This window comes from Crinia signifera, chromosome 2 (genome assembly GCF_055691185.1).
Source record: "Crinia signifera chromosome 2, ASM5569118v1, whole genome shotgun sequence".
Lineage (NCBI taxonomy): Eukaryota > Metazoa > Chordata > Amphibia > Anura > Myobatrachidae > Crinia > Crinia signifera.
The window spans coordinates 437,864-726,221 of record NC_139218.1 but is presented as its reverse complement, the minus strand read 5'-3'; the positions used below and the strand labels follow the sequence as shown (position 1 = coordinate 726,221).

The 288,358-nt window shown below is 47.6% G+C and overlaps 3 protein-coding genes across 6 annotated transcripts in view; all 3 read right to left on the bottom strand.

The window, feature by feature from the left end:
- Nucleotides 1–72,316: 72,316 nt before the first annotated feature.
- SLC37A1 (solute carrier family 37 member 1) lies at nucleotides 72,317–186,512 on the bottom strand. 4 transcript variants are annotated; one of them, XR_014470215.1, is made up of 21 exons: nucleotides 186,292–186,512; nucleotides 167,258–167,365; nucleotides 161,100–161,181; nucleotides 155,370–155,499; nucleotides 155,217–155,295; nucleotides 151,826–151,961; nucleotides 146,754–146,830; nucleotides 146,125–146,291; nucleotides 132,026–132,060; nucleotides 123,366–123,443; nucleotides 117,497–117,631; nucleotides 116,945–117,035; nucleotides 111,062–111,124; nucleotides 96,049–96,134; nucleotides 95,056–95,104; nucleotides 91,879–91,952; nucleotides 91,579–91,657; nucleotides 89,186–89,283; nucleotides 76,660–76,724; nucleotides 74,323–76,500; nucleotides 72,317–74,214 (listed from the first exon to the last, which is right to left on the bottom strand). XR_014470215.1 is itself a non-coding variant. In XM_083171425.1 (20 exons), the coding sequence occupies exons 2-20, from the start codon at nucleotides 167,311–167,313 to the stop codon at nucleotides 76,485–76,487; spliced, it is 1,596 nt and encodes a 531-aa protein (XP_083027551.1). In that variant the 5' UTR covers nucleotides 167,314–167,365; nucleotides 186,292–186,512; the 3' UTR covers nucleotides 72,317–76,484. The 4 variants fall into 4 exon arrangements, 2 of the variants coding, with proteins under 2 accessions (XP_083027551.1, XP_083027552.1); XR_014470214.1 differs by having other exon boundaries at nucleotides 72,317–74,379; nucleotides 74,704–76,500; XM_083171425.1 differs by having other exon boundaries at nucleotides 72,317–76,500.
- A 20,068-nt stretch (nucleotides 186,513–206,580) lies between these two features.
- Nucleotides 206,581–210,845, bottom strand: LOC146059307 (protein NYNRIN-like). Its single transcript, XM_083171424.1, has 2 exons — nucleotides 209,044–210,845; nucleotides 206,581–209,001 (listed from the first exon to the last, which is right to left on the bottom strand). Exons 1-2 carry the CDS (start codon nucleotides 210,769–210,771, stop codon nucleotides 208,864–208,866), a joined length of 1,866 nt encoding a protein of 621 aa, XP_083027550.1. The 5' UTR covers nucleotides 210,772–210,845; the 3' UTR covers nucleotides 206,581–208,863.
- Nucleotides 210,846–221,720: 10,875 nt separating this feature from the next.
- Nucleotides 221,721–288,358, bottom strand: part of VPS28 (VPS28 subunit of ESCRT-I) — a 104,973-nt gene continuing 38,335 nt past the window's right edge. Inside the window, exons 6-10 of the mRNA XM_083171423.1 lie at nucleotides 268,534–268,639; nucleotides 266,834–266,935; nucleotides 266,116–266,169; nucleotides 237,626–237,717; nucleotides 221,721–222,042 (exon numbers count right to left, since the gene is read on the bottom strand). Coding sequence (XP_083027549.1) covers nucleotides 221,925–222,042; nucleotides 237,626–237,717; nucleotides 266,116–266,169; nucleotides 266,834–266,935; nucleotides 268,534–268,639 — 472 coding nt within the window. The 3' untranslated portion in view covers nucleotides 221,721–221,924. The remainder of the gene's footprint in view (nucleotides 222,043–237,625; nucleotides 237,718–266,115; nucleotides 266,170–266,833; nucleotides 266,936–268,533; nucleotides 268,640–288,358) is intronic.

The window sequence follows — 288,358 nt, the reverse complement described above, 5'->3', positions numbered from 1 at the left end:
TTACCTGTCTTCATCTACCCCCATATACAGGCACGGGACCCTCATTATCCTCCCCATCATTACCTGTCTTCATCTACCCCCATATACGGGCACGGGACCCCCATTATCCTCCCCATCATTACCTGTCTTCATCTACCCCCATTTACGGGCACGGGACCCTCATTATCCTCCCCATCATTACCTGTCTTCATCTACCCCCATATACGGGCACGGGACCCCCATTATCCTCCCCATCATTACCTGTCTTCATCTACCCCCATATACAGGCACGGGACCCCCATTATCCTCCCCATCATTACCTGTCTTCATCTACCCCCATATACGGGCACGGGACCCTCATTATCCTCTCCATCATTACCTGTATACTTCATCTACCCACATATACAGGCACGGGACCCCCATTATACTCCCCACCATTACCTGTATACTTCATCTACCCCCATATACAGGCATGGGACCCCCATTATACTCCCCATCATTACCTGTCTTCATCTACCCCCATATACAGGCACGGGACCCCCATTATCCTCCCCATCATTACCTGTCTTTATCTACCCCCATATACAGGCACGGGACCCCCATTATACTCCCCATCATTACCTGTCTTCATCTACCCCCATATACAGGCACGGGACCCCCATTATCCTCCCCATCATTCCCTGTCTTCATCTACCCCAATATACGGGCACGGGACCCTCATTATCCTCTCCATCATTACCTGTATACTTCATCTACCCCCATATACAGGCACGGGACCCCCATTATACTCCCCATCATTACCTGTATACTTCATCTACCCCCATATACAGGCATGGGACCCCCATTATACTCCCCATCATTACCTGTCTTCATCTACCCCCATATACAGGCACGGGACCCCCATTATCCTCCCCATCATTACCTGTCTTCATCTACCCCCATATACAGGCACGGGACCCCCATTATCCTCCCCATCATTACCTGTCTTCATCTACCCCCATATACGGGCACGGGACCCCCATTATCCTCCCCATCATTCCCTGTCTTCATCTACCCCCATATACGGGCACGGGACCCCCATTATCCTCCCCATCATTACCTGTCTTCATCTACCCCCATATACGGGCACGGGACCGCCATTATCCTCCCCATCATTACCTGTCTTCATCTACCCCCATATACGGGCACGGGACCCCCATTATACTCCCCATCATTACCTGTCTTCCTCTACCCCCATATACAGGCACCGGACCCCCATTATACTCCCCATCATTCCCTGTCTTCATCTACCCCCATATAAAGGCACGGGACCCTCATTATCCTCCCCATCATCCCCTGTCTTCATCTACCCCCATATACAGGCACGGGACCCTCATTATCCTCCCCATCATTATCTGTCTTCATCTACCTCCATATACGGGCACGGGACCCCCATTCTCCCCATTGTTACCTGTCTTCATCTACCTCCATATACGGGTACGGGACCCCCATTATCCACCCCATCATTCCCTGTCTTCATCTACCCCCATATACAGGCACGGGACCCCCATTATCCTCCCCATCATTACCTGTCTTCATCTACCCCCATATACAGGCACGGGACCCTCATTATCCTCCCCATCATTACCTGTCTTCATCTACCTCCATATACGGGCACGGGACCCCCATTCTCCCCATTGTTACCTGTCTTCATCTACCTCCATATACGGGTACGGGACCCCCATTATCCACCCCATCATTCCCTGTCTTCATCTACCCCCATATACAGGCACGGGACCCCCATTATCCTCCCCATCATTCCCTGTCTTCATCTACCCCCATATACGGGCACGGGACCCTCATTATCCTCTCCATCATTACCTGTATACTTCATCTACCCCCATATACAGGCACGGGACCCCCATTATACTCCCCATCATTACCTGTATACTTCATCTACCCCCATATACAGGCATGGGACCCCCATTATACTCCCCATCATTACCTGTCTTCATCTACCCCCATATACAGGCACGGGACCCCCATTATCCTCCCCATCATTACCTGTCTTCATCTACCCCCATATACAGGCACGGGACCCCCATTATCCTCCCCATCATCACCTGTCTTCATCTACCCCCATATACGGGCACGGGACCCCCATTATCCTCCCCATCATTCCCTGTCTTCATCTACCCCCATATACGGGCACGGGACCCCCATTATCCTCCCCATCATTACCTGTCTTCATCTACCCCCATATACGGGCACGGGACCGCCATTATCCTCCCCATCATTACCTGTCTTCATCTACCCCCATATACGGGCACGGGACCCCCATTATACTCCCCATCATTACCTGTCTTCCTCTACCCCCATATACAGGCACCGGACCCCCATTATACTCCCCATCATTCCCTGTCTTCATCTACCCCCATATAAAGGCACAGGACCCTCATTATCCTCCCCATCATCCCCTGTCTTCATCTACCCCCATATACAGGCACGGGACCCTCATTATCCTCCCCATCATTACCTGTCTTCATCTACCTCCATATACGGGCACGGGACCCCCATTCTCCCCATTGTTACCTGTCTTCATCTACCTCCATATACGGGTACGGGACCCCCATTATCCACCCCATCATTCCCTGTCTTCATCTACCCCCATATACAGGCACGGGACCCCCATTATCCTCCCCATCATTACCTGTCTTCATCTACCCCCATATACAGGCACGGGACCCTCATTATCCTCCCCATCATTACCGGTCTTCATCTACCCCCATATACGGGCACGGGACCCCCATTATCCTCCCCATCATTACCTGTCTTCATCTACCCCCATATACGGGCAAGGATCCCCATTATCCTCCCCATTGTTACCTGTCTTCATCTACCCCCATATACAGGCACGGGACCCCCATTATCCTCCCCATCATTCCCTGTCTTCATCTACCCCCATATATGGGCACGGGACCCTCATTATCCTCCCCATCATTCCCTTTTTTTCATCTACACCCATATACGGGCACGGACCCCCATTATCCTCCCCATCATTCCCTGTCTTCATCTACACCCATATACGGGCACGGGACCCTCATTATCCTCCCCATCATTACCTTTTTTCATCTACCCCATATACGGGCACGGGACCCCCATTATCCTCCCCATCATTACCTGTCTTCATCTACCCCCATATACGGGCACGGGACCCTCATTATCCTCCCCATCATTACCAGTCTACTTCATCTACCCCATATACAGGCATGGGACCCTCATTATCCTCCCCATCATTCCCTGTCTACTTCATCTACCCCATATACAGGCACGGGACCCTCATTATCCTCCCCATCATTACCTGTCTTCATCTACCCCCATATACAGGCACGGGACCCCCATTATACTCCACATCATTACCTGTCTTCATCTACCCCCATATACGGGCACGGGACCCCCATTATCCTCCCCATCATTACCTGTATACTTCATCTACCCCATATACAGGCACGGGACCCTCATTATCCTCCCCATCATTACCTGTCTTCATCTACCCCCATATACGGGCACGGGACCCCCATTATCCTCCCCATCATTACCTGTCTTCATCTACCCCCATTTACGGGCACGGGACCCTCATTATCCTCCCCATCATTACCTGTCTTCATCTACCCCCATATACGGGCACGGGACCCCCATTATCCTCCCCATCATTACCTGTCTTCATCTACCCCCATATACGGGCAAGGATCCCCCATTATCCTCCCCATTGTTACCTGTCTTCATCTACCCCCATATACAGGCACGGGACCCCCATTATCCTCCCCATCATTACCTGTCTTCATCTACCCCCATATACAGGCAAGGGACCCCCATAATCCTCCCCATCATTACCTGTCTTCATCTACCCCCATATACAGGCACGGGACCCTCATTATCCTCCCCATCATTCCTTGTCTTCATCTACCCCCATATACAGGCACGGGACACCCATTATCCTCCCCATCATTCCCTGTCTTCATCTACCCCCATGTATGGGCACGGGACCCTCATTATCCTCCCCATCATTCCCTTTTTTTCATCTACACCCATATACGGGCACGGACCCCCATTATCCTCCCCATCATTCCCTGTCTTCATCTACACCCATATACGGGCACGGGACCCTCATTATCCTCCCCATCATTACCTTTTTTCATCTACCCCCATAAACGGGCACGGGACCCCCATTATCCTCCCCATCATTACCTGTCCTCATCTACCCCAATATACAGGCACGGGACCCCCATTATCCTCCCCATCATTACCTGTCTTCATCTACCCCAATAGACAGGCACGGGACCCCCATTATCCTCCCCATCATTCCCTGTCTACTTCATCTACCCCATATACGGGCACGGGACCCCCATTATCCTCCCCATCATTACCTGTCTTCATCTACCCCCATATACGGGCACGGGACCCTCATTATCCTCCCCATCATTACCAGTCTACTTCATCTACCCCATATACAGGCACGGGACCCTCATTATCCTCCCCATCATTCCCTGTCTACTTCATCTACCCCATATACAGGCACGGGACCCTCATTATCCTCCCCATCATTACCTGTCTTCATCTACCCCCATATACAGGCACGGGACACCCATTATACTCCCCATCATTACCTGTCTTCATCTACCCCCATATACAGGCACGGGACCCTCATTATCCTCCCCATCATTCCCTGTTTTCATCTACCCCCATATACAGGCACGGGACCCCCATTATCCTCCCCATCATTACCTGTCTTCATCTACCCCCATATACGGGCACGGGACCCCCATTATACTCCCCATCATTACCTGTCTTCATCTACCCCCATATACGGGCACGGGACCCCCATTATCCTCCTCATCATTACCTGTCTTCATCAATCCCATATACGGGCACGGGACCCCCATTATACTCCCCATCATTCCCTGTCTTCATCTACCCCCATATACGGGCACGGGACCCCCATTATCCTCCCCATCATTACCTGTCTTCATCTACCCCCATATACAGGCACGGGACCCCCATTATCCTCCTCATCATTACCTGTCCTCATCTACCCCCATATACGGGCACGGGACCCCCATTATACTCCCCATCATTCCCTGTCTTCATCAATCCGGTATACGGGCACGGGACCCCCATTATACTCCCCATCATTCCCTGTCTTCATCTACCCCCATATACAGCCACGGGACCCCCATTATCCTCTCCATCATTACCTGTATACTTCATCTACCCCCATATACGGGCACGGGACCCCCATTATCCTCCCCATTGTTACCTGTCTTCATCTACCCCCATATACAGGCACGGGACCCCCATTATACTCCCCATCATTACCTGTATACTTCATCTACCCCCATATACGGGCACGGGACCGCCATTATCCTCCCCATCATTCCCTGTCTTCATCTACCCCCATATACAGGCACGGGACCCTCATTATCCTCCCCATCATTCCCTGTCTTCATCTACCCCCATATACAGCCACGGGACCCCCATTATACACCCCATCATTCCCTGTCTTCATCTACCCCCATATACAGGCACGGGACCCCCATTATCCTCCCCATCATTCCCTGTCTTCATCTACCCCCATATACAGGCACGGGACCCCCATTATCCTCCCCATCATTACCTGTCTTCATCTACCCCCCATATACGGGCACGGGACCCCCATTATCCTCCCCATCATTCCCGGTCTTCATCTACCCCCATATACAGGCACGGGACCCCCATTATCCTCCCCATCATTACCTGTCCTTATCTACCCCCATATACGGGCACGGGACCCCCATTATCCTCCCCATCATTCCCTGTCTTCATCTACCCCCATATACGGGCACGGGACCCCATTATCCTCCCCATCGTTACCTGTCTTCATCTACCCCCATATATGGGCACGGGACCCCCATTATCCTCCCCATCATTACCTGTCTTCATCTACCCCCATATATGGGCACGGGACCCCCATTATCCTCCCCATCATTACCTGTCTTCATCTACCCCCATATACAGGCATGGGACCCCCATTATCCTCCCCATCATTACCTGTCTTCATCTACCCCCATATACAGGCACGGGACCCCCATTATCCTCCCCATCATTCCCTGTCTTCATCTACCCCCATATACAGGCACGGGACCCCCATTATCCTCCCCATCATTACCTGTCTTCATCTACCCCCATATACAGGCACGGGACCCCCATTATCCTCCCCATCATTACCTGTCTTCATCTACCCCCATATATGGGCACGGGACCCCCATTATCCTCCCCATCATTACCCGTCTTCATCTACCCCCATATACAGGTACGGGACCCCCATTATCCTCCCCATCATTACCTGTCTTCATCTACCCCCATATATGGGCACGGGACCCCCATTATCCTCCCCATCATTACCCGTCTTCATCTACCCCCATATACAGGTACGGGACCCCCATTATCCTCCCCATCATTACCAGTCTACATCTACCCCATATACAGGCAAGGGACCCCCATAATCCTCCCCATCATTACCTGTCTTCATCTACCCCCATATACAGGCACGGGACCCCCATTATCCTCCCCATCATTACCAGTCTACATCTACCCCATATACAGGCAAGGGACCCCCATAATCCTCCCCATCATTACCTGTCTTCATCTACCCCCATATACGGGCACGGGACCCTCATTATCCTCCCCATCATTACCTTTTTTCATCTACCCCATATACGGGCACGGGACCCCCATTATCCTCCCCATCATTACCTGTCTTCATCTACCCCCATATACGGGCACGGGACCCTCATTATCCTCCCCATCATTACCAGTCTACTTCATCTACCCCATATACAGGCATGGGACCCTCATTATCCTCCCCATCATTCCCTGTCTACTTCATCTACCCCATATACAGGCACGGGACCCTCATTATCCTCCCCATCATTACCTGTCTTCATCTACCCCCATATACAGGCACGGGACCCCCATTATACTCCACATCATTACCTGTCTTCATCTACCCCCATATACGGGCACGGGACCCCCATTATCCTCCCCATCATTACCTGTATACTTCATCTACCCCATATACAGGCACGGGACCCTCATTATCCTCCCCATCATTACCTGTCTTCATCTACCCCCATATACGGGCACGGGACCCCCATTATCCTCCCCATCATTACCTGTCTTCATCTACCCCCATTTACGGGCACGGGACCCTCATTATCCTCCCCATCATTACCTGTCTTCATCTACCCCCATATACGGGCACGGGACCCCCATTATCCTCCCCATCATTACCTGTCTTCATCTACCCCCATATACGGGCAAGGATCCCCCATTATCCTCCCCATTGTTACCTGTCTTCATCTACCCCCATATACAGGCACGGGACCCCCATTATCCTCCCCATCATTACCTGTCTTCATCTACCCCCATATACAGGCAAGGGACCCCCATAATCCTCCCCATCATTACCTGTCTTCATCTACCCCCATATACAGGCACGGGACCCTCATTATCCTCCCCATCATTCCTTGTCTTCATCTACCCCCATATACAGGCACGGGACACCCATTATCCTCCCCATCATTCCCTGTCTTCATCTACCCCCATGTATGGGCACGGGACCCTCATTATCCTCCCCATCATTCCCTTTTTTTCATCTACACCCATATACGGGCACGGACCCCCATTATCCTCCCCATCATTCCCTGTCTTCATCTACACCCATATACGGGCACGGGACCCTCATTATCCTCCCCATCATTACCTTTTTTCATCTACCCCCATAAACGGGCACGGGACCCCCATTATCCTCCCCATCATTACCTGTCCTCATCTACCCCAATATACAGGCACGGGACCCCCATTATCCTCCCCATCATTACCTGTCTTCATCTACCCCAATAGACAGGCACGGGACCCCCATTATCCTCCCCATCATTCCCTGTCTACTTCATCTACCCCATATACGGGCACGGGACCCCCATTATCCTCCCCATCATTACCTGTCTTCATCTACCCCCATATACGGGCACGGGACCCTCATTATCCTCCCCATCATTACCAGTCTACTTCATCTACCCCATATACAGGCACGGGACCCTCATTATCCTCCCCATCATTCCCTGTCTACTTCATCTACCCCATATACAGGCACGGGACCCTCATTATCCTCCCCATCATTACCTGTCTTCATCTACCCCCATATACAGGCACGGGACACCCATTATACTCCCCATCATTACCTGTCTTCATCTACCCCCATATACAGGCACGGGACCCTCATTATCCTCCCCATCATTCCCTGTTTTCATCTACCCCCATATACAGGCACGGGACCCCCATTATCCTCCCCATCATTACCTGTCTTCATCTACCCCCATATACGGGCACGGGACCCCCATTATACTCCCCATCATTACCTGTCTTCATCTACCCCCATATACGGGCACGGGACCCCCATTATCCTCCTCATCATTACCTGTCTTCATCAATCCCATATACGGGCACGGGACCCCCATTATACTCCCCATCATTCCCTGTCTTCATCTACCCCCATATACGGGCACGGGACCCCCATTATCCTCCCCATCATTACCTGTCTTCATCTACCCCCATATACAGGCACGGGACCCCCATTATCCTCCTCATCATTACCTGTCCTCATCTACCCCCATATACGGGCACGGGACCCCCATTATACTCCCCATCATTCCCTGTCTTCATCAATCCGGTATACGGGCACGGGACCCCCATTATACTCCCCATCATTCCCTGTCTTCATCTACCCCCATATACAGCCACGGGACCCCCATTATCCTCTCCATCATTACCTGTATACTTCATCTACCCCCATATACGGGCACGGGACCCCCATTATCCTCCCCATTGTTACCTGTCTTCATCTACCCCCATATACAGGCACGGGACCCCCATTATACTCCCCATCATTACCTGTATACTTCATCTACCCCCATATACGGGCACGGGACCGCCATTATCCTCCCCATCATTCCCTGTCTTCATCTACCCCCATATACAGGCACGGGACCCTCATTATCCTCCCCATCATTCCCTGTCTTCATCTACCCCCATATACAGCCACGGGACCCCCATTATACACCCCATCATTCCCTGTCTTCATCTACCCCCATATACAGGCACGGGACCCCCATTATCCTCCCCATCATTCCCTGTCTTCATCTACCCCCATATACAGGCACGGGACCCCCATTATCCTCCCCATCATTACCTGTCTTCATCTACCCCCCATATACGGGCACGGGACCCCCATTATCCTCCCCATCATTCCCGGTCTTCATCTACCCCCATATACAGGCACGGGACCCCCATTATCCTCCCCATCATTACCTGTCCTTATCTACCCCCATATACGGGCACGGGACCCCCATTATCCTCCCCATCATTCCCTGTCTTCATCTACCCCCATATACGGGCACGGGACCCCATTATCCTCCCCATCGTTACCTGTCTTCATCTACCCCCATATATGGGCACGGGACCCCCATTATCCTCCCCATCATTACCTGTCTTCATCTACCCCCATATATGGGCACGGGACCCCCATTATCCTCCCCATCATTACCTGTCTTCATCTACCCCCATATACAGGCATGGGACCCCCATTATCCTCCCCATCATTACCTGTCTTCATCTACCCCCATATACAGGCACGGGACCCCCATTATCCTCCCCATCATTCCCTGTCTTCATCTACCCCCATATACAGGCACGGGACCCCCATTATCCTCCCCATCATTACCTGTCTTCATCTACCCCCATATACAGGCACGGGACCCCCATTATCCTCCCCATCATTACCTGTCTTCATCTACCCCCATATATGGGCACGGGACCCCCATTATCCTCCCCATCATTACCCGTCTTCATCTACCCCCATATACAGGTACGGGACCCCCATTATCCTCCCCATCATTACCTGTCTTCATCTACCCCCATATATGGGCACGGGACCCCCATTATCCTCCCCATCATTACCCGTCTTCATCTACCCCCATATACAGGTACGGGACCCCCATTATCCTCCCCATCATTACCAGTCTACATCTACCCCATATACAGGCAAGGGACCCCCATAATCCTCCCCATCATTACCTGTCTTCATCTACCCCCATATACAGGCACGGGACCCCCATTATCCTCCCCATCATTACCAGTCTACATCTACCCCATATACAGGCAAGGGACCCCCATAATCCTCCCCATCATTACCTGTCTTCATCTACCCCCATATACAGGCACGGGACCCTCATTATCCTCCCCATCATTCCTTGTCTTCATCTACCCCCATATACAGGCACGGGACCCCCATTATCCTCCCCATCATTCCCAGTCTTCATCTACCCCCATATACAGGCACGGGACCCTCATTATCCTCCCCATCATTACCTGTCTTCATCTACCCCCATATACAGGCACGGGACCCCCATTATCCTCCCCATCATTACCTGTCTTCATCTACCCCCATATACGGGCACGGGACCCCCATTATCCTCCCCATCATTCCCTGTCTTCATCTACACCCATATACGGGCACGGGACCCCCATTATCCTCCCCATCATTCCCTGTCTTCATCTACCCCCATATACAGGCACGGGACCCCCATTATCCTCCCCATCATTACCTGTCTTCATCTACCCCCATATACGGGCACGGGACCCCCATTATCCTCCCCATCATTACCTGTCTTCATCTACCCCCATATACGGGCACGGGACCCCCATATATGGGCACTGGAAATCATTTCACCGTCTCGCTTTCACGATATATTCTCTCAGTTACTGCTGCCTTCCATTAGTTCTGGATACTCACCTCTTCCATCTGTATGTCCCACACATTGAAAGTTGGTTCCCTCAGAGCATTTCTAATCGCCACTGGAATCTGGGGAAGTAATCATTTGGGACATATCAGAAATGTTTTGTATGTACACTCCATCTATGTACAGTCTCCTGTCTGTCTATTAATCTCTATCTATTGTCTCCTCACTGTCTACTTCCGCTACCTACTGTGTCCTTCCTGTCTACTCCCTGTCTACTAACATCTACGTACTGTCTCCTTCCTGTATACGTCCTCTACCTACTGTTTCCTCCCTATCTACTAATATCTACATTCTCTCTACTCTGTCTACTAACATAGAAACATAGAACGTGACGGCAGATAAGAACCATTTGGCCCATCTAGTCTGCCCCTTTTTTACCTTTCAGGTAATCTCAACCCTCTTTAATCCTTATTTCTTTGTAAGGATATTCATATGCCTATCCCAAGCATGTTTAAATTGTTCTACTGTCTTAGCCTCTACCACCTCTGATGGGAGGCTATTCCACTTATCAACTACCCTTTCTGTGAAGTAATTCTTTCTAACATTTCCCCTGAACCTACCTCCCTCCAGTTTCAGTGCATGTCCTCGTGTTTTATTACTTGTTTTCCTTTGAAGAAAATTTCCCTCCTGTACTATGTTAAAACCCTTGATATATTTGAAGATTTCTATCATGTTCCCCCTTTCCCTTCTCTGCTCCAAACTATACATGTAAGATCTTTTAGTCTTTTAGGTAAGTTTTGTGATGTAGGCCATGCACCATTTTAGTTGCCCTTCTTTGTACAGTCTCTAATGTATTTATATCCTTCTGAAGATATGGTCTCCAGAATTGAACACAATACTCTAGGTGAGGTCGTACCAATGACCTATACAGTGGCATTATTACTTCTTTCTTTCTACTGCTGATACCTCTCCCTATGCAACCAAGCATCTGACTTGCCTTCCTCATTGCTTTGTTACATTGCTTTCCTGCCTTTAAGTCACTTGAAATAGTGACTCCTAGATCTCTTTCCTCCTCAGTAGTTTCCATTATAGTACCCTTGATACTATATTGAGTTTTGGGGTTTTTGAGTCCAAAGTGCAAATTTTGCAAACTGTAGTTGCCATGCTCTTGAACAATTCTCAAGTTTCCCTAGATCATCAGTCATTTGATTTACCCTTCCTGGTTTGTCTACTCTGTTGCATATCTTTGTGTCATCTGCAAAAAGGCACATTTTCCCTTCAATACCATTTGCAATGTCACTAACAAAGATATTAAAGAGCACTGGTCCAAGTACAGATCCCTGGGGTACTCCACTGGTAACATGTCCCTCCATAGAATGCACTCCATTTACTACAACTGTCTGTTTCCTATCCTGCAACCAGGTTCTTATCCATTAAATTGCTTTATATTCCAATCCCACACTTTCAAGTTTATTTAGCAGCCTGCGATGTGGGACAGTGGGACAGTGTGAATTCATTACTAAAGTATAGATATGCCACATCTACAGCCCCCCCTTCATTATTATTATTTTATTTATAAGGCACCACAAGTGTTTCGCAGCGCCGTACAAAGGAACAATACAGGGAGACAAAGCTTGGCATAACATTGAATAAATAACAAAAATACAGTACAAATAAAGAGCGCCACAGTTCAATACACATTACAGATTATATAGTAGTGAGGACTCAATCAACATACAACTAGAGGCTTGAGGCCAATGATGGAGCTGATTTTAATAGTGTTTCCATTAATTTTCCTACTACTGATGTAAGGCTCACTGGTCTGTAGTTACTTGCTTCTTCTTTGCTTCCGCTTTTGTGCAGTGGAACTACATTTGCTTTTCTTCAGTCTTCTGGAACTGCACCTGTATCTAGTGACTGGTTGAATAAATCTGTTAATGGTGCTACCAGCTCATGTTTTAGTTCTTTTAGGCCCCCATTTATCATTGATCTCATTTACAATGCGATCTGGGTGGAATATTACTGCCCAGGATCTCATTGTAAAATGCGATCATTTCGCCTCAATGTATTATTATTTCGCCCCATGTTTTTGTGTGACTGGAGTTGGATCCTGCCTTGATACTAAACCATACTGCTTGATGATCACTGGATCCCAGGTTCTCACCCACATATATGTCTGATATCCTGTCACCATTTGTGAGTATTAAATCTAATATTGAGTCTTTGCGAGTAGGCTCCCTCACCAATTGCTTGAGAGAGGCTCCCTGTAGGGAATTTAGAAATTTGCCACTTGTAGTTGATCTTGCAAAAGACTCCTCCCAATTCACATTAGGTAGATTAAAGTCTCCCATGATTATGACTTCTTCCTTTAAAGCCATTTTAGTGACATCAAGCAATAGGCTCCTGTCCAAATCTCCGATCCCTGCTGCGATCCCCCCCTGCAGCGCCGTCGGCCGCATCCCTCATAGGTTTCTATAGGGGAATGCGAAGCTGCCCGATGTATCAACATTGGGCAGCCCGGCATCGCACCCCTGGGCTATCGCCATTCTGATATGGCGATAGCCCATTGCAGCCTATGGCTACACATCGCACTGCCAGTGCGGTCACAGGGGTCAGCACATAATCGCGCATGCGCAATATCCCCCCCGGCTTCCGGGTCAGGGCTTCGCAGGGACTAGCTCCTTTCGGAGCCCTGTCCCTGCGTTCCCATAATGATAGATCCCGGCGGTATTAAAAGCAACCGCAATGCGATGCCCGGCGATGTCACCACGCCGGCATCGCACATTAATGATAAATGCGCCCCTTTGTCTGTTATTCCCCAGTCACATCTTATTACTGCAATATGTAGCACTTATCCTCATGTATCACACTCCTATTTCCCTATAGTGTAAGCGTGCGAGCAGGGCCCTCCTACCTCTATGTCTGTTATTCCCCAGTCACATCTTATTACTGCAATATGTAGCACTTATCCTCATGTATCACACTCCTATTTCCCTATATAGTGTAAGCCTGCGAGCAGGGCCCTCCTACCTCTATGTCTGTTATTCCCCAGTCACATCTTATTACTGCAATATGTAGCACTTATCCTCATGTATCACACTCCTATTTCCCTATAGTGTAATCCTGCGAGCAGGACCCTCCTACCTCTATGTCTGTTATTCCCCAGTCACATCTTATTACTGCAATATGTAGCACTTATCCTCATGTATCACACTCCTATTTCCCTATAGTGTAAGCCTGCGAGCAGGGCCCTCCTACCTCTATGTCTGTTATTCCCCAGTCACATCTTATTACTGCAATATGTAGCACTTATCCTCATGTATCACACTCCTATTTCCCTATATAGTGTAAGCCTGCGAGCAGGACCCTCCTACCTCTATGTCTGTTATTCCCCAGTCACATCTTATTACTGCGATATGTAGCACTTATCCTCATGTATCACACTCCTATTTCCCTATATAGTGTAAGCCTGCGAGCAGGACCCTCCTACCTCTATGTCTGTTATTCCCCAGTCACATCTTATTACTGCAATATGTAGCACTTATCCTCATGTATCACACTCCTATTTCCCTATATAGTGTAAGCCTGCGAGCAGGACCCTCCTACCTCTATGTCTGTTATTCCCCAGTCACACCTTATTACTGCAATATGTAGCACTTATCCCCATGTATCACACTCCTATTTCCCTATAGTGTAAGCCTGCGAGCAGGACCCTCCTACCTCTATGTCTGTTATTCCCCAGTCACATCTTATTACTGTAATATGTAGCACTTATCCTCATGTATCACACTCCTATTTCCCTATATAGTGTAAGCCTGCGAGCAGGGCCCTCCTACCTCTATGTCTGTTATTCCCCAGCTACATCTTATTACTGCAATATGTAGCACTTATCCTCATGTATCACACTCCTATTTCCCTATATAGTGTAATCCTGCGAGCAGGACCCTCCTACCTCTATGTCTGTTATTCCCCAGTCACATCTTATTACTGCAATATGTAGCACTTATCCTCATGTATCACACTCCTATTTCCCTATACAGTGTAAGCCTGCGAGCAGGACCCTCCTACCTCTATGTCTGTTATTCCCCAGTCACACCTTATTACTGCAATATGTAGCACTTATCCCCATGTATCACACTCCTATTTCCCTATAGTGTAAGCCTGCGAGCAGGACCCTCCTACCTCTATGTCTGTTATTCCCCAGTCACATCTTATTACTGTAATATGTAGCACTTATCCTCATGTATCACACTCCTATTTCCCTATATAGTGTAAGCCTGCGAGCAGGGCCCTCCTACCTCTATGTCTGTTATTCCCCAGTCACATCTTATTACTGTAATATGTAGCACTTATCCTCATGTATCACACTCCTATTTCCCTATATAGTGTAATCCTGCGAGCAGGGCCCTCCTACCTCTATGTCTGTTATTCCCCAGTCACATCTTATTACTGCAATATGTAGCACTTATCCCCATGTATCACACTCCTATTTCCCTATAGTGTAAGCGTGCGAGCAGGGCCCTCCTACCTCTATGTCTGTTATTCCTCAGTCACATCTTATTACTGCAATATGTAGCACTTATCCTCATGTATCACACTCCTATTTCCCTATATAGTGTAAGCCTGCGATCAGGACCCTCCTACCTCTATGTCTGTTATTCCCCAGTCACATCTTATTACTGCAACATGTAGCACTTATCCTCATGTATCACACTCCTATTTCCCTATATAGTGTAAGCCTGCGAGCAGGACCCTCCTACCTCTATGTCTGTTATTCCCCAGTCACATCTTATTACTGCAATATGTAGCACTTATCCTCATGTATCACACTCCTATTTCCCCATATAGTGTAAGCCTGCGAGCAGGACCCTCCTACCTCTATGTCTGTTATTCCCCAGTCACATCTTATTACTGCAATATGTAGCACATATCCTCATGTATCACACTCCTATTTCCCTATATAGTGTAATCCTGCGAGCAGGACCCTCCTACCTCTATGTCTGTTATTCCCCAGTCACATCTTATTACTGCAATATGTAGCACTTACCCTCATGTATCACACTCCTATTTCCCTATATAGTGTAAGCCTGCGAGCAGGGCCCTCCTACCTCTATGTCTGTTATTACCCAGTCACATCTTATTACTGCAATATGTAGCACTTATTCTCATGTATCACACTCCTATTTCCCTGTATATAGTGTAATCCTGCGAGCAGGACCCTCCTACCTCTATGTCTGTTATTCCCCAGTCACATCTTATTACTGCAATATGTAGCACTTATCCTCATGTATCACACTCCTATTTCCCTATAGTGTAAGCCTGCGAGCAGGACCCTCCTACCTCTATGTCTGTTATTCCCCAGTCACATCTTATTACTGCAATATGTAGCACTTATCCTCATGTATCACACTCCTATTTCCCTATAGTGTAAGCATGCGAGCAGGGCCCTCCTACCTCTATGTCTGTTATTCCCCAGTCACATCTTATTACTGCAATATGTAGCACTTATCCTCATGTATCACACTCCTATTTCCCTATATAGTGTAAGCCTGCGAGCAGGGCCCTCCTACCTCTATGTCTGTTATTCCCCAGTCACATCTTATTACTGCAATATGTAGCACTTATCCTCATGTATCACACTCCTATTTCCCTGTATAGTGTAAGCCTGCGAGCAGGGCCCTCCTACCTCTATGTCTGTTATTCCCCAGTCACATCTTATTACTGCAATATGTAGCACTTATCCTCATGTATCACACTCCTATTTCCCTGTATAGTGTAAGCCTGCGAGCAGGGCCCTCCTACCTCTATGTCTGTTATTCCCCAGTCACATCTTATTACTGCAATATGTAGCACTTATCCTCATGTATCACACTCCTATTTCCCTATACAGTGTAAGCCTGCGAGCAGGGCCCTCCTACCTCTACAGTATGTCTGTTATTCCCCAGTCACATCTTATTACTGCAATATGTAGCACTTATCCTCATGTATCACACTCCTATTTCCCTATATAGTGTAAGCATGCGAGCAGGGCCCTCCTACCTCTATGTCTGTTATTCCCCAGTCACATCTTATTACTGCAATATGTAGCACTTATCCCCATGTATCACACTCCTATTTCCCTATATAGTGTAAGCATGCGAGCAGGACCCTCCTACCTCTATGTCTGTTATTCCCCAGTCACATCTTATTACTGCAATATGTAGCACTTATCCTCATGTATCACACTCCTATTTCCCTATATAGTGTAAGCCTGCGAGCAGGGCCCTCCTACCTCTATGTCTGTTATTCCCCAGTCACATCTTATTACTGCAATATGTAGCACTTATCCTGATGTATCACACTCCTATTTCCCTATATAGTGTAAGCCTGCGAGCAGGACCCTCCTACCTCTATGTCTGTTATTCCCCAGTCACATCTTATTACTGCAATATGTAGCACATATCCTCATGTATCACACTCCTATTTCCCTATATAGTGTAAGCCTGCGAGCAGGTCCCTCCTACCTCTATGTCTGTTATTCCCCAGTCACATCTTATTACTGCAATATGTAGCACTTATCCTGATGTATCACACTCCTATTTCCCTATATAGTGTAAGCCTGCGAGCAGGACCCTCCTACCTCTATGTCTGTTATTCCCCAGTCACATCTTATTACTGCAATATGTAGCACTTATCCTCATGTATCACACTCCTATTTCCCTATACAGTGTAATCCTGCGAGCAGGACCCTCCTACCTCTATGTCTGTTATTCCCCAGTCACATCTTATTACTGCAATATGTAGCACTTATCCTCATGTATCACACTCCTATTTCCCTATATAGTGTAAGCCTGCGAGCAGGGCCCTCCTACCTCTATGTCTGTTATTCCCCAGTCACATCTTATTACTGCGATATGTAGCACTTATCCTCATGTATCACACTCCTATTTCCCTATATAGTGTAATCCTGCGAGCAGGGCCCTCCTACCTCTATGTCTGTTATTCCCCAGTCACATCTTATTACTGCAATATGTAGCACTTATCCTCATGTATCACACTCCTATTTCCCTATATAGTGTAATCCTGCGAGCAGGACCCTCCTACCTCTATGTCTGTTATTCCCCAGTCACATCTTATTACTGCAATATGTAGCACTTATCCTCATGTATCACACTCCTATTTCCCTATATAGTGTAAGCCTGCGAGCAGGGCCCTCCTACCTCTATGTCTGTTATTCCCCAGTCACATCTTATTACTGCAATATGTAGCACTTATCCTCATGTATCACACTCCTATTTCCCTATATAGTGTAAGCCTGTGAGCAGGACCCTCCTACCTCTATGTCTGTTATTCCCCAGTCACATCTTATTACTGCAATATGTAGCACTTATCCTCATGTATCACACTCCTATTTCCCTGTATAGTGTAAGCCTGCAAGCAGGACCCTCCTACCTCTATGTCTGTTATTCCCCAGTCACATCTTATTACTGCAATATGTAGCACTTATCCTCATGTATCACACTCCTATTTCCCTATATAGTGTAATCCTGCGAGCAGGACCCTCCTACCTCTATGTCTGTTATTCCCCAGTCACATCTTATTACTGCAATATGTAGCACTTATCCTCATGTATCACACTCCTATTTCCCTATATAGTGTAATCCTGCGAGCAGGACCCTCCTACCTCTATGTCTGTTATTCCCCAGTCACATCTTATTACTGCAATATGTAGCACTTATCCCCATGTATCACACTCCTATTTCCCTATAGTGTAAGCCTGCGAGCAGGACCCTCCTACCTCTATGTCTGTTATTCCCCAGTCACATCTTATTACTGTAATATGTAGCACTTATCCTCATGTATCACACTCCTATTTCCCTATATAGTGTAAGCTTGCGAGCAGGGCCCTCCTACCTCTATGTCTGTTATTCCCCAGTCACATCTTATTACTGTAATATGTAGCACTTATCCTCATGTATCACACTCCTATTTCCCTATATAGTGTAATCCTGCGAGCAGGGCCCTCCTACCTCTATGTCTGTTATTCCCCAGTCACATCTTATTACTGCAATATGTAGCACTTATCCCCATGTATCACACTCCTATTTCCCTAAAGTGTAAGCGTGCGACCAGGGCCCTCCTACCTCTATGTCTGTTATTCCTCAGTCACATCTTATTACTGCAATATGTAGCACTTATCCTCATGTATCACACTCCTATTTCCCTATATAGTGTAAGCCTGCGATCAGGACCCTCCTACCTCTATGTCTGTTATTCCCCAGTCACATCTTATTACTGCAATATGTAGCACTTATCCTCATGTATCACACTCCTATTTCCCTATATAGTGTAAGCCTGCGAGCAGGGCCCTCCTACCTCTATATCTGTTATTCCCCAGTCACATCTTATTACTGCAATATGTAGCACTTATCCTCATGTATCACACTCCTATTTCCCTATATAGTGTAAGCCTGCGAGCAGGGCCCTCCTACCTCTATATCTGTTATTCCCCAGTAACATCTTATTACTGCAATATGTAGCACTTATCCTCATGTATCACACTCCTATTTCCCTATATAGTGTAAGCCTGCGAGCAGGACCCTCCTACCTCTATGTCTGTTATTCCCCAGTCACATCTTATTACTGCGATATGTAGCACTTATCCTCATGTATCACACTCCTATTTCCCCATATAGTGTAAGCCTGCGAGCAGGACCCTCCTACCTCTATGTCTGTTATTCCCCAGTCACATCTTATTACTGCAATATGTAGCACATATCCTCATGTATCACACTCCTATTTCCCTATATAGTGTAAGCCTGAGAGCAGGGCCCTCCTACCTCTATGTCTGTTATTCCCCAGTCACATCTTATTACTGCAATATGTAGCACTTATCCCCATGTATCACACTCCTATTTCCCTATAGTGTAAGCCTGCGAGCAGGACCCTCCTACCTCTATGTCTGTTATTCCCCAGTCACATCTTATTACTGCAATATGTAGCACTTATCCCCATGTATCACACTCCTATTTCCCTATAGTGTAAGCGTGCGAGCAGGGCCCTCCTACCTCTATGTCTGTTATTCCCCAGTCACATCTTATTACTGTAATATGTAGCACTTATCCTCATGTATCACACTCCTATTTCCCTATATAGTGTAAGCCTGCGAGCAGGACCCTCCTACCTCTATGTCTGTTATTCCCCAGTCACATCTTATTACTGCAATATGTAGCACTTATCCTCATGTATCACACTCCTATTTCCCTATATAGTGTAAGCCTGCGATCAGGACCCTCCTACCTCTATGTCTGTTATTCCCCAGTCACATCTTATTACTGCGATATGTAGCACTTATCCTCATGTATCACACTCCTATTTCCCCATATAGTGTAAGCCTGCGAGCAGGACCCTCCTACCTCTATGTCTGTTATTCCCCAGTCACATCTTATTACTGCAATATGTAGCACATATCCTCATGTATCACACTCCTATTTCCCTATATAGTGTAAGCCTGAGAGCAGGGCCCTCCTACCTCTGTCTGTTATTACCCAGTCACATCTTATTACTGCAATATGTAGCACTTATCCTCATGTATCACACTCCTATTTCCCTATATAGTGTAAGCCTGCGAGCAGGGCCCTCCTACCTCTATGTCTGTTATTACCCAGTCACATCTTATTACTGCAATATGTAGCACTTATTCTCATGTATCACACTCCTATTTCCCTGTATAGTGTAATCCTGCGAGCAGGACCCTCCTACCTCTATGTCTGTTATTCCCCAGTCACATCTTATTACTGCAATATGTAGCACTTATCCTCATGTATCACACTCCTATTTCCCTATAGTGTAAGCCTGCGAGCAGGACCCTCCTACCTCTATGTCTGTTATTCCCCAGTCACATCTTATTACTGCAATATGTAGCACTTATCCTCATGTATCACACTCCTATTTCCCTATAGTGTAAGCATGCGAGCAGGGCCCTCCTACCTCTATGTCTGTTATTCCCCAGTCACATCTTATTACTGCAATATGTAGCACTTATCCTCATGTATCACACTCCTATTTCCCTATATAGTGTAAGCCTGCGAGCAGGGCCCTCCTACCTCTATGTCTGTTATTCCCCAGTCACATCTTATTACTGCAATATGTAGCACTTATCCTCATGTATCACACTCCTATTTCCCTGTATAGTGTAAGCCTGCGAGCAGGGCCCTCCTACCTCTATGTCTGTTATTCCCCAGTCACATCTTATTACTGCAATATGTAGCACTTATCCTCATGTATCACACTCCTATTTCCCTGTATAGTGTAAGCCTGCGAGCAGGGCCCTCCTACCTCTATGTCTGTTATTCCCCAGTCACATCTTATTACTGCAATATGTAGCACTTATCCTCATGTATCACACTCCTATTTCCCTATACAGTGTAAGCCTGCGAGCAGGGCCCTCCTACCTCTACAGTATGTCTGTTATTCCCCAGTCACATCTTATTACTGCAATATGTAGCACTTATCCTCATGTATCACACTCCTATTTCCCTATATAGTGTAAGCATGCGAGCAGGGCCCTCCTACCTCTATGTCTGTTATTCCCCAGTCACATCTTATTACTGCAATATGTAGCACTTATCCTCATGTATCACACTCCTATTTCCCTATATAGTGTAAGCATGCGAGCAGGACCCTCCTACCTCTATGTCTGTTATTCCCCAGTCACATCTTATTACTGCAATATGTAGCACTTATCCTCATGTATCACACTCCTATTTCCCTATATAGTGTAATCCTGCGAGCAGGGCCCTCCTACCTCTATGTCTGTTATTCCCCAGTCACATCTTATTACTGCAATATGTAGCACTTATCCTCATGTATCACACTCCTATTTCCCTATAGTGTAAGCCTGCGAGCAGGGCCCTCCTACCTCTATGTCTGTTATTCCCCAGTCACATCTTATTACTGCAATATGTAGCACTTATCCTCATGTATCACACTCCTATTTCCCTATATAGTGTAATCCTGCGAGCAGGACCCTCCTACCTCTGTCTGTTATTCCCCAGTCACATCTTATTACTGCAATATGTAGCACTTACCCTCATGTATCACACTCCTATTTCCCTATATAGTGTAATCCTGCGAGCAGGGCCCTCCTACCTCTATGTCTGTTATTCCCCAGTCACATCTTATTACTGCAATATGTAGCACTTATCCTCATGTATCACACTCCTATTTCCCTATACAGTGTAAGCCTGCGAGCAGGGCCCTCCTACCTCTATGTCTGTTATTCCCCAGTCACATCTTATTACTGCAATATGTAGCACTTATCCTCATGTATCGCACTCCTATTTCCCTATAGTGTAATCCTGCGAGCAGGGCCCTCCTACCTCTGTCTGTTATTCCCCAGTCACATCTTATTACTGCAATATGTAGCACTTATCCTCATGTATCACACTCCTATTTCCCTATATAGTGTAAGCCTGCGAGCAGGGCCCTCCTACCTCTATGTCTGTTATTCCCCAGTCACATTTTATTACTGCAATATGTAGCACTTACCCTCATGTATCACACTCCTATTTCCCTATATAGTGTAAGCATGCGAGCAGGACCCTCCTACCTCTATGTCTGTTATTCCCCAGTCACATCTTATTACTGCAATATGTAGCACTTATCCTCATGTATCACACTCCTATTTCCCTATATAGTGTAATCCTGCGAGCAGGGCCCTCCTACCTCTATGTCTGTTATTCCCCAGTCACATCTTATTACTGCAATATGTAGCACTTATCCTCATGTATCACACTCCTATTTCCCTATAGTGTAAGCCTGCGAGCAGGGCCCTCCTACCTCTATGTCTGTTATTCCCCAGTCACATCTTATTACTGCAATATGTAGCACTTATCCTCATGTATCACACTCCTATTTCCCTATATAGTGTAATCCTGCGAGCAGGACCCTCCTACCTCTGTCTGTTATTCCCCAGTCACATCTTATTACTGCAATATGTAGCACTTACCCTCATGTATCACACTCCTATTTCCCTATATAGTGTAATCCTGCGAGCAGGGCCCTCCTACCTCTATGTCTGTTATTCCCCAGTCACATCTTATTACTGCAATATGTAGCACTTATCCTCATGTATCACACTCCTATTTCCCTATAGTGTAAGCCTGCGAGCAGGGCCCTCCTACCTCTATGTCTGTTATTCCCCAGTCACATCTTATTACTGCAATATGTAGCACTTATCCTCATGTATCACACTCCTATTTCCCTATACAGTGTAATCCTGCGAGCAGGGCCCTCCTACCTCTATGTCTGTTATTCCCCAGTCACATCTTATTACTGCAATATGTAGCACTTATCCTCATGTATCACACTCCTATTTCCCTATATAGTGTAAGCCTGCGAGCAGGGCCCTCCTACCTCTATGTCTGTTATTCCCCAGTCACATCTTATTACTGCAATATGTAGCACTTATCCTCATGTATCACACTCCTATTTCCCTATATAGTGTAATCCTGCGAGCAGGACCCTCCTACCTCTGTCTGTTATTCCCCAGTCACATTTTATTACTGCAATATGTAGCACTTACCCTCATGTATCACACTCCTATTTCCCTATATAGTGTAATCCTGCGAGCAGGGCCCTCCTACCTCTATGTCTGTTATTCCCCAGTCACATTTTATTACTGCAATATGTAGCACTTACCCTCATGTATCACACTCCTATTTCCCTATATAGTGTAATCCTGCGAGCAGGGCCCTCCTACCTCTATGTCTGTTATTCCCCAGTCACATCTTATTACTGCAATATGTAGCACTTATCCTCATGTATCACACTCCTATTTCCCTATAGTGTAAGCCTGCGAGCAGGGCCCTCCTACCTCTATGTCTGTTATTCCCCAGTCACATCTTATTACTGCAACATGTAGCACTTATCCTCATGTATCACACTCCTATTTCCCTATACAGTGTAATCCTGCGAGCAGGGCCCTCCTACCTCTATGTCTGTTATTCCCCAGTCACATCTTATTACTGCAATATGTAGCACTTATCCTCATGTATCACACTCCTATTTCCCTATACAGTGTAATCCTGCGAGCAGGGCCCTCCTACCTCTATGTCTGTTATTCCCCAGTCACATCTTATTACTGCAATATGTAGCACTTATCCTCATGTATCACACTCCTATTTCCCTATAGTGTAAGCCTGCGAGCAGGGCCCTCCTACCTCTATGTCTGTTATTCCCCAGTCACATCTTATTACTGCAATATGTAGCACTTATCCTCATGTATCACACTCCTATTTCCCTATACAGTGTAATCCTGCGAGCAGGGCCCTCCTACCTCTATGTCTGTTATTCCCCAGTCACATCTTATTACTGCAATATGTAGCACTTATCCTCATGTATCACACTCCTATTTTCCTATAGTGTAATCCTGCGAGCAGGGCCCTCCTACCTCTATGTCTGTTATTCCCCAGTCACATCTTATTACTGCAATACGTAGCACTTATCCTCATGTATCACACACACTTATATATATTATATACTGTACTGTATATACTTTGATATATAAGAGACTGTACATAGATTCTACATAACATAAGTCAAGTTCTCTGATACCTGAGGGTTTTCCGGCCCAATCTTGTTTGTGAACAGAATTTCCCTGAAAGAAACCCAGAATTATTCTGTAACCAATAAAACATTAGGAAATGCTTAAATGAATCGAAATAAAAGAGGTTTCCCATAGCAACCAATCAGATCCTACCATTTCTCTATTCCACCCTAGAAATTGAGGCAATCTGCTGTATCTTCATACATTAATGTACCCTGTAATCTCCACGACCGCTATAATGTATGTTATCTCCTATAGGACACATTTACAATGCGATCCCATTGGCGGGATGTATGAAGCCAGAGGCGAAGGGACAGGGCTCAGAAAGGAGCTTGTCGTCCCTGAGATGTCTGGAGCCGGGGGGCGGGGGGGGGGGTGTCTGCGCAGGTGCGGTTAGTGCTGCGACCCCGCTGACCGCATTGCCACCAGGGCAGTGCAATCCCGTAGCCATAGGCTACAATGTGCTGTCACCATCTCAGAATGGCGATAGCCCAGGGGTGTGAAGCCGGGCTGCCCAATGTTTATACATCGGGCAGCTTCGCATCCCCTATAGAAACCTTTGGGGGATGCAGCCGGTGGCGGTGAAGGGGGGATCGGAGATTCCTGCTTCTGTCCCCCAATGAAACATTTGGGAGATATTTAATATTTGCGGCTAACCCCTGAAAACGGGTGTTTTCGGGGATTTAGCCGCAAATATTCTTTGATAAAAGTTCACCTTAGTCCGCTGACAACAGGGAGGTGCCGGGATATGATCAGATTTTCAGCTCATCATGAACCTAATAAATCAAATCTGATCAATTCTTATAAATTTATTGTTCAAAATGGTCTGTTCCATTTCTGTATTGCAGTAAGGGGGTTCTTCAGTCCTGATCGCTGTATCCAGATTTAGCGATCTGGAATATCTGGATTCATGGAATATGTGGTATATGTATGGCTGGATCCATTTTTCCAGTGTGTGCAGTGTGTGTGTAGCCCAGGACTTACTCTGCGGCTGTGATAGAATCAGGGTGATCAGGGGCGGAGCTGATGTCACATGACTTCCCCCTCACACACCTGGCCACGCCTGCGTATTCCCTGACACTCCCAGATAACAGCCACTCACCATGTAATGATTCCCCAGTGTGTGCAGTGTGTGCGTAGCCCCGGACTTACTCTGCGGCTGTGATAGGATCAGGCTGAGCGGGGCGGAGCTGACATCACATGACTTCCCCTCACACACCTGGCCATGCCTGCGTATTACCTGACACTCCCAGATAACAGCCGCTCACCATGTAATGATTCCCCAGTGTGTGCAGTCTGTGTGTAGCCCAGGACTTACTCAGCGGCTGTGATAGAATCAGGCTGCACGGGGGGCGGATCTGACGTCACATGACTTCCCCTCACACACCTGGCCACGCCTGTGTATTACCTGACACTCCCAGATAACAGCCGCTCCCCATGTAATGATTCCCCAGTGTGCGCAGTGTGTGCGTAGCCCAGGACTTACTCTGCGGCTGTGATAGAATCAGGGTGATCAGGGGCGGAGCTGATGTCACATGACTTCCCCCTCACACACCTGGCCACGCCTGCGTATTCCCTGACACTCCCAGATAACAGCCACTCACCATGTAATGATTCCCCAGTGTGTGCAGTGTGTGTGTAGCCCAGGACTTACTCTGCGGCTGTGATAGAATCAGGGTGATCAGGGGCGGAGCTGATGTCACATGACTTCCCCCTCACACACCTGGCCACGCCTGCGTATTCCCTGACACTCCCAGATAACAGCCACTCACCATGTAATGATTCCCCAGTGTGTGCAGTGTGTGCGTAGCCCCGGACTTACTCTGCGGCTGTGATAGGATCAGGCTGAGAGGGGCGGAGCTGACATCACATGACTTCCCCTCACACACCTGGCCATGCCTGCGTATTACCTGACACTCCCAGATAACAGCCGCTCACCATGTAATGATTCCCAGTGTGTGCAGTGTGTGTGTAGCCCAGGACTTACTCAGCGGCTGTGATAGAATCAGGCTGATCGGGGGCAGAGCTGATGTCACATGACTTCCCCTCACACACCTGGCCACGCCTGTGTATTACCTGACACTCCCAGATAACAGCCGCTCACCATGTAATGATTCCCCAGTGTGTGCAGTGTGTGCGTAGCCCAGGACTTACTCAGCGGCTGTGATAGAATCAGGGTGATCAGGGGCGGAGCTGACATCACATGACTTCCCCTCATACACCTGGCCATGCCTGCGTATTACCTGCCACTCCCAGATAACAGCCGCTCACCATGTAATGATTCCCCAGTGTGTGCAGTGTGTGCGTAGCCCAGGACTTACTCAGTGGCTGTGATAGTATCAGGCTGATCGGGGGCAGAGCTGACGTCACATGACTTCCCCTCACACACCTGGCCACGCCTGTGTATTACCTGACACTGCCAGATAACAGCCGCTCACCATGTAATGATACCCCAGTGTGTGCAGTGTGTGCGTAGCCCAGGACTTACTCAGCGGCTGTGATAGAATCAGGCTGATCGGGGGCGGAGCTGACGTCACATGACTTCCCCTCACACACCTGGCCACGCCTGCGTATTACCTGACACTCCCAGATAACAGCCGGTCACCATGTAATGATTCCCCAGTGTGTGCAGTGTGTGCGTAGCCCAGGACTTACTCAGTGGCTGTGATAGTATCAGGCTGATCGGGGGCAGAGCTGACGTCACATGACTTCCCCTCACACACCTGGCCACGCCTGTGTATTACCTGACACTGCCAGATAACAGCCGCTCACCATGTAATGATACCCCAGTGTGTGCAGTGTGTGCGTAGCCCAGGACTTACTCAGCGGCTGTGATAGAATCAGGCTGATCGGGGGCGGAGCTGATGTCACATGACTTCCCCTCACACGCCTGCGTATTCCCTGACACTCCCAGATAACAGCCGCTCACCATGTAATGATTCCCCAGTGTGTGCAGTGTGTGCGTAGCCCAGGACTTACTCAGCGGCTGTGATAGAATCAGGCTGATCGGGGGCGGAGCTGACGTCACATGACTTCCCCTCACACACCTGGCCACGCCTGCGTATCACCTGACACTCCCAGATAACAGCCGCTCACCATGTAATGATTCCCCAGTGTGTGCAGTCTGTGTGTAGCCCAGGACTTACTCAGCGGCTGTGATAGAATCAGGCTGATCGGGGGCCAGAGCTGACGTCAAAGACCCTCCCCCAAATGCCTGGGCTGTGTATTCCCTGACACTCCCAGAAAATGGCCGTCTGACACCCAAAAACACAGTCCGTCTGTTAATAAACGTGCATTCCGCCAGCGATAAAAAATGCTGTTGGATATATCGCAGAATGACCTCACGCATACACGCAGTCAACCATCTGATCAGGTCTGAATAACCCCCTAAGTAGTTATCCTCCATTCCTCTAGGACCAGTACATTATGCAACCCCATCCAGTGGCGCAAGTTCGTCCCAGTTACCCGGAGGCAAGATGGTACCTGCTGCGTCATCCTGGGCCCAGAGTTCCCCAAGTAACAGCAGTGGAGTCCCTCAACTCACCTGGTCTCTGGTACCTGCTGCGTCATCCTGGGCCCAGAGTTCCCCAAGTAACAGCAGTGGAGTCCCCCAACTCACCTTGTCTCTGGTACCTGCTACGTCATCCTGGGCCCTGAGTGCCCCAAGTAACAGCAGTGGAGTCCCCCATCTCACCTGGTCTCTGGTACCTGCTACGTCATCCTGGGCCCTGAGTGCCCCAAGTAACAGCAGTGGAGTCCCCCAACTCACCTTGTCTCTGGTACCTGCTACGTCATCCTGGGCCCTGAGTGCCCCAAGTAACAGCAGTGGAGTCCCCCAACTCACCTGGTCTCTGGTACCTGCTACGTCATACTGGGCCCTGAGTGCCCCAAGTAACAGCAGTGAAGTCCCCCATCTCACCTGGTCTCTGGTACCTGCTGCGTCATCCTGGGCCCTGAGTGCCCCAAGTAACAGCAGTGGAGTCCCCCATCTCACCTGGTCTCTGGTACCTGCTGCGTCATCCTGGGCCCTGAGTTCCCCAAGTAACAGCAGTGGAGTCCGCCAACTCACCTGGTCTCTGGTACCTGCTCCGTCATCCTGGGCCCAGAGTGCCCCAAGTAACAGCAGTGGAGTCCCTCAACTCACCTGGTCTCTGGTACCTGCTGCATCATCCTGGGCCCTGAGTTCCCCAAGTAACAGCAGTGGAGTCCCCAACTCACCTGGTCTCTGGTACCTGCTCCGTCATCCTGGGCCCTGAGTGTTTTATCCAGAGCTCACTCTCTGATTCCTAGAGACTCAGGTTAGTTACCAAGCACAAACCGGCTGCACCTCATTCCTATCACACCCTGCTCTACTAATGCTGTGTTAACAAGTGTCAGAGCTGTGTAAAATGCAGGGTGTCCATATACACAATTACCAGGGCGACAGACGCACTACAAAGCTGCCTCGGGTGTACAGTTACAGGTGTAGGGACAATGCTGAGCAGGTGTAGGGACAATGCTGCAGTCAGGATTACACTAGGAGAATGTTGCACTAATTCAGCTTGGAGCGCTAATTACAGAAATACTGCGTATGTGTACTGTAAGAATCGCACATGCACAAGGGAAATAGCAACAGAAATGCGAATGGATCGTAAACGAGTGTGACTGACAGGCAGTTGGCGTTTGTGGGTGGTCAATAGACTGTGTGTATTGTACAGGATAGACAAAGTGCGCAAATAGCAACCAGAATAGTCCGTAACCTCAGAAAGAAGGCTCTCCTTATAAACCTCCACCAAAATCACCAAACCAACACAAATTGAGTCACAGACTTATCCGGCGCTCAGTAGCGTAATTCCTCTGCTGAAATTCCTTCGGAATCGGGACATCTGTCAGAATGAACTTAGGTCTACAGTCATTAGGTCTACCCCACTAGGTCGACTGGCAGGAAGGTGAAAAACCCCATGTCGACCTTATGACCAGTCGACCTTCCTCATGTCGACCTTTATGCAAATTCGACCTTAAGTCATGTCGACCTTGGGCCATGTCGACCTTAAGTCAGGTCGACCTTCCTGCCAGTCGACCTAGTGGGGTCGACCTAATGACTGTAGACCTAAGTTCATTCTAATAGATGACCGTATCCTATTCCTTCAGCATATACTCCACATGTAGGGAATACAAACAGAATCTCTCATGGTGTAGTACCACATGTAACAAATTTATTACACAAGAGACAGTTTAAAACAATTGAAACAAGTAGACATGAAATGAATCCTCCGCTGTCAGCATATAAAGGGGTAATTACCAGATCCAAGGGAACTGTAGACGTACAGTTCAAATGAGCATATTATTCAAATTCTCTGGAGTCAGGATACCGGTTTTCCTTTTCTCCTCTGTAACACTGTCCTGTTCCCCAAGTATCTGGATGCCTCCTTCTGTATTGCGCACTGCCACCAGGGCTAATATCCGAGCAGTCTACTTGTTTTACACTGTCATGAGAGATTCTGTTTGTATTCCCTACATGTGGAGTATATGCTGAAGGAATTTCAGCAGAAGAATTACGCTACTGAGCGCCGGATAAGTCTGTGACTCCATTTGTGTTGGTTTGGTGTTTGTGGGTGGTCACCTTCTGTTTTCTGCAAGAGCCCAGGTGTCTGTGACGGCAGCGCTGGCCTCGTTCAAGGCGTCTCTGTCGCAGATTAGTGTCAGTCTCAGACCTACTCACATTTGCTCAGCAAAGTTTCTTTGATGTTCCGGGATTTGTAAAAGGATTTCTGATTGGATAACGATTAGTGATCCATCCACATTCCTTAATCTGTGCTGGGCATTTAGGCCCCCATTTATCATTGATCGCATTTATAATACGATCTGGGTGGAATATTACCGGCCAGGATCGCATTGTAAAATGCAATCATTTCGCCCGAATGTATTACCTGCTGTGCGCAGGGACAGGGCTTCGAAAGGAGCCTGTCCCTGCGATGCCAGGAGCTGGAAGTCGGGGGGTCTGCGCATGCGCAGTTACGCGCTGACCCCCCCGCGACCCAGTTCACCGCTCGGGCAGTGCGATATGTAGCCATAGGCTACAATGGGCTATTGCCACATTAGAATGGCGATAGCCCAGGGCTGCGATGCCGGGCTGCCCGATGTTGATACATAGAAACCTATGGGGGATGCGGCCGGCGGCGGTGCAGGGGGGGATCGCAGCAGGGATCGGAGATTCCTTCTGCCAGGGGCGTAACTAGGACTTGGTGGGCCCCATAGCAAAATTTTGAAGGGGCCCCCCTTCTACAGGGAGCGGAGGTACACATGTATAGTGCGGGTATAGGGTGACACATGCACAGGTTGATTGGGGGTACAAGGCATCACAAAACATAGGAATAGGAGGGTACATGGTGTCACACACACACGGGTAGGGGGTGTACAGTGTCACATACAGTGAGGAGGGGGTTATAGGGTGTCACACACACACACACACACACACACACACAGGGGAAGGGGGTGTACAGTGTCACATACAGTGAGGAGGGGGTTATAGGGTGTCACACACACACACACACACACGGGTAGGGGGTGTACAGTGTCACATACAGTGAGGAGGGGGTTATAGGGTGTCACACACACACACACAGGGGAAGGGGGTGTACAGTGTCACATACAGTGAGGAGGAGGTTATAGGGTGTAACACACACATGGATAGGGGGTGAACAGTGTCACACAAGGTGGGGACAGGGGGGAAGCACAGGGTGTCGCACAAAAGGGAAGGGGTTACACAGCTGGGAGGTGGTTTCTGGGTGTCACACACTCACACACACAAATGAGGTAGCAGTTGTACACCTATAGTCATTTGGCAGACCACCAGCACGCTTACAGTAGTAGGGGCAGTCAGCTATTACTTGTGGGGAAAGTACACACACAGGAAGCCTCTCTATCCTAACTCAGATAAAATTAAGGTGCTAAAGTATGTCCAGATTATAAACATTTAAAAATCCTATTAGTGTCAGTGACATGAACACACTGCTTGCTTCACTTGGATTGAGAGATGAATTGAGTGAAGGTGTAGAGAGAAGGAAGAACTAGGAAGGGTTGAGAGAGAAAGTTACCTTATAACAGCAGCCCTGAGCAAGTCAGCCAGAGAGGTCTCTGATGGGGGCGGGGCCTTCCCGGCATTAAGCCCCGCCCCCTAAATGTCCGCGAATTGCGTCTCGGACAGAAGCCCGAAGCGAGGCCTGCCACCTGACAGTGACAGGCTAGTGAAAACTTTGTGGGGGGGTCGGGGTAGGGCGCCGCCGCTGCATCCTCCGCGGCTGCTGCTGCTTACAGTAGCCGGGAGGTGCTGGCTCTGCTCCGGCAGGGAGGACCAAGTCTTAAGCTTTGAGGGCAGACTACAGTGTGTGTGCAGGGGGAGCTGCGGGCCCTGGAAACAGCTCGGGCCCCATAGCAGCTGCAACCCCTGCACCCACGGTAGTTACGCCACTGCCTTCTGCGGTCCCCTGTGATACATTAGGGGGATACTTAATATTTGCGGTTAACCCCCGAAAACGAAATGCGGCCCTATCTCTTCTGTCTGGGGGGTGGCTTTATTCTCGCTGTCACCTGCAACTTCTCACATTAGTGATCACTAAATAAGGGGATCCCTTTTATATAATGCAATATGGAGGCGATCTCTTCCCTAGAAAATAACTACTGACTACATGGTCTGAGGAGGAAACGCCCACCTTCCAAACATGCTCTACGTGTGTGGGCCAACATGGGGAGATAGGGCCACGTGTGTGTGGCAATAGAGGGAGGTGGGCCAATGTAGGAAGTAGACCACATGTGTGGGCCAACATTGGGATATAGGGCCACGTGTGCGTGGCAATATAGGGAGGTGGGCCACATGTGTGGGCCAATGTAGGGAGTAGACCACGTGTGGGCCAACATGGGGAGATAGGGCCACGTGTGTGTGGCCATAGAGGGAGGTGGGCCAATGTAGGGAGTAGACCACATGTGTGGGCCAATGTAGGGAGTAGACCACATGTGTGGGCCAACATGGGGAGAGAGGGCCACGTGTGTGTGGCAATAGAGGGAGGTGGGCCAATGTAGGGAGTAGACCACATGTGTGGGCCAACATTGGGATATAGGGCCACGTGTGCGTGGCAATGTAGGGAGTAGACCACATGTGTGGGCAAACATGGGGAGGTAGGGCCATGTGTAGGGAGTAGACCACATGTGTGGGCCAATGTAGGGAGTAGACCACATGTGTGGGCCAACATGGGGAGGTAGGGCCATGTGTGTGGGGCAATATAGGGAGATGGGCCACATGTGTGGGGAAATATAGGGAGGTAGTTCCACGTGTGTGGGCCAATGTAGGGAGTAGACCCCATGTGTGGGGCAATATTGGGAGATTGGCCTCGTGTGTGGGGAAATACAGAGAGGTAGTTCCACGTGTGTTTGTGGGGCAATATAGGGAGTAGAGTACATGTGGGTGAGACAATATAGAGAGATGGGCCACGTGTGTGGAGGGCAATATAGGGTGGTAGGGCCACATGATGTGTGGGACAATATATGGAGGTAAACCACGTGTATGGGACAATGTAGAGAGATGGGCCACGTGTGTGGGGCAATATAGGGAGATGGGCCACGTGTGTGGGGCAATATAGGGAGATGGGCCACGTGTGTGGGGCAATATAGGGAGATGGGCCACGTGTGTGGAGCAATATTGGGAGATGGGCCACGTGTGTGGGGCAATATAGGGAGATGGGCCACGTGTGTGGGACAATAGAGAGAGATGGGCCACGTGTGTGGGCAATATAGGGAGATGGGCCACGTGTGTGTGGCAATATAGGGAGATGGGCCACGTGTGTGGGACAATAGAGAGAGATGGGCCATGTGTGTGGGGCAATATAGGGAGATGGGCCACGTGTGTGGGACAATATAGAGAGATGGGACGCGTGTGTGGGGCAAGATAGGGAGATGGGCCACGTGTGTGGGACAATATAGAGAGATGGGCCGCGTGTGTGGGGCAAGATAGAGAGATGGGCCGCGTGTGTGGGGCAAGATAGGGAGGTAGCATAACCCTTCTCCTCTGCAGCCTATCAACATCCCCGTTGTCAAGATCCATCCTGACTGTAAGAAAATTCCCGATGTTCAAGATACCAATGAACATTTTAACCCTCACGGCCCCATCCCTTGGTCTAACCCTGGCCGCAGGGCCTGATTAACCAATAGGCTGATTAGGGCACCATGACTGGGGGGGGGGGGGCACCTTGCAGCTGACAGCCGGGGAATAAAATGGTGTGTTACCTATCACCCGCTGAGAATATAACAGCCGTGCCTGAAGCATGTCAACTGTTACACTCAGGGGCGGATCCAGGATAAAATGACAGGGGGGGCACCATGATAAAAGAGGGTTTAGGTGGGGGAGGGGCAGTGTTAGTGGTGCCAGTGTACATGCTAAGAGAGCGGCAGAGAGAGGGTGGGAATGGGACTAAAATAGGCCCTGGCAGTTAAAGTACGCAGGCCCACCATGGCGACAAATGTGAAGGATGTAATTGTGCGTGCGCCGAAGGTGCGCTCCAGAAAAGGGGATGTGGCCACTCAACAAGGGGTGTGGCCACTCAACAGGGGGTGTATCCTTGAGTGTAGTGTACAACACCATATACAACTTCTACACATTATGCAACAAAATACTACACCCCATTATACTTGCCCCTTACACATGATGCCAAATGGAATGAGCCAAAATTCACATAATGCCACACGGATTGAGACAAAATTCACATAATGCCACACGGATTGAGCCATGTGGGATTACATGCTCATTGCCAAGGGGGAATACATACTCGCGGTAAACGGGGACAGCTGCTGCTAGGCAGAAGTGATAGCCACTGACAGTGGCAGAGCCTGGCTGTATTCAGAGCACTGCAGGTCCCGGCTATTTGAAAAAATACCCCTTTCACACCAGAAAATGCATTCCCAGGTTGGCCCCTTTTACACCAGCCTAGTCCCTGCATTTTCTGGTGTGAGGGGGAGAGAAAACCACCCCTTCTTCCTTTAACCAGTTATCTAATTTAACCGGCTATATCTTCGGAACCAACTGACCCATTTACATGAGACAAATATCATATTGAAGAACTTTTGAGTGGGCTTTGAATGATTTTGGTCCAGTGAAACTGGAATGTTTGGTTCCAGAGTAATCTGCCCTCAAAGAACATGAACAGCCATGAAATTACATTTCAAAAATAGAAAAATTGGTTTACATGCAATATCTCTGAAACCGATTGACCGATATGGACCAGCCTGATATCATATTGAAGATTTGGAATGGAATGAGATCAACCACAAGCTTCTGCGATGCCAGGGGGGGAACTGGCAGCCGCCGGAACTGGGTGGGGGGGTCGCAATTGACGGGTCCCATATTATCCTATGGGGAAAAAAACGTTACAGCTTTGCCAGGCGATATCTCCGGTTCCCGGGAGGCTAGAGACACGGGGCTGGGCTCGTTGGAAAGTTCTGGTCCTCAGCTACAAAATTAATGACAGGGGGGCACGTGCCCGGGTGCCCCCCCCCCCTGAATCCGCCACTGGTTACACTAAATGATGGTCCATGTCGACAGGTGTCATTGACACAAAAAATGAGAAAAACACATGTTGACTTTTTGATTGTCAACTATTTGGGTGTCGAACTTTTGACCATGTCGTCCTATTGCTGTCAAGCTACTGACTTTATTTAGACACTGTAGATCCAGTGACAGATGCTGTGCCAATGTAACCTAATGATGTGTACATTGAGCTATAGCTATAGCGCCACCTGGCAGCCTAAAGTCACAGGCATTAGGTCCTATATGCCAGCTGTATAACCTTCCTTACTCGTGTATGGGCGCTCAAGGACTTGCCAGTCATACTGCCCATAGAAACACAGAATGTGACGGCAGATAAGAACCACTTGGCCCATCTAGTCTGCCCCTTTATTAAACATTTACCTCAAACCATATTTGATCCTTATATTTTCCTAAGTATATCAATATGCCTATCCCAAGCATGTTTACATTGTACTATTGTATTTGCCTCTACCACCTCTGATGGGAGGCTATTCCACTTATCTACTACTCTTTCTGTGAAGTAATTCTTCCTCACATTTCCCCTGAATCTTCCTCCCTCTAGTGTCAGTGTGTGTCCTCGTGTTCTGCTGCTCCTCTTCCTGTGACTAATGTCTCCCACCTGTACCTTCCTCCCTCTAGTGTCAGTGCATGTCCTCCTCTTCCTGTGAAGAATGTCTCCCACCTGTACCTTCCTCCCCCTAGTGTCAGTGCATGTCCTCGTGTTCTGTTGCTCCTCTTCCTGTGACTAATGTTTCCCACCTGTATCTTCCTCCCCCTAGTGTCAGTGCATGTCCTCGTGTTCTGTTGCTCCTCTTCCTGTGACTAATGTCTCCCACCTGTATCTTCCTCCCTCTAGTGTCAGTGCATGTCCTCCTCTTCCTGTGAAGAATGTCTCCCACCTGTACCTTCCTCCCCCTAGTGTCAGTGCATGTCCTCGTGTTCTGTTGCTCCTCTTCCTGTGACTAATGTTTCCCACCTGTACCTTCCTCCCTCTAGTGTCAGTGCATGTCCTCGTGTTCTGCTGCTCCTCTTCCTGTGAAGAATGTCTCCGACCTGTACCTTCCTCCCTCTAGTGTCAGTGCATGTCCTCGTGTTCTGCTGCTCCTCTTCCTGTGACTAATGTCTCCCACCTGTACCTTCCTCCCCCTAGTGTCAGTGCATGTCCTCGTGTTCTGTTGCTCCTCTTCCTGTGACTAATGTTTCCCACCTGTATCTTCCACCCCCTAGTGTCAGTGCATGTCCTCGTGTTCTGCTGCTCCTCTTCCTGTGAAGAATGTCTCCCACCTGTACCTTCCTCCCTCTAGTGTCAGTGCGTGTCCTCGTGTTCTGCTGCTCCTCTTCCTGTGACTAATGTCTCCCACCTGTACCTTCCTCCCCCTAGTGTCAGTGCATGTCCTCGTGTTCTGCTGCTCCTTTTCCTGTGAAGAATGTCTCCCACCTGTACCTTCCTCCCTCTAGTGTCAGTGCATGTCCCCGTGTTCTGCTGTTTCTCTTCCTGTGAAGAATGTCTCCCACCTGTACCTTCCTCCCCCAGTGTCAGTGCATGTCCTCGTGTTCTGCTGCTCCTCTTCCTGTGAACAATGTCTCCCACCTGTACCTTCCTCCTCCTAGTGTCAGTGCATGTCCTCGTGTTCTGCTGCTCCTCTTCCTGTGAAGAATGTCTCCCACCTGTACCTTCCTCCCTCTAGTGCCAGTGTGTGTCCTCGTGTTCTGCTGCTCCTCTTCCTGTGACTAATGTCTCCCACCTGTACCTTCCTCCCCCTAGTGTCAGTGCGTGTCCTCGTGTTCTGCTGCTCCTCTTCCGGTGAAGAATGTCTCCCACCTGTACCTTCCTCCCCCTAGTGTCAGTGCATGTCCTCGTGTTCTGTTGCTCCTCTTCCTGTGACTAATGTCTCCCACCTGTACCTTCCTCCCTCTAGTGTCAGTGCATGTCCTCCTCTTCCTGTGAAGAATGTCTCCCACCTGTACCTTCCTCCCCCTAGTGTCAGTGCATGTCCTCGTTTTCTGCTGGTCCTCTTCCTGTGAGGAATGTCTCCCACCTGTACCTTCCTCCCCCAGTGTCAGTGCATGTCCTCGTGTTCTGCTGCTCCTCTTCCTATGAAGAATGTCTCCCACCTGTATCTTCCTCCCCCTAGTGTCAGTGCATGTCCTCGTGTTCTGCTGCTCCTCTTCCTGTGAAGAATGTCTACTACCTGTATCTTCCTCCCCCTAGTGTCAGTGCATGTCCTCGTGTTCTGCTGCTCCTCATCCTGTGAAGAATGTCTCCCACCTGTACCTTCCTCCCTCTAGTGTCAGTGCCTGTCCCCGTGTTCTGCTGCTCCTCTTCCTGTGACTAATGTCTCCCACCTGTACCTTCCTCCCTCTAGTGTCAGTGCCTGTCCCCATGTTCTGTTGCTCCTCTTCCTGTGAAGAATGTCTCCCACCTGTACCTTCCTCCCTCTAGTGTCAGTGCATGTCCTCGTGTTCTGCTCCTCTTCCTGTGAAGAATGTCTCCCACCTGTACCTTCCTCCCCCTAGTGTCAGTGCATGTCCTCGTGTTCTGCTGCTCCTCTTCCTGTGAAGAATGTCTCCCACCTGTACCTTCCTCCCCCTAGTGTCAGTGCATGTCCTCGTGTTCTGCTGCTCCTCTTCCTGTGAAGAATGTCTCCCACCTGTACCTTCCTCCCCCTAGTGTCAGTGCATGTCCTCGTGTTCTGCTGCTCCTCTTCCTGTGACTAATGTCTCCCACCTGTACCTTCCTCCCCCTAGTGTCAGTGCATGTCCTCGTGTTCTGCTGCTCCTCTTCCTGTGAAGAATGTCTCCCACCTGTACCTTCCTCCCTCTAGTGTCAGTGCATGTCCTCGTGTTCTGCTCCTCTTCCTGTGAAGAATGTCTCCCACCTGTACCTTCCACCCCCTAGTGTCAGTGCATGTCCTCGTGTTCTGCTGCTCCTCTTCCTGTGAAGAATGTCTCCCACCTGTACCTTCCTCCCCCTAGTGTCAGTGCATGTCCTCGTGTTCTGCTGCTCCTCTTCCTGTGAAGAATGTCTCCCACCTGTACCTTCCTCCCCCTAGTGTCAGTGCATGTCCTCGTGTTCTGCTGCTCCTCTTCCTGTGACTAATGTCTCCCACCTGTACCTTCCTCCCTCTAGTGTCAGTGCATGTCCTCGTGTTCTGCTGCTCCTCTTCCTGTGAAGAATGTCTCCCACCTGTACCTTCCTCCCCCTAGTGTCAGTGCATGTCCTCGTGTTCTGCTGCTCCTCTTCCTGTGAAGAATGTCTCCCACCTGTACCTTCCTCCCCCTAGTGTCAGTGCATGTCCTCGTGTTCTGCTACTCCTCTTCCTGTGACTAATGTCTCCCACCTGTACCTTCCTCCCTCTAGTGTCAGTGCATGTCCTCGTGTTCTGCTGCTCCTCTTCCTGTGAAGAATGTCTCCCACCTGTACCTTCCTCCCTCTAGTGTCAGTGCATGTCCTCGTGTTCTGCTGCTCCTCTTCCTGTGACTAATGTCTCCCACCTGTACCTTCCTCCCTCTAGGGTCAGTGCGTGTCCTCGTGTTCTGCTGCTCCTCTTCCTGTGAAGAATGTCTCCCACCTGTACCTTCCTCCCTCTAGTGTCAGTGCGTGTCCCCGTGTTCTGTTGCTCCTCTTCCTGTGAAGAATGTCTCCCACCTGTACCTTCCTCCCTCTAGTGTCAGTGCATGTCCTCGTGTTCTGCTGCTCCTCTTCCTGTGAAGAATGTCTCCCACCTGTACCTTCCTCCCCCTAGTGTCAGTGCATGTCCTCGTGTTCTGCTGCTCCTCTTCCTGTGACTAATGTCTCCCACCTGTACCTTCCTCCCCCTAGTGTCAGTGCATGTCCTCGTGTTCTGCTGCTCCTCTTCCTGTGAAGAATGTCTCCCACCTGTACCTTCCTCCCTCTAGTGTCAGTGCATGTCCTCGTGTTCTGCTCCTCTTCCTGTGAAGAATGTCTCCCACCTGTACCTTCCTCCCCCTAGTGTCAGTGCATGTCCTCGTGTTCTGCTGCTCCTCTTCCTGTGACTAATGTCTCCCACCTGTACCTTCCTCCCCCTAGTGTCAGTGCATGTCCTCGTGTTCTGCTGCTCCTCTTCCTGTGACTAATCTCTCCCACCTGTACCTTCCTCCCTCTAGTGTCAGTGCGTGTCCCCGTGTTCTGTTGCTCCTCTTCCTGTGAAGAATGTCCCCCACCTGTACCTTCCTCCCTCTAGTGTCAGTGCATGTCCTCGTGTTCTGCTGCTCCTCATCCTGTGAAGAATGTCTCCCACCTGTACCTTGTTATAACCCTGATATATGTGAAAGTTTCTATCATATCCCCCCTTTCCCTTCTCTGCTCCAAACTATACATATTAAGTAGGGATATGCGCTGGCCACTTTTTTTTTTTGATCACTTCACAGTTCACAAAATTGGGTACTTGTTTCCTAGAACGCCGCCCATCGCATCGTATACCATAAGCCTAAAATCGTATAGCATCGTATATGCAATACAATGGCATACATTGTTAAAAGCACCCCCACTATCAATGCCAACCCGAAGCGTGGCGAGCGGTGACGGTATGCATCCTCCGACCTTTTCATACCCCCCCTATCCACGTCGGCGTGGAGATGATTTTAGATAGTGTGGCAAGTGCAGCAAGCCACACTATCTACAATCATCTCCATGCCGACGTGGATAGTAGGGGTATGAAAAAGTCGGAGGACGCATACCGTCGCCGCTCACGGGCTCTCTGCGCTCGCCACGCTTCGGGTTGGTGTTGATAGTGGGGGTGCATTTAACATTGTTACATTAGGGTTCTTAGACAATTAAAAATCGTAGCGCAGCGCATCTCATGCGGCTATATGGCATGCGATGCGCTACGATGCATAAGATGCCATACGATGTAAATCGTGGGCGCCGTGCTAGGAAAAAAGTACCCAAAATTGTTTTCCTTTAGTTAGGCCAAAAGGTTGTACTGAGGTAGCTGGATGACTGAGCTAAGCGACAGCACTGGGACCTTACACTTCCACAGCGACTTCAGCGACGGGGACTGTCACATGTGGCTGAAACGATTGGGGGGTCTGTGGGTACTTCTGTCCCGGGCGCCACCCCTCAGACAGAGAAGGGAGGGTCCGGGCGCCTCCAGCGCTAAGTGCCGGCATTCTTCTCTTATCTCCGTGAGCTGCCTTCCTGCTAAAACAGCAGATCCCCGGCAGCTGCAGCACTTCACTGTGTCTGATCACTGCGGTGGCTAGCAGTGATCGGACAGCTTCAGCACACGTTATGTATGTACTGCTGCTGGAGGGACCGTGCTGCTGCTGCTGGAGGGACCGTGCTGCTGCTGGAGGGACCATGCTGCTGCTGCTGGAGGGACCGTGCTGCTGCTGCTGGAGGGACCGTGCTGCTGCTGCTGGAGGGACCGTGCTGCTGCTGGAGGGACCGTGCTGCTGCTGCTGGAGGGACCATGCTGCTGCTGCTGGAGGGTCCATGCTGCTGCTGGATTGACCATGCTGCTGCTGCTGGAGGGACCGTGCTGCTGCTGCTGGAGGGACCGTGCTGCTGCTGCTGGAGGGACCGTGCTGCTGCTGCTGGAGGGACCGTGCTGCTGCTGCTGGAGGGACCGTGCTGCTGCTGCTGGAGGGGCCGTGCTGCTGCTGCTGGAGGGACCGTGCTGCTGCTGGAGGGACCATGCTGCTGCTGGAGGGTCCATGCTGCTGCTGGAGGGTCCATGCTGCTGCTGGAGGGACCATGCTGCTGCTGCTGGAGGGACCATGCTGCTGCTGCTGGAGGGACCGTGCTGCTGCTGCTGGAGGGACAGTGCTGCTGCTGGAGGGGCCGTGCTGCTGCTGGAGGGACCATGCTGCTGCTAATGGGACCGTGCTGCTGCTGCTGCTGGAGGGACCATGCTGCTGCTGGAGGGACCATGCTGCTGCTGGAGGGACCGTGCTGCTGCTGCTGGAAGGACCGTGCTGCTGCTGCTGCTGGAGGGACCGTGCTGCTGCTGCTGGAGGGACCGTGCTGCTGCTGCTGGAGGGACCATGCTGCTGCTGGAGGGACCATGCTGCTGCTGCTGGAGGGACCATGGTGCTGCTGGAGGGACCGTGCTGCTGCTGCTGGAGGGACCGTGCTGCTGCTGCTGCTGGAGGGACCATGCTGCTGCTGGAGGGACCATGCTGCTGCTGCTGGAGGGACCATGCTGCTGCTGGAGGGACCATGCTGCTGCTGGAGGGACCGTGCTGCTGGAGGGACCATGCTGCTGCTGCTGCTGCTGCTGGAGGGACCGTGCTGCTGCTGCTGCTGGAGGGACCATGCTGCTGCTGGAGGGACCATGCTGCTGCTGGAGGGACCATGCTGCTGCTGGAGGGACCATGCTGCTGCTGGAGGGACCGTGCTGCTGCCGCTGCTGGAGGGACCGTGCTGCTGCTGCTGGAGGGACCGTGCTGCTGCTGGAGGGACCGTGCTGCTGCTGCTGGAGGGACCATGCTGCTGCTGGAGGGACCGTGCTGCTGCTGCTGGAGGGACCATGCTGCTGCTGGAGGGACCATGCTGCTGCTGGAGGGACCGTGCTGCTGCCGCTGCTGGAGGGACCGTGCTGCTGCTGGAGGGACCATGCTGCTGCTGGAGGGACCGTGCTGCTGCTGGAGGGACCGTGCTGCTGCTGCTGCTGGCTAAACATTGATTAAGGTACAGCCACAGTCGCACACAGAATATAGGCATATGCCGCATATCATTTTAATCATCGGAAGCTCTTTGTGTGCCCTGGTCACATAACAATGCAAATAAGATGAATTTTCAGCAAAAAAGTCACCCAACGTTAACAGAACTGGCCAGGAGCTGCATGGCCTATTGAGGCAAGATGTATGAGGAAACATCTTAAACATCCTAGCATCTGATGTGTGACCTTGTGCATGTATACATTTTCATATTTCAACACTTACTTATATAAACCTGAAATAACGACTCGGAGACTTGGATCTGGCAGAAATTGTTAGCTGAATTTATTTAAAACATTTTAAGCTAATTGTTTGTATTAGAATTTCTTAATTAAATGGTGGCCCAGAAAGAACGGCTAGTGATCTAAGCTCCACCCCACGACTGACGTATGTAATAACGTATTACCTACACAAGCGGTATGGCTCCACCTACTCCATTGACTGCCAACCCGAGCGGGTGGTCTCGCTGTCCCCCGAGCGGGTGATCTAGCGCAGGCCTATAGTCAATGAAGGTGAGCGCACCGAAAACAACCGATGTGATGTATAAACATCGCTTACTGAAGACCTAAATCAATTAATCTGCCGTTCTTTCCCGCCTTTCAGCCAACGCGTTTACAGCCCCCCCCCTTTTAGCCCCCCCCTTACCACATTGAGATAGGGCGGGTAGGGTGGGAAATTCCACAGGGATAAGAGGAAGACTCCTCCTTCCCTGTTCCTATTATCCCAGCTAACTCTGCCCTCCCCTGTTTTCCTATTGGCTCCGAGTCACATGCTCTATTGTGTACACACAGCCTTGGATGTTTAATTCACTCCTTTCCTATGCAGTCATTGCGTTATTCTAAACATCCTAGCATCTGATGTGTGACCTTGTGCATGTATACATTTTCATATTTCAACACTTACTTATATAAACCTGAAATAACGACTCGGAGACTTGGATCTGGCAGAAATTGTTAGCTGAATTTATTTAAAACATTTTAAGCTAATTGTTTGTATTAGAATTTCTTAATTAAATGGTGGCCCAGAAAGAACGGCTAGTGATCTAAGCTCCACCCCACGACTGACGTATGTAATAACGTATTACCTACACAAGCGGTATGGCTCCACCTACTCCATTGACTGCCAACCCGAGCGGGTGGTCTCGCTGTCCCCCGAGCGGGTGATCTAGCGCAGGCCTATAGTCAATGAAGGTGAGCGCACCGAAAACAACCGATGTGATGTATAAACATCGCTTACTGAAGACCTAAATCAATTAATCTGCCGTTCTTTCCCGCCAAAGCGGGGGTCCTGGTCCCAGGCCACCCCCGCCCCGCCACCAGACTAGAGCACCAAAAGGCCGCTCCTAGAAATAGATCCTCCACAAATCTGAGCCTCCCCTTGTTTACATAGGGGATTCTAACAGGGAGAAACCCATGGTGGCAATGAAACTTCATTTGCCCATGTGTGTCGCCTGCACCTTGGGCAGCCATGCCCACCGTGCTGCCTTGACCTACCCCTAACCTTTCTAGGCCAAACTGAGGCATGATGCAAGTCTAAATTATGATGCGGGCAAGTCATGATGCGCTAATGGCCATCAGACTACTAAAGGTCGAGGCCCGCAGTTCCTATGCCGTGCTAATGGCCATTGGACCTCTCCAGGTCAGGGCCCGCATCTCCCTGCTGCGCTAGTGTGCATCAGAGCACTCGAGGTCAGGGGCCGCAGCTTACCTGCTGTGCCCTTGGCCAGCTGACCCCTTCCAGGTCGGGGCCTGCAGCTTCCCTGCTGCGCTAATATGCATTAGACCCCCCAAGGTCATGGGCCCACCGCTTCCATGCTGCGCCCAATGGCCAACTGTCCACTTTCAGGTCAGGGCCCGCAGCTTCTGTGCTGCGCTAATATGCATCAGACCGCTCAAGGTCATGGGCCCACAGCTTCCATGCTGTGCCCAATGGCCAACTGACCACTTACAGGTCAGGGCCCGCAGCTTCCCTGCTGTGCTAATATGAATCAGACCACTCAAGGTCGTGGGCCCCCCAGCTTCCATGCTGTGCCCGTGGCCTACTGACCACATGAAGGTCAGGGCCCGTGGTTACCATCCTGCGCTAGTGGCCAACAGACCACTTGCGGTCAGGGCTTACAGCTAGCCTTTGGACTAAGGTGTGACCTGCCCTCCAACCTCGATACTACTTCCCGACCCCTTATGGGTGGCTACAAGAATTGTGCACTGGTTTGTAAGGCTATGATATGTTAGCTTATTTTAGGAGGATCTGCCAAAGAAAATAAAATTTCTGATGCCCAATTTTGGTTGCATATAATTTGGTAAAGTACCAATAGAACGCCCATTTTTGACACAAAGGGGGAAGGGTTCTGGGGAAAGGGGATTACTCGGCCGGAGGACAAAAACGTCTGGACCTGCTGAGGGACTATTGACTATAGAATTCAGTCTGTCAGTTCAGGTAAAAAAGCGTGAAAACTCCGGACGCTCTGCCCAACAACAGAGCGTAGTTAATCCCCGAGTAGGATGGGCACAAATGACATACAAACATCCACCCAAGCGCTAGCGCGATCTGGCTGGCGCACTGCCTCATGGCAGTAGATGATGCGGGCAGATGTACTTATTGTAACTAGCGGTACGCCATCGTCCTAAGGCCCTAAATTTTGCCCTTGCCGCGGTTGTAGCTGCCGCCGGAGGCCTTTTCTGTGAGAGTGTGTGCAGAATTCCCTTGAGGAGTGACCTAACCCCTCCAGGCGTCAGTGCAACATCCAGCTGAATGGGTACCCCACTTCTGGGTCAGGGTTCGCAACTACCCTGCTGTGCTAATGTGCACCTGAACACTCAAGGTAATGGGCCTACAGCTCCATGCTGTGCCCAATGGCCATCTGACCGCTTACAGGTCAGGGCCCACAGCTTCCCTGCTGCGCTAATATGCATCAGACCAGTTAAGGACGTGGGCCCCCAGCTTCCATGCTGTGCCCATGGCCAACTGACCACCTAACAGGTCAGGGCCCGCAGCTTCCCTGCTGCGCTATTACGCCTTAGCCCTCTGAAGGTCAGCATGTCCCCTTTATGCCCCACTTTCTCCCCTTACTGTAGTTAAGTAAGAGGGATTACAATACTGCGCCCCTGAAGGCTGCTGTAACCGTCGTGAAGGTTGCCCTGGGCTATGAGAGATAGCAGTAATTGGCTGTTGTGCCCGCGGCTCTCTTTCAAGCCTTGCGGATCTGTTGTGTTGCGTATTGGACTGCCCCTTGTTAAGCCGCCCTCCTGCCCTTATTGATGTGTCCTTGCTTGCTCGCTCCCATACTGGCATACCTGGCTGGCTTTGCACTTGGGAGTTCTGGCCATGCTATTTACTCCCGGCCCCTTCTTATCAAGAGTGGCTGGAGTGAGAGCCAGCATGCTCTGAAAAAGAAGAAAACCAAAAAACATTGTCTTACCACTGGAAGGACCGTCACCTGCTTGCTGTGACTCGGCTGTCCACACCTCATCAAACTCTTTGTTCGATTTGTATTCGATTTCCAATTCCTTCCACGTTTTTCGAGCAAGTTGTTACCTGTGGAGACATGGGACTGGTCCCTGTTCTACTGCCCTCACACTTCCCTAATGCTGGAGTTATGTTATATACGAATATATAGTGCGAACAGTGAAGGGTAAGGTAGGGTTCTGGGGGGTGGGATCAAAATGTTAATATGGTATTGCGACATATGGCCATATACGCCAGCCCCTTCCACCATGGCTAGCGAATAATAGGTTGGATGATATCATCCCAATGTATGTATTCTTGCAATTGTGCACTGCCCTGGATCTTAAAATCTATATTTCCTTCCATCTGGACGCATATGTCCACCAACGCTCGTTTCGTTGTTGGCACCCAATGAATGCCCAAGTATGAGTGTGGAATATTATAATTGGGACTATTGGTTATTGCGTAATGCTAGCGGTTGTAACTTTAGTTATTGTGCTGCCTCCGACATAGTCGGGAAGTCATAGTGAATATCTGTGCGGGAACCTAGCTCTGTCCCTGTACATTACTTTTGCTTCTTTTTAGCCAAACCTGCCATAACTTTGCTGTTGCTGTTAATAATTGTAGATCTGTGAAGCAGATGGCGCTCTTCTGTCATAGAATGCCGCTACTCGGACCATTAAAAGCTAGTGGTCTTAATTACTCATTATGCGGTGCTCTGTACCTCTACCGTCATATTATGTCCTCTATTTATCATGCCGTTATAAGGCCCCACTTTTTGGGCCAATGCCTGGAGAACGGTGATCCCTAAGCCAAAACACCTTTTGTTAAGAACTGTATACCTAGGGATTGCGGATGTTATTGAGACATAAATTACTAAGGGCCAAGTGTCAGTTATAGCAAGAGATTGCGGTTAGTGGGCCATATGCCAGCATATCTCTCTGCTGCGCTATATAGGAAACTGTAAATCAATAAATATAAGCGCAAATGTGACAATTGTAGAAGGCAGTTTGCTGTTAGGTGCAGCGTGACCAATGTACGGTAGGGTGGTGCAGTGATTAGCAACACTGTTACCAGTAGGGCCCTTGTATAACTGCAATACCTTGTCCACTCATTTATTGGAGAGCTTGTCTTTTTATAATTGTACCAGTATATAATTATAAGTGCGCCCGTCTTGGCGGTGTGCTATTAACCTTGGAGCCCCCCGGCTGCATCTATGCGCCACAAATTGCCATATAACATCAGTGGCCTCTGGGTTCCCACCAGTGGTGTCCCCCTTGCAATTGTATTGTTATCCTGGGACATCCTAGGCTACTTTTAACAGCTAGCTTAATGAAGATTATAGTTGGTAATATAATGTCGCAAAGTGTTCCCCTGAGGCGGGGTGTCCTGCACTCTCCGAAGGCCGTGTCTAGTTCTAAATAAGGAGAGATTGTGAACGTGGCACCTAATAGTAGCGGGGGTTTGTACTGCTACATCTGAGAGGAATTTTTTAAAGTGCCTTATAACCAAATGTAGATAAGACCCAAAGCAGTTGTTTAGCGACATAATGTACCAGTGTAATGCGGGTTAGTTGAAAATGAGGGAGATTTATGGTGAATAATTTGGCAATGGTAAATATCCATTCGCCTCCTGGAGCTGCTACGCCCCATTTATCTGAACATGGGATGTAAAACTCCGCCCCTGTAATAGCTAATGTACTGCATGGTCTTTTTATTCTGCAATGCGAGCTTTGCCCTTGGAGCATGGCCACCCTTACTAATGCCTTGCGGCCCTACCCTCTCTTGGATGGCTGTTATCAGGGGCATGGCTCTTTAACTTCACTCCCCGCACGGGGGCCCCTGCTGATCTCCTTCCTGTGGCAGGGGTTCTACCTCTATTCTCCCCGTGCCTGTAACCATACATGATCTCTCCATTGGTGGTGCCAACGGAATTTAAGGAAAGTAGCCAGCATGTAGGGGTTATATGCGGGAGCCGGGGAGGTTGCTCCGTAGTCATTACCAGACCTGATCGAGGACCTGGAGTGCTCCCCTGACTCTATACCCTGCGTTTCCCCTCTACTGCTCTTATAGTTCTCATTTCCCTGTGACTATGTGGTGAGTCTGCTCCTTCTGGTCTACCCTGGTACTGCAAGCTATTTGCCTTTGCAGGCATTCTCTCCCCCTTCCTATGTAATGTGCGCTCGGCAACCGTCGACCCTTGACCCCTGGCTTCCGCCACATTGATTCCTGGGGTCGCGGTGACCGAGCCGCCACATTGATTCCTGGGGTCGCGGTGACCGAGCCGACTCAGCTCCCTCATGCACTGGACTCCAGCCCAGTGCACCTCGGTTGCTGTTTGGTGACTCCCTCCCCATGCCGCTGCTCCGTGCGCCAGACGCCCTCCTCCTACCCGCCGCCAAACGCGGACTACCGTGTGCGACGGCGGCGCTGACACTCTCCCCACACTCCAGCGGAGTGCCACAGAGCGACGCGTCCGGAGAAGGGAGGCATGGAGTGACGCTGAGCGGTGCGGCGTAGGCCCCGCTGAAGTGTCGGTCAGCGCGGCACCGCTCGGCGCTGTTGGGGATTGAGACCCCTGCCCGCAGCGCGGCAATGCGGGGGATGCAGCAATGTGTTCGGGCCTCCCGTGTACAGACCGGCGTCCGCAGCGAAGTGTGCGGCGGCCAGCACCAGCATTGCAGACAGGCGGGCGCCATTGATCGGGCACAGCCCCCCCGGTGAGTACAGATCAGGCATGGGGATGCAAAACTCTGCCCCTGCAATTGCCATCGGTGTAACATAACCCATGTGTACAACTCCTGCAACCATGTAATCAGTGTATAAATCCTGTGATTGCCCCACAAGCCCTGCCTTGCTCCAACCCTTGCACCCCTGCCTAGGATACTGATAGGCCCTGCCCAATGTTACGAATACCTTACATAACTCCTAACAGTACTTTTATGCAATAATGCACTATAAAGAGTTATCCCTTGTATGCAGCTGTAATATGTGTAAGATATACAATGTTGAAATTGTTGGAAACTACGACAGGTAATATAAAATTCTAGGCCTCAATTCTAGTACAGGGTCAGGGGTGCCTAACAATGAAAACATGGAGCATCACTCACCAGAACCATTCCAGTGAAATTCCACAGGGATTCCACAGATAAAAATGCTAAGAGATTCCCTGCTATAACAATCCTCACAGTACTAGATAAAGTAATATAAAAGTAACCCTTTTTATATGTATATCCCGTTAAACCAGGTAAGACCCAATCAACTGTATAATGCTAAAGTTGTTAAGCACTGAAAGCAATTCACAACCCAGGCCTCAAATCTACAGCAGGGTCAGTGGTGAGAACAAAGGATTCCCTCACCCCATCCCCCAGGAAATAGGCTATAGCAGGAGCAGTACTCACTCCAACCATCCAGAGGAAATTCCACAGGGATAAGAGGAAGACTCCTCCTTCCCTGTTCCTATTATCCCAGCTAACTCTGCCCTCCCCTGTTTTCCTATTGGCTCCGAGTCACATGCTCTATTGTGTACACACAGCCTTGGATGTTTAATTCACTCCTTTCCTATGCAGTCATTGCGTTATTCGTATCCAAGCAGAGGCAGAGGTCACAGTGTTAGCGGCTGTGCGAGTGCTGTCTTCTGGTGGGTTGGTTGTGCAATAGTGTTCGGCATATGTGGGGCATTATGTGTGTCATGTATAAATGCATTAATAATGTGCGACATACCGGTATGTGTAACAGGCATTATGTGTGTCATGTGTTTAAGGGTATTAATAATGTGCAACATATGTGTAATGGGCATTATGTGTGTCATGTATAAATGCATTAATAATGTGCGACATATGTGTAACAGGCATTATGTGTGTCATGTGTATATGGGCATTAATAATGTGCAACATATGTGTAATGGGCATTATGTGTGTCATGTGTATATGGGCATTAATAATGTGCAACATATGTGTAATGGGCATTATGTGTGTCATGTGTATAAGGGCATTAATAATGTGCGACATACGTGTAACAGGCATTATGTGTGTCATGTGTATAAGGGCATTAATAATGTGCAACATATGTGTAATGGGCATTATGTGTGTCATGTGTATAAGGGCATTAATAATGTGCAACATACGTGTAACAGGTGTTATGTGTATGAGGGCATTAATAATGTGTGACATATGTGTAACAGGCATTATGTGTGTGATGTGTATGAGGGCATTAATACTGTGTGTGTCCTGTGTATAAGGACATTAATAATGTGCAACAATGTGCAACATATGTGTAAGGGGCATTATGTGTGTCATTATGTGTATGAAGGGCATTAATAAAGGTTGGCATAATGTGTAAGGGGCATTATGGTTATAATGACATTAATAATGTGTGTCATGTGTAAGGGGCATTACTGTGTGGTATTATCAGGGGTGCCGAGAGAAAGGGGTAGGGGGTACAAATTACCCAGGCCAAAGTCTGATAGAAGGGCCCAGTGGGAGCCCCGGGCCCCGTCTCCTTAAGTGACAGCAGCAGCTGCAGCTCTTTTCCTCTGCCCAGCACACACTGCTTTGTGTTGGGTTGCAGTGTGGCCATGGAGGTGCTTAAAATACAATATTTTCTCAGGATTTTTTTTCTAAGGGTATAATGTGAATAATGTGAGGAGTAATGTATATAAGGTAAAGTGGTACTACTGTGTGATGTAATGTGAATAAGGGACACCATTGCATGATATAATGTGAATAAAATTGCGCTACTGTGTGGCATAATTTGAATTGGGGGTACTATTGTGTGGCCATGCCCCTTCCCAGCAAGAACACACCCCTGTTTGGGCTGCGCACCGAATGTGTGCACTGTTTTTATTTAAAATATTGCAGGTAGGAGCACCAAAATGATGACTGCTATAATGAGGGTTGATGGTGCTGGGAAAGGGGAGCAGGGTCAGAGGCGGAACTAGTGGCGGTGCTAGGGGGCACCAGCCAAAATCTTGCCTAGGGCATCATTTAGGCTAGGGGCAGCTCTGGATTAACCTCTTCTGTGACTGGGAAAAGGCAGCTGAGGAGAAAGGTTAGTGATGGTGGGTGGGTGGGGGCTCAGCTTAAATATATATTATTTAAGTAGGGGTACAAGTTATAGTGAGAGCAGGGACACAGCTTAAATATAGAAATTACAGGGGTCAAGTAGCACAACTGAAATATGCAAGGGGGCATGTAGCATAGCTTCAGTTACCAGTCTGCTGCCTGCCTCTTGAACAACCAGTGGAGTTGGCAAGCCCCCATGCACCACGTGACGTAATGACGTGGCCATGCCATTGAGCAAACCGCAGAGGAGCGGCCATCCTGGGGGAGGGGGGCTGCCTAATTTGTCAGTCCCGGGCACCAAAATTTCTGATGGCAGCCCTGGGCAGTGCACAAACTGGCTTTACAAGATGTCATCCTCAGCATCCGATTCCTCACCCCCATCCTCTTCTTCACACACAATTAATTAATCTTCGCTGGAATCAACCAAAACAGGACTGTGTGTATTAGGAGGACGTAATTACCGGTGAAGAAGGTGCTGTTGGTGGAATTAGAAATTAATTTTTACGAACATCATCTTCTCCATGTTTTGTGGAAGGAACCTCCTACGCCGATCGCTAACAAGGTTCCCAGCTGCGCTGAAGACACTCTCAGAATATACACTGGAGGGTGGACAACTTAAATAAAGCAAAGCCAGTTTGTGCAAAGGCACAGTGGACAGTCTGACATGGCTAAACTTGTTTATGACCTGTGGTACAGGGTCTCAGAATGATGGTAGCCCTTCTGGTAGTACAATCAAAAAAGGGAAACTTGTTAAGAAGACAAAAGCCAGTTCACAAATGTCACAAATCCCAGAGGAGAGTCAAAGTGTGTCCGTGGATGCCATATGTGAGCCGGACCTTTCAAATACTGTTTGTGAAGAGGAGGTTCATTCCACCATTTGCATGCCCTCTGCAAGTGTGTGCAAGAGCATCCCCAGTCAAGATTTTGACCTGGTTATTGAGGATGCTTCTGAGGAATTGGATGAGGATTCTGTTGGTGAAGCTGGCACACAGAGGGATGCGGATGATGACGATGTTGGGGATGATGTTGTTTGTTTTAAGGCACCGACGGAGACAGTTGTTGTCTGGGGTATAAAAAAGCCCATTGTCATGCCAGGGCAAAAGACCACAAAATCCACCTCGTATGTATGGAATTACTTCTACCTGAATCCGGACAACAACTGTCAAGCCGTGTGTAGCGTTTGCAAAGCTATTGTAAGTAGAGGTAAGGACGTGCAGCACCTTGGGACCTCCTCACTGTTACGTCATTTGCAGCGCATCCATCAGAAGTTTTTGTCATTAGAAACTGCACAAAAATGTACCAGCCCGCCCAACATCACCGTCCTGCTCCCCTGTCTCTGTTAGATCCAAGGGCCTGCAATCTCCTTAAACACCTGCATCATCCACATCCTCCACGATGATCGGATTGGGAAGTTGTCCTGTTGTCCTGTGCCCAATGTCATGAGCCTGACTGAATCCTCTCCTATCCTGGATTCCTCAGAAGCATCCTTAAGCTCTACAGCTGTTGCTTCTGCTGCTGCCAGGAATGGGACTGTGACTGCTCCCTGGGTGGATGTATTGCCTTCAGCAGCAGCAGCAGTAACATCATCTCCCATTGTCAATCAGAGGCATGCTACTCTGTGTATCACAGGTCCAGTAAGAGGCATACCACTACATAAAGTCATCCCGCAATAAATATATTGTGAGGTGTCAGGTGTTCAGAATAGACGGGAAATGAATGTTCTTAAGGTTAATATAGCGTAGGAGCAAAAAAGATAGAAAACACCCAAATTCTGCGATTTTAGCAGTTTTTATGCTTTAAAAAAAAAAAAATCAGAATGCAAAACCCGAAACGTTGAGGGGGTGTTTTGGCAAAACCCAGTAGAACCCAAAACCTGAAGGTAATCAGAAATTAAAACCCAAAACGTGAAAAGTGTCCGGTGCACATCCCTAGTGTAGGGGTGAGAGTCTGTATTGGGGACCAGTAAGGAGACTCCTGTATACCAGTACTATATGTAATGTAATCTGATGGGGTGTAGGGGTGAGAGTCTGTATCGGGGACCAGTAAGGAGACTCCTGTATACCAGTACTATATGTAATGTAATCTGATGGGGTGTAGGGGTGAGAGTCTGTATTGGGGACCAGTAAGGAGACTCCTGTATACCAGTACTATATGTAATGTAATCTGATGGGGTGTAGGGGGTGAGAGTCTGTATTGGGACCAGTAAGGAGACTCCTGTATACCAGTACTATATGTAATGTAATCTGATGGGGTGTAGGGGGAAGAGTCTGTATTGGGGACCAGTAAGGAGACTTCTGTATACCAGTACTATATGTAATGTACTCTGATGGGGTGTAGGGGGAAGAGTCTGTATTGGGGACCAGTAAGGAGACTCCTCTATACCAGTACTATATGTAATGTAATCTGATGGGTGTAGGGGTGAGAGTCTGTATTGGGACCAGTAATGAGACGTCTGTATACCAGTACTATATGTAATGTACTCTGATGGGGTGTAGGGGGAAGAGTCTGTATTGGGGACCAGTAAGGAGACTCCTCTATACCAGTACTATATGTAATGTAATCTGATGGGGTGTAGGGGTGAGAGTCTGTATCGGGGACCAGTAAGGAGACTCCAACATACCAATTCTATATGTAATGTAATCTGATGGGGTGTAGGGGTGAGAGTCTGTATTGGGGACCAGTAAGGAGACTCCTGTATACCAGTACTATATGTAATGTAATCTGATGGGGTGTAGGGGTGAGAGTCTGTATTGGGGACCAGTAAGGAGACTCCTGCATACCTGTACTATATGTAATGTAATCTGATGGGGTGTAGGGGTGAGAGTCTGTATTGGGGACCAGTAAGGAGACTCCTGTATACCAGTACTATATGTAATGTAATCTGATGGGGTGTAGGGGTGAGAGTCTGTATTGGGGACCAGTAAGGAGACTCCTGTATACCAGTACTATATGTAATGTACTCTGATGGGGTGTAGGGGTGAGAGTCTGTATTGGGACCAGTAATGAGACGTCTGTATACCAGTACTATATGTAATGTAATCTGATGGGGTGTAGGGGGTGAGAGTCTGTATTGGGACCAGTAAGGAGACTCCTGTATACCAGTACTATATGTAATGTAATCTGATGGGGTGTAGTGGTGAGAGTCTGTATTGGGACCAGTGAGGAGACTTCTGTATACCAGTACTATATGTAATGTAATCTGATGGGGTGTAGGGGTGAGAGTCTGTATTGGGGACCAGTAAGGAGACTTCTGTATACTAGTACTATATGTAATGTAATCTGATGGGGTGTAGGGGTGAGAGTCTGTATTGGGACCAGTAAGGAGACTTCTGTATACCAGTACTATATGTAATGTAATCTGATGGGGTGTAGGGGTGAGAGTCTGTATTGGGGACCAGTAAGGAGACTCCTGTATACCAGTACTATATGTAATGTAATCTGATGGGGTGTAGGGGTGAGAGTCTGTATCGGGGACCAGTAAGGAGACTCCTTCATACCAGTACTATATGTCATGTAATCTGATGGGGTGTAGGGGGTGAGAGTCTGTATTGGGGACCAGTAAGCAGACTCCTCTATACCAGTACTATATGTAATGTAATCTGATGGGGTGTAGGGGTGAGAGTCTGTATTGGGACCAGTAAGGAGACTCCTGTATACCAGTACTATATGTAATGTACTCTGATGGGGTGTAGGGGGAAGAGTCTGTATTGGGGACCAGTAAGGAGACTTCTGTATACCAGTACTATATGTAATGTACTCTGATGGGGTGTAGGGGGAAGAGTCTGTATTGGGGACCAGTAAGGAGACTCCTGTATACCAGTACTATATGTAATGTACTCTGATGGGGTGTAGGGGTGAGAGTCTGTATTGGGACCAGTAATGAGACGTCTGTATACCAGTACTATATGTAATGTAATCTGATGGGGTGTAGGGGTGAGAGTCTGTATTGGGGACCAGTAAGGAGACTTCTGTATACCAGTACTATATGTAATGTAATCTGAAGGGGTGTAGGGGTGAGAGTCTGTATTGGGACCAGTAAGGAGACTTCTGTATACCAGTACTATATGTAATGTAATCTGATGGGGTGTAGGGGGGTGAGAGTCTGTATTGGGACCAGTAAGGAGACTCCTGTTTACCAGTACTATATGTAATGTAATCTGATGGGGTGTAGGGGTGAGAGTCTGTATTGGGGACCAGTAAGGAGACTCCTGTATACCAGTAATATATGTAATGTTATCTGATGGGGTGTAGGGGTGAGAGTCTGTATTGGGGACCAGTAAGGAGACTCCTCTATACCAGTACTATATGTAATGTAATCTGATGGGGTGTAGGGGTGAGAGTCTGTATTGGGACCAGTAAGGAGACTCCTCTATACCAGTACTATATGTAATGTAATCTGATGGGGTGTAGGGGAAGAGTCTGTATTGGGGACCAGTAAGGAGACTCCTGTATACCAGTACTATATGTAATGTACTCTGATGGGGTGTAGGGGGAAGAGTCTGTATTGGGGACCAGTAAGGAGACTTCTGTATACCAGTACTATATGTAATGTAATCTGATGGGGTGTAGGGGTGAGAGTCTGTATTGGGGACCAGTAAGGAGACTCCTGTATACCAGTACTATATGTAATGTAATCTGATGGGGTGTAGGGGGTGAGAGTCTGTATTGGGGACCAGTAAGGAGACTCCTGTATACCAGTACTATATGTAATGTACTCTGATGGGGTGTAGGGGTGAGAGTCTGTATTGGGACCAGTAAGGAGACTTCTGTATACCAGTACTATATGTAATGTAATCTGATGGGGTGTAGGGGTGAGAGTCTGTATTGGGACCAGTAAGGAGACTCCTGTATACCAGTACTATATGTAATGTAATCTGATGGGGTGTAGTGGTGACAGTCTGTATTGGGGACCAGTAAGGAGACTCCTGTATACCAGTACTATATGTAATGTAATCTGATGGGGTGTAGGGGTGAGAGTCTGTATTGGGGACCAGTAAGGAGACTCCTGTATACCAGTACTATATGTAATGTAATCTGATGGGGTGTAGGGGTGAGAGTCTGTATTGGGACCAGTAAGGAGACTCCTGTATACCAGTACTATATGTAATGTAATCTGATGGGGTGTAGGGGTGAGAGTCTGTATTGGGGACCAGTAAGGAGACTCCTGTATACCAGTACTATATGTAATGTAATCTGATGGGGTGTAGGGGTGAGAGTCTGTATTGGGACCAGTAAGGAGACTCCTCTATACCAGTACTATATGTAATGTAATCTGATGGGGTGTAGGGGTGAGAGTCTGTATTGGGGACCAGTAAGGAGACTCCTGTATACCAGTACTATATGTAATGTAATCTGATGGGGTGTAGGGGTGAGAGTCTGTATTGGGACCAGTAAGGAGACTCCTGTATACCAGTACTATATGTAATGTACTCTGATGGGGTGTAGGGGGAAGAGTCTGTATTGGGGACCAGTAAGGAGACTTCTGTATACCAGTACTATATGTAATGTAATCTGATGGGGTGTAGGGGGAAGAGTCTGTATTGGGGACCAGTAAGGAGACTTCTGTATACCAGTACTATATGTAATGTAATCTGATGGGGTGTAGGGGTGAGTCTCTATTGGGGACCAGTAAGGAGACTCCTGTATACCAGTACTATATCTAATGTAATCTGATGGGGTGTAGGGGTGAGAGTCTGTATTGGGACCAGTAAGGAGACTCCTGTATACCAGTACTATATGTAATGTAATCTGATGGGGTGTAGGGGTGAGAGTCTGTATTGGGGACCAGTAAGGAGACTCCTGTATACCAGTACTATATGTAATGTAATCTGATGGGGTGTAGGGGTGAGAGTCTGTATTGGGGACCAGTAAGGAGACTCCTGTATACCAGTACTATATGTAATGTATTCTGATGGGGTGTAGGGGTGAGAGTCTGTATCGGGGACCAGTAAGGAGACTCCTGTATACCAGTACTGTATGTAATGTAATCTGATGGGGTGTAGGGGGTGAGAGTCTGTATCGGGGACCAGTAAGGAGACTTCTGTATACCAGTACTATATGTAATGTAATCTGATGGGGTGTAGGGGTGAGAGTCTGTATTGGGACCAGTAAGGAGACTCCTGTATACCAGTACTATATGTAATGTAATCTGATGGGGTGTAGGGGTGAGAGTCTGTATTGGGGACCAGTAAGGAGACTCCTGTATACCAGTACTATATGTAATGTAATCTGATGGGGTGTAGGGGTGAGTCTCTATTGGGGACCAGTAAGGAGACTCCTGTATACCAGTACTATATGTAATGTAATCTGATGGGGTGTAGGGGTGAGAGTCTGTATTGGGACCAGTAAGGAGACTCCTGTATACCAGTACTATATGTAATGTATTCTGATGGGGTGTAGGGGGTGAGAGTCTGTATTGGGACCAGTAAGGAGACTCCTGTATACTAGTACTATATGTAATGTAATCTGATGGGGTGTAGGGGTGAGAGTCTGTATTGGGACCAGTAAGGAGACTCCAGTATACCAGTACTATATGTAATGTAATCTGATGGGGTGTAGGGGTGAGAGTCTGTATTGGGACCAGTAAGCAGACTCCTGTATACCAGTACTATATGTAATGTAATCTGATGGGGTGTAGGGGTGAGAGTCTGTATTGGGGACCAGTAAGGAGACTTCTGTATACCAGTACTATATGTAATGTAATCTGATGGGGTGTAGGGGTGAGAGTCTGTATTGAGGACCAGTAAGGAGACTCCTGTATACCAGTACTATATGTAATGTAATCTGATGGGGTGTAGGGGTGAGAGTCTGTATTGGGGCCAGTAAGGAGACTCCTGTATACCAGTACTATATGTAATGTAATCTGATGGGGTGTAGGGGTGAGAGTCTGTATTGGGGCCAGTAAGGAGACTCCTGTATACCAGTACTATATGTAATGTAATCTGATGGGGTGTAGGGGTGAGAGTCTGTATTGGGGACCAGTAAGGAGACTCCAGTATACCAGTACTATATGTAATGTAATCTGATGGGGTGTAGGGGTGAGAGTCTGTATTGGGGACCAGTAAGGAGACTCCTGTATACCAGTACTATATGTAATGTAATCTGATGGGGTGTAGGGGTGAGAGTCTGTATTGGGGACCAGTAAGGAGACTCCTGTATACCAGTACTATATGTAATGTAATCTGATGGGGTGTAGGGGTGAGAGTCTGTATTGGGGACCAGTAAGGAGACTCCAGTATACCAGTACTATATGTAATGTAATCTGATGGGGTGTAGGGGTGAGAGTCTGTATTGGGACCTGTAAGGAGACTCCTGTATACCAGTACTATATGTAATGTAATCTGATGGGGTGTAGGGGTGAGAGTCTGTATTGGGGACCAGTAAGGAGACTTCTGTATACTAGTACTATATGTAATGTAATCTGATGGGGTGTAGGGGTGAGAGTCTGTATTGGGACCTGTAAGGAGACTCCTGTATACCAGTACTATATGTAATGTAATCTGATGGGGTGTAGGGGTGAGAGTCTGTATTGGGGACCAGTAAGGAGACTTCTGTATACTAGTACTATATGTAATGTAATCTGATGGGGTGTAGGGGTGAGAGTCTGTATTGGGACCAGTAAGGAGACTCCTGTATACCAGTACTATATGTAATGTAATCTGATGGGGTGTAGGGGTGAGAGTCTGTATTGGGACCTGTAAGGAGACTCCTGTATACCAGTACTATATGTAATGTAATCTGATGGGGTGTAGGGGTGAGAGTCTGTATTGGGGACCAGTAAGGAGACTCCTGTATACCAGTACTATATGTAATGTAATCTGATGGGGTGTAGGGGTGAGAGTCTGTATTGGGGACCAGTAAGGAGACTTCTGTATACCAGTACTATATGTAATGTAATCTGATGGGGTGTAGGGGGAGAGTCTGTATTGGGGACCAGTAAGGAGACTCCTGTATACCAGTACTATATGTAATGTAATCTGATGGGGTGTAGGGGTGAGAGTCTGTATTGGGACCAGTAAGGAGACTCCTGTATACCAGTACTATATGTAATGTAATCTGATGGGGTGTAGGGGTGAGAGTCTGTATCGGGGACCAGTAAGGAGACTCCTGTATACCAGTACTATATGTAATGTAATCTGATGGGGTGTAGGGGTGAGTCTCTATTGGGGACCAGTAAGGAGACTCCAGTATACCAGTACTATATGTAATGTAATCTGATGGGGTGTAGGGGTGAGAGTCTGTATTGGGGACCAGTAAGGAGACTCCTGTATACCAGTACTAAATGTAATGTAATCTGATGGGGTGTAGGGGTGAGAGTCTGTATTGGGGACCAGTAAGGAGACTCCAGTATACCAGTACTATATGTAATGTAATCTGATAGGGTGTAGGGGTGAGAGTCTGTATTGGGGACCAGTAAGGAGACTCCTGTATACCAGTACTATATGTAATGTAATCTGTTGGGGTGTAGGGGTGAGAGTCTGTATTGGGACCAGTAAGGAGACTCCTGTATACCAGTACTATATGTAATGTAATCTGATGGGGTGTAGGGGGAGAGTCTGTATTGGGGACCAGTAAGGAGACTCCTGTATACCAGTACTATATGTAATGTAATCTGATGGGGTGTAGGGGTGAGAGTCTGTATTGGGACCAGTAAGGAGACTCCTGTATACCAGTAATATATGTAATGTAATCTGATGGGGTGTAGGGGGAGAGTCTGTATTGGGGACCAGTAAGGAGACTCCTGTATACCAGTACTATATGTAATGTAATCTGATGGGGTGTAGGGGTGAGTCTCTATTGGGGACCAGTAAGGAGACTCCTGTATACCAGTACTATATGTAATGTAATCTGATGGGGTGTAGGGGGTGAGAGTCTGTATTGGGACCAGTAAGGAGACTCCTGTATACCAGTACTATATGTAATGTAATCTGATGGGGTGTAGGGGTGAGAGTCTGTATTGGGGACCAGTAAGGAGACTTCTGTATACCAGTACTATATGTAATGTAATCTGATGGGGTGTAGGGGTGAGAGTCTGTATTGGGACCAGTAAGGAGACTTCTGTATACCAGTACTATATGTAATGTAATCTGATGGGGTGTAGGGGGAAGAGTCTGTATTGGGGACCAGTAAGGAGACTCCTCTATACCAGTACTATATGTAATGTAATCTGATGGGGTGTAGGGGTGAGAGTCTGTATTGGGGACCAGTAAGGAGACTTCTGTATACCAGTACTATATGTAATGTAATCTGATGGGGTGTAGGGGTGAGAGTCTGTATTGGGGACCAGTAAGGAGACTTCTGTATACCAGTACTACATGTAATGTAATCTGATGGGGTGTAGGGGTGAGAGTCTGTATTGGGGACCAGTAAGGAGACTTCTGTATACCAGTACTATATGTAATGTAATCTGATGGGGTGTAGGGGGTGAGAGTCTGTATTGGGGACCAGTAAGGAGACTCCTGTATACCAGTACTATATGTAATGTAATCTGATGGGTGTAGGGGTGAGAGTCTGTATTGGGGACCAGTAAGGAGACTTCTGTATACCAGTACTATATGTAATGTAATCTGATGGGGTGTAGGGGGAAGAGTCTGTATTGGGGACCAGTAAGGAGACTCCTCTATACCAGTACTATATGTAATGTAATCTGATGGGTGTAGGGGTGAGAGTCTGTATCGGGGACCAGTAAGGAGACTCCTGTATACCAGTACTATATGTAATGTAATCTGATGGGGTGTAGGGGTGAGAGTCTGTATTGGGGACCAGTCAGGAGACTTCTGTATACTAGTACTATATGTAATGTAATCTGATGGGGTGTAGGGGTGAGAGTCTGTATTGGGACCAGTAAGGAGACTCCTGTATACCAGTACTATATGTAATGTAATCTGATGGGGTGTAGGGGTGAGAGTCTGTATTGGGGACCAGTAAGGAGACTCCTGTATACCAGTACTATATGTAATGTAATCTGATAGGGTGTAGGGGTGAGAGTCTGTATTGGGGACCAGTCAGGAGACTTCTGTATACTAGTACTATATGTAATGTAATCTGATGGGGTGTAGGGGTGAGAGTCTGTATTGGGACCAGTAAGGAGACTCCAGTATACCAGTACTATATGTAATGTAATCTGTTGGGGTGTAGGGGTGAGAGTCTGTATTGGGGACCAGTAAGGAGACTCCTGTATACCAGTACTATATGTAATGTAATCTGATAGGGTGTAGGGGTGAGAGTCTGTATTGGGGACCAGTAAGGAGACTCCTGTATACCAGTACTATATGTAATGTAATCTGATGGGGTGTAGGGGTGAGAGTCTGTATTGGGGACCAGTAAGGAGACTCCTGTATACCAGTACTATATGTAATGTAATCTGATGGGGTGTAGGGGTGAGAGTCTGTATTGGGGACCAGTAAGGAGACTCCTGTATACCAGTACTATATGTAATGTAATCTGATGGGGTGTAGGGGTGAGAGTCTGTATTGGGGACCAGTAAGGAGACTTCTGTATACCAGTACTATATGTAATGTAATCTGATGGGGTGTAGGGGTGAGAGTCTGTATTGGGGACCAGTAAGGAGACTTCTGTATACTAGTACTATATGTAATGTAATCTGATGGGGTGTAGGGGGTGAGAGTCTGTATCGGGGACCAGTAAGGAGACTCCAGTATACCAGTACTATATGTAATGTAATCTGATGGGGTGTAGGGGTGAGAGTCTGTATTGGGGACCAGTAAGGAGACTTCTGTATACTAGTACTATATGTAATGTAATCTGATGGGGTGTAGGGGTGAGAGTCTGTATTGGGACCAGTAAGGAGACTCCTGTATACCAGTACTATATGTAATGTAATCTGATGGGGTGTAGGGGTGAGAGTCTGTATTGGGACCTGTAAGGAGACTCCTGTATACCAGTACTATATGTAATGTAATCTGATGGGGTGTAGGGGTGAGAGTCTGTATTGGGGACCAGTAAGGAGACTCCTGTATACCAGTACTATATGTAATGTAATCTGATGGGGTGTAGGGGTGAGAGTCTGTATTGGGGACCAGTAAGGAGACTTCTGTATACCAGTACTATATGTAATGTAATCTGATGGGGTGTAGGGGGAGAGTCTGTATTGGGGACCAGTAAGGAGACTCCTGTATACCAGTACTATATGTAATGTAATCTGATGGGGTGTAGGGGTGAGAGTCTGTATTGGGACCAGTAAGGAGACTCCTGTATACCAGTACTATATGTAATGTAATCTGATGGGGTGTAGGGGTGAGAGTCTGTATCGGGGACCAGTAAGGAGACTCCTGTATACCAGTACTATATGTAATGTAATCTGATGGGGTGTAGGGGTGAGTCTCTATTGGGGACCAGTAAGGAGACTCCAGTATACCAGTACTATATGTAATGTAATCTGATGGGGTGTAGGGGTGAGAGTCTGTATTGGGGACCAGTAAGGAGACTCCTGTATACCAGTACTAAATGTAATGTAATCTGATGGGGTGTAGGGGTGAGAGTCTGTATTGGGGACCAGTAAGGAGACTCCAGTATACCAGTACTATATGTAATGTAATCTGATAGGGTGTAGGGGTGAGAGTCTGTATTGGGGACCAGTAAGGAGACTCCTGTATACCAGTACTATATGTAATGTAATCTGTTGGGGTGTAGGGGTGAGAGTCTGTATTGGGACCAGTAAGGAGACTCCTGTATACCAGTACTATATGTAATGTAATCTGATGGGGTGTAGGGGGAGAGTCTGTATTGGGGACCAGTAAGGAGACTCCTGTATACCAGTACTATATGTAATGTAATCTGATGGGGTGTAGGGGTGAGAGTCTGTATTGGGACCAGTAAGGAGACTCCTGTATACCAGTAATATATGTAATGTAATCTGATGGGGTGTAGGGGGAGAGTCTGTATTGGGGACCAGTAAGGAGACTCCTGTATACCAGTACTATATGTAATGTAATCTGATGGGGTGTAGGGGTGAGTCTCTATTGGGGACCAGTAAGGAGACTCCTGTATACCAGTACTATATGTAATGTAATCTGATGGGGTGTAGGGGTGAGAGTCTGTATTGGGGACCAGTAAGGAGACTTCTGTATACCAGTACTATATGTAATGTAATCTGATGGGGTGTAGGGGTGAGAGTCTGTATTGGGACCAGTAAGGAGACTTCTGTATACCAGTACTATATGTAATGTAATCTGATGGGGTGTAGGGGGAAGAGTCTGTATTGGGGACCAGTAAGGAGACTCCTCTATACCAGTACTATATGTAATGTAATCTGATGGGGTGTAGGGGTGAGAGTCTGTATTGGGGACCAGTAAGGAGACTTCTGTATACCAGTACTATATGTAATGTAATCTGATGGGGTGTAGGGGTGAGAGTCTGTATTGGGGACCAGTAAGGAGACTTCTGTATACCAGTACTACATGTAATGTAATCTGATGGGGTGTAGGGGTGAGAGTCTGTATTGGGGACCAGTAAGGAGACTTCTGTATACCAGTACTATATGTAATGTAATCTGATGGGGTGTAGGGGGTGAGAGTCTGTATTGGGGACCAGTAAGGAGACTCCTGTATACCAGTACTATATGTAATGTAATCTGATGGGTGTAGGGGTGAGAGTCTGTATTGGGGACCAGTAAGGAGACTTCTGTATACCAGTACTATATGTAATGTAATCTGATGGGGTGTAGGGGGAAGAGTCTGTATTGGGGACCAGTAAGGAGACTCCTCTATACCAGTACTATATGTAATGTAATCTGATGGGTGTAGGGGTGAGAGTCTGTATCGGGGACCAGTAAGGAGACTCCTGTATACCAGTACTATATGTAATGTAATCTGATGGGGTGTAGGGGTGAGAGTCTGTATTGGGGACCAGTCAGGAGACTTCTGTATACTAGTACTATATGTAATGTAATCTGATGGGGTGTAGGGGTGAGAGTCTGTATTGGGACCAGTAAGGAGACTCCTGTATACCAGTACTATATGTAATGTAATCTGATGGGGTGTAGGGGTGAGAGTCTGTATTGGGGACCAGTAAGGAGACTCCTGTATACCAGTACTATATGTAATGTAATCTGATAGGGTGTAGGGGTGAGAGTCTGTATTGGGGACCAGTCAGGAGACTTCTGTATACTAGTACTATATGTAATGTAATCTGATGGGGTGTAGGGGTGAGAGTCTGTATTGGGACCAGTAAGGAGACTCCAGTATACCAGTACTATATGTAATGTAATCTGTTGGGGTGTAGGGGTGAGAGTCTGTATTGGGGACCAGTAAGGAGACTCCTGTATACCAGTACTATATGTAATGTAATCTGATAGGGTGTAGGGGTGAGAGTCTGTATTGGGGACCAGTAAGGAGACTCCTGTATACCAGTACTATATGTAATGTAATCTGATGGGGTGTAGGGGTGAGAGTCTGTATTGGGGACCAGTAAGGAGACTCCTGTATACCAGTACTATATGTAATGTAATCTGATGGGGTGTAGGGGTGAGAGTCTGTATTGGGGACCAGTAAGGAGACTCCTGTATACCAGTACTATATGTAATGTAATCTGATGGGGTGTAGGGGTGAGAGTCTGTATTGGGGACCAGTAAGGAGACTTCTGTATACCAGTACTATATGTAATGTAATCTGATGGGGTGTAGGGGTGAGAGTCTGTATTGGGGACCAGTAAGGAGACTTCTGTATACTAGTACTATATGTAATGTAATCTGATGGGGTGTAGGGGGTGAGAGTCTGTATCGGGGACCAGTAAGGAGACTCCAGTATACCAGTACTATATGTAATGTAATCTGATGGGGTGTAGGGGTGAGAGTCTGTATTGGGGACCAGTAAGGAGACTTCTGTATACTAGTACTATATGTAATGTAATCTGATGGGGTGTAGGGGTGAGAGTCTGTATTGGGGACCAGTAAGGAGACTTCTGTATACCAGTACTATATGTAATGTAATCTGATGGGGTGTAGGGGTGAGAGTCTGTATTGGGGACCAGTAAGGAGACTCCTGTATACCAGTACTATATGTAATGTAATCTGATGGGGTGTAGGGGTGAGAGTCTGTATTGGGACCAGTAAGGAGACTCCTGTATACCAGTACTATATGTAATGTAATCTGATGGGGTGTAGGGGGGAGAGTCTGTATTGGGACCTGTAAGGAGACTCCTGTATACCAGTACTATATGTAATGTAATCTGATGGGGTGTAGGGGTGAGAGTCTGTATTGGGGACCAGTAAGGAGACTCCTCTATACCAGTACTATATGTAATGTAATCTGATGGGGTGTAGGGGTGAGAGTCTGTATTGGGGACCAGTAAGGAGACTCCTGTATACCAGTACTATATGTAATGTAATCTGATGGGGTGTAGGGGTGAGAGTCTGTATTGGGGCCAGTAAGGAGACTCCTGTATACCAGTACCATATGTAATGTAATCTGATGGGGTGTAGGGGGTGAGAGTCTGTATTGGGGACCAGTAAGGAGACTCCTGTATACCAGTACTATATATAATGTACTCTGATGGGGTGTAGGGGTGAGAGTCTGTATCGGGGACCAGTAAGGAGACTTCTGTATACCAGTACTATATGTAATGTAATCTGATGGGGTGTAGGGGTGAGATTCTGTATCGGGGACCAGTAAGGAGACTCCTGTATACCAGTACTATATGTAATGTAATCTGATGGGTGTAGGGGGTGAGAGTCTGTATCGGGGACCAGTAAGGAGACTCCTGTATACCAGTACTATATGTAATGTAATCTGATGGGGTGTAGGGGTGAGAGTCTGTATCAGGGACCAGTAAGGAGACTCCTGTATACCAGTACTATATGTAATGTAATCTGATGGGGTGTAGGGGGTGAGAGTCTGTATCGGGGACCAGTAAGGAGACTCCTGTATACCAGTACTATATGTAATGTAATCTGATGGGGTGTAGGGGGTGAGAGTCTGTATCGGGGACCAGTAAGGAGACTCCTGTATACCAGTACTATATGTAATGTAATCTGATGGGGTGTAGGGGGTGAGAGTCTGTATTGGGACCAGTAAGGAGACTCCTGTATACCAGTACTATATGTAATGTAATCTGATGGAGTGTAGGGGTGATAGTCTGTATCGGGGACCAGTAAGGAGACTCCTGTATACCAGTACTATATGTAATGTAATCTGATGGGGTGTAGGGGTGAGTCTGTATTGGGGACCAGTAAGGAGACTTCTGTATACCAGTACTATATGTAATGTAATCTGATGGGGTGTAGGGGTGAGAGTCTGTATTGGGGACCAGTAAGGAGACTCCTCTATACCAGTACTATATGTAATGTAATCTGATGGGGTGTAGGGGTGAGAGTCTGTATTGGGGACCAGTAAGGAGACTCCTGTATACCAGTACTATATGTAATGTAATCTGATGGGGTGTAGGGGTGAGAGTCTGTATTGGGGCCAGTAAGGAGACTCCTGTATACCAGTACTATATGTAATGTAATCTGATGGGGTGTAGGGGTGAGAGTCTGTATTGGGGACCAGTAAGGAGACTCCTCTATACCAGTACTATATGTATTGTAATCTGATGGGGTATGGGGGGGGGAGTCTGTATTGGGGACCAGTAAGGAGACTCCTGTATACCAGTACTATATGTAATGTAATCTGATGGGGTGTAGGGGTGAGAGTCTGTATTGGGGACCAGTAAGGAGACTCCAGTATACCAGTACTATATGTAATGTAATCTGATGGGGTGTAGGGGTGAGAGTCTGTATTGGGGACCAGTAAGGAGACTTCTGTATACCAGTACTATATGTAATGTAATCTGATGGGGTGTAGGGGTGAGAGTCTGTATTGGGAACCAGTGAGGAGACTCCTGTATACCAGTACTATATGTAATGTAATCTGATGGGGTGTAGGGGTGAGAGTATGTATCGGGGACCAGTGAGGAGACTCCTGTATACCAGTACTATATGTAATGTAATCTGATCGGGTGTAGGGGTGAGAGTCTGTATTGGGACCAGTAAGGAGACTCCTGTATACCAGTACTATATGTAATGTAATCTGATGGGGTGTAGGGGTGAGAGTCTGTATTGGGACCAGTAAGGAGACTCCTGTATACCAGTACTATATGTAATGTAATCTGATGGGGTGTAGGGGGGGAGAGTCTGTATTGGGGACCAGTAAGGAGACTCCTGTATACCAGTACTATATGTAATGTAATCTGATGGGGTGTAGGGGTGAGAGTCTGTATTGGGGACCAGTAAGGAGACTCCTGTATACCAGTACTATATGTAATGTAATCTGATGAGGTGTAGGGGTGAGAGTCTGTATTGGGACCAGTAAGGAGACTCCCGTATACCAGTACTATATGTAATGTAATCTGATGGGGTGTAGGGGTGAGAGTCTGTATTGGGGACCAGTAAGGAGACTCCTGTATACCAGTACCATATGTAATGTAATCTGATGGGCTGTGGGGGTGATAGTCTGTATCGGGGACCAGTGAGGAGACTCCTGTATACCAGTACTATATGTAATGTTATCTGATGGGGTGTAGGGGGGAGAGTCTGTATTGGGACCAGTGAGGAGACTCCTCTATACCAGTACTATATGTAATGTAATCTGATGGGGTGTAGGGGTGAGAGTCTGTATTGGGGCCAGTAAGGAGACTCCAGTATACCAGTACTATATGTAATGTAATCTGATGGGGTGTAGGGGTGAGAGTCTGTATTGGGACCTGTAAGGAGACTTCTGTATACCAGTACTATATGTAATGTAATCTGATGGGGTGTAGGGGTGAGAGTCTGTATCGGGGACCAGTAAGGAGACTCCTGTATACCAGTACTATATGTAATGTAATCTGATGGGGTGTAGGGGTGAGAGTCTGTATCGGGGAACAGTAAGGAGACTCCTGTATACCAGTACTATATGTAATGTAATCTGATGGGTGTAGGGGGTGAGAGTCTGTATTGGGGACCAGTGAGGAGACTCCTCTATACCAGTACTATATGTAATGTAATCTGATGGGGTGTAGGGGTGAGAGTCTGTATTGGGACCAGTAAGGAGACTCCTGTATACCAGTACTATATGTAATGTAATCTGATGGGGTGTAGGGGTGAGAGTCTGTATTGGGACCAGTAAGGAGACTCCTGTATACCAGTACTATATGTAATGTAATCTGATGGGGTGTAGGGGTGAGAGTCTGTATTGGGACCTGTAAGGAGACTCCTGTATACCAGTACTATATGTAATGTAATCTGATGGGGTGTAGGGGTGAGAGTCTGTATCGGGGACCAGTAAGGAGACTCCTGTATATAAGTACTATATGTAATGTAATCTGATGGGGTGTAGGGGGGAGAGTCTGTATTGGGGACCAGTAAGGAGACTTCTGTATACCAGTACTATATGTAATGTTATCTGATGGGATGTAGGGGGGAGAGTCTGTATTGGGGACCAGTAAGGAGACTTCTGTATACCAGTACTATATGTAATGTAATCTGATGGGGTGTAGGGGTGAGAGTCTGTATTGGGGACCAGTAAGGAGACTCCTGTATACCAGTACTATATGTAATGTAATCTGATGGGGTGTAGGGGGTGAGAGTCTGTATTGGGGACCAGTAAGGAGACTCCTGTATACCAGTACTATATGTAATGTAATCTGATGGGGTGTAGGGGTGAGAGTCTGTATTGGGGACCAGTAAGGAGACTTCTGTATACCAGTACTATATGTAATGTAATCTGATGGGGTGTAGGGGTGAGAGTCTGTATTGGGGACCAGTAAGGGGACTGCTTTATACCAGTACTATATGTAATGTAATCTGATGGGGTGTAGGGGTGAGTCTCTATTGGGGACCAGTAAGGAGACTCCAGTATACCAGTACTATATGTAATGTAATCTGATGGGGTGTAGGGGTGAGAGTCTGTATTGGGGACCAGTAAGGAGACTCCTGTATACCAGTACTAAATGTAATGTAATCTGATGGGGTGTAGGGGTGAGAGTCTGTATTGGGGACCAGTAAGGAGACTCCAGTATACCAGTACTATATGTAATGTACTCTGATGGGGTGTAGGGGTGAGAGTCTGTATTGGGGACCAGTAAGGAGACTCCAGTATACCAGTACTATATGTAATGTAATCTGATGGGGTGTAGGGGTGAGAGTCTGTATTGGGGACCAGTAAGGAGACTCCAGTATACCAGTACTATATGTAATGTAATCTGATGGGGTGTAGGGGTGAGAGTCTGTATTGGGGACCAGTAAGGAGACTTCTGTATACTAGTACTATATGTAATGTAATCTGATGGGGTGTAGGGGTGAGAGTCTGTATTGGGGACCAGTAAGGAGACTCCTGTATACCAGTACTATATGTAATGTAATCTGACGAGGTGTAGGGGTGAGAGTCTGTATTGGGACCAGTAAGGAGACTCCTGTATACCAGTACTATATGTAATGTAATCTGATGGGGTGTAGGGGGTGAGAGTCTGTATTGGGGACCAGTAAGGAGACTTCTGTATACCAGTATTATATGTAATGTAATCTGATGGGGTGTAGGGGTGAGAGTCTGTATTGGGGACTAGTAAGGAGACTCCTGTATACCAGTACTATATGTAATGTAATCTGATGGGGTGTACTGGGTGAGAGTCTGTATTGGGACCAGTAAGGAGACTCCTGTATACCAGTACTATATGTAATGTAATCTGATGGGGTGTAGGGGTGAGAGTCTGTATTGGGGACCAGTAAGGAGACTTCTGTATACCAGTACTATATGTAATGTAATCTGATGGGGTGTAGGGGTGAGAGTCTGTATTGGGGCCAGTAAGGAGACTCCTGTATACCAGTACTATATGTAATGTAATCTGTTGGGGTGTAGGGGTGAGAGTCTGTATTGGGGACCAGTAAGGAGACTTCTGTATACCAGTATTATATGTAATGTAATCTGATGGGGTGTAGGGGTGAGAGTCTGTATTGGGGACTAGTAAGGAGACTCCTGTATACCAGTACTATATGTAATGTAATCTGATGGGGTGTACTGGGTGAGAGTCTGTATTGGGACCAGTAAGGAGACTCCTGTATACCAGTACTATATGTAATGTAATCTGATGGGGTGTAGGGGTGAGAGTCTGTATTGGGGACCAGTAAGGAGACTTCTGTATACTAGTACTATATGTAATGTAATCTGATGGGGTGTAGGGGGTGAGAGTCTGTATTGGGGCCAGTAAGGAGACTCCTGTATACCAGTACTATATGTATTGTAATCTGTTGGGGTGTAGGGGTGAGAGTCTGTATTGGGACCAGTAAGGAGACTCCTGTATACCAGTACTATATGTAATGTAATCTGATGGGGTGTAGGGGTGAGAGTCTGTATTGGGACCAGTAAGGAGACTCCTGTATACCAGTAATATATGTAATGTAATCTGATGGGGTGTAGGGGGAGAGTCTGTATTGGGGACCAGTAAGGAGACTCCTGTATACCAGTACTATATGTAATGTAATCTGATGGGGTGTAGGGGTGAGTCTCTATTGGGGACCAGTAAGGAGACTCCTGTATACCAGTACTATATGTAATGTAATCTGATGGGGTGTAGGGGGTGAGAGTCTGTATTGGGACCAGTAAGGAGACTCCTGTATACCAGTACTATATGTAATGTAATCTGATAGGGTGTAGGGGTGAGAGTCTGTATTGGGGACCAGTAAGGAGACTTCTGTATACCAGTACTATATGTAATGTAATCTGATGGGGTGTAGGGGGAAGAGTCTGTATTGGGGACCAGTAAGGAGACTTCTGTATACCAGTACTATATGTAATGTAATCTGATGGGGTGTAGGGGGAAGAGTCTGTATTGGGGACCAGTAAGGAGACTCCTCTATACCAGTACTATATGTAATGTAATCTGATGGGTGTATGGGTGAGAGTCTGTATTGGGGACCAGTAAGGAGACTTCTGTATACCAGTACTATATGTAATGTAATCTGATGGGGTGTAGGGGGAAGAGTCTGTATTGGGGACCAGTAAGGAGACTCCTCTATACCAGTACTATATGTAATGTAATCTGATGGGTGTAGGGGTGAGAGTCTGTATCGGGGACCAGTAAGGAGACTCCTGTATACCAGTACTATATGTAATGTAATCTGATGGGGTGTAGGGGTGAGAGTCTGTATTGGGGACCAGTCAGGAGACTTCTGTATACTAGTACTATATGTAATGTAATCTGATGGGGTGTAGGGGTGAGAGTCTGTATTGGGGACCAGTAAGGAGACTCCTCTATACCAGTACTATATGTAATGTAATCTGATGGGGTGTAGGGGTGAGAGTCTGTATTGGGGACCAGTAAGGAGACTCCTGTATACCAGTACTATATGTAATGTAATCTGATGGGGTGTAGGGGGTGAGAGTCTGTATTGGGACCAGTAAGGAGACTCCTGTATACCAGTACTATATGTAATGTAATCTGATGGGGTGTAGGGGTGAGAGTCTGTATTGGGGACCAGTAAGGAGACTTCTGTATACCAGTACTATATGTAATGTAATCTGATGGGGTGTAGGGGGAAGAGTCTGTATTGGGGACCAGTAAGGAGACTTCTGTATACCAGTACTATATGTAATGTAATCTGATGGGGTGTAGGGGGAAGAGTCTGTATTGGGGACCAGTAAGGAGACTCCTGTATACCAGTACTATATGTAATGTAATCTGATGGGGTGTAGGGGTGAGAGTCTGTATTGGGGACCAGTCAGGAGACTTCTGTATACTAGTACTATATGTAATGTAATCTGATGGGGTGTAGGGGTGAGAGTCTGTATTGGGGACCAGTAAGGAGACTCCTGTATACCAGTACTATATGTAATGTAATCTGACGAGGTGTAGGGGTGAGAGTCTGTATTGGGGACCAGTAAGGAGACTCCTGTATACCAGTACTATATGTAATGTAATCTGATGGGGTGTAGGGGTGAGAGTCTGTATTGGGGACCAGTAAGGAGACTTCTGTATACCAGTACTATATGTAATGTAATCTGATGGGGTGTAGGGGTGAGAGTCTGTATTGGGGACCAGTAAGGAGACTTCTGTATACTAGTACTATATGTAATGTAATCTGATGGGGTGTAGGGGTGAGAGTCTGTATTGGGGACCAGTAAGGAGACTCCTGTATACCAGTACTATATGTAATGTAATCTGATGGGGTGTAGGGGTGAGAGTCTGTATTGGGGACCAGTAAGGAGACTTCTGTATACCAGTACTATATGTAATGTAATCTGATGGGGTGTAGGGGGTGAGTCTGTATTGGGGACCAGTAAGGAGACTCCTCTATACCAGAACTATATGTAATGTAATCTGATGGGGTGTAGGGGGTGAGAGTCTGTATCGGGGACCAGTAAGGAGACTCCAGTATACCAGTACTATATGTAATGTAATCTGATGGGGTGTAGGGGTGAGAGTCTGTATTGGGGACCAGTAAGGAGACTTCTGTATACTAGTACTATATGTAATGTAATCTGATGGGGTGTAGGGGTGAGAGTCTGTATTGGGGACCAGTAAGGAGACTTCTGTATACCAGTACTATATGTAATGTAATCTGATGGGGTGTAGGGGGTGAGTCTGTATTGGGGACCAGTAAGGAGACTCCTGTATACCAGTACTATATGTAATGTAATCTGATGGGGTGTAGGGGTGAGAGTCTGTATTGGGGACCAGTAAGGAGACTCCTGTATACCAGTACTATATGTAATGTAATCTGATGGGGTGTAGGGGTGAGAGTCTGTATTGGGACCAGTAAGGAGACTCCTGTATACCAGTACTATATGTAATGTAATCTGATGGGGTGTAGGGGTGAGAGTCTGTATTGGGACCAGTAAGGAGACTTCTGTATACCAGTACTATATGTAATGTAATCTGATGGGGTGTAGGGGGAAGAGTCTGTATTGGGGACCAGTAAGGAGACTCCTGTATACCAGTACTATATGTAATGTAATCTGATGGGGTGTAGGGGGTGAGAGTCTGTATTGGGACCAGTAAGGAGACTCCAGTATACCAGTACTATATGTAATGTAGATTTGTAGGGAGGGTGAGTTAGAGATCTGCACACAAAAGAGGGAGTAAACAAATTGTACCCTATTTGATCAGGGTATTTAACCGCTATATATATTTTATTAGCGGGGGGTGCTATCCTGTCGACTAAGTGTAACAGTTACGGTAAAGAAGAGACAGAAAAGTAGTCGTGGCGGATGCACACCATATTCATGTGAGGTATTTTATTGTCTCGATGGACTATTCATGTAGTTTTATATCTTAAGTGGGGAATCCTTTTAATCTTTAATATTGTTGGGATTCAGGATACACCCACTATGGTTGGCGAAATACAAGAGGTTAAAATTGACGTACAACATGTATACACATATAGTGAAAAAAAAGATGAGGAATAAGTGCCCAATAGGTTATTAAAATATAGGTAGACCGGGCTGCAAAGTATGGTGCCTGTGGTAAGCTGGGGCTTTATATCACCTGAATATACACAGTATTGGATATATCCAATGTGTGACCTATATATTGCCTATTATTGGCTTTTGAGTGTCACAATATATTTGTATACTGTGTATATCTCTGCTGGATCCCTATTGCCCCTTGTTATCAGGTGTCACTCAGAATCTGTGGGATGCATAAATAGTATAATTATTAGGGACGGGTGATGACCTCTATCCCAATTTCAAACCTTGGCCTGTCTTTGTGGTTATTATTGGTTTAGTTTACCATATTTCCACATTGTGTGAGCTGTGTTTAGACAGTAAGATGTAAGGTATTATAGCACGACAGCAGTTGAGTGGACTGCTTATATAGTTATAGCATCCACTGATACTTTCTGGCCGTGATGTAATACGGTACTGATACCTACTGCTGTAATAGCAGACTGTCTCCCTTATAAACACTCTATACTAGGTGCATTTTAATACAGGTTTTAATTTACTGTAGGCATTGTTAATACACATTCCTATATTGTATGCACTGCAGTATATTAATTTTGACAGAATGTTGCTCTTTTGCTCATAGAGAATGAGCAATACAATGTTGCAAGGCCAGGTAGGCTGTTAGTATCGTTTTTAGCATCCACTGTTTATTTACTGACTGTGATGTGCAGTCCAGTACTGACACCTACTGGTGTAATTTTTGATTGTTCTTTTATACACATAAATGTTAACCAGCAAGGTGGGGTCAAGGCGCAGAAGCTTCAAAATTTTAACAGTATAACAAGGATATATTTCCTACTCCATACATATGCAGCCCTATGTCTAGCTCTATAAATACAGGTTAGAACACGTGTTTCGCACAATCAACTTCTTCAAGCTAACCTTTTTACATGTTTACGAGAGTAGGGGTGTAGGCAGGCATATTTGGAAAAGGATGAGCGCGTGCGCTATGGGGATCACCGTAACATCGGGGTCTTAATATCGCATAATGGAGCTGCTTTAATACTATTTTGGCTACAGGATGGCGAATTAAAAGGCCGTCATTCCATAGGAGGCAGCCGTCATTCCATGTCATTCTGCATGTAAAATATATGTAATGGTCTTAGCAAGAAGTATACCAAAAATATAGTTGATATGTGCAATAAATTCAGAAATATTAATATAAAAGTAATTTTCTCCCATTATAGTCAATTGGCATTCCTTATCTGCAGACAACACTGTCATTCCACTGTCATTCCTTTTAGTACATCCCCCTGCTGCCCAGACCAGTGACCTCCTCCTCCCTGCACAGCTTCCATGTGCAGGGAGGAGGAAAAGGAGCCCTCTCACAGCCAGGTAAGGGTTCAGGGAGGGAGGGGGGACCCGCAGCACATCGCCGGCCATCGCTTTTGCGTTACTAATAGCATATGTTACTGCATATGCGATTATTAACACTGCCGGCGATGTGCTGCGGGGGTTATTAGAGAATTCCGCCCGAACGCTGGTGGTTATTCCCAATGTACCTGCACACAGACCGCAGGCGGGTAACATACTAACGCTGGTTGTTATTCCCAATGTACCTGCACACAGACCGCAGGCGGGCAACATACTAACGCTGGTGGTTATTCCCAATGTACCTGCACACAGACCGCAGGCGAGTAACATACTAACGCTGGTGGTTATTCCCAATGTACCTGCACACAGACCGCGGGCGGGTAACCTACTAACGCTGGTTGTTATTCCCAATGTACCTGCACACAGACCGCAGGCGGGTAACATACTGGTGGTTATTCCCAATGTACCTGCACACAGACCGCAGGCGGGTAACATACTAACGCTGGTGGTTATTCCCAATGTACCTGCACACAGACCGCGGGCGGGTAACCTACTAACGCTGGTTGTTATTCCCAATGTACCTGCACACAGACCGCAGGCGGGTAACATACTGGTGGTTATTCCCAATGTACCTGCACACAGACCGCAGGCGGGTAACCTACTAACGCTGGTTGTTATTCCCAATGTACCTGCACACAGACCGCAGGCGGGTAACATACTGGTGGTTATTCCCAATGTGCCTGCACACAGACCGCAGGCGGGTAACCTACTAACGCTGGTTGTTATTCCCAATGTACCTGCACACAGACCGCAGGCGGGTAACATACTGGTGGTTATTCCCAATGTACCTCCGGCAACTCAGCAAAAACTGCTCGATCACATACAGTGCACCGCCCAGGTTCATGGCCCCACGCGGTCCCCAGCTCCATATACAACCTTGTACTCGGACACAGAAAACTGAGATGCTAACAATAAATGCTACAAAATATAATTAAAATACATAAATAATAGTTATTCAACCTTTTGGCTTATAGCCACACCCACTCTGTCATAGGCCACTGTCTGTATTTAGTTCAAGAAGTGGCAAAGCCCCGCCCACAGCAGAATGGAAAGAAAGATTTAAATACATTTTCAGAAATAGCCTGAATACATCATACACAAATATATATATATACAGTATATATATATCACTCACAAACTAGTATTTTATATATACATCTACATACAATATATACATATTAGCTGCCTGTAATTTACATATCTGGGTCATCTCTTTCTCTCCGACACATGCACAAACACAGAGGCAATCACAAAGTCGCAGATTAGCTTTCAAAGCATTTGCTTCAAACGTGTTTACTAGTGTGTAAATACAGGGTTAAATTGGGGGGAACTGCGTTCCACTACCTCTAATGGTATGTTCCCCCTCCAACACAGTCCTGCATAGTAATGTCTCTGCGGCTTCCTCTGTCACGGCTGGGCATACAGTATGTGATATCATGCCGTCACTGACACTGAAGTGAACACAAGTGACATACGTGTATAACGAGTACTACTGTGTAGCATAACTTGAATAAGGGACACTGCTGTGTCTCATAATGTGATTACTATGTGGTGTAATAAGACTCAGGGACACTACATGTGCTCAATATGATTTTGCTGTGTAGCATCATTTGAATTAGGGTACTATTATGAGACCATTGTCCCTTTATAAAGTATGGCAGGTAAAGAACAAATTTGCAGTATGTATTTGTAGGGGGCTCTGAAAACCCTAACACTGACCCCATCTCAGCCTAAGCATCACGGCGGCTCCCTGCCCGGCACTTGTAGAAGGTATGCGGCTTTACCATTCCCCCAGCCCCTCTGGCATGCGCACAGCGTCTATTTAGTGCTGGCCAGCAACTGACAGGAGGGACTTCCACCTGCCCCCCCCCCCTCCCCATGAGACACTGCGGGCCGCGGTAATTGGGAGGGGTGCTGTGGGGACTGGAGCCCCACACCTGGACAGGGAGTGGGGCCAACCCCTGGCTCCTACCACCCATATCTGGACAGTTTCACCAGGCTGTGTGCCAAAAACATTATCAGAGGGCTTCTCTGTGCATCAACTTTCGTGAATTGTTCCTGCAGGTTACGCAGGGGTGGAGCCAGGATGCGCAGGGGTGGGGCATTGTGGCAGAAGCTTTGCAGGATAGCTGTTTATTTGGTCAGTTTCGGGCCCCACAATTCCGGATGGCAGCCCTGTATGTAACGGCAGTAACTGGACAAAATGCGTGTTGATGATTACACACATGTAAAAGTTCACAGTGAATTTACAATAATATAGAAGCTCAGTCACTATTTGTTCCCTGCTGCCCCATGGAGCAAACAAGTGTAGACTTTAGTGTCTCATACTGGGACTATGGCCAGGAAGTCTGCTATGTGTAGAGAAATCTCTTCCCCCGCTGCAGGTTCTGATATTCCCCTATTCCTGTACAATGTGTCCTGACAGGTGATGTGACAATAGCAGGGAAACAATTAGGTGGTCATTGCTGGATTCATCATCATCAGATGTGTGGTTGTGCACACATTATCCAGTAACTTGTACTCCGTGTCCAGAGTACAGGGGAGTCCTGGCAGGAGTCTGATGCTCTCCTTAGTGTTCTTTCCACCTGTAACACACAAGAACCCCAGTAAGGACTGCTAATCATTTACAGGTAAGAGAGCGGCACAATGGCCCAGGAGACAGTATTGCCAAGGCAGCACAGCCGAGGAATATGCTAATGACATATTACAAACATACAGTATATAGGACATGTATATGAACGTACTCAGTCTGTTCAACTTCAGCTTGTCGGACGCACTTTATTTCCTTCTTAATGAGACGTAGCAGACACTGAGGAAACAAAGAGACTAAGTGAAACCCACAGGTAACATCATACACACACACACACACACAGGTGACCACACAGACAAGTGACATCACACACACACACACAGACACACGTGACCACACAGACAAATGACATCACACACAGACAAGTGACATCACACACACACACACACACACACAGGTGACCACACAGACAAGTGACATCATACACACACAGGTGACCACACAGACAAGTGACATCACACACACACAGGTGACCACACAGACAAGTGACATCACACACACACACACACGTGACCACACAGACAAATGACATCACACACAGACACACACACACAGGTGACCACACAGACAAGTGACATCATACACACACAGGTGACCACACAGACAAGTGACATCACTCACACAGAGGTGACCACACAGACAAGTGACATCACACACACACAGGTGACCACACAGACAAGTGACATCACACACACAGACGACCACACAGACAAGTGACATCACACACAAACACACACACACAGGTGACCACACAGACAAGTGACATCCCACACACAGGTGACCACACAGACAAGTGACATCCCACACAGGTGACCTCACAGCCAGACAGGGGACGTCCCACACAGGTGACCGTGCCAAAAATGGTAAATTGCACATTCAAAGTGTCATCCAGATGTTTTCTCATAGATAACCTCAAAATCTCATGACAGGGTATTTGTCAACTCGCTGTGACCCTTATATACCAGCCCCCTTTCCCACAATAATAGTCCACACCTTCATATTGGATTAAATTGGCCACAGCAGCCAGTTTTATTAAAACATTAACAACATATATAAAACCAAAACAGTTATTCATGATCCCCACATAACCCGCAAAGGTGATCCTCGAGGCCCAAAACCCCTAACAATCTGGCATACATCTCCGAGCACCTCCCTGACCCTTTTTACCCCCAGCCGTTGAGCAGGCTCGAGGGCACCGATCTGCATAGACCCCGTGCTCCTTGACAATGTACCCACATAGCCTCACCCTGAGGAGTCCAGCCCCCGCCATGGGGCCCTCCCCTCCACAAAAACCAAGCCTCCATGATCACCAACCTCGAGGATCCCCTCCGCCCTAGCCACCGTGACAAATAATAAACCTACCCTAAACTAATACAATCATTCCCACTAACCTTAACTATAGGGAGGGTGGGTGGGAGCTTCTTGATCCTTGACAAAATGTCTGACCTGGGGCTACGTGAACCCCTCAATATATACTATCCTGCCGCCCTGTTAGGCCCCTCCCCCTCCCCTATGTCACTACTCAGTCACCCCCCTTACAAACCCCCTTATCCTTGAACCCACTATGCTCCTTCCAACCCCTGTCAAGTGGGCCTCCCCCTAGGCTCTGCCCCAGTCCAGCCCAATACATGACAGGGTATTTGTCAACTCGCTGTGACCCTTATATACCAGCCCCCTTTCCCACAATAATAGTCCACACCTTCATATTGGATTAAATTGGCCACAGCAGCCAGTTTTATTAAAACATTAACAACATATATAAAACCAAAACAGTTATTCATGATCCCCACATAACCCGCAAAGGTGATCCTCGAGGCCCAAAACCCCTAACAATCTGGCATACATCTCCGAGCACCTCCCTGACCCTTTTTACCCCCAGCCGTTGAGCAGGCTCGAGGGCACCGATCTGCATAGACCCCGTGCTCCTTGACAATGTACCCACATAGCCTCACCCTGAGGAGTCCAGCCCCCGCCATGGGGCCCTCCCCTCCACAAAAACCAAGCCTCCATGATCACCAACCTCGAGGATCCCCTCCGCCACAACGCATGGGGTTAACCCCTTTACCCCCTGCGTATCCGCCACAAAGCCACAGCCACCTCTACCCCGTCCTGTATAGCCAAAGCCCACATATCCATACCCACTGCGTTCAAGTGGACCCCGTCCTCCCTCCAGAATGCGCCCAACCCAGATTCCAGCTCAAGGTGGCGCACCATCACTCCCCCATTCATGGCCACAAATTTACTAATGGCCCTGTTGACCTTGATCCTAGCCTTGTTGATCCTCTCCACTGAACGCGCCTCCCTCCACACTTTTCTGGGCACTATCTCGGACCATACTGTAATGACTTTAGGAAATAACGCCCACAGGCGCAACAAATCAAACTTTATATCTCTAATTAGCTCCCGGAACGGCCTAACCCCCAAATCATTACCACCCACATGTAGCACCAAGATCTCGGGGGGCCTGTCCAGCCTCACGAAACGATGGAACTCTGGTAGTACGCCACTCCACACCATGCCGCGCTTTCCCAGCCAGCGGACCTCGAATTCACGGCCATTCAACCCCAATCGTCTTCCGTTTGTTCTCATCCCGGCCCGAACGGCGCCCCAAAAGACGTAAGAGTGTCCCATGATCCATATGAGACATGCAGGTTGCCCTAAACCTAAAGAAAAATAAACAAAACAACTTCCAATGAGCCGCTCCCTGCATCTTATAGCATTCCTACCCTCACATAGGATTTGAATCGCGCCGAATCCCATCTTCCAATCTTCTTGATTAAATCTTCCCCAAGACCTAAGCGGGCTGCCTCCGTAGCTGCTCCTATCCTGAACGAGTGCCCTGCATATTCCTGCTCCCTAAGGCCTAACAACCGCAGCCCCTTCCTGAAAACCCCAATAAATTGAAAACGGGAGAGAAATGACCCGTCAGCATGTAACAACAATGGATCACTCAATTGCCCCTCTGCAAACCTACAGCCCTTGAACACTCTGAAGCATTCTACCGGGCACATCAACGAACCCTGTACCTCAAACAACACCACCCGCTTACCCCTGCCCAATTGGTCAGTTTTCGACCGTCTAATGAGAAATTCCACCCTGTCCGAAAACAACGAAACCTCCTCGTCCCTGAGGCCCCCGGGTGTCCTCACGCTTGGGCTGACCAATTCCCCCAACCTAAGTGCTCCAAAAAACGCCAGTGAAAATGCCAATCTAAACAGGTTGGTCTCGTAAACAGAACTACAAACTGACCCCAGCTGTCTGCCCAAATCCTGCAATAGCTTAAAAGAAACCGGCCTTCTCTTATCCTGCACCGCCTGCCCCCTCCTCCAACCCTTAAGTGCCCGTGCTATCAAAAAACCCTTGGTGGCGTCCGGCCTCGCGCTAGCCTTAAAACCAAATGCCAAGGCTGCCATGCACCTGCCTATCTTTGCCGTCGACCACCCCATCTCCTTACAATGGCCTATGTACAACAACACCCTGATCTCGTCCTCTCCCTCCGGCAATCCCACTGATTTGCACCACTCATTCCATTGCTGCCACTCCTGGCAATAAGCAGACCACGTGCCAGGTGCGAGTGAATCCTTGATGAGCTGCTCCGCTATTCTTCCAGCAGCTCCCAAAGGTGCCTCGGGCAATCGACCCCGTCCTGATCCGCTCCCGGTGCCAGCTCCCTGAAACGGTCCCACTGCCAACGAGACAAGGAGTCCGCTATACCATTAGCCACTCCCGGAACATGCCTAGCCACCACCCAAGCATTCAAGGCTAAGCACTCTAGCACCAATCGTTGTAAAACCTTAACCACTGGGGGCGATGAAGCCGACAAGCGATTGACTGCCTCCACTACACTCATGTTATCACAATGAAAGCAGACTTTCTTGTCCCTGAATAAAGACCCCCAAATCACCACTGCAACCAGTATGGGGAAGAGTTCCAACAACGCTAGATTCCGAACCCAACCCCGAGTAATCCATGCCTCCGGCCATTTTCCTACACTCCAATGACCCTGGCAATAGGCCCCGTAACCTACACTCCCGGCAGCGTCGGTAAACAGGTCCATATCAAATGCAACCACCGTGTCTGACATCCACATCGCTCTGCCATTGAACGACTCCAAAAATTCCGTCCACACTTTCAAATCATCACGCAACTCCCTCCCTAACCTAATAAAATGATGAGGGGACGTAACTCCAGCCGTCGCCCCTGCCAGGCGTCTGCTAAAAATCCTGCCCATTGGAATAATGCGACATGCAAAATTTAATTTTCCCAACAACGACTGCAGCTCCCTCAACTTGATTTTCTTCATTCTCGCTGCCCTCCCCACTTCTGCTTTAAGCGACGCTAGCTTGTCTGTGGGTAATCGACACTCCATCTGCACTGTGTCAATGGTAATCCCCAAAAAACTAATCTCTGGCCCCTCAGTTTTTTCAGGGGCCAATGGCACCCCGAAATCTGCTGCCACTCGTTCCACAGTGCACAGCAATAGTTCACATACCTTGCCGTCCCCTGGGCCAATGCACAAAAAATCATCCAAATAATGGATAATTGACCCGCACCCTGACACGTCCCTAAATACCCATTCTAGAAATGAGCTGAAGGCCTCAAAATAGGCACATGACAGGGAGCACCCCATTGGAAGACAACGATCCACAAAGTACCCTCCCTCCCAAAAACACCCTAACAACCTAACGCTTGCTGGGTGAACAGGCAACAATCGAAAGGCAGCCTCTATGTCTGTCTTTGCCAACAGGGCACCCTTCCCAAAACTCTTCACCCATTGAACAGCCTCATCAAATGACGTGTAAACTACAGAACAGATCTCCGGATCAATACCATCATTCACTGACGCCCCCTTAGGGAACGAAAGATGATGGATGAGGCGAAATTTATTCGGCTCTTTTTTGGGCACCACCCCCAATGGTGACACTATCAAATCCGCCATAGGCGGAGATGCAAAAGGACCGGACATTCTTCCCAGCTGCACCTCCTTTTTTAATTTTTCCCCCACTATCTCTGGGTGCTCCCTTGCTGATTTCAAGTTACCCTTAAAAACCCCCATCCCCGCAACCTCTGAAGGAATTCTAAAACCATCCCTGAACCCCTCTTCTAACAACACCGCCGCTTGCCTGTTTGGGTATCTATGCAGATAACCCAGCATCCTTCCCAATCGTATTGGAGTCTCCCCCTTTAGAGGTAGCCTCCCTCGGTTTTCCCCTGAAACACTTGTTTGCTCCATGGGTACCTCCGCATGAGGAGCACTCGTGTTTAAACTTGCACTTTGCTCCAAAACGACATGCTCCCTCATTAAATGCAAAGCATAGGCCCTTCTGCAAGGCCGTATTGGAGACCCCTTCTCTTGGGCCCCCCCTGTCCCCTCGAAAGGGCTGACCTAACCTATTTGGTGCCGTCACCTTCAACCAAAGCCCAATATCTTTATGATCCCACCTAATATTCGGCCGCACCGCCTTACGCTGCCTAAACTGTTCATCATATCTCAGCCACGCCTGACCCCCGTACACCCTTTCTGCTTCTGCGATTGCATCCAGATAACAAAACAAAGCCGAACAGTTCTCAGGCGCTTTTTCCCCTATCACACTAGCTAAAATCGCAAAAGCCTGAAGCCAATTAGAAAATGTCCTCGGTATCAGCCTATACCTCCGACGTTCCTCCTCCTCCTTCTTTTCTTCCTTACGTGGCCTGTCCAAATTAAAACGCTCCAATGGGAGCAGCGAGAATATGTCTACATACTCCCCTTTCCACACCTTATCCCTTAACTCCTGTTTCAAGTGAGCCCCCAGCGGTCCCTCAAAACAGACATAAACCTCACCCTTAGCAGAATCACTGACTTGCACCGTTTCCACCACACTTTCCCCACTATTCTGCGTAGCCCCCACACTGCCAACGCCCCCTGCACTGCCTGGCGTAACCCACGCGCTTGCTGGCGACTGACTTGTCCCCTGCCTCACCTTTGTAAACCATTCTGCAAACCCCGTCACCAACTCTAACATACCCTTAGTAGCCTCACTTTGCTGACCTACACCCGCCACCCCCTGACTCCCTGCCAGGGGCCCAGAAGACAAAGCTGATGACTCACCAGGCTGCCTGGGGGCTGTGAACCCAGCAGCCGCAGCTCCTGTGTCCTGACGCGCACTTCCCACTCCAGATGTTCCAGGCACCTCCTCTGGTCTACTTGGTCTGGTGGCCGGGCGCGCACCCCTCTCGGATCCTGCGGGTGCCGCACTGCGTGCAGGCTCTTCATCGCCGGCGAAGCCAGCCGGCTGCCGCTCGTTCCCTGGAGCTCTCTCCCCGCTTGTGATGACGCCTTCTCCCCGACCCTCCGTCTGGGCCTCCTCTTCGGCCGCGCTCGTGCCCGCCGTCATCTCCGCTGCCTCTTCTCGCACGGGAAGGCAACCCTTCCCGCGCTGTGAACCCCGCCGCCCTGTAGGATTCCTCCCAGACCGCACCTGCCGGGAGGAAGGTGTCCGTCCCGCGGAACTGCCTGGAGGGTCCCGGATGGGGCTCCTGGATCGGCGCCGGGTTCTGGGGGTGAAAGAAGGGCTAAGGCGCTCCGGAGGCCTGGACCTCCGAGGCCGTGCGCCAGAGGGGTCAGCGTCCGTCCCCAACCCCCGCATGAGGCCCGCTACTTGCTCCTGTAGCCAGGCTGCTCCCTGCGTACCGGCCGCCTTCCTCAAGGAGGCCAGCGCAGTTTCGATATCTGTCATGCTTGGGTGACACAAGATCAGTCAGCAAGCCAGCTTCTTGATCCTTGACAAAATGTCTGACCTGGGGCTACGTGAACCCCTCAATATATACTATCCTGCCGCCCTGTTAGGCCCCTCCCCTATGTCACTACTCAGTCACCCCCCTTACAAACCCCCTTATCCTTGAACCCACTATGCTCCTTCCAACCCCTGTCAAGTGGGCCTCCCCCTAGGCTCTGCCCCAGTCCAGCCCAATACAAATGTAATAGTGTGTTCTCCCTGGCTACATCCATTCAGGTGGGGAATTCCCCTGAAGGTCAGCCCTGATTGGTGAACGAAGTCCCAATGACGGACGGCACCAGTATTCCATGAGCAGTGGGGGGAGGGGGAGCCGCTTCTCCAGTTCGGGGTTCTGGTTTTTGTCTTTTCTTATAACCCCCTAGACTCCCAGCAGGCCCTTTAATGCCCCACATGCTGGGACTTGTTGTTGGACAACACAATCCAAGGTTAAATGTTCTATCTATTTTTTACAACAACATTTTTAGCCGGTGCACATCTTCCAGGGGTACCGGGGACTGCAACGGGCTTCAATCCTGGAAGGGTTAATGCATGGGAAGGAGGGACCCAAGGAATGTTTAAAAGTTTACCACAAAACACACACTCCCGTTACCAGAAATCCCAAGTGGTACGCACCCTATAGCATCCTAGTCTAGAAAGAGCCTGAAGCCAAAAGGGATCACTGGGGCAGACGTACTAAGCCATAACACAGCAGACAGTCTGCTCCTAACTGCCAAGTTATAGCCTGCGTTTGAGATGACAGTTAGGAGCAGATTGGTTGCTGTATTATCACTTCTCCAGGCTTAGTACATTTACCCCAGATGAATAATAGAATGAACCAGGGTGGTACAGTCTACTTACAGATCCACAGCGGTCTGTGAAACTAAACTTTCAGACCAAGTGGGAGCGTGATCTGGCAATCCCTTTGTCCGATGAGGATTGGAAGGCCATTGTTCATAGCTGCTTCCACTCTTCAATATTCTCACACTCAACAATTTTCCAAATTGATCCACAGACAATACCCAACGCCTGCCCTTCTCCACTCTATATGGCCATCCACCCCCAACTCATGTTGGCGACAATGCGGAGGAGCAGGAACGCTCTTTCATATATTTTGGTCATGCCCTAAACTAACGGGTATGTGGTACAGGGTATTTAGACTACTCTCAGAAATCTCAGGTTTTAACTTGACTCCTCAACCGAGGGTGGCCCTATTTCATTTGTTCCCGGTCCATACCCCCAAAGATACCCATTATGTCTTAGGCCACATCCTAAATTATTCCTAGCTAGCCACTGGCAGACTACCTTGGTCCCTACGATTTTACCTATAGAAGAAATGGTCCACGACCACTATCGGTGTGAAACAGAGGACGGGATCTCATCTATCCCAGATAGCAAAATGGTCCCCATGGATAGCCTATAGCAGGACAGGCCAACCTGTGGCTCTCCAGATGTTGTGCAACTACAAATCCCAGCATGCCTTGCCACAGTTTAAACACTCCCTTATAGCAAAACTGTGGCAAGGCATGATGGGATTTTTAGTTTGACAACATCTGGAGAGCCACAGGTTGGCCTGGCCTATAGACTAACTACCCCCTGAAAATGGATTAGCCACAAACCCCTCTCAATGTGAACACTTACCTACCCATATGAGATTCTGGCTTTAAAGCCGGAAGATACTGACGATAACTATAGATTTCTACCTCTCTCTCTCGGCTTTCTCATTGTACAAGATGCATTGTATTGTTCATGGTAATGTGTTGTATCCCCCCCCCCCCTCTTCTTCATTCTGTACCCCTTTCCTTGGTGTCTTCTTGACACACTGTTAAAAACTCAATAAAAATGTAATCTTAAAAAAAAAAAAAAAAAAAAGAAGAAGAATGAACCAGCGCTGGCTGTTTCTCAAATTATTTCAAAATAAAATGTGTATGACGGTGTCTTTTAAATAAAAAGTATAGTTACTTAATAGGACATATAATACAATCAATGAAGTGTAAATAACAAGAAAAACAATGTTTGCCTATGACACAATAAAATGGTACTAGATCAAGGGAATGCTGGAGTGGACAGCTCTAATGATATGCAGCAGGAATTGTTCTACCAGGTGGCCGTGTGGAGAGCTCAGGGGTTGTCCGGTAAACTTGGGTGATGGAAAGGTCCTCTCTAAATGCTGAAGAAGGAAGTTGACCATAAGAGAGATGGTGTCAGCGGTGTAGCTAGGTGCAATGGTGCCCGGAGCAAGGGCATGTTTCCCGCCCCCCCCCCCCCCCCCCGGGGGGGATCAGCACTGACCATAGATGCGCACACGCACACCCAGCATATGGCTGAGCACATCGCAGGGATGGCTTCCTTTCAGTGCCTGTCCCTGCATGTGCAGGAAGATACATCCCCCGAGATAGGATTGCATATTACAATGCGATCCTGGGCGAGCATTGGGGGTATATAAAATGGGTCCTCAATGCTCTGCCTCTCCACTTGCTTTCACTGCTACAGGACCAGACAGACCCTGGCCAGAGAGGAAGGGTAAGTATATTTGCAGTAGGGAGGGGGGTGGTACAGAGTGGGGGGCAGAATGGGACTGATGTTGGAGCAGGACATAGCATAAAACTTAAAAGGGGGTAGGCCAGCACAGAGCAGGGAGGAAGACATGGCAGGTAATAAAACATAAAAGATTTTATATTCTGCAAAATCAATAGTAAATACATTCATCAATGAAACTATAAACCAGGTCTGTTGACCAGGGGTTAAAGGTAGCCCAGCTGTTGTATTTGGAGGGAGAGATGGTGAGAGGCAGCAGGGATGAGGCTGAGGTGAGAGTCACAGGCAGCAATAAGGCTGGAGAAACATGAAGGGAGTGAGGCATGAGAGAGAGGGGGGGGGGGGGGGAGTGATAAAACTGTAGACCCCCCTGTCGCTGGGCCGACCAGTCAGTGACCGGACAATGCGCAGGTTCACACTGCCGGCACTGTTAAACACCCCCAGTGCACGCCCGACATTGTAAAATTACCCCCTCTAGCTGCCACTTCCTGCGGAGCTGCATCGTCTTGCGGTGTGTTCTGACGGCACCTGCTCCGTCTTGAAGTACCCCAAGCCTGGTTACTTACTGGGAGGGGAGAGGACCTGTGGGCTCCGGCTAGCTTGCAGCCAGCCAGCACTGCATTTGAAAATACCTGGCGCCAGCCCAGCCATGGACATACACAGTGCAGGCAGGCGGGGGGTTGGGTCCAGGACTCAGGAGAGGGAGCCGAGCGCGGGTCTACTCCACAGTCAGCAGACACTGCTGTGCAGGGACGGCAACAGAACTCTTGGTGCCCCATACACTGATATCTCTAGGGGCCCCCACCCCCTCTATGCTGAAACAAACTGGATGCCCTGCAGTCTACGATCCATCCCACTGATGTGCTCCCTCACCCTGCTACCTGTGCCCTGATGCACCCCTCACCCTGCGTTCCATCAGTCTGACGCACTCTCTCACCCCGTGGCCTGCACTCTATTACACTGACACTCTCCTTTACCCTGTGGCCTAGGCTCTATCACCCTCACCCTGCAGTCTATAACACTGATCACACCCTTCCATACCCCACGGCTTGCGCTACAGTACCATGACAGGCTCCCTAATCCTGTGGCCTAGGCTCTATCACACTGACTCCTTCATCCTGTAGCCTGTGCTCTATCACACTAATGTTTTCCCTCATCCTACAGCCCACAGTAATGCCCCTTACCCACAATGACTCTCACCACAATAGTTAACCACCTCCCAATTGTATACACTTACCCACCCTCCCCTGAGACGCAATTGCCCCCCTCTCCATAGTAGGCAGTTAAAACCCCTTCCACATATTTCACAGATTCCAGAGGAGACTCACAGTTCTGACTCTGCTATACACTGCAGTGCTCAGAAGACTCCAGGGGAAGCTCGGGTCTCAGGGGGCAGTATACAGAGCATCCTCCAGGACCTGCTGCTTCCACCAGTGCCGCAGCTCCCCCTGCCTCCGCCAGCCACATAGTTGTTACAGCGCTGGCTCTATGTAAGCGGCAGCTGGGAACTGCTGCCCGGTGGCTGGGAGGAGACTTTCCCCAGCCGCTGCGAACCAAGACAACAACACTCGGCTCCCGCAGCGGACCTCCCCTCCTCCCGGCCACTGTACCAGAGAGCATCCAGCTCCCACGGCCGCCGCGGACCTCCCTCCCAGCTCCAGCTGCAGACCTCGCCTCCTCCTGGCCACAGTACCAAGAGAGCACCCAGCTCCCGTGGCTGCCGTAGACCTCCCCTCCTCCCAGCCACACTGTGACTGTACCCGGTCCCAGAGAGCACCCAGCTCCTGCCGCGGACCTCCCCTCCTCCTGGCCGCAACCTCCGAGGCCGATAATCCCAGGCCAGCGCAACAAGTAGGTGTTATGGGAGCAGACATTGGGGGACTATATTTTGCCCACTCTAAATCTGTCTTATCCCAGGGCCCCTTACCCTCGAGGTCCGTCACGGTTCCCCCCGCTCCAGGTGACATCACCGCGCACCGGAGCAAGTGCTCCGCCGGCTCCACCGTAGCTACGCCTCTGGATGGTGTGTCCTTTATTCAGTGGGAATAATAGTGCAAAGCAATTCTCAGCAGATGACGGAAAAAACAGCTCAACGCGTTTCTCTGGGATGTGTCTCCCAGCTTTATCAGTGTAACGATCAGATCAGGTGGTAGGCCGAATTAAGCATGCCCCCTGTTATTATTATATGTGAGATCAATGTATTTCTGGTATTGTTTGTAAAAACATGCCTCCTGTTATGATGATGTGGGAGATCAGGGCATGTCTTGTATTATGTGGGAGGTTGGGGGTCTGTATTCCCTCAGAGTGACCATCTGTAGAATCAGGTAAGATCTGAGACCCCTCATAAACCATGGTCCAGAAGAGAGGTCAGAGATTGCCCCCCTCCTCCAGTGCAGAGCTCTCATCAGTGAAGCCTGTCTACTATGCATCTCACTAGGTAAGGACTGAGTATCAATCACTGTGGAAACAGCAGAGGAATTCTGCATGTACTGTAGAAGGTACATTCCCTAATGATCAGCATGGAAAGGGTCAAAATCCCAAGGGTGGGAGGGACGAGGGAGCCTGCAAGTATAACTAAACACGTCTCCCTATACCGGTTTTTACTTCTTGGGGGAAGTAAACCCCCTCCCATCCCCTCCCAGCCCCCCCCCATCCCCCTCCCCCCCCCCCCCCCCCCCCCCGTACTTGGGTGTAAGATACCGTCCTGTCATTTTTCCCTTTTATTTTGAGTTGTATCTTGTGTGTGCTTTTAAAATCATTGTAATATTTTGTAACCATTTTTATCACTTAAATCTCTGTAGTATTTCTAGCAATAAATAATACATATTCCCAGTTCTGATTTTGTAAATCTTAGGAAGAAGAGTGGTCACAATGTTACCTTTGTTCTATACTGTATTGTATGGTCAGGGGCAGCAAGGCGCCCTTTACGCAATTTGACAGCGCTAAATCAAGCCTGCTGGTGGCGGCATACCTCATAGAGGGGACTCGTGTGTCCAAAGTGAACCCCAGTCAAGGCCGGAGCTGCTCAGATTGACGTATCTGAGCAGGCGACCGGTGGGTCCGTGACAATCAGGACATATCAGTCATATACATTTTATTTTCAAATCATTTGAGAACAGCCAGGGCTGGTACGTTCTATTATTCAGCTTTGCCAGTACGAAGAGAACTGACAATCCTCTGAACCCGCTGCAGTTACCTTATTATAGTTTTGGTTCATCCACCCAGTGTCAGGTAAATGGCGTTGGTGATCCCCAACTTATAACAGTTACATAATGTAGGTAAGGCAGATTGCTAGACTATTCGGGTGGACAGGGTCAGGGGGGTGGCGGCACAGCCGTGTAGGTGGCGGCAGGAGTGGGGGGCGATGGCAGGATCAACCATACTCACCAACAAGGCGCATGCATCACTTAACATGAGCATGAAGAAGACATTGTGCCAGCCATATGGAGACAGCAGCCCAGCGAGCAGAGGACCCAGAGCGGCACCTGAAGACATAGGAGGAGATCAAACAGCGTCACCTACATACCTCTGACCCTCTCCTGTCAATGGGACAGGACAGCAGGGAGTGCAGGCAGGGACAGGAGACATGGGGGGGGGGTGAGTGTGCAGGGACAGGAGACTAGGGGGGAGCACGCGCAGGTACAGGAGACTAGGGGGGAGCACGCGCAGGGACAGGAGATATGGGGGGTGAGTGCGCAGGGACAGGAGACTAGGGGGGAGTGCGCAGGGACAGGAGACTAAGGGGGAGCGCGCGCAGGGACAGGAGACTAGGGGGAGCGCACAGGGACAGGAGACTAGGGGGGAGCTAGCACAGGGACAGGAGACTAAGGGGGGAGCGCGTGCAGGGACAGGAGACTAAGGGGGGAGCGCGTGCAGGGACAGGAGACTAAGGGGGGGAGCGCGCGCAGGGACAGGAGACTAAGGGGGAGAGCGCGCAGGGACAGGAGACTAGGGGGAGTGCGCGCAGGGACAGGAGACTAGGGGGTGAGCGCGCAGGGACAGGAGACATGGGGGGTGAGTGCGCAGGGACAGGAGACTAAGGGAGGGAGCGCGTGCAGGGACAGGAGACTAAGGGGGGGAGCGCGTGCAGGGACAGGAGACTAAGGGGGGGAGCGCGTGCAGGGACAGGAGACTAGGGGGTGAGCGCACAGGGACAGGAGATATGGGGGGTGAGTGCGCAGGGACAGGAGACTAGGGGAAGCGCGCGTAAGGACAGGAGACATGGGGGGGTGAGTGCGCAGGGACAGGAGACTAGGGGGAGCGCGCGTAGGGACAGGAGATATGGGGGGTGAGTGCGCAGGGACAGGAGTGAGTGCGCAGGGACAGGAGACTAAGGGAGGGAGCGTGTGCAGGGACAGGAGACTAAGGGGGGGAGCGCGTGCAGGGACAGGAGACTAAGGGGGGAGCGCGTGCAGGGACAGGAGACTAAGGGGGTGAGCGCACAGGGACAGGAGATATGGGGGGTGAGTGCGCAGGGACAGGAGACTAGGGGAAGCGCGCGCAGGGACAGGAGACATGGGGGGGTGAGTGCGCAGGGACAGGAGACTAGGGGGAGCGCGCGTAGGGACAGGAGATATGGGGGGTGAGTGCGCAGGGACAGGAGACTAAGGGAGGGAGCGCGTGCAGGGACAGGAGACTAAGGGGGGAGCGCGTGCAGGGACAGGAGACTAAGGGGGGAGCGCGTGCAGGGACAGGAGACTAAGGGGGAGCACGTGCAGGGACAGGAGACTAAGGGGGGAGCACGTGCAGGGACAGAAGATATGGGGGGTGAGTGCGCAGGGACAGGAGACTAAGGGAGGGAGCGCGTGCAGGGACAGGAGACTAAGGGGGGAGTGCGCAGGGACAGGAGACTAAGGGAGGGAGCGCGTGCAGGGACAGGAGACTAAGGGGGGAGCGCGCAGGGACAGGAGACTAAGGGGGGAGCACGTGCAGGAACAGGAGACTAAGGGGGGAGCACGTGCAGGGACAGGAGACTAAGGGGGGAGCACGTGCAGGGACAGGAGACTAAGGGGGGAGCACGTGCAGGGACAGGAGACTAAGGGGGGAGCACGTGCAGGGACAGGAGACTAAGGGGGGAGCGCGTGCAGGGACAGGAGACTAAGGGGGGAGCGCGTGCAGGGACAGGAGACTAAGGGGGGAGCGTGTGCAGGGACAGGAGACTAAGGGGGGAGCACGTGCAGGGACAGGAGACTAAGGGGTGAGCGTGCAGGGACAGGAGACTAGGGGGTGAGCGCGCAGGGACAGGAGACTAAGGGAGGGAGCGCGTGCAGGGACAGGAGACTAAGGGGGGAGCGCGCAGGGACAGGAGACTAAGGGGGGAGCGCGTGCAGGGACAGGAGACTAAGGGGGGAGCGCGTGCAGGGACAGGAGACTAAGGGGGGAGCGCGTGCAGGGACAGGAGACTAAGGGGGGAGCGCGTGCAGGGACAGGAGACTAAGGGGGGAGCGCGTGCAGGGACAGGAGACTAAGGGGTGAGCGTGCAGGGACAGGAGACTAGGGGGTGAGCGCGCAGGGACAGGAGACTAATGGAGGGAGCGCGTGCAGGGACAGGAGACTAATGGAGGGAGCGCGTGCAGGGACAGGAGACTGGAGGGAGCGCGTGCAGGGACAGGAGACTAAGGGGGGGAGCGCGTGCAGGGACAGGAGACTAAGGGGGGAGCACGAGCAGGGACAGGAGACTAGAGAAAGGTAGCAGAGGAGGAGAACATGCAGAATTTAGTGATCGGAGAGAGGATGAGGACAGCACAAGACAAGGGGAATGTATTGGATGAAGGACTCACCCACGGACCCGGTGCCATCTATAATGGCAGTAACTGTGGACAGAGCGTGCGCATCTCCTTTCAATGACTTGTGAGTTCCCTGCAAATAAAGATGCATTTCATGTTTCCAAGATCTCAGAGTTACCATCCACCATGTAGTGCTCACATCTTGTTGCAGATCTTGGGGATATAGTACCTGCGCTGGGGGGAGTGGGGGGGGGGGTGTATTACAGGGGCGGAATTATCATTGGATCCACCTCTGCCCCCAGCCATACACCTGGGTCCACAGCTCACAAACAGCAAGCAGTGTGTATTACTCACCAGGTCAGCAGACACTGCTGTAGTGATCAGGGAATACGGACCATTCACCAGCGCTCCACACACCAGCAGCATCACTAGGGGGAGAGACACAGTCAGTGACGTCATGCAGGAGAGAAAGTGACATGAGAGAGAGAGACAGTCAGTGACGTCATGCCGGAGAGAGAGAGAGGCAGACAGTGACGTCATGCCGGAGAGAGAGAGAGGCAGACAGTGACGTCATGCCGGAGAGAGAGAGAGGCAGACAGTGACGTCATGCCGGAGAGAGAGAGGCAGACAGTGACGTCATGCCGGAGAGAGAGAGAGGCAGACAGTGACATCATGCCGGAGAGAGAGAGAGGCAGACAGTGACGTCATGCCGGAGAGAGAGAGGCAGACAGTGACGTCATGCCGGAGAGAGAGAGAGGCAGACAGTGACGTCATGCCGGAGAGAGAGAGAGGCAGACGGTGACGTCATGCCGGAGAGAGAGAGAGGCAGACGGTGACGTCATGCCGGAGAGAGAGAGAGGCAGACGGTGACGTCATGCCGGAGAGAGAGAGAGGCAGACGGTGACGTCATGCCGGAGAGAGAGAGAGGCAGACGGTGACGTCATGCCGGAGAGAGAGAGAGGCAGACGGTGACGTCATGCCGGAGAGAGAGAGAGGCAGACGGTGACGTCATGCCGGAGAGAGAGAGGCAGACGGTGACGTCATGCCGGAGAGAGAGAGGCAGACGGTGACGTCATGCCGGAGAGAGAGAGGCAGACGGTGACGTCATGCCGGAGAGAGAGAGACAGTCGGTGACGTCATGCCGGAGAGAGAGAGGCAGACGGTGACGTCATGCCGGAGAGAGAGAGGCAGACGGTGACGTCATGCCGGAGAGAGAGGCAGACAGTGACATCATGCCGGAGAGAGAGGCAGACAGTGACATCATGCAGGAGAGAGAGGCAGTCAGTGACGTCATGCCGGAGAGAGAGAGGCAGACAGTGACGTCATGCCGGAGAGAGAGGCAGACAGTGACATCATGCCGGAGAGAGAGAGGCAGACAGTGACGTCATGCCGGAGAGAGAGAGGCAGACAGTGACGTCATGCCGGAGAGAGAGAGGCAGACAGTGACGTCATGCCGGAGAGAGAGGCAGACAGTGACGTCATGCCGGAGAGAGAGGCAGACAGTGACGTCATGCCGGAGAGAGAGGCAGACAGTGACGTCATGCCGGAGAGAGAGGCAGACAGTGACGTCATGCCGGAGAGAGAGGCAGACAGTGACGTCATGCCGGAGAGAGAGGCAGACAGTGACGTCATGCCGGAGAGAGAGGCAGACAGTGACGTCATGCCGGAGAGAGAGGCAGACAGTGACGTCATGCCAGAGAGAGAGGCAGACAGTGACGTCATGCCGGAGAGAGAGGCAGACAGTGACGTCATGCCGGAGAGAGGCGCAGTCAGTGACGTCATGCCGGAGAGAGAGGCAGTCAGTGACGTCATGCCGGAGAGAGAGGCAGTCAGTGACGTCATGCCGGAGAGAGAGGCAGTCAGTGAGGTCATGCCGGAGAGAGAGGCAGACAGTGAGGTCATGCCGGAGAGAGAGGCAGACAGTGACGTCATGCCGGAGAGAGAGGCAGTCAGTGACGTCATGCCGGAGAGAGAGGCAGACAGTGACGTCATGCAGGAGAGAGACTGCCTGTCTCTCTCTCATGACACTGACTGTCAGTGCCATCATTCAGGAGAGAGAGGCAGTGACATCATGCAGGAGAGAGAGGCAGTGACATCATGCAGGAGAGAGAGGCAGTCAGTCAGTGACATGAGAGACATGGTCAGTGAAATCATGCAGGAGAGTCAGTGTCATGAGAGAGACAGTCAGTATCACGAGAGAAAGAGAGAGGTAATCAGAGGCATCATGCAGGAGAGAGAGTGTGAGAGACTTAAGAGCTATGGTCTGTGACATCAAGCAGGAGAGAGACAGTGTAATGAGAGCGAGAGAGAGGCAGTCAGTGACATCATGCAGAAGAGAGAGCGACAGTGACATGAGAGAGAATGTCATGAGAGCGAGAGAGATACAGTGTCCTATGAGAGAGAGAGTCAATAACATCATGCAGGAGAGAGTCATGAGAGTGAGAGGCAGTCAGAGTCACTGACTCACTCTCATGTCACTGACTGCCTCTCACTCATTACTCTCTCCTGCATGATGTTATTGACTCTCTCTCTCATACGACACTGTGTCTCTCTCGCTCTCATGACATTCTCTCTCCTGTCACTGTCACTCGCTCTCCTACATGATGTCACTGACTGACTCTCTCTCGCTCTCATTACACTGTCTCTCTCCTGCATGATGTCACACTCTCTTCTGCATGATGTCACTGACTGTCTCTCACTCTCATGACACTGTCTCTCCTGCTTGATGTCACTGACCGTAGCTCTTAAGTTTCGCACACTCTCTCTCCTGCATGATTTCACTGACCATGTCTCTCTCATGTCACTGACTGACTGCCTCTCTCTCCTGCAGGATGTCACTGCCTCTCTCTCCTGAATGATATCACTGACAGTCAGTGTCATGAGAGAGAGACAGGCAGTCTCTCTCCTGCATGATGTCACTGACTGCCTCTCTCTCCGACATGATGTCACTGACTGCCTCTCTCTCTCTGGCATGATGTCACTGACTGCCCTCTCTGCAGGAGAGAGAGGCAGTCAGTGACATCATGCAGGACAGAGTCCGTGTCATGAGAGAGAGGCAGTCAGTGACATCATGCTCGGGAGAGACGGTGAGTCATATGAGAGAGAGAGAGAGGGAGACACAGCCCATGACATCATGCAGGAGAGAAAGGGAGTCAGTGCCATGAGAGAGAGAGAGGACAGTCAGTGATATCATGCTGGGGAGAGACGGTGAGTCATGAGAGAGAGAGAGAGGCAGCCCATGACATCATGCAGGAGAGAAATGGAGTCAGTGCCATGAGAGAGAGAGGACAGTCAGTGATATCATGCTGGGGAGAGACGGTGAGTCATGAGAGAGAGAGAGAGGCAGCCCATGACATCATGCAGGAGAGAAAGGGAGTCAGTGCCATGAGAGAGAGACAGTCAGTCAGTGACATCATGCAGGAGAGAGACAGTAAAGTGCATGAAACATGCATGACAGAGTGTCAGTAATGTGTGTGACAGGTGGACATGGAGAGACGGGCGAGTGCCCATATAACGGGGTGACAGACTTACACACAGTAGATACCGGTCCTGTGTTACTGACAGCCGTGAAGAAGTAGAGCTGTAACAGAGTATTGTATGAGGACACCAGTGATTACATGCCATCCAGTCACAGAGGGGCAGCTTCCAGTCCACTAATGCCCCAGCCAGGTCGTGTGCTGGTTCTGCCCCAGGCCTAGCTGGCGCTGTAACCTTTCCCTACCCCTTCCATCTGTTACCCCTTATCCCATGGCCTGTATACAGCAAGCACCCCGTGCCCACGAGCTGTATACAGCCAGCACACTATTCCCAAGAGCTATATATAGCCAGAACCCCGTGCCCACGAGCTGTATACAGCCAAAACCCCGTGTCCACGAGCTATATATAGCCATCACCCCGTGCCCACGAGCTATATATAGCCATCACCCCGTGCCCACGAGCTATATATAGTCAGCACCCCATTCCCAAGAGCTATATATAGCTAGAACCCCATGCCCACGAGCTGTATACAGCCAGCACCCCGTGTCCACGAGCTGTATATAGTCAGCACCCCATTCCCAAGAGCTATATATAGCTAGAACCCCATGCCCACAAGCTGTATACAGCCAGCACCCCGTGTCCACGAGCTGTATATAGTCAGCACCCCATTCCCAAGAGCTATATATAGCCAGCACCCCGTGCCCACAAGCTGTATATAGTCAGCACCCCATTCCCAAGAGCTATATATAGTCAGCACCCCATTCCCAAGAGCTATATATAGTCAGCACCCCATTCCCAAGAGCTATATATTGCCAGCACCCCATTCCCAAGAGCTATATATAGCCAGCACCCCGTGCCCACGAGCTGTATATAGTCAGCACCCCATTCCCAAGAGCTATATATAGCCAGCACCCCATTCCCAAGAGCTATATATAGCCAGCACCCCATTCCCAAGAGCTATATATAGCCAGCACCCCGTGTCCACGAGCTATATACAGTCAGCACCCCGCGCACATTGGTCTTACTGTCAGGCTGTCTGATACTCACAGTGGGCGCTGCACAGAACAACATTATTCCGCAGGTTGTTGCTCGTTTGTGAGATTTATCAGAGGTGACGCCGGCGAGAATTCCACCTGCACCAGGAATAAGATTTATAGGTCACGGTTATAGCTTTAAATGGAATTACATGATCTGCATAATCTGATCTCACCCCAGGCCATTCCCCGCGCGCACCCTCGCCCCCAGGGCCATTCCCCGCGCGCACCCTCCCCCCCAGGGCCATTCCCCGCGCGCACCCTCCCCCCAGGGCCATTCCCCGCGCGCACCCTCCCCCCCAGGGCCATTCCCCGCGCGCACCCTCCCCCCCAGGGCCATACCCCAGACCCTTATTGCATTCAAAATAGAGATAGATATATATATATATATATATATATATATAGAGATATATATATATATATATATATATAGAGATATATATATATATATATATATATATATATATATATATATATATATATATATATATATATATATATATATATATATATATATATATATATATATATATATATATATATATATATATATATATAATATTCATTCACGTCCAGCATCTACTCCGACGCAGTGTGGGTTGGTAATATTCATTCACATCCAGCATCTACTCCAACCAGGGGCGGGCTGGGCTGGGGGGCAGGGTGCCATGTGCCCCCGGGCCGCTGAATCGTTTTGCGTGCAGGCCGCCATTGTTCTGAGGTTGCTGCTGCAGCCAGACTGACTAGTTTCCGAGTGGTCTCCATAAACATGGCCGCCAGCCTAATGCACTGAGGACATGTCTAGTGCAGGAGGCCACTACAGAGACTCTGTATGTTCCACCTCTTCCTGCCTGTGCGTTACACTTTCTTCCCTGTGCTGCAGCCTGCCTCACTGTCTGGCATCAAGGTAAGAGGGAGTGGGACTGTACAGGCTGAGCAGCCTGTAAGGTTCAGTTATTATACAGGGGGGAGCAGCCTGTGGGGGTCCCGTTATTATTTTAAGGGGGAGCAGCCTGTGGGGGTCCCGTTATTATTATACATGGGGAGCAGCCTGTGGGGGTCCCGTTATTATTATACAGGGGGAGCAGCCTGTGGGGGTCCCATTATTATTATACAGGGGGAGCAGCCTTTGGGGGTCCCATTATTATACAGGAGGAGCAGCCTGTGGGGGTCCTGTTATTATTATACAGGGGGAGCAGCCTGTGGGGGTCCTGTTATTATTATACAGGGGGAGCAGCCTGTGGGGGTCCCATTATTATACAGGGGGAGCAGCCTGTGGGGGCCCTGTTATTATTATACTGGGGGAGCAGCCTGTGGGGTCCTGTTATTATACAGGGGGAGAAGCCTGTGGGGTCCTGCTATTATTATAAGACAGGGGGATCAGCCTGTTGTGTCCTATTATACAGGGGGAGCAGCCTGTGGTATAATTTTATTATACAGGAGTAGCAGCATGTGGTGTACTTTCTTATACAGGAGTAGCAGCTTGTGGGGGTACTATTATTATACAGGAGGAGCAGCCTGTGGGGGTACTATTATTATACAGGAGTAGCAGCCTGTGGGGGTACTATTATTATACAGGAGGAGCAGCCTGTGGGGGTACTATTATTATACAGGAGTAGCAGCCTGTGGGGGTACTATTATTATACAGGAGTAGCAGCCTGTGGGGGTACTATTATTATACAGGAGGAGCAGCCTGTGGGGGTACTATTATTATACAGGAGTAGCAGCCTGTGGGGGTACTATTATTATACAGGAGGAGCAGCCTGTGGGGGTACTATTATTATACAGGAGGAGCAGCCTGTGGGGTCCTGTTATTATACAGGGGAGCAGCCTCTGTTGTCCTGTTATTATTATAAGACGGGGAGTAGCCTGTGGTGTCCTGATATTATACAGGGGAGCAGCCTGTGGTGTCATATTATTGTTTTTTTTTTTTTTTTATTAATACATATTTTTAAACCGCAAAACCTAAATTTAACGATGCGCTGTTACTTATGGGCTAGTGCTCTGGACTTGCCCCCCAGGCTAAAAGTTGCCAGCCAGCCCCTGACTCCAACACAGTGTGGATTGGTAATATTCATTCACATCCAGCATCTACTCCGACGGGATACGGTCATCTATTAGAATGAACTTAGGTCTACAGTCATTAGGTCGACCCCACTAGGTCGACTGGCAGGAAGGTCAACCTGACTTAAGGTCGACATGGGCCAAGGTCGACATGACTTAAGGTCGAATTTGCATAAAGGTCGACATGAGGAAGGTCGACTGGTCATAAGGTCGACATGGGGTTTTTCACTGTTTTTTGAGCCGACATGTGCCGACAGGCGGTATTTCATGCCCTACCATCCACTAGGCCGTGGAGGAGGTTATTAAAGCTGTGGCGAGCGAAGCGAGGCACCGTGCCCGAAGCATTGCGAGCGAAGCGAGCTATGCGAGGGTCCGATTCTCATTGCCAACTGTGTCCATTTCGACTGTGTCGACATTCGGATAAAAAAACAGTGAAAAACCCATGTCGACCTTATGACCAGTCGACCTTTATGCAAATTCGACCTTAAGTCAGGTTGACCTTGGCCCATGTCGACCTTAAGTCAGGTCGACTTCCTGCCAGTCGACCTAGTGGGGTCGACCTAATGACTGTATTCATTCACGTCCAGCATCTACTCCAACCAGGGGCGGGCTGGGCTGGGGGGCAGGGTGCCATGTGCCCCCGGGCCGCTGAATCGTTTTGCGTGCAGGCCGCCATTGTTCTGAGGTTGCTGCTGCAGCCAGACTGACCAGTTTCCGAGTGGTCTCCATAAACATGGCCGCCAGCCTAATGCACTGAGGACATGTCTAGTGCAGGAGGCCACTACAGAGACTCTGTGTGTTGCACCTACTTCCTGCCTGTGCGTTACACTTTCTTCCCTATGCTGCAGCCTGCCTCACTGTCTGGCATCAAGGTAAGAGGGAGAGGCACTGTACAGGCTGAGCAGCCTGTAAGGTTCAGTTATTATACAGGGGGGGAGCAGCCTGTGGGGGTCCCATTATTATTATTATACAAAGGGAGCAGCCTGTGGGGGTCCTGTTATTATTATTATTAATATATTACAGGGGGAGCAGCCTGTTGTGTCCTGTTATTATAAAGGGGGAGCAGCCTGTGATGTAAGTTTATTATACAGGGGGAGCAGCCTGTGGGGGTCCCGTTATTTTTATACAAGGGGAGCAGCCTGTGGGGGTCCCGTTATTATTATACAAGGGGAGCAGCCTGTGGGGGTCCCGTTATTATTATACAAGGGGAGCAGCCTGTGGGGGTCCCGTTATTATTATACAAGGGGAGCAGCCTGTGGGGGTCCCATTATTATACAGGAGGAGCAGCCTGTGGGGGCCCTGTTATTATTATACTGGGGGAGAAGCCTGTGGGGTCCTGCTATTATTATAAGACCAGCCTGTTGTGTCCTATTATACAGGGGGAGCAGCCTGTGGTATAATTTTATTATACAGGAGTAGCAGCATGTGGTGTACTTTTTTATACAGGAGTAGCAGCCTGTGGGGGTACTATTATTATACAGGGGAGCAGCCTGTGGGGTCCTGTTATTATACAGGGGAGCAGCCTCTGTTGTCCTGTTATTATTATAAGATGGGGAGTAGCCTGTGGTGTCCTGATATTATACAGGGGAGCAGCCTGTGGTGTCCTATTATTGTTTTTTTTTTTTTATTAATACATATTTTTAAACCGCAAAACCTAAATTTAACGATGCGCTGTTACTTATGGGCCAGTGCTCTGGACTTGCCCCCCCAGGCTAAAAGTTGCCAGCCAGCCCCTGACTCCAACACAGTGTGGATTGGTAATATTCATTCACATCCAGCATCTACTCCGACGCAGTGTGGGTTGGTAATATTCATTCACGTCCAGCATCTACTCCGACGCAGTGTGGGTCGGTAATATTCATTCACATCCAGCATCTACTCCGACGCAGTGTGGATCGGTAATATTCATTCACATCCAGCATCTACTCCGACGCAGTGTGGATCGGTAATATTCATTCACATCCAGCATCTACTCCGACGCAGTGTGGGTCGGTAATATTCATTCACATCCAGCATCTACTCCGACGCAGTGTGGGTCGGTAATATTCATTCACATCCAGCATCTACTCCGACGCAGTGTGGGTTGGTAATATTCATTCACATCCAGCATCTACTCCGACGCAGTGTGGGTCGGTAATATTCATTCACATCCAGCATCTACTCCACCGCAGTGTGGGTCGGTAATATTCATTCACATCCAGCATCTACTCCACCGCAGTGTGGGTCGGTAATATTCATTCACATCCAGCATCTACTCCGACGCAGCGTGGATCGGTAATATTCATTCACATCCAGCATCTACTCCGACGCAGCGTGGATCGGTAATATTCATTCACATCCAGCATCTACTCCGACGCAGCGTGGATTGGTAATATTCATTCACATCCAGCATCTACTCCGACGCAGTGTGGGTTGGTAATATTCATTCACGTCCAGCATCGACTCCGACGCAGCGTGGGTTGGTAATATTCATTCACGTCCAGCATCTACTCCAACACAGCGTGGGTTGGTAATATTCATTCACGTCCAGCATCTACTCCGACGCAGCGTGGGTCGGTAATATTCATTCACATCCAGCATCTACTCCGACGCAGCGTGGATCGGTAATATTCATTCACATCCAGCATCTACTCCGACGCAGCGTGGATCGGTAATATTCATTCACATCCAGCATCGACTCCGACGCAGTGTGGGTTGGTAATATTCATTCACGTCCAGCATCTACTCCAACACAGCGTGGGTTGGTAATATTCATTCACATCCAGCATCTACTCCGACGCAGCGTGGGTTGGTAATATTCATTCACATCCAGCATCTATAGGAGATTCCTTACTTACTGAGAGTAGCTAGACTGCCCAATCTCAGTTTAGCAAGGTCCCCGGCGCTGTATAAAGGGTTAAATATATTCACGCTGTGGTGCTTAATTAATCAGCTGTCTGCTGCTGCATACAACACCTGTGGGGATGCCTTATCCCACAATAGAAGGTAACAAAATTGGATCTGGGGGGTAGGTGTGTACTTGCGCTGCTGACAGTTTAATGGAAGAATTTTAACACTCTTTTTTGCGAGACAATTGTGCAGAAGAAATGAATGGAGGACACACTGCTTAAATAGTATAAATTTTATATATAGAAGATAAAAAGGCTTGCAATAACAATATAAAAATAATTACATATATAGAAATAAACAAAAATAAGAAAATAAAAACCTAATTATATGAAAACAACAATAAAGTTAATAACAATATATTGGGCTTGTTGGAATGAAAACCATATGATAGGGTTTTTTGAAAAAAATATATACTAGACGTCTAGTTTGGGTGCTCCGCTTTTTAGATGAATTATATAGCAACAATTGTAGAAGTCCAAACAGTTTATTATACAATAATGAGTATGTTGAATTAATATCCGGAAAGAGTTATTGTTAGAATTATGAAAGATTGATAAACTGGGTGATTTGTTGAATTAAGCATGTAACTTCACACGCATCCAAAGATAGGTAGCCTGACAATGATGGTAATTGCGGTAATTGAAAAAGATATGGTTCAGAGCGGGGCTCTGGTTGTATCTCACCCCTTTATTGACAGGTCGTCAGCTGGTTGCTCCTGATCGGGGGGGCGGCTGGAATGGATCTCATGCAAGACGCTTCAATGCGCCGTCAGCCAGCGCCAGCTCCTCCGGCAGCAGGAGCGTCCAATTCGTGCAGACGCTGTGAATGATGTTGGAGACGTGAGCCCGGCAGGATGCGGGGGTGTTAGTTCGGCAGGGTGGACGGAGTAGATGTGAGCTGGACAGGTACAGCACTCTCGTCTGCGGCAGCTTGTAGCCCAAATGCGTCTGTAATCAAGTGACGTCAACGCGTTTCGTCTCCTGAATCCAATGGAGACTTTCTCAAGACGGATACCTTGCTGGTAATCCAGGTGCTTATTTATAGGTTGGCAGCCTGAGTTAATTCATTAATTGACCTATTAATTCCAATTGCCCAATTGATCATAAATAAACTTATAAAAAGTAATAACAAGATGTATGTACATAGAGTTAAATAGATATATCTACTCAATCTATAATATGCTATAGCAGTGTGTCCAACAATTTATATCTTATTCAGTCTAAAAGTATATTTTCAACGGAATGCTTTGTTAATCACTTAATTAGAGAATTTTCTTTTAACTAGTATCACTATTCAAGGGGATTGTTAGATCTTTTCATTTCATATATAGCCATGAGAGGTTACGAATAGGGTAGTTTTATATGGCAACATAGTCAATAATCATATAGAGAACGGAAATAGGACGAAGAGCATGTATATATATGCACTAAAATAGGGGAATATAGATTTAAAGATATAAATATCAAGAAATATAAGATAATGATTGAAATAAAGATAAAATAAAGATAAAAATAAAATAAAATAAAATGAAAATAAATATAGATAAAGAATATAAAATATATATAAATAAAAATAAATATAAATAAATAAATATAAGAATAATAATAAATAAAAATAAATGTTATAATAAGAGTACAGAGATGTATATAGAAATATATGTGCAAAGTACACATGTAGAGCACCAAACTCCAATATATATTACATCGCACTCCAATTGATCCAGCGCGATACATCATACTTCCAATGCATATAAATTCATTTATATAAAGCTTATAGTAATAGTTATATCTAAACAGATTTTATTCAGCGTTTTTACCATATGTGTAGGACTATATATAAAAATAAACATTGAAAGTAGTGAGGAGCATTATATATGCATCAACACATCAGAGTCAAACAATTTATGTGACCCTATAGGTCATTGATCTAGCTGACAATATATACACAGGTTTAGTTCATATTTCTGTGTTCTTAATAATCTGTAGGATGTTCCAGATAGAAGGATTTATTTATTAATATAACGACCCTTTACCGCAACTATTTTAATGTAAAATCATATGGGATGTATATTTACATAGGCAGAGATTTTTGCAAAGATTTTTTATCAAGGATTTTTCATCAAGGATTTTTCAAGGATTTTTCAAAGAGATCTTCAGAGGATTTTTCAAAATATTTTCCAAGGAATTTTCCAAAGTGGGGGTACCTATGGTGGTGAGAGGGGGATCTGCAAACCCATCCTGTCACATATTGCGCAGAATGGGTAGATCCCTGTCTCCCCACCCCAGGCACCCAAAGAAGTCCCATCCTCATTTGTATAAACAGTTAATTGTTCACTTATGACCACTTATATAACCTCATTAGTCTAAACCAGCAAAGTCTAGGGCTTCATTTAAACCCCTGGGGCTAAGAGTATCCAATTTAAATATCCAGGCTGACTCCGCTAAGCAGAGTCGTCTAAATCTATCCCCCCCTCTTTTCGTATTCAAAATGTGTACAACCCCCATTAGGGTCAGGCTACTTGGGTCACTTGTGTGTTTCTCTAGAAAGTGACGAGGGATGCTATGGTTCACCAACTTCTTTAAAATGTTATTCCGATGTTCTCTGAATCTTGTTTTGATTGATCTTGTTGTGCGTCCTACGTATTGGAGTTTGCACGAGCACTCCAACACGTATACGCAATAAGATGAATCACAATTCATAAATTGTTTAATATCAAATGATTTATTGTTTGAGGAAGATATTATAGTATTTCTTTTGTTAGCCATATGTTTGCAGGTTAAACAAATATTCTTATTGCATCGAAATGTACCATTAGGTTTGGGTTGCAGCCAAGAAGATTGCTGCTTATTTTTCAGAGTTGGTAGCATACTAGGTGCAATTGAGTCTTTTATATTTCTATTGCGTCTAAACGTAATTTTTGGTGTTGTAAGTAGACCTTGTAGAATTTTATCATGTTTTAAAATTTCAAAATTATTAAGTAGGATTTTCTTTATCTGATGTGATTTATTATTAAATTTTGAAATAAATGCCAAACTATTAATTTCAATACTAGGGTCTTTGTTTATTGTTTTTTTGGGAAGCAAAAGGGTATCTCTGTTAATTTTATCAACCTGGCAGCTGGCCTCATGTAGTAGTTTATCGGGATAATCCCGTCTTTTGAAATTTTGAAGCATATGTTGTGCCTGGGTTTTATAGTCTCTCTCCAAGGTGCAATTTCGACGCAGTCTCGTCAGCTGATTTTTTGGAATATTATCGATCCAAGGTTTATAGTGTCCACTTTTATAGTGGAGATAATTGCTGGTTCCTACTGGTTTCACATAATTTGTGGAAATCAGCATGTTGTCATGAATGGAGAATGCAATATCCAGGAAGTTCACCGAAGTATAACTAAAAGTGTGAGTAAAGGTGAGATTAAATGTGTTTGAGTTTAAGTGGTTAACAAAATCTAGTGCCAAATCGTGTCCCCCTTTCCAAATAATAAATAGATCGTCAATGAAACGGCCATAGAGGACCAGATTCTCCTCAAATGGGCCGCCCCAAATAAGTTGTTCCTCTAGGCGGCCCATATAGAGGTTCGCAAAACTTGGTGCGAATCTGGTCCCCATGGCCGTCCCAAGGCGCTGTAGAAAATAGTGCTCATCAAAAATAAAAAAATTGTGAGTGAGAATGAAAAAAATGGAGTCCAAGATAAACGTTTTCCTGTCTGTGTTTAAATAATAATTAATGGCCTCTACACCTTTATCGTGAGGGATGTTAGTATATAGTGCCTGGACATCAAGGGTGAGGAAGCCCCACCCTTGTGTCCAGGTTATGTCCAAAGTTTTATTAAGTATATGTGTCGTGTCTTTGATGTGCGAGGGGAGTGAAGTGACGAATTTCTGTAAATGTGTATCAACAAAATGTGAAACATTAGAAGTAAGAGAGCCCACACCCGAAATTATAGGACGCCCTGGTGGTGTGGTGAGGTTTTTGTGAATTTTAGGTAGAAAATAAAAAGTGGGTGTGACTGGGTGATAGGGAAATAAAAATTGGGATTCCTCCCTAGATATTGCATTCTCCAGAACCGCTTTATCAAGAAGTTGTTTGAATTGTGCCTGGTAAGTGGTGGAGGGGTTGTTGGACATTTGAGTATAATAGATAGGATCATGTAGTTGCCTATATGCCTCGGCTATGTAGGCCTCTCGGTCCATTATTACAACGCCCCCCCCTTTGTCGGCCTGTTTTACCACAAGGGATAAATCCTCTTTCAAATTTTTAAGAGCGAGGCGTTCGTTTTTAGTTAAATTATCAGCTGACGAGATATACGGGCTAGAGAATTTATTCCTAATTGCTTTCTTAGTAATTTTGTCTGTTTGAGAGCACAATTCTTTGAAATCTTGGAGTGTTTTATTATAGAATACAGTGATTGCTGGACTTTTTTGTTCAAGTGGGAAAAAATTGGATTTTTTCTTAAAGAGGGGTTTTGTATTGGAATTTTTTGTTGTATTTACATTAAAAGTTTCTAATTCAGCTGGGTTGTTTTCATCCAGAAGGGATTCTAGTGTTAGTAGACCGTCAAGGTCGGTTTCATCAAGAATTATTGGAACACAGTCACTTGATTGATTGGTTCTTACAAGGTCTTTGGTGGCAAAGTAGCGTTTCCTGCATAGGTCTCTAGTAAATCTATTGAGATCAATAAAAAGGTCGAACACATTAGGATTTTGTTGGGGTGCAAAGTTCAGGCCCTTGCATAATAATGTTTTTTGAGGGTCTGTTAGTTGGTGGGTCGTTAAGTTGAAAATACCAGTGGTGTCTATTTTAGGCGGGGTTTTCTTTGTTCTTTTGCGTCCTCCTCGTCTCCCTCTCCTTCTCTGTATCTTTTTGGTGTATGATGAGGGAGATGGGCATATCGATTGGGATCTTGCCATGTGCGTGGCTGAAAAACCTGTTCATTCTGATATCTGGCGCCCGATGTTTTATTTAGGGTAGGACGTGGAGATGGAGATCTTCTTCTGTCTCTATATTGTGTCCTATATGGTCTGGGTTCTATATTTGAAGAATCTATCCTTTCTCTATAGTTTCTATAGGGTCTATCTCTATATGTTTGATATGAAGGTTTACGTTGTCTAAAGTTGTTACGGGGTCTGCTTATTTGGTAATTTTCCTCAGTATATTCATTTACATTTCTTTTATGGTAGGTCCTGACAATATCTTTTTTGTAGTCGTTATCATCTCGTTCCCATTTCCGTTTTTTATTTGTTAGTAGCTCCCTTTCAAATCTCTCAACTCTATTATTAATCTGCTCGTCCTTTTCTTTAAAGGCAGGATTATCCCTGAATATCATCAGTTCATCCTTGACTTTCTCAATTTTAGTTATGGTTTTTTCTACCATCTCCTCACGATATTTTATCAATAGTTTCATTAGTGTATAGGAGCAGTTGTCCAGTGCCTCCGTCCACCTAGCAAGCAACTCAGGTTGATCATTAATAGATAAATGTTTTGATAATCTTAGCCCTCTCGGGATTACTTTTGCATCGATGTATTTTTGTAGGGAAACACTGTCCCACCAATTTCTCATCTCATCCTTCAATAAATCTTCAAGATTATAGAATAACTTGCTCATGTTGGACGGGGCACTGGGCAACTGCTCCTCCCCCTTTTGGGTGGAGTTAAACGAGGATAAGTAGCATTCTCTGCGATTTTTCCGTTCATTATAGCTTCTAAAATCATTCATTCCTGCACAATGGTCAGCAATCAGAGTGTTTCAATAATCAACAAAAGATTAGGATTAAAAAATAGCTGCTCGGGGTTGGCAAAAGAAAAAAGAAGGATAGGAGATTCCTTACTTACTGAGAGTAGCTAGACTGCCCAATCTCAGTTTAGCAAGGTCCCCGGCGCTGTATAAAGGGTTAAATATATTCACGCTGTGGTGCTTACATAGGCGTGCGCAGCCCATTTCATTAGGGGGTGCACTGTCAATGGGGTGTGTCTAGCACCACCTATTGGTCGTGTCTAGCATGGCCCATTGGGTGTGTCTAACACTGCCAATCATGCATGTTTACCATCATCTATTGGTACTCGCTACAATATAAAATGTCTCTCAGCTAGAACATAATCTCCGGCCTATTTCAGTTTTAATATTCTTATTACTCTGTATAACAGTACATGCATATAAAGTAAAAAAACTATATGGATGCTGCAGGTATGTAGTGATATGACAACGGTCTAGTACAATTAACAATGCAAAACACACAATTGATTGATGGGCACTCATTTTAATGGAATACAGGTCTAAAAAGCAAAAGACTTTGGTAAAAGGTATTGCTGTATTGCTAGCGGCAGGGAGTTGTTCATAAGGGTGGGCACAGCATTTGGGGGTGCCTGTGCACCCCTAACACTCATTGTGCGCACACCTATGGGTGCTTAATTAATCAGCTGTCTGCTGCTGCATACAACACCTGTGGGGATGCCTTATCCCACAATAGAAGGTAACAAAATTGGATCTGGGGGGTAGGTGTGTACTTGCGCTGCTGACAGTTTAATGGAAGAATTTTAACACTCTTTTTTGCGAGACAATTGTGCAGAAGAAATGAATGGAGGACACACTGCTTAAATAGTATAAATTTTATATATAGAAGATAAAAAGGCTTGCAATAACAATATAAAAATAATTACATATATAGAAATAAACAAAAATAAGAAAATAAAAACCTAATTATATGAAAACAACAATAAAGTTAATAACAATATATTGGGCTTGTTGGAATGAAAACCATATGATAGGGTTTTTTGAAAAAAATATATACTAGACGTCTAGTTTGGGTGCTCCGCTTTTTAGATGAATTATATAGCAACAATTGTAGAAGTCCAAACAGTTTATTATACAATAATGAGTATGTTGAATTAATATCCGGAAAGAGTTATTGTTAGAATTATGAAAGATTGATAAACTGGGTGATTTGTTGAATTAAGCATGTAACTTCACACGCATCCAAAGATAGGTAGCCTGACAATGATGGTAATTGCGGTAATTGAAAAAGATATGGTTCAGAGGTATATATTTTATATTCTTTATCTATATTTATTTTCATTTTATTTTATTTTTATCTTTATTTTTATCTTTATTTCAATCATTATCTTATATTTCTTAATATTTATATCTTTAAATCTATATTCCCCTATTTTAGTGCATATATATACATGCTCTTCGTCCTATTTCCGTTCTCTATATGATTATTGACTATGTTGCCATATAAAACTACCCTATTCGTAACCTATCATGGCTATATATGAAATGAAAAGATCTAACAATCCCCTTGAATAGTGATACTAGTTAAAAGAAAATTCTCTAATTAAGTGATTAACAAAGCATTCCGTTGAAAATATACTTTTAGACTGAATAAGATATAAATTGTTGGACACACTGCTATAGCATATTATAGATTGAGTAGATATATCTATTTAACTCTATGTACATACATCTTGTTATTACTTTTTATAAGTTTATTTATGATCAATTGGGCAATTGGAATTAATAGGTCAATTAATGAATTAACTCAGGCTGCCAACCTATAAATAAGCACCTGGATTACCAGCAAGGTATCCGTCTTGAGAAAGTCTCCATTGGATTCAGGAGACGAAACGCGTTGACGTCACTTGATTACAGACGCATTTGGGCTACAAGCTGCCGCAGACGAGAGTGCTGTACCTGTCCAGCTCACATCTACTCCGTCCACCCTGCCGAACTAACACCCCCGCATCCTGCCGGGCTCACGTCTCCAACATCATTCACAGCGTCTGCACGAATTGGACGCTCCTGCTGCCGGAGGAGCTGGCGCTGGCTGACGGCGCATTGAAGCGTCTTGCATGAGATCCATTCCAGCCTCCCCCCCGATCAGGAGCAACCAGCTGACGACCTGTCAATAAAGGGGTGAGATACAACCAGAGCCCCGCTCTGAACCATATCTTTTTCAATTACCGCAATTACCATCATTGTCAGGCTACCTATCTTTGGATGCGTGTGAAGTTACATGCTTAATTCAACAAATCACCCAGTTTATCAATCTTTCATAATTCTAACAATAACTCTTTCCGGATATTAATTCAACATACTCATTATTGTATAATAAACTGTTTGGACTTCTACAATTGTTGCTATATAATTCATCTAAAAAGCGGAGCACCCAAACTAGACGTCTAGTATATATTTTTTTCAAAAAACCCTATCATATGGTTTTCATTCCAACAAGCCCAATATATTGTTATTAACTTTATTGTTGTTTTCATATAATTAGGTTTTTATTTTCTTATTTTTGTTTATTTCTATATATGTAATTATTTTTATATTGTTATTGCAAGCCTTTTTATCTTCTATATATAAAATTTATACTATTTAAGCAGTGTGTCCTCCATTCATTTCTTCTGCGCAATTGTCTCGCAAAAAAGAGTGTTAAAATTCTTCCATTAAACTGTCAGCAGCGCAAGTACACACCTACCCCCCAGATCCAATTTTGTTACATCCAGCATCTACTCCGACGCAGTGTGGGTTGGTAATATTCATTCACGTCCAGCATCTACTCCAACACAGTGTGGGTTGGTAATATTCATTCACATCCAGCGGGAACTTTAATGTGCTTGTTCTTATCTGATGAAGACTTCAGTCAGTTTTTAAAAATTGCAATATTATAGATAATATAATAATAATAATAATAATTTTATGGCATTTTTTAGATTTTTTGTCATGTGTAGTTATTAAAAATTGATATATAATTTTGTAACAGTCTTGCAAATTTATTCAGCCAGCACTGGCACAATACATACTTCTATTCCCTTAGCTTTATATTGGGGAGTGACTACCCCTGTGCCAACACACAAAACCATACATTTTTCCTTCATCAATGCGCATGTGCAACCTAAGGGAGCGCTACTTACTGTAAGTCCATAAAAGTAACTCTAATGCTGGCCATACACGCTGCGATATGTGCGTGCTTACCGTGCTGTACTATTACGGATCACATTGCATTGCATTGCCTGTGCATACAATGCGATGCAAGCACATACTTTTTGTACTGTGCGATGAGGTGAGCGGGAGCGCGCACCTCAAAGCACAGAATGCACAGCCCGCATCGCACTGGTATGGGCTGCATAAGGTGGAGAAACGCGTTCTATCATCCATAAATCACTGTTACAAGCTGGCGACAGCACCAGCAGCTGGGAACACCCCATCCAAGGCGGCTACTATTGCCACACTAAGCAAACACTAGATCTGCACGCTTTACTCTGGAATAACAAAGGCGTAATAATGGCACGTACACGATTACATTCCTCCCAACTGTCCCACTTATCACGGGAATGTCCCGGTGTTTTGGGACATTCCTGTGTCCCTCCCGGGGCCAGCAGTGTCCTCCAGCGGGGAAGGGGGGGGGGGCGCTAGTTGGGAGTACATGCTGCAGCCAGAGGGGCTTGGGACATAGCCAGCAACTCACGGAGCTGCTGGGCATGCCCCCACAGCAGCAAAGGGGGGGGGGGGGAATGGCCCTGCGGCAGCGTCACGCCCCCACAGCAGCAAAGCAGGGGGGGGGGGGGGAATGGCCCTGCGGCAGCATCACGCCCCCAGAGCAGCAAGGGGGGGGGGAATGGCCCTGCGGCAGCGTCACGCCTCCACAGCAGCAAGGAGGGGGGGGGGGAGAATGGCCCTGCGGCAGCGTCACGCCCCCACAGCAGCAAAGGGGGGGGGGAATGGCCCTGCGGCAGCATCGCGCCCCCACAGCAGCAAGGAGGGGGGGGGGGGGGGGTGGCCTTGCGGCAGCTTCACACCCCCTCTTTGGAACAATCAAAAGTATGGAGGTCTGCAATTACTCATGTGCTATTTGATGTACATATAGTCATTGCTGCACTGTCTATTTGGCCAGTTGTGGTTGTTGTAATATTTATTGTCATTTTATGGTGAAATGTGATTTTTTTTCTATATATTAATTTGTACGCTCAGTTCTTGTAGCGCTGCTCTGATAAACTGAATGAATGAATCATGTTTATAGATGTGTAAATGCCAACATGTGAACCTCTGCTTACTGATCCCCAACATGTACACTCACCAATAATCCCCCCAACGTCAAACAGTGTGGATAAGTCCCCAGCATGGCGTGCATCCATATGACCTGCAGGGAGAAGAGACAGTATAAAGGCACATTGGGGCTTATTCTAATTCAATTGGTCCTCTGCGCGTTCACATGGGGGACCGATTCTTCGCAACTGCGCGTAGGTTTTTATGCCAATGTGCAGCTGCTTGTGTGCGAGCGCCCACAGCAAGGGGGGAGGGGGCATGCGGGCAGCGGGGGCTTCAGGCGAACTCGCAAGGCTGCAAAATTCACTTTAGTACTGGTAGGGGGGTAGTTCTGTGTGTGTTTGTGCGGGCGTGTGTGTGTGTGTGATGGGGGTAGTTCTGTGTGCGCGCGCGCGCATGTGATGGGGGTAGTTCTGTGTGTGTGTGTGCGCGCGCGCATGTGTGATGGAGGGTAGTACTGTGTGTGCGCGCGCATGTGTGATGGGGGTAGTTCTCTGTGTGTGTGTGTGCGCGCGCATGTGTGATGGAGGGTAGTACTGTGTGCGCGCGCGCATGTGTGATGGAGGGTAGTACTGTGTGTGCGCGCGCATGTGTGATGGGGGTAGTTCTCTGTGTGTGTGTACGCGCGTGATGGAGGGTAGTACTGTGTGTGTGTGTGATAGGGGGTAGTTCTGTGTGTGTGTGTGTGTGCGCATGTGTGATGGAGGGTACTACTGTGTGTGTGTGTGTGTGTGTGTGCGCGCGCATGTGTGATGGAGGGTAGTACTGTGTGTGTGTGTGTGTGTGTGCGCGCGCGCATGTGTGATGGAGGGTAGTACTGTGTGTGTGTGTGTGTGTGTGTGCGCGCGCGCATGTGTGATGGAGGGTAGTACTGTGTGTGTGTGTGTGATAGGGGGTAGTTCTGTGTGTGTGTGTGTGTGTGCGTGCGCATGTGTGATGGAGGGTACTACTGTGTGTGTGTGTGTGTGATAGGGGGTAGTTCTGTGTGTGTGTGTGTGTGTGCGTGCGCATGTGTGATGGAGGGTACTACTGTGTGTGTGTGTGTGTGCGCGCGCGCATGTGTGATGGAGGGTAGTACTGTGTGTGTGTGCGCGCGCGCATGTGTGATGGAGGGTAGTACTGTGTGTGTGTGTGTGATAGGGGGTAGTTCTCTGTGTGTGTGTGCGCGCGCGCATGTGTGATGGAGGGTACTACTGTGTGTGTGTGATGGGGGGTAGTTATCTGTGTGTGTGTGTGTGTGTGCGCGCACGCGCATGTGTGATGGAGTACTGTGTGTGTGATAGGGGGTAGTTCTGTGTGTGTGTGTGTGTGTGTGTGTGCGCGCATGTGTGATGGAGGGTACTACTGTGTGTGTGTGATGGAGGGTACTACTGTGTGTGTGTGATGGGGTAGTTCTGTGTGTGTGTGTGTGCGCGCGCATGTGTGATGGGGGGTAGTTATCTGTGTGTGTGTGTGTGTGTGCGCGCACGCGCATGTGTGATGGAGTACTGTGTGTGTGATAGGGGGTAGTTCTGTGTGTGTGTGTGCGCGCGCGTGCATGTGTGATGGAGGGTACTACTGTGTGTGTGTGTGATGGAGGGTACTACTGTGTGTGTGTGATGGGGGGTAGTTCTGTGTGTGTGTGTGCGCATGTGTGATGGGGGGTAGTAGTGTGTGTGTGTGTGCGCGCGTGCATGTGTGATGGATGGTAGCAGTGTGTGTGTGTGTGTGTGTGTGTGTGTGAGATGGGGGGTAGTACTGTGTGTGATGGAGGGTAGTACTGTGTGTGTGCGTGCGTTAATGGGGTGGGGTAGTCCTGTGTGATGGGGGGGCGCAGTCCCGTGTGCGCGTGTGATGGGGGGGTAGTCCCGTGTGCGCGTGCCCTGTGTGTGCGTGCACATGTGTGATCAGGGGTAATCCTGTGTGTGTGTGATGGGGGGTAGTACTGGGTGTGTTTGTGAGAGATGGAGGTGCAGTCCTGTGTATGTGTGTGCCTAAGAGAGATGGGGGGCAGTGGTGCATGTGCGTATGATAGGGGTGGGGGGCAGTCGTGCATGTGCGTAGGGGGGGGGGGGGGAGTCATGTGTGTGCGTGTAATGGGCGGGGGCGCAGTCGTGTGTGCGTATATGTGTGTGATACGGGGGGCAGTCGTGTGTGCATATATGTGTGTGATACGGGGGGCAGTCATGTGTGTGCGTGTAATGGGCGGGGGCGCAGTCCTGTGTGCGTATATGTGTGTGATACGGGGGGGCAGTCGTGTGTGCGTATATGTGTGTGATACGGGGGGCAGTCGTGTGTGTGCATATATGTGTGTGATACGGGGGGCAGTCATGTGTGTGCGTATAACACACACATGGTAGCAATGTCAGACGCGCTGTCCCACTCTATATATATATATATATATATATAACAGGTTCCTGATTTCCTCCTTTCCCAATATCTGTTTTTTCTTCTCCAAGACGTTCTCATGAATAGGAAAAGACAGAAGGAAACCATCCGATGATGACTGTGACGTCATTAAGCCCCGCCCCCATTTCGGGAAATACCCGAAATCACTTATCTCAATGGAGGGGGCGGGGCTAAAATGACACAAGTGACGTTTTAGCTCCGCCCCCTCCTCTGAGACCCGCGGATTGCGGCATTTAAATCCCGCAATCGTGGGGGTCCCCCTGATTCCGGGAGGGTTGCCCACCCTTCCGGGGGGCCGGGAGGGGGGCCGGGAGGGGGACCCGATTTTCAGGAGACTCCCGGTAATTCCGGGAAGGTCGGCAACCCTACCTTAGAGGCACGTAAAAGGTTTCTTTTAATACACCATCTCCATAAGTAGAACCATCAATTAAGGATCTCGCCTGCATACGGTGCCCTATTTTCCTTGAAATGGAGTATTCCCAAACGACCAATGCTGGCTGGATAAATTCCAAAGTCCAAACAGCTCCCAATTTGATCCCAAAAAAGTTTTTTAGTCACAATACAGGTAAAAATAATAAAAACATAATTCCAAAGAAACCTTTCAAGGAAATAGGGCACCGTATGCAGGCGAGATCCTTAATTGATGGTTCTACTGGAGATGGTGTATTAAAAGAAACCTTTATGTGCCTATAGGGCAAAGTCGGCAACCCTGCTCTAGGGCCTTGATAAAAGATCAGTAAAGAGGGTGTAGCAGGAGTCCCTGTGAATGTCCTGTTGTGAAAGACATCGGATGGTTTCCTTCTCTGTCTTTTCCAATTCATGAGAACGTCTTGGAGAAGAAAAAACAGATATTGGGAAAGGAGGAAATCAGGAACGTGTTATATATAGAGTGGGACAGCGCGTCTGACATTGCTACCATTTGTGTGTTTAGCGGTTCTTTAGTGGGAGTGGTGATCCCTGGTGGCAAGTGGACGCTGCAGGTTTTGGAGCGCAGAGGTCACTTCTATAAGCTGTGTGCGTATGATGGGGGAGGGGGGCGCAGTCCTGTGTATGTGTGTGTGTGTGTGTGAGAGAGATAAGGGAGGGTCCTGTGTGCGTATGCTGGGGGGGCGCAGTCCTGTGTGCGTATCTGTGTTATACGGGGGGCAGTCATGTGTGTGCGTATGATGGGGGGGCGCAGTCCTGTGTGTGTGTGTGATATACTGGGGGCAGTCATGTGTATGCGTATGATAAGTGGGCACCTGGCTGTACTGGGCCTGTGTGGGGTCTATGTGATACGGGTGGGCATCTGGCTGTACTGGGCCTGTGTGGGGTCTATGTGATACGGGTGGGCACCTGGCTGTAGTGGGCCTGCGTGGGGTCTATGTGATACGGGTGGGCACCTGGCTGTACTGGGCCTGCGTGGGGTCTATGTGATACGGGTGGGCACCTGGCTGTACTGGGCCTGCGTGGGGTCTATGTGATACGGGTGGGCACCTGGCTGTACTGGGCCTGTGTGGGGTCTATGTGATACGGGTGGGCACCTGGCTGTACTGGGCCTGTGTGGGGTCTATGTGATACGGGTGGGCACCTGGCTGTACTGGGCCTGTGTGGGGTCTAGGTGGTACGGGTGGGCACCTGGCTGTACTGGGCCTGTGTGGGGTCTATGTGATACGGGTGGGCACCTGGCTGTACTGGGCCTGTGTGGGGTCTATGTGATACGGGTGGGCACCTGGCTGTACTGGGCCTGTGTGGGGTCTATGTGATACGGGTGGGCACCTGGCTGTACTGGGCCTGTGTGGGGTCTGTGTGATACGGGTGGGCACCTGGCTGTACTGGGCCTGTGTGGGGTCTGTGTGATACGGGTGGGCACCTGGCTGTACTGGGCCTGTGTGGGGTCTATGTGATATGGGTGGGCACCTGGCTGTACTGGGCCTGTGTGGGGTCTATGTGATACGGGTGGGCATCTGGCTGTAGTGGGGTCTATGTGATACGGGTGGGCATCTGGCTGTAGTGGGCCTGTGTGGGGTCTATGTGATACGGGTGGGCACCTGGCTGTACTGGGCCTGTGTGGGGTCTGTGTGGGGTCTGTGTGATACGGGTGGGCACCTGGCTGTACTGGGCCTGTGTGGGGTCTATGTGATACGGGTGGGCACCTGGCTGTACTGGGCCTGTGTGGGGTCTATGTGATACGGGTGGGCACCTGGCTGTACTGGGCCTGTGTGGGGTCTATGTGATACGGGTGGGCACCTGGCTGTACTGGGCCTGTGTGGGGTCTAGGTGGTACGGGTGGGCACCTGGCTGTACTGGGCCTGTGTGGGGTCTATGTGATACGGGTGGGCACCTGGCTGTACTGGGCCTGTGTGGGGTCTATGTGATACGGGTGGGCACCTGGCTGTACTGGGCCTGTGTGGGGTCTATGTGATACGGGTGGGCACCTGGCTGTACTGGGCCTGTGTGGGGTCTAGGTGGTACGGGTGGGCACCTGGCTGTACTGGGCCTGTGTGGGGTCTATGTGATACGGGTGGGCACCTGGCTGTACTGGGCCTGTGTGGGGTCTATGTGATACGGGTGGGCACCTGGCTGTACTGGGCCTGTGTGGGGTCTATGTGATACGGGTGGGCACCTGGCTGTACTGGGCCTGTGTGGGGTCTATGTGATACGGGTGGGCACCTGGCTGTACTGGGCCTGTGTGGGGTCTATGTGATATGGGTGGGCACCTGGCTGTACTGGGCCTGTGTGGGGTCTATGTGATACGGGTGGGCACCTGGCTGTACTGGGCCTGTGTGGGGTCTATGTGATACGGGTGGGCACCTGGCTGTACTGGGCCTGTGTGGGGTCTATGTGATACGGGTGGGCATCTGGCTGTAGTGGGGTCTATGTGATACGGGTGGGCATCTGGCTGTAGTGGGCCTGTGTGGGGTCTATGTGATACGGGTGGGCACCTGGCTGTACTGGGCCTGTGTGGGGTCTGTGTGGGGTCTGTGTGATACGGGTGGGCACTTGGCTGTACTGGGCCTTTGTGTGGTTTATGTGGTACGGGTGGGCATCTGGCTCTTTCCTCAAAAGTACTGCATCCGTCACCCCCACGTGACACTATGTCTCCCCTCTCAAACGTGGGGTGACAGGGGTGCAGTTCTTTTGAGGAAAGAGTGTCAATGGATCAGCCGATTAATAACATTGGCCTCCTATGAATTAAATGTTCAATTGGGGTTGAGCTGTTTTTGAACACAGATTAATGTTGGTTATATGCTATGTATTTATAGTTCTGTACGAGTGATGTCACTAATGTGTAATCAATGCTATGATATCTCTGGCGTCCCTGGATACGGGAACAGCCTGATGACGTCATACATGAGCCGGCGGGCCGGGTGGGCAGTCCCGCGTCCGGCTTTCACTGTGAGTGATGTTCATCTATATAAAGGTATGCAGTTACCATTAACATTGAAACGTTGCTATAACAGATCAGCCTCTGTGTGCGTTATTGTATCATAAGTCCGTAGATGCCGTCAATATGCTTATATATCAATATATATCAATCACTCACCCACACTCGCCATATATAGCGGCAGCCAGAACAGGAACGTATAACTGACCAGTTTGGCAAATAACAAACACATAGAGAATTCCACCACGCCCTGCAAGAGAAAATGAGTCACATATCACTTCATACCGTTGGCATGTCCTCACCTCCCCGCTATGTACCTCCAAACCAGAGACCCCGCACAGTCCCATTACTGCCAGGTGCCCACCTGTACCACATATACCCCACACAGTCCCATTACTGCCAGGTGCCCACCCGTACCACATATACCCCACACAGGCCCAGTACTGCCAGGTTCCCCTCCATACCACACAGCCCCCACATAGGCCCAGTACTGCCAGGTTCCCCTCCATACCACACAGACCCCACACAGGCCCAGTACAGCCAGGTGCCCACCCATACCACACAGACCCCACATAGGCCCAGTACAGCCAGGTGCCCACCCATACCACATAGACCCCACACAGGGCTGGTACAGCCACTTACATGGAATGGTGTTTGGAACGACAGAACTCTTTAGGCAATAACAAATCCATTACCTAAAACTAATCTCACCGGTATTTGGAGAGCCCCCAAAAAGCTGATGGCAGATGTTCCACTCCTTCCATTACTGGGGTCCTTCTGTAGGATAACAACGTGATGTGTGGGGTAGACTGGACTGGGGCCAAGCATATTCTGTACCTCCCAGCTCTGACAAACGAAAACAACAATTCATAGAATATGGACTTTATATACAGCAGGAAATAAGGAAAATGTACATCTTTAGTAGAAAGCCACCATACCATCTGTCATACCATAGAGTAAGAACCCCTTTACGCCAACTCCCACCATACCATCTGTCATACCATAGAGTAAGTGCCCCTATACGCCAACTCCCACCATACCATCTGTCATACCATAGAGTAAGTGCCCCTATACGCCAACTCCCACCATACCATCTGTCATACCATAGAGTAAGTGCCCCTATACGCCAACTCCCACCATACCATCTGTCATACCATAGAGTAAGAACCCCTATACGCCAACTCCCATCATACCATCTGTCATACCATAGAGTAAACACCCCTTTACGCCAACTCCCACCATACCATCTGTCATACCATAGAGTAAGTGCCCCTATACGCCAACTCCCACCATACCATCTGTCATACCATAAAGTGCCCCTATACGCCAACTCCCACCATACCATCTGTCATACCATAGAGTAAGAACCCCTTTACGCCAACTCCCACCATACCATCTGTCATACCATAGAGTAAGTGCCCCTATACGCCAACTCCCACCATACCATCTGTCATACCATAGAGTAAGTGCCCCTATACGCCAACTCCCACCATACCATCTGTCATACCATAAAGTGCCCCTATACGCCAACTCCCACCATACCATCTGTCATACCATAGAGTAAGAACCCCTTTACGCCAACTCCCACCATACCATCTGTCATACCATAGAGTAAGTGCCCCTATACGCCAACTCCCACCATACCATCTGTCATACCATACAGTAAGAACCCCTTTACACCAACTCCCACCATACCATCTGTCATACCATCTGTCATACCATAGAGTAAGTGCCCCTATACGCCAACTCCCACCATACCATCTGTCATATCATAGAGTAAGTGCCCCTATACGCCAACTCCCACCATACCATCTGTCATACCATAGAGTAAGAACCCCTTTACGCCAACTCCCACCATACCATCTGTCATACCATAGAATAAGAACCCCTTTACGCCAACTCCCACCATACCATCTGTCATACCATAGAGTAAGTGCCCCTATACGCCAACTCCCACCATACCATCTGTCATACCATAGAGTAAGAACCCCGATACGCCAACTCCCATCATACCATCTTTCATACCATAGAGTAAGAGCCCCTATAGGCCAACTCCCACCATACCATCTGTCATACTCAGATATATTTCAGACTCCTGCAATCACTGACTGAGATTAGAAAAGTCATCAGCCTGATGAGTCGTGACCCCACGCCAACTCCCGTCATACCAGCTGTCATACCATAGAGTAAAAACCCCTATACGCCAACTCCCATCATACCATAGAGTAAGTGCCCCTATACGTCAACTCCCATCATACCATAGAGTAAGAGCCCCTATGTGCCAACTCCCATCATACCATAGAGTAAGTGCCCCTATACGCCAACTCCCTTCATACCAGCTGTCTTACCATAGAGTAAGAGCCCCTATACGCCAACTCCCATCATACCAGCTGTCTTACCAACAGAGTAAGAGCCCCTATACACCAATTCCCACCATACCAGCTGTCATACCATAGAGTAAGAACCCCTATACGCCAACTCCCATCATACCATAGAGTAAGAGCCCCTATACGCCAACTCCCATCATAACAGCTGTCATACCATAGAGCAGGCATTCCCAACCACGGTCCTCAAGGCACACCAACAGTGCAGGTTTTAGTGATATCCAGGCTTCAGCACAGGTTGTTTAATCAGAATCCCTCAGACATTAATTAAGTCACCTGTGCTCAAGCCTTGATAGCTACAAAACCTGCACTATTGGTATGCCTTGAGGACCGTGGTTGGGAATGCCTGCCATAGAGTAACAGCCCCTATACTACACCAACCCCCATGCACACAGGAGGAGTCTGTCCTACAGACACAGTACTGGGAGCATCGGTAATACACGCAGGAGGCATCTATCTCCTACAGATGCAGCACCGGGACCATCACTAATACACGCAGGAGGCGTCTATCTCCTACAGACGCAGCACCGGGACAATCACTAATACACGCAGGAGGCGTCTATCTCCTACAGACGCAGCACCGGGACCATCACTAATACACGCAGGAGGCATCTATCTCCTACAGACGCAGCCCCGGGACCATCACTAAAACACACAGGAGGCGTCTATCTCCTACAGACGCAGCACCGGGACCATCACTAATACACGCAGGAGTCATCCATCTCCTGCAGACGCAGCACCGGGACCATCACTAATACACGCAGGAGGCATCTATCTCCTACAGACGCAGCACCGGGATCATCACTAATACACGCAGGAGGCATCTATCTCCTACAGACCCAGCACCGGGACCATCACTAATACACGCAGGAGGCATCTATCTCCTACAGACACAGCACCAGGGCCATCACTAATACACGCAGGAGGCGTCTATCTCCTACAGACGCAGCACCGGGACCATCACTACTACACGCAGGAGGCATCTATCTCCTACAGACGCAGAACCAGGACCATCACTAATACACGCAGGAGGCGTCTATTTCTTACAGACGCAGCACCGGGACCATCACTAATCCACGCAGGAGGCATCTATCTCCTACAGACACAGCACCGGGATCATCACTAATACACGCAGGAGGCATCTATCTCCTACAGACACTGCACCGGGACCATCACTAATACACGCAGGAGGCGTCTATCTCCTACAGACGCAGCACCAGGACCATCACTAATACACGCAGGAGACATCTATCTCCTACAGACGCAGCACCAGGACCATCACTAATGCACGCAGGAGGCATCTATCTCCTACAGACGCAGAACCAGGACCATCACTAATACACGCAGGAGGCGTCTATTTCTTACAGACGCAGCACCGGGACCATCACTAATCCACGCAGGAGGCATCTATCTCCTACAGACACAGCACCAGGGCCATCACTAATACACGCAGGAGGCATCTATCTCCTACAGACCCAGCACCGGGACCATCACTAATGCACGCAGGAGGCATCTATCTCCTACAGATGCAACACCAGGACCATCACTAATACACGCAGGAGGCATGTATCTCCTACAGACGAAGCACCAGGACCATCACTAATACAGGCAGGAGGCATATATCTCCTACAGACACAGCACCGGGACCATCACTAATACACGCAGGAGGCATCTATCTCCTACAGACGCAGCACCGGGACCATCACTAATACACGCAGGAGGCATCTATCACCTACAGACACTGCACCTGGACCATCACTAATACACGCAGGAGGCATCTATCTCCTACAGACGCAGCACCGGGACCATCACTAATGCAGGCAGGAGGCATCTATCTCCTACAGACCCAGCACCGGGACCATCACTAATGCACACAGAAGGCATCTATCTCCTACAGACGCAACACCAGGACCATCACTAATACACGCAGGAGGCATCTATCTCCTACAGATGCAGCACCGGGACCATCAGTAATGCAGGCAGGAGGCATCTATCTCCTACAGACCCAGCACCGGGACCATCACTAATGCACGCAGGAGGCATCTATCTCCTACAGACGCAACACCAGGACCATCACTAATACACGCAGGAGGCATCTATCTCCTACAGACACAGCACCAGGACCATCACTAATACACGCAGGAGGCATCTATCTCCTACAGACACAGCACCAGGACCATCACTAATACACGCAGGAGGCGTCTATCTCCTACAGACACAGCACCAGGACCATCACTAATACACGCAGGAGGCGTCTATCTCCTACAGACGAAGCACCAGGACCATCACTAATACAGGCAGGAGGCATCTATCTCCTACAGACCCAGCACCGGGACCATCACTAATGCACGCAGGAGGCATCTATCTCCTACAGACGCAACACCAGGACCATCACTAATACACGCAGGAGGCGTCTATCTCCTACAGACGCAGCACCGGGACCATCACTAATGCACGCAGGAGGCATCTATCTCCTACAGACGCAACACCAGGACCATCACTAATACACGCAGGAGGCGTCTATCTCCTACAGACGAAGCACCAGGACCATCACTAATACAGGCAGGAGGCATCTATCTCCTACAGACGCAGCACCGGGACCATCACTAATACACGCAGGAGGCATCTATCACCTACAGACACTGCACCGGGACCATCACTAATACACGCAGGAGGCATCTATCTCCTACAGACCCAGCACCGGGACCATCACTAATGCACACAGGAGGCATCTATCTCCTACAGACGCAGCACCGGGACCATCACTAATACACGCAGGAGGCATCTATCTCCTACAGACCCAGCACCGGGACCATCACTAATACACGCAGGAGGCATCTATCTCCTACAGACACAGCACCAGGGCCATCACTAATACACGCAGGAGGCGTCTATCTCCTACAGACGCAGCACCGGGACCATCACTAATGCACGCAGGAGGCATCTATCTCCTACAGACCCAGCACCGGGACCATCACTAATACACGCAGGAGGCATCTATCTCCTACAGACGCAGCACCGGGACCATCACTAATACATGCAGGAGGCATCTATCTCCTACAGACGCAGCACCGGGACCATCACTAATACATGCAGGAGGCATCTATCACCTACAGACACTGCACCGGGACCATCACTAATACACGCAGGAGGCGTCTATCTCCTACAGACGCAGCACCAGGACCATCACTAATACACGCAGGAGACATCTATCTCCTACAGACGCAGCACCAGGACCATCACTAATGCACGCAGGAGGCATCTATCTCCTACAGACGCAGAACCAGGACCATCACTAATACACGCAGGAGGCGTCTATTTATTACAGACGCAGCACCGGGACCATCACTAATCCACGCAGGAGGCATCTATCTCCTACAGACACAGCACCAGGGCCATCACTAATACACGCAGGAGGCATCTATCTCCTACAGACGCAGCACCGGGACCATCACTAATACACGCAGGAGGCATCTATCTCCTACAGACGCAACACCAGGACCATCACTAATACACGCAGGAGGCATCTATCTCCTACAGATGCAGCACCGGGACCATCAGTAATGCAGGCAGGAGGCATCTATCTCCTACAGACCCAGCACCGGGACCATCACTAATGCACGCAGGAGGCATCTATCTCCTACAGACGCAACACCAGGACCATCACTAATACACGCAGGAGGCTTCTATCTCCTACAGACACAGCACCAGGGCCATCACTAATACACGCAGGAGGCGTCTATCTCCTACAGACGCAGCACCGGGACCATCACTAATACACGCAGGAGGCATCTATCTCCTACAGACACCTTCTGCTGCATTTACATTTTAATTACACATCAACTTCCCTGAGGCAGGACTTACACCCAACATATAGCACCAAATAATGCAGGGATGGGGAATCTTAGGCCCTCCAGCTGTTGTTGAACTACACATCCCAGCATGCCTTGCTACAGTTTTGCTATTTGGCAATCCTAAACCTGTTGCAGGGCATGTTGAGATGTGTAGTTCAACAACAGCTGGAGGGCCGAAGGTTCCCCCATCCCTGATAGAATGTCATCACCATCCAAGAACACACGTCTCACATATACATCTAGTGCAGGCCGCTCTCCCCCAGCACCAAGTCTGCGATTGCCGACAATTAGGCCGCACTCCCCCAGAGACAGGGTAGGCAACACTTGCCGCAGAGCACTTACCTTGTCAGTTACAGACTCTTCAGCTCTTAGAACTTGATTCTGTATCTTAAAGCCATTACATGATGAAGAGGATGGAATCTGACAAGGAGAAGAGAACACCCAGTAATTATGTTACAGACAGTATAGTGCGATGAAAGATGTAGTATTAGAAGATAAAGTACGAGGAGACTGTGGGGGGGAGGTTGGAGACTGGTCTGGGGTTGGAGAGCAGTATGTGGGGGGGGAGGCTGGAGAGCAGACTGTGGGGGGGGAGGCTGGAGAGCAGACTGTGGGGGGGGAGGCGGGAGAGCAGACTGTGGGGGGGGGAGGCGGGAGAGCAGACTGTGGGGGGGGGGAGGCGGGAGAGCAGACTGTGGGGTGGGGGAGGCTGGAGAAAAGTCTGTGTGTGGGGGGGAGGCTGGAGAGCAGTCTGTGTGTGGGGGGGGGAGGCTGGAGAGCAGTCTGTGTGTGGGGGGGGAGGCTGGAGAGCACTCTGTGTGTGGGGGGGGAGGCTGGAGAGCACTCTGTGTGTGGGGGGGGGTTGGAGAGCGGTAAGGATAAGGTAGAACTGGACAAATTTGGGCTTGAAGGTCAGAAGAACCCATAACAGAGCTGGTTGGGATAAGTGAGAAATTGGAGAAGATTTATAAGAAATAACAGGAAGCATATTACAGAATAACCGACAGAGGAAGCGCATAACGACAGACAGAGGAAGCGTACGATAGTATAACGACAGACAGAGGAAGCGTACAATAGTATAACGACAGACAGAGGAAGCGTACAATAGTATAACGACAGACAGCGGAAGCGTACAATAGTATAACGACAGACAGCGGAAGCGTACAATAGTATAACGACAGACAGAGGAAGCATATAACGACAGACAGAGGAAGCGTACAATAGTATAACGACAGACAGGAAGCGCACAACGACAGACAGAGGAAGCGCACACCGACAGACAGAGGAAGCGCACACCAACAGACAGAGGAAGCGCACACCAACAGACAGAGGAAGCGCACACCGACAGACAGAGGAAGCGCATACCGACAGACAGAGGAAGCGCATACCGACAGACAGAGGAAGCGCATACCGACAGACAGAGGAAGCGCATACCGACAGACAGAGGAAGCGCATACCGACAGACAGAGGAAGCGCATAACGACAGACAGAGGAAGCGTACCATAGTAGAACGACAGACAGAGGAAGCGTACTATAGTAGAACGACAGACAGAGGAAGCGCATAACGACAGACAGAGGAAGCGTCTAATAGTATAATGAAAGAGGAAGCATATAATGACAGACAGAGGAAGCATACAATAGTATAATGACAGATAGAGGAAGTGTATAATAGTAGAACGACAGAGAGGAAGCATATAATAACAGACAGAGGAAGCGTACAATAGTATAATGACAGACAGAGGAAGCGTATAATAGTATAACGACAGACAGAGGAAGCATATAATGACAGACAGAGGAAGCATACAATAGTATAATGACAGATAGAGGAAGTGTATAATAGTAGAACGACAGAGAGGAAGCATATAATGACAGACAGAGGAAGCGTACAATAGTATAATGACAGACAGAGGAAGCGTATAATAGTATAACGACAGACAGAGGAAGCATATAATGACAGACAGAGGAAGCTTACAATAGTATAATGACAGATAGAGGAAGTGTATAATAGTAGAACGACAGAGAGGAAGCATATAACGACAGACAGCGGAAGCGTACAAAAGTAGAACGACAGACAGCGGAAGCGTACAATAGTAGAACGACAGACAGAGGAAGCGTATAATAGTATAACGACAGACAGAGGAAGCATATAATAGAATAACAACATACAGAGGAAGACAGAGGAAGCGTACAATAGTATAATGACAGACAGAGGAAGCGTATAATAGCATAATGACAGACAGAGGAAGCGTACAATAGTATAACGACAGACAGAGGAAGCATAAAATAGTATAACGACAGACAGAGGAAGCGTATAATAGTATAACGACAGACAGAGGAAGCGTACAATAGTATAACGACAGACAGAGTAAGCGTACAATAGTATAACGACAGACAGAGGAAGCATAAAATAGTATAACGACAGACAGAGGAAGCGTATAATAGTATAACGACAGACAGAGGAAGCGTACAATAATATAACGACAGACAGAGGAAGCGTACAATAGTATAACGACAGACAGAGGAAGACAGCGGAAGCGTATAATAGTATAACGACAGACAGAGGAAGACAGCGGAAGCGTACAATAGTATAATGACAGACAGAGGAAGAATAATATAGTATAACGACAAACAGAGGAAGCGTATAATAGTATAACGACAGACAGAGGAAGCGTATAATAGTATAACGACAGACAGAGGAAGCGTACAATAGTATAACGACAGACAGAGGAAGCGTATAATAGTAGAACGACAGACAGAGGAAGCATATAATGACAGACAGAGGAAGCGTATAATAGTATAACGACAGATAGAGGAAGTGTATAATAGTACAACGACAGAGAGGAAGCATATAATGACAGACAGAGGAAGCGTATAATAGTATAACGACAGACAGAGGAAGCGTATAATAGTATAACGACAGACAGAGGAAGCATATAATGACAGTCAGAGGAAGCTTACAATAGTATAATGACAGATAGAGGAAGTGTATTATAGTAGAACGACAGAGAGGAAGCATATAACGACAGACAGAGGAAGCGTACAATAGTAGAACGACAGAGGAAGCGTATAATAGCATAACGACAGACAGCGGAAGCGTACAATAGTATAACGTAAGACAGCGGAAGCGTACAATAGTATAACGACAGACAGCGGAAGCGTACAATAGTATAACGTAAGACAGCGGAAGCGTACAATAGTATAACGACAGACAGCGGAAGCGTACAATAGTATAATGACAGACAGCGGAAGCGTATAATAGTATAACGACAGACAGAGGAAGCATATAATGACAGACAGAGGAAGCGTATAATAGTATAATGACAGACAGAGGAAGCGTACAATAGTATAATGACAGACAGAGGAAGCGTATAATAGTAGAACGACAGACAGAGGAAGCGTATAATAGTAGAACGACAGACAGAGGAAGCATATAATAGTATAACGACAGACAGAGGAAGCATATAATGACAGACAGAGGAAGCATACAATAGTATAATGACAGATAGAGGAAGTGTATAATAGTAGAACGACAGAGAGGAAGCATATAATGACAGACAGAGGAAGCGTACAATAGTATAATGACAGACAGAGGAAGCGTATAATAGTATAACGACAGACAGAGGAAGCATATAATGACAGACAGAGGAAGCATACAATAGTATAATGACAGATAGAGGAAGTGTATAATAGTAGAACGACAGAGAGGAAGCATATAATGACAGACAGAGGAAGCGTACAATAGTATAATGACAGACAGAGGAAGCGTATAATAGTATAACGACAGACAGAGGAAGCATATAATGACAGACAGAGGAAGCTTACAATAGTATAATGACAGATAGAGGAAGTGAATAATAGTAGAACGACAGAGAGGAAGCATATAACGACAGACAGCGGAAGCGTACAATAGTAGAACGACAGACAGCGGAAGCGTACAATAGTAGAACGACAGACAGAGGAAGCGTATAATAGTATAACGACAGACAGAGGAAGCATATAATAGAATAACTACATACAGAGGAAGCGTACAATAGTATAATGACAGACAGAGGAAGCGTATAATAGCATAATGACAGACAGAGGAAGCGTACAATAGTATAACGACAGACAGAGGAAGCATAAAATAGTATAACGACAGACAGAGGAAGCGTATAATAGTATAACGACAGACAGAGGAAGCGTACAATAGTATAACGACAGACAGAGTAAGCGTACAATAGTATAACGACAGACAGAGGAAGCATAAAATAGTATAACGACAGACAGAGGAAGCGTATAATAGTATAACGACAGACAGAGGAAGCGTACAATAGTATAACGACAGACAGAGGAAGCGTACAATAGTATAACGACAGACAGAGGAAGACAGCGGAAGCGTATAATAGTATAACGACAGACAGAGGAAGACAGCGGAAGCGTACAATAGTATAATGACAGACAGAGGAAGAATAATATAGTATAACGACAAACAGAGGAAGCGTATAATAATATAACGACAGACAGAGGAAGCATATAATAGTATAACGACAGACAGAGGAAGCGTATAATAGTATAACGACAGACAGAGGAAGCGTACAATAGTATAACGACAGACAGAGGAAGCATAAAATAGTATAACGACAGACAGAGGAAGCGTATAATAGTATAACGACAGACAGAGGAAGCGTACAATAGTATAACGACAGACAGAGGAAGCGTACAATAGTATAACGACAGACAGAGGAAGACAGCGGAAGCGTATAATAGTATAACGACAGACAGAGGAAGACAGCAGAAGCGTACAATAGTATAATGACAGACAGAGGAAGAATAATATAGTATAACGACAAACAGAGGAAGCGTATAATAGTATAAAGACAGACAGAGGAAGCGTATAATAGTATAACGACAGACAGAGGAAGCGTACAATAGTATAACGACAGACAGAGGAAGACAGCGGAAGCGTATAATAGTATAACGACAGACAGAGGAAGCGTACAATTGTATAATAACAGACAGAGGAAGCGTATAATAGTAGAACGACAGACAGAGGAAGCATATAATGACAGACAGAGGAAGCGTATAATAGTATAACAACAGATAGAGGAAGTGTATAATAGTACAACGACAGAGAGGAAGCATATAAAAACAGACAGAGGAAGCGTATAATAGTATAACGACAGACAGAGGAAGCATATAATAGTATAACGACAGACAGAGGAAGCTTACAATAGTATAATGACAGATAGAGGAAGTGTATTATAGTAGAACGACAGAGAGGAAGCATATAACGACAGACAGAGGAAGCGTACAATAGTAGAACGACAGAGGAAGCGTATAATAGCATAACGACAGACAGCGGAAGCGTACAATAGTATAACGTAAGACAGCGGAAGCGTACAATAGTATAACGACAGACAGCGGAAGCGTACAATAGTATAAACGTAAGACAGCGGAAGCGTACAATAGTATAACGACAGACAGCGGAAGCGTACAATAGTATAATGACAGACAGCGGAAGCGTATAATAGTATAACGACAGACAGAGGAAGCATATAATGACAGACAGAGGAAGCGTATAATAGTATAATGACAGACAGAGGAAGCGTATAATAGTAGAACGACAGACAGAGGAAGCGTATAATAGTAGAACGACAGACAGAGGAAGCATATAATAGTATAACGACATACAGAGGAAGACAGAGGAAGCGTACAATAGTATAATGACAGACAGAGGAAGCATATAATAGTATAACGACAGACAGAGGAAGCGTACAATAGCATAATGACAGACAGAGGAAGCGTACAATAGCATAACGACAGACAGAGGAAGCATATAATGACAGACAGAGGAAGCATACAATAGTATAACGACAGACAGCGGAAGCGTACAATAGTATAAACGTAAGACAGCGGAAGCGTACAATAGTATAACGACAGACAGAGCAAGCGTACAATAGTATAATGACAGACAGCGGAAGCGTATAATAGTATAACGACAGACAGAGGAAGCATATAATGACAGACAGAGGAAGCGTACAATAGTATAATGACAGACAGAGGAAGCGTATAATAGTAGAACGACAGACAGAGGAAGCGTACAATAGTATAACGACAGACAGAGGAAGCGTACAATAGTATAACGGCAGACAGAGGAAGCGTACAATAGTATAACGACAGACAGAGGAAGCGTACAATAGCATAACGACAGACAGAGGAAGCGTACAATAGTATAACGACAGACAGAGGAAGCGTATAATAGTAGAACGACAGACAGAGGAAGCGTACAATAGTATAACGACAGACAGAAGAAGCGTATAATAGTAGAACGACAGACAGAGGAAGCGTACAATAGTAGAAAGACAGACAGAGGAAGCATATAATAGTATAACGACAGATAGAGGAAGTGTATAATAGTACAACGACAGAGAGGAAGCATATAATGACAGACAGAGGAAGCGTACAATAGTATAATGACAGACAGAGGAAGCATATAATGACAGACAGAGGAAGCATACAATAGTATAATGACAGATAGAGGAAGTGTATAATAGTAGAACGACAGAGAGGAAGCATATAATGACAGACAGAGGAAGCGTACAATAGTATAATGACAGACAGAGGAAGCGTATAATAGTATAACGACAGACAGAGGAAGCGTATAATAGTAAAACGACAGACAGAGGAAGCATATAATGACAGACAGAGGAAGCTTACAATAGTATAATGACAGATAGAGGAAGTGTATAATAGTAGAACGACAGAGAGGAAGAGTACAATAGTATAATGACAGACAGAGGAAGCGTACAATAGTATAATGACAGACAGAGGAAGCGTATAATAGTAAAACGACAGACAGAGGAAGCATATAATGACAGACAGAGGAAGCTTACAATAGTATAATGACAGATAGAGGAAGTGTATTATAGTAGAACGACAGAGAGGAAGCATATAACGACAGACAGAGGAAGCGTACAATAGTAGAACGACAGACAGCGGAAGCGTACAATAGTATAACGTAAGACAGCGGAAGCGTACAATAGTATAACGACAGACAGCGGAACCGTACAATAGTATAACGACAGACAGAGGAAGCATATAATAGTATAACGACATACAGAGGAAGACAGAGGAAGCGTACAATAGTATAATGACAGACAGAGGAAGCGTACAATAGTATAACGACAGACAGAGGAAGCGTATAATAGCATGATGACAGAAAGAGGAAGCGTATAATAGTAGAACGACAGACAGAGGAAGCGTATAATAGAACGACAGACAGAGGAAGCGTACAATAGTATAACGACAGAGGAAGCGTATAATAGTAGAACGACAGACAGAGGAAGCGTATAATAGTAGAACGACAGACAGAGGAAGCGCATTATAGTATAACAACAGACAGGAAGCGTACAATAGTATAACGACAGACAGCGGAAGCGTACAATAGTATAACGACAGACAGAGGAAGCATATAATAGTATAACGACATACAGAGGAAGCGTACAATAGTATAATGACAGACAGAGGAAGCGTACAATAGTATAATGACAGACAGAGGAAGCGTATAATAGTAGAACGACAGACAGAGGAAGCGTATAATAGTAGAACGACAGACAGAGGAAGCGTACAATAGTATAACGACAGACAGAGGAAGCGTATAATAGTAGAACGACAGACAGAGGAAGCGCATTATAGTATAACAACAGACAGAGGAAGCGTACAATAGTATAACGACAGACAGCGGAAGCGTACAATAGTATAACGACAGACAGAGGAAGCATATAATAGTATAACGACAGACAGAGGAAGCATATAATGACAGACAGAGGAAGCTTACAATAGTATAATGACAGATAGAGGAAGTGTATTATAGTAGAACGACAGAGAGGAAGCATATAACGACAGACAGAGGAAGCGTACAATAGTAGAACGACAGACAGCGGAAGCGTACAATAGTATAATGACAGACAGCGGAACCGTACAATAGTATAACGACAGACAGAGGAAGCATATAATAGTATAACGACATACAGAGGAAGACAGAGGAAGCGTACAATAGTATAATGACAGACAGAGGAAGCGTACAATAGTATAACGACAGACAGAGGAAGCGTATAATAGCATGATGACAGAAAGAGGAAGCGTACAATAGTATAACGACAGACAGAGGAAGCGTATAATAGTATAATGACAGACAGAGGAAGCGTACAATAGTATAACGACAGACAGAGGAAGCGTATAATAGTAGAACGACAGACAGAGGAAGCGTATAATAGTAGAACGACAGACAGAGGAAGCGTACAATAGTATAACGACAGACAGAGGAAGCGTATAATAGTAGAACGACAGACAGAGGAAGCGTATAATAGTAGAACGACAGACAGAGGAAGCGTATTATAGTATAACAACAGACAGAGGAAGCGTACAATAGTATAACGACAGACAGCGGAAGCGTACAATAGTATAACGACAGACAGAGGAAGCGTACAATAGTATAACGACAGACAGAGGAAGCATATAATAGTATAACGACAGACAGAGGAAGCGTATAATAGTAGAACGACAGACAGAGGAAGCGTATAATAGTAGAACGACAGACAGAATAAGCGTACAATAGTATAATGACAGACAGAGGAAGCGTATAATAGCATAATGGCAGAAAGAGGAAGCGTACAATAGTATAATGACAGACAGCGGAAGCGTATAATAGTATAACAGACAGAGGAAGCATATAATGACAGACAGAGGAAGCGTATAATATTATAACGACAGACAGAATAAGCGTATAATAGTATATTGACAGACAGAGGAAGCGTATAATAGTATATTGACAGACAGAGGAAGCGTATAATAGTATAACGACAGATAGAATAAGCGTATAATAGTATAACAACAGACAGAGGAAGCGTATAATATTAGAACGACAGACAGAGGAAGCGTATAATAGTATAACGACAGACAGAGGAAGACAGGAAGCGTATAATAGTATAATGACAGACAGAGGAAGCATACAGTATATTTACCAGAGACGGCAAGTCACACTTAATATCCCGGGGATCTAAAAACACAACATACACAAATCAGAAATCCGTATAATCAGGATAGTGCAAAAAGCACAACACCAAAACGCATTTGATTGGCGCCGGGAAGGACACGTAAGGGTCATGGCTTTGTCACATTCTAATCATGTGTGTGGGAAAAGCAGAATGTGGGACCGATTGGTGTAGAACAGGGGTGGCCAACCAATTATCAACAAAAAAATATTTTCTGGTAAGACAGAGCAGATACCATAAAAAAATGGGTGTGGCCTAGGTCCCATAATACCACGCCCCATTTTTTAATGGGTTGTGGCTTAGCTGGCACAAGGCCCTGCCATATTTTTGTGTTCACGCCTTTGGAATGACGTTTGTAGGAGCATGACCTTGTGTCAAACAAGCACATGGGAAGATTACAGAATTTGTGTATTTTTACACATATACAGTGTGTGTGTGTTTAGTTATATACAGGGGCGTAGCTAAGGGTTCATGGGCCCTGGTGGGAAAGGTCAGCTTGGGGCCCCCCTACATACAACAAAATTAAAATCTCGGTCTGTTTATATGCAGCTCATGCAGTACACCTGCCCCCCTGCATGCATAGTGCTCCCTTCTCACCCCTTGACTCCTACAGTACACCTAGCCCCCTGCCCCAGTGGAGCTTACAATCTATATTCCCTACCACATGTTCACGCACTCACAGACATTCTAGGGTTAATTTGTTAGGAGCCAATTAGCCTACCAGTATATTTTAGGATTGTGGGAGGAAACCGGAGTACCCGGAGGAAACCCACACAAGTGCGGGGAGAATATACAAACTCCGCACAGTTAGAGCCATGGTGGGAATCAAACCCATGACCTCAGTGCTGTGAGGCAGTAATGCTAACCATTACACCATCCGTACTGCCCCGTATATATAACACATGGTGGGGATAGAACCCATGACCTCAGTGCTGTGAGGCAGTAATGCTAACCATTACACCATCCGTGCTGCCCTGTATATATAACACATGGTGGGGATAGAACCCATGACCTCAGTGCTGTGAGGCAGTAATGCTAACCATTACACCATCCGTACTGCCCCGTGTATATATAACACATGGTGGGAATCAAACCCATGACCTCAGTGCTGTGAGGCAGTAATGCTAACCATTACACCATCCGTACTGCCTCGTATATATAACACATGGTGGGAATAGAACCCATGACCTCAGTGCTGTGAGGCAGTAATGTAACCATTACACCATCCGTACTGCCCTGTATATATAACACATGGTGGGGATAGAACCCATGACCTCAGTGCTGTGAGGCAGTAATGTAACCATTACACCATCCGTACTGCCCCGTATATATAACACATGGTGGGGATAGAACCCATGACCTCAGTGCTGTGAGGCAGTAATGTAACCATTACACCATCCGTACTGCCCCGTGTATATATAACACATGGTGGGAATCAAACCCATGACCTCAGTGCTGTGAGGCAGTAATGCTAACCATTACACCATCCGTACTGCCCTGTATATATAACACATGGTGGGGATAGAGCCCATGACCTCAGCGCTGTGAGGCAGTAATGTAACCATTACACCATCCGTACTGCCCTGTATATATAACACATGGTGGGAATAGAACCCATGACCTCAGTGCTGTGAGGCAGTAATGTAACCATTACACCATCTGTACTGCCCCGTATATATAACACATGGTGGGGATAGAACCCATGACCTCAGTGCTGTGAGGCAGTAATGCTAACCATTACACCATCCGTACTGCCCCGTATATATAACACATGGTGGGGATAGAACCCATGACCTCAGTGCTGTGAGGCAGTAATGCTAACCATTACACCATCCGTACTGCCCTGTATATATAACACATGGTGGGGATAGAGCCCATGACCTCAGCGCTGTGAGGCAGTAATGTAACCATTACACCATCCGTACTGCCCTGTATATATAACACATGGTGGGAATAGAACCCATGACCTCAGTGCTGTGAGGCAGTAATACTAACCATTACACCGTCCGTACTGCCCTGTATATATAACACATGGTGGGAATCAAACCCATGACCTCAGTGCTGTGAGGCAGTAATGCTAACCATTACACCGTCCGTACTGCCCCGTATATATAACACATGGTGGGGATAGAACCCATGACCTCAGTGCTGTGAGGCAGTAATGTAACCATTACACCATCAGTACTGCCCTGTATATATAACACATGGTGGGGATAGAACCCATGACCTCAGTGCTGTGAGGCAGTAATGCTAACCATTACACCATCTGTACTGCCCTGTATATATAACACATGGTGGGGATAGAACCCATGACCTCAGTGCTGTGAGGCAGTAATGTAACCATTACACCATCAGTACTGCCCTGTATATATAACACATGGTGGGGATAGAACCCATGACCTCAGTGCTGTGAGGCAGTAATGCTAACCATTACACCATCTGTACTGCCCTGTATATATAACACATGGTGGGGATAGAACCCATGACCTCAGTGTTGTGAGGCAGTAATGTAACCATTACACCATCCGTACTGCCCCGTATATATAACACATGGTGGGGATAGAACCCATGACCTCAGTGCTGTGAGGCAGTAATGTAACCATTACACCATCAGTACTGCCCTGTATATATAACACATGGTGGGGATAGAACCCATGACCTCAGTGCTGTGAGGCAGTAATGCTAACCATTACACCATCTGTACTGCCCTGTATATATAACACATGGTGGGGATAGAACCCATGACCTCAGTGCTGTGAGGCAGTAATGCTAACCATTACACCATCCGTACTGCCCCGTGTATATATAACACATGGTGGGAATCAAACCCATGACCTCAGTGCTGTGAGGCAGTAATGCTAACCATTACACCATCCGTACTGCCTCGTATATATAACACATGGTGGGAATAGAACCCATGACCTCAGTGCTGTGAGGCAGTAATGTAACCATTACACCATCCGTACTGCCCTGTATATATAACACATGGTGGGGATAGAACCCATGACCTCAGTGCTGTGAGGCAGTAATGTAACCATTACACCATCCGTACTGCCCCGTATATATAACACATGGTGGGGATAGAACCCATGACCTCAGTGCTGTGAGGCAGTAATGTAACCATTACACCATCCGTACTGCCCCGTGTATATATAACACATGGTGGGAATCAAACCCATGACCTCAGTGCTGTGAGGCAGTAATGCTAACCATTACACCATCCGTACTGCCCTGTATATATAACACATGGTGGGGATAGAGCCCATGACCTCAGCGCTGTGAGGCAGTAATGTAACCATTACACCATCCGTACTGCCCTGTATATATAACACATGGTGGGAATAGAACCCATGACCTCAGTGCTGTGAGGCAGTAATGTAACCATTACACCATCTGTACTGCCCCGTATATATAACACATGGTGGGGATAGAACCCATGACCTCAGTGCTGTGAGGCAGTAATGCTAACCATTACACCATCCGTACTGCCCCGTATATATAACACATGGTGGGGATAGAACCCATGACCTCAGTGCTGTGAGGCAGTAATGCTAACCATTACACCATCCGTACTGCCCTGTATATATAACACATGGTGGGGATAGAGCCCATGACCTCAGCGCTGTGAGGCAGTAATGTAACCATTACACCATCCGTACTGCCCTGTATATATAACACATGGTGGGAATAGAACCCATGACCTCAGTGCTGTGAGGCAGTAATACTAACCATTACACCGTCCGTACTGCCCTGTATATATAACACATGGTGGGAATCAAACCCATGACCTCAGTGCTGTGAGGCAGTAATGCTAACCATTACACCATCAGTACTGCCCTGTATATATAACACATGGTGGGGATAGAACCTATGACCTCAGTGCTGTGAGGCAGTAATGCTAACCATTACACCATCTGTACTGCCCTGTATATATAACACATGGTGGGGATAGAACCCATGACCTCAGTGCTGTGAGGCAGTAATGCTAACCATTACACCATCCGTACTGCCCATGGCGAGTTCTGTGGACAGCTGTGAATGCTTCTGCAATAAAAGCCAACAGTGAGGGGTGCCTCTCTGTTATACTGTTCAAAAAAACTGCTTTGCTATTCAGCATAATGGTGGGTATTGTAGGGGGTGACCCCAAAATAATTGCTACATACTCAGGTAAAACCTACTGCACCAAGAATGATAGGGTTGATCCTCAAGAACAATCCTTTTAAAAAGTGGCATATCAGGGCAGAACAACTATATAAACCCCTCTTGCCCAAAGACTACCCCCGCTAAAAAGCTATACATGGAGTAACAAGTGAATAAATTCACAGACAATCAATACAGTGTTTTCCAAATCCGTGTGCCCCCCCACCCCACACACTTTTTTCTTACCAGCCTTCTTTCCTCTTAGGAGGAACACTGGCTGTTAGGTGGCTGGCTACTGCTCGACGTGAGTGGGAGCAGTTCAGTCAGGTCAGGCTGCTGCATGCTGCTGACTGACTCCTCAGAGCTTCCGTCCTCGTTCTGAGTGGCCAGCGGTGGGAGGCTTGGAGTGTGCTTGTGAAATATCACCACATTGCGCTGTGCGCGGTGATGTCTATAGAGGTGGGGGCTGGGCAATGACGTTGCAGCGTTGGTCCGCTGCAATAACCTGAACCCAGCGGCGACGGCTCGGTCTGTCCTTCGCTTCAAGTGTGGGCTGGAGGCAGGCGAGGCAGGCTGGCCAGTAACAGGCGCTGCTGCGGGAATTGGGAGATGGACATTCTGCGTGCAAACGTGAGGGGGGTGCCAATCATTAGGAGGTGCCTGTGCACCCCCGGCACCCCCCGTGCGCACGCCTATGCCGGACAGTGGCGGGGGCTGGGCCCCCTGGCTCAGGGGTGCGACCGCTGCGACCCCTGTAGCTACGCCACTGGTTATATATATATCTATCTATATATCTAATCAGCTCTCGGATTTCAGTATCACTTATATGCAGATGATACTCAAATCTATCAACCCCAGAGTTGTCATCAGTGGTTTTGGGCCGAGTCTCTGAATGTCTCTCTGCCATCTCATCTTGGATGTCCTCTCGCCAACTCAAACTCAATATTTACAAAACAAAAATTACTTATATTCCCGCCAACTAATAACAGTTACCATCCCGATATCTCCATCACTGTTGACAACTCGAAAATCTACCCTACCCAGGGTTGCCGACCCTCCCGGAATTTCCGTGAGTCTCCCGAAAATCGGGTCCCCCCTCCCGGCCTCCCGGAAGGGTGGGCAACCCTTCCAGATTCAAGGGGGACCCCCGCTGTCCCCCGGATCGCGGCATTAAAATGCCGCAATCCTCGGGTCTCAGAGGAGGGGGCAGAGCTAAAATTACACAATCGCTTCATTTTAGCACCGCCCCCTCCACGGAGATCCCTGAATTCGATGGTTTAACAGCATGGGGCGGGGCTTAGTAAGGTCACGCTTAAGCCCCGCCCCCTGAAAGGCTACTGACTCTCCTCTCCGGGCTGCTCCCAGAGAGGAGAATAAGAAAGTCGGCAACCCTGACCCTACCCCACAAGCTCGTTACTTAGGGGTCATCCTCGACTCTGACTTGCCATTTCTTCCCCACATTCAATCTGTCTCCAAATCATGTTACATGCATCTAAAAAACATATCCAGAAAAACATATCCAGAATACGACCGTATCTCACACAAGATCAAATCTCTTATCCATGCACTCATTATATCCCGCATTGATTATTGCAATAGCCTCCTAACTGGTCTTCCCAAGAACAGACTCTCACCACTGCAATCCATTTTAAATGCTGCTGCTAGGCTGATCTTCCTTGCAAGACGCTCATCGTCTGCTGATCCGCTCTGCCAGTCCCTCCATTGGTTGCCTGTATATTACCGTATTCAATATAAAACACTTCTACTCGCATATAAAGCTATTAACCATACTGCACCAGCATATATCTCTCTACTTCTCACAAAATATCTCCCATCTCGACCACTCTGCTCTGCACAAGATCTGCGTCTCTCTTCTGCACGGATCACCAGCTCCCATTCACTATTACAGGGCTTTCATCGGGCTGCTCCCACCCTATGGAATGCCCTTCCACGCACAATAAGACTCTCCACTAGTCTCCATACTTTCAAGCGTTCCCTGAAAACTCAGCTCTTCAGGCAAGCCTATCATATTTATATACCGCACACATAACCCTCTGAGGCACTTATGTATTATATAGCTTCCCTTCTGGGCCACAAGCTATGCTATTACTGGTGCCTGTCCTTGTGTTTCCCTCCCATATACCTAATAGATTGTAAGCTTGCAGCAGGGCCCTCCTACCTCCAAGTCTGTCGGTTGTTACCCAGCTTGTTTTATCACTGTCTACTATTGTAAAAGCGCAACGGAATCTTCTGCGCTATATAAGACGCTGTAACGGAATCTGCTGCGCTATATAAGACGCTGTAACGGAATCTGCTGCGCTATATAAGACGCTGTAACGTAACCTGCTGCGCTATATAAGACGCTGTAACGGAATCTGCTGCGCTATATAAGACGCTGTAACGGAATCTGCTGCGCTATATAAGACGCTGTAACGGAATCTGCTGCGCTATATAAGACGCTGTAACGGAATCTGCTGCGCTATATAAGACGCTGTAAATATATATATATATATATATATAACAAATATAGGTGCGCTGACACTATTAAGTCCGTTCAGTCCAAGGAAACAAGTTCTTTGGATGTATAATCCACACCAGTCCAAATGAATTTTACTAGGTGCAGCTCCCCTCTGAATGTCCCGATTCCCACGGGACTCCAAACGTAAACTCCACCTAAAACAGACAGAGGGGGCGCTTCATGGTGTAATATCGTTTTAATAAAAAGGTGGAAATCACTTTAAAAACTTTTCTCCCACGGAGAAGATAAAGCCCGTACCGAAGTAATCATCCAGTGTGGGCTGAATACCACAAGATATGTAAAACAATCCACTGGTTCAATACTGCATGCCCAGAATTTTAAACGTGTCACTCACGGTACCACTCGGCAAGACGCCGGCGCCTCAGCGTCTCAGCAGCGGGGCTTCCAAACAGCGTGAACACAGCGGACTCACAGATGCGTCACACAGACCACGCCCCTACGCGTTTCGTCGATGGACTTCGTCAGTGGGGACGCTGTTTGGAAGCCCCGCTGCTGAGGCGCCGGCGTCTTGCCGAGTGGTACCGTGAGTGACACGTTTAAAATTCTGGGCATGCAGTATTGAACCAGTGGATTGTTTTACATATCTTGTGGTATTCAGCCCACACCGGATGATTACTTCGGTACGGGCTTTATCTTCTCCGTGGGAGAAAAGTTTTTAAAGTGATTTCCACGTTTTTATTAAAACGATATTACACCATGAAGCGCCCCCTCTGTCTGTTTTAGGTGGAATATATATATATATATATATATATATATATATATATATATATATATATATATATATATATATATATATATATATATATTAGAGAGATAGGTGGACCCTCTGCGCATGAAAGGGTTTCCCACTCCAGAAATCAAAAGGTCAGGTCAGCAATGTCAGAGAAGTTCAAGCCGACCACACTAAATCCACAAATCAGATGCAGCCTCCACCAGGACTCACAGGAGAAATACGAATGATCTGCTCCTTGTCGAGCTCCCCCACCGCGTCTGTTCCCGTGTCGGCGGGAGATCGTGGTTTCCAGCAGCACCCCGGACCAGCGGTAGGAGGTTGCCTGGCTATTTCAATTTTGAAACTTGTGGTACCCAGCCCACAGCAGATCTTTATTTGGTACGGGTACATTGTTTGCCTCACCTGGATGTTTTATACCTCTTTTTATTAAAACTTTGTGTTCTACACTATGGAGCGCCCCTCCTGTGCTTTATTTTAATATATCTCTCTTATATATTTGGCTACATCTGTCACTCAAAGTGTGGGGGTGTGTCTAACGCTGGGTGGAGCCTCTGACTCACATGACTGACTCACATGACAGAGAACCAGCCCAGTGAGCCCACAGTGCCAGACACCTTCTGCCTCCCCATGTTGCCCAGCTACTCCACAGCCACCAGGTGAGCGCCCCCCTCCCGCAATTCGTGCCACAGGCCCCCCTCCCGCGATTCACTGCAAACCCTGCAACCTCCCCCCCCCACGCAATTCGCGGCACCCACCTGCGACCCCCCCTCCCGCTATTCACGGACGCCCCCCACGCGATTCACTGCAACCCCAGGATTAAATGGCACATGCAAAACACTGACATGGCTATGGTCGACAATGAAAAAGGTTGACATGAGTTTTTGAAGATTGCCCCCCCTCCCGCGATTTACGCCCCCCCCCCCTCCCATGATTCACAGCACCCCCCTCTCCCGCAATTCGCAATCCCCCCCTCCCGCAATTCACGCCCCCCTCCCGCGCTTTGCAGACCCCCGCCCCTCCCGCAATTCTGCCCCCTCCCTCCCTTGATTCACGGCACACCCCCCCCCCCCCCCGCACCCCTCCCGCAATTCACGCCCCCCTCCCGCGCTTTGCAGCCCCCCGCCCCTCCCGCAATTCTGCCCCCCTCCCTCCCTTGATTCACGGCACCCCCCCGCCACCCCTCCCGCAATTCACGCCCCCCTCCCGCGCTTTGCAGACCCCTGCCGCTCCCGTGATTCGCGGACACCTGCGCCCCTCCCGCAATTCTGCCCCCCTCCCTCCCTTGATTCACGGCACCCCCCTGCAATTCATGGCACCCCTGTGCCCCCTTTAGTCCCCGTATGCCCACACACTTCTATCCCTACCCAGCTTTCTGCTCTCCTGAACCGTAACTTCCACCCAGTAGGGAGGAGACACTGACTCAGGGTCACCGTCCTGTGCTGCCACGCTGGACCCTCACCCACTGGCAGAAGCTGCACAGTGTCCCCCACCCTCCTCTTTAGTCCCCCTTATGCCCACACTCCCCTATCACTACCCAGCCTCCTGTTTTCCTGTGTCGTGACCTCCGCCAGTGGGGAGCCGCTGACTCAAAAACACACTACTATACTATTGCGCGCACACACACACACACACCTAAACAACATGCACACACAGCCCCCCCCCCACACCCACAAATGTCACTGTACCCTCCACACTATCAATGTACATCTTACTCTGTAACCGCTTTTTAATTAAACAAAACAATACACACCCCTTCCACATCATATGCTCTCTATATAACACATTTCACCTATAACTCAAGTTGCAATACAGGCCATCTTTCATACAATTCTAACCATATTTGTCATATACAAACATTAACAAATTAAGGGGCCCCTTACGACTGTGTGAAGAGCGCCCGTAAGGCGCGATGAATCACCTAAATATATATTACAAATATAAAAAAAAAGAACGATTGGGTTGTGCAATCTGATTTTGGTACTTGTGGAGTATCACGGCTCCCACGACCTGCATCGTATGCAGATCGTATGCTAAAAATCGCATCGCATCGCATGTGGCATACGATGGCATACGATGCGATGCGATGTTTTACCGATTTTTGACTATTTTAGCTCAAAAATCGTATGCCATCGCATAACATCGTATGCCATATGTAGTGGCATACGATGTCATACGATGCGATACGATGTTTTACCGATTTTTGCGCAAAAATGGTCAAAAATCGGTAAAACATCGGATAACATCGTATGCCATATGTAGTGGCATACGATGTCATATGATGCGATACGATGTTTTACCGATTTTTGAGCAAAAATGGTGAAAAATCGGTAAAACATCGCATGGCATCGATGCGATACGATGTTTTAACGATTTTTGAGCCATTTTAGCTCAAGAATCGTATGCGATCGCATCGGATGCCATACGATGGCATCCGATGCGATGCCACCCGATTTTGCACTGAAATGCATCAGAATGCATTGAAATGTGTATTAAAGTAGTGAAATGCCCCCAAATGCCATTTTTCATAGTGCACCACCCCCACTATCAACGTCAACCCGAAGCGTGGCGAGCGCAGCGAGCCCGCGAGGGGCGGCGGTACGCATCCTACGACCTTTTCATACCCCCACTATCCACGTCGGCGTGGAGTTGAGAATAGAATAGTGTGGCGAGCGCAGAGAGCCACCGAGCCCGAAGCGTGGCGAGCGCAGCGAGCCCCGCGAGGGGATGCGGATACCTTCACAGCTATACGCGTCTCCTCGCGGGCTTTACAGGTATCCGCGTCCCCTCGCCACGCATCGGGCTCGGTGGCTCGCTGCGCTCGCCACACTATTCTATTCTCAACTCCACGCCGACGTGTATAGTGGGGGTATGAAAAGGTCGTAGGACGCGTACCGCTGCGCTCGCCACGCTTCGGGTTGACGTTGATAGTGGGGGTGGTGCACTATGAAAAATGGCATTTGGGGGCATTTCACTACTTTAATACACATTTCAATGCATTCTGATGCATTTCAGTGCAAAATCGGGTGCCATCGCATCGCATCGGATGCCATCAAATGGCATCCGATGCGATCGCATACGATTTTTGAGCTAAAATGGCTCAAAAATCGGTAAAACATCGTATTGCATCGATGGCATACAATGCCATGCAATGTTTTACCGATTTTTCACCATTTTTGCTCAAAAATCGGTAAAACATCGTATGCCATCGTATGCCACTACATATGGCATACGATGCCATACGATGGGAGCCGTGATACTCCACAAGTACCCTGATTTTTACTGAGGGTGAACTTCCGGGATAATTTAACAATTTTCAGTCCATTCAAAGGAAAAAAATGGATTTCAGGACACTCTAAGTGGCAGCCTCCCAATCCAGCATTCAAGAATGGAATGGCGGACGGAGGAACAGCGGCACTAGGCCCTGGCTTGAAAGTATTTGGGATGAAGATCGATATGGGCATACGTAGAGGAGACTGGGATCAGGAACTCCTCAGGCAAGAAACCAGGTTAATTTTCCTGATGGGTACCGTCCGCCCAGGAGGCTTGAATAAATAAAACAATTCTATAGTTTTCTTGTGAAGATTACCATATTCTTCAACTCTTTCTCCGTCTTTACCTGGTGAACTAACCTTTACAATCACAGAATCAGGTCTCCTTTTTTCCCATCCTATATTCCTATTCGGCCTATATGCAGCGGCAGCCGTATTATCATACTCTTAAAATTCTAATTGCATTGGACAAGTCTTAAAACAACTTTGCACCACAGAAAATCATATACTGGTATTACTCATATCGAACCTATCCCTACTTCACATGTAGGATTTCACCATACACCCCGTCCATCACGTTGTTCACATGATTGTAGTTTGCAGTGGTCACTGGTGTTCACAGCCCTTATTTTACCAGTTCATAACATATTGTAATCATAAATCATTGTATTATGATCACATCTCACCTTCTTATTAGCGCCCATAGGTGATACCTGATTTAGTAGGTTGAGGATTTAATCAAGATCCTCCATATTCAGGACAAGCCCGGTCATCCTTTTCCCTGGTATCTCACCTACTCCCCCGCACCCCTGGAATTTCACTGTACACACACACACACACACACACACAGAATATTTAGCCACCCATGAGAATACACAGAAATTGTGTCTCCTCTGTTCTCATCACAGCGGGTTCCCTACCAGCTCCCACCATCGCACATTTAAATTTCACTGACACCTTCCCATTGATTCACCATCATTTCCCATACATGAGCATTTATTTTCATACGTCTAACATGAATATTATCAATTTAGAGATTCACGGACACGCTCCTTACTATAACCCTTCCTGTCTCCAGGACACATTCGTCCACATGATTATTATCATTAGGATCTGACAGTTCCTAATACCATCTACAGATCGGGATTCCACACTCCCCTATATTATAGCATGGATGACCTTATTAATCCAATGTTAAAATGCCTACCACTGCCCCAATAAGTATACAAAAAGAATATAAAATTAAAAACCTGAATTCCATGACGCGACCACAACAATACACACACCGATACCCATTTCCTTTGAATTGTCTACACAAACTGTGTAGTAGATTACAATCTCTTATGAATATGCGGTGTTATGAACTACAGGAATTATCTCGAGGGTTACCGATCACGGTCCTAAAAATCCAATAACTGCAACTATTTGTGTGGCATCCACAAAAACATTGTGTACACACTGGTACCAATCTCTTATTCAATTCTCGTAGCCGACATACCCAGCAGGGATATCCAATCCAGCACACACTCACATAAGCAGCTGGAACAGGCTGGATATCACCATTTGTGGACCCGGACACAGGTGTTCACACCCAGAACATTGAGCGACTTTGGGGCTCATGCAAATGGCGCAACAAGCGCCAAAGAGGCACGGCACGCCACCATTTAGCGTCATACCGGCAGGAGTTTATATGGCGGAAGACTCTGTGCAGATAACGCATTTGAGCGTATTCTACGCGCACTTTCGCTGCTTCCCAAGGCAGAGTGACAGTTTTATGAAGTTTTTTTCTTCATGAATTGTAATTATTAGTGTTATTTTCATTGATTTATTGTTATTATTGTAATTCTTTATTTCCTTGATTGTTATTATTGTAATTATTTATTGTGATTAATGTGATTTCATTATTGAATAAGATACTTCATTAATATTTATTAAGTAAATTCAAGTTACCTTTTAACACGTCGTCATCATTACTGTCAGATGTATGAAATGGCAGGGGTGAATCCGCGTCCGCTCGACACGCTTCAGGCTCAGTGGCTCGCCACACTATATAGAATCAACTCCATGCCAACGTGGATAGGGGGGTTATGAAAAGGTCGGGAGGACGCGTAACGCGTCCGCTCCCCACGCTTCGGGGTGACGTGGATATTGGGAGTGTAAAAATTAAATTGCATCACATATACACTGGGGGTTTTGTGGTAAATCGCACAAAAAAAAAATCACATGCAATCGCATTCGATTTTAAGTGTAATGCAATGCGATCTGCGGTCAGGGTGCAGTGAATAAATTAACTAGTGAGATCGCATCGCAACTCACGGCAGGAAAAGTGCATCGCATGGCACTAAAACGTGCGATAAGATTCCATTACGCAGAATAGTGTAGTGGGCGCCATGCTAATACACAAGTACCAATGTCTTTAAACTGTATACAGCTGTGTAGGTAAATATGAGAACACCTCTTTCCTGGGCTGGTACAGGTATGTACGTATGTATTTCGGGAATGAGCTCACCACACCTCTCCTTTTATAATATACAGTCCGACAGGTCACAGCAAAAACTTGAGAGGGAATCCCAGCAACTGATGTGTAGGTAAATATGAGAACACCTCTTTCCTGGGCTGGTACAGGTATGTACGTATGTATTTCGGGAATGAGCTCACCACACCTCTCCTTTTATAATATACAGTCCGACAGGTCACAGCAAAAACTTGAGAGGGAATCCCAGCAACTGATGAACCCCCCCCCCAAGTATAAGCATCCTCGGTGCTCCCGCTACCTGCCGCACTTTCTCCCTGGACTTCTCCTCACAGACTGCACTGCCCAACTGTTGCTCACCCTCCTTCTGACACTGGTTTTGTGACATGCTACTGACATTCTGTGTAGCTGCCGAGGCTGCTGGGAATTACCACTGTAAACAAATTCACTATAGCGTGCTTCATCATGACACACAATACATTGTATAGCAGGTTATTACACATAGCTATTTAGGCATTACAGTATATACACATTACATATGTAGCAGGAGGGCTCAGGATAGCAGGAGGCTGAGGTGGGGAAGGAGCAAGAGAGCTCAAAACGGCATATGGCTACGCACTCTGCAGTGACTAAAATGGCGCCTGGGATGCTGCCTCCTAGTGTGACTGCGCATGTGCCGGGTCACCGCGGCCCATCGCGCTGTGCACGCAGAAGGCACACATGAAAGGGAGAGACTGAGCCTTCTAGCCGGCGCCGCACATGAAAGGGAGGGAGCCGCACATTTGAGCGAGCCGCGGGTTGGCCACCCCTGGTGTAGAACAATCTAGCTGCTTATTCCAATATTTGCTCTAACAGAATTGCACCTTTAGACGCCTTATAGGACGCGCCGCATAGTACGAGGTCACAGTCACTTACGTTCTATGAGGAAGAAGAAGCAGATGGCGCCCATCACACAGATTATCAGGCCGGGAACTATGAAGGACATTCCCCAACATGTAGACACCCAGAATCCAGCGATCAGGGAACCGAGAATGTTCCCAACTGACGTGTGTGAGTTCCATACGCCCATAATGAACCCTCTCCTGTAGGGGGAGAGTAAAAGGAGGGAGTGAGAGGAGAAAGAGGAGGAGAAGCAGAGGACGTGGGGGAGAGGAAAAGAAGAAGAGGACGCGAGGGAGAGGAGAAGAAGGAGAGGATGTGAGGGAGAGGAGAAGAAGAAGGAGAGGACATGAGGAAGGAGGAGAAGAAGCAGAGGACGTGGGGGAGAAGAAGGAAAGGATGGAGGAATAATGGTGGTCTACCGGCTGGAGAGGATTTTGCCTGTGACCGCTGTGGTAATAATACATGACACTGATGGTGCCGGTGATACCTTGACCCTAATTTTGCTTCCGCCAGAAAAAAATAACCTGGTGTTCCCCTGTTCTACTAAGGAATAACCCAGCCACCAGGTAGTAACCGCCTACCAGAACCCCACACCACCAGGGAGGAACAGGATTCTGCCAGAGATCAGCTATTAACACACCCAGAACATTGTCCTCTCTTACCGTCCTTTCCCAAACCAGTTCCCGATGCAGGTGACAACACACGGCCATCCAGTGGTCTGGACCAATCCATTCAGCACCTGGGAAGTAAACGAAATCACTGAGTAATTAGAGGACTTGGGGTTCTATGTAAATATCGTTGTAGAAAGATAAAGTACCAACCAATCAGATCCTATCTGCCATGTCACAGGTTGGGTTTGATTGACTGATACTTTACCTCTCTCCAACGCTTAGTACGTAGACACCTTGGTCTATAATGGATCCCATAAGGGGACAATAATACCGAGCTCCATATTACATATTCCCCTGCCTGTAAATACCCAGGGGCACATGTAATAGGGTATGAGGCATGTGCAGACCCCATTACAGATGCCCCCTGTCTTCTTATATCACTGGATAATCCATTTGTAATGGTGAATTCTATCAATAAGTGTAAATGAATGACCACAGAAGTAATGGAGTTTGTGCCCTAGTAACAAGAGCTCACAATCGAATAGGAACCAGATAGCCTCATACATCTAAACCAGAGATACCAGAATCTGAGATACAATGTAGCTTCTGATCCAGAATGTTTGCCCCTTTGCAGAGCATATGTTGCATGTTCTGCACTGTACACGCTAGCAAAGTACATGTGATGTAGGGTCATGCACATTTCAGGTTCACATTAAACTAAGGAGGCGTAGCTGGGCTGTAACGGGACATACGCCCTACATGACACTAACTAGATGTAGCTGGGCTGTAACGGGACATACTCCCTACATGACACTAACTAGATGTAGCTGGGCTGTAACGGGACATACTCCCTACATGACACTAACGAGGCATAGCTGGGCTGTAACGGGACATACCCCTACATGACACTAACTAGGCGTAGCTGGGCTGTAACGGGACATACACACTGCATGACACTAACTAGGCGTAGCTGGGCTGTAACGGGACATACACACTGCATGACACTAACTAGGCGTAGCTGGGCTGTAACGGGACAAACACAGCGCATGACACTAACTAGTATATTCAGAGGTGCAGCGATGATAGATAAATAGATAGATAGATATCCGCTAAGAATAAGACTCTCCACTAGCCTCCAAACTTTCAAGCGTTCCCTGAAAACTCACCTCTTCAGACAAGCCTATCATATTTAAGTTCTACACCAGAGGCGCCGGAACGGGGGGGGCGAGGGGGCAGCTTGCCCCCCCCAAAATTACTGAGGCGCTAAAGTACCGTGGGCCCGTCTGTGTCTTGATGTATGTGTGAGGTCTTTTCTACACTCACATATCCTGCAGTGCTATGCGCGCTGGCGCCGCTGCGCCGGGTCTCTCCATCCGTCCTCCCTGTCAGACCTGAGTCCCCTCCCTGCCGGCCGCCCTGCCCAGCGGTGTTTGATTGACACTTACAGTGTCCGACGCCGCGGCCGCCCGCCCCCTGCTGCTTCAGCGACGAGCGTCGCATGGGCATGGCATCCAGCATCCAGGTCCCCAGCGCGCTCCAACCCCATCCTGCTGCGGCCAGCGTGTCTGCCCTGCTGTGTATGGGAGGGATCCAGGCAGCAAAACAAAAAAAGTAAGTTGAGGAGATCTCTAAACTTGCTCACAATTTGAGTTAATGTACATTGGGGATGTATTAAGTTATGGGGAGTGTGTGAACAATTGATGTTCTGGGCATATGAGTGGTGTGGGGACATGTTCTGGGCAAATGAGGGTTATAGGGACATGTGCTGAACATATGAGGGATGTGGGGACATGTGCTGGACATATGAGGGATGTAGGGGCATGTGCTGGGCATATGAGGGATGTGGGGGCATGTGCTGGGCATATGAGGGATGTGGGGGCATGTGCTGGACATATGAGGGATGTGGGGGCATGTGCTGAACATATGAGGGATGTGGGGACATGTGCTGGACATATGAGGGTTATAGGGACATATGCTGGACATATGAGGGATGTGGGGGCATGTGCTGGACATATGAGGGTTATAGGGACATGTGCTGGACATATGAGGGATGTGGGGGCATGTGCTGGACATATGAGGGATGTGGGGGCATGTGCTGGACATATGAGTGGTGTGGGGACATGTGCTGGACATATGAGGGTTATAGGGGCATGTGCTTGACATATGAGGGATGTGGGGGCATGTGCTGGACATATGAGTGGTGTGGGGACATGTGCTGGACATATGAGGGATGTGGGGGCATGTGCTGGGCATATGAGGGATGTGGGGGCATGTGCTGGACATATGAGGGATGTGGGGGCATGTGCTGGGCATATGAGGGATGTGGGGGCATGTGCTGGGCATATGAGGGATGTGGGGGCATGTGCTGGACATATGAGGGATGTGGGGGCATGTGCTGGACATATGAGGGATGTGGGGGCATGTGCTGGACATATGAGGGATGTGGGGGCATGTGCTGGACATATGAGGGATGTGGGGACATGTGCTGGACAAATGTTATGTTGTTACTAATAAAACTATAGTGTTTTTCTGTTACTCTATTACTATTGATGAAAACATTTTTCATTAACTATCAGGGGGTAACATATAGCAATTTAGGGGGGGCCAAAATGAGATTATATCTTGCCCCCCCAACCTAAAAACGTTCCAGCGCCACTGTTCTACACGCATAACCCTCTGAGGCACTTATGTATTATATAGCTTCCCTTCTGGACTTGTAACTTGTTGGGACTGCTATGCTGTTACTGCTGCCTGTCCTTGTGTTCCCCCTATATCCCTATAGATTGTAAGCTTGCAGCAGGGCCCTCCTACCTCCAAGTCTGTCTGGTGTTACCCAGTTTGTTTTATCACTGTCCACTATTGTAAAGCGCAACGGAATCTGCTGCGCGATATAAGACACTAACTGAATCTGCTGCGCGATATAAGACGCTGTAACGGAATCTGCTGCGCTATATAAGACGCTGTAACGGAATCTGCCGCGCTATATAAGACGCTGTAACGGAATCTGCCGCGCTATATAAGACACTGTAACGGAATGTGCTGCGCTATATAAGACGCTGTAGCGGAATCTGCGGCGCTATATAAGACGCTGTAACGGAATCTGCGGCGCTATATAAGACGCTGTAACGGAATCTGCTGCGCTATATAAGACACTGTAACTGAATCTGCTGCGCTATATAAGACACTGTAACGGAATCTGCTGCGCTATATAAGACACTGTAACGGAATCTGCTGCGCTATATAAGACACTAACGGAATCTGCTGCGCTATATAAGACACTGTAACGGAATCTGCTGCGCTATATAAGACACTGTAACGGAATCTGCTGCGCTATATAAGACACTGTAACTGAATCTGCTGCGCTATATAAGACACTGTAACGGAATCTGCTGCGCTATATAAGACACTGTAACAGAATCTGCTGCGCTATATAAGACACTAACGGAATCTGCTGCGCTATATAAGACACTGTAACGGAATCTGCTGCGCTATATAAGACACTGTAACGGAATCTGCTGCGCTATATAAGACACTGTAACTGAATCTGCTGCGCTATATAAGACACTGTAACGGAATCTGCTGCGCTATATAAGACACTGTAACAGAATCTGCTGCGCTATATAAGACGATGTAACGGAATCTGCTGCTATATAAGACGATGTAACGGAATCTGCTGCGCTATATAAGACACTGTAACGCAATCTGCTGCGCTATATAAGACACTGTAACGGAATCTGCTGCGCTATATAAGACACTGTAACGGAATCTGCTGCGCTATATAAGACACTAACGGAATCTGCTGCTATATAAGACACTGTAACGGAACCTGCTGCGCTATATAAGACACTGTAACGGAATCTGCTGCGCTATATAAGACACTGTAACTGAATCTGCTGCGCTATATAAGACACTGTAACGGAATCTGCTGCGCTATATAAGACACTGTAACAGAATCTGCTGCGCTATATAAGACACTGTAACGGAATCTGCTGCGCTATATAAGGCGATGTAACGGAATCTGCTGCTATATAAGACACTGTAACGGAATCTGCTGCGCTATATAAGACACTGTAACGGAATCTGCTGTGCTATATAAGACACTGTAACGGAATCTGCTGCGCTATATAAGACACTGTAACGGAATCTGCTGCGCTATATAAGACACTGTAACGGAATCTGCTGCGCTATATAAGACACTGTAAAGGAATCTGCTGCGCTATATAAGACACTGTAACGGAATCTGCTGCGCTATATAAGACACTAACGGAATCTGCTGCTATATAAGACACTGTAACGGAATCTGCTGCGCTATATAAGACACTGTAACGGAACCTGCTGCGCTATATAAGACACTGTAACGGAACCTGCTGCTATATAAGACACTGTAACGGAATCTGCTGCTATATAAGACGCTGTACCGGAATCTGCTGCGCTATATAAGACGCTGTAAGGGAATCTGCTGCGCTATATAAGACGCTGTAACTGAATCTGCTGCGCTATATAAGAAACTGCAAATAAATAAATAATAAATATCCACCCAACACTCGGAAAGGCGCTGAGATTAATAGTCGGCACTCCACGGACGTGTAAATAGGTCAATTTATATTAGTGCATAAACAAATCCATAGGGCGATGTTTCAAGACCGGTGAGGTCTTCATCAAGTTCATAAAATACATATACAGGGCACAGACAATAAGCAGAGACATTTATAGTGCGACAAACCAGCGTTCCGGGTGTTGGGTGGTTTCATCTAGATTATACACTGAAAGGCACCGCGGCATCCAATTCAGAGTCTGGAGTGCTGACGTTTCGGGGTCTAACATGCCCCGTTTTCAAGGTGATGTCATGTTAAACCCCGAAACGTCGGATACGAGATGTGTGTACCAGCCACATTAAAACAATTTGTTTGCTAAAACCTCAGTCTCCGTAGTGCCGCAGCAACCCCCGTAGTGAATAAAAAAAATAAAAATTATATATATATATATATATATATATATATTTTTTTTTTTTCTTTTGTGTTATTTGCTGGCACACTGATGAGGGCTAGCGGCTGGATCTACACAGACAGTGACCAGCCCCAGCATGGACACCTGCCCATCTGCAAGCCCCAGTCTGTACTTACCTGTATGATGATATAGTAGGTCAGATTGTGGATATTGTAGAAGTACCCTAATCCGAAGAGGATGGTGAAGAAGCCACTGGCCACCATGCCCCAGGAGAGGAAATAACGGAGGGGTAAACGTTCCCCAATCATCCCACTAAGATGGGGAGAAACAAGGATATATGGTAAATTCTCTGCAATGCGGAACACATCAGTGATTATAGTAACTCAAGTCGCTGCCTATGCCAGGGGCCCTTTACTGTATGTGAGCCTAGCACGGTACAGAGTGTATGACCCGCACACAGGAATACATTTACTAGCTTCTGCCTTGGTGTCCCTCTCTGCTCCGATGCATCTAGCACACTCTGGTCTGTATCTCAGTACTGAGTAACCAGAGCGGAATGAACACTAGCACAATGACTGGAAGCTGCCAGTGATGTAATGAGAGACACATTATCACCTTTTACAAAATAGTGATTTCAGTCTTGCCCCCAATTTGCCATCAGTTGGAGGCGGATACACAGGTTCCTTCGGCCTATACATGTATGTATTGCTGTACTGTCTCTACCACCTCTGACGGGAGCTATTCCACTCACCCACTACCCTTTCTGTGAGTTCATTTACCCTCACGGTCTAGTACGGTGGTTCCCGAACAGTGTACCGTGCACCATACGGTGCCTTGGAAGACTTGCAGGGGTGCCCTGGGGTTGGTGGTCCAATTAAAATTATTTATGACTAATGTAACAGGTGAATGTGGACAAACAGAAGCGAACCCTGTCCATTCGCTCATCTCGCCAAGGATGCGATAAACACAATTTACTTATTTGAAGATAGTTTCGGATTTTATCAGCTTTTATCAAACTTTTGCCCTAGGGGTGCCATAAAATAATTCTGATACTCGGGGGGCGCAGTGATTCAAGCAAGTATGGGAACCACTGGTCTAGTACTCCTCTTCCTATGTAGAATGGTTTCCTCCTCTAACCCCTGATAATTGTGTTCGTCAGTATCATGTCAGGGTCAGATTTCCCACAAGGCAACGCTTAGGGCCCTGTGGGTACGTCCCGCACATTACTAGGCTCCCTGTGTATTAGTGCACAGCTCGCTGCCAGCGACTTACTTTCTGTATAGAAATGCTGCAATCCCACCGCACACTGTACTTGTTGCTGTGTGTCTGAGCGCAGCGACAGCCGGTATCCCTCCCCTCCTGTGCCTGAGCGCAGTGACAGCCGGTATCCCTCCCCTCCTGTGCCTGAGCACAGTGACAGCCGGTATCCCTCCCCTCCTGTGCCTGAGCGCAGTGACAGCCGGTATCCCTCCCCTCCTGTGCCTGAGCGCAGTGACAGAGAGCTGGTATCCCTCCCCTCCTGTGCCTGAGCGCAGTGACAGAGAGCCGGTATCCCTCCCCTCCTGTGCCTGAGCGCAGTGACAGAGAGCCGGTATCCCTCCCCTCCTGTGCCTGAGCGCAGTGACAGAGAGCCGGTATCCCTCCCCTCCTGTGCCTGAGCGCAGTGACAGAGAGCCGGTATCCCTCCCCTCCTGTGCCTGAGCGCAGCGACAGCCGGTATCCCTCCCCTCCTGTGCCTGAGCGCAGTGACAGAGAGCCGGTATCCCTCCCCTCCTGTGCCTGAGCGCAGTGACAGCCGGTATCCCTCCCCTCCTGTGCCTGAGCGCAGTGACAGAGAGCCGGTATCCCTCCCCTCCTGTGCCTGAGCACAGTGACAGAGAGCCGGTATCCCTCCCCTCCTGTGCCTGAGCACAGTGACAGCCAGTATCCCTCCCCTCCTGTGCCTGAGCGCAGTGACAGCCGGTATCCCTCCCCTCCTGTGCCTGAGCGCAGCGACAGCCAGTATCCCTCCCCTCCTGTGCCTGAGCGCAGTGACAGCCAGTATCCCTCCCCTCCTGTGCCTGAGCGCAGTGACAGCCGGTATCCCTCCCCTCCTGTGCCTGAGCGCAGTGACAGCCGGTATCCCTTCCCTCCTGTGCCTGAGCACAGTGACAGCCGGTATCCCTCCCCTCCTGTGCCTGAGCGCAGTGACAGCCAGTATCCCTCCCCTCCTGTGCCTGAGCACAGTGACAGAGAGCCGGTATCCCTCCCCTCCTGTGCCTGAGCACAGTGACAGCCAGTATCCCTCCCCTCCTGTGCCTGAGCGCAGTGACAGCCGGTATCCCTCCCCTCCTGTGCCTGAGCGCAGCGACAGCCAGTATCCCTCCCCTCCTGTGCCTGAGCGCAGTGACAGCCAGTATCCCTCCCCTCCTGTGCCTGAGCGCAGTGACAGCCGGTATCCCTCCCCTCCTGTGCCTGAGCGCAGTGACAGCCGGTATCCCTTCCCTCCTGTGCCTGAGCACAGTGACAGCCGGTATCCCTCCCCTCCTGTGCCTGAGCGCAGTGACAGCCAGTATCCCTCCCCTCCTGTGCCTGAGCGCAGTGACAGCCGGTATCCCTCCCCTCCTGTGCCTGAGCGCAGTGACAGAGAGAGCCGGTATCCCTCCCCTCCTGTGCCTGAGCGCAGTGACAGAGAGCCGGTATCCCTCCCCTCCTGTGCCTGAGCGCAGTGACAGAGAGCCGGTATCCCTCCCCTCCTGTGCCTGAGCGCAGTGACAGCCAGTATCCCTCCCCTCCTGTGCCTGAGCACAGTGACAGAGAGCCGGTATCCCTCCCCTCCTGTGCCTGAGCGCAGTGACAGCCGGTATCCCTCCCCTCCTGTGCCTGAGCGCAGCGACAGCCAGTATCCCTCCCCTCCTGTGCCTGAGCGCAGTGACAGCCGGTATCCCTCCCCTCCTGTGCCTGAGCGCAGTGACAGCCGGTATCCCTCCCCTCCTGTGCCTGAGCGCAGTGACAGCCGGTATCCCTCCCCTCCTGTGCCAGAGCGCAGTGACAGCCGGTATCCCTCCCCTCCTGTGCCTGAGCGCAGTGACAGAGCCGGTATCCCTCCCCTCCTGTGCCTGAGCGCAGTGACAGAGAGCCGGTATCCCTCCCCTCCTGTGCCTGAGCACAGTGACAGAGAGCGGGTATCCCTCCCCTCCTGTGCCTGAGCACAGTGACAGCCAGTATCCCTCCCCTCCTGTGCCTGAGCACAGTGACAGAGAGCCGGTATCCCTCCCCTCCTGTGCCTGAGCGCAGTGACAGAGAGCCGGTATCCCTCCCCTCCTGTGCCTGAGCGCAGTGACAGAGAGCCGGTATCCCTCCCCTCCTGTGCCTGAGCACAGCGACAGCCGGTATCCCTCCCCTCCTGTGCCTGAGCGCAGCGACAGCCAGTATCCCTCCCCTCCTGTGCCTGAGCGCAGCGACAGCCAGTATCCCTCCCCTCCTGTGCCTGAGCGCAGTGCCCGAGCCGGTATCCCTCTCCACCATAGAAGACCATTACTCCAGAGCTTGACCCATACACTGGTCTAGCAGCTGGCCCTCACTCACCTGAGGAACATCCCCACAGCGTACGCGCACAGGAAGGAGTAGTCCAGGGCACCCAGTAACTGCTTATAGTTCTTCTTATCTAAGGAGAGACAGGACAGGTGAGGACAGAGGACATTGTGCAGAGACTGTACAGGATATGGTAGTAGGTCTCACCGAATGGGGCCCAGCCGCAGCGAGATGCATTGTCCGCAGCCTGACGCAGCGACTGCTTCAGGATAACAAACTCCTTGTAGCTGTGTAGTTCAATCTCGTTGGGTTCAGAACAGTGTTTGTGTAATTCTCCCTGAGAACAGATTCCACAGTCACATAAACCAGTCTTATTCTCTGCTAACCAGCTACTAACTAGTCCTGCTACTATAGGTCACACCCCCCCAGCTACAGTAACTAGTCCTGCTCCTATAGCTCACACCCCCCAGCTACAGTAACTAGTCCTGCTCCTATAGCTCACACCCCCCAGCTACAGTAACTAGTCCTGCTCCTATAGTTCACACCCATCCCCAGCTACAGTAACTAGTCCTGCTCCTATAGTTCACACCCCTCCCCAGCTACAGTAACTAGTCCTGCTCCTATAGGTCACACACACCCCCAGCTACAGTAAGTAGTCTTGCTCCTATAGGTCACACACACCCCCAACTACAGTAACTAGTCCTGCTCCTATAGGTCACACACCCCCAGCTACAGTAACTAGTCCTGCTCCTATAGGTAACACACCCCAGCTACAGTAACTAGTCCTGCTACTATAGGTCACACCCCCCCAGCTACAGTAACTAGTCCTGCTCCTATAGTTCACACCCCTCCCCAGCTACAATAACTAGTCCTGCTCCTAGAGTTCACACCCCCCCCCCAGCTACAGTATCTAGTCCTGCTCCTATAGGTCACACCCATAGCTACAGTAACTAGTCCTGCTACTATAGGTCACACACCCCCAGCTACAGTAACTAGTCCTGCTCCTATAGGTCACACTGCTCCTATAGTTCACACACCCCCAGCTACAGCAACTAGTCCTGCTCCTATAGTTCACACCCCTCCCCAGCTACAGTAACTAGTCCTGCTCCTATAGTTCACACCCCCCCCCCCCAGCTACAGTATCTAGTCTTGCTCCTATAGGTCACACATCCCCAGCTACAGTAACTAGTCCTGCTCCTATAGGTCACACTGCTCCTATAGTTCACACACCCCCAGCTACAGTATCTAGTCCTGCTCCTATAGGTCACACATCCCCAGCTACAGTAACTAGTCCTGCTCCTATAGGTCACACTGCTCCTATAGTTCACACACCCCCAGCTACAGTAACTAGTCCTGCTCCTATAGTTCACACCCCTCCCCAGCTACAGTAACTAGTCCTGCTCCTATCGTTCACACCCCTCCCCAGCTACAGTATCTAGTCCTGCTCCTATGGGTCACACCCCCAGCTACAGTATCTAGTCCTGCTCCTATAGGTCACACATCCCCCCACCCAGCTCCAGTAACTAGTCCTGCTCCTATAGGTCACACACACCCCCCCAGCTCCAGTAACTAGTCCTGCTCCTATAGGTCACACACCCACCCAGCTACAGTAACTAGTCCTGCTCCTATAGGTCACACCCCCCCCCAGCTACAGTAACTAGTCCTGCTCCTATAGGTCACCCCCCCCCCAGCTACAGTAACTAGTCCTGCTCCTATAGGTCACACCCCTCCCCAGCTACAGTAACTAGTCCTGCTCCTATAGGTCACACACCCCCCTCAGCTACAGTAACTAGTCCTGCTCCTATAGGTAACACCCCCAGCTACAGTATCTAGTCCTGCTCCTATAGGTCACACACCCCCTCCCCCCAGCTACAGTAACTAGTCCTGCTCCTATAGGTCACACTGCTCCTATAGTTCACACCCCCCCAGCTACAGTAACTAGTCCTGCTCCTATAGTTCACACCCCTCCCCAGCTACAGTAACTAGTCCTGCTCCTATAGTTCACACCCCTCCCCAGCTACAGTATCTAGTCCTGCTCCTATGGGTCACACCCCCAGCTACAGTATCTAGTCCTGCTCCTATAGGTCACACACCCCCAGCTACAGTATCTAGTCCTGCTCCTATAGGTCACACACCCCCTCCCCCCAGCTCCAGTAACTAGTCCTGCTCCTATAGGTCACACATCCCCCCACCCAGCTCCAGTAACTAGTCCTGCTCCTATAGGTCACACACACCCCCCCAGCTCCAGTAACTAGTCCTGCTCCTATAGGTCACACACCCACCCACCCAGCTACAGTAACTAGTCCTGCTCCTATAGGTCACATACACACACACCCCCCCCAGCTACAGTAACTAGTCCTGCTCCCATAGGTCACCCCCCCCAGCTCCAGTAACTAGTCCTGCTCCTATAGGTCACCCCCCCCCAGCTACAGTAACTAGTCCTGCTCCTATAGGTCACACACACCCCCAGCTACAGTAACTAGTCCTGCTCCTATAGGTCACACACCCCCAGCTACAGTAACTAGTCCTGCTCCTATAGGTCACACCCCCCAGCTACAGTAACTAGTCCTGCTCCTATAGGTCACACCCATAGCTACGGTAACTAGTCCTGCTACTATAGGTCACACACCCCCAGCTACAGTAACTAGTCCTGCTCCTATAGGTCACACTGCTCCTATAATTCACACACCCCCAGCTACAGTAACTAGTCCTGCTCCTATAGTTCACCCCCCCCCCCAGCTACAGTAACTAGTACTGCTCCTATAGGTCACACCCCCCCCCCCCCCCGGCTACAGTAACTAGTCCTGCTCCTATAGGTCACACCCCCCCCCCCCAGCTACAGTAACTAGTCCTGCTCCTATAGGTCACCCCCCCCCAGCTACAGTAACTAGTCCTGCTCCTATAGGTCACCCCCCCCCCCCGCTACAGTAACTAGTCCTGCTCCTATAGGTCACCCCCCCCCAGCTACAGTAACTAGTCCTGCTCCTATAGGTCACCCCCCCCCCCAGCTACAGTAACTAGTCCTGCACCTATAGGTCACACACCCCCAGCTACAGTAACTAGTCCTGCTCCTATAGGTCACACCCATAGCTACAGTTACTAGTCCTGCTACTATAGGTCACACACCCCCAGCTACAGTGACCAGGGGCGGATCCAGGATAAAATGACAGGGGGGGCACCATGATACAAGAGGGTTTCGGTGGGGGAGGGGCGGTGTTAGTGGTGCCAGTGTACATGCTAAGAGAGTGGCAGAGAGAGGGTGGGAATGAGATTAAAAATAGGCCCTGGCATTTAAAGTACGCAGGCCCACCATGGTGACAAAAGTGAAGGATGTAGTTGTGCGCGCGCCGAAGGCGCGCTCTGGAAAATGGGGTGTGGCCACTCAACAGGGGGCGTGTCCTTGAGTGTAGTGTACAACACCATATACAACTTCTACACATTATGCAACAAAATACTAGACCCCATTATACTTGCCCCTTACACATGATGCCAAATGGAATGAGCCAAAATTCACATCAAGCCACACGGATTGAGCCAAAATTCACATAATGCCACATGGATTGAGCCAAAATTCAAATAGTGCCACATGGATTGTGTCAAAATTCACATAATGCCAAATGGATTGAGCCAAAATAAACAAATAAACATAATGCCACACGGATTGAGACAAAATTCACATAATGCCACATAGATTGAGCCAAAATTCACATAATGCCACACGGATTGAGACAAAATTCACATAATGCCACACATATTGAGCCAAAATTCACATAATGCCACACGGATTGTGCCAAAATTCACATAATGCCACATAGATTGAGCCAAAATTCACATAATGCCACACGGATTGTGCCAAAATTCACATAATGCCACACGGATTGAGCCAGAATTCACATAATGCCATATGGATTGTGTCAAAATTCACATAATGCCACATGGATTGAGCCAAAATTCACATAATGCCACACGGATTGAGCCAAAATTCACATAATTCCACACATATTGAGACAAAATTCACATAATGCCACACGGATTGTGACAAAATTCACATAATGCCACATGGATTGAGCCAAAATTCACATAATGACACCCGGATTGAGCCAGAATTCACATAATGCCACACAGATTAAGCCAAAATTCACAATACGTTTCATAAACAGGAACATTGTCCACCAAAGGCGCGCATTAAACATTTACACCATAATGTCCATTACAAGTTAAGTTACACGCCATTATGTCCATTATGTATCATGTCAAACACCATAATGCCTATTAAAAATTATGCTACATAAGTGCTGCTTATCTACATGCTCATTGCCAAGGGTTCCATGCTCATTGCCAGAGGTTCCATGCTCATTGTCATGTGGGATTACATGCTCATTGCCAAGGGGAATACATGCTCGCGGTAAATGGGGGACAGCCGCCAGGCAGAAGTGATAGCCACTGACAGTGGCAGAGCCTGGCTGTATTCAGAGCACTGCAGGTCCTGGCTATTTGAAATAATACCCCTTTCACACCAGAAAATGCATTCCCAAGTTGGCCCCTTTTACACCAGCCTAGTCCCTGCATTTTCTGGTGTGAGTAGGGTTACCACCTAGTCCCTTTAATTCCGGACACATATTAATTACACAGGTTCTGTGGCTGGCTGACTTCAAAACTCCACTTCACCTGATTTTAAACTGCCACAGAACCTGTGTAATTAACATGTGTCCGGAATTAAAGGGACTAGGTGGTAACCCTAGGTGTGAGGGGGAGAGAAAACCACCCCCCCCCCCCCTTCAACCAGTTATCCTATTTAACCGGCTATATCTTCGGAACCAACTGATCCATTTGCAGGAGACAAGTATCATATTGAAGAACTTTTGAGTGGGCTTTGAATGATTTTGGTCCAGTGAAACTAGAACGTTTGGTTCCAGAGTAATCTGCCCTCAAAGAACAAGAACAGCCATGAAATTACGTTTCAAAAATAAAAAAATTAGTTTACACGTAATATCTCTGGAACCGATTGACCGATATGGACCAGCCTGGTATCATATTGAAGAACCAGCGATTTGGAATTGAATGAAATCAACCACAAGCTTCTGTGATGCCAGGGGGGGAACTGGCAGCCGTCGGACCCGGGTGGGGGTAGGAATTGACGGGTCCCATATTATCCTAAGGGGAAAAAACGTTACAGCTTTGCGTGCCCGGGTGCCCCCCCCCCCTGAATCTGCCACTGACAGTGACTAGTCCTGCTCCTATAGGTCACACTGCTCCTATAGGTCACACACCCCCAGCTACAGTAACTAGTCCTGCTCCTATAGGTCACCTCTCCCCCCCCCCAGCTACAGTAACTAGTCCTGCTACTATAGGTCACACCCCCCCAGCTACAGTGACTAGTCCTGCTCCTATAGGTCACACTGCTCCTATAGGTCACCCCCCCCTCAGCTACAGTAACTAGTCCTGCTCCTATAGGTCACCTCTCCCCCCCCCCCAGCTACAGTAACTAGTCCTGCTCCTATAGTTCACCCCCCCCCCCCCAGCTACAGTAACTAGTCCTGCTCCTATAGGTCACACCCCCCCCCCCAGCTACAGTAACTAGTCCTGCTCCTATAGGTCACACCCCAGCTACAGTAACTAGTCCTGCTAATATAGGTCACACACCCAGCTACAGTAAGCAATCCTATAGCTATATTCTGTAGCTCATCTAGCCACTATTACTAAATAGTCTTTGTTACCGGGACCGGCTTACCAGCTTTACTAACTAACCCTAACTTTATAACTTACATAAGCAGCCAGGGCCTGACTGAGAGAACCAGTCACCATAGCCTGTAACACCTGTAGCTCCACTCTGCCCCTAGTGGCACTCCTATAATAACAATACCTATCCCAACCTTTCGGCCTACATAGCGGTCACCACTGGCTGCCCATTATGCATGGCCATCCCACACTTCGTACCTTAACGATGGTGATCGGCTTCCTGGACAGATGGAAACTGCAGTAGAGAAGGTAGGTCAGGACGAGGACCAGAGCACGGAACCTGTGACAGAACAAACATCAGTAAGAGACAGAAGCATTGGAGATGGCACGTGGTACTGAAATTGGACCATGTGGTCTGAATGATCACAGCTACACTACACAGGTGTCAGGGTGGGGCTATGGATCCTACTGAAACAAGTGAATAATGCTTACCGATAATTCCATTTCTTCGTAGAGATCCATGGCAGCCATACTTAGGGATATTCCCCTTATTCCTAGGATTAGACAGGGTGATTTTTTTGAATAGGCTCTGCCCACCTGGGGTATATAGGTCCACACCTCCCCTTCCTCTGTGTCTTTTGAGTGTCTCCTTTAATGGTCTAGAGAAAAAAAAAAATAATCACAATTTTAATAAAGGGAGGGATCTTTCTTGTGGCTGCCATGGATCTCTACGAAGAAATGGAATTATCGGTAAGCATAATTCGCTTGTTTCTTCTACGATCCCATGGCAGCCATACTTAGGGACATACCAAAGCAAGAAAGGGAGGGAGACTTATTTAATGCAACTTATTTATTTAAAGCATTTGAACACATTTTCCCCAAAGTGGGCTGAAGGAATGTCCAGAGCATAATGCCTTGTGAAGGTGTGTATCAAAGACCAGGTAGCAGCCTGACATATTTCGGTCATAGATGCTTTAGCCTTCCTAGCCCATGATACTGCCGTGGCTCTTGTCGAGTGTGCTTTGACGACCTGAGGAGCTGGCTTTCCTTCTTGTTCGTAAATTAATGTAATGAGACTTATCCATCTGGCAAGCATCTGTTTAGATGTAACCATTCCTTTTCTTGGACCTTCTGGTATTATAAATAAGTGTTTCGACTTTCTAATACCTTGTACTCTGAAGATATATAGAAATGGCCCTGACCAAGTCTAACGAGTGTAGTTCTTCTTCAGGAGTAGGTGGATCCGCATAGAATGCAGGTAGAATGATTTCTTGATTAAGGTGGAACCTTGATACGACCTTAGGTAAGAAGTCTGGATGTGTTCTCAACAAAACTCTGTGAAGCAAATCAAGTAAGGCTCTTCTGCCCATAAAGCCTTAATTTCACTAATTCTTCTGGCAGAGGTTATTGAGATTAAGAATAATACTTTCCATGAAATAAATGTCCAATCTGCTGAAGACAAAGGTTCAAAAGGTGCTCTCATCAGGCCATTTAGAACCACATTAAAAAGGTCCCAAGGTGCCACCATGGATTTCCTTGTTGGTCTGATTTTCTTAATAGCCTTACAAAACCTGATTACCAGATCTTCTTTGGCTAATCTTCTGTCAAGTAAAACACTAAGGGCTGCTATTTGACATTTTATAGTAGAAACTGCCAGTCCCATATGAAATCCTTCATAGAGGAATTGAAGTACTTTAGGAGTAGAGACTTCTGTCATTGAGGTCAAGACTCCATTCCAAGACAAGAACTTACACCAAGTTCTATAGTAAGCCATCGATGATGCTTTCTTTCTAGCTTTCAATAGTACTTCTATTACTGGCTCGGATACACCAGTTTGTCTTAAATGTTTCCTCTCAACTTCCAAGCCCTGAGACCAAATACGCCTGGATTGGGATGACATATTGGACTCTGCATTAGTAAGTCTGATCTTATCGGTAGTACCATCGGTTTCTTCACTGCCAACTTCAGAATCATCGGGAACCACGGCCTCCTGGGTCAGAATGGCAAGATTGCTATAACTGTCACCCTGTCCTCCAGTATCTTCTTGAGGACTCGGCCTATCAGTGGAGTTGGAGGAAACAGATAGCTTAGATGGCAATCCCATTTGACTGAAAAGGCATCTGTCACTAGGGCTCCGGGTAGATAAAATCTTGCGTAGAATTTTTCTACCTTTCAGTTCATGTGGGTGGCCATGAAGTCTATTTCTGGTCTTCCGAACTTCTTTGTCACCATCTGAAAAACTGGTGGGTTGAGTGCCCATTCCCCCGGCAGAATTTCTGTCCTGCTCAGGTAATCTGCAATGTCGTTCTCCTTTCCTGGAACATATATTGCTGAAAGGGACTTCAGATTCTTCTCCGCCCAGGGAATAATCTGTTTCATTACTCTCATGATGGACCTGCTTTTGGTACCCCCTAGATCAGGGGTGGCCAAACCGGTCCTCAAGATCTACCAACGGTCCACGTTTTCTAGGTTACCTAGCTGCTGCACAGCTGCAATCAATACTAACGTTCACATTTTCAAACATGCAGCATTCATTCCTGCTATAGATGCACAGGTTGCCTGGAAAACATGCACTGTTGGTAGATCTTGAGGACAGGTTTGGCCACCCCTGCCCTAGATGATTCAGGTGTGCCACAACTGAAATATTGTCTGAGAAGACCTTTAAGTGTTGGTTCTTCAAGTTTTCCTTGAAGTGACAAATTGCTTGCCACACTGCCAATGCTTCTCTGACATTTGAAGTTAGTTCGCTCTCTTCTGACCATTTTCCCTGTATTGTGAGATTTTCCATATGAGCACCTTACCCTGATAGACTCGCGTCGGTAGTAAGGTTGACATATTGGTATAACTGAAGACTTGTCGACTTGACTTCCAGATCAATGACTCCTTCACTTCCCGTCCCAGAAACACTTTTACATGATGGTTTCTTGATTTCCTTATATAAAAAGGTAACATCTTCCATTGGAACACACGCATTCTCCATTGTGCCCATGGTATTATTCCGATTGTTGATGACATCATTCCTATCAATTGTAAGGCATCCCTGACCACTATCTTTTGGTCTTGAATTGTCTTCCACACCAACTCTTGGATCCTTACACTCCTCTCTGGTGATAGAGATATCTGGAACATAGAAGTGTCTATCATGACCCCCAGGAATTGGATCCTTTGAGATGGTACCATCTGACTTCTCGAAATTTATGAACCACCCGTGTTCTGTCAGACACTTGATCACTTCTTTCAGAGTGCATTTTACTTTGGCAACTGAACTTCCTGCCATCAAGATATCGTCCAGGTAAGGCCATACTGGGACTCTTCTTTCTCCTAATTGTGCTATTAGTGTAACCAGGACCTTTGAGAATACTCTGGGAGAGGATGTCAGGCCAAATTGGCAGGCAGGCAAACTGAAAGTGACGGCCGAACAGATGAAATCTTAAGAACTTCCTGTGTTCCTGATAGATCAGGATGTGATAGTATGCATCTTTCAGGTCCAGGGAGACTAGATACTCGTTCTCCTTTATCTCTATCACTATAGCCAATAAAGTTTCCGTTCTGAAGCTTCTCTTTTCTAGGTAAAAGTTCAGATTTCTTAAGTCTAGGATAGACCTGAACCCTCCTGTAGACTTTGTGACCAGGAACAGGTTTGAGTAAAAAACGGTTTTCCACTGACTTTTTGGAACCGGTTCTACTGCTTTGACATACAAAAGATGTTTCAATATCTTCATTAATTCTAGTCTTTCCTTTTGATTTGTTGGTGATCGAGAATTCATGAATTTGTTGTTTGGTAGATTTGATTGGAACTCCAAACGCTAAGACCCATTTGTCTTTCACTGACTCCTCCCACTGGTCTGCAAAGTCTAAGAGTCTTGCTCCTACTTGCAGGTGATCCATATAGTCATTGCTTTCTATATCCTCTTGTTGTACCACGAAAGGAAGCACGGAAAGAACCAGATCTTCTATTGTACTGTCTACCAGGACGATAACTGGCTGCTTCTCTAAATTGCTGTCTAGATGAAACTGGAACAGGAAATTTGTTCTTTTTATCTTGCGGAAGATGTAGGGACTTGCCGCCTGTCATTCTATGGATAATCTTATCCAATTTCGTGCCAAAAAGAAAGTTTCCTTCGAATCGTAGAGAGACTAGCCTGTTCTTTGAGTTCGCGTCCGCGCTCCAATTTCTTAACCAGAGGGCTCTCCTGGCTACTACTCCGGTAGCCATAGCTCTAGATGAAAATGATACCATATCAAGGGATGCTTCACATATGTAACTAATAGCCTTCTGCATAATCTCCAGATTCTTTATAAGGTATTGATGAGATATCTTCTCCCCCATATCTTTATGCATTTCTGTACTCCAAAGCCTTAATGCTCTGGCTGAAGAGGCTACTGCTATTCCAGCTTTTAAGGAAACAGATGATGCCAAATGAGATTTTTAATGAATTTTCCACTCTTATCCAAAGAATCCTTAAAGGATGCACCGTCCTCAAGAGGAATGGTTGTTTTAGATGTGATTTCAGCAACTGCTGCATCCACTTAAATAGATACATCTTCTCCATTCTAGGGCTTCTACCAATTCTTTTGTCTATTGAAGACCATTCCCTTGATATAAGATCTTTCATTACCCTATGTACTGGAAAGTGTCTTCCCAACTTTGCTCTGTCGTCAAACAGTATATCATGATTATCAACAGGTTTCTCTGGTTCCTTGAAATCAATTGCTTTATGAATGTTTTTCAATAGACTTTGCACTAATTCTAAAATCAAAAGAACTAGTTTCTTCTTTAATTTCTTCTGGTTCATCCCCTGAAGATCCATCATCCAATTTGTCTTCAGAAGAAGCCACATTATCATATTCCAGACTGGTTTGAGATCTGGATCTTTTGTTGGATTGTAATTGTACAAACTCGTCTTTCGATACAAACGATTTTTTTCATCCATTCCATTAGTTGGTTTAACACCTCATTCTGAGGCACTGCTGATGCTGCAGGTTTAGCACATCCCTCGCATGATGAGGCTTCATATTTGCCTGGCAGAACTTTGTCACATGAAACACTTTCTTGTAGTATTTTTCTTCTTAGAAAGCTTCTTCTTGCATGGTGATACAGGAAGCACACTACAATAAATATATATATATATATATATATATATATATTATACTAACTAAAAAATAAAAGTTTCTAATCTCTCCCAAAAAGAGAGCTTACCTCAGCAAGGGAGAACTTGGCTTATGGGGGGGAAAGGATCCATACTGCGCACAAGGCCAGGACTGCAGACTGAATAATTCTAGCCCATCTACAGCCGGCCTATATAGTTTAGGCACCGGAAGTGACCTTTTCCTGGTCACCTGACACCTACAGGGTAAAACCCCCTTCATTGCGCCGCCCTCTGGGCGTCTTACCCGGAAGTCTCCACATGCCGGAAGTCCTGAGACACGCTGAATGCGCGTCTGACACAGCGAGACCAGCGGTACAGTAACCAGGTCCCGACGCCAGCAGGGACCGGACTGACAGATCCAGGCTCCACTACTCCCCGCAGAGAGTCTGTAACCGCGCCATACGTGAGTATCTTGCGGCGTCCATTCCTCCGGACACGCTGACAGTGAGTAAGCTAACCGTCGCGCTCCCGTTTCTGCAGTCATGCTGCATATATCAAACCAGGATGGAGCTCTTAGAGGCCAACCTGATTCTGTTTCCCCCGGGCAGCCAACCCTAAAGTAAGCTCTTTAGAAAATAAAATAACACCCTACTCTGTCTAACCTTTTAGGAGACAGGAAAAAAAAGACACAGAGGAAGGGGAGGTGTGGACCTATATACCCCAGGTGGGCGGAGCCTATTAAAAAAAAACCACCCTGTCTAATCCTAGGAATAAGGGGAATATCCCTAAGTATGGCTGCCACGGGATCATAGAAGAAATCACCACAACTCTCCAGGTTGCCATTGGAATGTGCACACAAAAGCCATGTGAATCAGTCCCTGAATCTGATGTCAGTAATATGAGTCACTGTTGCCATTTGTGGGAATGTGTCTGCTCACTTGTCATTCTGCTTGGGCACCAAGTAGCCATTTACGGCCACAGGCCCTATGCTCAGATGCAGGTATTTGTCTGCAGGCCATGCTGTGTGCACTTTACCAATGCCCGCCTTCGTACAAATTCACCCTGTGCAACAGGTTTTCCAATGCCCACACCGCTGCTGCAAATATACATCCAACTATAACAGGCCATCAGATTGCGTCCTTTATACATATACATTTATGGACTTTGGGTCGGCAAGGGTGGGCGTCGCGGAGTCAGGAAAGGGTCGGCAAGGGCCGGGAGTCCCGGAGTCCGGGTCAGGGAGGGTGGGAGTCCCAGGGTCCGGGTCAGGGAGGGTGGGAATCCCGGAGTTAGGGTTAGGAATGGTTGGAATCCCAGGGTACTCACCACTGGTCCTTAGAAAAAGACAGCAGGACACGGATTCCGGGAGGCACACCAGCCATTTACTGCCCAGGGATGATGAAGAGCTCAGTTACCTTCTTCAGACAGGTTCCACTGCACAGAATAGAAGACAGTTATGGGCTAATGCAGCTTCCTACTGATCACTAATATGTACAATTAGGTCTCAGCATAATAGTGAATACTGGACATGACCCAACATAGAAATGGTCAGAAATGGGGGTTTCCATTGCTTTGGTACGTGGGAGGGGACTAACCCCTAAATCCATACCCCTAAATCCATACCCCTCTACTGTCCAGCACATCTCACCTGGGGCCAGCAGTGCTCCGTGGCTGCGGATATGAAATTCTTGAGAAACCACGGACCCTTCTGTAGATTTAGCACATGTAATTCCCAGGGAGTAGGGGGGGGGGGGGGGGGGGAGTTGATGGGTGGCCACTAATTGGTGGAGAAATCTCGTTCTTTTGTATGGTCTCAGGTTCATCCGTCTGCGACTCCGCTGCATGGCTATTTAAAATGACACGCCAGGCCCAGCTCACAGCCCGGCAGCCAATCAGGCAGCGGCAGCTCCAAATGGCTCATGAGTCACGAGCCAGGCACGTCATTTTCAATAGCCGTGACGCGGAGCCACAGGTGGGGATGGACAAGAGAGAAAGCCGGGTTTACACCTCTCTGTCCAGCTGTCTCCTTTATAGCAAAGCTGCAGGAAGGACAGACACAGAGGTGCAAGATGACCAGACTAAGGTGGAACCGTTCCGCCTCCAATATGGAACGCAGTTCCACCCCAATACGGCTCACTATAAACACTGATTACACCCTATGCAGACATAGGACATTACACCCCAACATGTCCCGACTGCTGGCCATAATACATCTATTACACCCTATACCAGGGGTGGCCAACCCGTGGCTCTCGAGCCGCATGCAGCTCTTCTCTTCCCTGTGTGCGGCTCCCTCCCTCCTGCGTCTGGTAGCACAGCGTGACGGGCTGCGGCCGTGATGATGCGGCAAAGGCACGCTAGGCGGCAGCGTCCTTCCGGGTCTGCGTTCCATCTGTGTTACGCCCCCAAGGCCGGACTAGTGGGTTCTGCCACAACTCCTGCACAATCCTGCCTGACCAGGAGGTGACCGGTAAATGACGCATCAGAGTGGGAGCGTCCATTAGAGATCTGAGACGCTCGGCTGTTAATAAGACATCTGCCGGCTGAGTATGGTAAGTGCGCACCTGACTATATTGCTTGACAGGCGGGATTGGGCTGGACAGTGGAGTTGTGGCAGAACCCACTAGTGCGGCTTTGGGGGCATAACATAGATGGAACGCAGACCCAGAAGGAGGTCTGTGCATCCATATTAGATAATAAAAGTTAAAACATCAATGATAGGTGGCTATATGAATATCTTAATGTTTGATACCGGCGCAGTAGTTTGGATATTCGGTTTCCCTCATTTTAGTAGGTGTATTAGAGTAACGAAATTTGATCTAATGAATGGTCATGTGACCCTGTGATTAAGTGATGTCAAATGAACACCAGAAAGGTGTTTAGCTCATTACAGGCCTATATAAGCTGCTCCAGGTGGCCAGGGAGTCATTCGCTACCTGGGTCTCTATTGATGGACTGTGCCTTGAATAAGGGCCCTGTGAGGGTCCGAAACGTTGGAGGAAATATGCAGTCATTTTAAATAATAAAATACAGAAAATCTGGTGAGTGCATACCTCCCAACATGACCCTCTCCAGAAAGGAACAGAATTCTCTGTTTCTGGACTTCTCTCTTAATTTATGACTGCCATCACCTGTTTTAAACAGGTAAATTGATAAGAAAAGCGTTTCACCACAGGTGCTGGCAATCATACATTACCAGGGAAGCCCAGGAACAGAGCATTGTGTCCTCCTGGAGAGGGGCATGCTGGGAGGTATGGATAATGTATGATTGCCAGCACCTGTGGGGAGCTAGGTATGATAAGAAAGGTGTCACCACAGGTGCTGGCAATCATACATTACCAGGGAAGCCCAGGAGCAGAGCATTGTGTCCTCCTGGAGAGGGGCATGCTGGGAGGTATGGATAATGTATGATTGCCAGCACCTGTGAGGAGCTAGGTATTTGATAAGAGAGGTGTCACCACAGGTGCTGGCAATCATACATTACCAGGGAAGCCCAGGAACAGAGCATTGTGTCCTCCTGGAGAGGGGCATGCTGTGAGGTATGGATAATGTATGATTGCCAGCACCTGTGGGGAGCTAGATAACTGATAAGAAAGGTGTCACCACAGGTGCTGGCAATCATACATTACCAGTGAAGCCCAGGAGCAGAGCACTGTGTCCTCCTGGAGAGGGGCATGCTGGGAGGGATGTGAGTGCCTTGTCCTTTAATTCGTATCCCAGCAATGGATTAATGGTTACTGTGAGTGCACTGGAAATGGACACATATATATTATATATACCTCCTGAAAGCAGCATTTTGTGGTAACATCTTTTATTCAAGCCCGCTGAGTGCCGTACTAGACATTAAAATGGGGCATGGCCTTCTGGGAGCTAGGCCACACCCATTTTTGAATGGTCGCGGCTCTTTGTCTTAACAGGACAAATTTTTGGGCTCTTTGTCTCGGATGGGTTGGCCACCCCTGCCCTATACAGACATCGGACACTACACCCCAACATGTCCTGACCACTGGCCATAATACATCTATTACACCACATAGGACACTACACCCCAACATGTCCTGACCGCTGGCCATAATACATCTATTACACCCTATACAGACATAGGACACTACACCCCAACATGTCCTGACCGCCGGCCATAATACATCTATTACACCCTATACAGACATAGGACACTACACGCCAACATGTCCTGACCACTGGCCATAATACATCTATTACACCCTATACAGACATAGGACACTACACCCCAACATGTCCTGACCACTGGCCATAATACATCTATTACACCCTATACAGACATAGGACACTAACCCCCAACATGTCCTGACCACTGGCCATAATACATCTATTACACCCTATACAGACATAGGACACTAACCCCCAACATGTCCTGACCGCCGGCCATAATACATCTATTACACCCTATACAGACATAGGACACTACCCCCCAACATGTCCTGACCGCCGGCCATAATACATCTATTACACCCTATACAGACATAGGACACTACACGCCAACATGACCTGACCGCTGGCCATAATACATCTATTACACCACATAGGACACTACATCCCAACATGTCCTGACCGCCGACCATAATACATCTATTACACCCTATACAAACATAGGACACTACACCTCCAACATGTCCTGACCGCTGACCATAATACATCTATTACACCCTATCCAGACATAGGACACTACACCCCAACATGTCCTGACCGCTGACCATAATACATCTATTACACCCTATACATACATAGGACACTACACCCCAACATGTCCTGACCACCGGCCATAATACATCTATTACACCCTATACAGACATGGGACACTACACCCCAACATGTCCTGACCACCGGCCATAATACATCTATTACACCCTATACAGACATGGGACACTACACCCCAACATGTCCTGACCACAATACATCTATTACACCCTATACAGACACAGGACACTACACCCCAACATGTCCTGACCGCTGACCATAATACATCTATTACACCCTATACAGACACAGGACACTACACCCCAACATGTCCTGACCGCTGACCATAATACATCTATTACACCCTATACAGACATGGAACACTACATCCCAACATGTCCTGACCACTGACCATAATACATCTATTACACCTATACAGACATAGGACACTACACCCCCAACAAGTCCTGACCGCCGGCCATACTACATCTATTACACCCTATACAGACATAGGACACTACACCCCCAACATGTCCTGACCGCTGACCATAATACATCTATTACACCTTATACAGACATAGGACACTACACCCCAACATGTCCTGACCACCGGCCATAATACATCTATTACACCCTATACAGACATAAGACACTACACCCCAACATGTCCTGACCACCGGCCATAATACATCTATTACACCCTATACAGACATAAGACACTACACCCCAACATGTCCTGACCGCTGCCCATAATACATCTATTACACCCTATACAGACATAGGACACTATGCCCCAACATGTCCTGACCGCCGGCCATAATACATCTATTACACCCTATACAGACATAAGACACTACACCCCAACATGTCCTGACCACCGGCCATAATACATCTATTACACCCTATACAGACATAGGACACTACACCCCCAACATGTCCTGACCGCTGACCATAATACATCTATTACACCTTATACAGACATAGGACACTACACCCCAACATGTCCTGACCACCGGCCATAATACATCTATTACACCCTATACAGACATAAGACACTACACCCCAACATGTCCTGACCACCGGCCATAATACATCTATTACACCCTATACAGACATAAGACACTACACCCCAACATGTCCTGACCGCTGCCCATAATACATCTATTACACCCTATACAGACATAGGACACTATGCCCCAACATGTCCTGACCGCTGACCATAATACATCTATTACACCTATACATACATAGGACACTACACCCCAACATGTCCTGACCGCTGTACATAATACATCTATTACACCCTATACAGACATAGGACACTACAGCCCAACATGTCCTGACCACTGACCATAATACATCTATCACACCCTATACAGACATAGGACACTACACCCCAACATGTCCTGACCACTGACCATAATACATCTATTACACCCTATACAGACATAAGACACTACACCCCAACATGTCCTGACCACCGGCCATAATACATCTATTACACCCTATACAGACATAAGACACTAAACCCCAACATGTCCTGACCGCCGGCCATAATACATCTATTACACCACATAGGACACTACACCCCAACATGTCCTGACCACTGGCCATAATACATCTATTACACCCTATACAGACATAGGACACTACACCCCAACATGTCCTGACCACCGGCCATAATACATCTATTACACCCTATACAGACATAAGACACTACACCCCAACATGTCCTGACCACTGGCCATAATACATCTATTACACCCTATACAGACATAGGACACTACACCCCCAACATGTCCTGACCGCCGGCCATAATACATCTATTACACCCTATACAGACATAAGACACTACACCCCAACATGTCCTGACCGCTGCCCATAATACATCTATTACACCCTATACAGACATAGGACACTATGCCCCAACATGTCCTGACCGCCGGCCATAATACATCTATTACACCCTATACAGACATAAGACACTACACCCCAACATGTCCTGACCACCGGCCATAATACATCTATTACACCCTATACAGACATAGGACACTACACCCCCAACATGTCCTGACCGCTGACCATAATACATCTATTACACCTTATACAGACATAGGACACTACACCCCAACATGTCCTGACCACCGGCCATAATACATCTATTACACCCTATACAGACATAAGACACTACACCCCAACATGTCCTGACCACCGGCCATAATACATCTATTACACCCTATACAGACATAAGACACTACACCCCAACATGTCCTGACCGCTGCCCATAATACATCTATTACACCCTATACAGACATAGGACACTATGCCCCAACATGTCCTGACCGCCGGCCATAATACATCTATTACACCCTATACAGACATAAGACACTACACCCCAACATGTCCTGACCACCGGCCATAATACATCTATTACACCCTATACAGACATAAGACACTAAACCCCAACATGTCCTGACCGCTGCCCATAATACATCTATTACACCCTATACAGACATAGGACACTACACCCCCAACATGACCTGACCACTGGCCATAATACATCTATTACACCCTATACAGACACAGGACACTACACCCCAACATGTCCTGACCACAGGCCATAATACATCCATTACACCCCGTACAGACATAGGACACTACACCCCAACATGTCCTGACCGCTGCCCATAATACATCTATTACACCCTATACAGACATAGGACACTACACCCCAACATGTCCTGACCGCTGGCCATAATACATCTATTACACCCTATACAGACATAGGACACTACACCCCAACATGTCCTGACCACCGGCCATAATACATCTATTACACCCTATACAGACATAAGACACTACACCCCAACATGTCCTGACCGCTGGCCATAATACATCTATTACACCCTATGCAGACATAGGACACTACACCCCAACATGTCCTGACCGCCGGCCATAATACATCTATTACACCCTATACAGACATAGGACACTACACACCAACATGTCCTGACCACCGGCCATAATACATCTATTACACCCTATACAGACATAGGACACTACACCCCAACATGTCCTGACCACCGACCATAATACATCTATTACACCCTATACAGACATAGGACACTACACCCCAACATGTCCTGACCGCCGGCCATAATACATCTATTACACCCTATACAGACATAAGACACTACACCGCAACATATCCTGACCGCCGGCCATAATACATCTATTACACCCTATACAGACATAAGACACTACACCCCAACATGTCCTGACCACCGGCCATAATACATCTATTACACCCTATACAGACATAGGACACTACACCCCAACATGTCCTGACCACCGGCCATAATACATCTATTACACCCTATACAGACATAAGACACTACACCCCAACATTTGCGCCCGCCGCCTCTGTGGATCCCCGGCCTGACAGCACACCAAGGACCGGCAACAGGGGTGGCACATAGGCCAGGTCCCCGGGTTGAACCCGGGAACAACCTTGCTCCATAGAAGGGTTGGAATCCCGGCAATTTTTGCACACCAGCAGTAGTCGTGGGTTGTTCCTGGGCCCAACCCAGGAAATTAGGCTGGTGTGAAAGGGGTATTAGGGGAACCTTGTAAAATGACATATCTAAATGTAGATGATCCCCAAAGCAGTTAGGGCGGGATGTACTAAAAAACCCCCCAGTTTTACGGCATTTTCATATGTACTAAAACCCGGCCGCCGCATCACCTCAGGGCAGGGTATCGCCACCGTTGGGTGCCCTATAGAAGCCTATAGGCTTCTATCGCCACCCTCCATCCGCCACAGCCTCCCTACCCTCTCTCCCCATCCTCTGTGCGTCTCCTCCTCCCCCAGCAGCATGTCACAGCCAGCCGGGGATGTCGTTCCGGCTCCAGGGGGGAGGAGGAGATACCGCATAGCCAAGGAGGTGACTGAGACCCTACGCACACCACATCACAGGTATCGCATCGCGATGCTAGCCGCATATGTTAGTACATAGCATCGCGGCGGGGGCATGGCGAGGGGTGGCGATGTATGTCAATACATCCCGCCCTTAGTGAGAGCTACAATACTTGCTAAAGAAAAGTCACCGATACAGGTCAGGGATTGTTCATCTATTGTGCTTTACACGTGGTTTAATATAAATGGCCACAAGACATGCATGTAGCCTGAGGGATCACTGGGGCAGATGTATTAAGCCATAACAAGAGATAAATCCAAGGGTGATTAGGAGAGAGAAACGTCCAGCCAATCACATCCTAAAGGTGCCCACACACTAGAACGATTAATCGTCCGATTTCATTGTTTTTGCTCGTTTGGACGATTAATCGTTCGATTTTTGTGTGCACATCATTCAGTATTTTTTATACTTACCTTCCGATGCGCGTCCCCGTGTGTCTTCTGCGGCGTCGGCTCATCTTCCCTGCTGCAGGGAAGATATGCAAATATTCTGACCAATTTCTGGTCATGTGTTGGGGGCATGGATTACCCGACGCATAAACCCGGAAGCTGTCCTCCTACTTTTCTGACAGCCGGACAACCGGACACGTGCGGCGGGGACCTGGCAGGAGACGCGGCGGGGACCTGGCAGGAGACGCGTCGTGGGAGTCAGCGTGTGCCCCAGGAGGTGGACACCTCCTGCTCCCAGCCACACTCAACCACCCTGCTCTGTCGGAGCCGCATAGCCGCCAGCCAGCTCCAGACACTGGGCGGGATTCTCTAAAATCCGCAGCCCTCTTCGCCGGCCAATTGATACAAGGAGAAAATAAAACAAGCTCCTGTTTGTAAAAGAGAAAGAAAGGGTGTGTATCAACCCTGCACCCAGGGCACAGTACTGGTCCCCCTGCACACTACTGGTCCCGCTGCACCCCATTAACTTCTACATAGCCCAGGGTTGCCGACCCTCCCGGAATTTGCGGGAGTCTCCCGAAAATCGGGTCCTTCCTCCCGGCCCCCGGAAGGGTGGGCAACCCTCCCGGAATCAGGGGGACCCCACTGAGCCCCCTGATCGCGGCATTTATATGCCGCAATCCGCGGATCTCAGGGGAGGGGGCGGAGCTAAAACGGCACAATCGTGACGTTTTAGCCCCGCCCCCTCCATGGATATCAGTTAATTCAGCTATTTGCCGTAATGGGGGCGGGGCTTAATGATATCACCGTTAAGCCCCGCCCCCAAAACTCGTAATGCAAGATTCCTCTCCGGGCTTCTCCCGGAGAGGATTTTCTGAAAGTCGGCAACCCTGACATAGCCCAGCCCATTATTATAATTTTTTCTGAAATCTTAAGATAAATCTTTTGTCAAAATGTACTCTTTTGAACGAAATCTTTTGTGTTGGGCAGATGGGGAGTTCAAGGGAAATCTGAAGATCACAGATCTTTCTAGTGTGTGGGCACCTTAACTGCCATGTTACAGGCTGTGGGCGAGATTCACTAAAATAAAAATGCCATAAAAAGGTTTTTAGGGTTTTTACCGCATTTTCATATCCAGCAAAGCACCACCGCCGGGGCTTCGCTGCAGGGGGTTGCGCCAGTTCTAGATGGTGTAACCCCATGGAAGCCTATGGGCTTCCCTTCACGTCCCCCGCCGATTCGCGCCGCACCCCCTCACCTGTGTCCGGGCAGCCTCCTGCTGTGCTGCCCGGACCAGTGATCTTGTCTTTCCTGCACAGCTTCCAGGTGCAGGGAGGAGGAAACTGAGCCCTCACACAGCCTTGTGAGGGTTCAGGGAGGGAGGGGGGACCCGCAGCACATCGCCGCCCATCGCTTTGGCGTTAATAATAGCATATGTTACTGCATATGCGATTATTAAAACTGCGAATGCCGGCGATGTGCTGCTGGAGGTATTAGAGAATCCCGCCCTGTGTTTAAAAAAAGTCAGTAAGGAGCTGATTGGCTGGACGTTTATCTCTCCTTATCACACTTGAATTTATCTCTTGTTAAGGCTTAATACATCTGCCCCAATGTGTAGATAAAGTGGAAGGAGATAATGCACCATGACAGTTGGGAGACGATTGGCTGGCGCATTATCTCCTTCTACTTTATCTCTTCTCTAGGCTTAATACCACCAATGCTGGGAAATGACGCTGATAATAGAACGTAAATGTATCTCTCTTCATTTTTTCCCCCCAAAAATGTAACAGCTACATAATATGGGCTCAGTGAAATGAGGGAGATTGCTAGACTAATCAGGGAGAGAGGGATATTTCTGCTATTTCTGGGAGCCTCCTGCAGAACGCAGGAGGGGAGGCAGCTATGCCCCAGCTTCTGCTTATGATATAGTAGGATTTGCTGCTGCTGAGAAGGTAGAACACATTTCCCCATCAGGGAGCTCTGGCAACTACAAAACAGAGTTAACAGGATACACAGACACGTAAGCAGGACACAGACGTACCGGCAGGACAGGTGTCCAGGATTTAGGAGGACATGAACAGGACACAGCAGCAGCCACGTGTGACACAATAGCATGGTAGAGTGGTAATAAGCAGAACGCTATGGGATTCTGGGTAATGTAGCATTCAGGAAGCAGAACCTTATCCGTCTGTGGTTTATGTGGCAAAGACGTGAGATGAGTGTGAACACTGCAGCCTCTCCTCAACATTCGTCAGGCCTGAGAGGTCAACTACTGTAGCTTCCTGGTAGCAGGAGCCGGGGCGGACGGTGTTACTATGAGGCAATACGCCATTTATATCGCTCCCTGGTACCAGGAGCCGGGGCGGACGGTGTTACTATGAGGCGATACGCCATTTATATCGCTTCCTGGTACAAGGAGCCGGGGAGGACGGCGTTACTATGCGGCAATACGCCATTTATATCGCTTCCTGGTACCAGGAGCCCGGGCGGACGATGTTACTATGAGGCAATACGCCATTTATATCGCTGCCAGGAGCCGGGGCGGACGGTGTTACTATGAGGTAATACGCCATTTATATCGCTTCCTGGTACAAGGAGCCGGGGAGGACGGCGTTACTATGAGGTAATACGCCATTTATATCGCTTCCTGGTAGCAGCAGCCGGGGAGGACGGTGTTACTATGAGGCAATACGCCATTTATATCGCTTCCTGGTAGCAGGAGCCGGGGCGGACAGTGTTACTATGAGGCAATACGCCATTTATATCGCTCCCTGGTACCAGGAGCCGGGGCGGACAGTGTTACTATGAGGCGATACGCCATTTATATCACTGCCAGGAGCCGGGGCGGACGGTGTTACTATGCGGCAATACGCCATTTATATCGCTGCCAGGAGCCGGGGCGGACGGTGTTACTATGAGGTAATACGCCATTTATATCGCTTCCTGGTACAAGGAGCCGGGGAGGACGGCGTTACTATGAGGTAATACGCCATTTATATCGCTTCCTGGTAGCAGCAGCCGGGGCGGACGGTGTTACTATGAGGCAATACGCCATTTATATCGCTTCCTGGTACCAGGAGCCGGGGCGGACGATGTTACTATGAGGCGATACGCCATTTATATCGCTTCCTGGTAGCAGGAGCCGGGGCGGACGGTGTTACTATGAGGTAATACGCCATTTATATCGCTCCCTGGTACCAGGAGCCGGGGCGGACAGTGTTACTATGAGGCAATACGCCATTTATATCGCTCCCTGGTACCAGGAGCCGGGGCGAACGGTGTTACTATGAGGCAATACGCCATTTATATCGCTCCCTGGTACCAGGAGCCGGGGAGGACGGTGTTACTATGAGGCAATACGCCATTTATATCGCTCCCTGGTACCAGGAGCCGGGGCGGACGATGTTACTATGAGGCAATACGCCATTTATATCGCTTCCTGGTACCAGGAGCCGGGGCGGACGGTGTTACTATGCGGCAATACGCCATTTATATCGCTTCCTGGTACCAGGAGCCGGGGCGGACGATGTTACTATGAGGCAATACGCCATTTATATCGCTTCCTGGTACCAGGAGCCGGGGCGGACGATGTTACTATGAGGCAATACGCCATTTATATCGCTTCCTGGTACCAGGAGCCGGGGCGGACGATGTTACTATGAGGCAATACGCCATTTATATCGCTTCCTGGTACCAGGAGCCGGGGCGGACGGTGTTACTATGCGGCAATACGCCATTTATATCGCTTCCTGGTACCAGGAGCCGGGGCGGACGGTGTTACTATGAGGCAATACGCCATTTATATCGCTTCCTGGTAGCAGGAGCCGGGGCGGACGGTGTTACTATGAGGAAATACGCCATTTATATCGCTTCCTGGTAGCAGGAGCCGTGGCGGACGGTGTTACTATGAGGCAATACGCCATTTATATCGCTTCCTGGTAGCAGGAGCCGGGGCGGACGGTGTTACTATGAGGCAATACACCATTTATATCGCTTCCTGGTAGCAGGAGCCGGGGCGGACGGTGTTACTATGAGGAAATACGCCATTTATATCGCTTCCTGGTAGCAGGAGCCGGGGCGGACGGTGTTACTATGAGGCAATACGCCATTAATATCGCTTCCTGGTAGCAGGAGCCGGGGCGGACGGTGTTACTATGCGGCAATACGCCATTTATATCGCTTCCTGGTAGCAGGAGCCGGGGCGGACGGTGTTACTATGAGGTAATACGCCATTTATATCGCTTCCTGGTACCAGGAGCCGGGGCGGACGGTGTTACTATGAGGCAATACGCCATTTATATCGCTTCCTGGTACCAGGAGCCGGGGAGGACGATGTTACTATGAGGCAATACACCATTTATATCGCTCCCTGGTACCAGGAGCCGGGGCGGACGGTGTTACTATGAGGCAATACGCCATTTATATCGCTCCCTGGTACCAGGAGCCGGGGAGGACGATGTTACTATGAGGCAATACGCCATTTATATCGCTTCCTGGTAGCAGGAGCCGGGGCGGACGGTGTTACTATGAGGAAATACGCCATTTATATCGCTTCCTGGTAGCAGGAGCCGGGGAGGACGGTGTTACTATGAGGCAATACGCCATTTATATCGCTTCCTGGTACCAGGAGCCGGGGCGGACTGTGTTACTATGAGGCGATACGCCATTTATATCGCTTCCTGGTAGCAGGAGCCGGGGCGGACGGTGTTACTATGAGGCAATACGCCATTTATATCGCTCCCTGGTAGCAGGAGCCGGGGCAGACGGTGTTACTATGAGGCAATACGCCATTTATATCGCTTCCTGGTACCAGGAGCCGGGGCGGACGGTGTTACTATGAGGCAATACGCCATTTATATCGCTTCCTGGTAACAAGAGCCGGGGAGGACGGTGTTACTATGAGGCAATACGCCATTTATATCACTGCCAGGAGCCGGGGCGGACGGTGTTACTATGAGGCTATACGCCATTTATATCGCTCCCTGGTACCAGGAGCCGGGGCGAACGGTGTTACTATGCGGCAATACGCCATTTATATCGCTCCCTGGTACCAGGATCCGGGGAGGACAGTGTTACTATGCGGCAATACGCCATTTATATCGCTCCCTGGTACCAGGAGCCTGGGCGGACGGTTACTATGAGGCAAAACGCCATTTATATCACTGCCAGGAGCCGGGGCGGACGGTGTTACTATGAGGCAATACGCCATTTATATCACTGCCAGGAGCCGGGGAGGAAGGTGTTACTATGAGGCAATACGCCATTTATATCGCTCCCTGGTACCAGGAGCCGGGGAGGACGGTGTTACTATGAGGCAATACACCATTTATATCACTGCCAGGAGCCGGGGCGGACGGTGTTACTATGAGGCAATACGCCATTTATATCGCTCCCTGGTACCAGGAGCCGGGGCGGACGGTGTTACTATGAGGCAATACGCCATTTATATCACTGCCAGGAGCCGGGGAGGACGGTGTTACTATGAGGCAATACGCCATTTATATCACTGCCAGGAGCCGGGGCGGACGTTGTTGCTATGAGGCAATACGCCATTTATATCGCTTCCGGGTACCAGGAGCCGGGGCCGGCGGCGTTACTATTAGGCAATACGCCATTTATATCACTGCCAGGAGCCGGGGCGGACGGTGTTACTATGAGGCAATACGCCATTTATAATACACAACTGTTAACCACAGTATTACCATTATGTAATAAGCACCATATAATGCACAATAGGAAGCAATCTGTTACAAGGCAGTTAGAAGCGGATTGGCTGGAACTTTATCTCTCCCCAAAGCTTAGTACATACTGTAGTGCTCTATTTTACCGTTTCTATACAGGTCTATCCAAAACTTGAAGTCGCAAACAATCGGGACCCCGTGTGAGCTAATCTGAATAACCCCCATTATGTATTACGCTGTGCTTCAATCTACAAACTTGGACTAAACCTGAAAAGTCTTCCAGCAGGGCCCTCCTACCCCCAAGTGTGTCTGTTGTTACCCAGTTTGTTTTATCACTCTCTACTATTGTGACGCTCAACAGAATCTGCTGCGCTATATAAGACGCTGTAACGGCATCTGCTGCGCTATATAGGACGCTGTAACGGAATCTGCTGCGCTATATAAGACACTGTAACGGAATCTGCTGCGCTATATAAGACGCTGTAACGGAGTCTGCTGCGCTATATAAGACACTGTAACGGAATCTGCTGCGCTATATAAGACGCTGTAACGGAATCTGCCGCGCTATATAAGACGTTGTAACGGAGTCTGCTGCGCTATATAAGACGCTGTAACGGAATCTGCTGCGCTATATAAGACGCTGTAACGGAATCTGCTGCGCTATATAAGCCGCTGTAACGGAATCTGCTGCGCTATATAAGACGCTGTAACGGAATCTGCTGCGCTATATAAGACGCTGTAAGACACTGTAACGGAATCTGCTGCGCTATATAAGACACTAATGGAATCTGCTGCGCTATATAAGACACTGTAACGGAATCTGCTGCGCTATATATAAGATGCTGTAACGGAATCTACTGCGCTATATGAGGCACTGTAACGGAATCTGCCGCGCTATATAAGACGCTGTAACGGAGTCTGCTGCGCTATATAAGACGCTGTAACGGAATCTGCTGCTCTATATAAGACTCTGTAACGGCATCTGCTGCGCCATATAAGACACTGTAACTGAATCTGCTGCGCTATATAAGACGCTGTAACGGAATCTGCTGCGCTATATAAGACTCTGTAACGGAATCTGCTGCTCTATATAAGACTCTGTAACGGCATCTGCTGCGCCATATAAGACACTGTAACGGAATCTGCTGCGCTATATAAGACGCTGTAACGGAATCTGCTGCGCTATATAAGACACTGTAACGGAATCTGCTCGCTATATAAGACGCTGTAACGGAATCTGCTGCGCTATATAAGACGCTGTAACGGAATCTGCTGCGCTATATAAGACACTGTAACGGAATCTGCTGCGCTATATAAGACGCTGTAACGGAATCTGCTGCTCTATATAAGACTCTGTAACGGTATCTGCTGCGCCATATAAGACACTGTAAATAAATAAATAAATAAATAAATAAAAGTCTGTGGGGGGAAAAAAAAGCCCACACGGGAAACATTTACCCAAAATCAGTGGTTTCTGCACCGGGTGCCGAAAGGGGTCCTGAAAGTCATTTACACGACATTGGGATCCCGACTGTTAACACGCCGACAGACGGGTTCCCGACGGCCACCGGCTATTGTCCCTCGCGGGGATCCACGACCCCCATAGAGGGAGAATAGAAGAGGTGGCTCGCGTAGCCATGCTGTCTGAGTCCGGCCAGTCAGGATCCCAACATCGGGCTAGTGACTGTCAGGATTCCAACTGTTGGAACCCTATACCAGATCCTCTGCACCTTTCCCGATTATTTTGCGTGGGACAAAGACTAATTTAATAACCTTTCCTGCACCGCTGGGTTATTGCCGGCAGTCTGCCATAGTGGTAAGTGAATAAGACCCTTTGGGGCAGATGTATGAAGTGTTGTTATGGGGTAGAAGGGGTATCAGCTCACGTCGGGGCACTCAGGACCCTATCTTGGGTAAATGCCACAATATTTCTTGCTCCGGTGCCCTCAATGTGGAGGTGGAAAATTCTCCTGTGTATACACACACACACACACACACGAGTATAGAAAGCGCCACTCAGAGACTTGACGAAAAAAGATGTTTTAATCCATGTACTACTGACTACGTTTCGGGGATCGGTGGGCCCGGCGTCCGGACAAAGTATACTTTGCCTATTATCTGCAGGACACCAGCAAGAACAAGATGAGAGACAGAGATATATAGATATATGGGATGCGGTCACCCACAGAGGGAGAATAAAATAGTGTGCTGAGCGTAGCAAGGCGCTGGGCCCGCTGTGTGGTGAGCGCAGCGAGCCTGTAAGGGGGGGGGGGGGGGGGGTGTGCGATGCATGGCCCCCCTTGTCGGCATTGCGGCGGTCGGAATTCCGGCATATCGTACCGGATAGATATACATATATGAACAGGCATTCCTAATAGCTTGATAATTAGGTCCAACAGAAGCATGACTGCACTTAATGTGCCCACACACTAGAAAGATCTGCGATCTTAAGATGTGCGCATAAATTAGCCTTGAAATCATTTGTCAGTCTTGGACAAAGGATTTCAGGCAAGCGCAAAATTTCAAAGATTTCTCTTAAGATCCACGTGCAGGTTCATTCAGCATGTAGTGCTGGGTACACCCCAGGACGACATGGGTCCGATCCCATCAATCTAGATCCAATTCCGACCGACTGGCTGTAGATTGTGTGGTGATTGGGCCCTTTTCTGTCCTGGTGTGGTCCGATACCGATCCGATGCGCGGTCCCGTCAGTCGTTATTCAGATCCTACCTGCAGCAGGTAGGATCATACTCCCGGGTGCGGGTCGCCATCGGCTCGGACCCGCTCACGGTGCACATCGTGAGCGGGTCATGCCCCCCCGCGTCATCGTCGTCCTGGTGTGTGCCCACACACTAAAATGATTTTTTGGCCGACTTCCGATAACTCGTCCGATGTTTACCGATAATGCCGATGTGCGCTCCCGTGGATCTTTTGCTGAATCTTCTGATCTTGCCGGTTTCCGACAGGTCAACCAAAGGTTGGAAATCGGGCAAAAAAAAAAATTATTCTAGTGTGTGGGCACCTTAACTGGCGCAACAGCCACACACAACAAATACTGTGTACACACACACACACAATGATCCCTTCGGCGTCCTCACACAGATACAATCACATCACACAATGATCCCTGTGGTGTGCTCACACAGACACAACACAGATACAATCACATCACACAAAGCTCACACAGACAACACAAATACAATCACATCACACAGATACAATCACATCACAATGATCCCTGTGGTGTGCTCACACAGACAACACAAATACAATCACATCACACAGATACAATCACATCACACAATGATCCCTGTGGTGTGCTCACACAGACACAACACAGATACAGTCACATCACACAAAGCTCACACAGACAACACAAATACAATCACATCACACAGATACAATCACATCACAATGATCCCTGTGGTGTGCTCACACAGACAACACAAATACAATCACATCACAATGATCCCTGTGGTGTGCTCACACAGATACAATAAACAAATTTAGACAAATGTGCAATAAGTATAAAGACTGTGAGATTAGAAACACAATGAGCTGTTGTCTGTGGTCGGAGACACCATACACTGGAATCCAGCTACTATACGCCGACACAGGGCTCGCTGCGCCGACACAGGGCTCGCTGCGCCGACACAGGGCTCGCTGCTCATATGAAGTCAATCATAGAAACAGATTACATTTTATACTCCCATATGTTCTATTAAGTTTTATATAAAGCCAGTTACTAATACGCACAGATAGGGTCCTAAGTGCCGGATCCTATCTTAGGTAAATGACACAATATTTCTTGCTCCGGTGCCCTCAATGTGGAAGCGGAAAATTCTCCTGTACACACACACAGACACAGACACAGACACACGTATATAAAGCGGCACTCAGAGACTGGATGAAAAATCAGGAATATGGGTTAATGACTACGTTTCGGGGTTCGGTGGCCCCGTCGTCCAAACAAAGTATACTTTGTCCGGACGACAGGGCCACGAAACAGTCTGTAGTACATGGATTAAACCATAATCCTGATTTTTCATCCAGTCTCTGAGTGCCGCTTTATATACGCACACACGCACGCACGCACACACACACACGTAAGAGAAAATGTAGACTTGTAATGATAACTAATGGACTGAGGAATGACCTGCATACATTACATGTATCACACAGGACCAGCTGAGGAATGACCAGCATACATGTAACACACAGGACCAGCATAGGCTGAGGAATGACCTACATACATGTAACACACAGGACCACCTTGGGCTGAGGAATGACCAGCATACATGTATCACACAGGACCAGCATAGGCTGAGGAATGACCTGCATACATGTAACACACAGGACCAGCATAGGCTGAGGAATGACCTGCATACATGTAACACACAGGACCAGCATAGGCTGAGGAATGACCTGCATACATGTAACACACAGGACCAGCATAGGCTGAGGAATGACCTGCATACATGTAACACACAGGACCAGCATAGGCTGAGGAATGACCTGCATACATGTAACACACAGGACCAGCATAGGCAAAGGAATGACCAGCATACATGTAACACACAGGACCAGCATAGGCTGAGGAATGACCTGCATACATGTAACACACAGGACCACCTTGGACTGAGGAATGACCTACATACATGTATCACACAGGACCACCTTGGACTGAGGAATGACCAGCATACATGTATCACACAGGACCAGCATAGGCTGAGGAATGACCTACATACATGTAACACACAGGACCACCTTGGGCTGAGGAATGACCAGCATACATGTAACACACAGGACCACCTTGGGCTGAGGAATGACCAGCATACATGTAACACACAGGACCAGCATAGGCTGAGGAATGACCTGCATACATGTAACACACAGGACCACCTTGGGCTGAGGAATGACCAGCATACATGTAACACACAGGACCAGCATAGGCTGAGGAATGACCTGCATACATTACATGTAACACACAGGACCAGCATAGGCTGAGGAATGACCTGCATACATTACATGTATCACACAGGACCAGCATAGGCTGAGGAATGACCTGCATACATTACATGTATCACACAGGACCAGCACAGGCTGAGGAATGACCTACATACATGTAACACACAGGACCAGCATAGGCTGAGGAATGACCTGCATACATTACATGTATCACACAGGACCAGCATAGGCTGAGGAATGATGAGCATACATGTAACACACAGGACCAGCATAGGCTGAGGAATGATGAGCATACATGTAACACACAGGACCAGCATAGGCTGAGGAATGACCAGCATACATGTAACACACAGGACCACCATAGGCTGAGGAATGACCTGCATACATGTAACACACAGGACCACCATAGGCTGAGGAATGACCTGCATACATGTAACACACAGGACCAGCATAGGCTGAGGAATGACCTGTATACATGTAACACACAGGACCAGCACAGGCTGAGGAATGACCTGTATACATGTAACACACAGGACCAGCACAGGCTGAGGAACGACCTACATACATGTAACACACAGGACCACCTTGGGCTGGGGAATGACCAGCAATGACCTGCATACATTACTCACCTGCAGAAGTGTCTCTGGCTGTTTCCAGGTTGCTTCAGTAACAGAGAATAACTCATCCACTTCCTTATGATCACTGGCAGCACCTGTGTCTCCTCTCCGCCTCTCCTGCCCCCTCCTCCAATTCCTGCAGGTGCCCAGACAGGTTGTTCCAGTAAGGTGAGTGTACAGTTAGGGCTGTGACATATTAATATCTAATGATACACAGAAACACAAAGCTCTGTGCGTCATACACTGGAATGCCGCTGATTATATACAACCTTCATTGTTCCTAATATTCCTCCATATGTACAATGGGAAACCAAGCCAGCCTAATACTACTGATGTAAGGAGATGTTTCCATTAGTAAGACACAACTCCATTATGTGATTCTACACACCTTCTGTCAGTGTCGGACTGGGGCATGAAGGGCCCACCAGGGAAATGCACTCACAGGGGCCCACCAAGGGGCGTGGCTTTTTTTGAAGGGGTGTGGCCACCTGACCAGAGAGGAGTGGCTATACACTATGCGATTTTGGGCCAATTTCATCCGATTTCGGCACTTTGGGCCGATAATCAGGCAAAATCGGGCCAAAATCGCAGGTGTGTAACATCTGATCCATAAATCCCCCACCTTGATAATAAAGCACATAGGTCCCACAGATAATAATACAGCAAATAGCCCCCCCAGATATTACAGCACATAGGTCCTCCACACACAGATGATAGTAGAGCACGTAGGTCCCCCCACATATAATACAGCACATAGGTCCAGGGCCGTTTCTAGACATTTCAGCTCCCAGGGCAAAGAAATAAAAATGCCGCCCCCCCCCCAAATACATAGCATGGTAGTGAAGAAATTGCGCGCGCCGCAGGCGCGCCAAAATAGGGGGTTTGGCGTAATTCCCGCACTTAAGTTGGCGGGCTGAAGGCCACACAGTGACTTAGTACGCCTCACAGATAAAGACCAAACAATGACAGGCTACTTAAATCATTATACACTGTTTATCCCTGATACCAATTACACATTACGCCGCACACTGTGATGACAATTACACATTATGCCACGCACTGTGATGTCAATTACATATTACGCCGCACACTGTGATGACAATTGCACAATATGTCGCACACATGATGCCCATGACATACTATATAACACTCCGCAATGCCCATGACATACTATAAAACACTCCGAAATGCCCATGACATACTAAATAACACACCGCAATGCCCATGACATACTAAATAACACACCGCAATGCCCATGACATTATATATAACACTCCGCAATGCCCATGACATACTATATAACACACTGCAATGCCCATGACATACTATATAACACACTGCAATGCCCATGACATACTATATAACACACTGCAATGTCCATGACATACTATATAACACACCGCAACGCCCATTACACATTTGACACATAAGTGCCACTTACCTACATGCTCAGTGCCAGGGGCTTCATGCTCAATGCCAAGGGGGTCTGAATTTGCTTGTTGCCAAGGTGGACAGAACTGTGCAGCGGCCTGCTCCCGGCCGGTATTTTCAATTCAGCGCACCGCCGGTGGTGTGCAGCAGGGAGGGAGGGTGGGAGCGGTGGTGATGTGCAATAGGGAGGGAGGGTGGGAGCGGTGGTGGTGTGCAACAGAGAGGGAGGGTGGGAGCGGTAGTGTGCAGCATGGAGGGAGCGGTAGTGTGCAGCAGGGAGGGAGGGTGCAGCAGGGAGGGTGGGTTGCAGTCATGTGCAGCAGGGTGGGTTGCAGCAGGGTGGGTGGGTGCAGCTTGGTGCAGGGTGGGTGGGTGCAGCTTGGAGCAGGGTGGGTAGGTGGGTGCAGCTTGGTGCAGGGTGGGTGGGTGCAGCAGGGCGGGTGGGTGCAGGGTGGGTGCAGCAGGACGGGTAGGTAGTTGGGTGGGTGCAGGGTGGGTAGGTGGATGTGTGCAGGGTGGGTAGGTGCAGCAGGGTGGGTAGGTGCAGGGTGGGTAGGTGGATGGGTGCAGGGTGGATAGGTGGGTAGGTGCAGCAGGGTGGGTAGGTGGATGGGTGCAGGGTGGGTAGGTGGGTGGGTGCAGCTTACAGCAGGGTGGGTGGGTGCAGCTTGCAGCAGGGTGGGTGGGTGAGCCAGCCGCCGGATAGCTGCTCACTTCACCTCTTCCCCTGCCTGTGTTGCATGCTGCGTGCTGGGCCCTTAGTCCCCCGCTCCCCGCTGTGTCTGGGAGTCGGAGAGACTCAGTGAGACGTGCTGCTGCTATGTAAAATTCACATCTCCCGCTGGACCGCTAGCCAATAGGCGCTCGCGGTCCAGCAGCCACCAGTTGATTGGCTGCTGGACCGCAAGCGCCCATTGGCTAGCGGTCCAGCGTGAGACGTGAGTTTTACATGGCAGCAGCAAGTCTCACTGCCCGCACCCTCCGCCTCCAGCTGCCCGCCCCGCCGCCTCCAGCTGCATGCCCCCCACCCTCCGCCTCCAGCTGCACGCCCCCCACTCTCCGCCTCCAGCTGCCTGCCCCGCTGCCGGGTAAGTCATCCGCTAGCTATTGACTACCCGGCGGCATATTGTGAAGCGTTAGGCCCCGCCCCACTGTAAAAGTGGGCGGGGTCTTAGATGACAGGGGCCCACCGGGGAATCCCCCGGTTCCCCCCTAGGCCAGTCCGAGCCTGAATTCTGTATAACACAGGGTTAGCTACCTGTCCCTCTCCTTCAGGGACACAATGCTCTGTTCCTGGGCTCTTTCCTGGTAATGTATGATTGCCAGCACCTGTGGTGACACCTTTCTTATCAGTTACCTAGCTCCACACAGGTGCTGGCAATCCTACATTATCCATAGCTCCCAGCATGCCCCTCTCCAGGAGGACACAATGCTCTGCTCCTGGACATCCCTGGTAATGTATGATTGCCAGCACCTGTGGTGACACCTTTCCTATCAATTACTTAGCTCCCCACAGGTGCCGGCAATCCTACATTATCCATACCTCCCAGCATGCCCCTCTCCAGGAGGACACAATGCTCTGTTCCTGGGCTTCCCTCGTAATGTATGATTGCCAGCACCTATGGGGACACCTTTCTTATCAGTTACCTAGCTCCCCACAGATGCTGGCAATCATACATTATCCATACCTCCCAGCATCCCCCTCTCCAGGAGGACACAGTGCTCTGTTCCTGGACTTCCCTGGTAATGTATGATTGCCAGCACCTGTGGTGACACCTTTCTTATCAGTTACCTAGCTCCCCACAGGTGCTGGCAATCATACATTATCCATACCTCCCAGCATGCCCCTCTCCAGGAGGACACAATGCTCTGCTCCTGGGCTTCCCTGGTAATGTAGGATTGCCAGCACCTGTGGTGACACCTTTCTTATCAGTTACCTAGCTCCCCACAGGTGCTGGCAATCATACATTATCCATACCTCCCAGCATGCCCCTCTCCAGGAGGACACAATGCTCTGTTCCTGGCCTTCCATGGTAATGTAGGATTGCCAGCACCTGTGGTGACACCTTTCTTATCAGTTACCTAGCTCCCCACAGGTGCTGGCAATCATACATTATCCATACCTCCCAGCATGCCCCTCTCCAGGAGGACACAATGCTCTGTTCCTGGGTTTCCCTGGTAATGTATGATTGCCAGCACCTGTGGTGACACCTTTCTTATCAGTTACCTAGCTCCCTACAGGTGCTGGCAATCATACATTATCCATACCTCCCAGCATGCCCCTCTCCAGGAGGACACAATGCTCTGTTCCAGTACTTCCCTGGTAATGTATGATTGCCAGCACCTGTGTGACACCTTTCTTATCAGTTACCTAGCTCCCCACAGGTGCTGGCAATCCTACATTATCCATACCTCACAGCATGCCCCTCTCCAGGAGGACACAGTGCTCTGTTCCTGGGCTTCCCTGGTAATGTATGATTGCCAGCACCTGTGGTGACACCTTTCTTATCAGTTACCTAGCTCCCCACAGGTGCTGGTAATCATACATTATCCATACCTTCCAGCATGCCCCTCTACAGGAGGACACAATGCTCTGTTCCTGGGCTTCCCTGGTAATGTATGATTGCCAGCACCTGTGGTGACACCTTTCTTATCAGTTACCTAGCTCCCCACAGGTGTTGGCAATCATACATTAGCCATACCTCCCAGCATGCCCCTCTCCAGGAGGACACAGTGCTCTGTTCCTGGACTTCCCTGGTAATGTATGATTGCCAGCACCTGTGGTGACACCTTTCTTATCAGTTACCTAGCTCCCCACAGGTGCTGGCAATCATACATTATCCATACCTCCCAGCATCCCCCTCTCCAGGAGGACACAATGCTCTGTTCCTGGGCTTCCCTGGTAATGTATGATTGCTAGCACCTGTGGTGACACCTTTCTTATCAGTTACCTAGCTCCCCACAGGTGCTGGCAATCATACATTATCCATAGCTCCCAGCATGCCCCTCTCCAGGAGGACACAATGCTCTGCTCCTGGGCTTCCCTGGTAATGTATGATTGCCAGCACCTGTGGTGACACCTTTCTTATCAGTTTCCCAGCTCCCCACAGGTGCTGGTAATCCTACATTATCCATACCTCCCAGCATGCCCCTCTCCAGGAGGACACCATGCTCTGCTCCTGGGCTTCCCTGGTAATGTATGATTGCCAGCACCTGTGGTGACACCTTTCTTATCAGTTACCTAGCTCCCCACAGGTGCTGGCAATCATACATTAGCCATACCTCCCAGCATGCCCCTCTCCAGGAGGACACAGTGCTCTGTTCCTGGACTTCCCTGGTAATGTATGATTGCCAGCACCTGTGGTGACACCTTTCTTATCAGTTAACTAGCTCCCCACAGGTGCTGGCAATCATAAATTATCCATACCTCCCAGCATCCCCCTCTCCAGGAGGACACAAAGCTCTGTTCCTGGGCTTTCCTGGTAATGTATGATTGCCAGCACCTGTGGTGACACCTTTCTTATCAGTTACCTAGCTCCCCACAGGTGCTGGCAATCATACATTATCCATACCTCCCAGCATGCCCCTCTTCAGGAGGACACAATGCTCTGCTCCTGGGCTTCCCTGGTAATGTATGATTGCCAGCACCTGTGGTGACACCTTTCTTATCAGTTACCTAGCTCCCCACAGGTGCTGGCAATCCTACATTATCCATACCTCCCAGCATGCCCCTCTCCAGGAGGACACAATACTCTGTTCCTGGGCTTCCCTGGTAATGTATGATTGCAGGCACCTGTGGTGACAACTTTCTTATCAGTTACCTAGCTCCCCACAGGTGCTGGCAATCATACATTATGCATACCTCCTAGCATCCCCCTCTCCAGGAGGACACAATGCTCTGTTCCTGGGCTTCCCTGGTAATGTATGATTGCAGGCACCTGTGGTGACAACTTTCTTATCAGTTACCTAGCTCCTCACAGGTGCTGGCAATCATACATTATCCATACCTCCCAGCATGCCCCTCTCCAGGAGGACACAATGCTCTGCTCCTGGGCTTCCCTGGTAATGTATGATTGCCAGCACCTGTGGTGACACCTTTCTTATCAGTTACCTAGCTCCCCACAGGTGCTGGCAATCATACATTATCCATACCTCCCAGCATGCCCCTCTCCAGGAGGACACAATGCTCTGTTCCTGGGCTTCCCTGGTAATGTATGATTGCCATCACCTGTGGTGACACCTTTCTTATCAGTTACCTAGCTCCCCACAGGTGCTGGCAATCATACATTATCCATACCTCCCAGCATGCCCCTCTCCAGGAGGACACAATGCTCTGTTCCTGGGCTTCACTGGTAATGTATGATTGCCGGCACCTGTGGTGACAACTTTCTTATCAGTTACCCAGCTCCCCACAGGTGCTGGTAATCCTACATTATCCATACCTCCCAGCATGCCCCTCTCCAGGAGGACACAATGCTCTGTTCCTGGACTTCCCTGGTAATGTAGGATTGCCAGCACCTGTGGTGACACCTTTCTTATCAGTTACCTAGCTACCCACAGGTGCTGGCAATCATACATTATCCATACCTCCCAGCATCCCCCTCTCCAGGAGGACACAATGCTCTGCTCCTGGGATTCCCTGGTAATGTATGATTGACAGCACCTGTGGTGACACCTTTCTTATCAGTTACCCAGCTCCCCACAGGTGCTAGTGATCCTACATTATCCATACCTCCCAGCATCCCCCTCTCCAGGAGGACACAATGCTCTGTTCCTGGGCTTCCATGGTAATGTATGATTGCCGGCACCTGTGGTGACAACTTTCTTATCAGTTACCTAGCTCCCCACAGGTGCTGGCAATCCTACATTATCTATACCTCCCAGCATGCCCCTCTCCAGGAGGACACAATGCTCTGCTCCTGGGCTTCCCTGGTAATGTAGGATTGCCAGCACCTGTGGTGACACCTTTCTTATCAGTTACCTAGCTCCCCACAGGTGCTGGCAATCATACATTATCCATACCCCCCAGCATGCCCCTCTCCAGGAGGACACAATGCTCTGCTCCTGGGCTTCCCTGGTAATGTATGATTGCCAGCACCTGTGGTGACATCTTTCTTATCAGTTACCTAGCTCCCCACAGGTGCTGGCAATCATACATTAGCCATACCTCCCAGCATGCCCCTCTCCAGGAGGACACAGTGCTCTGTTCCTGGACTTCCCTGGTAATGTATGATTGCCAGCACCTGTGGTGACACCTTTCTTATCAGTTACCTAGCTCCCCACAGGTGCTGGCAATCCTACATTATCCATACCTCCCAGCATGCCCCTCTCCAGGAGGACACAATGCTCTGCTCCTGGGCTTCCCTGGTAATGTAGGATTGCCATCACCTGTGGTGACACCTTTCTTATCAGTTACCTAGCTCCCCACAGGTGCTGGCAATCATACATTATCCATACCTCCCAGCATGCCCCTCTTCAGGAGGACACAATGCTCTGCTCCTGTGCTTCCCTGGTAATGTATGATTGCCAGCACCTGTGGTGACACCTTTCTTATCAGTTACCTAGCTCCCCACAGGTGCTGGCAATCATACATTATCCATACCTCCCAGCATGCCCCTCTCCAGGAGAACACAATGCTCTGTTCCTGGGCTTCCCTGGTAATGTATGATTGCCAGCACCTGTGGTGACACCTTTCTTATCAGTTACCTAGCTCCCCACAGGTGCAGGCAATCATACATTATCCATACCTCCCAGCATGCCCCTCTCCAGGAGGACACAATGCTCTGTTCCTGGGCTTCCCTGGTAATGTATGATTGCCAGCACCTGTGGTGACAACTTTCTTATCAGTTACCTAGCTCCCCACAGGTGTTGGCAATCATACATTATCCATACCTCCCAGCATGCCCCTCTCCAGGAGGACACAATGCTCTGCTCCTGGGCTTCCCTGGTAATGTATGATTACCAGCACCTGTGGTGACACCTTTCTTATCAGTCACCTAGCTCCCCACAGGTGCTGGCAATCCTACATTATCCATACCTCCCAGCATGCCCCTCTCCAGGAGGACACAATGCTTTGTTCATGGGCTTCCCTGGTAATGTATGATTGCCAGCACCTGTGGTGACACCTTTCTGATCAGTTACCTAGCTCCCCACAGGTGCTGGCAATCCTACATTATCCATACCTCCCAGCATGCCCCTCTCCAGGAGGACACAATGCTCTGCTCCTGGGCTTCCCTGGTAATGTATGATTGCCAGCACCTGTGGTGACGCCTTTCTTATCAGTTACCTAGCTACGCACAGGTGCTGGCAATCCTACATTATCCATACCTCCCAGCATGCACCTCTCCAGGAGGGAGGACACAATGCTCTGTTCCTGGGCTTCCCTGGTAATGTATGATTGCCAGCACCTGTGGTGACACCTTTCTTATCAGTTACCTAGCTCCCCACAGGTGCTGGCAATCATACATTACCCATACCTCCCAGCATGCCCCTCTCCAGGAGGACACAATGATCTGTTCCTGGGCTTCCCTGGTAATGTAGGATTGCCAGCACCTGTGGTGACACCTTTCTTATCAGTTACCCAGCTCCCCACAGGTGCTGGCAATCATACATTATCCATACCTCCCAGCATGCCCCTCTCCAGGAGGACACAATGCTCTGCTCCTGGGCTTCCCTGGTAATGTATGATTGCCAGCACCTGTAGTGACACCTTTCTTATCAGTTACCTAGCTCCCCACAGGTGCTGGCAATCATACATTATCCATACCTCCCAGCATGCCCCTCTCCTGGAGGACACAATGCTTTGTTCCTGGGCTTCCCTGGTAATGTAGGATTGCCAGCACCTGTGGTGACACCTTTCTTATCAGTTACCTAGCTCCCCACAGGTGCTGGCAATCATACATTATCCATACCCCCCAGCATGCCCCTCTCCAGGAGGACACAATGCTCTGCTCCTGGGCTTCCCTGGTAATGTATGATTGCCAGCACCTGTGGTGACATCTTTCTTATCAGTTACCTAGCTCCCCACAGGTGCTGGCAATCATACATTAGCCATACCTCCCAGCATGCCCCTCTCCAGGAGGACACAGTGCTCTGTTCCTGGACTTCCCTGGTAATGTATGATTGCCAGCACCTGTGGTGACACCTTTCTTATCAGTTACCTAGCTCCCCACAGGTGCTGGCAATCCTACATTATCCATACCTCCCAGCATGCCCCTCTCCAGGAGGACACAATGCTCTGCTCCTGGGCTTCCCTGGTAATGTAGGATTGCCATCACCTGTGGTGACACCTTTCTTATCAGTTACCTAGCTCCCCACAGGTGCTGGCAATCATACATTATCCATACCTCCCAGCATGCCCCTCTTCAGGAGGACACAATGCTCTGCTCCTGTGCTTCCCTGGTAATGTATGATTGCCAGCACCTGTGGTGACACCTTTCTTATCAGTTACCTAGCTCCCCACAGGTGCTGGCAATCATACATTATCCATACCTCCCAGCATGCCCCTCTCCAGGAGAACACAATGCTCTGTTCCTGGGCTTCCCTGGTAATGTATGATTGCCAGCACCTGTGGTGACACCTTTCTTATCAGTTACCTAGCTCCCCACAGGTGCAGGCAATCATACATTATCCATACCTCCCAGCATGCCCCTCTCCAGGAGGACACAATGCTCTGTTCCTGGGCTTCCCTGGTAATGTATGATTGCCAGCACCTGTGGTGACAACTTTCTTATCAGTTACCTAGCTCCCCACAGGTGTTGGCAATCATACATTATCCATACCTCCCAGCATGCCCCTCTCCAGGAGGACACAATGCTCTGCTCCTGGGCTTCCCTGGTAATGTATGATTACCAGCACCTGTGGTGACACCTTTCTTATCAGTCACCTAGCTCCCCACAGGTGCTGGCAATCCTACATTATCCATACCTCCCAGCATGCCCCTCTCCAGGAGGACACAATGCTTTGTTCATGGGCTTCCCTGGTAATGTATGATTGCCAGCACCTGTGGTGACACCTTTCTGATCAGTTACCTAGCTCCCCACAGGTGCTGGCAATCCTACATTATCCATACCTCCCAGCATGCCCCTCTCCAGGAGGACACAATGCTCTGCTCCTGGGCTTCCCTGGTAATGTATGATTGCCAGCACCTGTGGTGACGCCTTTCTTATCAGTTACCTAGCTACGCACAGGTGCTGGCAATCCTACATTATCCATACCTCCCAGCATGCACCTCTCCAGGAGGGAGGACACAATGCTCTGTTCCTGGGCTTCCCTGGTAATGTATGATTGCCAGCACCTGTGGTGACACCTTTCTTATCAGTTACCTAGCTCCCCACAGGTGCTGGCAATCATACATTACCCATACCTCCCAGCATGCCCCTCTCCAGGAGGACACAATGATCTGTTCCTGGGCTTCCCTGGTAATGTAGGATTGCCAGCACCTGTGGTGACACCTTTCTTATCAGTTACCCAGCTCCCCACAGGTGCTGGCAATCATACATTATCCATACCTCCCAGCATGCCCCTCTCCAGGAGGACACAATGCTCTGCTCCTGGGCTTCCCTGGTAATGTATGATTGCCAGCACCTGTAGTGACACCTTTCTTATCAGTTACCTAGCTCCCCACAGGTGCTGGCAATCATACATTATCCATACCTCCCAGCATGCCCCTCTCCTGGAGGACACAATGCTTTGTTCCTGGGCTTCCCTGGTAATGTAGGATTGCCAGCACCTGTGGTGACACCTTTCTTATCAGTTACCTAGCTCCTCACAGGTGCTGGCAATCATACATTATCCATACCTCCCAGCATTCCCCTTCTCAAGGACGACACAATGCTCTGTTCCTGGGCTTCCCTGGTAATGTATGATTACCAGCACCTGTGGTGACACCTTTCTTATCAGTTACCTAGCTCCCCACAGGTGCTGGCAATCATACATTAGCCATACCTCCCAGCATGCCCCTCTCCTGGAGGACACAATGCTTTGTTCCTGGGCTTCCCTGGTAATGTAGGATTGCCAGCACCTGTGGTGACACCTTTCTTATCAGTTACCTAGCTCCCCACAGGTGCTGGCAATCATACATTATCCATACCTCCTAGCATGCCCCTCTCCAGGAGGACACAAAGCTCTGTTCCTGGGCTCTTCCCTGGTAATGTATGATTGCCAGCACCTGTGGTGACACCTTTCTTATCAGTTACCTAGCTCCCCACAGGTGCTGGTAATCCTACATTATCCATACCTCCCAGCATGCCCCTCTCCAGGAGGACACAATGCTCTGCTCCTGGGCTTCCCTGGTAATGTATAATTGCCAGCACCTGTGGTGACACCTTTCCTATCAATTACTTAGCTCCCCACAGGTGCTGGCAATCATACATTATCCATACCTCCCAGCATGCACCTCTCCAGGAGGACACAATGCTCTGTTCCTGGGCTTCCCTGGTAATGTATGATTGCAGAACCTGTGGTGACACCTTTCTTATCAGTTACCTAGCTCCCCACAGGTGCTGGCAATCATACATTATCCATACCTCCTAGCATGCCCCTCTCCAGGAGGACACAAAGCTCTGTTCCTGGGCTCTTCCCTGGTAATGTATGATTGCCAGCACCTGTGGTGACACCTTTCTTATCAGTTACCTAGCTCCCCACAGGTGCTGGCAATCCTACATTATCCATACCTCCCAGCATGCCCCTCTCCAGGAGGACACAATGCTCTGTTCCTTGGCTTCCCTGGTAATGTATGATTGCAGCACCTGTGGTGACACCTTTCTTATCAGTTACCTAGCTCCCCACAGGTGCTGGCAATCATACATTATCCATACCTCCCAGCATGCACCTCTCCAGGAGGACACAATGCTCTGTTCCTGGGCTTCCCTGGTAATGTATGATTGCAGCACCTGTGGCGACACCTTTCTTATCAGTTACCTAGCTCCCCACAGGTGCTGGCAATCATACATTATCCATACCTCCCAGCATGCTCCTCTCCAGGAGGACACAATGCTCTGTTCCTGGGCTTCCCTGGTAATGTATGATTGCCAGCATCTGTGGTGGCACTTTTCTTATCACTTACCTAGCTCCCCACAGGTGTTGGCAATCATACATTATCCATACCGCCCAGCATGCCCCTCTCCAGGAGGACACAATGGTCTGATCCTGGGCTTCCCTGGTAATGTATGATTGTCAGCACCTGTGGTGACACCTTTCTTATCAGTTACCTAGCTCCCCACAGGTGCCGGCAATCCTACATTATTCATACCTCCTAGCATGCCCCTCTCCTGGCGGACACAATGCTCTGCTCCTTGGCTTCTCTTGTAATGTATGATTGCCAGCGCCTGTGGTGACACCTTTCTTACCAGTTACCTAGCTCCCCACAGGTGCTGGCAATCATACATTATCAATACCTCCCAGCATCCCCCTCTCCAGGAGGACACAATGCTCTGTTCCTGGGCTTCCCTGGTAATGTAGGATTGCCAGCACCTGTGGTGACACATTTCTTATCAGTTACCTAGCTCCCCACAGGTGCTGGCAATCATACATTATCCATACCTTCCAGCATGCCCCTCTCCAGGAGGACACAATGCTCTGCACCTGGACTTCCCTGGTAATGTATGATTGCCAGCACCTGTGGTGACACCTTACTTATCAGTTACCTAGCTTCCCACAGGTGCTGGCAATCATACATTATCCATACCTCCCAGCATGCCCCTCTCCAGGAGGACACAATGCTCTGTTCCTGGGCTTCCCTGGTAATGTATGATTACCAGCACCTGTGGTGACACCTTTCTTATCAGTCACCTAGCTCCCCACAGGTGCTGGCAATCATACATTATCCATACCTCCCAGCATGCCCCTCTCCAGGAGGACACAATGCTCTGCTCCTGGGCTTCCCTGGTAATGTATGATTGCCAGCACCTGTGGTGACACCTTTCTTATCAGTTACCTAGCTCCCCACAGGTGCTGGCAATCATACATTATCCATACCTCCCAGCATGCCCCTCTCCAGGAGGACACAATGCTCTGCTCCTGGGCTTCCCTGGTAATGTACGATGGCCAGCACCTGTGGTGACAACTTTCTTATCAGTTACCTAGCTCCCCACAGGTGCTGGCAATCATACATTATCCATACCTCCCAGCATGCCCCTCTCCAGGAGGACACAATGCTCTGTTCCTGGGCTTCCCTGGTAATGTATGATTACCAGCACCTGTGGTGACACCTTTCTTATCAGTCACCTAGCTCCCCACAGGTGCTGGCAATCATACATTATCCATACCTCCCAGCATGCCCCTCTCCAGGAGGACACAATGCTCTGCTCCTGGGCTTCCCTGGTAATGTATGATTGCCAGCACCTGTGGTGACACCTTTCTTATCAGTTACCTAGCTCCCCACAGGTGCTGGCAATCATACATTATCCATACCTCCCAGCATGCCCCTCTCCAGGAGGACACAATGCTCTGCTCCTGGGCTTCCCTGGTAATGTACGATGGCCAGCACCTGTGGTGACAACTTTCTTATCAGTTACCTAGCTCCCCACAGGTGCTGGCAATCATACATTATCCATACCTCCCAGCATGCCCCTCTCCAGGAGGACACAATGCTCTGCTCCTGGGCTTCCCTGGTATTGTATGATTGCCAGCACCTGTGGTGACACCTTTCTTATCAGTTACCTAGCTCCCCACAGGTGCTGGCAATCATACATTATCCATACCTCCCAGCATGCCCCTCTCCAGGAGGACACAATGCTCTGCTCCTGGGCTTCCCTGGTAATGTAGGATTGCCAGCACCTGTGGTGACACCTTTCTTATCAGTTACCTAGCTCCCCACAGGTGCTGGCAATCATACATTATCCATACCTCCCAGCATGCCCCTCTCCAGGAGGACACAATACTCTGCTCCTGGACTTCCCTGGTAATGTAGGATTGCCAGCACCTGTGGTGACACCTTTCTTATCAGTTACCCAGCTCCCCACAGGTGCTAGTGATCCTACATTATCCATACCTCCCAGCATCCCCCTCTCCAGGAGGACACAATGCTCTGTTCCTGGGCTTCCATGGTAATGTATGATTGCCGGCACCTGTGGTGACAACTTTCTTATCAGTTACCTAGCTCCCCACAGGTGCTGGCAATCATACATTATGCATACCTCCTAGCATCCCCCTCTCCAGGAGGACACAATGCTCTGTTCCTGGGCTTCCCTGGTAATGTATGATTGCCAGCACCTGTGGTGACACCTTTCTTATCAGTTACCTGGCTCCCCACAGGTGCTGGCAATCCTACATTATCTATACCTCCCAGCATGCCCCTCTCCAGGAGGACACAATGCTCTGCTCCTGGGCTTCCCTGGTAATGTATGATTGCCAGCACCTATGGTGACACCTTTCTGATCAGTTACCTAGCTCCCCACAGGTGCTGGCAATCCTACATTATCCATACCTCCCAGCATGCCCCTCTCCAGGAGGGGCACAATGCTCTGCTCCTGGGCTTCCCTGGTAATGTATGATTGTCAGCACCTGTGGTGACGCCTTTCTTATCAGTTACCTAGCTCCCCACAGGTGCTGGCAATCATACATTAGCCATACCTCCCAGCATGCCCCTCTCCAGGAGGACACAATGCTCTGCTCCTGGGCTTCCCTGGTAATGTAGGATTGCCAGCACCTGTGGTGACACCTTTCTTATCAGTTACCTAGCTCCCCACAGGTGCTGGCAATCATACATTATCCATACCCCCCAGCATGCCCCTCTCCAGGAGGACACAATGCTCTGCTCCTGGGCTTCCCTGGTAATGTATGATTGCCAGCACCTGTGGTGACATCTTTCTTATCAGTTACCTAGCTCCCCACAGGTGCTGGCAATCATACATTAGCCATACCTCCCAGCATGCCCCTCTCCAGGAGGACACAGTGCTCTGTTCCTGGACTTCCCTGGTAATGTATGATTGCCAGCACCTGTGGTGACACCTTTCTTATCAGTTACCTAGCTCCCCACAGGTGCTGGCAATCCTACATTATCCATACCTCCCAGCATGCCCCTCTCCAGGAGGACACAATGCTCTGTTCCTGGGCTTCCCTGGTAATGTATGATTGCCAGCACCTGTGGTGACACCTTTCTTATCAGTTACCTAGCTCCCCACAGGTGCTGGCAATCATACATTATCCATACCTCCCAGCATGCCCCTCTCCAGGAGGACACAATGCTCTGCTCCTGGGCTTCCCTGGTAATGTATGATTGCCAGCACCTGTGGTGACACCTTTCTTATAAGTTACCTAGCTCCCCACAGGTGCTGGCAATCATACATTATCCATACCTCTCAGCATGCCCCTCTCCAGGAGGACACAATGCTCTGCTCCTGGGCTTCCCTGGTAATGTATGATTGCCAGCACCTGTGGTGACACCTTTCTTATCAGTTACCTAGCTCCCCACAGGTGCTGGCAATCATACATTATCCATACCTCCCAGCATGCCCCTCTTCAGGAGGACACAATGCTCTGCTCCTGGGCTTCCCTGGTAATGTAGGATTGCCAGCACCTGTGGTGACACCTTTCTTATCAGTTACCTAGCTCCCCACAGGTGCTGGCAATCCTACATTATCCATACCTCCCAGCATGCCCCTCTCCAGGAGGACACAATGCTCTGTTCCTGGGCTTCCCTGGTAATGTATGATTGACAGCACCTGTGGTGACACCTTTCTTATCAGTTACCTAGCTACGCACAGGTGCTGGCAATCATACATTATCCATACCTCCCAGCATGCCCCTCTCCAGGAGGACACAATGCTCTGTTCCTGGGCTTCCCTGGTAATGTATGATTGACAGCACCTGTGGTGACACCTTTCTTATCAGTTACCTAGCTACGCACAGGTGCTGGCAATCATACATTATACATACCTCCCAGCATGCCCCTCTCCAGGAGGACACAATGCTCTGTTCCTGGGCTTCCCTGGTAATGTATGATTGCCAGCACCTGTAGTGACACCTTTCTTATCAGTTACCTAGCTCCCCACAGGTGCTGGCAATCATACATTATCCATACCTCCCAGCATGCCTCTCTCCTGGAGGACACAATGCTTTGTTCCTGGGCTTCCCTGGTAATGTAGGATTGCCAGCACCTGTGGTGACACCTTTCTTATCAGTTACCTAGCTCCTCACAGGTGCTGGCAATCATACATTATCCATACCTCCCAGCATTCCCCTTCTCAAGGACGACACAATGCTCTGTTCCTGGGCTCTTCCCTGGTAATGTATGATTGCCAGCACCAGTGGTGACACCTTTCTTATCAGTTACCTAGCTCCCCACAGGTGCTGGCAATCATACATTATCCATACCTCCCAGCATGCCCCTCTCCAGGAGGACACAATGCTCTGCTCCTGGGCTTCCCTGGTAATGTATGATTGCCAGCACCTGTGGTGACACCTTTCTTATCAGTTACCTAGCTCCCCACAGGTGCTGGCAATCATACATTATCCATACCTCCTAGCATGCCCCTCTCCAGGAGGACACAAAGCTCTGTTCCTGGGCTCTTCCCTGGTAATGTATGATTGCCAGCACCTGTGGTGACACCTTTCTTATCAGTTACCTAGCTCCCCACAGGTGCTGGCAATCCTACATTATCCATACCTCCCAGCATGCCCCTCTCCAGGAGGACACAATGCTCTGCTCCTGGGCTTCCCTGGTAATGTATAATTGCCAGCACCTGTGGTGACACCTTTCCTATCAATTACCTAGCTCCCCATAGGTGCTGGCAATCATACATTATCCATACCTCCTAGCATGCCCCTCTCCAGGAGGACACAATGCTCTGTTCCTGGGCTTCCCTGGTAATGTATGATTGCCAGCACCTGTGGTGACACCTTTCTTATCAGTTACCTAGCTCCCCACAGGTGCTGGCAATCCTACATTATCCATACCTCCCAGCATGCCCCTCTCCAGGAGGACACAATGCTCTGCTCCTGGGCTTCCCTGGTAATGTATAATTGCCAGCACCTGTGGCGACACCTTTCTTATCAGTTACCTAGCTCCCCACAGGTGCTGGCAATCATACATTATCCATACCTCCCAGCATGCACCTCTCCAGGAGGACACAATGCTCTGTTCCTGGGCTTCCCTGGTAATGTATGATTGCCAGCATCTGTGGTGACACCTTTCTTATCAGTTACCTAGCTCCCCACAGGTGCTACAATCCTACATTATCCATACTTCCCAGCATGGCCCTCTCCAGGAGGTCACAATGCTCTGCTCCTGGGCTTCCCTGGTAATGTATGATTGCCAGCACCTGTGGTGACACTTTCTTATCAGTTACCTAGCTCCCCGCAGGTGCTAGCAATCATACATTATCCATACCTCCCAGCATGCCCCTCTCCAGGAGGACACAATGCTCTGCTCCTGGGCTTCCCTGGTAATGTATGATTGCCAGCACCTGTGGTGACACTTTCTTATCAGTTACCTAGCTCCCCGCAGGTGCTAGCAATCATACATTATCTATACCTCCCAGCATGCCCCTCTCCTCCTATCAATCACTGCACCCCCCTCTGTTTAACACCTTTCCCTCACTACACCCCCCTCTGTATAACACCTCCCATCACTCACTGCACCCCCTGTATAACACCTCCTATCACTCACTACACCCCCTCTGTATAACATCTCCTATCACTCACTACAATCCCCTCTGTATAACACCTCCTATCACTCACTACATCCCCCTCTGTATAACATCTCCTATCACTAACTGCAGCCCCTCTGTATAACACCTCCTATCACTCACTACATCCCCCTCTGTATAACATCTCCTATCACTAACTGCAGCCCCTCTGTATAACATCTCCTATCACTCACTACACCCCCTCTGTATAACACCTATCACCTACTTCACCCCCCTCTGTATAACACCTATCACTCACTACACCTCCCTCTGTATAACATCTATCACTCACTACTCCCCTCTGTATACTACCTCCTATCACTCACTACACTCCCTCTGTATAACACCTATCACTCACTACACTCCCCTCTGTATAACACCTTCTATAACTCACTACACCCCCCTCTGTATAACACCTCCTGTCACTCACTACACTCCCCTCTGTATAACACCTCCTATCATTCACTGCACTCCCTCTGTATAACACCTCCTATCACTCACTACACCCCCTCTGTATAACACCTCCTATAACTCACTACACCCCCTCTGTATAACACCTCCTATAACTCACTACACCCCCTCTGTATAACACCTCCTATCCCTCACTACACCCCCTCTGTATAACACCTCCTATCACTCACTACGCTCTCTCTGTATAACATCTCTTATCACTCACTACACCCCTCTGTATAACACCTCCTATCACTCACTACACCCCCCTCTGTATAACACCTCCTATCACTCACTGCACCCCCCTCTGTATAACATCTCCTATCACTCACTACGCCCCCTTCTGTATAACACCTCCTATCACTCACTACGCTCTCTCTGTATAACATCTCTTATCACTCACTACACCCCTCTGTATAACACCTCCTATCACTCACTGCACCCCTCTCTGTATAACATCTCCTATCACTCACTGCACCCCCCTCTGTATAACACCTCCTATCCCTCACTACACCCCCTCTGTATAACACCTCCTATAACTCACTACACCCCCTCTGTATAACACCTCCTATCCCTCACTACACCCCCTCTGTATAACATCTCCTATCACTCACTACACCCCCCTCTGTATAACATCTCCTATCACTCACTGCACCCCCCTCTGTATAACATCTCCTATCACTCACTACAGACTCCTCTGTATAACACCTCCTATCACTCACTACACCCCCCTCTGTATAACACCTCCTATCACTCACTGCACCCCCTCTGTATAACATCTCCTATCACTCACTGCACCCCCTCTGTATAACACCTCCTATCACTCACTACACCCCCTCTGTATAACACCTCCTATCACTCACTACACTCTCTCTGTATAACACCTCCTATCACTCACTACACCCCCTCTGTATAACACCTCCTATCACTCACTACACTCTCTCTGTATAACACCTCCTATCACTCTCTACACCCCCTCTGTATAACACCTCCTATCACTCACTACACCCCCTCTGTATAACATCTCCTATCACTCACTACACCCCTCTGTATAACACCTATCACTCAAAACACCCCCTCTGTATAACACCTCCTATCACTCACTACACCCCCTCTGTAGGACACCTCCTATCCCTCACTACACCCCCTCTGTATAACACCTCCTATCACTCACTACACCCCCCCTCTGTATAACACCTCCTATCACTCACTACACCCCCTCTGTATAACACCTCCTATCACTCACTACACCCCCTCTGTATAACACCTCCTATCACTCACTACACCCCCTCTGTATAACATCTCCTATCACTCACTACACCCCCTCTGTATAACATCTCCTATCACTCACTACACCCCCTCTGTATAACACCTCCTATCACTCACTACACCCCCTCTGTATAACACCTCCTATCACTCACTACACCCCCTCTGTATAACATCTCCTATCACTCACTACACCCCTCTGTATAACACCTATCACTCACTACACCCCCCTCTGTATAACACCTCCTATCACTCACTACACCCCCTCTGTATAACACCTCCTATCCCTCACTACACCCCCCTCTGTATAACACCTCCTATCACTCACTACACCCCCTCTGTATAACACCTCCTATCACTCACTACACCCCCTCTGTATAACACCTATCACTCACTACACCCCCCTCTGTATAACACCTCCAATCACTCACTACACCCCCTCTGTATAACACCTATCACTCACTGCACCCCCTCTGTATAACACCATTCACTCACTGCACCCCCTCTGTATAACACCTATCACTCACTACACCCCCTATGTATAACACCTCCTATCACTCACTACACCCCCCTCCAGTATAACACATCCTATCACTCACTACACTCCCCTCTGTATAACACCTATCACTCACTACACCCCCCTCTGTATAAAACCTCCTATCACTCACTACACAACCCTCTGTATAACACCTCCTATCACTCACTACACCCCCCTCTGTATAACACCTCCAATCCCTCACTATACTCCCCTCTGTATAACACCTATCACTCACTACACCCCCCTCTGTATATCACCTCCTATCACTCACTACACCCCTCTGTATAACACCTATCACTCACTACACCCCCCTCTGTATAACATCTCCTATCACTCACTACATCCCCCTCTGTATAACACCTCCTATCACTCACTGCACCCCCCTCTGTATAACACCTCCTATCACTCACTACACCCCCTCTGTATAACACCTATCACTCACTGCACCCCCTCTGTATAACACCATTCACTCACTGCACCCCCTCTGTATAACACCTATCACTCACTACACCCCCTATGTATAACACATCCTATAACTCACTACACTCCCCTCTGTATAACACCTATCACTCACTACACCCCCCTCTGTATAAAACCTCCTATCACTCACTACACCCCCCTCTGTATAACACCTCCTATCACTCACTACACCCCCTCTGTATAACACCTCCTATCCCTTACTACACCTCCTCTGTATAACACCTCCTATCACTCACTACACTCCCCTCTGTATAACACCTCCTATCACTCACTACACCCCCCTCTGTATAACACCTCCTATCACTCACTACACTCCCCTCTGTATAACATCTCCTATCACTCACTACATCCCCCTCTGTATAACACCTTGAAGGAAAATCGATCATGTGCCGATGTATCGATTTCCTTATATATTCATTACCTTATTTGACCTCAGTGTGAAGACCCCTTAGAGCTCCGTGAGAGTGTAACCTTATATGATATGACCAGTAACGAGGACCACAGATACAAGGTTTAACTCTAATTTAATAATGACAAAAACAACATATTTATACATAACATACGGCGCTGGTTCAATTATATGATTGGTTAATATTTGGTGCAGAGGTAGGGAAATAACAGCATCTAGGTGGGGTGGCTTATACGTCGCCTTATAGGGGAGTGTGTAGTATTCGTTAGTTATGAGAAATTACAGGATGTACAGTTTCTGAGGAAAGTTACAAAGTACATGATAGCAAGCGAGTACTGGAAAAAAGCCAGAACATAACTTCTTGAGATAAGCAGGAACAGAAACTATAAGACAGAGAAACAAGATGGCTGATTAACCCTTCAATCCCCTCTTAGAATCAATGTCCTTTTTAGACAATTTGATTCTTGTAGATGGCATCTTGTTTGGTACGGTGAATTTTGACATATTCACCATAATCTTCTGGTGAGGGAGGGCTTTTGGCGAGATCAGTGTACATAGCAGGTGTTACATTATCCAGGTACTTGGAACCAATCTTCTTGCATATGGGAAAGACACAATATCCTACTATCATAAGTACAATAATTACAATGAGGATAAACATGCCTATTTGTGTTAGTGCGTGTTTCCAGTCGTTTAACCATCCAAACCAGCTACTCCAGGGGTCCGTGACACCTGAGTTCTTCTTGAGTTCGATGGATAAATCTTCTAGATGTTTAATAGCTAGGGTAGTTTTCCCATTAGGACCTGTGTTGTCTGGGATATAAGTACAGCATCCATCAACCTTACCTATGTACACACAGGTTCCTCCTTTCTCGGCAAGCATCATATCTAAAGCCATACGATTCTGAAAAGTCATTTGAGAAGTGGCTTCTAACTGTTCAGCAATACCTTTTAAAGCATCTCTAGTATCATTAACAAAGCGCTGCTGATTATAATATATATAATTTATCCAGTCCACGTTCTTATTGATTGTCACTTGGGGAATTAGAGACTCAAAGCCGGCAGCGACTTAATCTCGAGCCTTAAATTCATCTGGAACTCCCCGAGGGACACCAATAGTATCGATATATATGTGTGGATCGAAACTTTCCTTGGGGGCATCTCTCTTAGCTCTAGAGTGTGTGTTTGTGTTGCCTGTGGGAGGAGGTTGAGGAAGGTTGGCTGGGAGGATGTGAATGGGCATGATAATCTTTGCCAGGGCACATTCTCCTTTCCAAGGGCTATTTAGTTTTGTCCTCAATTTCATATCTCCACAGATAAAATAGATATCGCCTAATGATTTCTTCATGGTGGGTATGCTGATATTTCTTCGTTCAGTACAATACCCGTCAGGAAATAATTTCATTTGTACAACATTTTGATCAGTACTATTAGAGAAATAACAAGTGTAATTACCGGGGTAAATAGTTATGGTACTACCAGGGTTGGTATTCTTTGTCATAATGGGGTATTCCTTTTTCCATTGTTCACATTTGGCCTCTTCCACTATGGTATCAGTGTATAAACTAAAAAAGCACTTATCCTGATCGGGAGGTATGCGTATGGGTACAGTACCTAAATGGGGTCTGGACTTTCCACATACATAGCAATCAGTTTGATTAACCTTGCGGGCATTATACTTCATCCATTCTAACCAATAGTTTACGTCAGATGATCCAGTCTCTATGGATATAGTGTCTTCGTAAGTGGGGTTGTTAATGGCTAACATTTCATTAAAAGTAGTGACATGTGGTTTAAAGAATGATGGTGGTGTTTTAGGTTTTACAGTGGCTTTGAGGGCGGTGTATTCTGGGTTATCATACATGTCTTTTAAATGGAATCTTCCCCTTGGGCCCCCGCTTTCTCCTGATTGATATTTACTCATGACATATAGTCCGGCATCGCCGGGGGCCGGGTTTTCTAGGTTAATGATAAATTGGCTATTGCAAGTGCCCCTTTTTCGTAGGGACATACGGGTTAGTAAGGATCGACCATGGGACCATTTCTGGAGGCCAACATCGGGGCGATATCCCCAGTCTTGGCTGCTCTCAAAGACAGTGGTATCTGCTCTAGTGTTCCACCCAACAGCCCCCCATGAGTCGCAAGAATCTCCCCAGTAAGTGCTGGTGACACAGATATACACGTGACTTACTGCGTGTGGTGCGTGGTGGACATTACACAGCCATGGCAGCGGTGGTTCTCCCCGATTCCCGCCTTGATTGTTTGAGCAAGGTACAATATCACAATAAGAAAAAATAAAAGTAGCGACAGTCGTGCTAGAAGAATTATACCAGAAGGTAAAGCGTCCATCATTTTGGGTTATATCAACTTCAGCAAAACAATTATAAAGAACAAGCCCGAGTAAAGTCACTAGGGCTAAGGTGGGGGGAGTCATATCCTGTAGCGTCGTCCTCGGCTTCAGAATGTTGTACCCCTGATTCCTCGTCACCTCCAGCCGGCAGGTCTTCTCCAGGTTGGAGGTCAGAGTCACTGACTCCCGTTAGTACCTCGTCCTGTTGGAGGTCAGGGCTGTCTGCCCCCGTTATCACCTCTCTCGTCCCGTCTGTGTAATTCTCTGGATCAGCGTCGGGATCGGTGTCGATCTGCGGTGGGAGTGGAATTTTCTTCACTCTGGATGCATGGATCCACGTTGGTCCTTCGTCTGTGAGGACAGCCGTCCTGGTGACTGCGACCACTTCCGTCTCTGGTCCGTAGGTGAAGTCTCCAGGGTGCTTGTTTCTCGGCAGTACCTTCACTACGACCTTGTCTCCAACCCTGAATGGGTGAGTGGGTAACTGTGGATGAGAAGGATTCTTAAAGATAACATTTTGCTCTAACTCATTAAGTTTCTCTATTAGGGATCTAACGTACTCTTCTCTTATTACGTCTAGATCTCCCTCAGTTGTAACCAGTGGTTTCTTTGCCCAGGGTGTGGGAAAAGGCCTACCCATTAGTATTTCGAAGGGGGAGTATCCTAGAGTTTTTTGTGGCGTCATTCTTATTTCAGCCAATACAATAGGGAGGATTTGTTTCCATTTAGCGAATGTACCTCCCGTGGCTTTACGTAATTTGTCTTTGACGGTACGGTTCATGCGTTCCACGATACCGGAACTTTGAGGGTGATATGGAATGTGAAACTTCCATTCTATTTGTAAAGCTTTGACCAATTCTGCAGTAATTTTGGCCGTAAAGGCTGAGCCTTTATCACTATTGATTTGGAGCGGGCATCCCCATCGCGGAATGATTTCACGCGTGAGTATGCGGGCTACGGTTTTTGCGTCTTCTGACTTTGTGGGGTATGCCTCGGGCCATCGTGAGAACATGTCGACAATGACGAGGGCATATTCCTGTTTGCCTGCATTGTTAATGTGTGTAAAGTCTATTTGCAGGTGAGTGAATGGAGTGGTTGGGTATTCTAAGTGTTGGTGTCTTGCTTTGTCTGGGTTATTTGGGTTGTTTCTGAGACATATTATACACCTACTGATGTATTGTTTAATAAGTTCTTTCACATTTGTGATGTAGAAATCGTTTGAGAGGAGTAGGGTGGTTGTGACTATACTATGGTGTCCCACTCCGTGGTAATGTGCTATGAACAGTGAAGCACTGGTTTGGGGAATGCATGGTTTCCCCTCTTTGCAGATTAATCCAGTCCGTGGATACTTCTGCAAAATTGGATATGTCCAGTCTGAAAGATCAGAGTTAGAGGCAGCCGCCTGTAATTCTGTGAGTAAATAGGTATCATCTAGTGAGGGTGGTGAGATGATAGCAAAAATGAGGTTGTAAGTTTCTGTAGTGGCAGCTCGTTTAGCAGCGGCGTCAGCTAAGGCGTTGCCTCTGCTGATGTCGTCTTTTCCTCCAGTGTGAGCTTTACAATGGAGAATGGCGAGTTGTGATGGCAAGGTAATTGCGTGCAACAGGTCAGTGATGAGTTGGGCATGGGATATGCCTTTTCCATCAGCACCTGTGAATCCTCGGCGTTGCCAGATCATACCATGGTCATGGACAACACCGTAGGCGTATCTGGAGTCCGTGTAGATTGTTACAGGTTTGCCTGAATATAGGTGACATGCTCTGGTGAGTGCAATGAGCTCTGCAGCCTGTGCTGATTGTAAGGGAACTGCCTTTGCCTCAAGAGTGATATCAGGAAGCTTAACTACCGCATAGCCTGCTTGGTATGTGTTGTCATTTGGTCGACTGCAAGAACCGTCGACAAAGATCGTGTCAGCGTTCGGGACAGGTATAGTGTACATGTCTGTTCTGGGCGAAGTTTCTGAGTCAATAGTCAATGCACAATCGTGTTGAGGAGGTGCCTCGTCGTCAGGGCCTCTTAGTCCTAAAAGGGCAATGAGTACGGGGACCGGACCTTCAGAGTTTGTTGCATATTTAATGGTGAGAGAAGGGTTACTAAGTAGGAGTACTTCATAACCACTGAGTCTTTGAGCTGACATGTGTTGTGTGTGTAGGCCATTGAGAATGGAAAGGACGTTATGTGTGGTATGTAACACAGTAGGGTGTCCTAGTGTTAATGTGGTAGACATCTCAACAACCATTGCACAGGCAGCCAGGGCTCGAAGACAAGCTGGCATTCCTTGCACAGTGACAGGCATTACTTTTGAAAAAAATGCGACAGGGCGCATTTTGCCTCCGTGAAGTTGGGTGAGCACACCCGCCATAGTCGTACATGTGTCCCTTGCAAATAAATGGAATGTTAACAGATAATCCGGGAGGCCGAGCGCGGGACTCTTTACCAACATTTCTCTTAACTTTGCAAATGCAGAAAACATTACATCCGACCATTCTATAACCTTAGGTTTGTCCTTGAGTGTACATTGTCTCAAGATGTTATCATAGTAGGAACAATCAGAAATCCACTGTCTGCAGTAATTTACCATACCCAAGAAAGACAGCATATCCTTCTGGGTAGTTGGGGTGACCAGGCCCAATACAGACTGTATGCGTTGTGGACTGATTTTCCTTTCTCCCTCGGAGAGTACAAAACCCAGATAATTGACATTCATTTTGCACCATTGCAGTTTTGCTTTTGACACCTTGTGTCCACATTCTGATAACCAGTTTAACAATGAAATTCCATCTAACTGGCTGGCCTCCTCGGTGGTACTACAGAGAAGCAGATCATCTGCATACTGTAGCAGGACAGAACCATGGGGGGGGTGCCAGGGAGCCAATGTGGCTTGGAGGACTATGCTATAGACCACTGGAGAGTCAATATAGCCTTGGGGTAAACGACACCAGGTTAATTGTTTACCCTCAAATGAAAAAGCAAATAGTAATTGGGTCTCTGTGTCTATAGGAATGCTAAAAAATGCGTTTTTCAAATCGATGACACTAAAGTGGGTTGCGTTTGCAGGGATTGCTGAGATGAGTGAGTTTACATCTGGTACTATAGGTGCAATAGGGACAATGAGGTCATTTACTTTTCTCAAGTCCTGTACGAACCTGACAGCACCGTCAGCCTTGGCAACGGGGTTGATGGGTGTCGAGTAAGGTGAGATGACGTATCGGAGTATGCCTTGTTCAAGGAATTCTTGTATCATGGGTCTAAGACCTTCTATCTTCTCAGATGAAAGTGGGTACTGTCTACAGAACACTGGCTGTGTGTCTGGTTTGAGTTTGGCTTTGTAGGGTGTGCATGGTACGAAACCAGTGTCATAAGGGCCAGTGGCCCAAATTCTATCATCAATTTGATCAAGTGAGTTATCCAGAGTATTTTGTAGTGACACAAAGTGTGGGGAGGTGACTTGGAGCCCACTTCCTTGTGGAGAGGGTGAGATGGAGATGTGGAATTTACTAAACAAGTCACGGCCTAGTAAGTTAACAGGACATTCTGGGATGATCCTGAATTGGTGCATCCCTAAGTGTTTTCCCTTGTCAGAACGTATGATAACTGGGTCAGTCAGGTAAGTGTCTGTAGGTATCCCGTTGATTCCCATTGAAGGAGTAGTCTTTTGCAGTTCACCATCATAGTTAAGAGAACACAAAACACTGGTGGTGGCCCCGCTGTCCACTAGAAAAGACAGTTTTTTATCATCTACATACAATGTGATGAGGGGTGAATCTTCCCAATGAGTAGTGAACTGTGCAAAAGATGGGATACCCTCCTCCGGGCCCCGTCAGTGGGTAGGGTCAGACCAGTCCACTCTGAATCGCACATGGTCTTGAACTGGTGTAGAACCTGATCGGGACAGTCCTTGTTGGGGCCTTTGTGTGTAAGGTTGTTGTGGTTTCTGGGAAGGGAATGGACAGTCCCTAGCCCAGTGTGTGTTTTGGCCACAGTTAAAACAAGTTGTCTGTTTAGGGACTGTGCCAGTGTTATTATAATCCCTGTTATATGGTGGTGTACGGAACGGTTGACCTTGAGGGGGCCTGTGAGGTCTCCTGTGGTTGTTCTGTGGGAGTCCCCTATTTGATCCATTGGGTGGGCCCCTATTGTTGTTCTGGAAGTTGTGAGTAGAAGTGACAGGAGTCTTCTTCATGTCAAAACATCCTGCTGATTCTTTTTCATACAAGTGATCACTAAATTGAGTGATGTTGTCAGAGGTCCAGGTAGAGACACTCTGTTTGACAGTGGTGATAATAGATGGGTGTAAGTTATTAATAAATGTGGAGATGAGGAGTGTATCCATTCCAGGGTCTAAACCAGCCTCCTCAGACCAACATTTCTTGAATCTTTTCCAAAATTCAGTGACTGTCTCAGTTGCCTTGTGTTTACAGGCCACTGCGACGGGCAGGGAAGACTTGGTTTTAAATACTTTTGTCATTTCTGTACTTATTTCTTCCCACATGGTTTTTACGCTGTCTGTATTGTTTAAAGGATAATCCTTAGTGGACATTTTAGCTGGACAGTCGACGATGGTTTTTACGTTTTTCCAATCCCATTTGGAGTTGTGGTCAGTGACGTTGTCAATAATTAATATGATGTCATCATGTGTATAGTTACGGCCTGTACAAGCCTTTTTGAGGTATGCTACAGTGCCAGTGGGACTGACATGAGGTTTGGGACAATGTTTAATTATCTTATTTAATTCCTCAAGGTCCATAGCCTTGATGAGGAGTTGGTCTCCTATGGTCATGAAGGGGGCAAGAAAACGTGAGGCAGAGGCTCCGGAGGCAGAATCATCGTCTCCGGAGGTTCTGTTATCAGTTACTTCTATTTTGGTGATTTTTCTACTGGCCCTACTAATACTACTTAGTGACTGTGGATTTATAATGGAATCATCAGCTGATTTTCTGGTCTTTTGTTGTTGTTTATGTTTAAGCATCTCTGTGGCATCTTTTATTAATTCCTCCAATTCCTCCTCAGTAGGTTCTGTTTTAGGGGTTTCGTCGTCAGTGTCAGATTCTTCTCCTAGTTGTTGGTTTACAGGGGGTATGACGTTATTAACAGGGGGTACTTGTCCTGGAGGTATTGTACCAGACCCCGGTACACCAGGATTGGGGGGTGGTGCACTGGGGTATAGAACCTGGTGACTAATGGCCATCAGGTCAGTATCTGTCAATGAGGGATAGACTGGGCTATAAGGGGGTGGTGATAATATTTTAACAACCTTCTTAATTCTCTTCTCCTCTTTGTCATGTAAAGATTTAGATATGAGTTTTATTTGTCTTTGTTTCTTGGTGATTGTGGTGTCATGCCAGAAGGGGGCAATGGTGAGCCATTGTTCACCTCCTGCAGACATGTATTTCATGTCCCAAGACGGATCAGCATCATACCATGGCCAGGCTTGTTTGTCTCCAAGACACAATCCTTTAACCATTTCCATGTAATAGGGGTAATTGCCGCCATCTCTGGGAAATGCATCTTCGCTCCCACAATTTTCAGTCCATCCCGCTAGATTATCTATCCATGGGTTGATTAAAAAATAATTAGTGGGTGAGTTACGGGCTACGTAATCTTTACATGTCTCGTTAGGTAGGGGAGGTGGATATGTTACAGTCTTTTTACTTTGTTTTGAACCCATGTTTATTGTGAGTTTGTTTCTGATGTTTCTGTGAAAATAGTTTCCACTTCTTTATCTGTTGTTGTTGACTATAATCTTCACTGAAATCTAAGAAATATAGTATCTGACTACTTTCAGGTAGTTGGTGAATCTGCTCTATTGATTTGGGACAGATAACTGGATAATTGAAGAGATTAATTGGTATATCCGTCACAAAGAAAGGGTATGGTTGATCAATGTATTTTTGTATAACGTCCGTGCGCAGATGGCAACCTAATACAAGGACCGCCTCTACAACAGTACCGTTAGAAAAGGACGTGAGTGTAGATTTGAACCTTATAAGTTCACTATTGGCAGATACTAATTTCGGCCAATAATCGTCTCTTTCAGGGTTGTGGTACCAAAGCACTATACTACACTGACAATCTTCACAGGTTCCTATTTGTGGGTGTCTAGGATGTGACATATGTGACTATGATATGAGAGCGTGAAAAATTCAAAGTGTGCAGACCAGGGGCGTCGTCACAGAAAGGCAGGTACAACCTGTTGCAGCAGGCTGTGAGGGTTGGTCTTTGTCTGCCCACTTTTCAGAATTATGTATTCACTTTAGACATCTCATATAGTTTTAAATGTATAATGATTTTGTTAGTAGGGACCACAGACTGTCTACGTGACAGTGGATAGAGTCTAGTGGTTCTGATTATGAGAACTGTATATGAAGCCTCACGTTGCGTTACTCCAAGAAGGAGAGCATAAAGTCCGCAAGTCTGTTGGCATACAGTAATCAAATGGGACAAGTGGGGAGATTAGTGTGCGTGAACTTACCAGCCGCACGGTTTACAAAGAAATACAGATATCACAAGTGTGTATACTTACCAATCACACAAGGATATTGAAATAAGAAAAACTTATACTTCAAACTAAACATAGTAAGGAAATTTGGCCAATGAAATAGTGGGTGTTCAAAATGAGGTTCTATTTGGATAAAGACCCGTGGTCTCTTCGTACTCCAAGTACGGTATCTGATCCTAGATCAGTGTGTACACAAAACAAAGATAGAAGATTTTAACTTCTATGAACTGACATCCGATATCCCCCGGGGATAGAGTCATAGGTTCAGGATCGAGTTTGTCCGTAACCTCACAGCGGTCTCAGAGTAGACTTTTGGAGTCTGCTGACGACCGTGTAGGAATGAACTTCGAATCCCGCGGCCGAGCCCCCATTTGAAGGAAAATCGATCATGTGCCGATGTATCGATTTCCTTATATATTCATTACCTTATTTGACCTCAGTGTGAAGACCCCTTAGAGCTCCGTGAGAGTGTAACCTTATATGATATGACCAGTAACGAGGACCACAGATACAAGGTTTAACTCTAATTTAATAATGACAAAAACAACATATTTATACATAACATACGGCGCTGGTTCAATTATATGATTGGTTAATATTTGGTGCAGAGGTAGGGAAATAACAGCATCTAGGTGGGGTGGCTTATACGTCGCCTTATAGGGGAGTGTGTAGTATTCGTTAGTTATGAGAAATTACAGGATGTACAGTTTCTGAGGAAAGTTACAAAGTACATGATAGCAAGCGAGTACTGGAAACAAGCCAGAACATAACTTCTTGAGATAAGCAGGAACAGAAACTATAAGACAGAGAAACAAGATGGCTGATTAACCCTTCACACCTCCTATCACTCACTGCACCCCCCTCTGTATAACACCTCCTATCACTCACTACACCCCCTTTGTAGAACACCTCCTATCACTCACTACACACCCCTCTGTATAACACCTCCTATCACTCACTACACCCCCTCTGTATAACATCTCCTATCACTCACTACACCCCCCTCTGTAGGACACCTCCTATCACTCACTACACTCCCCTCTGTATAACACCTCCTATCTCTCACTGCACCCCCTCTGTATAACACCTCCTATCACTCACTACACCCCCTCTGTATAACATCTCCTATCACTCACTACACTCCCCTCTGTATAACACCTATCACTCACTACACCCCCTCTGTATAACACCTCCTATCACTCACTACACTCCCCTCTGTATAACACCTCCTATCACTCACTACACCCCCTCTGTATAACACCTCCTATCCCTCACTACACCCCCTCTGTATAACACCTCCTATCACTCACTACACCCCCCTCTGTATAACATCTCCTATCACTCACTACACTCCCCTCTGTATAACATCTCCTATCCCTCACTACACCCCCTCTGTAGAACACCTCCTATCACTCGCTACAGACCCCTCTGTATAACACCTCCTATCACTCACTACACCCCCCTCTGTAGGACACCTCCTATCACTCACTACACTCTCTCTGTATAACACCTCCTATCACTCACTACACCCCCCTCTGTATAACACCTCCTATCACTCACTACACCCCCTCTGTATAACACATCCTATCACTCACTTCACTCCCCTCTGTATAAAACCTCCTATTCCTCACTACACTCCCCTCTGTATGACACCTCCTATCACTCACTACACTCCCCTCTGTAGGACACCTCCTATCACTCACTACATCCCCCTCTGTATAACACCTCCTATCACTCACTACACCCCCTCTGTATAACACCTCCTATCACTCACTACACTCCCCTCTGTATAACACCTCCTATCACTCACTACACTCCCCTCTGTAGGACACCTCCTATCACTCACTACACTCTCTCTGTATAACACCTCCTATCACTCACTTCACTCCCCTCTGTATAACACCTCCTATCACTCACTACACCCCCTCTGTATAACATCTCCTATCACTCACTACACCCCCCTCTGTATAACACCTCCTATCACTCACTACACCCCCTCTGTATAACACCTCCTATCACTCACTACACCCCCCTCTGTATAACACCTCCTATCACTCACTACACTCTCTCTGTATAACACCTCCTATCACTCACCACACTCCCCTCTGTATAACACCTCCTATCACTCACTACACCCCCTCTGTATAACACCTCCTATCACTCACTACACTCTCTCTGTATAACACCTCCTATCACTCACTACACTCTCTCTGTATAACACCTCCTATCACTCACTACACCCCCTCTGTATAACATCTATCACTCACTACACCCCCTCTGTAGAACACCTATCACTCACTACACCCCCTCTGTATAACACCTCCTATTATTCACTGCACCCCCCTCTGTATAACACCTCCTATCACTCACTACACCCCCTCTGTATAACACCTCCTATCACTCACTACACCCCCTCTGTATAACACCTCCTATTATTCACTGCACCCCCCTCTGTATAACACCTCCTATCACTCACTACACCCCCTCTGTATAACACCTCCTATCACTCACTACACCCCCTCTGTATAACACCTCTCACTACACCCCCTCTGTATAACACCTCTCACTACACCCCCTCTGTATAACACCTCCTATCACTCACTACACCCCCTCTGTATAACACCTCCTATCCCTCACTACACCCCCCTCTGTATAACATCTCCTATCACTCACTACACTCCCCTCTGTATAACACCTATCACTCACTACACCCCCTCTGTATAACACCTCCTATCACTCACTACACTCCCCTCTGTATAACACCTCCTATCACTCACTACACTCCCCTCTGTATAACACCTATCACTCACTACACCCCCTCTGTATAACACCTCCTATCCCTCACTACACCCCCTCTGTATAACACCTCCTATCACTCACTACACCCCCCTCTGTATAACATCTCCTATCACTCACTACACTCCCCTCTGTATAACATCTCCTATCCCTCACTACACCCCCTCTGTAGAACACCTCCTATCACTCGCTACAGACCCCTCTGTATAACACCTCCTATCACTCACTACACCCCCCTCTGTAGGACACCTCCTATCACTCACTACACCCCCTCTGTATAACACCTCCTATCCCTCACTACACCCCCTCTGTATAACACATCCTATCACTCACTTCACTCCCCTCTGTATAACATCTCCTATCACTCACTACACCCCTCTGTATAACACCTATCACTCACTACACCCCTCTGTATAACACCTATCACCCACTTCACTCCCCTCTGTAGGACACCTCCTATCACTCACTACACTCCCCTCTGTAGGACACCTCCTATCACTCACTACACCCCCTCTGTATAACACATCCTATCACTCACTTCACTCCCCTCTGTATAACATCTCCTATCACTCACTACACCCCTCTGTATAACACCTATCACTCACTACACCCCTCTGTATAACACCTATCACCCACTTCACTCCCCTCTGTAGGACACCTCCTATCACTCACTACACTCTCTCTGTATAACACCTCCTATCACTCACTTCACTCCCCTCTGTATAACACCTCCTATCACTCACTACACCCCCTCTGTATAACATCTCCTATCACTCACTACACCCCCCTCTGTATAACACCTCCTATCACTCACTACACCCCCTCTGTATAACACCTCCTATCACTCACTACACCCCCCTCTGTATAACACCTCCTATCACTCACTACACTCTCTCTGTATAACACCTCCTATCACTCACCACACTCCCCTCTGTATAACACCTCCTATCACTCACTACACCCCCTCTGTATAACACCTCCTATCACTCACTACACTCTCTCTGTATAACACCTCCTATCACTCACTACACTCTCTCTGTATAACACCTCCTATCACTCACTACACCCCCTCTGTATAACATCTATCACTCACTACACCCCCTCTGTATAACACCTATCACTCACTACACCCCCTCTGTATAACACCTCCTATTATTCACTGCACCCCCCTCTGTATAACACCTCCTATCACTCACTACACCCCCTCTGTATAACACCTCCTATCACTCACTACACCCCCTCTGTATAACACCTCCTATTATTCACTGCACCCCCCTCTGTATAACACCTCCTATCACTCACTACACCCCCTCTGTATAACACCTCCTATCACTCACTACACCCCCTCTGTATAACACCTCCTATCACTCACTACACCCCCTCTGTATAACACCTCCTATCACTCACTACACCCCCTCTGTATAACACCTCCTATCACTCACTACACTCTCTCTGTATAACACCTCCTATCACTCACCACACTCCCCTCTGTATAACACCTCCTATCACTCACTACACCCCCTCTGTATAACATCTCCTATCACTCACTACACCCCCTCTGTATAACACCTCCTATCACTCACTACACCCCCCTCTGTATAACACCTCCTATCACTCACTGCACCCCCCTCTGTATAACACCTATCACTCACTACACCCTCCTCTGTATAACACCTCCTATCACTCACCACACTCCCCTCTGTATAACACCTCCTATCACTCACTACACCCCCCTCTGTATAACACCTCCTATCACTCACTACACCCCCCTCTGTATAACATCTCCTATCACTCACTACACCCCCCTCTGTATAACACCTCCTATCACTCACTACACCCCCCTCTGTATAACACCTCCTATCACTCACTACACCCCCTCTGTATAACATCTCCTATCACTCACTACACTCCCCTCTGTATAACATCTCCTATCACTCACTACACCCCCCTCTGTATAACACCTCCTATCACTCACTACACCCCCCTCTGTATAACACCTCCTATCACTCACTACACCCCCTCTGTATAACACCTCCTATCACTCACTACACCCCCCTCTGTATAACACCTCCTATCACTCACTACACTCTCTGTATAACACCTCCTATTACTCAATATACCCTCTGTGTAATACCTTATAACTATTACACCCCTTCTGTATGACTTCTCCTATCACTCACTACACCCCCCTCTGTATAACACCTCCTATCACTCACTGCACCCCCCTCTGTATAACACCTATCACTCACTACACCCTCCTCTGTATAACACCTCCTATCACTCACCACACTCCCCTCTGTATAACACCTCCTATCACTCACTACACCCCCCTCTGTATAACACCTCCTATCACTCACTACACCCCCCTCTGTATAACATCTCCTATCACTCACTACACCCCCCTCTGTATAACACCTCCTATCACTCACTACACCCCCCTCTGTATAACACCTCCTATCACTCACTACACCCCCTCTGTATAACATCTCCTATCACTCACTACACTCCCCTCTGTATAACATCTCCTATCACTCACTACACCCCCCTCTGTATAACACCTCCTATCACTCACTACACCCCCCTCTGTATAACACCTCCTATCACTCACTACACCCCCTCTGTATAACACCTCCTATCACTCACTACACCCCCCTCTGTATAACACCTCCTATCACTCACTACACTCTCTGTATAACACCTCCTATTACTCAATATACCCTCTGTGTAATACCTTATAACTATTACACCCCTTCTGTATGACTTCTCCCATTACTCACAAAACCCTGTGTGTATAACCCCTCCTCCTAATACCCCCATCACCCCTCCCTGTATCTCCTCCTATTGCTCCCCATCACTCCTCCCCCTACACCCCATAACCCTTCCTCTTACTGCTCCATCACCCCTCCCTGTAACTCCTCCTATCTACCAGTGACGTGCGGTGGTGGCTGTGAACGGAGAGGCACTGTCACAGCCACCACCGCACCGCACCCCCCCCCCCTCCTGACTGACGCCGACACCCGCTGCCCCCCTCCTCCAGCAGCAGCCAGCACCCGTCCCCTGCCGCAAACCTCCGTCCCCGCCCGCTGTACCCCCCCCCCCCCCCCGAAAAAAAATGATACTCACTGGGCAGGGGAGAGGGGAGCAGCAGCCACACAGGGACTCGGGAGCCGGCAGTGGCATGGGTCACAGCTTATGGAGCAAACGCAGCACTTTCGGCTTACATGACAGGGGCTGCTGTAATTGGACAGCAGCTGGATCTGCTGTCCAATCACAGCAGCCCCTGTCAATTAGGCACTTCTAGAAGTGCCGCTTTTAGTGTTATTTTTAATGGATTTTTTAGACCAAAGCTTAGCCCTGCCCTGCCCCAAGCCCCGCCCCCCCGCTTCATCCCCTTGCAGTTCTGTGTGGGAGGCACGCTTATCGTGCCTCCCAAACTAGGTTAAATAATTCAAACTAGTAAAATAATATAAAGAAAATACTTATGACACAGAATATGTGTCATAGGTATATTCTTTGTATTATTTTAAAACAAATTGACAGGGGAAGCACTGCCTCCCCTGACTGCACGTCCTGCTATCTACATGTCATATGAACAACACAAAACTTTATTAGGTATAATGAATGTACTTTTATTACTATATAAACAAATAAGATACAACAATCGGGGCGTGTATGTGTAGACAATACATGGCACAATGACTTCCCACAGCAGTGTTACTACATTTCCTCCTAGTGGACCGGACGAGCTCTGTAAGGTGGAGACAGGAGCGGGTGGCGCGGATTCAGTACCGGTGGCGCTAGGAATGCAGGAACCGATTGAATGCATTGTACGCAGATTCCAGGTCAAACAGCATCTGGCGAACCTGAGAGTCGTCCAGTTCATCGGATGCAGACATACTGCTGAGCTTCTGCAGCCTGAGGATGACAGGAAACCATAAGGACACCTCAAAGGACAAGGGGACAACCCACAGGTCAGATACAGGAACAGAGACCACCACACATAGGGTCTCTATGAGAGAGATGCATGTTGGGGAATGTAGTTGGAGATTGTGCCACAAACCACGGGAACACCCTCAGCGATGGACAAGCACAGCAGGCCCTGGTCATGACACGTGGGTATTATTTATATATATAGATTTGGGGTTATAGTGCTGCGATCCACCTCTTATGGTTTTATACCCTGGAAATGTCCCACAAATGACATACACTTTGTAATTTATCAATATAACTGTATTCTGTTTTTTATATACGAGATCGATGTGTGCAGGGTAATAAAATGAAGTTGATAAACAGTTTCTGTGTTTGCTCGAGCTACGTATAATAATACCGCTCTCTGAAAATAAAAAACAAATCCAATATCTAATATCAGCAAATGAAAGAATGTTTCTTCTAGAACAGGGGCGGCATGACTACAGCTGTGCACCAGCTAGGTAACCTGGAAAACATGGACCGTTGGTAGATCTCGAGGACCGGTTTGGCCATCCCTGTTATAGAATGTCCGTCCATGCTAAAACGTCTATTTCAAGTTTTGCACAATAGGTGATGTGTTGATAGGTGAAGGTACCTTGAAAAAGGGCCACTTAACGGCCCGAAACGCGTTGGTGAGGAGGAACCAGCATCATCTTTGCCCAGGGACCCTTGTGCCATCACTTCCATCTTGATCGGCTAAACCACCTCAATCTCTTTAACCCGGGTGAGTCGAGGTGGCATCAAGGTTTTTTTCCCCCTGTAGCAGTCTTTGTTCTTTTTACCTTGTGGATGTATTATTTGGATGTCTGTATGCTGAATAAATTCCTGTTTTTTAACCTGTGGAGTCTGTGACTGATTGAAAATTTGTGGAACGCCAGGTGGACAATTAAAGATACCCCTACGTGCATATAGGGCCTAGCTAAAAGGTAAGCCCTGTACACTTGGGGATGTGGGACCACTGTTGGATCAAAAAGTTACCTTTACATGCAAATAGGGCAACAAGACAGGTCAGTAACACAGATTTGGGTACTGTGTCCGAATACTCCCTGACCTTGCCTTTTCTTCCCTATTACTGTAACGGTGTCATTTGGCTGACCATCGGCTAATTAAGGAGATTGAAGATTCCCTTCCATCATCTAGACAGCGCATGAGACTTTTCCTTTTTGTTATACATTGTGGTTTGGTTTGGTAATCCTTGGTGAAGTGTGCAGCAGTCTAGGGGCGCAAATTCGTCCTATCTTTTTCCATTTATTCCAGAAAGTGGCCACGGAAAGGCTATCCCCAGACTATTACAGCCAGCGTGTGCTTGCACCAAGCAGAAGATGCGGAAACCACCGTGGGACCCTAACCGTTAACATCGGAGGAGAGTACGGGGAGACGATCGCGAAAGAAGTGCAGGGAACCTGTAAAGAGGTGAGCGGGCACAGCGGCGGACCTACCCGGTATCCGCAGCCGTGCACTGCGAACCTACACAGACGGGGAGATACACGGGACGGAAACCGCAGCACGGGGAGCTGTTGTAACATGGTGCGAGCGGACTGACCGTTTATCACCGAAGTACGGGAACCCGAGCTCAGACACCGCCAGTAATTACCCCCCCCCCCTGAAAACGCACGCTCGCTGACCACCAATGAAAGAGGTACCTGAAGATTAAGTAGCAATAAGATCTGAGACCTTGAACAATATTATCAATTAACGGGTCGCCGTTTCTTGACACCAGGTCACACTAGTGACCCTTCATCTAAAATCAACACACCAGCTATTGTGCAAAGCTTGAAATATACGTTTTAGCATGGACGGACATTCTAGAAGAAACATTCTTTCATTTGCTGATATTAGATATTGGATTTGTTTTTTATTTTCAGAGAGCGGTATTATTATACGTAGCTCGAGCAAACACCGAAATTGTTCATCAACTTCACTTTATTACCCTGCACACATCGTTCTCATATAGAAAAAAAAACAGAATACAGTTATATTGATAAATTACAAAGTGTATGTCATTTGTGGGACATTTCCAGGGTATGAAACCATAAGAGGTGGATCGCAGCACTATAACCCCAAATCTATTGATCAAAATTAACGGGAACAGTCACAAAACGGCGTGGGGTCCCCCCCTCCTGTGCAAAGAGCCGGTCCTGGTTTCATAAAATCACAGGGACAAACAAGTTGGGGTTCCCTGGATTTTATAAAACCAGCACCAGGCTCAAGGGCCGGTCCTGGTTCCCAAAATACGGAGGACAGGGTAATGCCACAGCCGGGGGGAGACTTTTTATACAAGTCCCCCTGGCCAAAGCATTCACCCCCTGACCGCCCCCAGACCGGGACTTAGGCCCGCCCACCAGCCAATGATGGTCCGGGAAAACCCCCATGCCGGTCCATGATTGGCTGGTGGGCGGGGCTAAGTCCTGGTCTGGAGGCGGAGCCCCAGATGTAAACAGAAGACCGGACCGTGATTACAGTGCTGCAGGGCACCCGTGAAAGCGCTGAAGACGTCTGTGAGCATGTTTTCTATCCACAGGTACCCCACTATGGATTGTACAGGACAAGGGGACCGATCTACTATAAACATACAGTAGGTGAGTATGGATGAATGGGCTCCGAGTGAAATAAAGTTATACTGTAAGTGTGTGTGTATATTTATTTAACTATTTGTGCTACTGTGGGACTGCAAGTCCCAGCGGGCCCTTTATTGCCCCACATGCTGGGACTTGGGTTCTCCAAGTCCCTGCATGTGGTGCAGGCATGCTGGGACTCATAGTTCCACAGCAAAACACAATAGTTTTTCTATTTTTTACACAATCATCAGCTCGATGCCCAGGGGCATCGAGGACAGCCCCGGGCATCAGCATGGGCAGGTAAGTTCTGGAGGGGGAGGACCCCTTCTTTAGGGGGGTCCCCACTCCCCCAGGACCCCTGCTGACCGGTCAGGGGGTGAATGCTTTGGCCGGGGGCAGGGTGGCTTGTATAAAAAGTCTTCCCCTGGCTGTGGCATTACCCTGCTGGCTGGTTGGACCCGGTGCTGGTTCTTGAAATACGTGGGGACCCCTAGTCATTTTGTCCCCCGTATTTTGTGAACAGGACCGGCCCTTGAGCCTGGTGCTGGTTTTATAAAATCCAGGGAACCCGAACTTGTTTGTCCCAGTGATTTTATGAAACCAGGACCGGCTCTTTGAGCCCGGGGCTGGTTATGCTCAGGAGGGGGGACCCCACACCGGTTTTTTTTTAAACCCTTTATTTTGGACAGAACCATGCACAGATCACAATGATCTGTACATGGTTCTATCAAACTCGCCAGCCAGAACCTGGTCTAATTTTTTGGTAACCTTTACCAAAAATTGCACCCTATTACATGTGCAAGTTAGATGCTTTCCAATGGGAAAACATCTGGATGCGAACTGAAGTGTGACTAAAAATCAACACTACAAAAAGTGCGATTTCGCAGTAAAAAGTGCGATTTTTTTTACGGGAATCGCAACCTATAAAATATGCGATTTTCGGAAAATGCCCATAAACGCAAAAAAACAAACCCCCCCCAAAAAAAACGCACCCTATTACATTTCGCCCCATGATGTGTGTGACTGAGATACGGAATAACCTGCTCATGTATATTATTTATGTACAGATGGAACATGTGTGTAACTGAGATACGGAAGAACCTGCTCATGTATATTACTTATGTACAGATGGAACATGTGTGTAACTGAGATACGGAATAACCTGCTCATGTATATTATTTATGTACAGATGGAACATGTGTGTAACTGAGATACGGAATAACCTGCTCATGTATATTATGTATGTACAGATGGAACATGTGTGTAACTGAGATACGGGACAACCTGCTCATGTATATTATTTATGTACAGATGGAACATGTGTGTAACTGAGATACGGAATAACCTGCTCATGTATATTACTTATGTATAGATGGAACATGTGCGTAACTGAGATACGGAATAACCTGCTCATGTATATTATTTATGTACAGATGGAACATGTGTGTAACTGAGATACGGAATAACCTGCTCATGAATATTATTTATGTACAGATGGAACATGTGCGTAACTGAGATACGGAATAACCTGCTCATATATATTATTTATGTACAGATGGAACATGTGCGTAACTGAGATACGGAATAACCTGCTCATGTATATTACTTATGTACAGATGGAACATGTGTGTAACTGAGATACGGAATAACCTGCTCATGTATATTACTTATGTACAGATGGAACATGTGCGTAACAGATACGGAATAACCTGCTCATGTATATTACTTATGTACAGATGGAACATGTGTGTAACTGAGATATGGAATAACCTGCTCATGTATATTATTTATGTACAGATGGAACATGTGTGTAACTGAGATACGGGACAACCTGCTCATGTATATTACTTATGTACAGATGGAACATGTGTGTAACTGAGATACGGAATAACCTGCTCATGTATATTACTTATGTACAGATGGAACATGTGCGTAACTGAGATACGGAATAACCTGCTCATGTATATTATTTATGTACAGATGGAACATGTGTGTAACTGAGATACGGAATAACCTGCTCATGTATATTATTTATGTACAGATGGAACATGTGTGTAACTGAGATACGGAATAACCTGCTCATGTATATTACTTATGTACAGATGGAACATGTGTGTAACAGATACGGAATAACCTGCTCATGTATATTATTTATGTACAGATGGAACATGTGTGTAACTGAGATACGGAATAACCTGCTCATGTATATTACTTATGTACAGATGGAACATGTGTGTAACTGAGATACGGAATAACCTGCTCATGTTTATTACTTATGTACAGATGGAACATGTGTGTAACAGATACGGAATAACCTGCTCATGTATATTACTTATGTACAGATGGAACGTGTGTGTAACTGAGATACGGAATAACCTGCTCATGTATATTATTTATGTACAGATGGAACATGTGTGTAACTGAGATACGGGACAACCTGCTCATGTATATTACTTATGTACAGATGGAACATGTGTGTAACTGAGATACGGAATAACCTGCTCATGTATATTATTTATGTACAGATGGAACATGTGCGTAACTGAGATACGGAATAACTTGCTCATGTATAATATTTATGTACAGATGGAACATGTGCGTAACAGATACGGAATAACCTGCTCATGTATATTATTTATGTACAGATGGAACATGTGTGTAACTGAGATACGGAATAACCTGCTCATGTATATTACTTATGTACAGATGGAACATGTGCGTAACTGAGATACGGAATAACCTGCTCATGTATATTACTTATGTACAGATGGAACATGTGTGTAACAGATACGGAATAACCTGCTCATGTATATTACTTATGTACAGATGGAACATGTGCGTAACTGAGATACGGAATAACCTGCTCATGTATATTATTTATGTACAGATGGAACATGTGCGTAACTGAGATACGGAATAACCTGCTCATGTATAATATTTATGTACAGGTGGAACATGTGCGTAACTGAGATACGGAATAACCTGCTCATGTATATTATTTATGTACAGGTGGAACATGTGCGTAACTGAGATACGGAATAACCTGCTCATGTATATTATTTATGTACAGATGGAACATGTGTGTAACAGATACGGAAAAACCTGCTCATGTATATTACTTATGTACAGATGGAACATGTGCGTAACTGAGATATGGAATAACCTGCTCATGTATATTACTTATGTACAGATGGAACATGTGCGTAACTGAGATACGGAATAACCTGCTCATGTATATTATTTATGTATAGATGGAACGTGTGTGTAACTGAGATACGGAATAACCTGCTCATGTATATTATTTATGTACAGATGGAACATGTGTGTAACTGAGATACGGAATAACCTGCTCATGTATATTACTTATGTACAGATGGAACATGTGCGTAACAGATACGGGACAACCTGCTCATGTATATTACTTATGTACAGATGGAACATGTGCGTAACAGATACGGGACAACCTGCTCATGTATATTATTTATGTATAGATGGAACATGTGTGTAACTGAGATACGGAATAACCTGCTCATGTATATTACTTATGTACAGATGGAACATGTGCGTAACAGATACGGGACAACCTGCTCATGTATATTATTTATGTACAGATGGAACATGTGTGTAACTGAGATACGGAATAACCTGCTCATGTATATTACTTATGTACAGATGGAACATGTGTGTAACTGAGATACGGAATAACCTGCTCATGTATATTACTTATGTACAGATGGAACATGTGCGTAACTGAGATACGGAATAACCTGCTCATGTATATTACTTATGTACAGATGGAACATGTGCGTAACTGAGATACGGAATAACCTGCTCATGTATATTATTTATGTATAGATGGAACGTGTGTGTAACTGAGATACGGAATAACCTGCTCATGTATATTACTTATGTACAGATGGAACATGTGTGTAACAGATACGGAATAACCTGCTCATGTATATTACTTATGTACAGATGGAACATGTGCGTAACTGAGATACGGAATAACCTGCTCATGTAGGAGCCGGACTGGAGGCAAAGCCTGGGGGTAGGCTCCCCTGACAGGGTTTGTAGGGAGCTGACTAGCTGGACAGTCATAGAAGGGGTGTCTAAGGAGAGGGTCATAGGGGGAGGGGCTTAACGGGGTGTAGTAAGGGTATATAAGCAGGATGCAGGCAGGAAATAGGGGTCACTGGGAGATTTTTCTGAACAGCTAAGCAGCACTGCATCTCCCATGGCTTCCCCAAACGCTGATGCTGAGGTATCTGCAGCGCTGGCTGCCCTCAGGGAGGCAGCAGGCACCAGAGGGACAGAGTGGCTGCAGCAGCAGATGTCAGGTCTGCTGGGGGGACTGGGAGCAGCAACGCAGGAGGCTGCTCCAGCGGGCGCACGGCCTCGGAGGTCCAGGCCTCCGGAGCGCTTCAGCCCATCTGTGTCCCCCAGGGTTCAGCGCCGTTCTAGGAGCCCCGTCAGGGACCCTCCAGGCCAGGCTGCGGGCCGGGCACCTTCCGCCCGCAGGACCAGGTCTGGGAGGAATCCAACATGCAGGCGGAACCCTCCGCGCGGGGGGAACCCCCCCCACGTGCAAGAAGATCCGGCGTTGCGTGGGTCTGGACCTGGAGCGGCGGGGCATGCGGGGCATGCTGCTGCCCAGCGCGGGGTGAGTCGTGCCAGGGGGGCAGAAGTACAGGCTGCGGACTGCAGGCCTGGTACACGGAGCGAGAGACGCACAGCTGGCTCCGCCCCCAATGAGGTCACGCCGGCTGGTGCTATACCTGAAGGTGGGGATGACAGGAGAAGAGAGATGGCAGCGTCAGCAGACGATGGAGAGATACCTGGTCCTTCTTCATCTGGGACCCGTCAGGACACTGGACCTGCGGCTGCTGGGTTCACAGCCCCCAGGCAGCCTGGTGAGTCTGTCTCTATGTCTATTAATGCTTTAGCACAAAGTCAGGGGGGGGGAGGGTTAGCCCCCCAGGGGGAAATGAGTAGGGGCTTTACCGAATTATTGAGTGGTTTTGCAGATTGGCTGGTGGGTTTGCGGCAGGGGGCGGGGCCGTCCCCGGCGGCAGCATGGGCACCGCAGAATTCGGGCACACCAGCTAGCATTAGTGTGCCGGTCAGTAATAGTGTGCCTGTTAGCAGTGGGGTGCCGGTTAGCAGTGGGGTGCCGGTTAGCAGTGGGGTGCCGGTTAGCAGTGGGGTGCCGGGGAGCAGCGTGGTGCTGGTATCCGGCGGGGAGCAAAGCAGCAGCAGGGCAGGGGCTGAAGGGGGCAGTGTGGTGACGCAGGATGAGAGTGGGAGGCTTAGTGACACTGCGAAAGGGGAGGTGTATGTATGTTTTGAGGGGCCATTGGGGGCCCACCTGAAGCAGGAGGTGAGGGAGAAGATTTGGAAAGGGGAATATGTGGATATATTTTCATTACTACCCTTAGAGCGTTTTAACCTGGATAGGCCCCGCAAGGAGGAGAAAAAGGAGGAGGAGGAACGGCGGCGGTATCGGCTGATACCGTGGTCATTCACAAATTGGTTACAAGCTTTTGCTATTTTAGCTAGTGTGATTGGGGAGAAGGCACCTGACAATTGTTCAGGCTTATTCTGTTACATGGATGCGATAGGAGAGGCATACCGTGTGTACGGGGGCATGGCTTGGCTCAGGTATGATGAGCAGTTTAGGCAGAGGAAGGCGGTTCGCCCCAACATTCGTTGGGATCATAAGGATATTGCTTTATGGTTAAAGGTAACGGCCCCCATAAAAAGTGGGCAGCCCTTTCGTGGGGATGGGGGGGGGCCGAGAGAGGCCACAAGCGGGACGGCCATGCAGAAGGGACTCTGCTTTGCCTTCAACGACGGGTCATGCCGGTTTGGAGCAAAATGCAAATTCAAGCATGAATGTTCATCATGTGGAGGGAACCATGGGGCAAATAAATGCTTCAGAGGGAAGTCCCGAGACAGTAGTTCAAAAGGGGGCGACACCAGTTCGGCTGGAAAGGATGCTGGGTTATCTGCGTAGGTATCCTGACCAGCAGACAGCCGCCTTGTTGGAGGAGGGGTTTAGGGAAGGTTTTAAGATACCTTCTGACGTGCAGGTGTCAGGAAGTTTTAGGAGGAATTTGAAGTCTGCTAGGGAGCATCCTGAAGTGGTGCAGGAAAAACTGTTTAAGGAGGTGCAGCTGGGTCGTATGGCTGGACCGTTTAGGGCGGCACCGTGGCCAGATTTGATAGTCTCTCCGTTGGGGGTGGTGCCAAAAAAGGAGGCGAACAAGTTTCGTCTGATACACCATTTATCCTTCCCAAAAGGGGCGTCGGTCAATGATGGCATTGACCCCGACATCTGCTCGGTGGTTTATACATCCTTTGATGCGGCTGTTAAGTGGGTGAAGCGGTTTGGGAAAGGGGCCATGTTGGCAAAGACTGATATTGAATCGGCATTCCGGTTGCTGCCTGTTCATCCAACCAGTTTGCGGTTGTTGGGATGTTGTTGGGATGGGGAGTTTTTTGTTGATCGTTGTTTACCGATGGGGTGCTCCTTGTCGTGTGCTTATTTTGAGGCCTTTAGTTCCTTTTTGGAGTGGGTGGTTAAGGATGTCTCTGGGTGCAGTTCAGTTATTCATTACCTAGATGATTTCTTATGTATTGGTCCCGGGGGGACCGGTGTGTGTGATTTATTGTTGAGGACTGTTGAAAGGGTGTCGGCAGACTTTGGGGTCCCGCTTGCTCCGGGAAAGACGGAGGGCCCTGCGACTGTGATCAGTTTTTTGGGTATTGTCATTGATACTGTGCATATGGAGTGTCGCTTGCCTGAAGAAAAATTACTGGGTTTGAAGGCCGAGGTAGGGAGGGCGTTGCTGTTGAAGAAAATCAGATTGAGGGAATTACAGTCCTTGCTGGGTAAGTTGAATTTTGCGTGTCGCATTATGCCGATGGGCCGCATTTTCAGCAGGAGGCTGGCAGCAGCGACAGCAGGGGTGGTTCTTCCTCATCATTTTGTCAGATTAGGTAGTGAGTTGAAAGGGGACTTGCGGGTGTGGGCATCTTTTCTGGAAACCTTTAATGGCAGGGCTTTGTGGATGTCAGACACTTGCGTGGCCACAGAGATAGACCTTTTTACAGACGCCGCTGGGAGTGGCGGTTTTGGGGCTTATTGCCAGGGACATTGGTGTGTGGGCCGGTGGCCGGAGTCTTGGGTGCAGAGAGGCTTGGTTAAAAATTTAGCATTGTTGGAATTGTTTCCTATTTTGATTGCTGTGGTTGTTTGGGGTGAGCTGTTCCGCGATAGGAAGATTTGTTTTTACTGCGATAATTTGGGGGTGGTCATGGCTATTAATCAATTGTCGGCATCTTCACCGCCGGTGGTTACTATTTTGCAGCAGTTGGTATTGGAATGTCTGGCTTTGAATTTGTGGGTTGTGGCTAGGCACGTTCCCGGTGTCTCTAACGGCATTGCGGATTCTTTATCTCGTTCACAGTGGGAACGATTCCGGGAGTTGGCACCAGAGGCGGACAGGGAGGGGACCGGGTTCCTGAGTCGGCTCTGGGCTCTGCTGGACGGGTAGTCGATCAGCTCATCAGGGAATCCTTGGCCCCAAATACATGGTCGGCATACAATCAGGAATGGCGGAGCTGGTTAGAATGGCGTGAGGTAGTAGGTTTGAAGGAGGATGATGACGAGTTGGCTGTCTTGCTATACATAGGCCATTGTAAGGAGATTGGTTGGTCAGTGGCAAAGATCACGCGCTGTATGGCGGGCTTAGCTTTTGGGTTTCGTGCAGGTAGGAGGCCTGATGTCACAAAGAATTTCCTGATTGCGCAGGCTTTAAAAGGCTGGAGAAAAGGCCATGTAGTACAGGATCAGAGAAGGCCGGTGTCCTTCCAGTTGTTGCAGAATATGGGCAGGAAGTTGGGTGAGGTCTGTAGTTCCAATTTCGAGGAAAGGTTGTTCGGGGTAGCCTTTTCGCTTGCCTTCTTCGGGGCACTGCGGATTGGTGAACTCGTGAGTCCAAGCGTCTCCAGGCCGGGAGGTTTGTTAGGGGAGGATGTGGATTTATACTCGGATAGGGTGGAGCTAGTGGTGAGGAGGTCTAAGACGGATCAGTTGGGGAGGGGGAAGAAGGTGGTTCTTTTCTCTGTACTAGGCTCGGATATGTGCCCGGTGGCACGGCTAAGGTTATTTAAGGAAGTCAGAGTGGGCAGAGAAAGTGATCCTTTGCTGATGCATGCGAATGGGTCCTTTTTATCACGGTTCCAGTTCACTAGCGTGTTTAGAGCAGTCCTGCGGACGTTGGGCCTAAAGGGGGAGGAATACGCGGGTCACTCTTTCCGCATCGGGGCCGCAACTGAGGCTGCTAGGTTGGGTTTGGGAGATGAGCTGATTAAGCGCATTGGGCGATGGGAATCGTCTCGTTTTCGTTCATATGTTCGTTTAGGGGATTGTTGAGACTGATGGTGTGCTTTCTAATTTTAGGGCATTCCCCGTGCCTGATTTGGATTTTAGGACATTCATATGTCTTTTGGGGAGCGTTGCGGGCTGATGTCAGACCGAACGGCCGCCAGCTGGGTTTGGATAGAGAGGAGGCAGTGGTTCGCTGGCTGGGGAAGCGCGGCATGGTATGGAGTGGAGTGTTACAGGAATTTCACCGTTTTGTGCGGCTGGATAGGGCTCCCGACATATTAGTGTTGCATGTGGGAGGGAATGACCTTGGGAGCAGACCATTTAGGGAGTTGATACGGGATATCAAGTTTGATCTCTTACGGTATGGGCAATGTTTCCAGAGGTGATCACAGTTTGGTCGGATATTGTGCCGCGCCGTTATTGGAGGGATGCAAGGTCGGCTGACAAGATCAATAAGGCACGGATAAAAGTCAACAGGGCAATTGGGCGTTTTATGGCTAGAAACGGCGCGGTGGTGGTGAGGCACAAGGAACTTGAGTCTGGTGCCGGTGCTTTTTGGAGAGGAGACGGTGTGCATTTGAACGCTGTAGGGATCGATGTTTGGTCCTTGGGACTACAGGAAGGAATAGAAACAGCGTTCCGGATGTGGGGGGGGTCGCTCGGGGTCAAGGGTTTAACCCCGTGCTTGGTGGCGGAGGGGGGTCCTCGAGGTTAGTGGCATTGAGGCTTAATTATGCGGCGGGGAGGGCCCCATGAGGGGGCTGGACTCCCCTGGGTGAGGCTAATTAATGAGCACTGGGTGTTGACAATTGGTGCCCTCGAGCCAATCGCTATTGGCTGGGGGTAACAACTCCTGGAAGTGCTTAGAGGTGTGGATTGATTTATTGAGGGCCTCGGGGACCACCTTCCGTGGGGAATGTTTTTGATTATTGTTAATTTTGTATTGTTTCAATAAAGATGGCTGCTGTGGCCAATTTTATCCAACAAGAGAGTTATGTCATTTGTGGGGGGATAATTGGGCACAGCGATTAGACAATACCCTGTCATGTAGGAGCCGGACTGGAGGCAAAGCCTGGGGGTAGGCTCCCCTGACAGGGTTTGTAGGGAGCTGACTAGCTGGACAGTCATAGAAGGGGTGTCTAAGGAGAGGGTCATAGGGGGAGGGGCTTAACGGGGTGTAGTAAGGGTATATAAGCAGGATGCAGGCAGGAAATAGGGGTCACTGGGAGATTTTTCTGAACAGCTCCCACCCACCCTCCCTAATTTTATAAATTTTAGGAAGAATTATTGATAGGTTGTCTTTTGTCACAGTGGCCTGTGCGGAGGGGGGTCCTCGAGGTTAGTGGCATTGAGGCTTAATTATGCGGCGGGGAGGGCCCCATGAGGGGGCTGGACTCCCCTGGGTGAGGCTAATTAATGAGCACTGGGTGTTGACAATTGGTGCCCTCGAGCCAATCGCTATCGGCTGGGGGTAACAACTCCTGGAAGTGCTTAGAGGTGTGGATTGATTTATTGAGGGCCCCGGGGACCACCTTCCGTGGGGAATGTTTTTGATTATTGTTAATTTTGTATTGTTTCAATAAAGATGGCTGCTGTGGCCAATTTTATCCAACAAGAGAGTTATGTCATTTGTGGGGGGATAATTGGGCACAGCGATTAGACAATACCCTGTCATGTATATTATTTATGTACAGATGGAACATGTGTGTAACTGAGATACGGAATAACTTGCTCATGTATAATATTTATGTACAGATGGAACATGTGTGTAACTGAGATACGGGACAACCTGCTCATGTATATTATTTATGTACAGATGGAACATGTGTGTAACTGAGATACGGGACAACCTGCTCATGTATATTACTTATGTACAGATGGAACATGTGTGTAACTGAGATACGGGACAACCTGCTCATGTATATTATTTATGTACAGATGGAACATGTGTGTAACTGAGATACGGAATAACCTGCTCATGTATATTACTTATGTACAGATGGAACATGTGCGTAACTGAGATACGGAATAACCTGCTCATGTATATTATTTATGTATAGATGGAACATGTGTGTAACCGAGATACGGAATAACCTGCTCATGTATATTATTTATGTATAGATGGAACATGTGTGTAACTGAGATACGGAATAACCTGCTCATGTATATTATTTATGTATAGATGGAACATGTGTGTAACTGAGATACGGAATAACCTGCTCATGTATATTATTTATGTACAGATGGAACATGTGCGTAACTGAGATACGGAATAACCTGCTCATGTATATTATTTATGTATAGATGGAACATGTGTGTAACTGAGATACGGAATAACCTGCTCATGTATATTACTTATGTACAGATGGAACATGTGCGTAACTGAGATACGGAATAACCTGCTCATGTATAATATTTATGTATAGATGGAACATGTGTGTAACTGAGATATGGAATAACCTGCTCATGTATATTATTTATGTACAGATGGAACATGTGTGTAACTGAGATACGGAATAACCTGCTCATGTATATTATTTATGTATAGATGGAACATGTGTGTAACTGAGATACGGAATAACCTGCTCATGTATATTACTTATGTACAGATGGAACATGTGCGTAACTGAGATACGGAATAACCTGCTCATGTATATTATTTATGTATAGATGGAACGTGTGTGTAACTGAGATACGGAATAACCTGCTCATGTATATTACTTATGTACAGATGGAACATGTGTGTAACAGATACGGAATAACCTGCTCATGTATATTACTTATGTACAGATGGAACATGTGCGTAACTGAGATACGGAATAACCTGCTCATGTATATTATTTATGTACAGATGGAACATGTGTGTAACTGAGATACGGAATAACTTGCTCATGTATAATATTTATGTACAGATGGAACATGTGTGTAACTGAGATACGGGACAACCTGCTCATGTATATTATTTATGTACAGATGGAACATGTGTGTAACTGAGATACGGGACAACCTGCTCATGTATATTACTTATGTACAGATGGAACATGTGTGTAACTGAGATACGGGACAACCTGCTCATGTATATTATGTATGTACAGATGAACATGTGTGTAACTGAGATACGGAATAACCTGCTCATGTACATTATTTGTGTTCAGATGGAACGTGTGTGTAACTGAGATACGGAATAACCTGCTCATGTATATTACTAGTGACATTACACAAGTGCAGACTGTTTTGATGTATCCCCATAGACCACAAATTCCCAACCACGGTCCTCAAGGCACACCAACAGTGCAGGTTTTAGTAATATCCAGGCTTGAGCACAGGTGACTTAATTAGTACCTGAGTGATTCTGATTAAACCATCTGTGCTGAAGCCTGGATATCACTAAAACCTGCACTGTTGGTGTGCCTTGAGGACCGTGGTTGGGAATGCCTGCCATAGACAGAGCCCCTTCCATGCAGTGTTACTATGCCTCTGAGGAAGTGCTTATATGATGCAATGAAACGCATCAGGCCAAACAACAGCCGTTACATGGAGGAGACAGATGGCCTCCAAGTGGGAGCGATATTCTTCCCTTGGTCTATATGGGACTTCTCTCTATCATTACAGCACTGACAGTACTGCAGGGATCCATCTGATCTCCAGCCAATACCACGTTATCCAGCTTCCCATACACATATGGACAATAGCACATACATGGAAATCGTTTCATTTACTTGCATTATTTGCTTGCACATAGCATTGTAACTTCTTCCAGATTTAATGTTCTTAATATTTTGTAATTTATGAATAAAATAAAATTCTGATTTATTAAATAATCTTTACACCTAGCTGGGGTGAAAGTGAATGCTGGCAGCTTGAAACCCAACACTGAGAAGGCTGGAGCCGGAACTCAGCCTCCGCCCGTCGGGTTAGTATACTTACCTAGCAGGTGTCAGGATGGCATTGTCAGTCTTCTAACCACTGGCATCCTAAGTACCAGGATGCCAATATCATTCTGGTCTAAAGCGTGATCCTAGCACTGTGCCAACCATATACGAGTCTTACAAACCGAAGCAATGTAAGACTAGAACTGAACACATTTCCACCAAGGGTTTCCTTTTGGGGGCACATTGCTGTTGTCTATGGCTTGTCCCTATAATATACTGTGACAGGGTTAATAGGTTTTCTCTGTATTAAAGCACACTACAACAGTTATACAGGAATCCAGTCCTGCTTTTGGTTGTAGCTGAGGAATCGGGCCTGTAAGCTGCCTTTGAATATGGTTCCTGTAGAAAGGTCAAATGCTCCCAATGGTGGTCGAGCTGCCCAGGTGATAGGAGCCACTGGATTCTTATCTAAATTGTTACTTTAATTGTGACAGAGAACGCTGTAACCTACTACTGCTGCAGTACCTGGGACTGTCCAAATTGCTGCTGGAAAATATAAATGTGATCCTTGTATTTACTAGTATACTCAGCATTAAGTCCTCCATACACCAGATCAGGTGGAATGCTAGGGCCCATGGGTACGTAACCAAGCAGAAGACACGAGGGGAGAACAGCAGAACACACACAGGACTGAGCTCTCTCCTCACCACTGGCTGACTTTCTCTCGCCCCTCAAAGTCTGGGGGAAGGTGGCTCATTCGGTTCATGGTCTCCATCAGCTCCCGCAGGTCAGGCTGGATCTGTCAACACAGAATATTATATATACACAGTCAGAGGATAGCAGTATTTACAGGTCACGGTAAGTGGCACCACCATACTGTGAGGTCAGACCTGCATCAGTTGTAATCCTACATCCCGTGAGCCAGGCAACGATAGAAGGTGCCGACGGAGAGAACATTGTGCCGACATACTTCACTGTACAGGGTCACGTTTGTGCTGGGAATACCTCATGGAAGATCTTATCGCACCAGATTCAAGCTCATCCATATTAAATGTAGGAGGTATCAGACACATGGTATATGAGGAGCAGAAGACCCACCAGAGGGCCCCTGTTATCACTGCGTCACCAGACTCATGACGCTGCTAATTGGACCTAGGAGGACTGGTCACATACAGTGTGGTCGGATCTATAAGGGTGATGCATGGAGCACTGTGTCCGCTGGTAGCACTTCTATAATGGTGTGTGTGTGTAATGTGGTCACGTGGCAGAGCCTGGTGACCATCGCAGCCATACAGTAGCTTCACGTACCAGCACAATGATGGACTATTCCAGCAGGAAACTGCCATGTAATCAGTCCCAAGTATCGTGAGTGTGTATTATATGCTGGTGTGCGACTGTGTGATATGTATTACTGTGTGTGTGTATTATATGCTGGTGTGCGACTGCGTGTATTATATGCTGGTGTGCGACTGTGTGTGGTATGTATTACTGTATGGTATTATATGCTGGTGTGCGACTGTGTGATATGTATTACTGTGTGTGTGTATTATATGCTGGTGTGCGACTGCGTGTATTATATGCTGGTGTGCGACTGTGTGATATGTATTACTGTGTGTGTATTATATGCTGGTGTGCGACTGTGTGATATGTATTACTGTGTGTGTGTATTATATGCTGGTGTGCGACTGCGTGTATTATATGCTGGTGTGCGACTGTGTGATATGTATTACTGTGTGTGTATTATATGCTGGTGTGCGACTGTGTGATATGTATTACTGTGTGTGTGTATTATATGCTGGTGTGCGACTGCGTGTATTATATGCTGGTGTGCGACTGTGTGATATGTATTACTGTGTGTGTATTATATGCTGGTGTGCGACTGCATGTGGTATGTATTACTGCGTGTGTATTATATGCTGGTGTGTGGTATGTATTACTGCGTGTGTATTATATGCTGGTGTACGACTGTGTGTGTATTATATGCTGGTGTGCGACTGCGTGTGATATGTATTACTGTGTGTGTATTATATGCTGGTGTGCGACTGCGTGTGTATTATATGCTGGTGTGCGACTGTGTGTGTATTATATGCTGGTGTGCGACTGTGTGTGATATGTATAACTGTGTGTGTATTATATGCTGGTGTGCGACTGTGTGTGGTATGTATTACTGTGTGTGTATTATATGCTGCTGTGCAACTGTGTGTATTATATGCTGGTGTGCGACTGTGTGTGTGTATTATATGCTGGTGTGCAACTGTGTGTGATATGTATTACTGTGTGTGTATTATATGCTGGTGTGTGACTGCGTGTATTATATGCTGATGTGCGACTGTGTAATATGTATTACTGTGTGTGTATTATATGCTGGTGTGCGACTGTGTGATATGTATTACTGTGTGTGTATTATATGCTGGTGTGTGACTGTGTGTGTATTATATGCTGGTGTGCGACTGCGTGTGATATGTATTACTGTGTGTGTATTATATGATGGTGTGCGACTGCGTGTGGTATGTATTACTGCGTGTGTATTATATGCTGGTGTGCGACTGTGTGTGTATTATATGCTGGTGTGCGACTGCGTGTGATATGTATTACTGTGTGTGTATTATATGCTGGTGTGCGACTGCGTGTGTATTATATGCTGGTGTGCGACTGTGTGTGTATTATATGCTGGTGTGCGACTGCGTGTGTATTATATGCTGGTGTGCGACTGCGTGTGTATTATATGCTGGTGTGCGACTGTGTGTGATATGTATAACTGTGTGTGTATTATATGCTGGTGTGCGACTGTGTGGTATGTATTACGGTGTGTGTATTATATGCTGCTGTGCAACTGTGTGTATTATATGCTGGTGTGCGACTGTGTGTGTGTATTATATGCTGGTGTGCGACTGTGTGTGATATGTATTACTGTGTGTGTATTATATGCTGGTGTGCGACTGCGTGTATTATATGCTGATGTGCGACTGTGTAATATGTATTACTGTGTGTGTATTATATGCTGGTGTGCGACTGTGTGATATGTATTACTGTGTGTATTATATGCTGGTGTGTGACTGTGTGTGTATTATATGCTGGTGTGCGACTGCGTGTGATATGTATTACTGCGTGTGTATTATATGCTGGTGTGCGACTGTGTGTGTATTATATGCTGGTGTGCGACTGTGTGGTATGTATTACTGCATGTATTATATGCTGGTGTGCGACTGTGTGTCTATTATATGCTGGTGTGGGACTGTGTGATATGTATTACTGTGTGTGTATTATATGCTGGTGTGCGACTGTGTGATATGTATTACTGTGTGTGTATTATATGCTGGTGTGCGACTGCGTGTATTATATGCTGGTGTGCGACTGTGTAATATGTATTACTGTGTGTGTATTATATGCTGGTGTGCGACTGCGTGTGATATGTATTACTGTGTGTGTATTATATGCTGGTGTGCGACTGCGTGTATTATATGCTGGTGTGCGACTGTGTAATATGTATTACTGTGTGTGTATTATATGCTGGTGTGCGACTGTGTAATATGTATTACTGTGTGTGTATTATATGCTGGTGTGCGACTTTGTAATATGTATTACTGTGTGTGTATTATATGCTGGTGTGCGACTGCGTGTATTATATGCTGGTGTGCGACTGTGTAATATGTATTACTGTGTGTGTATTATATGCTGGTGTGCGACTTTGTAATATGTATTACTGTGTGTGTATTATATGCTGGTGTGCGACTGCGTGTGATATGTATTACTGTGTGTGTATTATATGCTGGTGTGCGACTGTGTAATATGTATTACTGTGTGTGTATTATATGCTGGTGTGCGACTGCATGTGTATTATATGCTGGTGTGCGACTGCGTGTGATATGTATAACTGTGTGTGTATTATATGCTGGTGTGCGACTGTGTGTGGTATGTATTACTGCGTGTGTATTATATGCTGCTGTGCGACTGTGTGTATTATATGCTGGTGTGCGACTGCGTGTGATATGTATTACTGTGTGTGTATTATATGCTGGTGTACGACTGCATGTATTATATATTACTGTGTGTGTATTATATGCTGGTGTGCGACTGTGTGTGATATGTATTACTGTGTGTGTATTATATGCTGGTGTGCGACTGCGTGTGATATGTATTACTGTGTGTGTATTATATGCTGGTGTGCGACTGCGTGTGATATGTATTACGGTGTGTGTATTATATGCTGGTGTGCGACTGTGTGTGATATGTATTACTGTGTGTGTATTATATGCTGGTGTGCGACTGCGTGTGTATTATATGCTTGTGTGCGACTGCGTGTGTATTATATGCTGGTGTGCGACTGCGTGTGATATGTATTACTGTGTGTGTATTATATGCTGGTGTGCGACTGTGTGTGATATGTATTACTGTGTGTGTATTATATGCTGGTGTGCGACTGTGTGTGGTATGTATTACTGTGTGTGTATTATATGCTGGTGTGCGACTGTGTGGTATGTATTACTGTGTGTGTATTATATGCTGGTGTGCGACTGCGTGTGATATGTATTACTGTGTGTGTATTATATGCTGGTGTGTGACTGCGTGTGTATTATATGCTGGTGTGCGACTGTGTGTGTATTATATGCTGGTGTGCGACTGCGTGTGATATGTATTACTGTGTGTGTGTGTATTATATATTACACTGTGTGTGTGTGTATTATATGCTGGTGTGCGACTGTGTGATATGTATTTCTGTGTGTGCATTATATGCTGGTGTGCGACTGCGTGTGTATTATATGCTGGTGTGCGACTGTGTGTGATATGTATTACTGTGTGTGTGTTATATGCTGGTGTGCGACTGCGTGTGTATTATATGCTGGTGTGCGACTGCGTGTGTATTATATGCTGGTGTGCGACTGTGTGATATGTATTACTGTGTGTGTATTATATGCTGGTGTGCGACTGTGTAATATATATTACTGTGTGTGTATTATATGCTGGTGTGCGACGGTGTGTAATATGTATTACTGTGTGTGTATTATATGCCGATGTGCGACTGTGTGTGATATGTATTACTGTGTGTGTATTATATGCTGGTGTGCGACTGTGTAATATATATTACTGTGTGTGTATTATATGCTGGTGTGCGACGGTGTGTAATATGTATTACTGTGTATTATATGCTGATGTGTGACTGTGTGTAATATATATTACTGTGTGTATTATATGCGGGTGTGTGACTGTGTAATATATTACTGTGTGTGTATTATATGCCGATGTGCGACTGTGTGTGATATGTATTACTGTGTATTATATGCTGATGTGTGACTGTGTGTAATATATATTACTGTGTGTATTATATGCGGGTGTGTGACTGTGTAATATATTACTGTGTGTGTGTGTGTATATTATATGCTGGTGTGCGACTGTGTGTAATATACGAGTGTGTGACTGTGTAATATATATTACTGGGTGTGTAATATATGCTGGTGTGCGACTGTGTAATATGTATTAATGTGTGTGTATTATATACTGATGTGTGACTGTGTGTAATATATATTACTGTGTGTGTGTGTGTATTATATGCTGTGTGTGACTGTGTAATATGTATTACTGTGTGTGTATTATATACTGATGTGCGACTGTGTGTAATATAGATTACTGTGTGTGTATTATATGCTGGTGTGCGACTGTGTAATATAGATTACTGTGTGTGTATTATATGCTGGTGTGCGACTGTGTGTAATATATATTACTGTGTGTGTATTATATGCTGGTGTGTGACTGTGTAATATATATTACTGTGTGTGTATTATATGCTGGTGTGTGACTGTGTGTAATATATATTACTGTGTGTGTATTATATGCTGGTGTGCGACTGTGTGTAATTTATATTACTGTGTGTGTATTATATGCTGGTGTGCGACTGTGTGTAATATATATTACTGTGTGTGTATTATATACTGATGTGTGACTGTGTAATATATATTACTGTGTGTGTGTATTATATGCTGGTGTGCGACTGTGTGTAATATATATTACTCTGTGTGTGTGTATTATATGCTGGTGTGTGACTGTGTAATATATATTACTGTGTGTGTATTATATACTGATGTGCGACTGTGTGTAATATAGATTACTGTGTGTGTATTATATGCTGGTGTGCGACTGTGTAATATAGATTACTGTGTGTGTATTATATGCTGGTGTGCGACTGTGTGTAATATATATTACTGTGTGTGTATTATATGCTGGTGTGTGACTGTGTAATATATATTACTGTGTGTGTGTGTATTATATGCTGGTGTGCGACTGTGTAATATATATTACTGTGTGTGTGTGTGTGTATTATATGCTGTGTGTGACTGTGTAATATATATTACTGTGTGTGTGTGTATTATATGTTGGTGTGCGACTGTGTAATATGTATTACTGTGTGTGTGTATTATATGCTGGTGTGCGAATGTGTGTAATATGTATTACTGTATGAGTTGAAGGGTGGTTATTGCGCTCAACCTGTGGTTTGAGGCGCTGCCAAATAAAGGGGGATTCCCCAGCCCCCTAGGATATAATGAAATACTGTGCAATTTGGCGCTGCCTACCTGAAAGGTAATGCTAGTCAAAAAATTATAGATATATGGAAAGAAAGTGTAAAGAAACGTGTTATTCCTTTAAGAGGTTTATTGGTATACAAGGTAAAATTGTTATACTGCACAATTTTACCTTGTATACCAATAAACCTCTTAAAGGAATAACACGTATCTTTACACTTTCTTTCCATATATCTATAATTATAATATATAATTATAATTATATATCTATAATTTTTTGACTAGCATTACCTTTCAGGTAGGCAGCGCCAAATTGCACAGTATTTTAATATGTATTACTGTGTGTGTATTATATACTGATGTGCGACTGTGTGTATTATATATTACTGTGTGTGTGTATTATATGTGAGTGTGTGACCGTGTGTGATATATATTACTGTGTGTGTATTATATGCTGGTGTGTGACGGTGTGTAATATATATTACTGTGTGTGTATTAAATGCTGGTGTGTGACCGTGTGATATGTATTACTGTGTGTGTGTGTATTATATGCTGGTGTGTGACTGTGTGTAATATGTATTACTGTGTGTGTATTATATACTGATGTGCGACTGTGTAATATATATTACTGTGTGTGTGTGTATTATATGCTGGTGTGCGACTGTATGTAATATGTATTACTGTGTGTGTATCATATGCTGGTGTGCGACTGTGTAATATGTATTACTGTGTGTGTGTATTAAATGCTGGTGTGCGACTGTGTGATATGTATTACTGTGTGTGTATTATATGCGAGTGTGTGACTGTAATATACGAGTGTGCAACTGTATGTAATATGTATTACTGTGTGTGTATTATATGCTGGTGTGCGACTGTGTAATATGTATTACTGTGTGTGTATTATATGCTGGTGTGCGACTAATATGTATTACTGTGTGTGTGTATTATATGCTGGTGTGCAACTGTGTAATATGTATTACTGTGTGTGTATTATATGCGATAGTGTGACTGTGTAATATACGAGTGTGTGACTGTGTGTAATATATATTACTGTGTGTGTGTATTATATGCTGGTGTGTGACTAATATATATTACTGTGTGTGTATTATATGCTGGTGTGCGACTATGTAATATGTATTACTGTGTGTGTGTGTATTATATGCTGGTGTGCGACTCTGGGCGGTATTCAATGAGCCTGATTCGCCAGGTTTTTATGGCGAATTTGTGCTGTTCGGCGAATTTTGGACTAAAATGGTGAATCACCCTATTCAATGACCACATGGCGAATACATTTGAAGGTTTTTTTCGCCATGATTCACCGAGTAGCAATCGCTATTTTTTGATGGAGAAGTGGAATGTGAACTTTTAAAATAAAAAGTGTTTTGTTTTTTACATTTGGTGTCAAAAAATCAGGAATTTTATTCTGAGGAGGGGCATGCTACTTTTATTCATGTGCTGTAAGCACATGAATATATATTTAATTTAAAAAATATATATATTTTTTTTTTGCACAGCAGCCAGCAGGGGGCGCCGGAGCCGAGCATTACATATTCATATATTCACTGCACCCGATCGTTACGATCGGGTATAGTGAATATACGGTCCCCTGCTGGCACCCCCGGGGGGCAGCCTGTGCTGCCTGGCACCCGGGGAGCCCACCTCCCCCCCACAAACGTTCTGGGGCAGGCAGAGAGACTTCCATCTCTCTGCCTACCACCGTCCTCATGCTCCCTGCGGCATTCGCCACAGGAGCTCATATTCGCTGGTCAGGGGCTCGCTGCCCCTGACTCGTTGAATACCGGAGCCGGCGAGGCTCCGGAACGTGGCGAATGTGCAGCGAATCCAAAAAAGGATTCGCTGCACCTCGCAGGTATTCTCATTGAATACCGCCCTCTGTGTAATATGTATTACTGTGTGTGTATTATATGCTGGTGTGCAACTGTGTAATATGTATTACTGTGTGTGTGTGTATTAAATGCTGGTGTGCGACTGTGTGATATGTATTACTGTGTGTGTATTATATGCGAGAGTGTGACTGTGTAATATACGATTGTGTGACTGTGTGTAATATATATTACTGTGTGTGTATTATATGCTGGTGTGTGACTGTAATATATATTACTGTGTGTGTGTGTGTGTATTATATGCTGGTGTGCGACTGTGTGTAATATGTATTACTGTGTGTGTATTATATGCTGGTGTGCGACTGTGTGATATGTATTACTGTGTGTGTATTATATGCTGGTGTGCGACTGTGTAATATGTATTACTGTGTGTGTGTATTATATGCTGGTGTGCAACTGTGTAATATGTATTACTGTGTGTGTATTATATGTGAGTGTGTGACTGTGTAATATACATTACTGAGTGCGTATTATATGTGAGTGTAACTGTGTAATATATATTACTCTGTGTGCGTATTATATGCTAATGTGTGACTGTGTGTAATATATTACTGTGTGTGCGTATTATATGCGAGTGTGCGACAGTCTGTAATATATATTACTGTGTGTGTGAGTGTGTATTATATGTGGGTGTGCCACTGTGTGTAATATATATTACTCTGTGTGCGTATTATATGCTAATGTGTGACTGTGTGTAATATATATTACTGTGTGTGTGTATTATATGCTGGTGTGTGACTGTGTGTAATATATATTACTGTGTGTGTGTATTATATGCGAGTGTGCGACAGTGTGTAATATATATTACTGTGTGTGTGTGTGTATTATATGTGGGTGTGCCACTGTGTGTAATATATATTACTGTGTGTGTATTATATGCGAGTGTGCGACAGTGTGTAATATATATTACTGTGTGTGTGTGTGTATTATATGCGGGTGTGCCACTGTGTGTAATATATATTACTGTGTGTGTATTCTGGCCCTTATTCAGATCTGATCTCAGTACAGATTTGTTCTCAAAATGGGCAAAACCATGTGCACTGCAGGTGGGGCAGATGTAACATGTGCAGAGAGAGTTACATTTGGGTGGGTTGTGCTGAAACTGAAATCTAAATTGCAGTGTAAAAATAATGCAGCCAGTATCTACCCTGCACAGAAACAAAATACAGATGGACTGAGACGCGCGCCTCAGTGTCCATGCAGCGGGGACCCCGGGGATGGCGGGTGGTGGGGGATGGCGGGTGGTGGGGGATGGCGAGTGATGGCATCGCCCGCAAAGAAGAGCCCGGCTCCATCTGTAACTCACCCAAATCTAACACTCTCTGCACAGTAATACATATTACACACAGTCACACACCAGCATATAATACACACACAGTAATATATATTACACACCGTCACACACCAGCATATAATACACACACAGTAATATATAATACACAGTCACACACCAGCATATAATACACACACAGTAATATATATTACACACAGTCACACACCAGCATATAATACACACACAGTAATACATATTACACACCGTCACACACCCGCATATAATACACACACAGTAATACATATTACACACCGTCACACACCCGCATATAATACACACACAGTAATACATATTACACACCGTCACACACCAGCATATAATACACACACAGTAATATATATTACACACCGTCACACACCAGCATATAATACACACACAGTAATACATATTACACACCGTCACACACCCGCATATAATACACACACAGTAATACATATTACACACCGTCACACACCAGCATATAATACACACACAGTAATATATAATACACAGTCACACACCAGCATATAATACACACACAGTAATACATATTACACACCGTCACACACCCGCATATAATACACACACAGTAATACATATTACACACCGTCACACACCCGCATATAATACACACACAGTAATACATATTACACACCGTCACACACCAGCATATAATACACACACAGTAATATATAATACACAGTCACACACCAGCATATAATACACACACAGTAATATATATTACACACAGTCACACACCAGCATATAATACACACACAGTAATACATATTACACACCGTCACACACCCGCATATAATACACACACAGTAATACATATTACACACCGTCACACACCCGCATATAATACACACACAGTAATACATATTACACACCAGCATATAATACACACACAGTAATATATATTACACACAGTCACACACCAGCATATAATACACACACAGTAATACATATTACACACCGTCACACACCCGCATATAATACACACACAGTAATACATATTACACACCGTCACACACCCGCATATAATACACACACAGTAATATATATTACACACCGTCACACACCAGCATATAATACACACACAGTAATACATATTACACACCGTCACACACCAGCATATAATACACACACAGTAATATATATTACACACCGTCACACACCAGCATATAATACACACACAGTAATACATATTACACACCGTCACACACCAGCATATAATACACACACAGTAATATATTACACACCGTCACACACCAGCATATAATACACACACAGTAATATATATTACACACCGTCACACACCAGCATATAATACACACACAGTAATATATATTACACACCGTCACACACCAGCATATAATACACACACAGTAATATATATTACACACCGTCACACACCAGCATATAATACACACACAGTAATATATATTACACACAGTCACACACCAGCATATAATACACACACAGTAATATATTACACACAGTCACACACCAGCATATAATACACACACAGTAATACATATTACACACCGTCACACACCAGCATATAATACACACACAGTAATATATATTACACACAGTCACACACCAGCATATAATACACACACAGTAATATATTACACACAGTCACACACCAGCATATAATACACACACAGTAATACATATTACACACCGTCACACACCAGCATATAATACACACACAGTAATACATATTACACACCGTCACACACCAGCATATAATACACACACAGTAATATATATTACACACAGTCACACACCAGCATATAATACACACACAGTAATATATATTACACACCGTCACACACCAGCATATAATACACACACAGTAATATATATTACACACAGTCACACACCAGCATATAATACACACACAGTAATATATTACACACAGTCACACACCAGCATATAATACACACACAGTAATACATATTACACACCGTCACACACCAGCATATAATACACACACAGTAATATATATTACACACAGTCACACACCAGCATATAATACACACACAGTAATATATTACACACAGTCACACACCAGCATATAATACACACACAGTAATACATATTACACACCAGCATATAATACACACACAGTAATATATATTACACACCGTCACACACCAGCATATAATACACACACAGTAATACATATTACACACCGTCACACACCAGCATATAATACACACACAGTAATATATATTACACACAGTCACACACCAGCATATAATACACACACAGTAATATATTACACACAGTCACACACCAGCATATAATACACACACAGTAATACATATTACACACCAGCATATAATACACACACAGTAATATATATTACACACCGTCACACACCAGCATATAATACACACAGTAATATATAATACACAGTCACACACCAGCATATAATACACACACAGTAATATATAATACACAGTCACACATCAGTATATAATACACACAGTAATATATATTACACACTGTCGCACATTAGCATATAATACACACACAGTAATATATATTACACACCGTCACACACCAGCATATAATACACACACAGTAATATATATTACACACCGTCACACACCAGCATATAATACACACACAGTAATACATATTACACACAGTCACACACGAGCATATAATACACACACACACACACACACAGTAATATATATTACACACAGTCACACACCAGCATATAATACACACACAGTAATATATATTACACACCGTCACACACCAGCATATAATACACACACAGTAATACATATTACACACCGTCACACACCAGCATATAATACACACACAGTAATATATTACACACCGTCACACACCAGCATATAATACACACACAGTAATATATATTACACACCGTCACACACCAGCATATAATACACACACAGTAATATATATTACACACAGTCACACACCAGCATATAATACACACACAGTAATATATATTACACACCGTCACACACCAGCATATAATACACACAGTAATATATAATACACAGTCACACACCAGCATATAATACACACACAGTAATATATATTACACAGTCGCACACCAGCATGTAATACACACAAAAGGTTCAAAAGATACCACACAAGTGCGCAATTAAACAAAGTGCAGCCACATGTAAAAAACACCAAAGAGGGTAAACATCCAATTATACCCCAAAATGATAGACCAGTGACAACAATAGGTGTAAATACTAGGGCGCACAGTGTAACCTTTCAACAATAATAATAAATTAAACAATATCACCGTAATGGATTTGATGATCAGGAATGATATTGTATTAACAGGATTCAACACCTGAAACGATAGCCTCCTATTCACACAACATATGTGACATAGGGGCAAAATAGATAGAAGAGAAATAGTGCAGATTATCTTTGATATAAAAGGTTTTAATAACAGTCCACACTTACAAGGGTAGACGTTTTGTAAAGCATAAAAGATATCCCCACAAGGCAAAACAGCTGGGCACAGGATAGATTAGGCAGGCTGAAATGGGATCCCACATACAAGTCCGGAACAAGCAGATGGAGTCCCAAGAGTCACTACCACGATGTCCACGGCTGCAGGCTTGCTTCTCAGGCGGGGGTATCGGTAACACTCAACGCGTTTCGATAAGTCCTTCGTCAGGAGTGTATAATAAACATGTCCCAGAGTCCAGTTTTTATAGTGAGTGGCGATTAACGCCATCAGCGTCACGGCGTTTAGCCGGCGGATGTCCGGGTTTCAGGTGCCGGAAGTAAGATGGCCGTGCGTTCCACGGCTTAATCATTTGGAACGCAAATACGTAATTTCAGACGGCAGATACCTTTTTCTTTAAAGACACAGGCTAATTGAGAGAATTCTCCAATTATGTGACTGCACGGCAATCTTACTTCAGCGCACTGCATACAAATACATAAATACATTTAAAAAATACAATAAAAAAGACATTAAAAAATCTGCACTAAAAACTAAGAATGATCTGCAAAAGATAAAACAAATATCAATATACAGTGTAAACATTTCATATACAATACATATCAATAAATAGGTAGAAAAAAGAGCGAGCAGAATAAAAGAGAAAAGTGAGGGGGTTTTTTTTGGATAAACAAGTTTTAAGTCAAAAAAGGTTTGAGCTCAAAATCCCCGTTGAGACCCTGTGGAACCAGGGTTCTCAAACGGTGGATCCATCTCATCTCAGTTCTTGACAGCTTGTTCTCCAAATCATTTGAACGCCAATTAGTTGCAACATGTTCAATTCCCCAAAAATTTATTAGCTTACACTGATTGGAGTCATGATGATTTTTAAAATGGGCAGATAGAGTGTGTGTAGTTACACCTTTTTTAATATTATAAATATGCTCTGCGAGCCTTACTTTCAATTGTCGGGATGTCTTACCGACATAAGCTAGGCCACATTCGCATTGCAGGACATATATAACATTTTTCGTATGACAAGTTATAAATTGATTAATCTTATAACTCTTGGTGTTATTAATGCTAAATTCAGTCATTTTTCTAGACTTGCATTTGACTGTTTTGCACATTTGACACGTGCCACACCTGTGAAAACCATTTGTTCTAGTACTTTTTCGTGTCGCTATTTCAGATGAACTTTTTACTAGATGGTTGCGTAATGAGGGTGCTCTCCTATAAATAAATTTTGGCATTTCTGGCAGTGATCCACCAATAATAGGGTCCCTCAATAAAAGTTTCCAATTATTTTTAAAAACATGTTCAATCTCTTTATGTCTAGAGTTATATTGGCTTACAAAAGCCCACTTAAATTTATCATCCTGCTCCATTTCTTTCTCTTTAATTTTCAATAAATCTGATCTCTCAATGTTGTTTATTCTCGACCTTGATTTTTGTAGAGATTCATAGGAGTAACCTTTTATAGCTAAACGTTCTGTAACATCATCCAATTGGACATTGCATATTGATTCATCTGTACAGTTACGTTTAATACGAGTGAACTGGCCAAATGGGATACCATTTAGCCAGTTGTGATGATGCTCACTCGTTATATCTATGTAGCTATTAGAATCAGTTACTTTCCGATAAGTTTTTGTCTTCAAAATGTTGTCTTCTATATATATAGATAAATCAAGAAAGGATATTGAAGACTGACTATAAGTATAACTCAAATTAATTGAAAAAGAATTTGTATTTAAATTAATCCCAAAAGAATCTAAATCAGAAGTGCTCCCCCGCCAAATGAAAAAAATATCATCAATGAAACGATGCCAGGTCACCAGGCTCGTCCCCAGCTCGCCACCCGACCACACAGCATGCTCCTCCCAGTAGGCCATAAAAAGATTGGCATAGCTGGGGGCGAACCTGGTGCCCATGGCCGTTCCCACACACTGCAAAAAATAATCACCCTCGTGAAAAAAGTAATTGTTTGTCAAAATAAATAGAATTCCCTCCAAAATGAATTCCTTTAATAATTCATCATAATCGGTCATATTTAGGAAAAAGGATACTGCTTCTAACCCCTTTTCGTTGGTTATCACTGTATACAAAGTACTAACATCAGCAGTCCCTAAGATAAAATTCTCTTCCCAGATAATATTAGACAATTTTCTCAAGATGTCACCCGTGTCTTTTAAATAAGCTCGAGTTTTTTGGACAAGGGGTTGGAGGAAGTGGTCAATCATTGCTGACAAATTGCTCGTTATACTATTACAGCCCGAAATTATGGGGCGTCCAGGGGGATTTAAAGGGTCCTTGTGGACTTTCGGAAGAACATAAATACATGGTGTAGATGGATTTTGAATGTTTAAAAAGCTATGTTCTTTTTCGGTAATAATTTTGTTGGTCAATGCTTTATTAGTTAATTCCAACAAGGCCTTTTTAATTTTTATAGCGGGGTCAGTCTTTAATTTTTTATAAGTATTACCTGATGTTAGTTGTTTATTAATTTCATTCAAGTAAGAGTCACGGGTCATCACCACGACCCCTCCCCCTTTATCAGCGGGTTTTATGACCAGGGACGTATCGTCCTTTAGCACTTTCAAAGCCTGATACTCTTTTTTGTTTAAATTCATTTTCTTTTTACTTTTTTTCTCTAAGATCTTTTCAATCTCCTCGCAAACAACTTTATTAAAACAATCCAGAAATGGACCTCTACAGTAAGTAGGGTTAAAGGTAGAAGTAGGTTTGAATTTGGATCTTTCATTAGGAGTCGTTTCATCTTCAACAGATTGTACTGGATTCTCATCTGCGTTCTTTTTAAAAAAACGCTTTAATGCCAGTTTTCGAATATATTTCTGGACATCCAGAAATATATCGAAGGAGTTGGGTTGGAATGATGGGGCAAATTTTAAACCCTTGGTGAGGATACTTTTTTCCTCATCACTAAGATCTCTATCTGTTAAATTGAAGATTTTTCCTTTATTTTGTTCCTCAGTGTCTAGTGGTTTAGGGTTTTTTAATTTTTTCTTTTTCTTTTTTGATCTATTCTTTATTTGCCCACCTCTCTTACCTCTTCTAGTTCTAGATTTACTCAAAATCGGTCCCTCCGGGGTGTCCAATGATCCCGGGATAAAAAAGAATTATCCCTTTGTGTTTTCTCATTATTGAGTTCATCAAGGTTGCTATATCTATTATACATGGTAATAGGGGGTCGGTTAATCCTTGAATCAGGGAATCTATTTCTTTGTGTATTTTGATTGCCATTATCAATCCAATTTGGAGTATTTTGATAGTTTTGGTATCCAAATCTTCTATTTGGTTTATACCCAGTATTGATATTTTGAGGTCTAAATTTTCTAAAAGGGGTGTTTCTGGGAGTATTCCCTTGTAATTCAAAGGATCTCTCATAATGGTTAACATTGCGATTAATCCTTATTTTTTGTTGTTGTTGCATAGGGTTCCCACCTTTTTTCCTCCAAGCAGGTTCTCTAGGTTTGGGTTTTAATGAAATATTTTCACTAATAGATTCAGATGGTATTATAGGAGGCTTGGTTAGATCTCTCTGGTATTTTTTATGTTTTTTCTCTTTTAATTCCTTATTGCTTTTAGAAATCTTTTGTAAAAGAGATTTTTCATAATAACCAAAGTCATCAGATGCCTGAAATGGACGTAACATTGTATGCATTACAGATATATCCTCATTCAATTTTTTTAACAAATTAGTTCGATTTTTTATAATAAGGACCATCAAGGCATTAGAGCAATCATCTAAAATCATTCCCCATTCCCTCTTGAAATCCGCTTCCGCAGAATCAAAAGAGGGTGGTTTGATGATTTTTAAGCCCTTTGGGATAACCTTGGTAGTAAGATAATGTTCAAGGGTGGCAATTTCCCAAACCATTTTATTTTCCTTTAACATAAGGATTTCTAGTTTTAGGAAAGCAGATCCCAAATCATTGTCCTCAACTATGTCTACGGGTTCCCCCGACAAAGAGAAGGTGTTTTTAATGATCTGGTCTCTGCTCTCTTTGTATGTGAACATGGTTGCAGCACTTATGACAGGTACAAGGATGTAAAGATAGATACAAAAGGTTCAAAAGATACCACACAAGTGCGCAATTAAACAAAGTGCAGCCACATGTAAAAAACACCAAAGAGGGTAAACATCCAATTATACCCCAAAATGATAGACCAGTGACAACAATAGGTGGACTCTGGACTCTGGGACATGTTTATTATACACTCCTGACGAAGGACTTATCGAAACGCGTTGAGTGTTACCGATACCCCCGCCTGAGAAGCAAGCCTGCAGCCGTGGACATCGTGGTAGTGACTCTTGGGACTCCATCTGCTTGTTCCGGACTTGTATGTGGGATCCCATTTCAGCCTGCCTAATCTATCCTGTGCCCAGCTGTTTTGCCTTGTGGGGATATCTTTTATGCTTTACAAAACGTCTACCCTTGTAAGTGTGGACTGTTATTAAAACCTTTTATATCAAAGATAATCTGCACTATTTCTCTTCTATCTATTTTGCCCCTATGTCACATATGTTGTGTGAATAGGAGGCTATCGTTTCAGGTGTTGAATCCTGTTAATACAATATCATTCCTGATCATCAAATCCATTACGGTGATATTGTTTAATTTATTATTATTGTTGAAAGGTTACACTGTGCGCCCTAGTATTTACACCTATTGTTGTCACTGGTCTATCATTTTGGGGTATAATTGGATGTTTACCCTCTTTGGTGTTTTTTACATGTGGCTGCACTTTGTTTAATTGCGCACTTGTGTGGTATCTTTTGAACCTTTTGTATCTATCTTTACATCCTTGTACCTGTCATAAGTGCTGCAACCATGTTCACATACAAAGAGAGCAGAGACCAGATCATTAAAAACACCTTCTCTTTGTCGGGGGAACCCGTAGACATAGTTGAGGACAATGATTTGGGATCTGCTTTCCTAAAACTAGAAATCCTTATGTTAAAGGAAAATAAAATGGTTTGGGAAATTGCCACCCTTGAACATTATCTTACTACCAAGGTTATCCCAAAGGGCTTAAAAATCATCAAACCACCCTCTTTTGATTCTGCGGAAGCGGATTTCAAGAGGGAATGGGGAATGATTTTAGATGATTGCTCTAATGCCTTGATGGTCCTTATTATAAAAAATCGAACTAATTTGTTTAAAAAAATTGAATGAGGATATATCTGTAATGCATACAATGTTACGTCCATTTCAGGCATCTGATGACTTTGGTTATTATGAAAAATCTCTTTTACAAAAAATCTCTTTTACAAAAGATTTCTAAAAGCAATAAGGAATTAAAAGAGAAAAAACATAAAAAATACCAGAGAGATCTAACCAAGCCTCCTATAATACCATCTGAATCTATTAGTGAAAATATTTCATTAAAACCCAAACCTAGAGAACCTGCTTGGAGGAAAAAAGGTGGGAACCCTATGCAACAACAACAAAAAATAAGGATTAATCGCAATGTTAACCATTATGAGAGATCCTTTGAATTACAAGGGAATACTCCCAGAAACACCCCTTTTAGAAAATTTAGACCTCAAAATATCAATACTGGGTATAAACCAAATAGAAGATTTGGATACCAAAACTATCAAAATACTCCAAATTGGATTGATAATGGCAATCAAAATACACAAAGAAATAGATTCCCTGATTCAAGGATTAACCGACCCCCTATTACCATGTATAATAGATATAGCAACCTTGATGAACTCAATAATGAGAAAACACAAAGGGATAATTCTTTTTTATCCCGGGATCATTGGACACCCCGGAGGGACCGATTTTGAGTAAATCTAGAACTAGAAGAGGTAAGAGAGGTGGGCAAATAAAGAATAGATCAAAAAAGAAAAAGAAAAAATTAAAAAACCCTAAACCACTAGACACTGAGGAACAAAATAAAGGAAAAATCTTCAATTTAACAGATAGAGATCTTAGTGATGAGGAAAAAAGTATCCTCACCAAGGGTTTAAAATTTGCCCCATCATTCCAACCCAACTCCTTCGATATATTTCTGGATGTCCAGAAATATATTCGAAAACTGGCATTAAAGCGTTTTTTTAAAAAGAACGCAGATGAGAATCCAGTACAATCTGTTGAAGATGAAACGACTCCTAATGAAAGATCCAAATTCAAACCTACTTCTACCTTTAACCCTACTTACTGTAGAGGTCCATTTCTGGATTGTTTTAATAAAGTTGTTTGCGAGGAGATTGAAAAGATCTTAGAGAAAAAAAGTAAAAAGAAAATGAATTTAAACAAAAAAGAGTATCAGGCTTTGAAAGTGCTAAAGGACGATACGTCCCTGGTCATAAAACCCGCTGATAAAGGGGGAGGGGTCGTGGTGATGACCCGTGACTCTTACTTGAATGAAATTAATAAACAACTAACATCAGGTAATACTTATAAAAAATTAAAGACTGACCCCGCTATAAAAATTAAAAAGGCCTTGTTGGAATTAACTAATAAAGCATTGACCAACAAAATTATTACCGAAAAAGAACATAGCTTTTTAAACATTCAAAATCCATCTACACCATGTATTTATGTTCTTCCGAAAGTCCACAAGGACCCTTTAAATCCCCCTGGACGCCCCATAATTTCGGGCTGTAATAGTATAACGAGCAATTTGTCAGCAATGATTGACCACTTCCTCCAACCCCTTGTCCAAAAAACTCGAGCTTATTTAAAAGACACGGGTGACATCTTGAGAAAATTGTCTAATATTATCTGGGAAGAGAATTTTATCTTAGGGACTGCTGATGTTAGTACTTTGTATACAGTGATAACCAACGAAAAGGGGTTAGAAGCAGTATCCTTTTTCCTAAATATGACCGATTATGATGAATTATTAAAGGAATTCATTTTGGAGGGAATTCTATTTATTTTGACAAACAATTACTTTTTTCACGAGGGTGATTATTTTTTGCAGTGTGTGGGAACGGCCATGGGCACCAGGTTCGCCCCCAGCTATGCCAATCTTTTTATGGCCTACTGGGAGGAGCATGCTGTGTGGTCGGGTGGCGAGCTGGGGACGAGCCTGGTGACCTGGCATCGTTTCATTGATGATATTTTTTTCATTTGGCGGGGGAGCACTTCTGATTTAGATTCTTTTGGGATTAATTTAAATACAAATTCTTTTTCAATTAATTTGAGTTATACTTATAGTCAGTCTTCAATATCCTTTCTTGATTTATCTATATATATAGAAGACAACATTTTGAAGACAAAAACTTATCGGAAAGTAACTGATTCTAATAGCTACATAGATATAACGAGTGAGCATCATCACAACTGGCTAAATGGTATCCCATTTGGCCAGTTCACTCGTATTAAACGTAACTGTACAGATGAATCAATATGCAATGTCCAATTGGATGATGTTACAGAACGTTTAGCTATAAAAGGTTACTCCTATGAATCTCTACAAAAATCAAGGTCGAGAATAAACAACATTGAGAGATCAGATTTATTGAAAATTAAAGAGAAAGAAATGGAGCAGGATGATAAATTTAAGTGGGCTTTTGTAAGCCAATATAACTCTAGACATAAAGAGATTGAACATGTTTTTAAAAATAATTGGAAACTTTTATTGAGGGACCCTATTATTGGTGGATCACTGCCAGAAATGCCAAAATTTATTTATAGGAGAGCACCCTCATTACGCAACCATCTAGTAAAAAGTTCATCTGAAATAGCGACACGAAAAAGTACTAGAACAAATGGTTTTCACAGGTGTGGCACGTGTCAAATGTGCAAAACAGTCAAATGCAAGTCTAGAAAAATGACTGAATTTAGCATTAATAACACCAAGAGTTATAAGATTAATCAATTTATAACTTGTCATACGAAAAATGTTATATATGTCCTGCAATGCGAATGTGGCCTAGCTTATGTCGGTAAGACATCCCGACAATTGAAAGTAAGGCTCGCAGAGCATATTTATAATATTAAAAAAGGTGTAACTACACACACTCTATCTGCCCATTTTAAAAATCATCATGACTCCAATCAGTGTAAGCTAATAAATTTTTGGGGAATTGAACATGTTGCAACTAATTGGCGTTCAAATGATTTGGAGAACAAGCTGTCAAGAACTGAGATGAGATGGATCCACCGTTTGAGAACCCTGGTTCCACAGGGTCTCAACGGGGATTTTGAGCTCAAACCTTTTTTGACTTAAAACTTGTTTATCCAAAAAAAACCCCCTCACTTTTCTCTTTTATTCTGCTCGCTCTTTTTTCTACCTATTTATTGATATGTATTGTATATGAAATGTTTACACTGTATATTGATATTTGTTTTATCTTTTGCAGATCATTCTTAGTTTTTAGTGCAGATTTTTTAATGTCTTTTTTATTGTATTTTTTAAATGTATTTATGTATTTGTATGCAGTGCGCTGAAGTAAGATTGCCGTGCAGTCACATAATTGGAGAATTCTCTCAATTAGCCTGTGTCTTTAAAGAAAAAGGTATCTGCCGTCTGAAATTACGTATTTGCGTTCCAAATGATTAAGCCGTGGAACGCACGGCCATCTTACTTCCGGCACCTGAAACCCGGACATCCGCCGGCTAAACGCCGTGACGCTGATGGCGTTAATCGCCACTCACTATAAAAACTGGACTCTGGGACATGTTTATTATACACTCCTGACGAAGGACTTATCGAAACGCGTTGAGTGTTACCGATACCCCCGCCTGAGAAGCAAGCCTGCAGCCGTGGACATCGTGGTAGTGACTCTTGGGACTCCATCTGCTTGTTCCGGACTTGTATGTGGGATCCCATTTCAGCCTGCCTAATCTATCCTGTGCCCAGCTGTTTTGCCTTGTGGGGATATCTTTTATGCTTTACAAAACGTCTACCCTTGTAAGTGTGGACTGTTATTAAAACCTTTTATATCAAAGATAATCTGCACTATTTCTCTTCTATCTATTTTGCCCCTATGTCACATATGTTGTGTGAATAGGAGGCTATCGTTTCAGGTGTTGAATCCTGTTAATACAATATCATTCCTGATCATCAAATCCATTACGGTGATATTGTTTAATTTATTATTATTGTTGAAAGGTTACACTGTGCGCCCTAGTATTTACACCTATTGTTGTCACTGATGTAATACACACACACAGAGTAATATATATTACACACAGTCACACACCAGCATATAATACACACACACAGTAATATATATTACACACCGTCACACACCAGCATATAATACACACACAGTAATACATATTACACACCGTCACACACCAGCATATAATACACACACAGTAATACATATTACACACAGTCACACACCAGCATATAATACACACACAGTAATACATATTACACACCGTCACACACCAGCATATAATACACACACAGTAATATATATTACACACAGTCACACACCAGCATATAATACACACACAGTAATATATATTACACACCGTCACACACCAGCATATAATACACACACAGTAATACATATTACACACCGTCACACACCAGCATATAATACACACACAGTAATATATATTACACACAGTCACACACCAGCATATAATACACACACAGTAATACATATTACACACCGTCACACACCAGCATATAATACACACACAGTAATACATATTACACACCGTCACACACCAGCATATAATACACACACAGTAATATATATTACACACAGTCACACACCAGCATATAATACACACACAGTAATACATATTACACACCGTCACACACCAGCATATAATACACACACAGTAATATATATTACACACCGTCACACACCAGCATATAATACACACACACAGTAATATATATTACACACAGTCACACACCAGCATATAATACACACACAGTAATACATATTACACACCGTCACACACCAGCATATAATACACACACAGTAATATATAATACACAGTCACACACCAGCATATAATACACACACAGTAATATATATTACACACAGTCACACACCAGCATATAATACACACACAGTAATATATAATACACAGTCACACACTCACATATAATACACACACAGTAATATATATTACACAGTCGCACACCAGCATATAATACACACAGTAATATATAATACACAGTCACACACTCACATATAACACACACACAGTAATATATAATACACAGTCACACACCAGCATATAATACACACACAGTAATATATAATACACAGTCACACACTCACATATAATACACACACAGTAATATATATTACACACCGTCACACACCAGCATATAATACACACAGTAATACATATTACACACCGTCACACACCAGCATATAATACACACACAGTAATACATATTACACACCGTCACACACCAGCATATAATACACACACAGTAATACATATTACACACCGTCACACACCAGCATACAATACACACACAGTAATATATATTACACACAGTCACACACCAGCATATAATACACACACAGTAATATATATTACACACCGTCACACACCAGCATATAATACACACACAGTAATACATATCACACACCAGCATATAATACACACACAGTAATATATAATACACAGTCACACACCAGCATATAATACACACACAGTAATATATATTACACACCAGCATATAATACACACAGTAATACATATTACACACCGTCACACACCAGCATATAATACACACACAGTAATACATATTACACAGTCACACACCAGCATATAATACACACACAGTAATATATATTACATACCGTCACACACCAGCATATAATACACACACAGTAATACATATCACACAGTCGCACACCAGCATATAATACACACACAGTAATACATATTACACACCGTCACACACCAGCATATAATACACACACAGTAATACATATTACACACCGTCACACACCAGCATATAAAACACACACAGTAATACATATTACACACCGTCACACACCAGCATATAATACACACACAGTAATACATATTACACAGTCACACACCAGCATATAATACACACACAGTAATACATATTACACACCGTCACACACCAGCATATAATACACACACAGTAATACATATCACACAGTCGCACACCAGCATATAATACACACACAGTAATATATATTACACACAGTCACACACCAGCATATAATACACACACAGTAATATATATTACACAGTCACACACTCACATATAATACACACACAGTAATATATATTACACACCGTCACACACCAGCATATAATACACACAGTAATACATATTACACACCGTCACACACCAGCATATAATACACACACAGTAATACATATTACACACCGTCACACACCAGCATATAATACACACACAGTAATATATATTACATACCGTCACACACCAGCATATAATACACACACAGTAATATATATTACATACCGTCACACACCAGCATATAATACACACACAGTAATATATATTACATACCGTCACACACCAGCATATAATACACACACAGTAATACATATTACACAGTCACACACCAGCATATAATACACACACAGTAATATATATTACATACCGTCACACACCAGCATATAATACACACACAGTAATATATATTACATACCGTCACACACCAGCATATAATACACACACAGTAATACATATTACATACCGTCACACACCAGCATATAATACACACACAGTAATACATATTACATACCGTCACACACCAGCATATAATACACACACAGTAATACATATTACACACCAGCATATAATACACACAGTAATACACATTACACACCGTCACACACCAGCATATAACACACACACAGTAATATATAATACACAGTCACACACCAGCATATAATACACACACAGTAATATATATTACACACCGTCACACACCAGCATATAATACACACAGTAATATATATTACACAGTCACACACCAGCATATAATACACACACAGTAATCTATATTACACACAGTCACACACCAGCATATAATACACAGTAATACATATTACACACCGTCACACACCAGCATATAATACACACAGTAATATATATTACACAGTCACACACCAGCATATAATACACACACAGTAATATATAATACACAGTCACACACTCACATATAATACACACACAGTAATATATATTACACAGTCACACACCAGCATATAATACACACACAGTAATATATATTACACAGTCACACACCAGCATATAATACACACACAGTAATATATATTACACAGTCACACACTCACATATAATACACACACAGTAATACATATTACACACCGTCACACACCAGCATATAATACACACAGTAATATATATTACACAGTCACACACCAGCATATAATACACACACAGTAATATATAATACACAGTCACACACTCACATATAATACACACACAGTAATATATATTACACAGTCACACACCAGCATATAATACACACACAGTAATATATATTACACAGTCACACACTCACATATAATACACACAGTAATACATATTACACACAGTCACACACCAGCATATAATACACACACAGTAATACATATTACACACAGTCACACACCAGCATATAATACACACAGTAATATATAATACACAGTCACACACTCACATATAATACACACACAGTAATACATATTACACACAGTCACACACCAGCATATAATACACACAGTAATATATAATACACAGTCACACACTCACATATAATACACACAGTAATACATATTATACACAGTCACACACCAGCATATAATACACACAGTAATATATAATACACAGTCACACACTCACATATAATACACACAGTAATACATATTACACACAGTCACACACCAGCATATAATACACACAGTAATATATAATACACAGTCACACACCAGCATATAATACACACAGTAATATATAATACACAGTCACACACTCACATATAATACACACAGTAATACATATTACACACAGTCACACACCAGCATATAATACACACAGTAATATATAATACACAGTCACACACCAGCATATAATACACACACAGTAATATATATTACACAGTCACACACCAGCATATAATACACACAGTAATATATAATACACAGTCACACACCAGCATATAATACACACACAGTAATATATAATACACAGTCACACACTCACATATAATACACACACAGTAATATATATTACACACCGTCACACACCAGCATATAATACACACACAGTAATATATAATACACAGTCACACACCAGCATACAATACACACACAGTAATATATAATACACACAGTCACACACCAGCATATAATACACACACAGTAATATATATTACACAGTCACACACCAGCATATAATACACACAGTAATATATAATGCACAGTCACACACCAGCATATAATACACACACAGTAATATATATTACACACCGTCACACACCAGCATATAATACACACACAGTAATACATATTACACACCGTCACACACCAGCATATAATACACACACAGTAATATATAATACACAGTCACACACCAGCATATAATACACACACAGTAATATATAATACACAGTCACACACCAGCATATAATACACACACAGTAATATATAATACACAGTCACACACCAGCATATAATACACACACAGTAATAAATATTACACACCGTCACACACCAGCATATAACACACACACAGTAATACATATTACACACCGTCACACACCAGCATATAATACACACACAGTAATACATATTACACACCGTCACACACCAGCATATAATACACACACAGTAATACATATTACACACCGTCACACACCAGCATATAATACACACACAGTAATATATAATACACAGTCACACACCAGCATATTATACACACACAGTAATATATATTACACACCGTCACACACCAGCATATAATACACACAGTAATACATATTACACACCGTCACACACCAGCATATAATACACACAGTAATATATATTACACAGTCACACACCAGCATATAATACACACACAGTAATATATATTACACACCGTCACACACCAGCATATAATACACACAGTAATACATATTACACACCGTCACACACCAGCATATAATACACACAGTAATATATATTACACACCGTCACACAGCAGCATATAATACACACAGTAATACATATTACACACCGTCACACACCAGCATATAATACACACACAGTAATATATAATACACAGTCACACACTCACATATAATACACACACACACAGTAATATTTATCACACAGTCACACACTTGCATATAATACACACACAGTAATATATATTACACAGTCACACACCAGCATATAATACACACACACACACAGTAATATATATTACACAGTCACACACTCGCATATAATACACACACACAGTAATATATAATACAGTCACACACTCGCATATAATACACACACAGTAATACATATTACACACCGTCACACACCAGCATATAATACACACACAGTAATATATAATACACAGTCACACTCACATATAATACACACACAGTAATATATAATACACAGTCACACACTCACATATAATACACACACAGTAATATATATTACACACCGTCACACACCAGCATATAATACACACACAGTAATATATAATACACAGTCGCACACTCACATATAATACACACACAGTAATATATAATACAGTCACACACTCACATATAATACACACACAGTAATATATATTACAGTCACACACTCACATATAATACACACACAGTAATATATATTACACAGTCACACACTCACATATAATACACACACAGTAATATATAATACACAGTCACACACTCACATATAATACACACACAGTAATATATAATACACAGTCACACACTCACATATAATACACACACAGTAATATATAATACACAGTCACACACTCACATATAATACACACACAGTAATATATATTACACAGTCACACACTCACATATAATACACACACAGTAATATATAATACACAGTCACACACTCACATATAATACACACACAGTAATATATATTACACACCGTCACACACGAGCATATAATACACACACAGTAATATATAATACACAGTCACACACCAGCATATAATACACACACAGTAATATTTATTACACACACACAGTAATATATATTACACACACACACAGTAATACATATTACACACCGTCACACACCAGCATATAATACACACACAGTAATATATAATACACAGTCACACACTCACATATAATACACACACAGTAATATATATTACACACCGTCACACACCAGCATATAATACACACACAGTAATACATATTACACAGTCACACACCAGCATATAATACACACACAGTAATATATATTACACACACACAGTAATATTTATTACACACGGTCGCACACTCGCATATAGGCCCTTATTCAGATCTGATCTCAGTACAGATTTGTTCTCAAAATGGGCAAAACCATGTGCACTGCAGGTGGGGCAGATGTAACATGTGCAGAGAGAGTTACATTTGTCGCATGCTGACACTTCCCCTGCGTCTGTTCTCAGTACTGTAAGAGAAACTAGATTGTAAGCTCCTCCGAGCAGGGCCCTCTTCCCTCCTGTTGTCAGAGCCCACTCCTCCTCACATGTCACTCACAGCTCTCCTATACTCCAACACTCAGTGCCCATCTTTGTCCGCATACTCATCTCCATCATTGGCCTCAAGCCTCTAGTTGTATGTTGATTGGGTCCTCACTACTTACATTTAAGCTGTAATGTGTATTGATCTGTGGCGCTCTTTATTTGTACTGTATTCTTGTTATTTATTCAATGTTATTATGCCAAGCTTTGTCTCCCTGTATTGTTCCTTTGTACGGCGCTGCCAAACACTTGTGGCACCTTATAAATAAAATTATAATAATAATAACAACCTGCAGGAAGCAGTAGGTGCGCGGACACTTACCTCATCCATGGCACGGATCTCTAACCGCAGCTTATCCATCACAGTAATGAAGAGCTGGAAGAGATGTCCACACGTCACAAAGGAAAGACAGATTGTCTGTAACACACTGATACATAGATCCCACTCACTGATCTATAACCCCACCCACTGACCCATAGGCACCAGAGACCCCACCCACCCACAGGCGGCAGAGAGCCCCCCCACCCATAGGCACCAGAGACCCCACCCACCCACAGGCAGCAGAGAGCCCCCCCACCCACAGGCGGCAGAGACCCCACCCCTAGGCAGCAGAGAGTCCCCCATCCATAGGCACAACAGAGACCCCACCCACTGACCCGTAGGCACCAGAGACCCCACCCACCCACCGGCAGCAGAGAGCCCCCCCACCTATAGGCACAACAGAGAGCCCCCCCACCTATAGGCACAACAGAGACCCCACCCACCCACAGGCAGCAGAGAGCCCCCCCACCTATAGGCACAACAGAGAGCCCACCCCACTTCCAATCTGTAGGCACAACAGAGACCCCACCCACTGACCCGTAGGCACCAGAGACCCCACCCACCCACAGGAGGCAGAGACCCCCACCCACAGGCAGCAGAGAGTCCCCCATCCATAGGCACAACAGAGACCCCACCCATGGGCACCAGAGACCCTACACAGAACCTCATTAGACCCCACAGTCAGACCCCCCATACACAATAAGCGGAGGAAACTCACTGAGACTATATCTGCGATGCAGCGATTCAGGTTTCCTTTATCATCCTTGATGGTGATTGGTCGATCTTCTTTTATACGCTCCATAGCCAGAGGACAGTCCAGCTGTGGAAACCAGAGATCCGTTTACAGCGTGTGCTGCTTACCCGTGGGGCAGCCTTCACCCTCCAGCGGTTCCCACCCAAATGCTCCAGCCTTCCCGAGCACTCCACAATGCAAATAAGGGGGACATTGTAGAAAAGGACCCTTATACGCTGGAGCGCACCAGGCAAGTCTGTATCTCTACTAGGGTGAGATGGCGGCAGAGCACTCCTGATACACTGGGGGTTATTCGGAGGCACAATCACTCTGTAATTAGATTAGATACGTCTTTATGGTCATCACCTCAATTAGGGTGACAAAACTCAGTCCAAATACATACATATAATAATATACGAAGGATCCACAGACAATGTACAATAAAACATAAATCCCATTACCCCCCCCCCCCCCCCATGACCCAAATTAGCATTTCATTCTACAATAGCCCTAGGAAAGAAACTATTCCTCATCCTTCTGGACAAAACCATGTGCGCTGCAGGTGGGGCAGATGTAACATGTGCACAGAGAATTAGATTTAGGTGAGTTATTTTGTTTCTGTGCAGGGTAAATACTGGCTGCTTTATTCTTACACTGCAATATAGATCAGTTTGAAGTACACCCCCCACCCAATTCTAACTCACTCTGCACATCTTACATCAGGACCACCTGAAGTGCACATGGTTTTGTCCATTAGAGAGTGATTGTGCCTTTCCGAGTGAACCAGAATAACCCCCATAGTGTGAAGCAGAAATGAGGCGTGGCCAGCACATGGGTGAGGCAGGAATGAGGCGTGGCCAGCACATGGGTGAGGCAGGAATGAGGCGTGGCCAGCACATGGGTGAGGCAGGAATGAGGCGTGGCCAGCACATGGGTGAGGCAGGAATGAGGCGTGGCCAGCACATGGGTGAGGCAGGAATGAGGCGTGGCCAGCACATGGGTGAGGCAGGAATGAGGCGTGGCCAGCACATGGGTGAGGCAGGAATGAGGCGTGGCCAGCACATGGGTGAGGCAGGAATGAGGCGTGGCCAGCACATGGGTGAGGCAGGAATGAGGCGTGGCCAGCACATGGGTGAGGCAGGAATGAGGCGTGGCCAGCACATGGGTGAGGCAGGAATGAGGCGAGGCAGGAATGAGGCGTGGCCAGCACATGGGTGAGGCAGGAATGAGGCGTGGCCAGCACATGGGTGAGGCAGGAATGAGGCGTGGCCAGCACATGGGTGAGGCAGGAATGAGGCATGGCCAGCACATGGGTGAGGCAGGAATGAGGCGTGGCCAGCACATGGGTGAGGCAGGAATGAGGCGTGGCCAGCACATGGGTGAGGCAGGAATGAGGCGTGGCCAGCACATGGGTGAGACAGGAATGAGGCGTGGCCAGCACATGGGTGAGGCAGGAATGAGGCGTGGCCAGCACATGGGTGAGGCAGGAATGAGGCGTGGCCAGCACATGGGTGAGGCAGGAATGAGGCGTGGCCAGCACATGGGTGAGGCAGGAATGAGGCGTGGCCAGCACATGGGTGAGGCAGGAATGAGGCGTGGTCAGTGCACCGGTGAGGCAGGGAGGAAGCATGGCCGCGAGGAGGGGTGTGATGGGAAAGAGGAGGTGTGATCTAGACTGGACTCACTCTGTATTTTCTGCAGAAATCATCTATAGACCCAACTTCTGCTCCTTGTACTTGTTTGAAAGCAGCTTTATACTGAACCAGGAGACGGGAGCAGGCAGCTGTGTACCTGCAAAACACAAGGACACAGTACAAACATAACAGTGTGGCAGAGAGGGCTCAGAACAGGGAAACAGGTGGGGGTAAGACTCCTGCTACAGCACAGGTAATACACACCACTGCTCTACCGGGGTGACTGGACAACAGAGAGGAAACCGTGTCAACAAATGTGAAGTGAGGAATAAAGATGTATTACCCGCTGTCACACTACCCAGACCACCCAGCAGGGGCACAGGTGTATTACCCACTGTCACACTACCCAGACCACCCAGCAGGTGCACAGGTGTATTACCCGCTGTCACACTACCCAGACCACGCAGCAGGGGCACAGGTGTATTACCCGCTGTCACACTACCCAGACCACCCAGCAGGGGCACAGGTGTATTACCCGCTGTCACACTACCCAGAGCACCCAGCAGGGGCACAGGTGTATTACCCGCTGTCACATGTCCCAGACCACCCAGCAGGGGCACAGGTGTATTACCCACTGTCACACTACCCAGACCACCCAGCAGGGGCACAGGTGTATTACCCACTGTCACACTACCCAGACCACCCAGCAGGGGCACAGGTGTATTACCCACTGTCACACTGTCCAGACCACCCAGCAGGTGCACAGGTGTATTACCCACTGTGACACTACCCAGACCACCCAGCAGGTGCACAGGTGTATTACCCTCTGACACACTGCCCAGACCACCCAGCAGGGGCACAGGTGTATTACCCGCTGTCACACTACCCAGACCACCCAGCAGGTGCACAGGTGTATTACCCGCTGTCACACTACCCAGACCACGCAGCAGGGGCACAGGTGTATTACCCGCTGTCACACTACCCAGACCACGCAGCAGGGGCACAGGTGTATTACCCACTGTCACACTACCCAGACCACCCAGCAGGGGCACAGGTGTATTACCCACTGTCACACTACCCAGACCACCCAGCAGGTGCACAGGTGTATTACCCGCTGTCACACTACCCAGACCACGCAGCAGGGGCACAGGTGTATTACCCGCTGTCACACTACCCAGACCACCCAGCAGGTGCACAGGTGTATTACCCACTGTCACACTGTCCAGACCACCCAGCAGGGGCACAGGTGTATTACCCTCTGTCACACTACCCAGACCACCCAGCAGGTGCACAGGTGTATTACCCTCTGTCACACTACCCAGACCACCCAGCAGGTGCACAGGTGTATTACCCGCTGTCACACTACCCAGACCACCCAGCAGGTGCACAGGTGTATTACCCACTGTCACACTGTCCAGACCACCCAGCAGGGGCACAGGTGTATTACCCTCTGTCACACTACCCAGACCACCCAGCAGGGGCACAGGTGTATTACCCTCTGTCACACTACCCAGACCACCCAGCAGGTGCACAGGTGTATTACCCACTGTGACACTGCCCAGACCACCCAGCAGGGGCACAGGTGTATTACCCGCTGTCACACTACCCAGAGCACCCAGCAGGGGCACAGGTGTATTACCCGCTGTCACATGTCCCAGACCACCCAGCAGGGGCACAGGTGTATTACCCACTGTCACACTACCCAGACCACCCAGCAGGGGCACAGGTGTATTACCCACTGTCACACTACCCAGACCACCCAGCAGGGGCACAGGTGTATTACCCACTGTCACACTGTCCAGACCACCCAGCAGGGGCACAGGTGTATTACCCGCTGTCACACTACCCAGACCACCCAGCAGGTGCACAGGTGTATTACCCGCTGTCACACTACCCAGAGCACCCAGCAGGTGCACAGGTGTATTACCCACTGTCACACTACCCAGACCACCCAGCAGGGGCACAGGTGTATTACCCACTGTCACACTACCCAGGCCACGCAGCAGGTGCACAGGTGTATTACCCACTGTCACACTACCCAGACCACCCAGCAGGTGCACAGGTGTATTACCCACTGTCACACTGTCCAGACCACCCAGCAGGTGCACAGGTGTATTACCCGCTGTCACACTACCCAGACCACCCAGCAGGGGCACAGGTGTATTACCCGCTGTCACACTACCCAGAGCACCCAGCAGGGGCACAGGTGTATTACCCGCTGTCACATGTCCCAGACCACCCAGCAGGGGCACAGGTGTATTACCCACTGTCACACTACCCAGACCACCCAGCAGGTGCACAGGTGTATTACCCACTGTCACACTACCCAGACCACCCAGCAGGGGCACAGGTGTATTACCCACTGTCACACTACCCAGACCACCCAGCAGGGGCACAGGTGTATTACCCACTGTCACACTGTCCAGACCACCCAGCAGGGGCACAGGTGTATTACCCGCTGTCACACTACCCAGACCACCCAGCAGGGGCACAGGTGTATTACCCGCTGTCACACTACCCAGAGCACCCAGCAGGTGCACAGGTGTATTACCCACTGTCACACTACCCAGACCACCCAGCAGGGGCACAGGTGTATTACCCACTGTCACACTGTCCAGACCACCCAGCAGGTGCACAGGTGTATTACCCGCTGTCACACGTCGCAGACCACCCAGCAGGTGCACAGGTGTATTACCCACTGTCACACTACCCAGACCACCCAGCAGGGGCACAGGTGTATTACCCGCTGTCACACTACCCAGACCACCCAGCAGGGGCACAGGTGTATTACCCGCTGTCACACTACCCAGAGCACCCAGCAGGGGCACAGGTGTATTACCCGCTGTCACACTACCCAGACCACCCAGCAGGTGCACAGGTGTATTACCCGCTGTCACACTACCCAGACCACCCAGCAGGTGCACAGGTGTATTACCAGCTGTCACACTACCCAGACCACCCAGCAGGGGCACAGGTGTATTACCCACTGACACACTACCCAGACCACCCAGCAGGGGCACAGGTGTATTACCCGCTGTCACACTACCCAGACCACCCAGCAGGGGCACAGGTGTATTACCCACTGACACACTACCCAGACCACCCAGCAGGTGCACAGGTGTATTACCCGCTGTCACACTACCCAGAGCACCCAGCAGGGGCACAGGTGTATTACCCACTGTCACACTGTCCAGACCACCCAGCAGGTGCACAGGTGTATTACCCGCTGTCACATGTCCCAGACCACCCAGCAGGTGCACAGGTGTATTACCCACTGTCACACTACCCAGACCACCCAGCAGGGGCACAGGTGTATTACCCGCTGTCACACTACCCAGAGCACCCAGCAGGGGCACAGGTGTATTACCCGCTGTCACACTACCCAGACCACCCAGCAGGGGCACAGGTGTATTACCCGCTGTCACACTACCCAGAGCACCCAGCAGGTGCACAGGTGTATTACCCACTGTCACACTACCCAGACCACCCAGCAGGTGCACAGGTGTATTACCCACTGTCACACTACCCAGAGCACCCAGCAGGTGCACAGGTGTATTACCCACTGTCACACTGTCCAGACCACCCAGCAGGTGCACAGGTGTATTACCCGCTGTCACACTACCCAGACCACCCAGCAGGGGCACAGGTGTATTACCCGCTGTCACACTACCCAGACCACCCAGCAGGGGCACAGGTGTATTACCCGCTGTCACACTACCCAGAGCACCCAGCAGGGGCACAGGTGTATTACCCGCTGTCACACTACCCAGACCACCCAGCAGGGGCACAGGTGTATTACCCGCTGTCACATGTCCCAGACCACCCAGCAGGGGCACAGGTGTATTACCCACTGTCACACTGCCCAGACCACCCAGCAGGGGCACAGGTGTATTACCCGCTGTCACATGTCCCAGACCACCCAGCAGGGGCACAGGTGTATTACCCACTGTCACACTACCCAGACCACCCAGCAGGGGCACAGGTGTATTACCCACTGTCACACTACCCAGACCACCCAGCAGGTGCACAGGTGTATTACCCACTGTCACACTACCCAGACCACCCAGCAGGTGCACAGGTGTATTACCCACTGTCACACTACCCAGACCACCCAGCAGGTGCACAGGTGTATTATCCGCTGTCACACGGCCCAGACCACCCAGCTGGGGCACGGGTGTATTACCCACCGTCACACTGTCCAGACCACCCAGCAGGTGCACAGGTGTATTACCCACTGTCACACTACCCAGACCACCCAGCAGGTGCACAGGTGTATTACCCACTGTCACACTGCCCAGACCACCCAGCAGGTGCACAGGTGTATTACCCACTGTCACGCTACCCAGACCACCCAGCAGGGGCATAGGTGTATTACCCACTGTCACACTACCCAGACCACCCAGCAGGGGCACAGGTGTATTACCCACTGTCACACTACCCAGACCACCCAGCAGGGGCACAGGTGTATTACCCACTGTCACACTACCCAGAGCACCCTGCAGGTGCACAGGTGTATTACCCACTGTCACACTACCCAGAGCACCCAGCAGGGGCACAGGTGTATTACCCGCTGTCACACTACCCAGAGCACCCAGCAGGTGCACAGGTGTATTACCCACTGTCACACTGCCCAGACCACCCAGCAGGGGCATAGGTGTATTACCCACTGTCACACTACCCAGAGCACCCAGCAGGGGCACAGGTGTATTACCCGCTGTCACACTACCCAGACCACCCAGCAGGGGCACAGGTGTATTACCCACTGTCACACTACCCAGACCACCCAGCAGGGGCACAGGTGTATTACCCGCTGTCACACTACCCAGAGCACCCAGCAGGTGCACAGGTGTATTACCCACTGTCACACTACCCAGAGCACCCAGCAGGTGCACAGGTGTATTACCCACTGCCACACTGTCCAGAGCACCCAGCTGGGGCACAGGTGTATTACCCGCTGTCACACTGCCCAGACCACCCAGCAGGGGCATAGGTGTATTACCCACTGTCACACTACCCAGAGCACCCTGCAGGTGCACAGGTGTATTACCCACTGTCACACTACCCAGAGCACCCAGCAGGGGCACAGGTGTATTACCCGCTGTCACACTACCCAGACCACCCAGCAGGTGCACAGGTGTATTACCCACTGACACACTACCCAGAGCACCCTGCAGGTGCACAGGTGTATTACCCGCTGTCACACTACCCAGAGCACCCAGCAGGTGCACAGGTGTATTACCCACTGTCACATGTCCCAGACCACCCAGCAGGGGCACAGGTGTATTACCCACTGTCACACTACCCAGACCACCCAGCAGGGGCACAGGTGTATTACCCACTGTCACACTACCCAGAGCACCCAGCAGGTGCACAGGTGTATTACCCACTGTCACACTGTCCAGAGCACCCAGCTGGGGCACAGGTGTATTACCCACTGTCACACTGTCCAGACCACCCAGCAGGTGCACAGGTGTATTACCCACTGTCACACTGTCCAGACCACCCAGCAGGTGCACAGGTGTATTACCCACTGTCACACTACCCAGACCACCCAGCAGGGGCATAGGTGTATTACCCGCTGTCACACTGTCCAGACCACCCAGCAGGGGCATAGGTGTATTACCCGCTGTCACATGTCCCAGACCACCCAGCAGGGGCACAGGTGTATTACCCACTGTCACACTACCCAGACCACCCAGCAGGGGCACAGGTGTATTACCCGCTGTCACACTACACAGACCACCCAGCAGGGGCACAGGTGTATTACCCACTGTCACACTACCCAGAGCACCCAGCAGGGGCACAGGTGTATTACCCGCTGTCACACTACGCAGAGCACCCAGCAGGTGCACAGGTGTATTACCCACTGTCACGCTACCCAGAGCACCCAGCAGGTGCACAGGTGTATTATCCACTGTCACACGTCCCAGACCACCCAGCAGGTGCACAGGTGTATTACCCACTGTCACACTGTCCAGACCACCCAGCAGGTGCACAGGTGTATTACCCACTGTCACACTGTCCAGAGCACCCAGCTGGGGCACAGGTGTATTACCCGCTGTCACACTGCCCAGACCACCCAGCAGGGGCACAGGTGTATTACCCGCTGTCACATGTCCCAGACCACCCAGCAGGGGCACAGGTGTATTACCCACTGTCACACTACCCAGACCACCCAGCAGGGGCACAGGTGTATTACCCACTGTCACACTACCCAGAGCACCCAGCAGGTGCACAGGTGTATTACCCTCTGTCACACTACCCAGACCACCCAGCAGGGGCACAGGTGTATTACCCGCTGTCACACTACCCAGATCACCCAGCAGGTGCACAGGTGTATTACCCGCTGTCACACTGTCCAGACCACCCAGCAGGTGCACAGGTGTATTACCCGCTGTCACACTACCCAGACCACCCAGCAGGGGCACAGGTGTATTACCCACTGTCACACTGCCCAGACCACCCAGCAGGTGCACAGGTGTATTACCCACTGTCACGCTACCCAGAGCACCCAGCAGGGGCACAGGTGTATTACCCGCTGTCACACTACCCAGACCACCCAGCAGGTGCACAGGTGTATTACCCACTGTCACACTGTCCAGAGCACCCAGCAGGTGCACAGGTGTATTACCCACTGTCACGCTACCCAGAGCACCCAGCAGGTGCACAGGTGTATTACCCGCTGTCACGCTACCCAGAGCACCCAGCAGGTGCACAGGTGTATTACCCGCTGTCACACTACCCAGACCACCCAGCAGGTGCACAGGTGTATTACCCACTGTCACACTACCCAGACCACCCAGCAGGGGCACAGGTGTATTACCCACTGTCACACGTCCCAGACCACCCAGCAGGTGCACAGGTGTATTACCCACTGTCACACGGCCCAGACCACCCAGCAGGTGCACAGATGTATTACCCACTGTCACACTACCCAGACCACCCAGCAGGGGCACAGGTGTATTACCCGCTGTCACACTGTCCAGACCACCCAGCAGGTGCACAGGTGTATTACCCACTGTGACACTACCCAGACCACCCAGCAGGTGCACAGGTGTATTACCCACTGTCACACTACCCAGACCCCCCAGCAGGTGCACAGGTGTATTACCCACCGTCACACTGTCCAGACCACCCAGCAGGTGCACAGATGTATTACCCACTGTCACACGTAGAAGACCACCCAGCCGGTGCACGGGTGTATTACCCGCTGTCACACTACCCAGACCACCCAGCAGGGGCACAGGTGTATTACCCGCTGTCACACTGTCCAGACCACCCAGCAGGGGCACAGGTGTATTACCCACTGTGACACTACCCAGACCACCCAGCAGGTGCACAGGTGTATTACCCACTGTCACACTGTCCAGACCACCCAGCAGGTGCACAGGTGTATTACCCGCTGTCACACTGTCCAGACCACCCAGCAGGGGCACAGGTGTATTACCCACTGTGACACTACCCAGACCACCCAGCAGGTGCACAGGTGTATTACCCACCGTCACACTGTCCAGACCACCCAGCAGGTGCACAGGTGTTTTACCCACTGTCACGCTACCCAGACCACCCAGCAGGTGCACAGGTGTATTACCCGCTGTCACACTGTCCAGACCACCCAGCAGGTGCACAGGTGTATTACCCGCTGTCACACTACCCAGACCACCCAGCAGGGGCACAGGTGTATTACCCACTGTCACACTGCCCAGACCACCCAGCAGGTGCACAGGTGTATTACCCACTGTCACGCTACCCAGAGCACCCAGCAGGGGCACAGGTGTATTACCCGCTGTCACACTACCCAGACCACCCAGCAGGTGCACAGGTGTATTACCCACTGTCACACTGTCCAGAGCACCCAGCAGGTGCACAGGTGTATTACCCACTGTCACGCTACCCAGAGCACCCAGCAGGTGCACAGGTGTATTACCCGCTGTCACGCTACCCAGAGCACCCAGCAGGTGCACAGGTGTATTACCCGCTGTCACACTACCCAGACCACCCAGCAGGTGCACAGGTGTATTACCCACTGTCACACTACCCAGACCACCCAGCAGGGGCACAGGTGTATTACCCACTGTCACACGTCCCAGACCACCCAGCAGGTGCACAGGTGTATTACCCACTGTCACACGGCCCAGACCACCCAGCAGGTGCACAGGTGTATTACCCACTGTCACACTACCCAGACCACCCAGCAGGGGCACAGGTGTATTACCCGCTGTCACACTGTCCAGACCACCCAGCAGGTGCACAGGTGTATTACCCACTGTGACACTACCCAGACCCCCCAGCAGGTGCACAGGTGTATTACCCACCGTCACACTGTCCAGACCACCCAGCAGGTGCACAGGTGTATTACCCACTGTCACACGTAGAAGACCACCCAGCCGGTGCACGGGTGTATTACCCGCTGTCACACTGTCCAGACCACCCAGCAGGTGCACAGGTGTATTACCCACTGTGACACTACCCAGACCACCCAGCAGGTGCACAGGTGTATTACCCACTGTCACACTGTCCAGACCACCCAGCAGGTGCACAGGTGTATTACCCACCATCACACTGTCCAGACCACCCAGCAGGTGCACAGGTGTTTTACCCACTGTCACGCTACCCAGACCACCCAGCAGGTGCACAGGTGTATTACCCACCGTCACACTACCCAGACCACCAAGCAGGGGCACAGGTGTATTACCCACTGTCACACGTAGAAGACCACCCAGCCGGTGCACGGGTGTATTACCCGCTGTCACACTACCCAGACCACCCAGCAGGGGCACAGGTGTATTACCCACTGTCACACTACCCAGACCACCCAGCAGGTGCACAGGTGTATTACCCGCTGTCACACTACCCAGACCACCCAGCAGGTGTACAGGTGTATTACCCGCTGTTACACTGTCCAGGCCACCCAGCAGGTGCACAGGTGTATTACCCGCTGTCACACTGTCCAGACCACCCAGCAGGTGCACAGGTGTATTACCCACTGTCACACTACCCAGACCCCCCAGCAGGGGCACAGGTGTATTACCCACTGTCACACGGCCCAGACCACCCAGCAGGTGCACAGGTGTATTACCCACTGTGACACTACCCAGACCCCCCAGCAGGTGCACAGGTGTATTACCCACTGTCACACTACCCAGACCCCCCAGCAGGTGCACAGGTGTATTACCCACCGTCACACTGTCCAGACCACCCAGCAGGTGCACAGGTGTATTACCCGCCGTCACACTGTCCAGACCACCCAGCAGGTGCACAGGTGTATTACCCACTGTCACACTACCCAGAGCACCCAGCAGGGGCACAGGTGTATTACCCGCTGTCACACTGTCCAGAGCACCCAGCAGGTGCACAGGTGTATTACCCACTGTCACGCTACCCAGAGCACCCAGCAGGGGCACAGGTGTATTACCCGCTGTCACACTACCCAGACCACCCAGCAGGTGCACAGGTGTATTACCCACTGTCACACTGTCCAGAGCACCCAGCAGGGGCACAGGTGTATTACCCGCTGTCACACTACCCAGACCACCCAGCAGGGGCACAGGTGTATTACCCGCTGTCACACTATCCAGAGCACCCAGCAGGTGCACAGGTGTATTACCCACTGTCACACTACCCAGACCACCCAGCAGGTGCACAGGTGTATTACCCACTGTCACACTGTCCAGACCACCCAGCAGGTGCACGGGTGTATTACCCACTGTCACACTGTCCAGACCACCCAGCAGGTGCACGGGTGTATTACCAGCTGTCACACTGCCCAGACCACCCAGCAGGTGCACAGGTGTATTACCCACCGTCACACTGTCCAGACCACCCAGCAGGGGCACAGGTGTATTACCCACTGTCACACGTCCCAGACCACCCAGCAGGTGCACAGGTGTATTACCCACTGTCACACTACCCAGACCACCCAGCAGGTGCACAGGTGTATTACCCGCCGTCACACTGTCCAGACCACCCAGCAGGTGCACAGGTGTATTACCCACTGTCACACTACCCAGAGCACCCAGCAGGTGCACAGGTGTATTACCCACTGTCACACTACCCAGACCACCCAGCAGGTGCACAGGTGTATTACCCACTGTCACACGTCCCAGACCACCCAGCAGGTGCACAGGTGTATTACCCACTGTCACACTACCCAGACCACCCAGCAGGGGCACAGGTGTATTACCCACTGTCACACTGTCCAGACCACCCAGCAGGTGCACGGGTGTATTACCCACTGTGACACTACCCAGACCACCCAGCAGGGGCACAGGTGTATTACCCACTGTCACACTACCCAGACCACCCAGCAGGTGCACAGGTGTATTACCAGCTGTCACACTGCCCAGACCACCCAGCAGGTGCACAGGTGTATTACCCGCTGTCACACGTCCCAGACCACCCAGCAGGGGCAGAGGTGTATTACCCACCGTCACACTGTCCAGACCACCCAGCAGGGGCACAGGTGTATTACCCACTGTCACACGTCCCAGACCACCCAGCAGGTGCACAGGTGTATTACCCACTGTCACACTACCCAGACCACCCAGCAGGGGCACAGGTGTATTAACCACCGTCACACTGTCCAGACCACCCAGCAGGTGCACAGGTGTATTATGTGAGGTAAAATTTCAGAAGGAAAATAAATCAGGCGCTATGACAGTTGCTGTAGTTCTAAGTAAAGCAGATGCTATTTTCTATTTTTTACTGGAAATAAAAACAAATAAATTAGCAATATACAAAAGGATGCACAATAATATTACACAGAAATGTAAGCAGACGCAGAAGAAAGAGGACAAAGAGGTGTTAGATCTTGTTAGACAGAAGGAGGCTAAGAAGGTAATCAGATGTTCCCGGACCGTCCGTTCTGTACTATGAGATGTGCGCTCCCGCGCATCTCATCGTACGGTACAAAAAGTATGTGCTGCTTTTTGTACTAGGTACACATCGCATCGGTTTACAGTGCTTGCACACGGCATGCACTAGGGATACGATCCGATGTGTGCTAATTAAGTCCCAAACGGATCCGTTAAATGGACCGTGTATGGGCACCTTTACCTGGTAAATCTCTTTCTTCGAGGACATCAGGGGCCACAGCTTTACAGTGGGTAATAGGAGTGGGAGAGAGCTCCAGCACCCTAGAGGTTAACTTTAACTGCCTCCCAGGTAGCCAGGCTCCTCCCCTCCTATACCCCGCCTCCAGGCCAAGGACCTCAGTTTTTTTAACAAGCCATGGCAGGAGACAAGAGAGAAGGAAGAGAAGCACCGCACAGAGACACATTCTGAAACATGTTAGTACCCTCAACAGAGGAGTAATATAACCAGTGAAACGTAACTTTAACGTAACTGAAGCAGGTGCGGCAGGGAGGGATCCCTAAGGCCCCTGATGTCCTCGAAGAGAGAGATTTACCAGGTAAGACATAAATCTAATTTTCTCCTTCGGGAGACATCAGGGGCCACAGCTTTACAGTGGAACGTCCTAAAGCAGCCACCTATGGGGACGCGCCTGTGCCGCAGCCAACACACTCTGCCCGACGTATCTGACCCCTGAAAGGCCGGAACCACGATTTCCTGGTTAATGTGGAAACTGGACACCACCTTTGGTAAGTGAGAAGGGACGGTATGAAGAACCGCTCGGTCATCATGTAAGACCAGGAAAGGGGACTTACAAGACAGGGCAGACAGATCGGACACCCTCCGGGCTGATGCTATTGCCAATAAGAAAACCATTTTCCAGGTGAGCCAACACAGGTCCACGGACCGCAAAGGCTCAAATGGTGGCTTCTGAAGCGCAGATAGCACAAGTGAAAGGTCCCAAGAAGCAACCGGGGTAACAAAGGGAGGCTGGATATGCAAAACACCCTGCAGGAATGTAACATCCTGCAAAAGTGCTAATCTTCGGCGAAACAAGATGGACAAAGCCAAGACTTGAACCTTCAAGGTAGATAAGCGCAATCCAGCCACCAGGCCCTTCTGTAAGAAAGATAGAATCCGAGTCAGTCGGTAAGTCTTAGGATTGAAGTGGCGAGTTCTACACCAAATAAAAGTAGGCCCTGGTGGAGATTACTCACGCATTAAACCCCCTAGCCCTCAAAAGGGAGGTCTCAATAGCCACCCCGTCAAAGCCAGGCGCCTCAGATCTGGATGCAGACACGGACCCTGAGAGAGAAGGTCCGGGCGCAATGGAAGACGAATCGGGGGGGACGGGGGGGCGCAATCGACAGAGCCTGAAGATCTGAGAACCAGACTCGTCTGGGCCAATGCGGGGCCACCAGGATCAATGTGCACCCCTCCGCCTTCAGCTTGTGAATCAGTCGCAAGAGAAGGGAGAATGTTGGGAAGGCGTACATCAGCCTGAACGGCCACAGAGCGGACAGGGCGTCCACCAAGATGACGGCGAGCCCTGGATACGTAAAAGGGGACCTTGTGGTTGTGTTGAGAGGCCATCAAGTCCACCTCGGGTAAACCCCACCGTCGTACCAGCATCTGGAACACCTCCTGTTGGAGGGAGCATTCGCCGGCATTCAGTGTTTGACGGCTTAGGAAGTCCGCTTCCCAATTCTGGACTCCTGGGATAAAGACCGCTGAAAGAGCCGGAAGCTTCTTCTCCGCCCACTGAAAGATGCAGGATGCTTCCACCATTGCTGCCCAGCTGCGAGTGCCACCCTGGTGGTTGATATAAGCCACCGTGGTCGCATTGTCTGACTGGACCTGCACCGGACGACCCCTCAGCCAGGGTTCTGCCAGGCAAAGAGCTCGGAAGACCGCCCTCAGTTTGAGGACATTGATTTGAAGCTTGGCCTCCGATGTAGACCAAAGGCCTTGGAATGACCTCTGGCAAGTGACCGCTCCCCAACCGCGGAGACTGGCATCCGTAGTGAGGAGGGTCCATTGGTGGATCCAGAATGGCCGTCCCATCGTGAGGTTCTGGTCTAGGAGCCACCATGAGAGAGAAAGAGAGACGGACTGTCAGCGATAAGGTTATCACCTGAGATCGGAGAGAAAGATAGGATCCTGACCACTTGGAGAGGATCCTGACCACTTGGAGAGGATCTCCTTCTAAAAGGGGCGGGAGTGGAACTGGGCATATTCCGCCATGTCGAAGGCCGACACCATGGAACCCAGTACCTTCATGCAAGCATGCATGGACACCCTTCGGTGAAAGAGGAGCCAACGAATTCGGGACTGCAGAGTCCGACGACGGTCCTCCGGAGGGTAGATCCTCTGATGGATGGTGTCCAACCTGGCCCCCAGGTGAACCATCGACTGGGCCGGAATCAGTGAAGACTTGTCCCAATTGATGATCCAGCCGTGTCGTTCCAGGAGCTGTATAACCACAGTCAGGTGGTCCCGGAGAAGGTCTGCAGAATGAGCGAGAATCAACAGATCGTCCAGATATGGGAGTATCCGGATACCCTGGGTGCGCAGACTGCTGACGTTTACTGCCATCACCTTTGTTAATACACGGGGGGGGGGCAGTGGATAGACCAAACGGTAGGGCCCTGAACTGGAAATGCCGGTCCAGGATGGCAAAGTGCAGGAACCATTGATGTTCCGGACGGATGGGGATGAGTAAGTACGCATCCTGTATGTCGAAGGATGCCATGAAGTCCCCTGGCTGAAGGGCCAGGATAATGGAGCGTAGGGTCTACATCCTGAACTTGGGAACATGTACAAACTTGTTTAGCTTCTTTAAGTTGAGGATGGGCCTGTAGGAACCGTTTGGTTTCCTGACCAGGAAGAGGTTGGCGTAAAACCCCGAACCCCTTTGGGCCAAAGGAATGGGTATGATGACTCCTGTTTGAAGCAAACGTTGAACTGCTTGTTCTAACGCTTTGCACTTTTCCAGGTCTGATGGTAGACTCGTGGAAAAGAACGATCTCGGTGGGCGATGCCAAAAAGTTAAGGAGTAGCCCCGAGAGACCACTTCCTGAACCCAAGCGTCTGTGGTGGATTCCAGCCAGATGGGTGAAAACCCCGACAGTCGACCGCCCACCTTGGGATCTCCCAGGTGGGGGCCCACCCCGTCATGCGGCGGGCTGGTCCGCAGGCTTGGGGTCAGGGAGTCTGGTGGCCCAGGGGCGCTTGCCTCTAGGACGGGAGGATCTGCCCCCCTGGGAAGATCTGGAGGAGAAGGCCTGTCCCCTACCACGACCTTGGAACCGAAAGGACTGAAAAGCCGGCCGGGGCCGTGTAGTCGGAGTGGATGGTAGGAAGGCAGTTTTTGAAGCTGCCACCGTAGCGACCATCTTATCCAGCTTGGGACCGAATAAGAGGGAACCTTCTTAGAGTCAGTGTCAGCCTTCCAGGAACGCAGCCAAAGTGATCTGCGGGCGGCCACTGCTGAGGCTGACACCCTGGAGCAGAGAGTAGCGGAATCAAGAGCTGCCTCGCCTAAGTAGAGGGCTGCCTGATGTATCAACTCTATAGTCGGCAGTAGAGTTTCTGCTGGGGCCCCCTCAGACACCCCTGCTGTGAGGACAGCAGTCCAGTTAGTTAGGGCCATAGCCACCCAAGCTGACACCAGGGCAGGCCTGCCTGCTGCAGTGTAAATAAGCTTCAGGAAGTTTTCCAACTTCCTATCCGCCTGGTCCTTAAGAGACGCTGTAGGGATTGGCAACAGAGAGGCTTTCACCAGTTTTGCCACATGCGCGTCTACCCTGGGGGCTGTCTCCCAGGGGGTCCTGTCCTCCTGGGGGAGAGGATAGAGGGAGGAGAAATGTTTGTGAATGACAAACCTCCTATTGGGGACCTCCCAAGCCTCCCTAATGACCATGTCAAGATTATCCGACTTGGGAAACAAACTTAAGGAGCGTTTAGGGCGCTTAAATATAGGGCCCGACTCCGCAGGCGGATCAGCGTGGTTGTCTATTAGATGGACCTTCTTAACTGCTGTAATCAGGCCAGGCACATCAAGGCGAGACGAGGGGTCCTCTCTAACACAGGCGACCCTATGTCAATTGCGTCATTGACGGCCTCCTTCAAATAGTCGTCATCCTGATCGTCTTGCTCCTCCTCCTCATCATCTGAATCATGCATGAGGAGGGGCCGGGGTGCCGCAGGTCTTTTAACTAAAGACCTGCGTCTATCTGCGGGCAATGAACCCTCCCCCTGGGCATCCAATGCTGGGGGGTTGCACCCGCTGCCGATGAGGACGGCACAGGCCGCTGGGGCAGTGCAGCTGAGACTTTATCAACTAGTTGCGCCATCATCTGCACAAAGGATGAGGCCCAAGCAGGCTCCTGAGAGGAGGCCGTAGGCGTGGGCAGTGCCTGCGCATTGTAGCAGCTTGCGCATAGGCCGTCCTGTACATAGTCCAGGGGAGATAGGCCCGCATTACAGGCTGTGCATGACAGCAATGCTAGGGCCTCCCCCTTCTTGGACCTGCCCTTGTTGGGCATAATTACTGTAAGTACAGGAGGGCTAAGTACAAAATGACACCAAATATACTGCAGCAGCTATTGGGTTAATAAGTACACATATACAGCAAGCATACAAGGCATACAATGCAATGACAAGGCAAGGCAAATGGCACTAGGCTCTTGCAGCAGCTATGGCTGGCTGGAGCACTCAGTAACTGTGACCTGTGTCCTGCAGGAGAGGTACAGGGGGGACTTGCCCAAGCCTCCTGGCAGTGAAAGAGTGGAACCCCGGGTGGCAATGGAGCTTCTCCGTGTCCCTCCTCACGTGCAGCCAGGCAGACAGGAAGGAATGTCAGTGGCGGGAACTCTCTGTGCGCCAAGCACAGTTCCCTGCCTACTGTCCCCGGGGGAGGGGCTGATGTGGGGGGAGCCACCTCCCCCTGCTAGCAAATGACCGCCAGGGAAGATGTCCTCCTGCAGCGCCGGTAAAATGGCGGGGATCCGGCGAGCGCCGGGCGGCCCCGCATACCAGCGCTGCTCCCCACAAACTAATCTCCTTGGTGGTCCAGCGGGACGGGCAGCAAGCCGGCCGACCGCTTGCTAGCACAGCCGGCGGTCACCCCCCACTGGCTGTGACAGCCACTCTGTGCGCCTCGCTGCGCTATCGCACACGCTCCCGGCGGGGAGCGTGTATACTCACAGTGCGTCTTCATCGCCTGTGGTCCCCGGCGTCCGGCTGTGGCCAAAGGCTCCCCAGTGCCCGGGGGCGCTGCAGGTCCCCACCCGCGGGTGGCGATGCAGCGCCGGACCCGGGTGATGGAGCCGGCAGCGCAGGGGTCTGCTAAGACCCCTAGCGCTGCTGCTCTGACACTGTAGTTGCAGTGTAAACTAAAAAATAAATAAATAAAGTTATGGCTGCTAATATAGCAGCCCCTCTTTTGGGTGCATCAGGCTCCTGCCAGCACCCTAGTAAAACTGGGGTCCTTGGCCTGGAGGCGGGGTATAGGAGAGGAGGAGCCTGGCTGCCTGGGAGGCAGTTAAAGTTAACCTCCAGGGTGCTGGAGCTCTCTCCCACTCTTATTACTCACTGTAACGCTGTGGCCCCTGATGTCTCCCGAAGGAGAAAATGGACCAATCAGTGGGTAAAGGGGGGAAACTTTTTTTTTAGGTATATAAGTGAAAGGAGAAAAACAAAAAGTGGAATAATAAGACTAAAGACAGAGAGTGGAAGTTTTCTTGAGGGGGACAATGTAATAGCAGATAATATTAATAATTATTTCTGCTCAGTATTCACTGCTGAAAGAGAGGGGAAGGGGCCACAGTTAAGTTGCAAGTATAGTCAGAAAACTGAGGGAGAAACAAGTCCAATTACAGAGGAGAAAGTCCTCACAGAACTCTCAAAACTGAAAGTGGATAAATCAATGGGGCCAGATGGGATACATCCAAGGATACTAAAAGAGCTTAAAGGGGAGCTGGTAAAACCAATAACAGAATTATTCAACCAGTCACTAGCTACTGGAGTAATCCCAGAGGACTGGAAAACAGCGAATGTAGTCCCACTGCACAAAAGTGGAAGCAAGGAAGAGGTAAGCAACTATCGACCAGTAGTAGGGAAATTGATGGAAACACTCTTAAAAGAAAGAGTTGTAGAATATCTCAAAACCAGCAATTTACAGGATCCAAAACAGCATGGGTTTACTGGGGGAAGATCATGTCAAACAAATGTTATTGACTTTTTTGACTGGGTGACTAAAGTAATAGATCAAGGTGGGGCTGTAGATGTAGCTTATCTAGACTTTAGTAAAGCTTTTGACACTGTCCCACATCGCAAACTGTTAAATAAACTTGAAAACTTGGGATTGGATTCTAAGATAATTGAATGGATAAGAGCGTGGTTGCAGGACAGAAAACAGAGAGTTGTAGCAAACGGAGTACAGTCAAAGGAGGGAAAGGTTACAAGTGGAGTACTTCACGGATCTGTACTTGGACCAGTGCTTTTTAATATCTTTATTGTGATATTGCAAATGGAATTGAGGGTAAAATGTGCCTTTTTGCAAATGACACAAAGGTATGCAACAGGGTAGACACACCAGGAGGGGTAAAACATTGATGATCTAGGTAGATTAGAGGAATGGTCAAGAGCATGGCAACTACAGTTTAATGCCCAAAAATGCAAAATCATGCACTTGTGTTGCAAAAATCCAAAGACTAAATATAGTATAAATGGCACTATAATGGAAACTACTGAGGAAGAGAGGGATCTAGGTGTCACTATTTCAGGGGACTTAAAGGCAAGTAGGCAATGTAACAAAGCAATGAAGAAGGCAAGTCAGATGCTTGGTTGCATAGGGAGAGGTATCAGCAGTAGGAAGAAAGAAGTAATAATGCCACTGTATAGGTCATTGGTACGACCTCACCTAGAGTATTGTGTTCAGTTCTGGAGGCCATATCTCCAGAAGGATATAAATACATTAGAGACTGTACAAAGAAGAGCAACTAAAATGGTGCATGGCCTACATCACAAAACGTACCAGGAAAGACTAAAAGATCTTAATATGTATACTTTAGAGCAGAGAAGGGAAAGGGGGGACATGATAGATACTTCCAAATATATCAAGGGCTTTAACAAGGTACAGGTGGGAGACATTCTTCACAGGAAGAGGAGTAACAGAACACGAGGACACGCACTGACACTAGAGGGAGGAAGGTAAAGGTGGGAGACATTCTTCACAGGAAGAGGAGCAGCAGAACACGAGGACATACACTGACACTAGAGGGAGGAAGATTCAGGGGAAATTTAAAGAAGAATTACTTCACAGAAAGAGTAGTAGATAAGTGGAATAGCCTCCCATCAGAGGTGGTAGAGGCAAATACAGTAGTACAATTTTAACATGCTTGGGATAAGCATATTGATATCCTTACAAAAAAATAAGGATCAAATATGGTTTGAGGTAACATGTTTAAAAAAGGGGCAGACTAGATGGGCCAAGTGGTTCTTATCTGCTGTCAAATTCTATGTTTCTATAAGAAACTAATGTTAAAATCACGCCACAGAAAGATGGATGGAGTATGGAATTGCCCAGGGGAACAAGGGGATAAGGGAGTACAGTGGGTCACAGGTAAGTGCATTTTACCGGTTGTTGCGTGACCTTTTGGTCCAGAGAAGTCCACTTGTTAAATAAGAAACGTACAAAAGCGTTTTGCGAGTACAAGCTTGTCCTAGTGCAAAGTGACTGACTTTGGTGGGAGAAACAAATCCCTGATAACTGACCCATTTTCATGGTCAAAATTGTGAGTATTGTGTGTTTTCACCCAAAAGTGTTTTTTTTTGGGTGAAACTTATTTAACGGTTAATATATTGGCTAATCTTTTGCATAATGATATGCTCTAATGCAGCCCAATAATGTTCCCAGCATAGGGGATGCAAAACGGTTTTTCAGACCAATTCATGTAAACTGCCGCAATTAAATGCAAGTGTATAAAATCCTGCACCTACAGAACAGAGAGTAACGCATTGTTACTGACCTTACTGTAGCATTCAGTATAGAGTTGGACATTAGAAGACACAGGTGTACATTATTCTATTAAGGGCAAACAAAAGGTATTACCCTGATTTTTTGCTCTAATTGTTTTTTCTTGGTCACTTCAATTACAGAGCATCCTCTCCCAAAAAAACACTTTCGGGTGAAAAAACACACAATATTTACAATTGTGACCATGAAAACAGGTCAGTCATCAGGGATTTTTTTTCCCCGCCAAAGTCTTTGCACTAGGACAAGCTTGTACTTTTTTTACAATGCTAAAATATATTAATGAACCACTCTAAAAGGTGCGTACACACGGGGCGATATATCGCTCTGTGTCCCGTTTCACCAGCGACCAGAGATGGTCACTGATGAAAGGGAACCTCTGCCGGGAGAGCCGCAGAGGGAATCAGCTGGTCAGTGATCATAAGGGGGCTAAAAATGGGAGTGCGCACCCGGCAATTTATCGCTGGTGCACACTCCAATTGCTGGCAATATGGTCGCTCAGCGACCATATTGGCAGCGATTTTTGGCCGTGTGTACACAGCTTTAGACGTCCTGACATAATTTAAACTAGATCGGATACATTTAGTTATTTTCATCTAAAAATCGAAACTTTAGGCCTCTTGCCAGAACAGAAGATATTGAGCAAAATGCTTTTGTACGTTTCTTATTCAGGTCAAGTCACAACTTTTCCACACTAGCCGATTCTGAATATCTCAATATCAACTCTTTCACTCCGCCCTATTGCACATCCCATCCTTAGCTCCACCACTAAAGGTCGACATGAGTTTTTCCAAAACAGAGGGGCTGTGATTGGAGCAGATCTGCAGTGGCCATCTGACACAGCCAATCCCACCAGACAGTTACACCTCAGTGGAGCATGCTGGGGAATAGTGTATAGGTTTGGGGCAGGTTTTACAGTGGGGCAAAAAAGTATTTGGACCGCCACCGATTGTGCAAGTTGACCCTCTTATAAAGATGAGAGGTCTG

Excerpts from the sequence above, each read along its gene's own strand:
- SLC37A1 (XM_083171425.1), bottom strand. The coding sequence starts at position 167,313 with ATGGCTGGTGTGCCTCCCGGAATCCGTGTCCTGCTGTCTTTTTCTAAG. Across the intron at positions 132,061-146,124 it reads CTTCTTCTTCCTCATAGAAC|ATCCCCGGGATATTAAGTGT; the intron begins GTAAGTGACTGT and ends TTGTGTTTTTAG. Across the intron at positions 91,658-91,878 it reads CAGCAGTGTCTGCTGACCTG|GGAACTCACAAGTCATTGAA; the intron begins GTGAGTAATACA and ends CTTTATTTGCAG.
- LOC146059307 (XM_083171424.1), bottom strand. The coding sequence starts at position 210,771 with ATGTACACTATACCTGTCCCGAACGCTGACACGATCTTTGTCGACGGT. Across the intron at positions 209,002-209,043 it reads CGGGGGCAGACAGCCCTGAC|CTCCAACCTGGAGAAGACCT; the intron begins CTCCAACAGGAC and ends AGTGACTCTGAC.